The sequence below is a fragment of the Chlorocebus sabaeus genome, chromosome 25 (assembly GCF_047675955.1).
Source record: "Chlorocebus sabaeus isolate Y175 chromosome 25, mChlSab1.0.hap1, whole genome shotgun sequence".
Classification (NCBI taxonomy): Eukaryota; Metazoa; Chordata; class Mammalia; order Primates; family Cercopithecidae; genus Chlorocebus; species Chlorocebus sabaeus.
In genome coordinates, this window is record NC_132928.1 from 46,788,793 (window position 1) to 47,054,193 (window position 265,401).

General features: G+C 40.3%; 3 protein-coding genes, 3 long non-coding RNA genes and 4 pseudogenes across 27 annotated transcripts; 7 read left to right on the forward strand and 3 right to left on the reverse strand.

Annotated features, from left to right (window-relative positions):
- The first annotated feature begins 2,032 nt into the window (after positions 1-2,032).
- On the forward strand, positions 2,033-3,321 carry LOC103230460 (keratin, type I cytoskeletal 18 pseudogene; annotated as a pseudogene).
- Positions 3,322-6,299: 2,978 nt separating this feature from the next.
- On the forward strand, positions 6,300-7,292 carry LOC103231032 (natural cytotoxicity triggering receptor 1-like; annotated as a pseudogene).
- A 1,778-nt stretch (positions 7,293-9,070) lies between these two features.
- SHCBP1L (SHC binding and spindle associated 1 like) lies at positions 9,071-56,027 on the forward strand. Of its 2 annotated transcripts, XM_073011430.1 has the most exons (11): positions 9,071-9,517; positions 10,207-10,259; positions 10,719-10,868; positions 21,613-21,827; positions 22,611-22,697; positions 22,770-22,988; positions 32,805-32,910; positions 50,016-50,169; positions 51,184-51,434; positions 52,464-52,586; positions 55,658-56,027. In XM_073011430.1, the coding sequence occupies exons 3-11, from the start codon at positions 10,740-10,742 to the stop codon at positions 55,907-55,909; spliced, it is 1,536 nt and encodes a 511-aa protein (XP_072867531.1). In that variant the 5' UTR covers positions 9,071-9,517; positions 10,207-10,259; positions 10,719-10,739; the 3' UTR covers positions 55,910-56,027. The 2 variants fall into 2 exon arrangements, with proteins under 2 accessions (XP_072867531.1, XP_007987437.3); XM_007989246.3 differs by lacking the exon at positions 10,207-10,259.
- Positions 19,731-20,203, forward strand: LOC140710201 (non-histone chromosomal protein HMG-14 pseudogene; annotated as a pseudogene).
- Positions 30,582-31,067, forward strand: LOC119619626 (large ribosomal subunit protein eL21-like; annotated as a pseudogene).
- Positions 56,028-68,515: 12,488 nt separating the features above from the next.
- DHX9 (DExH-box helicase 9) lies at positions 68,516-116,683 on the reverse strand. Of its 2 annotated transcripts, XM_007989248.3 has the most exons (28): positions 116,575-116,683; positions 113,301-113,433; positions 112,601-112,741; positions 103,186-103,297; positions 101,613-101,725; positions 100,854-101,002; positions 98,444-98,490; positions 96,509-96,645; positions 96,109-96,198; positions 95,860-96,021; positions 95,638-95,715; positions 94,571-94,762; positions 88,046-88,187; positions 87,589-87,671; positions 82,625-82,781; positions 80,193-80,293; positions 78,871-79,084; positions 78,593-78,687; positions 78,250-78,323; positions 76,957-77,109; positions 75,722-75,882; positions 74,538-74,649; positions 73,726-73,887; positions 73,504-73,631; positions 72,278-72,507; positions 72,011-72,126; positions 70,827-71,027; positions 68,516-69,199 (listed from the first exon to the last, which is right to left on the reverse strand). In XM_007989248.3, the coding sequence occupies exons 2-28, from the start codon at positions 113,409-113,411 to the stop codon at positions 68,833-68,835; spliced, it is 3,828 nt and encodes a 1,275-aa protein (XP_007987439.1). In that variant the 5' UTR covers positions 113,412-113,433; positions 116,575-116,683; the 3' UTR covers positions 68,516-68,832. The 2 variants fall into 2 exon arrangements, with proteins under 2 accessions (XP_007987439.1, XP_072867796.1); XM_073011695.1 differs by lacking the exons at positions 100,854-101,002; positions 101,613-101,725; positions 103,186-103,297; ... (1 more) ...; positions 113,301-113,433; positions 116,575-116,683 and adding an exon at positions 99,315-99,422.
- On the forward strand, positions 116,620-122,284 carry LOC140710272 (uncharacterized). The gene is made up of 2 exons (XR_012091245.1): positions 116,620-116,719; positions 118,033-122,284. It is a non-coding gene; the product is annotated as an uncharacterized lncRNA (long non-coding RNA).
- A 2,996-nt stretch (positions 122,285-125,280) lies between these two features.
- On the reverse strand, positions 125,281-165,057 carry NPL (N-acetylneuraminate pyruvate lyase). Of its 20 annotated transcripts, XM_073011699.1 has the most exons (15): positions 163,190-163,291; positions 162,953-163,047; positions 162,674-162,834; positions 162,016-162,070; positions 159,585-161,619; positions 150,295-150,368; positions 147,815-147,902; positions 142,188-142,245; positions 139,558-139,633; positions 137,587-137,679; positions 135,706-135,854; positions 135,532-135,578; positions 131,908-131,992; positions 129,522-129,561; positions 125,281-126,624 (listed from the first exon to the last, which is right to left on the reverse strand). In XM_073011699.1, the coding sequence occupies exons 5-15, from the start codon at positions 159,677-159,679 to the stop codon at positions 126,440-126,442; spliced, it is 990 nt and encodes a 329-aa protein (XP_072867800.1). In that variant the 5' UTR covers positions 159,680-161,619; positions 162,016-162,070; positions 162,674-162,834; positions 162,953-163,047; positions 163,190-163,291; the 3' UTR covers positions 125,281-126,439. The 20 variants fall into 20 exon arrangements, with proteins under 20 accessions (XP_072867800.1, XP_072867803.1, XP_072867801.1 ...); XM_073011702.1 differs by lacking the exons at positions 162,674-162,834; positions 163,190-163,291 and adding an exon at positions 164,382-164,499; XM_073011700.1 differs by lacking the exon at positions 163,190-163,291 and adding an exon at positions 164,382-164,499 and having other exon boundaries at positions 162,674-163,047.
- On the forward strand, positions 164,643-176,729 carry LOC119619628 (uncharacterized). Its single transcript, XR_012091244.1, has 3 exons — positions 164,643-164,712; positions 168,701-168,791; positions 172,965-176,729. It is a non-coding gene; the product is annotated as an uncharacterized lncRNA (long non-coding RNA).
- A 59,945-nt stretch (positions 176,730-236,674) lies between these two features.
- On the reverse strand, positions 236,675-238,458 carry LOC119619629 (uncharacterized). The gene is made up of 2 exons (XR_005236127.1): positions 238,340-238,458; positions 236,675-236,902 (listed from the first exon to the last, which is right to left on the reverse strand). It is a non-coding gene; the product is annotated as an uncharacterized lncRNA (long non-coding RNA).
- Between the last annotated feature and the right edge of the window lie 26,943 nt (positions 238,459-265,401).

A 265,401-nucleotide genomic window follows, 5' to 3' on the forward strand; every position in this document is an offset into this window, starting at 1 on the left:
AGCTAAAGGGAGCTGCCACAATCAAGGTTATGTCTCCTCTCTACAGGCAGTCCATATCCAATGACTGGCAGATGTAAAGATACAAAGCCCACTCCCTTGCCTTAATGTAGGACAGTTTTGAAGGGCCATCCCAGTTCAGAGCTTCCAGTAGGAATTGCTGAAGACTCTGTTACAAAAGATTTACAGTTCAGTAACTCTGGCCATTCCTGCTTCCCTCATTCCCTTACAGGTGTCATTCTCAAAAGCATTCCCCTGTATTCTCTTTCTGAAAATCATTGCTTCAGAGTCTGCTTCCCAGGAAACTCAGTTTAAGTTAGTGGAAGATAGACTATAAGATGATATTTTGGTGCTGGCCCACCTGCCAGGCAGCTGTCAATAAGGACACTGTCTTTGATAGTTTAAATACTGATAGCTCCTAGTGTGCTATGCAGGTGCAATTGCCAAAATCTTTCAGTCAGCAAAAGGGAAGGGAATGCACTGCTGGTGTACTGTTTTCAGGAGTCTGAGAGGTTTTGTGGAAGTAGTGATTATAAAGATGGTGTAATCAAATGGCTCTTTCTGGGTAATACTGACTTTTTGGCAAAAGAGAAAGGAAGGCTGAGGCAATTAATCACGAATTTAAGGTGAACTGTGGAAGCTAGAGGGCCTCTACTGCAACACACAAAAATGACTTTCATTTCTTGCTGAGGGGGAGGAAAAAAAAGAGTTCCAGGTTTTTATGAGGGTAATAGAGTTGTAGAGAAGGTTGAGTTCTTAGCTTGAGCAGGAATGCCACACCAAAATCAGGTTCTGATTGGGAAGGAGTAAGATGCTGAGATGTTACAGGAAGATCTTGGTTGATGCACTTAAAAATATTGAATCCCCGGATTCCCCTGTACCCTCTGGGCTCATGTCTCCTCATAAAAGGGTAGAGTCTCCTGTGCTTGAAGATGATGCATAGGCTTCTGCTTCTGAAGATGATAGCCACCACTTTGAGGATCTACTCCTGGCCACTAATCCAATAAATAGGGTTAAGACACAACATAACTGGCTGGGGAACTGCTAAAGTGGCTAAGGGAGAAAAATAACTATACCCTGAAGGAGCTAGTCAATATGTTCTGGCAGGAGCTGGGATAATTTATATGGGAATGAATGCTGAGGGTGCTGGAGCAGGGGTGGGACATAAAATTGAATAAGGGTAAGTTTATCAGTAAGGCTAGAATTCAACTTCTTAACATAATATATGTGACTCTTTGTAATATGGCTTATGCATATCTCTACAGCCTGAGTTTTTGTCCCAAATTGTCCTCTCTACTCCTGTTATATTCAGCTACCTAGACCAAGTTATTTTACCCCTGGATAAAGCCACTAACTACTCTCTCTGCTTAGAATATTTACCTTACTCCATCCCCGCATTCTGTCCCTGCTTTAGGTGCCTACAGTTTCCTTCTCTTTCATAACTCAGCCAACCTGGGAATTTTATCTGCTAACAGAAGTAGAAATTAATTACATTCTTTTTGGGAAACAGTTTGGCAATAATGAGAACATTAAAATGTTTCTACATCTTGACTCAGTAATCCCACTTTCCCCTAGAGGAATATCTGAAATATAAGCAAAAGCTTATGCACTAAGATATTCAAAATGGCATATTTGATGCTATAGAAATTAATGTAGCCCAAATGCTTGAAAATATAAGGTTATACAAATTATATTTATACCAAGAAATTACATGGCACTCTTGAAAATTATGTGTTTAAGTAATTTTTAATGATATGAAAATGCTTATCTAAATAGAAAAACAAACTATAAAATTTAATATGATCTAAACTTTGTAATAATGTTATAGAAAAAAAATACTGAAAGAAAATATACCAAAATCTAGTAGTAGCTATTGCTGAGCATTGGAATTACAGCTCATTTAAGTTTTCTTCTTTCTTATCCTTTCCTGTATTGTCCAAATTGGCTCAGGGTAGAGGCATTGCTTTCATAATTAGTAAAAAGTAAGTCGTCAACAAAGCCTGAGTCCTGTCTCTTGCTCTCCTCTGCAGACAGCATGAGCTTCACCACTCGCTCCACCTCCACCAACTACCAGTCCCTGGGTTCTGTCTAGTTGCCCAGCTATGGCCCCCTGCCAGTCAGCAGCACAGACAGCATCTATGCAGATGTCTGGGGCTCTGGTTCCCAAATCTCCATGTCCCGCTCCACCAGCTTCCAGGGTGGCATGGGGTCGGGGTCCTGGCCGCAGGGATGGCTGGGGGTCTGGCAGGAATGGGAGGCATCCAGAACGAAAAGGAGTCCATGCAAAGCCTGAACCACCGCCTGGCCTTCTACCTGGACAGAGTGAGGAACCTGGAGACCGAGAACCAGAAGCTGGAGAGCAAAATCTGGGAGCACCTGGAGAAGAAGGGACCCAGGTCAGAGACTGGAGCCATTGCTTCAAGACCATTAAGGACCTGAGGGCTCAGATCTTCGCAAATACTGTGGACAATGCCCGCATTGTTCTGCAGATCGGCAATGCTCATCTTGCTGCTGATGACTTTAGAGTCAAGTATGAGACAGAGCTGGCCATGCACCAGTCTGTGGAGAGTGACATCCAGGGGCTCTGGAAGGCCATTGATGACACCAGTGTCATTCGGCTGCAGCTGGAGACAGAGATCGAGGCTCTCAAGGAGGAGCTGCTTTTCATGAAGAAGAATCATGAAGAGGAAGTAAAAGGCCTACAAACCCAGACTGTCAGCTCTGGGTTGATCTTGGAGGTAGATGCCCCCAAATCTCAGGACCTTGTCAAGATCATGGCAGACATCTGGGCCCAATATGATAAGCTGGCTTGGAAGAACCGAGAGGAGCTGGACAAGTAGTGGTCTCAGTAGACTAACGAAAGCACCACAGTGGTTACCATGCAATCCACCCAGGTTGGAGTTGCTGAGATGACGATCACAGAGCTGAGACGTACAGTCCAGTCCTTGGAGATCAACCTGGACTCCATGAGAAATCTGAAGGCCAGCTTAAAGAACAGCCTGAGGGAGGCAGAGGCCCACTATGCCCTGCAGATGGAGCAGCTCAATGGGATCCTGTTGCACCTGGAGTCAGAGCTAGCACAGACCCGGGCAGAGGGACAGTGCCAGGCCCAGGAGTACAAGGCCCTGCTGAACATTAAAGTCAAGCTGGAGGCTGAGATCACCACCTGCCACGGCCTGCTGGAAGATGGCGAGGACTTCAATCTTGGTGATACCCTGGACAGCAGCAGCTCCATGCAAACCATTCAAAAGACCACCACCCGCTGGATAGTGGATGGCAAAGTGGTGTCTGGAGACCAACGACACCAAAGTTCTGAGACATTAAGCCAGCAGAAGCAGGATACTCTTTGGGGAGCAGGAGGCTAACAGAAAGTTCAGAGGTTTAAAAAAAAAAAGCGATAAAAGTTATTTTAGCTCTCTTGCTTCTGCTCCAGCCATGTAAGATGTGCCTGCTTCCTCTTTTCCTTCTGCCATGATTGAAAGTTTTCTGAGGCTTCCCCAGAAGCCAAGCAGATGCCAGCATTATGCTTCCTGTACTGCCTGTAAAACTGATGGTTCTAGGCAAGATGTTGTAGACAAATGAGAATGATGCCATCCCTCAAAATGTTATAAGGACATTTGGGTAGGGACTATCTAGACAAGTAGAATGGATGGATACTGGCTGGATGGAGGAAGGACATTCTGGAATTTAGGGCTAAGAGTTGAAGGCACTGAAAAAAGAGACTTGGTACTTGAACCCTCATCCTGCCTGACATCTTATCCTGCAAACTTCAAGAAGTTGACTACACCATGAGAGTCAAGCCAAATTTGGGAAATGAGAAAGAGACAAGGCTTTTCTGTCAAGAAGAGGGACAGGGGTTGTGCCTGTTTCACTTTTCAGGACCACGTGGAAGAGGAGGAAAAACTCTTCCACCCCTTTCTTCTCATATAGCACAGAGTAGTTTGATGGTGACAAAAGAGAGGAATCAGCCTGGGCACAGTGGCTCACTCCTGCAATCCCAGCACTTTGGGAGGCCGAGGTGGGTGGATCACTTGAGTTCAGGAGTTGGAGACCAGCCTGGGCAACATGGTGAAAACCTGTATCTACTAAAAATACAATAATTACCCAGACATGGTGGTGCATCCCTATGGTCCCAGTTACTCAGGAGGCTGAGGCACGAGAATCACTTGAACCGGGGAGGTGGAGATTGCAGTGAGCCAAGATCACACCACTGTACTCCAGCCTGGGTGACAGAGCAAGATTCTGTCTTGGAAAAAAAAAGAGAGAGAGAGGGATCCCTTTCTACTATTGCGCTTTCATCACTCTAATTGTTGCTATTGTTATTCATCTCCCAAGAGTATATGGGAAATCTACTTCTCACTCAGTCCATCCTCTTGTACCTGCAGGGAGACTCTCCAATGTTGCTCACTGTTTTGAATTAGCACATTTCTTTGCAGTCCCCCGTATCCACTAGGATACATTCCAAGGCCCCAGTGGATGCCGGAAACCGTGCATAGTACCATACCCTATATGTGCACCAATTACTTTTTTCTTCTTAACAATTTCACAAATAGAACATTTGTTCTTACCATAGATCTTCACAACCTTAGTAGAGAATTTTTTCTTTTGTTTTCTTTTTTTTATTTTTTGGAGACAGAGTCTCATTCTGTCTCTCAGGCTGGAGTACAGTGGCGTGATATCAGCTCACTGCAACCTCTGTCTCCTGGGTTTGAGTGATTCTCCTGCCTAAGCCTCCCAAGTAGCTGGGACTACAGGTGCCTGCCACCACTCCTGGCTAATTTTTGTATTTTTAGTAGAGATGGCGTTTCACCATATTGGTCAGGCTGGTGTTGAACTCCTGACCTTGTGATCCACCTGCCTTGGCCTCCCAAAGTGTTGGGATTATGGGCGTGAGTCACCGTGCCCAGCCCTTATTAAGTCTTTAAGTGGGAAGCTTTTCTTTTCACTTTTTTTTTTGTTTGTTTTTTGTTTTTTTTGAGACGGAGTCTCGCTCTGTCACCCAGGCTGGAGTGCAGTGGCCGGATCTCAGCTCACTGCAAGCTCCGCCTCCCGGGTTCATGCCATTCTCCTGCCTCAGCCTCCTGAGTAGCTGGGACTACAGGCGCCCGCCACCTCGCCCGGCTAGTTTTTTTGTAGTTTTAGTAGAGACGGGGTTTCACCGTGTTAGCCAGGATGGTCTCGATCTTCTGACCTCGTGATCCGCCCGTCTCGGCCTCCCAAAGTGCTGGGATTACAGGCTTGAGCCACCGCGCCCGGCCTTCACTTTTATTTTATTTTATTGAAGCATTATAACTGATCATTGAAGAAGATAGTGTTATCATTCCATTCTGACAAAACCAATTAACTTATCCAAGCACGTGCATGCTGTACACAGAAGAGCCAAGGTTAAAAAGTCCCTATTTTTACTTATTTTTTTTAGATTCAGCAGATACATGTACAGGTTTCTTATATGAGTATATTGTGTAATGCTGAAGCTTGCACTTTTAATGATCCAGTCGCCCAACTAGTGAGCATAGTACCAAATACATAGTTTTTCAAGTCTTGCCCCCCTCCTTCCCTCCTCCTTTTTGGAGTCCCCAGTGACTGTTGTTCCCTTCTTTGTGTTCATGTGTACCCAATGTTTAGCTCCCACTTATAAATGAGAACATGTGGTATTTGATTTTCTGTTTCTGTGTTAATTTGCTTAGGATATTGGCCTCCACCTCCATCCATGTGGTTGCAAAAATCTTGTGCCTTTTAATGGTTGTATAGTATTCCATGATGTATAGGTACCACATTTTCCTAATCCAATGCACTACTGTTGGGCCCCTGGGTAGATTCCATGTCTTTGCTATTATGAAGTGCTCCAATGAACATATAAGTGCATGTGTCTTTTTGGTAGAATTATTTATTTTCCTTTGGCTATATACCCAGGAATGGGATTACTGGGCTGAATGGTAATTCTATTTGTAGTTCTTCGAAAAATCTCCAAACTGCTTTCCACAGTGGCTGAAGTAATTTACACTCCCACCAACAGTGTGTAAACCTTCTTCTTTGCTCCACAATCTCACCAGCATCTGTTAATTTCTGACTTTTTAGTAATAGCCATTCTGACTGGTGTGAGATGGTATCTCATTGTGAAATTCCCTATATTTTTATGATTCTCAGGCAGTATCATGGGTCTGTATACTGACCCATGCCCTGGGCATGACTTCCACATTGCAGAATTGACAAGTTGACCCAGAAATGCATTTCGGGCTGAGCAGACAATTATCAGAGGAGCTGGCTAGACCACAGCTATGGTCAGATGTGTCATAGGGACCATGGCCTTTCTGTCGGCTCATGGTCAGAGGTGGAGAGGAGATGTGAACCTTCTTGTGAAAAAAGTCAAAGTGAAAGCTGCCCCGTGGTGATGGGTGCTGGGCCTCACCCACCAGATCCTGTGCATCTCCTGGCCTGCTGGGCTCAGTCGCCACCCCGCTGCTTGGCACTCGCCTGGCAGAATCTGAGTGACGCCTTCTACACTCCCTGCCCTGCTCTGCCACTGGCTGTGTCTGAGTCAGAGGATCAGTACTCAGCAGCAGACTCTCCCAAAACCCATCATCTGGGCTGAACCCAGTTTCATGATTCCAAAGGCAAAGCCGGTGACCATCTGTCACTGGGGAAATTCTGGGGCTGTTGAATACCAGCTGTACTTTGAAGGAAGCTTTTCTGCCATGGAGAGACCAAAACCCCCTGAACGGATTAACAAAGTTGAATTCCACATCCTGGTCATGACCTCCCGCACGGCAGGGCTATACAGCTGCTTCTGTCTGACTGGGAGCTCTGGTCAGGGGCCAGTGACTCTCTGGATCTGGTGGTAACAGGAGGGAAGATCCAGTCGCGCACAGCGCAGATATGGGAATCTCCAGGTGGAGTTCCCCGTGGGCCCTGTGACCACAGCCCACAGAGGGACATACCGATGTTTTGGTTCTTATAACAACCATATGTGGTCTTTCCCCAGTGAACCAGTGAAGCTCCTGGTCACAGGGGACATTGAGAACACCAGTTTTGCACATGCAGACCCCACCTCTTCTGGCTCTTAGGACACCTACCTTTTAATCACAGAGACGGGACTCCAGAAAGACTGTGCCCTCTGAGACCACACTGCCCAGAATCTCCTTCAGATGGGCCTAGCTTTCCTTGTCCTGGTGACTCTGGTGTGACTCCTGGTTGAAGACTGGCTCAGCAGGAAGAGGACCACAGGGCGAGCCAACGGAGCTTCCACTTGGGAATACAGGAGAAGGTTGAGAACACAAAGACCCCTTGAAGAATGACCAAGAAACGCAGTGGCCATGGGTGGAACTGAAAGCTGATCTTGAGCCTGGGCGGTGGGAGCTCTGTGTTGGACCCAGGGAGAAGGGAGTCATTGCAGGAAAAAGGAACAATGGCATTCCACTTGTCAAAGCATCCTGGAGAAGAAAGGAGGTCGGAGAAACAAGCTAAATTTCTTTGGGAGGCAAAAAACAAGAAAAAAAAGTTGTTTTCAAAACTCAACTTAAGTATCCCTTCTTCGGAGAAGAAAGGTCCTTTTCTCCTATATATATATTTTATATATATATATATATTTTTCGTGTATATATACATAAATATAAATTATGTATAAATAAATATATGTTTATTTATGTACATATACATAAATAAAAGCATGGTCCTTACCAAGCACAATCATCTACTGACCCACCTGTATCTTTCATTAGGATTATGAGGGCAGGGATTTGGTCTTTTACCTCTGTGACTGTGGCATCTATGAATTGTGTGGCATGTAACAGATTTCTAACAAATATTTGCTTTTTGGAGGAAAAGGGAGTTGTTGCTGTTTTTAAACTTTGGACCAGGACAGGGGGTCTTTATTATTCAGAACCTAAGAATTAAAAAACCCATAATTTATCAAAACAAACTTTTTTGAAGAAATACTAGAGTAAAACTTGTGTGTGTGTGTGTGAGTGAAATATGCAGAGTTAGTATCGTTATAAACAAAGTCCAGGACTCAACGAAAGGAATAAAGTAAGAACAGAGTCGAAACATGAGGCATGTTGTAATTATTCCCTAAACTACAGTAACATGATATTAATATTTTCCTCAAAATAAACTCAGAATTTAACATAGTGTTCTTCCAGACGAGTGTGAAGGCAGGCAGGTGTTTTCCCAGTGCTGTTCTCCTTGGGAGCTGTCAGCTTCAGTGCAGTATTTCACAGCTAGACTGTAAACAAACGTTAATTCCAATTGGCTCAATATACATTCAACAGTAAAATACCAGAAGTGAGTGGTCTCTGTTGTTCTCCAAAATGTATGATCTTGAACAGACTTTTATCGTGAAAATGTTCATAGTTTGCACGTATCACTCCCAGCTGGAAGTTGTTGTCCAGTTTAACAGTTACATAATATAATCTTTTATGTGAGAATTTTGAATAGCACAACAGAGACAAGAAAACAGACTAACTTCTTGGTATTACCACACCTTGGCGACAAGTGAGAGTCCTGTTTAAAATGTAAAGGAAATCTTATTTGGTGAATCCTGTAATAGGTGGGGGCTGAGAGGGAAATCTAGGTTGCTGGATTTGTCACTAGGGTGTCCTCTACTAATAACCAGAGGGTTCCAGTTAGTGTCACCTCCCAGTATGAAAATAAATTTTCTTTCAGGCTTCGTTTGTGCAATTACACGTGTGTGGAGTGGCAGGCGGCGCCTTTTTTTTAGGTCCTGATGACCTGGAGGGTGACTCGTAATCACCCTGAAACGTATGAGGACCCTAAGGAAACCTCCCCTGGGGGAGAGAAAGGGCCGGGCGGCACCCAACACTGCCCCGGGCCCCCCACCCCTGTTCTGAGCCCAGGCACTCCGCTCTGAGCAGCGCGCCCCCAGCACCCTGACCGCCTCCGCAGGACCCCGCGCTCTACCCCCAGGCCCCGCGCCCCCTCGCCCTGGGCCGCGCCCCACATCCCTCACCGAGCCGCAACACCCCACCGGACCGGACTCCCTCGAGCCGCCGCTCGTTGCGGGCCTGAAGCGCAGCGCACCTACTGGCCAGAGCTGCCGAGGGCGGGAAAAGTGGCCAACGGCTGCGCAGGCCGTCGGGCTGCTGAGGAGATGGCGTCGATGGCTTCGGCCTCCAGGGCCTCCGTGCCCGCGGACTCATTCCGCACCATCAGCCCGGGCAGGCGAGGCGAGAAGGCTGCCTCCGCTGTCCCCGGGGACACGGCGGCCGCGACCACCCTGAAGGGCACCGCGATCCCAGTGCGGTCGGTGGTGGCCTCCCTTCGCCAGGTGAAGGGGAAAGCGGGCCGGGAGGCGGCCAGGATGCGGCTCCAGCGCCTGCCCGCGGCTGAGGCCGAGGACCCGGGAGAGGCGGCCGAGGAGGAGGAGGAGGAGCCCCTGCCGTCAGTGCCTGAGGATGAAGAGGAGGCGCAGCCCCTGCCCCCAGTCTGCGTGTCCCGTATGAGGGGGATGTGGCGGGACGAGAAGGTGTCGCTGTATTGCGACCAAGTGCTGCAGGACTGTAAGGTGAGCGGATCCAGGACAGGAAGACGACGGTCAGAAGTTCCCCGGGGCCTGGGGACAGGCATCTGGGGCTTCCCTCGGAGGTGGATGGGGGTCCACAGGGCACAGCGAAAACCTGCGTTTCAAAAAATTAAATGGAGTCCACCTGTGTAGAGCGTTCACCTTGTTAGAGGTGCCCGCGTCGTGCCCTAGAGGAGTTAAGGTTCGAGTTTCCGACAAAATTCGTCAGTTAACGGGACAGCCCTGAGAGAATTTTCTGAGAGCTCCTAAAAAATGAAGCTATATTGGCCTTATCATTGCACGGGCATGAATCTTAGTACCTTTATTTAACAGTTTATGCCCAAACATGAGCAAGATCCCTTAGCCTTGACTTTTACACTAGAATGCTAGAAATTAAGAGTACTTCCCACGCAGCAGTCCACGAGGCGGCATGATATATATATATATGTATGTGTGTGTGTATATATAGTGTGTATATATGTGTATATATATGTGTGTGTATATATTATTATTATTATTATTTGAGACGGAGTTTCATTCTTGTTGCCCAGGTTGGAGTGCAGTGGCGCAATCTCGGCTCACCGCAACCTCTGTCTCCCGGGTGCAAGCGATTCTCCTGCCTCAGCCTCCCGAGTAGCTGGGATTACAGGCACGCGCCACCACGCCCAGCTAATTTTGTAATTTTTTTTAAGTACAGACGGGGTTTCTCCAGTTGGTCAGGCTGGACTCGAACTCCCGACCCCAGGTGATCCGCCCACCTCGGCCTCCCAAAGTGTTGGGATTACAGGCGTGAGCCACCGTGCCTGGTGGCATGATTTTTTTAATATAGAAAATACGTATCTGATAAAACGGAATAGAGCAAATATTTCATGTTTCTAACCTAGTTTTTTAAGTTGTAGCAGAAGAATTTGTGTACCTGCATATTCATTGCGGTAATATTTATAAAAAGTTGAAAATTAAGGCATAAACAATAACTAGCTGTCTTATCTATTAATTATTCCAGTGAATAGATCTCTTTTAAGTTTAATTTTTTGTTGGTCATGTTTTCCACTAGATGTGGTTTCAGTTAAAATCTGTAACTTTCCAGGTCGTTCATTATTTAGGGCTATATTGGTTCCATTTGAAAATAGAAATCAATTTAAAAAACAGGTAAAAATCTATAATTTCATATATTTATACATAGATACATTTTTTCTCTTATTAGGCAGAAGATGCTGATGAAGTTATGGGTAAATACTTATCAGAAAAATTAAAGTTGAAAGACAAATGGCTTGGAGTCTGGAAGACTAATCCCAACGTATTCTTTGTGAAATATGAAGAAGCTTCTATCCCTTTTGTTGGTATACTGGTTGAGGTAAATAAATTTTATTTGATCTTTGTTCTTTTTGAATCAGTTTTTTCAAAGACTAAAATATGACTTTATTATTTGGAGATTGGTACACAAGAGTTGACACATTTTACTTCTGTTTTAAGTCTCTGAGAAAATTAATAGTGTAAAAAGAAGGTAAGGGGAATATTAGTGCCTATAAACCATTATTATTAAATGGACTCTAGTAGTATCAGACAATATTTATTAGCCTAGTTTTTGCTCAAATAATGTAAAAATAACAAAAGTGCATTTCTTATAAAATTAGTAATTTAGTCTTTAACAAACTTGGGACTTCTTTTTCTGTCTTTTTCCTTTAATCTTCATTTATCTGAATTATGAAGTTTACTTCAGATGAGGAAAGAAAATGAAATGGATCAGAAAACTATTGGCAAAATTTGAAATTTTTTTCCTTTGAAAAGTACCCTTTTTCGGGAGACGGAGGCAGGAGAATGGTGTGAACCCAGGAGGCGGAGCTTGCAGTGAGCCGAGATTGTGCAGCCTGGGCGACAGAGCGAGACTCCGTCTCAGAAAAAAAAAAAAAGAAAAGAAAAGTACCCTTTTAATATAATATCTTCCAAGCCTTTATCTGATAAGATTTTTCTTTTCTTTTTTTTTTTTTTTTTTCTTTTGAAACAGAGTCTCGCCCTGTCTCCCAGGCTGGAGTGCAGTGGTGTGATCTCGGCTCACTGCAACCTCCGCCTCCCGGGTTCAAGCGATTCTCCTGCCCCAGCCAACTGAGTAGCTGGGATTATAGGCACATGCCACCACACCCAGCTAATTTTTTGTATCTTTGGTAGAGACGGGGTTTCACCACGTTGGCCAGGCTGGTCTTGAACTTCTGACCTTGTGATCTTTAGTAGAGAAGGGGTTTCACCATGTTGGCCAGGCTGGTCTCGAACTCCTGACCTCGTGATCTGCCTGACTCAGCCTCCCAAAGTGCTGGGATTACAGGCATGAGGCACTGCGCCCAGCCCTAATAAGATTTTTCTTTGTTAGGCCTGTAGGGTAAACATTGTGGCATGTTTGATTCTGTTAAAGGTCAATTATCCTTATATAGAAATTAATATTTATAATCACAAATGGTACCCTTGCCCCAGAAAGATAATTTAAATCTGTATTTTTGGATACAAGAAAAACTTATGTAACTCATTATGTTATACACTACTTGAAAACAATTTTAAAATATTATGTTCTATGGAAAAGTCAGTGTCAGTTTTACAGATAAAGAATGGCATCTGGGTGTGGTGGCTCATGCCTGTAGTCCCAGCACTTTGGGAGGCCAAGGCAGGTGAATCACTTGAGGTCAGGAGTTCGAGACCAGCCTGAGCACCATGGTGAAACCCCCCCCATCTCTACCAAAGAAAACAGGCACACACCTGTGGTCCCAGCTACCCAGGAGGCTGAGGTGGGAGGATCACTTGAGCCTGGGAGGCAGAGGTTGTAGTGAGCCTGGGGGACATAGTGAGACCCCATCTCAAAAAAAAAAAAAAAAAAAAAAAAAGAATACCATATTTTCAGTCATAGAGATTACAAAGGAATGTAAAAGATTCTTGGGATTAGTTAATTTTTCAATAAGGCTCTATTAGTTAATTTTTCATTAATACTCTGTTTCTTTTCCTTTTCCTTTTTTTTTTTTTTAAGATAAAGTCTCACTCTGTTGCCCAGGCTGGAGTGTAGTGGTGCCATCTCAGCTCACTGCAACCTCTTCCTCTTGGTTCCAAGCAATCTTCCCACCTCAGCCTCCTGAGTAGCTATGACTGCAGGTGTGCACGACTGCACCTGGCTAATTTTTGTATTTTTAGTAAAAACGAGATTTCACTATGTTGGCCAGGCTGGTCTTGAACTCCTGACCTCAAGTGATCCACCCACCTCAGTCTCCCAAAGTGCTGGGATTACAGGCATAGCCACCATGCCCAGCCAGTAGTACTCTGTTTTTTAGAGGTTTGCTCATCTTCAGACTTTGAGTAGAATTTTACCTAGATCTTTCACAACTTCTCTGGATTTTTTTTCATCTGGATAAAAATGGTTTTCATTTGGCTTTGTGTTTGTTTGTTTGTTTGTTTGTTTGTTTTAGCAGTATAAGTTTGTGGGGTTTTTTTCAATCAGGTTTTATGTGGAAGCTTAACATTAAAGCAGAACATTTCTGATTGAAATAGATGATGGTGTCTTAGCATCTCTCTCAATACCTCATGATAGCCCCTACACTCCATAAAACTTTTCAAGATCTCTAAAGTTCCATGGAAACTCAGTGGATTAGGTTACCTGTAAGTTCTATCAATTTCTAAGGTTTTACCTGCAATACATTGATTATTTAATCTGTCTCTGCCTTGCTTTAGAATCTGTGAGGGTCTAGTAATGTCTTCTAAATGATAGGAAGACAAGATGAAACATGAGAACAGAGGTAAAAGAAGAGCAGCATATTGGCAGATTCTAATTCTTTTTTTTGTTTGTTTGGTTTTTTGTTTGTTTGTTTTGTTTGTTTGTTTGTTTGTTTTTGTTTTTTTGTTTGTTTGTTTGTTTTTGAGATGGAGTCTCGCTCTGTCGCCCAGCCTGGAGTGCAGTGGCCGGATCTCGGCTCACTGCAAGCTCCGCCTCCCGGGTTTACGCCATTCTCGCTTTTTCTTTAGATGCTGTATTAGTTTTCTATTGCTGCCACGGCAAATTACCACACTCAGTGGCTCAAACAATACAAATTTATTATCTTACAACTCTGTAGGTCAGAAGTCTGACATGGGCCTAACTGAGCTAAAATCAGCCTTAGAAACATAGTGTTGACTCCTGAACAGTGCAGGACCCTGCACAGTCAAAAATCCGTATATAACTTTTGACTTCCCAAATACTTAACTAATATCCTACTGTTGACTGGAAGCCTTGCTGATATCATACACAGTTGATTCACACATATTTTGTATGTCATAAATATGATAAACACTATATTCTTACAATAAAGTAAGCTAAAGAAAAGAAAATGTTATTAAGAAAATTGTAAAGGCAGGGCACAGGGGTCCGTGCCTGTAGTCCCAGCATTTTGGGAGCCCAAGGCAGGATGATCGCTTGAAGTCAGGACTTTGAGACCAACCTGGGCAACATAGCAAGACCTCATCTCTACTAAAAATTTTAACATGAGCTGGGTGGTGATGCACACGTATAGTCCTATCTGCATGGGAGGCTGAGGCAAGAGGATCACTTGAGCCCAGAAATTTGAGAGCAAGACCCTGTCTCATAAAAGAAAAATCATAAGAAAGAGAAAAATGTATTTACTATTCATTATATAGAAATAGATCATCATAAAGATCTTCATTTCTGTTGTCTTCATGCTGAATAGGCTGTGAAGGAGGAAGAGGAAGAAGAGGAGTTGGTCCTGCTGTTGCTAGGGTAGCAGAGGCAGAAGAAAATATGCATATAAGTGGACCAATCCAGTTGGAACATGTGTTGTTCAGGGGTCAACTGTACTTGATTGGAAGGAAATCTAGCATATCCTTAATTTTGGTTATAAAATGGTCCAGAAATTAATAAAACTTTTTTATAACTTCTGCACAAAGCAGTTTGGCAAAATATATCAAGAACTTTAAACTAGCACTTTATTTCTGGAAATTTCTTCTATGAAAATCAGAAACGTGGAAAAACATTGTTTCTTGGCCTTTTGCCTAAGATCCAAGTGTAGAAATGCAGAAAAGGATTTAGGTGTTAAGGTTATCATGGTGATTTTTTTTTTTTTTTTTTTTTTTTTTTTGAGTCTGAGTCTCGCTGTGTCACAGTGGCACGATCTCGGCTCAATGCAGTCTCCAACTCCCGGGTTCAAGTGATTCTCCTGCTTCAGCCTCCCAAGTAGCTGGGATTATAGGTGTGAGCCACCACACCTGGCTAATTTTTGTATTTTTAGTAGAGATGAGGTTTCACCATGTTGGCCAGGCTGGTCTCAAACTCTCGACCTCACGTGATCCACCCGCCTCAGCCTCCCAAAGTGTTGAAATTACAGGTGTGAGCCACCGTGCCCAGCCACCTGGGCTTTTCTTTGCATCATATATTCTAGATGGGGTACTAGAAGAGCTAACAACCTGGAAACATCAACATGTGTAAAACAGCAACAACAGAAAGCAGAATGAAGACAGGAAAATTATTGTACTTGAAGATAGAAAAATAGAAATTATCAAATCTTAACACCATAAAGAAAATAGATTTAAAAGGACAGAACCTCAGGGACATGTTGGACTATAACAAAAGACCTAGCATTCATGTCTTCAGAGTTCCAGAAGGAGAGAAGAAAGAGGGAGGGCTAAAAAATATTCAAAGAATGGCAGAAATTTACCAAATTTGGCAAAAGATATAAACCTACAAATTTAAGAAGCCAACTTGAGAAGCATGGTTAAGGGTGGGAGTACTCCCACTGGGAAGAAGGGAATTGCATTAAAATTTACTGGTACTGAATGTTGGGATCCTCTATCTTCTACCCTCCAACTGTGCTTCTAGAACACAGGCAACTAAGGCATATCCATCCAGGAATAAGATTTGAAATATTTTTGTATGATCATATGTTAAAAAAAAAAAAAAGACTTAGTGATACTGAGTGACCACAGAAAGAGCCTGGGTGGATCAACCAGTGAAGAGGAGATGAGGAGGAGAAGAAAGGAAGAGAGAAGAGAGATGGGGCAAGAGGTCGGTGGCAAGAACAGAAGAAAGCAAATTGTCAAATTGTAAAAGTTTCTCAGAACCAAAGGACATACATTTGTAGACTGAAAGGGCCCACTTAGTGTCCAGCACATAGTGAAGTTTGGGAATACTGGGGCCAAAGAGAAGGTTCAGTAAGATTCTGGAGAGAAAAAAGATAGATTTGTATAAAGAATCAGGAGGTAGAATGGTATCAGACATTCAGACCTTTACTTTTTTGTTTTGTTTTGTTTTTGAGAAGGAGTCTCACTCTGTCTCCCAGGCTGGAGTGCAGTGGCACGATCTCTGCTCACTGCAAGCTCCGCCTCCTGGGTTCACGCCATTCTCCTGCCTCAGTCTCCCAAACTACAGGCGCCTGCCACAACGCCTGGCTAATTTTTTGTATTTTTAGTAGAGACGGGGTTTCACCGTGTTAACCAGGATGGTCTCGATTTCCTGACCTTGTGATCCTCCCACCTCGGCCTCCCAAAGTGCTGGGATTACACGTGTGAGCCACCGCGTCCAGCCTTTTTTTTTTTTTTTTTTTTTTTTTTTTAAATACAGAGTCTTACTCTGTTGCCCAGGCTGGAGTGCAGTGGTGCAGTCTTGGCTCACTGCAACCTCCACTTCCCAGGCTCAACCAATCCTCATGCCTCAGCCATGTGCCACCATACCCAGCTAATTTTGTATTTTTAGTAGAGATGGGGTTTCACTATGTTTATCAGGCTGGTCTGGAACTCCCGGCCTCAAGACATCCTCCCGCCTCGGCCTCCCAAAGTGCTGGGATTACAGATGTGAGCCACCTCACCCAGTCCAGACTTTTTGAAAGTAATTCTTAGTTTTAAAAAGCTATGAAAATATATTTTCAAAAGTTTTATGGGAAGTGATATCCTACCGTATAATTTTATGCCTGGTCACACTATAAGTGAAGAGTAGAAAAAAGACATTTTCAAATATGTGAGGTCTCAAAAGTTACGTCCAATGCACCCTTTCTTAGGAAGTTAATGGATGTCATCTACAATCAAGAAATATGAAGACATCAGATTCAAAATGTAGAGAAGCCACAACATAAGAGAAAAACAAAGAGAATTCCTGGGATGATGGCAAAGTGATAACAGCTATGTACATAGCAGGCCTAGAGAGCCAGTTCAGATTAGAACTGGTCAGAGAACTCTGGAAGAGTGCTTTAAATAAAAGGAAGCCAGTATTTTATTTCAAACACAATCTATTGGCTTTGAACATATTGAAAAGAGATTTTTACAACTTAAGGAATTTGGGGCTAAATTAATGAAAGCCATGTAGAAAATGAGCAAATGGCTGGGTGCAGTGGCTCACACCTGTAATCCCAGCACTTTGGGGAGGCCAACGTGGGTGGATTGCCTGAGGTCGGGAGTTCGAGACCAGCCTGGCTAACATGGTGAAACCCCATCTCTACTAAAAATTCAAAAATCAGCCGGATGTGATGGCGCACGCCTGTAGCTCCAGATACGTGAGAGGCTGAGGCAGGAGAATCGCTTGAACCCAGGAGGCAGAGGAGTTGCAGTGAGCCCGAGATCACACCACTGCACTCTAGCCTGGGTGACAAAGCAAGACTCCGTCTCAAAAAAAAAAAAAAAGAAAGAAAGAAAGAAAGAAAAGAAAATGAGCAAACGAAAAGCAATACAATTATTGACTGCTGGGAAAACAACATTTTTTGCAGGAAAGAAAAATCAACTCACACCATATGGCTCACCTGTGAATCACATTTTTCAAACATATTAAGATAAATGCTGAATACTTAAGATATAACCATACTGGTGAATGAAAGGCCAGAAAAGAGTGGTTGTGTATTATGGAAATGAGGGAAAATGAAAGAGACAAATAAATTCTTATCTTTCAGAGTTGGAAGTCAATATCCAATGCCAAAAACTGGAAACAAAACTTTAAGTAGCAATATGAGCATATTATTTAAATATAAAGATATAAATGTCAAAAAATAATCAACTAAAAGAGTTAAAAATGGTTGCCTCTGAGGAGCAAGAATTAGAGGGTGATAGAAGACTGTCAAGGAATTATATTTTTTTTCTTTTTTTTTTTGAGATGAAGTATCATCTGTGGCCACACCACCCTGAAGGCACCCAATCTCGTTTGATCTCGGAAGCTAAGCAGGGTTGGGCCTGGTTAGTACTTGGATGGGAGATGGAGTCTCACTCTGTTGCCCAGGCTGGAGTGCAATAGCGAGATCTTGGCTCACTGCAACCTCCGCCTCGTGGGTTCCGGTGATTCTCCTGTTCTAGCCTTCTGGATAGCTGGGACTACAGGCTCATGCCACCATGCCCAGCTAATTTTGTATTTTTAGTAGAGACGGGGTTTCACCATCTTGGCCAGGTTGGTCTCAGACTCCTGACCTCGGGTGATCCGCCTGCCTCAGCCACCCGAAGTGCTGAGATTACAGGCATTAGCCACTCTGCCCGGCCTCTTTTATTTATTTCTTTATTTATTTGAGAAGGAGTCTTGCTCTGTTGCCCAGGCTGCAGTGCAGTGATGTGATCTCGGCTTACTGCAACCTCTGCCTCCCAGGTTCAAGTGATTCTCCTGCCTCAGCCTCCTGAGTAGCTGGTATTACAGGCATGCACCACCATACCTGGCTAATTTTTGTATTTTTTAGTTGAGACGGGGTTTCACCACTTTGGCCAGGCTGGTCTTGAACTCCTGACATCAGGTGATCCACCCACCTCAGCCTCCCCAAGTGCTGGGATTACAGGTGTGAGCCACTGCGCCCAGCCTGAATTCTATTTTTCATAACAAACCTGGTACAGCTATTTGATTCTAAACCGTATGCATGTATAATACTGAAAAAAAAATCAAAACTAGGCCAGGCCAGGTGCAGTGGCTCACGCCTGTAATCCCAGCACTTTGGGAGGACGAGTTGGGTGGATCACCTTGAGGTCGGGAGTTTGAGAGCAGCCTGGCCAATATGGTGAAACTCCATCTCTACTAAAAATACAATTAGCCAGGCTGTGGTGGCACATGCCTGTAATCCCAGCTACTTGGGAGGCTGAGGCTGGAGAATCACTTGAACCCGGGAGGCAGAGGTTGCAGTGAGTTGAGATTGAGCCACTGCACTCCAGCCAGGGCAACAGAGTGAGACCCTGTCTCAAACAAAACAAAACAAAACAAAAAAAACCACACTAGGCCAGGCATGGTGGCTCATTCCTGTAATCCTAGCACTTTGAGAGGCTGAGGCAGCAGGATCACTGGAGGCCAGGAGTTCAAGACCAGCCTAGGCAGCGTAGTGAGACCCTGTCTGTAACAAAAAAAAAAAAAAAGAAAAAAAATATCGAGTGTAGTGGCACAGGTAGTCCTAACTAATTGGGAGGCTGAGTGGAGAGGATTGCTTGAGCCCAGGAGTTCGAGGCTGCCGTGAGCTATGATTGTGCCAATGCACTTTAGCCTAGGCAACAGAGTAAAACCCTGTTTCTTAAAAAAAAAAAAAAGAGAGAGAGAACTAAAATATTAAAATATAAAGCTCAGTATCATATTTCATAATATATTTATTTGGAAATATATTTTTGTCTTGTCACAAATATGGATTGCAGATCATTTATTATCTTCAAACACCCAGTTTTAAATTGTTATTCTATTTTCTAAGTTTTCTTCTGTCCCATAACTGCTTTGAAGAATAGAATTTATATTTAATTAATTATAAACTTTGTATTTCAAAGTTTGGTTAGTGATTTGAAAATATTTCCTGTATTTAAATGATTATTGTTTCAGGTCCTGATGATGTAACACTTGCTGATACTTAAAATTTTTTTTGACATAACTCTACCAAAAAATAGAGAATTTCATTGGCTGTACTTGAAAATTTTCAGAACAGATTTTGGAAGTGTTTGTGTTAACACTAATTTTGTGCCAACATTTTGAAATTTGTATTAATATGTAATTTATTAAATTTTTAAAAAACTATCAACTTTGGTTCTGAAGCACTGATTTTCAGACAAGTACAGGGAAGTATCACCATACTATGGTGAAATAAGATGAATAAACAATATAGCATGTTGTTCATGAAGCTAAATCAACTTAAGAATTTTACTCTTGGTGGCTCTCAGCAGCTGGGGAGGCAGGAGGAGTGGCAGCGGCCAGGCAGCCCAGTTTTGCGAAGGCTCTGGGCGCCCCGCAGCCCGCAGGTACCCGGCATGCGCCCTCCCTGCCGCCAGGATGCCCAAGAGGATGGTCAGCTCCACCGAAGGGGCCGCCAAAGAAGAGCCCAAGAGGAGATCAGCGCGGTTGTCTGCTAAACCTCTTGCAAAAGTGGAAGTGAAGCCGAAAAAGGCAGCAGCGAAGGATAAATCTTCAGACAAAAACGTGCAAACAAAAGGGAAAAGGGGAGCAAAGGGAAACAGACCGAAGTGGCTAACCAAGAAACTAAAGAAGATTTACCTGCGGAAAACGGGGAAACGAAAACTGAGGAGAGTCCAGCCTCTCATGAAGCAGGAGAGAAAGAAGCCCAAGTCTGATTTAATACCATACACGTCTTACCAGTGGTCCCTGTCTCCCTTCTTGTGCAATCCAGAGGAATATTTTTATCAACTATTTTGTAAATGCCAATTTTTTAGTAGCTCTAGAAACATTTTTAAGAAGGACGGAATCCCACCTCATCCCACTTTTTAAGTGTAAATGCTTTTTTTTAAGAGGTGGAATCATTTGCTTGTTGTTTATTTTTTGGTACAACCGGAAAGTAGTGTGGGATATTGAATTATGGGAGACTTTGACTGTCTCGTGTGTCAGCTTAACATTCCATAGGTGGGAGGTTAGTTTTTATATCCTATAATACGAAGCATATTAAATGGCAATATGGAGTCCGTCCTGTATTTATTGTCTTCAACATTTTTAATTATTTCTTGTCCCATGTTGTTTAGTAGAATTTTTTCCTAAAGAAAACCACTCTTTGATCATGGTTCTCCCTGTCAGAATTGTGTGCACTCTCTAACATCTTTGGTTGTTAGTCCTGTTTTCCTAATAACTTTGTTACTGTGCTGTGAAAGTTTACAAATTTGAATATGTAGTGTAGGTGCTATTCAGTTGTGAACTGGTGGCCCGTATGTAACAGCTGACCAACATGTGAAGATACTGGTACTTGATAGCCTCTTAAGGAAAATTTGCTTCCAAATTTTAAGCTGGAAAGTCACTGGAATAACTTTTAAAAAGAATTACAATAAGTGGCTTTTTAGATTTTCATTACGTATGTTAAGAATTGTGTACAAATTGAAATGTCTGTACTGATCCTCGACCAATAAAATCTCAATTTTGAAAAAAAAAAAAAAAGAATTTTACTCTTTATGTCCTTTCTGCTTTTTTTCTTTTTTTCTTTTTTTTTTTTTTTAATGTTTGAATAGCCATTCTTCCACCAATGGTGTAATACAGATAGCAGGGCCTTTTTTTTTTTTTTTTTTTTTAGCATACTCTTTATTTGTTTGGTATTTTATTTGTTTTTTTGTTATTATCATTGTCATTTTTATTATTTTGATACTTTATTCAGTGCTTACTATGTGCTAGATGCCCACTGGAAGCTTATAATTATGATTTATTATATTTAACATGCTTTTATGGCAAAATGTGTTCAAAAATTTTTTGATAATATTAGCTGGGCACAGTGGCATGTTCCTGTAGTCCCAGGTCCTCAGGAGGCTGAGGTAAGAGGATGGCTTGAGCTAAGGACTTCGAGGATGAGTGTGCAATGATTACATCTGTGAATAGCCACTGCACGCTAGCCTGAGCAACACAGTAAGACCCTGCCATATATATATATATATACATACACACTGTTTTATGAAATCTCAAAGTCTGGCAACCCAATCTTAGAAACAAATAATGTAGGAGATACAGAATTCCTTTCATGAAACTGAAAAAAATGTGTTTAAGAAGTAGGGTTTGAAAAACTATTGATAGTATATTTAATATTGATCTATAATTCTATATGTTGATTGTTGAAGAAGTCATAAACTTAAAAGAAGAAACTTTATAATGAGTTCATATACGAGAAAGAAATCCTGTGGTTTACTGGTATTTGTAACTACATCTGTTATGACATTTATCTTAGGTAACTTGTGAACCATACCAAGACTCATCATCTCATTTCAAAGTTACTGTTTCTGTTGCTGAGCCCTTTTCTTCCAACATTGCAAATATTCCAAGAGATTTGGTTGATGAAATTTTGGAGGAACTGGAACACAGTGTGCCTCTTTTGGAAGTGTATCCTGTTGAGGGACAAGATACTGATATACATGATATTGCTTTGGCCTTGGAAGTTGTCAGGTATTAGGGCCTTTACTTTTGAAAGTTAAATTTATCATATCCAAAAGTTAATGTGAAAGTTTTGCTCATATAATCACTTTATAAGCATTTACTGATTTAATTTTCATTCACTACTGCTGGATTAAATTTGTCCATTTTAAATTAACATATTGTATTTGTAATTTTTAGTAAAAACATTTTCTTGCAGAAACATTATATATGGGTAATGAAAAGTTTGCAATTTTTTAATCTTAAATTTTATAAAAATAAAATTTAGAAGAATTCTTGAAATAAGTAACATTAACTTCTATTCATATTTAAGCATCTTAAATTTATTAGCATTCATTTCTCAAATTTAAAGGCATTACAAATACTAGATATCATCATTCACATTATGATTGCTTCTTATAAGATGATACAATTTGAGGGAAGCTATCCACAAACAAAATACTGAATATTTTTTTGGCATGTTTTTGTTTTTCTAATGTTTTCCTCCCATACGCACTTGGTAGTATCTTACATATTATTTATTTTTTGAGCAAATGATAGCCAAAATCTATAAAATTTAGAAACGAAATTTTACAGTCCCACTCATTATCTCATTTACCATAACCTAAAATAGAATGCAAGTCATCTAATTTTTAAAGTTTTACCTTTTATTTTAGTTGACTCAAAGGTCATTTTAAAATATTTTGCTTAAGAATTAAGATTGAGGTAGAGAATTCTGACATCAGAATATCTGTTTAGCTCTAAATCAGTAGTGGCTCTTTTTGATTATTGTCATCTTAATTTGGTTTATCGTAGGTTTTTTTATGACTTTCTTTGGAGAGACTGGGATGATGAAGAAAGTTGTGAGAATTATACTGCACTTATTGAAGAAAGAATTAATTTGTAAGTATAGTTTATAAACTTATGCCACACATTAGAAAAAATAAACATTGTAATTATGTTGATAATTTTCAGGTGGTGTGATATACAGGATGGAACAATACCTGGTCCTATTGCACAACGTTTTAAAAAAACTTTGGAGAAATATAAAAACAAACGTGTCGAACTCATTGAGTATCAGAGCAATATTAAAGAAGATCCATCTGCAGCAGAGGCTGTTGAATGCTGGAAAAAATACTATGAGATAGTCATGCTCTGTGGATTATTGAAAATGTGGGAAGATTTACGCCTCCGGTAATAATTTGCTCTATTTCAAATAGAAGCAAAATTTACATGGTTATTTTATCATAGCACTTATTTTGTGGTATATGTTCTGATTAAAATGAAGTATAAAATTAGATGTCTAATTTATGAGGTAAGCACAAGGTACAACTATCAGTATTGGAAAATTATGTTTGTATTAGCTGAATTCACTAAAATCATTGTTTTTTTTGACCAAAAGAACTCATTAATCCATTTCCTTCCTTATCTTTCATTTTAACTCTTTTGATTTTGGCCAAAGCATAAGAAAGGAAGAGGTAGACCTCCTCTATATATAATATGTGAACCAAATAAGATAACTGGATTATAGCTAAAAGAGTAGCAAGACATAGACAGAGTCTGTCTACAGAACAGTTTTTAAAAGAAGCATAAAGACAGGCTGGACATGGTGGCTCATACCTGTAATCCCGGCACTTTGGGAGGACAAGGTAAGAGGATCACTTGAGGCCAAGAGTTTGAGACCAGCCTTGGGCAGCATATTGAGGTCCCATCTTTACAATAAACAAACAGATTTTTTAAATTTAGCTAGAAATGTGGTGGCATGTGCCTGTAGTCTCAACTACTTGGGAGGCTGAGGCAGGAGGATCACTTGAGCCAAAGAGTTTGAGGCTGCAGTAAGCATTGATCATGCTACTGCATTCCAGCCTGGGCAACAGAGCAAGACCCTGTCTCTTTGTTGTTGTTGTTGTTGTTTGACCCTGTCTCTTAAAAGAAAAAAATAAAAGAAGCAGCAGCAGCACAGGCCTGGTGTGGTGGCTCACGCCTGTAATCCCAGCACTGGGAGGCCGAGGTGGGAGGATCACCTGAGGTCAGGAGTTTGAGACCAGCCTCAACATGGAAAACCCCATCACTACTAAAAATACAAAATTAGCCGGGCGTGGTGGTGCATGCCTGTAATCCCAGTTACTCGGGAGGCTGAGGCAGGAGAATTGCTTGAACCTGGGAGGCGGAGGTTGCGGTGAGCCGAGATCTCACCATTGAACTGCAGCCTGGGCAACAAGAGTGAAACTCCATCACAAAAAAAAAAAAAAAGAAGAAGAAAAAGCACAAAGACAAGATGGGGGACAAAAACAAGGAAACTAGAGGAATTTGAAGCTTCTGACACTTACAGCTATAGTACACATTAAATACAGCCTGGCCAGATTGATATAAAACCTCACACTAAAGGCCTTTTAACCTGTTCTGTTACCTGACTTGTCATGTTTGGCTTTCAACAGAAATTATAAAGCATGCTAAAAGACAAGAAAAAACCAGTTCAGAGAAACAAAGCAAGTATCACAAAGAGACTCAGATATGATTTTGGAATTCATCAGTCAGAGAATTTAAAATTCATCAATAACTGGGATATGTGATCTATTATTGCGGGAAGAAAGGATTAATGAGTTTAAAGATTCGTCAAATAGAAACTTCCCAAACTGAAATGCAAAGAAAAAAGAATGAAAGAAACTGAAGAGAACATTCAAGAACCATGGGACAGTTTCAAAAGGTGTTAACATATTTGTAACTGAAATACCAGAAGAAGAAGAAAAAGAGCAAATGGATCAGAAGAAATACTTGAATTAATAATGATGAGAATTTTCCAAAATTAAATACAGACACAAAACCACAGATCCACAAAGCTCAGAGAACACCAAACAGGATAAATATCAAAGAATCAACACCTAGGCGTATCATATTTAAACTGCATAAAGCTACAAATAAAGAAAAAATATATTGAAGGAAGCCAAAGGAAATAACCCACATTACCTACTATAGTGAACAAGAATTTCTCAGAAGGAACTATGAAAATAAGATGAGAGTGGAGAGTAATATTCAAAATGTTGAAAGAACCACCAAACTAGAATTTTGTATCTAGTGAAATTATTCTTCAAATGTGAGCAAGAAATACTTGCTCAGACAAAACAAAACAAACAAAACTGAGAGTTTATCATTAGTAGGCCTGTTCTGCAAGAAAGGTTAAAGGAAGTTCTTCAGGGAGAAGAAAAATGACAAAAACTCATGTCTGCATATAGTAAGGAACAATGTGGGAAAAGGAATAAAGGTAAAATAAATTATTTTATTATTATTTTATTTATTTATTTTTCTGAGACAGGGTCTTGCCCTGTCACCCAGGCTTGAGTGCATTGACGTGATCATGGCTCACTGCAGCCTTGACTTCCCAGGCTCAAGTGATCCTCTCATTTCAGTCTCCTGAGTAGCTGGAATCACAGGTGTGTGCCACCATGCCTGGCTAATTTTTTTATTTTTGTTTTTGTGGAGACAGGGTCTCACTATATTGCCCTGGCTGATTTCAAACTCCTGGACTCAAGTGATCCTCCCACCTCGACCTCCAAAGTGCTGAGATTACGGGTGTGAGCCACTGTGTCCAGCCTCTATTTTTCTTATTGTTGATTGATCTAAAAGATAGCTATTTAACATAATAGTAGTAATGATTCATTAGGTAATTAAAGCTTATGGATTACTGAAATAAATGAAACAATATCATAGAAGATGGGAGGATAGAATTGGAATACTCTATTATATGGTATCTTCATGACATGTGAAGTAGTTTAGTGTTATTTGAAAGTGGACATAAATTAGTTAAGAATATATGTTGCAATCTCTCGGGCAAATATTATTATTATTATTATTTTTAAAAAAAGGAAGTATAATTGATTTAAGAGAGTAGACACAATGGAACAAAATAAAATGCTAAATTAAAGCTAGAAGAGGCAGGGCTGGGTGTGGTGGCTCATACCTGTAATCCAGCATTTTAGGAGGCCAAGGTGGGCGGATCACCTGAGGTCAGGAGTCCAGACCACCCTGACCAACATGGCGAAACCCCATCTCTACTAAAACTACAAAAATTAGCCAGGTGTGGCGGTGCATGCCTGTAATCCCAGCTACTCAGGAGGCTGAGGCACGAGAATAATTTGAACCTGTGACGTGGAGGTTGCAGTGAGCTGGAGTGCCACTGCACTCCAGCCTGGGTGACAGAATAAGGCTGTCTCAAAAAACAAAAACAAAAACAAAAATCAAAACAAAACCAAAACCCAAAAAGCAACCAAAACACTAGAAGAGGCAGAAAAGGAGGGAAAAAGGAAACAAAGGACAGGTGCAACCTGTGTATTAATAGAAACCAGCTACAATATAGTAAATGTTAATTATGTCAAAATAACTTTAAATGTAAATGATCTAAATAAAAAAAAGCAGAGATTATGAAAATGGATTTAAGAAAACAATACCCGACTATATGTGACCTGTAAGAAACCCACTTTATAAAGATTCAGATATGTTCAAAGTAAAGGGATGGAGAAAAATATTTCATGCTCATGCTAATTAATAAAAAGCTGGTATGGCTATATTAATTTCAGATGAAGCAGCTTAAGAACTAGGACAATTATCAGGGATAAGAAGGGACATTTCATGATGATAAAGGGTTTGGTTCTCCAGGAAGATTAACAATTTCTTACCACTCCTATTCACCTTCATACTAGAAGTTCTAAATAATGCAATAAGATGAGAAAAAGAAACAAAAGGTCTGAAGACTGGAAAAGAAGAAATAAAACTATATTTGCAGATGACATAATTGTCTATGTAGAAAATCCCAAAGAATCAAAAAGGAACAAAACTCCTGAAACCAATAAATGATTATAGCAAGTTTACAGGAAGCAAGGTTAATATTCAAAAATCAACTGCTTTTTTATAAACCAACAATGAACAATTTATTTTAAATTTTAGAAATTATTGACAATAGAACCAAAAATGTGAAATACTTAGGTATATACCTAACAAAATATAGGACCTATAATGCAGAAAGCTACAATACACTTATGACAATAAATGGAGAGATATGTTCTTGGATTGGAAAACCCAATATTTAAAAAATGTCAGTTCTTCCCAACTTCATCTGTAGATCCAGTGCCATCCCAGTGAAATTCATAGCAAAATATTTTGTAGAGATTGACAAACTTCCTAAAACTCATGTGGAAAGGCAGGAAACCTAGAATAGCCAAAAAGTTGAAGGACTACTACTACTCGATTTTAAGACTTACTATGAAGCTGTAGTAATCAAAAGAGTATGGTATAGGTGAAAGAATAGATTAATGGAAGAGACATATAGATCAGTGGAAGGAAGTAGAGTCCATAAATAGAGTCCTTATATAGTCCAGATTAGAGAGTCCATAGGATTCACACATAGAGTAGACTGACTTGACAAAGGGCGAAAGAAATGTAATAGAGAAAGGATATTCTCTTCAACAAATGGTGCTGGAATAATTGAATATCTATATCCAAAAACGTGAACCTAGATACAGACCTTTCACAAAAATTAACTCAAAGTGGTCCATAAACCTGAACATAAAACTCAAAACCGTAAGACTTGTAGGAAATTATAGATACTCTTGTGTTTGGCAGTGGGTTTTTAGATGCCACAACAATACTGTATGTTCTGTGAGAGAAAAAAGTCATAAGTTGGACTTTGTTAAAATTGAAAACTGCTCTGAAAAATACACTATTAAGAATGAAAAAACTAGCCACAGATTAGGAGAAAATATTTGCAAAATATATGTCTGATAGACTTGTATCTAAAATATACAAAGAGCTCATAAAACTCAAACATAACAAACAACCCAATTAAAAATGGGCAAAGATCTGAATAGACACCTTACCGAAGAAGATACACAGACAGCAAAAAAGCATATAAAGAGATGCTCGACCTCGTTTGTCATTAGTAAATTGCAAATTAAAACAGCAGTGAGATGCCATTACATACCTATTAGAAATGGCTAAATTTAAAAAAAAGCTGATAATATTAATTGCTACTGAGAATGTTGAGCGAAGGAACTCTCATTCTTTGCTGGTTAGAATGCAAAATGGTACTGCCTCTTTAGAGCACTGTTTGGCAGTTTCTTACAAAGCGAAACATAGTTTAACCATAGGACTCAGCAGTTGCAGTACTACTTGGTATTTACCCAATTAATTTGAAAACTTATATCCACATAAAAACCTACACTAAAATAAAAAGTATTACAAAGGAATAGTATAAATAACTCAACCCAACAAATTAGATAACCTAGAATAAATGAGCAGATGCCTAGTAAGACACAATCTACCAAAAATGATTCAAGCAGAAACATAAATTCTGACTGGCTCTATAACAAGTTAAGTAGATTGAATTAGCAAATAAAAAACTATTCACAAAGGAAAGTCAAGGACTAGATGTCTTCACTGGTGAATTGTGACACACGTTTAAAGAAGAATCAACACTAATTCTTCAAAAACTCTTCCAGAAAATAAAAGGTAACAATTTCCCAACTCATTCTGTGAGACAATATATTACTCTGAATCCAAAAGCAAAGACATCACAAGAAAAGAAAACCTAGACGAATATCACTAATGAATTTAGATACAAAATCCTCAACAAAATACTAACAAATGGAGTCCAGCAACATATAAAAAGATCAGACACTATGACCAAGGTGAGATTTATCCTAGGAATCCAATGTTGTTTTAAAATATGAAAAATCTATCAGTATAATACATAATATTAATAGAATGAAAAAACAAGACACAGAGTCATCTCAATAGACACAGACAAATCATTTGACAAATTAACACCCTGTCATGATAAACACTCTAAAAAAAACTTGGAATAGAAGGAATTTTCCTCACCCTGTTTAAGGCTGTCTATGAAAAACTCACAGCTAGAGTCATCATTTTTTATGGTGAAAGAATAGATCTTTCTCCCCCTACAGTCAGGAGCATGATAAGGGTATTTACTCTTGCCACTTTTATTCAAATTGTACTGGAGGTTCTAGCCAGAGCAATTAGACAAGAAAAAGAAATAAAAAGCATACAGAATGGAGAGAAAGAAGTAAAATTATCTCTATTCACAGATGGCACGGTCTTGTATATAGAAAATCCTATAATGAAATACTACCCAGCAATATAAAGAAGTAAATTGCTGGCCGGGCGAGGTGGCTCATGCTTGTAATCCCAGCACTTTGGGAGGCCGAGGCAGGCAGATCACAAAGTCAGGAGGTGGAGACAAACCTGACCAACATGGTGAAACTCCATCTCTACTAAAAATACAAAAATTAGCCAGGCGTGGTGGCGTGTGCCTGTAATCCCAGCTACTCAGGAGGCTGAGGCAGGAGAATTGCTCGAACCTGGGAGGCAGAGGTTGCAGTGAGCTGAGATCACGCCACTGCACTCCAGCCTGGGTGACAGAACAAGACTCTGTTTCAAAAAAAAAAAAAAAAAGAAGTAAATTGCTAACACACACAATAACAGTAACGTGGATGGATCTCAAAAATAGGTTGAGTGAAAAAAGCAGACACAAAAGAATGCATAGTATACTATTCCACTTTAAAATTCCATTGAGAGGCCAAGCATGATGGCTCACACCTGTAATCCTAGCACTTTGGGAGGCTGAAGTGGGCAGATCACCTGAGGTCAAGTGTTCGAGACCAGCCTGACCAATATGGCAAAACCCCATCTCTACTAAAAATACAAAAATTAGCAAGGCATGGTGGTGCAGGTCTGTTGTCTCAGCTGCTTGGGAGGCTGAGGCAAGAGAATCGTTTGAACCTGGGAGGCAGAGGTTGCAGTGAGCTGAGATCGTGCCACCACACTCCAGCCTTGGCAACAGAGCGAGACTCCAACTCAAAAATAAATAAATAAATAAATAAATAAACAATAAAATTCCATTAAAAATTCCTAGAAAGGTGTGGAACAACAGGAATTCTCACTTATTGCTGGTGGGAATGCAAAATAGTATAGTCACTTTGGAAGACAGTTTAGAAGTTCCTTACGAAACTAAAGATGCTTTTATCATATGATCCAGCAATCATGTTCCTTGATAATTACCCACATGAGTTGGAAACTTACGTTCATACAAAAACCTGCACGTGGTTGTTTATAGCAGCTTTATTCATAATTGCCAAAACTTGGAAGCAACCAAAATGTCCTTCAGCAGGTGAATATATAAATTATGGTACACCCAGACAATGCAATGTTATTCAGCACTAAAAAGAAAAGACCTGTGAAGCCATGACAAGACATGGAAGAAACTTAAATGCATATTACTAAGTGAAAGAAACCAATCTGAAAAGGCTACATACTGTATGACTCCGACTGTATGACATTCTGGAAAGACAAAATTGTGGAGGCAGAAAAAAAAAAAATCAGTGGTTCCCAAGTATTAATGGAGAGGCAGAGCATAGAGAATTCTTAGGGCATTGAAACTCTTCTGTATTATACTATAATGGTGGCTACATGTCATTATACATTTGTCCAAACTCCTATAATGGACAACACCAAGAGTCAACTCTGATGTAAACTATGGACTTTGGGTGACAATGATGTGTTAATATAGGTGCACTGCTTGTAACGAGTGTACCACTCTGGTGCCAGATATTGATAGTGGGGCAGGTTGTGTGTGCGGGGGCGAACAAGGGATACACAGGAACTCTCTTCCATTTGCTCAACTTTGCTGAAAATCTTAAACTGCTCTGAAAAATAAAGCCTATTAAGAAAAATTCAGTTTTCCTTTCAGGTGGAACTGCCATCTTCCAGTAATTCGCCAAAATGACGAACACAAAGGGAAAGGGGAGAAGCACCCGATACATGTTTTCTAGGCCTTTTAGAAAACATGGAATTGTTCTTTTGGCCAAGTATATGTGAATCTATAAGAAAGGTGATATTGTAGACATCAAGGGAATGGGTACTGTTCAAAAAGGAATGCCACACAAGTGTTACCATGGCAAAACTGGAAGAGTCTACAATGTTACCCAGCATGCTGTTGGCACTGCTGTAAACAAACAAGTTAAGGGCAAGATTCTTGCCAAGAGAATTAATGTGTGTATTGAGCACATTAAGCACTCTAAGAGCCGAGATAGCTTCCTGAAACACGTGAAGAGAAATGATCAGAAAAAGAAAGAAGCCAAAGAGAAAGGTACCTGGGTTCAACTGAAGAGCCAGCCTGCTCCACCCAGAGAAGCACACTTTGTGAGAACCAGTGGGAAGGAGCCTGAGCTGCTGGAACTTATTCCCTATGAATTCATGGCATAATAGGTATTAAAAACAAAATAAAAGACCTCTGGGTTGAAAAAAAATTCAAAGAAAGGGAAATACATAATGACAGAAAGCAGACCAGTGTTTGCTCAGGACTGCAAAGATGCATGAGGAAACTTATCAGTGTGATGGAAATTTTTAATGTCTTTATTACTGTGATTGAGTTAAAAGCATATGTGCATTTGTGAAATCTCATGGAATAGTTCACTTAAAATGAATACCTTTTATGTAAATTATACCTTAATAAATTTGATTTAAAAACACCTATCTATACCTTTGATTTTAAAACTAGGATAGCATGATAAACTACTGTGGTTTCCTGAATGTTTAGGATGCCTTACTTTTGAAGCAGCTAATTAACTGGTAAATAGCAAAAAAAAAAAAAAAAAAAAAAGTATGAATGGTTCCCTGTTTCTCAAGATCAAGACCACTTGCTTAAATAGATATAAAAATGATAAAAATGTTGAGTGGGTTTGATTTTGAAATGTTTAATGAAACTTTTGGAGGATACTGCTAATATGTTTAAATTCAGTTTTTAATAACTTACATAGAAAATTATTAGAAAGTTTCCTGAAATCATAAGTTTTACAAAAATATATAATAACTGAGATACAGTTCAAAAGTATTGGTACTGGCCAGGTTCATGCCTGTAATCCTAGCACTTGGGGAGGCCAAGGTGGGAGGATTGCTTGAGGTCAGGAGTTCAAGACCAGCTTGGGCAATGTAATGAGACCCTGCCTCTTAAAAAAAGGCCAGGCAAGGTTGCACATGCCTGTAGTCCTAGCTATTTGGGAAGCTGAGGTGGGAGGATTGCTTGAGCCCAGGAGGTCAAGGCTGCAGTAAGCCATAATTGCACCACTGCACTCCAGGGCAAGACCCTGTCTTTAGTTTAAAAAAAAGAAAGAAAGAAAGAAAAAAATATATATATACATACACTAAAGCCACATCCTGTTAGCATAAAGCAACAATCAAAGTGCTGCAGAGAATGCAAAAGATTATACTAAAGAGAGTACTGGTAAATCCATGTCTATTGGAAAAAGAGTGTCCCTTTTGGCTGACAGTAATGATAAAAGCCAACAGTTATACTAAAACTTTTTCTCTGACTTTCTGTTGGAGACACTTAAATGATAGAGACAAGAAACAGGAAACATAAAGAAAAGCAGGAAGAAGAGAAAGAACTAATTAGAAGTGCTGAATAGCAAACAATGTAAAAACAACTAAGAGAGAAGCTGGAATAGTTCTGCTGGGAGGACAACAGCCAACTATTTTATGCAGATAATATCCTTTAAAAAAATGATATGCTAATTGAGCATAGTATCTAAAATTAGCCATATTTGAAAACATTTTAACATTTTGATGCCTCACTGTGACAGGCATAACCCATCTTTGTGTGAGTCTACAACTCAATGGATTATGAAAGTACAACCAGGAAATTTTTCTACTGTATTGGAAGGTTGAGGTAGCTGAGGCAATGGTTGTAGTGGGTTGCATGCAGATTTCCAGGCCCTGTCAATTAAAATGAAAATATTTTAGAGTAAAGGATTGAAACATGCAGTTATCTAAAAGATCTGAATCATTACCTTGCTCTCATGTTGCTCATTGCCCTCAAGGAACTTATAATTAATGAAAACTATTTCTCAAAGATGCTTAGTACCAAGTTTTTATTTACTGAATAAGGACAAGGTCAGTCTTTTTCATGTTAATTTAATTACAACTAAATATTTTCAACTATAGAGTTCATGGACCTTTCTTTCCAAGAATTCTGAGGCGTAGGAAAGGAAAAAGAGAATTTGGAAAAACTATAACACATATTGTAGCAAAAGTGATGACTACTGAAATGGTAAGAAATAAACTATTCTTATTTGTTATTTAAGTATTAGCTGTGTATAATCGGAAAAGAAGCTCCCTGAGGGTGGAGTCCTTGTCTAATCATTAATGCCTTATTTTCTCAACTACCTCCAGCTCAGTTATTGCCATATCATAGATACTGAATAAATAAATGGTGACAACTATTTACTGAGTACTAACCTTGTTGTCAGGTACTATGTTAGTTGCTATGGTGAAGATGAGACATAAATGTGAGAAAGACTGCATTTAGGGGACGTAAAATGTTGATCCAGACCCACAGTCTTCCTTCTTCACACATTTGAAAATTTCAAGCATGGTGGAAATATGGACACAAGTATATAAGCAGTTACAATTATAACACAGAATGATAAATGCTATGATAAGGGTATGTACAGAGTACATGTAGGATGGGTACATAAGACAGAATTAGGAGTCTGGAAATGCTGGATAAAAGAAATAACTCAGCTGAATTGTGAAGGATGAATATAAATTTATCCAGCTCAAGAACAAACAAATGTTCTAAGACAAAGAACAAATATTTTCATTTCACTTGACCTCTCAGTAGCATTTCAAAGCTCTCTCATTGAAATAATCTCTTTCCTTGTTTTATGTTAGTATACTTTCCTGGTTTTCATTCTCTCTAGTTACTTGTATTCTCATGTCCTCTAAATGCTTGGTACTTGTCTTTTTTATGCATTATATTATCCTAAAGTGATTTAGCTAATCTTCCCCCATAACTTCACTTATATATATAGGTACTTTTCCAGAATGTATTTGCATAGCCCAAAGTTTTGTTCTCTAAGCTCCAAACCTATGTATCCAACTGCCTATTGCTTATTACCACTTAATTGCCTCACCAGTACATCAATTAATTGTCTGCAATTAATTTCATAATCTTATCCCATTGACTTGCTTTTATTCTGGAGTTCTTTGTTTCAATAAATGGTACCATCATCTACTTGACTGCTAATAACAATTTTCTGGGAGTTATCTTCCTCATATTTCTCCTCACTTTCATACACACTCACTTTTTTCCTTCACTCACCCCACATCCTGGGATAAGCTGTGTTTCCTCTGCCTGCTGAGCCACTGTTCATCCTTCAGGTATTGATTTAAATATTTCCACAGGAAAAGGCCTTCTCAACCTTTCATAATACATTAGACTGCTGTATACAATTATAGTACCTTGTATTTTTCCTTATTGGCACTTTCCTTTATCATGACTACATTTAATACTTTTGTGGCTATCTATTGAATGTCTGTCTCTTTCACTAGTATGTGAGCTTCTTGAGAGCAAAGAGTATTTACCACTCATCCAGTCACCTAGCATGATGCTTGGTACATGGTAGGTGCCCAGCAATTTTTGGTGAATCAATAAATTAGTGTATGTGACAAGAGAGATTAGTACATATAAGGAACTGAAAGAAGGCCACCAAGGCTGGTGGTTAACATCTAAGAGAGTGATGAAAGATAAAGCTGGTGTATTAGACAGTCTTGTCTGCTATTCTACCAATTTGTATTCTTTTCAATAAAATTTAATTTTCCTTTTAATTACTTATTGAAGCATATTATTCAATCATATTGATTATTCTCCAACATCTTTATAAATACCCTTTAAAACATCTTTTTAAAAAGGTATAAATCTTGCTTTTATCCTCAGTTTTATTTTATCATTTTTATTTTTGCTTCTCCTTTTCACTTTTTAATAGGTCCTGGCTTTACTCACTTTCTTATATGACAGAATTTCCATGTTTTTTTTTTTGTTTGTTTTCTTGTTTTTTTGGTTTTTTTGCTCATTGCTTTGCAATCCTGTTTTCGTTTGTGAAGTTATACCTGAACTTTGGAGGCCAGAATAATGAGAGGGAGACTACTTGTGAGGAGAAGGTATCATCAGCTTCCACTTTACTTAGACCTTGGATTTTAGATTTACTTTTGAGGTTCATGAAATATTATAGTTTGTTAGTAGTATAGCTGTACATACAAGCTTTAACAATTTCCTCATCTTTGAAGATGCTTGACTGAGAATTCTTGCTCTATACCCACCCCTTAGACGCAGTTTATTCATGCCCATCATCTTATGTTGGTGATCTTTATAAGCAGTGCGGCGGAAAGGCATGGACTTTGTAGTCAGATACCCAGTGTTCAAATGCCCTATCTGAGACCACTTAATAAGTAATCTTAGGCAAAGTGCATAACCTCTAAGCCTCAATTTCCTTACTTGTAGAATGCTTTAAAAAGAGAGAGATAAAAAATATAGATATACTGTGCCAGTTAAGAGCATGGGCTCTAAAGCCAAATTGCCTGGATTCCTGGTTTTGCCACTTACTAGTTAGGTGATTTTCAACAAATTATTTAACCCATCTATACTTTAGTTTCTCATATGTAAAGTTGTGATAATAATACTATGTTCCATATTTATAAGTTGTTGTAAAGATTAAATGTTTACATTTGTAATATGCTCAGAATAATGCCCAGCACATAGTAAGTGCTCAATAAATGTTTACCTCTTGTTTCAGTTTCTGAACTAAAGTTAAACATCAGTCATTCTCCTAGATCTAGGAGAAACAGTGGTATCCCCATTGTGTATCATAGGCCTCTACCCTCTTGTTGATCACAGGCTGTTCCTTCTTTCAATCTGGAGACAGTATAGTGTGATGTTGGAGAACATAGACTTTACGATCATAAAAACCTGGATTTGGTTTACAGTTTTGCTTCTTAATATTTCTATGAGATTAAACAAATTACATCGTTTCTTTTATTTCCTCATCTGTGAAAGATAGTAAGTCTGTCCCATAGAGTGTTAGGCTTAAGTGAAATATTTTTTATAAATCTTTTAGCAAAATGTCTAGCACATAAATAAATGTCAACTGATATTATTATTACTGTTTTGCAGTTCATATCCCAATAATATAGCCATCATTTTTGCCAGATTTTTCCTGTAGTGCTACAAAAGGTGATAACCATGTCTGAAAATATACGAAGTACAAAGAAGAATTTCATCAGTTTTCTTCCATCTGTACTACTGATTCTGTTGCCACCTGCCTCCTCAGAGACAGTGTGTTCTCAGTTATTCTTTATTTTTTTGTATCTTTTTTCCTTTCTGAAAAAAACTTGAGGTGAAATTTATGTAGCAAAGTTAACTGTTTTAAAGTGACATTCAGTGACATTTAGTAGTTACAATGCTATGTACATGTGTCTGGTTCCCAACCATTTTCGTTACCCAAAACCAGAACCCCATACCTCCATTTCCCCTTTCCCCCAGCTCCTGACAATCAACAATCTGCTATCTCTGTAGATTTATGATTCTGGATATTTCATATAAATGGAATCATAAAATATCCAACCTTTATGTCTGGCTTTTATTGTAGCATTTATCAGTACTTCATTTTTCTGGCTGAATAATATACTATTGTATGTATATACAACAATCTGCTTATACATTCATCAGTTGGTGGATATCTGAGTTGTTTCTGCCTTTTGACTATTGGGGAAAAGGGGCTGTGAACATCTGTGTACAAGAGTTTGTCTGACTACCTGTTTTCCATTCTTTGGGGTATATACCTAAGACTAGAATTACTGGGTCATATGTGCAACTTTATGAGGAATTGCCAGACTGTTTTTCACAGGGGCTGAAACATTTCACATTGTCATCTGCAAAGTATTAGGGTTCCAATTTCTCCAGTCCTCAACAACACTTTTATCTTTTTTTGTTATTTTTTATTTATTTTTTCTCTCTTTTATTTTTAAAATTACAGTCATCCTAGTGAGTGTGAAGTATTTCATTGTAGTTTTGATTTTCATTTATCTAATGACTAATGATGTTGAAGATGTCGAACATATTTCCATGGACTTGTTGGTCATTTGCGTATCTTCCTTGGAGAAACGTCTATTAAATTCATATGCCCATTTTGTAATTGGGTTGTTTGTCTTCTTATTATTGACTATAAGAGTTCTTTGTATATTCTGAATATTAGACTCTTATTAGATATATGCTTTGCAGATTTTTACCCCCCATTCCTTAGACTTTTACACTTCCTTTTGTGCTCTTTACTGCCACTTAGGGGATACTAGGAGCATTGCCTGTATCTGTGATCACTGCCATTGCTGTTAACTTTATTCACTGTTTCATAGGTGATCCCTCTTCCTCCCCCTCCTTCTTTCTTTCTTCCCTTCTTTCCTTCCTTTCCTTTCTTTCCTTCCCTTCCTCCCCTTTCTCCTCTTTCTTTCTTTTCCTTCCTTCTCTCTCTCTCCCTTTCCTTCCTTCCTTCCTTCTCTCCTTCCTTCCTTCCTTCCTTCCTTCCTTCCTTCCTTCCTTCCTTCCTTCCTTCCTTCCTTCCTTCCTTCCTTCCTTCCTTCCTTCTCTCTCTGCCTTTCCTTCCTTCCTTCCTTTCTCTCTCTTTCTTACTCTCTTTCTTTTCTTTTCTTTTCTTTCTTTCCTTCCTTTCTTTCTCTCCTTTCTTTCCTAGTTGGATCAGAATAGCACTGAATCGGTACATTGCTTTGGGCAGCATGGTCATTTTAACAACATTTACTCTTTTGGCGGGGCGCTGTGGCTCACGCCTGTAATCCCAGCACTTTGGAAGGCCGAGGCGGGAGGATGACGAGGTCAGGAGATCGAGACCATCCTGGCGAACATGACGGTGAAACCCCGTCTCTACTAAAAATACAAAAACATTAGCCTCGCGTTGTGGCGGGCGCCTTGTAGTCCCAGCTACTCGGGAGGCTGAGGCAGGAGAATGGTGTAAACCCGGGAGGCGGAGCTTGCCATAAGCCGAGATCGCGCCACTGCACTCCAGCTTGGGCCACAGAGCGAGACTCCGTTTCAAAAAAAAAAAAAAAAACCGATATTGGTTCTTCTTATTCTTGAGCATGGAATGTTTTTCCATTTGTTTGTGCTGTCTCTTATTTCTTTCAACAGCATTTTGTAGTTTTGCAATTCTTGTTGTAGAGCTTTTTCACTTCCCTTGTTAGCTGTATTACTAGGTATTTTATTGTGTGTGTGTGTGGCTATTGTGAATGGAATTGTGTTCTTGATTTGGTTTTCAGTTTGGACATTGTTGGTGTATAGAAATGCTATGGATTTTTGTACATTGATTTTTGTATCCTGAAACTTTGCTAAAGTTGTTTATCAGATCTAGAAGCTTTTGGGTAGAGGCTATGGGGTTTTCTAGGTATAAAATAATATAGTCTCTAAAGAGATAATTTGACTTCCCCTCTTCCTATTTGGATGCCTTTTATTTCTGTCTTTTGCCTGATTGCTCTGGCTAGGACTTCCAGTACTGTGTTGAATAGAAGTGGTAAGAGTGGGTATCGTTGTCTTGCTGTTTTTCAAGGGGAATGCTTCCAGCTTTTGTCCATTCAGTATGATGTTGGCTGTGGGTTTGTCATAGATGGCTCTTATTATCTTGAGGTATATTCCTTCAGTGCCTAGCTTGTTGAGAGTTTTTAAGATGAATAGATGTTGAATTTTATAGAAAGCCTTTTGAGCGTCTGTTGAGATGATCATGTGGTTTTTGTTTTTAGTTCTGTTTATGTGCTGAATCACATTTATTGATTTTTGTATGTTGAACCAACCTTGCATACCAGGAATAAAGCTAACGTTATCATGGTGGATTAGCTTTTTGATTAATGGCCACTTAGGACATTGATGTGCCACTAGATTCAGTTTGTTAATGTTCTGTTGAGGATTTTTGCATCTGTGTTCATTAGGGATATCAGCTTGAAGTTTACTTTTTTTTGATGCGTCTGCCAGGTTTTGGTATCAGAATCATGCTGGCCTCAAATAATGAGTTAGGCAGGAGTCCTTCCTCCTCAAAGTTTTGGAATAGTTTCAGTAGGATTGGTAGCAACTCTTATAAGTCTGGTAGAATTCAGCTGTAAATTTGTCTCGTTCAGAACTTTTTCTGATTGGTAGGTAGGCTCTTTATTACTAATTTAGTTTTGGAACTCATTATTAGTTTGTTTAGAGTTTCAGTTTCTTCCTGGTCCAATCTTGGGAGATTGTATGTTTGCAGGAATTCATCCATTTCCTTTAGGTTTTCTAGCTTTTGTGCATAGAGATGTTTGTAATAGTCTGTGAAATACAATAAATAAATAGTTTTTTTGTATTTCTGCAGTGTCAGTAGTAATGTCCTTTTTGTTGTTTCTGGTTGTGTTTATTTGAATATTCTCTCAGTCTAACTAGCAGTCTATTTTATTTATTCTTTCAAAAAACAACTTTTGGTTTTGTTGATCTTTTGTATGGTTTTCACATCTCAGATTCATTCAGTTCAACTCTAATTTTGGTTATTTTTCTTCTTCTAGTTTTGGGATTGGTTTACTCTTATTTTTCTAGTTCCTCCAGGTGTGATGTTAGGTTGTCAGTTTGAGATCTTTCTAACCTTTTGATGTGAGCGATTAGCAGAATAAACTTTCCTCCTTTTTTTTTGAGATGGAGTCTCGCTCTGTTGCCCAGGCTGGAGTGCAGTGGCATGATCTTGGCTCACCGCAAGCTCTGCCTCCCGGGTTCACGCCATTCTCCCACCTCAGCCTCCCAAGTAGCTGGAACTACAGGTGCCCGCCACCACGTCTAGCTAAGTTTTTGTATTTTTAGTAGAGACAGGGTTTCACCATGTTCACCAGGATGATCTCGATCTCCTGACTTTGTGATCCGCCCGCCTCGGCCTTCCAAAGTGCTGGGATTAGAGGCTTGAGCCACCATGCCTGGCCTTAAACTTTCCTATTAACACTATTTTAGCTGTGTCTTAGAGTTTCTGGTATGTTATATCCTTGTTCTCGTTAATTTCAAAGAATATTTTGATTTTTTGATTTCTACATTAATTTCAGTGTTTACCCAAAAGTCATTCAGGAGCAGATTGCTTAATTTCCAAGCAATTGTATGGTTTTGAGAGGTCTTCTTTAGTATTGATTTTTTTTTTTTTTTTTTTTTTTTTGATGGAGTCTCGCTCTGTCACCCAGGTTGGAGTGCAGTGGTGTCATCTTGGCTCATTGCAACCTCCACCTTCCAGATTCAAGCAATTCTCCTGTCTTGGCCTCCTGAGTAGCTAGGATTACAGGCATTCACCACCATGCCTGGCTAATTTTTTGTATTTTTAGCAGAGATGGGGTTTTACCATGTTGATCAGGCTGGTCTCAAACTCCTGACCTCAGGTGATCTGATCTCAAGTGATCTGTAGGTGTCTGTTAGGTCCATTTGGTCAAGTGTCGAGTTCAGGTCTCAAACATCTTTCTTAATTTTCTGCCTCAATTATCTGTCTAATACTGTCAGTGGGGTGTTGAAGTCTTGCACCGTTATTGTGTGGTCTTCTAAGTCTCTTCATAGATCTCTAAGAACTTGTTTTATGAATCTAGATGCTCCAGTGTTGGGATTATATATATTTAAGTGAGTTAAGTCTTCTTGTTGAATCAAACCCTTTATCATTATGTAATGCCATTCTTTGTGTTTTTAAAATCATTCTTGGTTTAGAGTCTATTTTGTCTGAAATTAAAATAGTAACCCCTGCTTTTTTTGGTTTTCTATTTGCTTGGTAGATTTTTCTCCATCTTTTTGCTTTGAGTCTATGGGTGTCATTGCACGTGAAATGGATTTCTTTTTTTTGGAACTGAGTCTTGCTCTGTCACCTAGGCTGGAGTGCAGTGGCACGATCTCATCTCATTGCAATCTCTGCCTCCGGGGTTCAAGTGATTCTCCTGCCTCAGCCTCCCAAGTAGCTGGGATCACAGGCACGTTGCCTGGCTAATTATTGTGTTTTTAGTAGAGATGGCATTTTGCCATGTTGGCCAGGCTGGTCTCAAATTCCTGACCTCAGGTGATCCACCCACCTCGGCCTCCCAAAGTGCTGGGATTACAGGCATGAGCCACCATGCCCAGACTGAAATGAGACTGATATAACATCATATAGTTGGATTATTTTTCTTTATCCTTTCTACCAGTCTTTTTAAATTGGTGATCTTAATCCATTTACATTTAAAATGATTATTGATAAGGAAGGACTTACTTCTGCCATTGGCTACTGTTTTTCCTACATGTAATATCTTTTTGTTGTTGTTGTTATGCAGTGCTTTCAGGACCGTCTTCTTTTGTGTATTATTAAGAATTTTTTTTAGTGTACCAGTTTGATTTACTCCACATTTCCTTTTGTGTGTATTTCTTAGTTATATTCTTGGTGATTATCAAGGGAATTATAATTCACATCCTACGTTTATAATGATTGAGTTTGAATTGATACCAACTTTGCTTTAATAGCATACAGCTCCATCCCTCCCTTTATATTGTTATTATTACAAATTACATCTTTATACATTGTTTCCCCATTAGCATGGATTTGTAAGTATTGTTTTAGTCATTGGTATCCTAGATTATATAGGAAACAAAAAGAGGAGTCACAAACCAAAAATACAGTAATACTGCCTTTATATTTACCCTTGATTTTACCTTTACCGGAATTTTTTATTTCTTTATATGGCTTTGAGTTACTTCTGTTGTTTATTTCATTTCAGTCTGAAGGACTCCTTTAGCATTTCTTTTAGGATAGGCCCAACTTTTGTTTATCTAGAAACGTCAATTTCTTCTTCATTTTGAAAAGATAGTTTTTCTAGATGTAGAATTTTTGGCTGTTTATCTTTCAGCACTTTAAAATCCCACTGCTTTCTGGCTTCCATGGTTTCCGATGAGAAATCAGCCTTAATCTAATTAAGGATCTCTTGTACTTAATGCATTGCTTCCCTCTTGCTGCTTGTAAGATTCTCTCTTTATCTTTGGATTGTTTTTTATCATTATTATTTTTTGAGATGGAGTTTTGCTCTTGTTGCCCAGGCTGGAGTGCAATGGCATAATCTCAGCTCACTGCAACCTCTGCCTCCTGGGTTCAAGTGATTCTCCTACCTCAACCTCCCCAGTAGTTGGTATCATAGGCATGTGGCACCACATCTGGTTAATTTTTGTATTTTTAGTAGAGAGGGGATTTTGCCGTGTTGGCCAAACTGGTCTGGAACTCCTGACCTCAGGTGATCTGCCGCCTTGGCCTCCCAAAGTGCTGGTATTACAAGTGTGAGCCACCCATACCCCCGCCTATCTTTGGATTTTAATTGTTTGATTGTAATGTATGTTAATATGTGTTTCTTTGTGTTTATCCTACTTAAAGTCCATTACACTTCTTGGATATGTAGATTCATGTCTTTAATGAAATTTGGGATGTTTTCAGCTGTTACGTTTTCAAATATTTTTTCTGCCTTTGTTAGGAAAACAGACCATATTTTCCTTCTGTTTTCACAACAAAACAAGAATTATCAACACAGAAGACTTCTGTGACCCCAAAATATGTGGGGCTTTCTCCCTGCCAGCAAGTAATCAGTTCTCCAGCAGACCCCAACTGGGTGTGCTACAATTCTATTTCAACATATCTACCAGTAGACAGTGTCACATTCTACAGGTTGGAGACTCAGCCTCCAAAACTGCCCCTGTCCCTCAGATACCAGTCACAAGTCTAGGCTTCCAGAACTTCTGACTGACTGGCTTCAAGTTGGGGTTCTCACAACTCCCTTTATTTAGGTTTAATTTGCTAGAGCAGTGCACAGAACTCAGAGAAACATTTATGTTTACCAGTTAATTTACTTAATTAATTAATTAATTTTTTGAGATGGAGTCTTGCTATGTCACCCAGGCTGGAAATGCAGTGGCATGATCTCGGCTCACTGTAACCTCCACCTCCCAGGTTCAAGCAATTCTCCTGCCTCAGCCTTCTGAGTAGCTGGGATAACAGGAGCACACTACTACACCCAGCTAATTTTTGTATTTTCAGTAGAGATGGGGTTTCACCATATTGGTCAGTCTGGTCTTGAACTCCTGACCCTCTGATCCGCCCGCCTCAGCCTCCCAAAGTGCTGGGATTACAGGTGTGAGCCACCATGCCTGGCCTATGTTTACCAGTTTATTATAAAGGATATTACAGTCAAGCACAGTGGCTCATGCCTGTAATCCCAGCACTTTGGGAGACTGAGGCAGGCAGATCACTTGAGGTCAGGAGTTTGAGACCAGCCTGGCCAACATGGCAAAAACCTGTCTCTACTAAATATACAAAATTTAGCTGGGCGTGGTGGCGCACACCTGTAATCTCAGCTACTTGGGAGGCTGAGGCAGGAGAATCACTTGAACCCGGGAGGCAGAGGTTGCAGTGAGCCGAGATTGCGCCACTACACTCCAGCCTGGGTGACAGAGTAAGACTCCGTCTCAAAAAAAAAATCGATATTACAAAGGATACAGATGAAAAGATGTGTAGGGGAAAGTATCAGGGAAAGGTGCACAGAGCTCCCGTGCCCTCCTCCAGGTATGTCATCCTCCAGGAAATGTTATGCGGTCAGCTTTCTGAAGGTTCTCTGAACCCAGTCCTCTTGGGTTTCTTTGGACAACTGCATTGAAACATGATTGGCCTCTAAGTATGGGGTGGAACCCAGTTTATTTATTTATGTTTTGTCTCTTTTTTTTCTTTTTTGTGGATAACAGGGTCTTGCTATATTGCCCAAGCAGGTCTCAAACTCCTGGGCTCAAGCTATACTCCGACCTCTGCCTCCCTAAGAGCTGGGATTACAGGCACGAGCCACCATACCTGGCGGAACCTGGTTTGGAATGAGGGTCTTATGACCCACAATCAGAAAAGCACAAGAATATTAGAGTCCTGCCCTGGGGCAAGTGAAAGGAGAGCAAGAGAAGGTTAGAGAGATTCTGTTTCCTGAGGCCTGCTCCTGAGGCCTAAAGCACCCAACATTATAACAAAAAACTGTAATAAGGACTATGGAAGTTATGAGTCACGAGCTGTGAATGAAAACCCGTATATACATACAAAGTAACACCATACCCTTTTCTCTCTTTCCTCTTCTTCTGACACTTCCTACTAAGTATATTTATAGGCTTCATGGTATCCCACAGGTCCCTTTGATGCTGTTCATTTTTTTCCATACTTCTTTTCTTTCTGGTCCTCAGGCTGGATAATTTCTATTGTGCTTTCATCAAGATTGCTGATTATTTTTTCTGCTTGCTCAAATCTGCTGTTGAACCCCTCTAGTGAATTTTTTCACTTCAGCTATTACACTTTTCAACTACAGAATTTCTATTTTGTTTATATTTTTATCGATATTCTTTATTTGTTCAGACATTGTTCTCCTGGTTGCTTCTAGTTCTTGATTGTTTCCTTTAGCTCTTTGTGCACATTTAAAACAGTTGAGTTTAAGTCTTTGTCTAGTAAGTCCAAAGTTCCTCTGGGATAGTTTCTGTTAATTTATTTTTCCTGTGAATGGGTCACGGTATCTTATTTTTTTGTATGCCTTGCAATTTTTTTGTGAAAACTGGACTTTTTGGATATTATAATATGGTAACTCTGGAAACTGGATTCTACCCCTCCTCAGGCTTTGTTTTGGTTGTTGAAGACTGCAGCTGTATGTTTGTTTAATGACTTTTCTAAACTACTTCTGTGAAGGCTGTATTTCTTTTTTGTGTGGCACTTGAAGTGTTTGTTGTTATCTCAGTAGATAGTGAGTAATCTAACAGAGATTTCCTTAAATGGCTCAGCTAAAAAGAAAAAAACAAGGTCAGGTGCAGTGGCTCACACCTGTAATCCTAGCATTTCGGGAGGCTGAGACAGGCGGGTCACTTGAGGCCAAGAGTTTGAGACTAGCCTGGCTAACATGGTGAAACCCCACCTCTACTAAAAATACAGAAATTAGCTGGGCGTAGTGGTGCACACCTGTATTTACAGCTACTTGGGAGGCTGAGGCAGGAAAATCACTTGAACCTGGGAGGCAGAGGTTGCAGTGAGCCAAGATCGTGCCACTGCACTCCAGTCTGGGTGACAGAGCCAGACTCTGTCTCAAAAAAAAAAAAAAAAAAAAAAAATTGATAAATAAATAGAAAAAAACAAAAACAAAAACTCTCCCAGTGTTTGCAGATTGTCTCTGAGCTGAGACACTCCTTCAAAGCTAAGCCAGGCTGCTTAAAACTTTGTATTAGCTTTTGCTTCCTGTTTGCACAAGGCCCAAAGAGCAGCCAAAGGTGCAAGCCTAGGTTCTTCTCAGATATCTTCTGAGCATACGTCTAGCCCTGCAGTGCATGTGCATTTCACTACTGATTTCCTAGTGTATGGGAAGCCCTGATTCCTTTCAAGCCCTTATTCCTCCAAAAATCTTTCTCCTCAGCCCCTCCTTTGAGGAATTTTGCTTGTCTCTTTCTGTGTTCTTTGTGCTGGGCATCTTTGGGGCAAAGGGAAAGCCACTCTAGCCTGAGGGGTGAAAAAAAGATTATCCTCTTTGCCAGTCCATCAGAGAACTACCAGATAGGTCAGAATTTACAACCATAGTATTTTGAGAACAAGGCCTATATTGCACCCTACCACCTGGTGGCCTGCTGGCACCAGCAAGCTACACCAGGAATGTGGGCTGCAGAGCAGGGGATTGGGGATGGTAGGTGGGTAAGCAAAAACAATGCCACAACACTTGTTTACTGAATTTTAGCAGCCACTTCATTAAGTATTTCCTTTGTTGTGATGTTTGATTTAGGTTCTAGAGCTCCCAAAAGTTGATTCCATAGTTTTTGCCAACTTATGTTTGCTTCAGTGGAAGAGCCATTACTTCACCATTTCTGTGCTGTCATCTCTTCCTTGTGTCTTTAACCTCTCCTCTCTACTCTCTCCTTCCTGAATATAGTGAGTTATGTTCAATTCTGTTCTGTTTTAAATAGCAAAACAATATCTACCCTAAACACCACATCTCTGTTTCTTACCTTGCAGAGAAAAACTACTTGAAATATTTATCTGCATTTATTTCTATTTCTTTCATATTTATTACTCTACTCACTGTGATCTGGCTTCTGTCTCCAGAATATCACTGAAAATGCTGTTTTGGTAATGTAGAATCTCCCTCTGGCCAATTGCAGTAGGTACGACTCAGAGATTACCATCTTGTTAATCTTTGAGCAGCATTTGACACTACCAATTACATTTGTCCCTCGGTATACACAGGGATTAGTCCCAGGACACTTGGCATGTATCCAAATCCGTGTGTATTCAAGTCGTGCTGTCAGCCCTGCAGAACCCACATATACAAAAACGTCAAAGTCTGCTCTCCATATACACAGATTTTCATACTGCAAATGCTGTATTTTGATCCATGTTTGGTTGAAAAAAATCTGTGTATAAATGGGTCTATGCAGTTCAAACACATGTTGTTCAAGGGTCGACTGTACTTCCTCCTTTCATCACATCCTAGTCTCCTGATTTTCTTACTACCTCTTTGCCTACTTCTCAGTATTCTTTGTGAGATCTTGCGTTTCTGCCAGTTTGTTAAATATTCCTCAGTGTTCTGTTCTAGGTTGCTATCTTTCCCTCTTTACACATTCTTGTAGCTAATTTCATCCATTCTTGTGCTCAAATTATCATATAAGTAAATAAATCTATGACCTTATGTCTAGTCAGGTCCTATATTCTAGACCCTTATATCCATAGTCTGCTGGATACTTCTATCGAGTGACTCCACTAGCACTTCAAATTTATTGGCACCAAAATTAAACTCATTGTCTTCCTCTACCACACTTTTTTCTCTCTCCTGTGTTTCTTATTTCAGTGAATAAAAAAAAAATATGAGTGAGGAGGGTTTCAGAGTTCTTACAAATTATTTATGTACAGAGGTAGTCTTGTGCTATCTGCCTCCAATGTATGTAATACCTGCACAAATGAATTTGTGGGTTGCTGATTTAGTAAGGCTTATAGGAATTTTACATATATCTGGAAAAAGTGTTCACTCTCACTTGTCAAATAAATGGAAATGAAAATGAGATGGGAAGAGTTTTGTCCATTAAAATGGCAAATATTTTACACATTTAAAAAAAATCCCATGTTGTTTTGTTTATAACAAAACGAGCATTCTTAACCCAAGTTTTAATTGATCAAGCTTTTCTGGAGAGGAATTTGGCAAAGTATATCCAAGAGTCTTAAAATGTTTATACCTTTTGATTCAGCAATTTCCCGTCTAGTAATGTTTCCTAAAGAAATAACTAGATACATATATATAAAGATCTGTTGTAGTATTTTCATAATGTTGAAAACTCATAAACCATCTAAATAAGAGTGAGAAATTCATAACATAAGTGGTAATATATCTGTTTGATACATTAGTATGTAATTGTTAAAAATTAGGCTTTGATGTGCTATTAATAATAGCAAAGACAGGGAATCAACCTAGGTGCCCATTGATGGTGGACTGAATAATGAAAATGTGGTACATATACACCGTGGAATGGAATACTATGCAGCCATAAGAAGAATGAAATAATGTCCTTTGCAGTGGCGTGAATGCACCTGGAGGCCATTATCCTAAGTGAATTAATGCAGGAACAGAAAACCAAATACTACATGTTGTCACTTACAAGCAGGAGCTAAACATTGAGCACACATGGACACAAACATGAGAACAATAGACACTGCTAACTACTGGTGCTGGAGGAAGAAGGGAGGGGATGTCTGTTGAAAAACTACCTATTGGGTACTATGCTCAATACCTGGGTGCAATAAACGAACATAGTAAATCCTGCACATGCACCCCTGTATCTAAAATAAGTTGAAATTATAATCATTAAAAAAAAGTAGGCTTTGAAAAATTATTTAAAGACATGGAGACGGTGATACAGTATAATGATAAAATCAGAATTCAAAAGTATATACAATCTATGGTAGCATTGATTAGCATATGAATAAATGAATATATGCATGGAAAATATACTGGAAGGAAATATCTATATAAATGAAGGTTTTCTTTAAGAATTTACAAGTTAATTTTTCAACTTTTGTTATGCTTTCTTTTCCATGTTTTTATAACAAGTACCACTTTTATAATAAGAAAAAAAGGCTGGGTGCGGTGGCTCACGCCCATAATCCCAGCACTTTGGGAGACCAAGGTGAGTGGATCACTTGAGATCAGGAGTTCGAGACCAGCCTGGCCAACATGCTGAAACCCCGTCTCTACTAAAAACACAAAAATTAGCCGGGTGTGGTGGCATACGTCTATAGTCCCAGCTACTCGGGAAGCTGAGGCAGGAGAATCATTTGAACCCGGGAGGTTGCAGTGAGCCAAGATTGTGCCACTGCACTCCAGCCTGAGCGACAGAGCAAGACTCCATCTAAAAAAAATAACAGTAAGAAGAAGAAAGATATGTGCATGATAATGACATTCTCATTGGAATCAAAGAATAATAGGCATTTTTTCAGAATATATTTCCAAATTTTATATTTGGATTTATTATTTATTTATTTACTTTTTTTTTTTTTTTTTTTGGAGACAGTTTCACTCTTGCTGCCCAGGCTGGAGTGCAATGGCACCATCTCTGCTTACTGCAAACTCCGCTTCCTGGGTTCAAGTGTTTCTCCTGCCTCAACGTCCCGAGTAGCTGGGATTGCAGGCATGTGCCACCATGCCTGGCTAATTTTTGTATTTTTAGTAGAGACGGGGTTTCACCATGTTGGTCAGGCTGGTCTTGAACTCCTGACCTCCAGTGATCCATCTGCCTTGGCTTCCCAAAGTGCTGGGATTACAGGTGTGAGCCACTGTGCCCAGCCTGGATTTCTATTTTATATTAAAAGTCCTTCACACTGCTGGGCATAGTGGCTCACACCTGTAATCCCAGCACTTTGGGACGCTGAGGTGGGTGATTGCTTGAGCTCAGGAGTTTGAGACTAGCCTGGGCAATATAGCGAAACCCCACCTCTACAAAAAATACAAAAATTACCCAGGCGTGGCCATGTCTGCCTGTAGTCCCAGCTACTCAGGAGGCTGAGGTGGGAGGATCACTTGAACCTGGGAGGTTTAGGCTGCATGAGCCATGATCGTGCCACTGCACTCCAGCTTGGGCAACAGAATGAGACCCTGTCTCAAATAAATAAAGCCCTTCAGTCTTCACAACACTAATAATGAAGTTATCTCCTCTTTTCTACTCCCAATGCGTATTTTAGAATCTTTGATATGTATAATTTTGTTTATTTGGGGGCTGGGCATGGTGGCTCACACTTGTAATCCCAGCACTTTGGGAGGCTGAGGCAGGTGGATCACCTGAGGTCAGGAGTTCAAGACCAGCCTGGCTAACATGGCGAAACCCTGTCTCTACTAAAAATACAAAGATTAGCCAGGTGTGGTGGCAGACGCCTGTAACTCCAACTACTCGGGAGGCTGCGGTGGGAGAATTGGTTGAAGCTGGGAGGCAGAGGTTGCAGTGAGCTGAGATCGCGCCATTGCACACTAGCCTGGGTGACAAGAGTGAAATTCCGTCTCAAAAAAAAAGAATTTTGTTCATTTACTAAAATTGGAGGGTCATTTTGAGTTAAAGAAAACAAAATGATGCATAGGGAAGAGCATGAAATCTGGTGTCATATTGAACTGTATCTAAAGCTTGGCATCACTACTAATTTTGACAATTCATTTAATCTTGCCAAGCTTCAATTTCCTTAACCTTATAGCAGGTATAATAATACTTACATCGCCGGGCGTGGTGGCTCATGCCTGCAATCCCAGCAGTTTGGGAGGCTGAGGTGGGCAGATTACCTGAGGTCAGGAGTTCAAGAGCAGCCTGGCCAACATGGAGAAACCCCATCTCTACTAAAAATACAAAAAGTTAGCCAGATGCAGTGACAGCTGCCTGTAATCCCAGCTACTCAGGAGGCTGAGGCAGGAGAATCACTTGAACCCGGGAGACAGGGGTTGCAGTGAGCCGAGATCGCGCCATTGTCCTCCAGCCTGAGTGACAGAGTGAAACTCCATCTCAAAATAATAATAATAATATGTCAAGGAACTGTTGCAAGGCTTAAGGAGGTAATATGTAAAGTTCGAAATATGGCACATAGCTAATACCCAGTATTTAATAGTTATAAAATGATGAATGATTGTAAAGAAAAATTTCATTTCAACATTAATCAATGAACTGATACTTTGTGCATTTAATACTTGCTAATCTTTAATAAATGATAAGTCTTTTGGGAAAAGCACTTGTCCAGTAAGTAACTGATTAAAATGACATGTTTAAGTTTAACCTATTATTGAAAGTGCAAGTGTTTTATTTCTTTTTAGATAAAGGATTTATCTTCAGACACACTTCTCCAACAGCATGATGATTTGGATTTGGCTTTGGATAATTGTTATAGTGGAGATACAGTAATAATTTTTCCAGGAGAATATCAAGCTGCAAATCTTGCTTTGTTGACAGATGACATCATTATAAAGGGTTAGCAGGGCATCATTTGTAGTTTTTTTACAGCAATGTATACTGGACAAATTGTGTATTCTAAACATGCTTAATGGAATCATTGGAAATTACAATATAATTTATATTTTATAAAAATCCTTTATATTCCTTTTACAATTAAGACATGTTCATCATATTTTCTATTAGCTCCATTTATATTTTTTACCAAAACCACTTTTTTCTTATCTGTCTTTACTACTTTTCATATCACTTTACTAAGAAAACCCAGATGTAATGCTATATTAAAATATTCTCATCATTTTCTCAAAAAGGCCAATGTCACATGCTCACTCACCAAAACAGAAGTAGAAAAGCAGAATTTACTGAATTTCTTTTAGGTCCTGAACATATTTAGAAACTTTCCCTCTTTTTGACTTTGAAGTAAGAGTATTCTCATTTTCTAACCAACAACAACAGCAAAAACAAAAGAAGGACATCCCAGCACTTTGGGAGGCTGAGGCAGGTGGATTGCTAGAGCCCCAGAGTTTGAGACCAGCCTGGGCAACATAAAACCCCATCTCTACAAAAAAATTCAAAAGTTAGCTGGATGTGGTAGCACACACCTGTAGTCCCAGTTACTTGGGAGGCTGAGGTGGGACAATCACGTGAGCCCAGGTTGCAATGAGCCATGATCAAGCCACTGCACTCCAGCCTGGGCAAAAGAGCAAGACTGTCTCAAAAAAGAAAAAGCTTACACTATAGTTATGTATCTACTATATTATTTGTTAAAAATATGTAAAGCTGGGCACTGTGCTATGCACCTGTAGTCCCAACTTACTCAGGAGGTGAGGCAGGAGGATCACTTGAGCCCAGGAGTTCGAGACTAGCCTGGGCAACATAGAGAGACCCGTCTCTAAAAATGCACACACACACACACACATACACACACATGCACACACTGAAAAACTTTAGTAACAGCAGTATTGTTGAATGACTAAAAGGCCTTAAAATGGGAGATTACTAATTTAATGTGTTTTTATCCCTATGAATCAGGAGTTGGAAAGAGAGAGGAAATTATGATTACTTCTGAACCTTCTCGTGACAGTTTTGTGGTGTCCAAAGCTGACAATGTGAAACTAATGCATCTATCTCTGATACAACAAGGAACGGTTGATGGTATTGTGGTGGTGGAGTCTGGTCACATGACTCTAGAAAACTGCATATTAAAATGTGAAGGAACAGGAGTGTGTGTTCTTACAGGGGCTGCTTTGACAATTACAGACAGTGAAATAACTGGTGCCCAGGTATTTCATTCTTTAAAAAGTATGGCTTTATATGACTATAGATAACAACTTTGAGTGATCTTAATATACAAATAAAGGGTAGCAATTTTTTCATCTTTTAGTGGAATTCTAATTAAACTTAGTAACTGGTAGACATCAACAAAATGAGTACTGGAGTGTCATAGTACGTTTAGGAAAAATGAAATGCTAGGTCCAAAGTAAAGAATATTTAGCTTTGTTTTATAAGTGTGACTTTTTAAAATCTGGAAAACAGTGGCTATAACATGAATCATGAGTCAATCATTTGATAGTTTATCTTTAAAGAAATAAGACATGTAAGTTATCAGATGTTGCTGTTAGATGATGTGATTAGTTCTGACAGCTTCTGAATAATCAGGACATAAAAAACTTGAGGCCAAGTACAGTGGCTCACTCCTGTAATCCCAGCACTTTGGGAGCTGAGGCGGGAGGATCACTTGAGCCCAAGTTTGAGACCAGCCTGGGCAACACAGAAAGACCTTGTCTTTAACAATAAATAAATAAATAATTAAAAATTAAGAGCTTGAGTCTTTAGATAACAATCACAAAGATCATTGAAGGACTGGAGTATTGAATGAGAAAAAGGATTAAAGGAAGTAGAAAAATAAGAGCACCTTTTTAAAGAATTTTTTTAATTTCCACTAAAATGAGGAAATATACTTTAGTGGCATTACGTGGGATTTACAGTAGATATAAATTTTCATAACTATTGAAACAATTGCTTAAAAAGGTTTTGGACTCCTTTCTAGAGAATCATTTGGGTGGAAGAATAAGGTAATGGATTATATGACCTCAACCTTCTAAGTCTAATGATTCTCTAACATATTTAAATTTTCAATATTTTTAAATATTATCTTTACAATTAACAGTTGCATGCATGATCATGTATTTTCATGTAACTCAATGTTTATATTGGTAATACAGAATTACAATTTTCAAATCTAAAGAAGATTTTGGAGAGAGATTTGTGTATCTACTTTGTAGATAGTTTTATTTGCTTTTAATTTACAGGGTGCTGGTGTTGAACTGTATCCTGGAAGCATAGCCATTCTGGAAAGAAATGAAATTCATCACTGTAATAACCTCAGAACCAGTGACAGTTCAAAAAGCACCTTAGGTGGAGTTAATATGAAGGTATTACCTTATTTCTTGATGTAGCATTGTTATGAGAATTGTAAGTAATTATAAGTAATAAAATACCAGTTTTAGTCTTAAAAGGTAGTACAAGTAATAAAATATGGTTAAATAATGGCTGATGGGAAATAAGTTTAGCCTTGCCTAATTTAATAATTTGTACTTAAACTCTTTGCAAATAACTCTGAATATGAGAAATGGGATAGATTTTTCTCTTAAAGACATTTTAGAGTTTTCTTTGATCAGATCTGTAATACATTTTTTATTTCAAATTACAAAGTAAAGCAAATTAAGAATAATAATATATTAAGAAGCATTTGAAGTCTTACTTTCAAAGTTGTGTTAAATGATTTAAGCTAACCAATTAAAACATTAACAGCAATAATTTCTAGGTGAATTGTCTTCCATCCTTTCTGCTTCTATAAATCCTGTCTTTCTAAGTCCCTCTCTAGGCTTGTGTAGTTAATGAACTTTTATGTTAATGAAGTTTTTTCTAGAACATTCTAACTCTTTGTTTTATGAATGTACATTTTGTCTCCTCAAATAGATTATAAATTATCTAAGGGCAGGAATTGTATTATATATTACTAGTAGCCTCCCACTCCCTGTATGATTCTGGGCCCTAAGTCGGATAATTGGTTGAAAATAAGGTACAAAGCCAGGCACGGTGGCTCACGCCTGTAATCCCAGCACTTTGGGAGGCCGAGGTGGGCAGATCACGAGGTCAGGAGATCGAGACTGTCCTGGCTAACATAGTGAAATCCCATCTCTACTAAAAATACAAAAAAAATTAACCATCCGTGTTGGCACATGCCTGTAGTCCCAGCTATTCGGGAGGCTGAGGCAGGAGAATCACTTGAACTCGGGAGGCAGAGGTTGCAGTGAGCCAAGAGCACACCACTGCACTCCAGCCTAGGCGACAGATCGAGACTCTGTCTCAAAAATAAAAATAAAAAAGAAAAGAAGGTACAAATGGTAAATGGGAGCAGTTTTTAAATCTTTGATTTATCTTAAAACATTTTTTCTGTTCTTAAATATTTTTCAATTTTTCAGTGGTCCTTGAATGTTAGCATGCATCAGAATCATTCTTGCAGAGGTCCACTCTGCTTTATGATTCAGCAGGCCTAGGGTAAAGCCAGAGAATTTGTTTTAGTAAGTTCCTAGGTGATGCTGGTACTGCTGGTTGAACTCACACTTTAAGAATCATATTCCTGATACTCAAAGTGTGAGCCATGGACCAGCAGCATTGGCATCACCTAGTAGTTTGTTAAAAGTGGAGAATTTTGAGCCTCATGCCAGACCAATTGAACAAAATGTGGTCTTTAACAAGCTCCCAAATGATATATACGTAATGTTAAAATTTGATAAACATGGTTTATAAAATCTGATAAGATCTTGCCCCTGCTTTCTCCAACTTAATCTCCTTCCAATCTTCCTCTTATACATTATATTCGAGCCACACTGGCTTTGTTTGTGTTCCCAGAAACTATTAACTTTGTTCTGGCTGTTACCTTCACCTGAAGTACTCTTTTTTTGTTTGTTTGTTTGTTTGAGATGAATTTTCGCTCTTGTTGCCCAGGCTGGAGTGCAATGGCGCGATCCCGGCTCACCGCAATGTCTGCCTCCCAGGTTCAAGCGATTTTCCTGCCTCAGCTTCCTATGTAACTGGGATTACAGGCATGTGCCACCACGCTCAGCTAATTTTGTATTTTTAATAGAGAAGGGGTTTCTCCATGTTGGTCAGGCTGGTCTCGAACTACTGACCTCAGGTGATTTGCCTGCCTCTGCCTCCCAAAGTGCTGGGATTACAGGGGTGAGCCACCACACCTGACCTGAAGCACTCTTTCTATAGACTTTCTTATTACTATCTGAATGTGATTGTCCCTCTTCAAAGAAGCCTTTAATGTAAAGAACACTCAAGTGGTAACCTCTCCCAACCCAGTCATGCTATCACATTACCTTATTTTCTCCAAATCACATATTATTTGAAATTATTTATTTTCATGTTTATTATGTTATGAGAGGTCGGCTTCACGGGTTGTATCCCCATACAGAATTAGTTGTTTTTATCAATAACTGATAAAAGTAAATTGAAAACTTCATTTAATATTGTCTTACACTTATTTTTTTTTCTTTTTCTTTTTGTGGAGAATGGGGTCTTGCTATATTGCCCAGGCAGGTCTCGAACTCCTGGGCTCCAGCTATCTTTCTGCCTCTACCTCCTTAAGAGCTGGGATTACAGGGCGTGAGCCACCACACTGGGCTCATTTAATATTTTCTTATTGGCTGGGTGCGGTGGCTCACACATGTAATTCCAGCGCTTTGGGAGGCCAAGGCGGATGGATCATGAGGTTAGGAGCTCGAGACCAGCCTGGCGAAAATATTGAAACCCTGTCTCTACTGAAAATACAAAAATTAGCCAGGTGTGCTGGCACGCACCTGTAGTCCCAGCTACTTGAGAGGCTGAGGCAGGAGAATCACTTGAACCGGGAGGCAGAGGTTGCAGTGAACAGAGGTTGCCCAAAAATTTTTTTTTTTTTTTTTTTTTTTTTTTTTTTTTTTTTTTTTTTTTTTTTTTTGAGACAGAGTCTCACTCTGTCGCCCAGGCTGGAGTGCAATGGCGTGATCTTGGCTTACTGCAACCTCCACCTCTTGGGTTCAAACAATTCTCAGCCTCAGCCTCCTGAGTAGCTGGGATTGCAGATGCCCACCACCACGCCCGGCTAATTTTTTTGTATTTTTAGTAGAGATGGGGTTTCACCATCTTGGCCAGGTTGGTATTGAACTCCTGACCTCGTGATCCGCCCACCTCAGCCTCCCAAAGTGCTGGGATTACAGGCATGAGTCACCGCGCCCGGCCAAAAAAATTCTTATTAAATATTTTTGTAGTTAATATTACGTTAGTTGGTGTCATGAAAATAGCACTTAACACTTGTTCAAAATTGAGAGTCTTGGTTGCTTTAAAAAATCTGTTAATCCAAGAATAAAGTCTAAGCTAATTTTTATATGTTCATTACTTCATTTTTAAAATAAGATTATTGAAAAACTAATTTCCTCAAATAATTTAATAGGTTCTTCCAGCACCCAAATTGAAGATGACAAATAATCATATTTATCGCAACAAAGGCTATGGAGTAAGCATTCTTCAACCAACGGAACAGTTTTTTATTGTAACAGAAGAAGCTCTCAACAAGAGGGCTGCTTCAGGAGATAAAAAAGATGATAAAATGCTCTTCAAAGTAATGCAAAACCTGAATCTGGAAATGAATAATAATAAGATAGAAGCAAACGTCAAGGGGGATATCAGAATAGTCACAAGTTAAAACGTCTGAATTGATGTTAAAGTTTTATATTTCACAAATTTGTTTTATAAATGATTATCATATCCCACTGAAATGGTAGTTTCAATTCAAAGCTTAATTAAAAAATATTTAAATATCATAATGCTTTCATTGAATGATTCATTTTAACATATTTTAAAAATAATAGCTTTATTAAGATATAGTTCACATGCCATAAAATTCACACATTACAAAGTGTACAATTAAATGATATTAGTATATTTTTAGTATATAGTACAGTCATCACTATTTAATCCAGAAACAAATATGGTTTTAAATATTGTTTTCTAATACTCTTCCAATAAAAAGCATTAGGTGTTCTATGTAGATAAAAGACAAAATTTAATTTATAGCTAATTCCCAGTGACCAGAATAAGATAATATGTCATACATTAAAATAGGATAGTTTCTTTAAACTCATTCTTGTAGGTATACATTTTAGAAGAAAAAAGTGAAAAAAAGAAAAAAATAGGATAGATTCAACAGCAAAAAACAAGGAAATCCAAAATAAGAGAGGTAAACAATACAGAAATGTATTTCTCCCTCATAGTCAAGAAGCGCAGAGGTACTCATTATAGGGCTAAGAGATGTTCCTTGTGGGAACTCATCGTAGGGCTGGGAGGTAGGTATGTAGGTAGATAGGTGTTTTGCGTTGTCAGAAATTCAGGTTTCTTCTATATTGTTTCACGATTATAAGATTACCATGAAAAATCACCATACGATCCAAGACAGCAATTGGTAATCAAGCTTTCATGTCTGGTTTTCAGCCAAGCAGAAGGGAAAGAACCTTTCTTCACACTTGCACACATTATTTTGACTTTCATGCTTCTACCTAGAATGTAATTACATGGCTACACTTAGCTGCAAATGAGAAATATAATCTTTACATTGGTTGGTCATGTGGCCTCTAAAATAGAGAGTTGATTTTCTAAGAAACAATGAATGGTCTTTTTCCCAAAGCAGAGCTTATGTTGACTTAAGAATACAAAAAGAAATAAGCACTCAGGCTTAAATACTTAAACTTTTGACTTTTACTTCATGTTATCTGTAACCTAACAAAGGTTATGCTGAATTGCCGTAAACAATCATCTTTTGAGGCTGAGAGTTGATCATTTGTGTGTGTGTGTGTGTGTGTGTGTGTGTGTGTGAGACCGAGTCTTGCTCTGTTGCCCAGGCTGGAGTGCAGTGGCGTGATCTCGGCTCACTGCAAGCTCCCCGTCCCGGGTTCACGCCATTCTCCGGCCTCAGCCTCCCAAGTAGCTGGGACTACAGGTGCCCGCCACCATCACGCCAGGCTAATTTTTTGTATTTTTAGTAGAGACAGGGTCTCTCCGTGTCAGCCAGGATGGTCTCGATCTCCTGACTTCATGATCCGTCCACCTCGGCCTCCCAAAGTGCTGGGATTACAGGCGTGAGCCACCACGCCCGGCAGATCATTTATTTTTAAAAGGGCATGATTGTTCTTCAGTGTTTCATTAAACAGCACTTTTTTTAAAAGAGGAAAACCTATAGGCAGTTCCATAGATTTTGTTTATACATAGTCTGTGTACACAAAGTCTTGTTAATATAATTCCAGGATTGTCCTTGGGGGCCTTAACAAGAAACATCTTTCTATAATGAATGTAGTGAGTGTTAAGGGTGGAGATTTGCCTTTTCCATCCTCTTCCCCCACCTGTCTCAGTTTTTGGCTTCAGAAAGAGTAGGTGATGGGCAAAGTAATATCTTTGAAGGTGTACAATAAAAGCAGTAGCCTTGTGTGAACAAACTTCTTACTCTGGCCATCTACCTCCCTTCTGTTGCTGCTACTGGTTTCTAACCAATTTGTCTTTTCCCAGGCCAACTACAGAATATAGTGTTGCTGTTTTTTTTCCTTTAATGATTCTAAAACATGCATAAAGCATTTTTAAGATTTTCTAAGAATTTTGATGTTTCATAAAATTATTTTTTTTCCTCTTCTACCTTTCCTCCCCTACCTTTCCCCCCATACCTTATAAATGAAAGACTGAATTTATATATTGTATTAGTTTTCCACTGCAGTCATAATAAGTTACCACAAACTTAGTGGCTTAACACAGATTTATAGTCTTACAGTTCTGTAGGTCAAAAATCTGGCATGGGTCTCATTTGGCCAAAATCAAAGTGTTGACAGGCCTGGATTCCTTTTTGGATGCTCTAGGGAAGGTTCTGTTTTCTTATTCGTATGGGTTGTTGATAGAATTCAGTCCCTTGTAGTTGTAGGATTCAGATCCCTGTTTCCTTGATGGTTGACAGCTGAGTTTCTGGTGGCTGACTGCATTCCTTGGCTTATGGCCTCCACCCATTTTCAAAGCCAGCAACAGTGGATCAAGTGTCTCTCCTCTGAGTCTCTTCTCTATTCTTATGTCTCATCTCCCTGACTCCTTCTTCTGCCTCCCTCTTCCACTTTTAAGGACTCATGTAATTAGATTGACCCTGCCTCGATGATTCAGGATAATCTCACATCTCAAGATTCTTAACTTTGTATATATAATTATATATATATGATTCTAAACTTTTTAAATATATATTTATATATGTTAAAAGTTAAGAATCATAGATAAGAACTATATATGATTATATACTAGATAATATATATAAAATATATAATTAAATATACAAATAATATATAGTATAATATATACTTATTAAATATTTAAATATGTACCTATTCTTATTCTTAAATATTTAAATATGTATATATTCTTATATATTATATATATTTAAATACACATATTTAAAAAATTAAGATTCTTGGCCTGGCACGGTGGCTCACACCTGTAATCCCAGCACTTTGGGAGCCAAGGCAGGTGGATCACCTGAGGTCAGGAGTTCAAGACCAGCCTGGCCAACATGGTTAAACCCCGTCTCTACTAAAAATACAAAAATTAACTGGGTATGGTGGTGTGTGCCTGTAGTCCCAGCTACTTGGGAGGCTGAGTCAGGAGAATCGCTTGAACCTGGGAGATGGAGATTACAGTGGGGCGAGATTGTGCCATTGCACTCCAGCCTGGCAACAGAGCGAGACTCTGTCTCAAAAAAAAAAAAAAAAAATCTTGAGATGTGAGATTATTTATTATATAATAGAGAGATATATTATAATGTACACATAATGTATTATATTAATACAAAAATGTAAAACTGTAAAATGATGTATTTAGTGGTTATTTTTTACGTATTAGCATGAAAAATGTTTCACCGTTATGCCTGTTAAGATGAGAAACATTAAACATTTGATTATATAGCCAACTGCTTTGTTACCTTTATCTTAAATTTATTTCTAGGTATGAAAGAAATATGGAATTTCAAAGTGTGAAAATTCCTAAAAGTGCTTCCATTTAAGATAAATCCTAGGGTGACCAATTCATCCCAGTTTGCCCAGGACTTTCCCAGTTTTAGTGCCTCTTCTGTCTTAGAAAAATAGATAGTCCTGGGCCAGTTGAGACATTTGGCAACTCTAGTCAGTTCCCAGGAAGAAAAGATTCTTTTTACATCTTTTTGTTATGTCTTAGATTTATTTTTTTAATCTTTAATTTTGTGTATACATAGTAGGTGTATGTATTTATGAGGTACATGAGATAATTTCATACAGCATGCAATGAGTAATAACCACATCACAATAAATGGGGCACCCATCACCTCAAGCATTTATTCTTGCTTTTTGTTACAAACAATCCAATTATGCACTTTTAGTTATCTTTTTAAAAATTTTTATTTCAATCATTTTGGGGGAGCAGGTGGTGTTTGTTTACATGAATAAGTTCTTTAGTTGTGATTTCTGAGATTTTGGTGCACCCAACACCTGAGCAGTGTACATTGTACCCAATGTGTAGTCTTTTATCCCTCACCCCTTCCCATCCTTCCCCCGAGTCCCCAAAGTCCACTATATCATTCTTACACCTTTGTGTCCTCATAGCTTAGCTCCCATTCATAAGTGTGAACATACAATATTTGGTTTATCCATTCCTGAGTTACTTTATAAGAATAATGGTCTCCAACTCCATCCAGGTTGCTGCAAATGCAATTATTTCATTCCTTTTTATGACTGAGTAGTATTCCGTAGTATATATATATACTACATTTTCTTTATCCACTTGGTTGATGGGCATTTAGGCTGGTCCTGTATTTTTGCAGTTGTGAATTGTGCTGCGATAATCATGCATGTCTTTTACATATAATGATTTCTTTTCCTCTGGGGAGCTACCCAGTAGTGGGATTGCTGGATCAAATGGTAGATCTACTTTTGGTTAAGGAATCTCTCTATACTGTTTTCCATAGTAGTTGTACTAGTTTACATTCCCACCAGCAGTGTAAAAGTGTTCCCTTTCCACCACATCCATACAAACATCTATTGCTTTTTGAGTGTTAAATTATGGCCATTCATGCAGGAGTAAGGTGGTATCTCACTGTGGTCTTAATTTGCATTTCCCTGATAATTAGTAATGTTGAGCATTTTTCATGTGTTTCTTGGCCATTTGTATGTCTTTTTAATTTTAAAATTTTTATTATTTTATTATTTTCTGTGTTTGAGATGGAGTCTTGCTCTATTGCCCAGGCTGGAGGGCAGTGGTGCAATCTCGGCTCACTGCAACCTCTGCCTCCCGGGTTCAAGCCATTCTCCTGCCTCAACCCCTGAGTAGCTGGGATTATAGGTGCGCAACCACCACACCCAGCTAGTTTTTGTATTTTTAGTAGAGATGGGGTTTCACCATGTTGGCCAGGCTGGTCTTCAACTCCTGACCTCAGGTGATCCACCCACCTCAGCCTCCCAAAGTGCTGGGATTACAGGCATGAGCCACTGCACCCAGCCTGTATAACTTCTTTTGAGAACTGTCTATTCATGTCCTTAGCCCACTTTTTGATGAGATTTTTTTTCTTGCTGATTTGAGTTCCTTGTAGATTCTGGATACTAGACCTAGTTTGCAAATATTTTCTCCCAGTCTGTGGATTGTCTGTTTACTATGCTGATTATTTCTTTTGCTGTGCAGAAGTTTTTTAGTTTAATTAGGTCCCATCTGTTTTTGTTTTTGTTGCATTTGCTTTTGGGTTCTTGGTCATGAACTCTTTGCCTAAGCCAATGTCTAGAAGAGTTTTTCTGATGTTATCTTTTAGAATTTTTATGGTCTCAGGTCTTAGATTTAAGTCTTTGATCTGTCTTGAGTTGATTTTTATATAAGGTGAGAGATGAGGATCCAGTTTCATTCTTCTACATGTGGCTTGCCAATTATCCCAGCACCATTTGTTGAATGCAGTGTCCTTTCCCCATTTTATGTTTTTGTTTGCTTTGTCAAAGATCAGTTAGTTGTAAATATTTGTCTTTATTTCTGGGTTCTCTATTCTGTTCCATTGATCTACATGCCTTTTTTTTTTTTTTTATAACAGTACCATACTGTTTTAATAACTGTAGCCTTGTTGTATAGTTGAGTCAGGTAATATGATGTCTCTAGATTTGTTCTTTTCACTTAGTCTTGCTTTGGCTCTGCGGGCTCTTTTTTGGTTCCATATGAATTTTAGGATTGTTTTTTCTAGTTCTGTGAAGAATGATGATAGTATTTTGATGGGAATTGCATTAAATCTATAGATTGCTTTTGGCAGTATGGTCATTTTCACAATATTAATTCTACCCATCCATGAGCATGGGATATGTTTCCATTTGTTTCTGTCATCGATGATTTCTTTCAGCAGTGTTTGGTAGTCTTCCTTGCAGAGATCTTTCACCTCCTTGGTTAGGTATATTCCTAAGTATTTTATTTTTGCAGCTGTTGTAAAAGTGATTGAGTTCTTGATTTGAGTCTCAGCTGAGTTGTTCTTGGTTTCTAGCAGTGCTACTGATTTGCATACATTGATTTTCTATCTTGAAACTTTATTGAGTTCATTTTTCAGATCTAGGAGCTTTTAGGATGAGTCTTACTGCATACCTAGGGTTTTCTAGGTATGCAATCACATCACTGACAGGGACAGTTTGACTTCCTCTCCACTGACTCAGATGCCCTTTCTCTTGTCTGATGCTCTGGCTAGGACACTTTTAGTTTTCTTTAAATGTACAGTAAATTATTGTTGCCTGTAGTTGCCCTGTTGTGCTACCAAATTCTAAATCTTATTCATTCAATCTAACAATATTTATGTACCCATTAACCATCCCCACTTTCCTAGCACCCACCACTACCTTTGCCGGCCTGTGGTAACCATTACTTTATCTCCATGAGTTCAGCTGTTTTAATTTCTCTATTCTGATCCATGAGTCTATGTGCCTGTTTTTATGTGATTAATGTTACAGTGGGTAGCTAGTCAGGTATGAGTGGGGCAGAAGAGAGCTCCACCCCATTCCCCACCCCCCCAACCCCCAGCGATACACCAGGAGTGTCAGGCAACCATCAGGTGATGGTCAAGTGGTCAACTGTCTCTCTAAACTAATAATTGGTCACAGCCAGTGCCAAGAAAAGGCAGTCTCTTCTAATAAATAGAAAACACCTGAAACTGGTGATCAGCTGCTTCCTGATAAGAGCTCAGGAGTTTGGCAAGTGGGGAGAAGTAACATAAAACCCCAGAAGTATGCCAATGTATAAAACCCCAAGTCAAAAGGTCAAGCCGTGCACTTGCCTCTTGAGTCACCTACTTGGCCCTCTTCCAAGTGTACTTTCCTTCCCTTTATTCCTGTTATAAAACTTTATTTATTTTTTGGGAGATGGAGTCTCACTCTTGTCACCCAGGCTGGAGTGCAATGGCATGATCTTGGCTCTCTGCAACCTCCACTTCCTGGGTTCAAGCGATTCTCCTGCCTCAGTCTCCTGAGTAGCTGGGACTACAAGTGCCCTCCACCACGTCTGGCCAAATTTTTCTTTTCTTTTCTTTTCTTTTCTTTGAGACAGAGTTTCACTCTTGTTGCCCAGGCTGGAGTGCAATGGTGCAATCCTGGCTCGCCGCAACCTCTGCCTCCTGGGTTCAAGTGATTCTCCTGCCTCAACCTTTCTGAGTAGCTGTAATTACAGGTGTGCACCACCACGCCCAGCTAATTTTGTATTTTTAGTAGAGACGGGGTTTCTCCATGTTGGTCAGGCTGGTCTCGAACTCCCGACCTCAGGTAATCCACCCACCTCGGCCTCCCAAAGTGTTGGGATTACAGGTGTGAGCCACTGCACCCAGCCTTAATTTTTGTATTTTTAGTAGAGACGGAGTTTCATCACACTGGCCAGGCTGGTCTCAAATTCCTGACCTCAGGTGATCCACCTGTTTGAGCCTCCCAAAGTGTTGAGATTACAGGCATGAGCCACCACGCCTGGCCCTTGTTATAAGACTTCTTAATAAAACTTTCACTCTTGCTCTAAAACTTGCCTCAGTCTCTCCTTCTGCCTTATGCCCCTCAGTCAAATTTTTCCTCTGAGGCAAGAAATGAGGTTGTTGCAGACTCATATGAATTCACTGCCAGTAACATACTTTGGTGTTGTGTGACTCAGATATGTTCTGCTGCTAACAGTACCATGTTGTTTTGGTTCCTGTAGTTCTGCAGTATAATTTGAAGTCAGGTAATGTGATTTCTCCAGTTTTGTTCTTTATGCTCAGGATGGCTTTGGCTATTCTGGGTCTTTTGTGGTTCCATTTAAAGTTTAGAATTAATTTTTTGCTGTTTCTGTGAAGAATGTCATTGGTATTTTGATAGAGAACGCATTGAATCTGTAGATTGCTTTGGGTACTGTGGACGTTTTAACAATACCGATTCTTCCAGTCAAAGAACAGGAATATTTTTGCATTTATTGGTGTCCTCTTCAATTTCTTGCATCAGCGTTTTATAGTTTTTATTGTAGAGATCATTCATGTCTGTGGTGAAATTTATTCGTATTTTATTTGTAGCTATTGTAAATTGACTTTCTTGATTTCTTTTTCAGATTGTTTGTTGCTGGCATAGAAATGCTGCTAATTTTTGTATGTTGGTTTTACCGAATTTATCTGTTCCAGTAGTTTTTTTGCTGGATTCTTGAGGTTTTTCCAAACATAAGACCATATCATCTGCAAACAAGGATAATTTGACTTTTTCCTTACCAATTTGGATGCCCTTTATTTCTTTCTTGTCTGATTGCTCTAGTTAGGACTTCCAGTTATGTTGAATAACAATGGTGAAAATGGCATCCTTGTCTTGTTCTAGATCTTAAAGGAAAGTCATTTCCCATTCAGTATGATACTCCAGCTGTGGGTCTGTCATATATGGATTTTATTGTATTGAGGTATGTCCTTCTATACCCAGTTTTTTATTTAAATCATGAAGGGATAGTTGGATTTTAACAAATGTTTTTCAGCATCAATTGAAATTATTATGATTTTTATCCTTCATTCTGTTGATATGATGTGTCTCATTGGTTGATTTGCATATGTTGAACCATTTTTCAGATGAAGGAAGGAGTCTTTCTAGAAGCCACAAGCTGTGCTTGGTTTTGGGGGAGGGGTGACGTAAACACTCCGTTGGCTGCCCCAGCTGGTGTCTCACTAGGTTGTATGTACCTCAAGTGAACTGGCCGAGAGCCCAGCATACCACCACAACTTGTCCAGTAATTGCAGTCCTTGTGGCCTAGAGTGCCTTTCATTTAGGAACCCAAAGAACTTACGCCTGCAGTGGCAGGGCTTGTCAGAAGTCAGGTTCCAACCCCTGGGAAGGACAATTCATCTCTGGCTATAAATATCTAGGTATCAATACACCTAGCCATGTCTGGCTAGGTATAAATATTTCCTCCAAGGGCATGGGCTAAATTTTTCTTTGCACTGTGATAAAGTAGCACTCAGTTCCAACGCAACATCTCACATTGTTCCTCCACTGCCAGGCACACAGATTCTGTCTGTGCCATGTGGCCGCTGCCAGGGCAAAGAGAAAGGGTGATGTAGGCAAGTCAAGACTGTCTTTCCTACCTTCTTCCGTGCCTCTTTCCTCAATATACCTCTTTCCAGGTACTGTGATCGCTCACCTGATTTTTGCTTCTTACAAAGGTGTTTTGTGTGGCTCGTTTTCAGTTTGGTGTTCTTGCGGGGAGATGGTCACTGGAGGTTTCTGTTAAGCCATCTTGCTCCACCTCTCCTCACATCTTTTCTTAAAAGCTAAATTATCACTAAATAGTCTCAGAAATTCAGGTAACCTCGGTTAACTTTGAGATTCAATATTACAGTTTCCCCACATGGTCCAGAAATATTTTATACTACATGTGATAGGACAGTCTGCAAATATGAAAGTTATACAAATACAACTTTAAAAAACTTCCCTTTTTGTCTTCTAGATAGTAATTCAAGTCTAAGGCTTTCTGGCAAATACAGTAGAATTCAGGAGCTGTTTTCCCAGTCAAAACCAAAATTCGTATCAGTTCCAATCAAATTAGAAATTCCATTTTTGGTTTTCTTTACTATCCTCCTGTCCCAATTCTGTTTCCAGATTCAGAGAGAGGGAAATTGGAATTCAAATATATGCTTGGCTAAAGTTGATGTCTTCTTTCTTGTTGTTTGGGCTGACCCCTAAGTTGGCACAACTATTCATATTGTGATCTGTTCCTATGGCATAGGTGACGTTCAGAGGGTCTGGAGTGTAGCTCCACAGCATAGAAGATCCCATCAAATTGTAGCTGCTTGCTTGAGGACACTGTACCTACACCTTCTGTTAACACAGAGAGGTCTGCAGCTTGGCTTCCTCAAACTGGCACATCAGCTTTTTCTTCCAGGTAACTTTCAAGCTGCCAACCACGGACCAAACAGGTGCAATTCAGGCCACTCTCTTTCCTGTCTGAACTTCTGGAAGGGCAGACTCAGTTGTCCCTGCCAGCTCTACTACCGCAAACTCCAGTCGATATGCGCTGTGAGAGAAGGGGTGGTAAGCAGAAACCTTTCTACATATTTTTTCCTCAAATTCTCTCCCATCTCCTGAACGGGAACAGTGTGTATTCAAGCTCTCATTTTGGAAGAACTTTCAGTCATTGCACACCTGCTGTGACATTCTTTAACTATTGTCTTTGTTCTAAGCAGAATGTAGAGATGACCAAGAAAGGAAATGAAGGCCGGGTGTGGTGGCTCATGCCTGTAATCCCAGCACTTTGGGAGGCCGAGGTGGGTGAATTGCCTGAGGTCCAGAGTTCAAAACCAGCCTGGGCAGGTGAAAACCCATTTCTACAAAACATAAAAAAATTAGCTGGGTGTGGTGGTGGCAGGTGCCTGTGGTCCCAGTTACCCACTGCTTAGGAGGCTGAGGTGGGAAGATCGCTTGAGCCTGGGAGGTAGAGGTTGCCAAGTGAGCTGAGATTGTGCCACTGCACTCCAGCCTGGGTGACCCTGCCTCAAAACAGAAATTCAACAGTAGTTGATGTCTGAAGGTATTAACATACCACAAAATACTCTATGTAGCCTTCTAAGCTCTTTTAAGTCTCATCTAAGGAAAGGAATGATTTCTGGACTTTATAATGGATTCTTTGACAAGTGAAGTGGATTCCCACTTACAACTATGACAAGTACAAATGGCACTTAACCTCCTATGTAAGCAACTAGTGAAACAGCTGCTTTCAGACATTAGGCAACAGGCAATGCAGAACTGTGATCCCCCAGTAAGGAAAACAATGAGACAAGTCCATAACTATGTGGAAGCACTTTCTGGGTCATGGCGGAGGGAGAAAGTACCAAGCAGAGCACTGCAGTTAAGAGACAAACGAGTTTGGGGAAGACAGCTGGAATGTGTGGGGCACACACAGGGGGGAGCTACATATGGAGCTCCTTAGGTCGTCAGCTGAATATGAAAAGATTAGAACTATGCTTTAGTGGCTTTTTTCCAACCTTTAGAGAATGCACTTTCACAACTTTTGGCCATTTTTCAATTTCACATTTTTAATTGAATTTGTTGGAGGGATGAGTACCATTCAAATGAACCATTATTGATTTTATATAAGGGAGGAGACCATTCCTCATATCATCTTATGCCCAATTTCTGCCTCCAAAGAAAGAAGTAAAAACTAAAAGGCAGAAATGAAATCCACAGGCAGACAGCCTGGTGCCACACCCTGGTCCTAGTAGTTAAAAAAGATTGACCCCTGACCTAAGGAGCTCCATATGTAGCTCCCCCTACATATGGAGATTATCTATAGATTACAGACATTGTATAGAAATGCACTGTGAAAATCCCTATCCTGTTTTCTTCTGATCTAATTACCAGTGCATGCAGCCCCCACCTGCTTGCTCAATCAATCATGACCCCCTCACACGCACCCCCTTAGAGTTGTGGGCCCTTAAAAGGGACAGCAATTGCTCACTCGGGGAGCTCGACTCTTGAGACAGGAGTCTTGCTGATGCCCCGGCTGAAAAAACCCCTTCCTTAAACTCCTTCTTTCTTTAACTTGGTGTCAGAGTTTTGTCTGTGGTTCGTCCTGCTACTATACCTTTTATGGGAGTTTTCACAACCTGCAAAGGGAGAGAAAGCATGATCCATCGATGGTGCTAGTTCAGTATGGCTAGCTACAGCTGTACAGCAAAAATGAAGGTAGAGCTGGAGTCAGGGGCTAAGAAGGGAGTTTAGCCTCTATCCTGCCGGCAGTAAGAACCATTGGTTTAAGTCAGGAGAGAGGGTATGAAATCAGATTCGTTTGGGAATGTTTACTCTAGCTGTAGTGGAGATTAGATTGAGGCAGGCCTGTAGGCAGGATCAGTTAAGTGGTTGCTGTGGCACTGTATGTCCAAACTAAGACTGAATAGGAGAGAGGCAACTGATCTATAAAAGTATATTGAAAGATGTTTTGAGCTGACTAGAGGTGGTGGCTTAAGCAATTAAGCAGCTGAAACTCCAAAGAAAACGGAGCAGAGAACACAGTACTGTCAGGACATAGGGTAGGTCGGGAGGGGAAGGAGGTCAGTTTGGAAAGCACTGAGATTTTTTTCTGTGGGATATTTAAGCAGAGATACATGTTCAGTATGCAGCTGCTTCATGGCTCAGAAAGGAAATCTCGGTTGGAGATAGACTTGTGTGTCTGTAAATAGGTGCCATCAGCTTAACTGCTGAAGGTGATCTACAACATATTATGCAGGATAAAGGACTTTGAAAAGGAAACCAAGACAAAAATATAACTTGCCCAAGATCATCCACATGGTGGAGAAAAGAATTAAGACAGACCCAGTTCTGTCTAATCCAATACCTTCGCCCTCTCCCATTGCTCAAATGAGAAATCTGAAAATTCACTGGAAACTGTAAAGTGTTATAAATGTATGAACATCTCTATTAAAGTGGCTTAAGAGTTCCATGGAGTGATTATATTGCTTTTAATTGTCATAGTAGAAACTCACTTAGAAAAGAAAATGCTGGCCTTGGTCTTATTCAAAGACAGAATATGGGAGGAAGCCAAATGTTCAGCCCTAGGTCGAAAGTTTTATTCAGGTTTATGTGGCTTGTACACTTGCCAGTATTTACTTCAAAAGGTAACAATTCCAAGGTTATTTTTCTATTACAAGTAGTATCACTTAGTATACTTTTGAAACATGGTACAACTTCTCTGACATTTAAAATGAACAGATGTAACTGGCATTATAAAATTTTCTAATATATAAGGTCAACAAACTACACGGCAAGTATTCGGTGTAATACTTTATTTTCTACTGTATTAAACGAAAGCCAGGAAAATACCAAGTTATTTAAAGGCAAATCTTTACTCCTTAAAGAAAAAATACAAACTGTGGTATTTTTAAGATAGATCGTTATATTTTACATAATATAAACAAAATCACTAATGCATCTATATGCTTGGTTTCCTTAAACTACAATGAACCACAGAATGGGTGAAAATGCATTTACTTTTTGGTGGCAAATAAACATATTGGAAAAAACACGTAACACATAGCATGCCTTTTTTTCCTTACTGTCTACACACAGGAACTGACATAACCAAGATTTAATAGCCACCACCTCCTCTCCCCTGTCCAAAGTAGCCACCTCCATAGGCCCCCCTACCACCTCCTCGCTGGAATCCCCCAGATCCTCTGTAGCCTCCACTGGGCCCTCTGTAGTCTCCTCCAGAGTTGCCTCTAAAGCCACCTCGGGAAACTCCTCTATAGCCTCCACCAACACCTGCACCATATCCTGCCCGAAAGGAGTTGGGGCTGCCGCCATAGCCTCCGCTACCATAGCCTCCGCCACCATAGCCTCCACTGGTATAGCCACCGCCATAGCCTCCACCGCTGTAACTAGAACCTCCCCTTCTATATCCGCTTCCATTGTCGTATCGGGCCATCTTGGGAGGACGTGGACCATCTCCATACCTAGGAAAAGCACAAAACCATCACTTCAGCAAAGCATTCTTCTTATTTCCCAACCACTCACCAAATGCACAGTTAGTTATATTTGAAAATTTAATACATAAAGGGAATGAAGCCAAACGCACAAATTGAAATTGAAACAAAACTGATCTGCTATTCTAAAACAGTCATTGATTATATTCATCTGTTTTTCTGAAGTTCTTTCTGGTTCAATCTCAAAGGTTTTGAATTTTGGCAGTATGTCATTTCAACTTTAAGACAGTGCTCTTACTCAGGTCAACAACATAGTGTTCCAAGAAGGCAAGCATTAGGAGAGGGTTCCTGGAGCTGCCAATAAACTATTTGGTCTTTATCACTAAAAGTTTTCCTGCAATAATTCTGAAATACGATTTTGAAAAATGTGTATCTAATTTTGAAAAATTCTATCTACTACTGTAATTTAGGCCACCACATATTCACATATCCTAAACTCTCTTACATATATCCCTTTCTTTCTAGTTTCTGGACTACTATCCCTCATAGAAACAGATTATATATACAAAGGCTCCTTGCTTACCAGCCCTCCTACCAAAAATAATCTCTCTTCTCCTAAACACCCATGAATACTTCATTTGTTATCTGCCTATGATGCTTACTGAATTATCCTAAGCACCTAGGAGGGCCACAGTAAAGCATAGTAAGAACACTGTTTCAGGAGGCATGTTGCCTGGGTTTGAATCTGGTTCTATCAGTTATTAGTTGTATGACCTTGAGTCTTATCTGTGCCCGGTTTCCTTATTTATATTAAAGAGGATGAGGATAACCATCTACCCATCTTACAGACAGACCAAATGCAGTAAGTCATTTTTGATGAGGAATTAGAGGTCATTTTTGGATAACTGGAAGAATTTTAGTACATTAGCATATTACAGTATTACTAAAACACTTAAGGTTTTGGGGTGGTATTGTGACCATGTTCTTAAAAGATATGAAGTGTATTGATGTAAAATGTGGTAGTGCCTACTACTTCATCACAAATGATTAAGGAAATGTACAAAACGCTGAAAATTAGTGAATCTAAACAAAGACTATATGGCTATACATTGTATCACTTTTCTGCCTTTTTGGCAAGTATCAAGTATTTGTAAATAAAAACTCATGGGCAAAGGAAAAAATTTTAAAACCTGAAGCAAATAAAAATTTTAAGAATTAAGATAAATTTCTCATTTTTTGCTTTAAGATATCCATGCTCTTAGTTGTTTAAGATAAACAAAAACACATACACATTGGATAAAGAAGCAATTTAACATCTCATCAATATTTTTTCTTTAGAGATGCCAAAACAGTACCATGGAAAAAGGGCTATCTGGGCTGTGTCACTTCCCTGTCATGTGACCTACTCTGAACTACGTATGTGTATTTGTAAGATCCTTTTCCAACACTACCAATACGCACTGATGCGGTAGACCAATTACTAACAAAAGGGACTAACAAAAGTAAATGACATTTTTGTTCTGAGTTTGTTAGACGGAACTAAACTATATCTAGAATTTTACTTAATAAGGCTTCTATCAGTAACTCTAGGAGTTCTAGACCTATGAAAGATCTCTCTCCTCTACTTGGTTCAATGAGAAGTTAATATGGTACTCACCGTGTACTGCCAATCATAAGGTTAATACCAGCAGCTGAGGGTCTAGAGATTTGACGGATCATGTTCAGCATACGTTCATTTACAGGGTCCAACTGGCTGATGATAGCAGGTTGTTTGGTTACTTCAACAACAAGAGCCTCCATGGCTGCCCGGAGACCGGTGATACAGGCAGCAGCTTCATGAGATATTTGCAGTTTAATCCTAAAGCAGCGAAAAACATTAAAAGTAAGAGAGGGAGTATATGAAGAAAAAGACCATTATCTCTCAACCTCACACATGGCAAGTTAAAGAATAAATTTAACTTCTTAAGCATTAATATTTTAAAAAACTACTTATAACGGCCCCAAACTTAGGCAAACACAGATATGAAGAGTATTAATAATCAGCACTAACCTCTTAAAATTCACTGCTACTAGCAGGAATCTTAAGCCATAAAGTCTATCAAGCCAAATAAAATACAAAAATATATGTAATATATAATAAACAAAAAAAAGTCCAGCAATATGGATCATTCAGACTTTATTATTATTTTTTGAGACAGAGTCTTGCTCTGTTGCCCAGGCTGGAGTGCAGTGGCATGATCTTGGTTCACTGCAACCTCTGCCTCCCAGGTTCAAGTGATTCTCCTGCCTCAGCCTCCAGAATAGCTGGGACTACAGGTGTGCGCTACCACACTGGGCTAGATTTTTTGTATTTTTAGTAGAGACAGGTTTCACCATGTTGTCCAGGCTCGAACTTCCTGAGCCCAACTCATCTGCGGCACCCAGCCAGATCATCCAGACTTTAAAAGAATGAATTAAGAGACTCAGAATGCTGGCATTTTCTAGGTTTTCAAGAATATGATGGCTGAGCCTACTGGCTATCCATTAAGCTCTATTCCATTTTTGCCCAGTGCTTGCCACTAGTTTTGAATCAATATAGAGAGTATGTGAAAATGTATTCAAGTTTCACTTAGATTGATTCCATAGTAGTGTGCATAGTGGTTAGACATGGCTCAAATTTCTAATGCATCTGCTTCTACTGGTATCCGTTTAAGATTAAGTATATAGTATGCAATTAAGTTAGATATAATTAGTATATATTTAAGTTATAATTAGCATATAATTAAGTTACATTAGCAGCTGAATTCCATCATATTATAATTCTAAGAATTCAGTCTGGAGTTCACATCGGAAAATCCATACCAGTCATCTACAAGCACGATCTGCCCATCAGATTGGACTTTCTTGGAGGCAAACAGAAGCAACTGCAGGGGGGTGACTAAAGTCATGCCTTTAGCAGAGATGGCTCGAGTTCGAATCTGCAAATGGAGAAAGAGACAGTACAAAATGGTTGACATTCCAACTTCCAAATACCGCCACATACTGTGCTTTGAAAATCAAAATTCATATTCCTAATGATTGTGAAGACAATTTCAACTTTCAATGTTAACTTTTGTAGTCTTTTCTTACCTTTTCACCAAATACAAAGAAGGGAGATGGGTACTTCATGTCTTGGCTACTAAAAGGACAATTAACAGATGATTTGTGGATAAGTGCATTCCGTCCTTCAGTGGTGAGAATCTTTCTCTTTTCCTTATGATAGCATACATTGGGGTACACACCAAAGGCCAGGAGGGAGATAACAACATCCAAATTATTATCTGGTCCAGTGTTAGTAAATACTTGTGTCAACAAACAATCTGTTAAGAGGAGCAGAGTGAAAAGAAAAATCAGATAACTGGCTGATCTTCACATTACATGCAAACTATTCAAGAAAATTCAGAGAACTGACTCTTCCTCTCTTCACATAACCTGTCTGTAAAACTTTCTCATCTGCTACTCTTCAATAGCTGTTAGTTGTAGAGAAGATGGAATGATAATCTAAGAGGACACCTACTGGAATGAAGGCTGACGTTTTTACCCAGTCTACACTTTATGAGTACTTAGCTACTGACTGGAAAGTGTGACAGTCAACAGCTGAAAGCACAGACATATTTTGTTCTAGACAAACGAGTTCCAGTCTTATAACCTCCTAATTGGATAAATCAAAGACAAGTTATACTTTGGTGCCTGTTTCATTACTTATAAAATGCATCTCAAGACTCTAGCACATAAAGTTTTCCCTTTCTTATAATTCTGAGGAAAAACTAACATTTCAGCTGGCTCATGACAGAAGAGAACCACTCACTACTCTGTTAGGTTATTCTAATCACAGCCGTTAAAAATTTACCATCTTGCCCAACTACCTTCTGTCTCTCAACAGTCTTATCTCTGGTTTTGCATTCCAGTTCTCAATGTTTTAGGAGATAATTCTCTATTTTATAATCTAGTTGCAAAAGAAAAGTACTATAGTTCATCTTTATATTAAGACACGAGTTGGTTTTTTTCTACGTTAGATGTCATAAGGTCCTCTAATCATCTGTACACCGAAAGTATAAATTAAAGCCATTTAAAATTTAATGTGGTAGAATTTAATTCAAGTCTAAATGCTAATCAATTACTTTGCAAACCACTATAAGGTTATCAGCAAAGTACTCATTCTGGGAGCTGGACCAGTATCCATGAGAACTAAGAAACAGTTGGGAATATATAAAAATCATAGGGTCTAAAATTTGAAGCTAAACTACACTTTGCTGTCAATGTGCATGTACTATATAAATGTCACTTTAAAGATATCTTAAGAATGGGAGTCTTACCTTCTGGAAACCCAGAATTAATCAAAATCTCTTTGAGTTGAACTTTGGCTTCCCAAGTCATTCTTAGTGTAGCCATATTAAGTCTTTTGTGCTCACAAAAACGTATCTCTGCTTCTTCTCCACCCATTCTAAAATAAATCGGTATGAGAAATCATTCTCTAAGACCCGAGAACTAAATACAAATGAGAAACTACAGACAGCTCACCCAAATCTTACTCATACCTAGCATCATCCCAGGCTTGGAATACTGATAAAAGGGCTACGTGATCAGAAAATCTGTTTCCAGCAAAATTTCGATGGATATAGCCCAGCCGCTTTCCTTCATTGATGAAAGGCTCTGGAAAGCAGGTAGCAGCAGCAATGGTACAGATAGCATCTCCCACGCTGAAATACACAAAGACAGTTAAATTCAGACTAGATCACAATATTGCTGCCAGCAGCTCAGGTAGTACTGTCGACTGTGGGTTGCAGTCTTTATGCCTGTGATTCTACTTTTATTTGCAATGAAACTGGCTTAACAACTTTACAGTTGCTCTCTTCAGAATCAGAGAGGAAAAAAAAAAGGTGCGCTGACATTCCAATGGTCACGTACTTACCATAATTATGACCAAGTATATTTTTCCTTTAATATTCTCTCTTCCCCATCATACCAAATCTCTTTAATCTTCAACATTTTCTGATAAAATAAACCTCTTTTCCTGATGCTGCTCTTTCAAAACCAACTATTAATAACGAGGGACCCTCCCACCCCGGCCTCCCAAAGTGCTAGGATTAAAGGTGTGAGCCACATTGCCTGGCCTGCTTACTTTTTACTTATGAGAAATTAGTGCCTGTTTCCCCATGTTGGGCCCAGATATCCATCTACTGGAACTGTACATTTTTTTCGTGTTATACTTCTCTCAATATTTAAGTATGTCACTTCCCTTAAGAACATTCAGGATTTTTTTGTCTGAGCCAATACTGCTTTTACAGGGAGAAGAAGATTCAGAAATTATTCTACCACTTAATGAAGAGAAATAAAACAAAGCACTTACTAGAAAATACACCCCATTATCATCATTTTCCCAAAACGAGGCTCAATGGGGAGTTTAGCCAGGATTCGTCCCAAAGGAGTCAACTCATCATTGGCATCTAATGCATCAAGCTCTGTGGGGAAATAGATTTTTGTGAGTAGAAACAAATGGAACACTAATTTTAGGCAGACAAAACATTACTTTCTAAATTAAGGTTAAGAGAGTTTAGACTTCCTCTTTTGTCAAGCCAACTGCTAGTACCATCTCTATAGCCAACAATTCTCTTTACTCAAAAATAGAACAAAATCAAAATCTGGAGCACTCAACATAAGGAAGGTACTACAACTACATCCTGCAGGTTATAAAAACAAATACAATTCATATTAAATCTATAAATACAGTATTAACTATAATAGCAGCATAAGTTTCTATATGCCATAAGAAGTCTGACACTCAACTGTTAATGTTTTTGAAAAAAAATAAAATCTGGAGAAAATTCTGAAGTTACATAGCAGATAAATGCTAGATTCAAAATTCAAATTTAGATCTAGCTCCAATGCCCTTAATTTTCACTGCTTCTAATAAAACAACTTTAGCAAGAAAACATAAATGTTCCAGGCTGGACGTGGCTCACGCCTGTAATCCCAGCAACTTTGGGAGGCTGAGGTGGGTGGATCACTTGAGGTAGGGAGTTTCAGACCAGCCTGGTCAACATGGTGAAACCCCGTCTCTACTAAAAATACAAAAATTTGCCAGGTGTGGTGGTGTATGCCTGTAGTCTCAGCTACTCGGGAGGTTGAGGCAGAAGAATGGCCTGAACCTGGGAGGTGGAGGTTGCAGTGAGCTGAGACCACGCCACTGCACTCCAGCCTGGGCAATGGAGCGAGATTCTGTCTCAAAAAAGTTCTAAGAGATTCATATGAAATTCTGTGGGTATCCTAAGTTATGTTCTGATCTTTAGTACACAGTTAAGAGATGCCTTTTTAAGTTTTCTTTTGTAAAGTAACACTCACTGTCCCTTTCTTCCCTCTCACTGCTCATTAGAACAGGGACTATATTAAGTACCTAAGGTAAGACTGGAGGCCTTACTATTATTATTACGGCCCTGTTGACTACATCTTGATTCATTTGTTGTGTTATCTGCCAGGATAAGACAGGGGGTATGATTAATATCTGTGTCAAGTAGGTTTGTATTTGTTAAGTACCTCTAAGAGTGTGTTCTGCTTCAATCACAGCATCCAAAGGGGGAGGTTCAATTGCTTTGGCCAGAAATTGGCCAATTCCTCCCAGACGCAGAAGTTTTATGCTAAGAGCAATTTCATGCAATGGTGTTCGGAACATCTCTGGTGTCATGTGGGTTTCAAGTCTGAGAGAAAACAAGCATAAAATAACCATCCTCCTTGTGTATACACAGATGTTAGTTTAATAAACTTTTTGCAGCAAGGTAATCAGGCATAGAGCTGCCCTTTCCTCATCCTTTTATTTTACAATTACCATCGAACCTTTTATCATTCACTATACACACTGTTGACAAAATTTAATCTGGTTGCACAGTGGTTTCTGACCTATCCTCACAGCTTGATGGCCTTTCCAGCTGAGAATAAAAATGAAAAAATTATCCAAAATCTCGAATGCTATTAGCTCTACCCATGGTCTCTTCAGGCCTTGCCTGTTGACAAACATGGGTTAAAAACGACAACACCACTTTTTGTAGGATAACTCATACTAACATTTCTCTACAACCTCCCACCTTCCTAGTTCATGTAATTTTAGTGCCACTAGAAAGGCTCTTACAGATGTAACTCTTTAAAATCCAAAACTTTTTGACTTCTGACATGACACTTAAAGGAAATGCTCACTAGAGCGTTTTGGATTTCATGTTTTCAGATTAGGGATGCCAAACTGGCAAATACAAAGCAAATATTACAAATAAATCAAAATCCACTTCTGGTCCCAAGTATTTCAGTTTTAAAAGAGATATTTGACCTGTATAAATTAACAATAGCAAACACTTATTGGGAGATCATGATGTGCCAGACACTGTTCAAAGTATTTTACATTATTAACTCATTTCTTATACTAATCCTATGGGTTAGTCATTATTTACCATATTCTTTTTACAACTGAGGAAACAAGAGAGATTAAGTAACTTAGTATTGTATAGAATGAGGAAAACTCAGGCTTAAGGAGTAACCACTTAGTGTTATACAACATATTAGACACAAATAATATTAAAATTTAGGTCTCCATATTTCTAATTCTGGCTTATTCTCTATAAATGATTCATGATGAAGATTCTTAAGAAACATTTACACCTGATTCCAACATGGCTGGCAAAACTTAGATCAGCTTAAATTCGCAGGTTTACATAACTGCATATGTCTGTCCCTACAGAGAACAGAACAAAATTCCCTTACTAAAGGTCAAGAATTGGTCTTACCTCTCAAAACGAGCTCGGCTGCACAGGTGAAAGCAGAATCCAGGCCGTACTCGGCCAGCTCGCCCTTTCCGCTGCTCAAGGTTTGTTTTTGATGCCCATACTGTAGCATAGTTGGTCATATTGTTGTGAGCAGTGAAGAGTTTCACTTTCTGCCTACATAGGAAAGACCGGTTAATTCTAAGACTCATGTGTATTATCAATAACTATTACATATCCACTAAGTAGTGAATCCTTTCCACTATGTAGTTAAAGTCATGCCTACTTGTGATGTCTATTCATGAATGGCACAAGTAAAAATTATCAATTTGACTGCACACTCCCAGTTGTCAACCTACTGAAACGCAATGTAACATCCACCTGCCACTTACCAGCTGAACTGCCTTGGCCAAACTTTCTATGCCACTACCTACCTTGTAAGAGTTGTTTTTTTTGTTTTTGTTTTTTTTGTAAACGTTAAGTAAATTAACAGATGCAAAGCATTTAAATGGAATATGGCACATACACAAAATAAAGTAATTATTTAAGTCATCTCTATTCCAAAGTTTAGTGTAACTTTCAGGATATCTATATGTAGTGATGACTGTGTGGTCCTTCTGAACCCCCAAGCAACCTCAGATTCCTTCAACGTCACATACAGAGACAGCTGCCACTAAACTACTGGGACTGGCACAGAATGCTATTCAACATTTCCTAAAACGGATGTTGGCAGCAAATTGTTTTCATTGTCAGGACACACTAAGGAATTATACAGAGAAGTCATGGGGCACAAGTTGGCCAGATATAACCAAGTTTCAACGTTTTTGTCCTTTCAATTGATCAATTACCATGTAATTCCTGTATCTACACAGAATGCCTCCTGGCATATTTTCCAGGCTCATCTCATACCAAAATGAAGACCTTTAATCCATAAAGGAGGGTCCTTCAAGGTAGGATATTTGTCATGTGCTAAACACTGGTTATCTTTATTGATCAAATAGCATGCTATAGTATGGCAGAGATCAATGGAAATACCCAATGGGAAATAAGCGAAACACCAGCAGCCAAGAGCAATGAGAAGTAATCATCAGTTACAGTTTCAAGCTTTGTCACTTTCTACCATAACTGATTTGCAGTAATCAACACAAGTAACTACTCTTAATTATCAATTACCTATAATGCTATATAGATGCACAATAATTTTGGAGATATGAGAACACAGGAGTTTAAAAATAACGTGTTTTTGATTCTGTTAACTGGTAAGAAGTTTCCAGTTGGTAATACTGGAACAGGCAAATAAGTTTCCCAGTAACTTACTTGCAGGAGTCAATGACATAAACAACATCGTTTATGGTAATGCTTGTTTCAGCAATATTTGTGGACAAAATAACCTGTGAAGAAAGAAAAATTACATTCTTATTATACACTTGAAAGGACCGATTTCCTTATGTAACAAATGACAAGAAAATTACAGAAGTCCTAAAAAGATCACCCAATAACTGATTAATGAACCATCTACTAAGCTCAGAAAGAGAAGACTCCTTTTTTCTTCCTCAATTTAGATGGGTTACAATTTTTTGGTTAGCTCTCTGAAGGCCTGTAACATTTGTTTATTATCTACCTCACTTCCAGTCCCATCACTGTAATGTTTAATATTTACCTTGGTTACTCCAACTGGTACTGGATCAAACACTTTGCGCTGTTCCTCTCGAGGAATCTGAGAATGCAGAGGTAGAATCTGATACCGATGGCTTCCTATATAACAATACAGAACAATCAGGGACTAAAAACAGGAGCTGGTTTCAAACAGCTCTCCATTATACATACTTTTATTCAAAGGTAGAGACAACACAAAATTTTGTTTTCACATACTGGCTAAGGCACTAGCAAAAACATTCATTTTCACTCTCAAATACATGAGAATTCAAAGATTCATACCAAAATGTGGATTCATTTCCAAATGCTTCTGCATAGTATAAATCAAATTCCAGCCAGGCAAAAAAACCAACACAGCTCCGGGAACATTAAGGGTTTCAATGTACTTAAGTAGAGCTTCGATGAGTTCAAAAGGAGTTTCCTTTTCGTTCAATTGAGACATGCTCAACCTTGTTTCTGGACCATATTCATCACCACAGATCAAGTTGCAATTTGCCTGTAAAAAATGGAGAGACATATTTTGGACTGTCTCAGTTACTACAGCTCATGAGATAAGTCTTCTAGATTTCTTCCACTGACTCTAATGACTTATAATGTCATTATTTATTCTAGTTGACTAGTCACACACTACAGAATACAGAAGAAATTTAATTTCCAAAAACATAGAGCTTAAATCAATATACCGAACTTTTCTACTAACTAGTACTTCTCACAGGATAGGACTAAAACTCAAGCACAAACTTTTAAATTTGACTCAAACCTCTCATGGAGCCTTCTACCAAGTATATTTCTTTTTCACTATTACTGAAATAATGTGGTATTCTCCAAAACGTTTACATTAGAATCAATGATAAAACAAGTTGAGAAAGTTGTTACAATTGTTTTTTTCCTGCTAAATTTTCTAATCTGCTGTTCATTTACATCTTCAGATCTTTTGATTAAAAAGATATAATCTTAGGTTTTCTAGCAAATTCTGTATTGCTGGCTGGCTCAGTCTATATTTCCAGATAATTCATTTTTATACTATCATTTGTCCAACTCTCAAACACTACAAAGTAAGTCTTTCCTGTTTCTCCTAGGAAATCCCTCATTGCTCCCTGATTTAATACTCCGTCCACCTGATAATGTCATCTCCAGTCTCCTGTAGCTAAAGCTATAGCTGCTGTCTCTTAAACTTTATTGTATATACAGATCACTTGGGGATCTTGTTAAACTGTAGATTCTGATTCAGTAGATCTAGGGTGGGGCACGGGATTCTGCCTTTCTACCAGTTTCCCAGGTGCTGCAGCCTACTGAAAACACTTTGAGTAGCAAAACCTTATACAATAGTGTTGTCTCTAATCATGCCTGGCCTTTAAACATCATATTCTTTCTTCTTTTTCTTTTGACCTTTACGCCAGAAATAATTTAACTCGTGACAGAAAACAGCTTGTCACTGAACCTGGAATTTTTTGCAGTAAAATACATCAATTAATCCAAAGGCAGACATTAGAGTTTTTTAAAAAGTTTTCTGTAATGCTAATACACTGCATGTTATATTAACTCATTTTTTCTCTGCATTGACAACTTGCCCATAATGGAAATTCTTCATGAAATTCACTTACATCATCATCCTCACCACCATCTTCATCCTTATCCTTCTTCTTCTTGTCTTTTGGTGGAGGAACAAAGTGGGTCATCTGAATGCAGTCTTCCAGAAAATATTCTGCCAGGGACAATCCAGTCAGGTTAAGTACTATCAACTTACACAATGGGGCAGACTCAAATTCATTTGCTAATTTACAGCTCAAAACTACTTTAATATCCCCCTCCAGTCTGATTCTTCACAAATGCCAAAAAATTCCAGTAGCAATAACCTTATTTTCCTAATCAAATTCAGTGTTTCCCTCTCTTAGACACTGAAGGAGGGTGAGGTATCTTTTATACATGTTCCCACAGAGCCAGTTGGGGTATCCTCTGTGTATAACATTCAACCAAACATTTATCTATACACTTCCATTGTGTGGGAGTTATACATGAAAGAAGTAACTTCAATACAATATACCATAGTCCATCCTTCCTCTATCAGTAGGCACACACAAAACGGCTTCTAGTTAATCTGAAGAAGGATCTCAATGCAACGACTGGAAGATCTGTTGATCAATTATGCCCGAGATTCTCAGATGGCCCCAGAATGTCTTTATAATCGAAACATCCTCTATATCCAAGACTCCCAAAGTGTCATTCTCATCACGTAATATTTAAGGGCACATCTTATCAATATGACTTACTCCTCATGATGTTAAAACCTGATCACCTGTGGTACTGCCTGCCAAGTTTCTCTGCCGTAAAGTTATTCATTTTCCCTTCTTCCCACACTGTACTCTTTAGAAGTTATTAAACGCAGCCCACTCAAGGCTTAGGTAGTTCAGGCCCACTTGTTTGAAAAGTGGGGAGACCATTTACATACATTATTTAAAATTATTTTGTAAGAGACACTTGTCGCTATTCTTTTTATTAAACCACTTATTTAAATAGCAGTATAGACACATACGTATTTTATGTTTTGGTAAACTAATACCATGTTATTTTTTTTCCTCAAACTGTTCCAGCTTTGGCCATTGGGAGCTCTTTCAAGTTGGCTCCTGTGTCTCCTTATCCCCATCGTTATGGGCTTTTAGGTACTTCCTTATTTTAAGGGACAAGATGTTCCAGGCTCATTTTCATATATATTGTTTCATCCTAGAAGCAGCCATTTCTCTGGTTCCTTTAACTGGAGAAGGGCATTAAAAACAAAATCTGGATGTGGGGCATATCCCTATCTATTGGGTGTCACTGCTTCTACTCCCACTCAGCACACAGAGCTAGGAAAAAATGTGTATGTATACTAACACATGTATCCACATCTACCTGTAATTATTTCTGTATCTATCCACTTGTATCTCCATTTAGCTAAACACAGTTCATACCGATCTCCTTGAGTATAATCCAGTACCATATGGTTTGTTCTGGCAATCCCACTTATTCTTCTCTTTCTAGTAGTAAGAAACTGAGCTCCCACCACTTGCCATTCATTTACTTGTATGTCAATTCCAGTACACATATTCAGCGGCTTTAGAATTAACCTGCACCCCAGTGAATTACACTGGCTTAGCCATAACATCACTTCATATCTATCTACACTGTTTCTCTCTTATTTTCATGCCCTCAATTAGAATGTGCCATAATTCTTTTTATTCCCCCACAGCTACCAGATGACTCATCCTAGAAAACTGTGATAACAACTCCTAAAGATAGTAAGGAAGGCTGGGCGCAGTGGCTCTAGACTGTAATCCCAGCACTTTGGGAGGCTGAGGCAGGCTGACTGCCTGAATGCCTGAGTTCATAACTTTGAGACCAGCTTGGGCAACATGGTGAGACCTTGTCTCTACAAAATATACAGAAATTAGCCAGGCGTGGCGGTGTGCACCGGTAGTCCCAGGTACTCAGGAAGCTGAGATGGGAGATTGGTTGAGCCTGGGAGTCAGATGTTGCAGTGAGCCACTGCATCACTACACTCTAGTCTGGGCGACAGAGTGAGACCCTGTCTCAGAAAAACAAAAAGATACTCAATAACTCTCACTTATCAGAAACACATAACCTTGATATAAGTCCCTTAATCCTAATTCAAAATCTAGTTGCTCAGGCTCTAAAAAGGATTCTTAATTTGATCCTGGCTGCGTAAACTTTTAATAGTAATTCCCATAATTACCTATACACCACAGTGATTTCCCTTTGATCATACATTTTAATTTTTAAAAGTTTGGCTTCATAAGTAAAGGCCTGGAAACTTAGTGGATATGCAAACTACTCAAGTAGTAAATGAAACCTGGTCTCATTTCTCAGACTGTACAAAAATTACAGATAAGAAACTCCTCAAATATGCTATGATACATTTGATACTATAATTTGGTCTGTATTTTAAGTATTCTTTAAATCATACCTCCAGTCTCCAGGATTAAGAAAATACAAACCCTACTGTACAAAAGCCGTTCCTATACCGCCCCCACAATATTACCTTGAACTGGGTAAGTCCTCCCATAAACTTCAATGATGGGGCAATTGAAGAAATATTCACAGAACATGCTGGTATCAATAGTAGCAGACATAAGAACAATGCGAACTTCAGGATAAGCCTGAACCACATCACGCAGTACTACCAGAAGGAAGTCAGTCTATTAAAACACAAACAAAATGTTTGAAATTACATTAAGTTTATGCAACAAGCTACGCCTGAAAGAGTTATACAGCCACAAGACATCAATTAAATTCAGTTTCTTAGATGGCTCATAGAAGTGCAAGATAAAGGACCACAGTGGGTCCTTTATCAATTTTTAAGATATCAGTAACGATTTTTATTTTTTTTGAGACGGAGTCTCGCTCTGTTGCCCAGGCTGGAGTGCAGTGGTGCCATCTCCACTCACTGCAAGCTCCGCCTCCCAGGTTCAAGCCATTCTCCTGCCTCAGCCTCCCGTATAGCTGGGACTACAGGCGCCCGCCACCGCGCCCAGCTAATTTTTGTATTTTAGTAGAGACGGGGTTTCAACGTGTTAGCCAGGATGGTCTCGATCTCCTGACCTCGTGATCTGCCCGTCTCAGCCTCCCAAGGTGCTGGGATTACAGGCATGAGCCACCGCGCCCGGCCAGCAATTTTTAAGAACAGTTGTAAGCCTAACAGTTGTGGAGATTAGAAATGAGTGCTATTGGCCGGGCTCGGTGGCTCACACCTGTAATCCCAGCATTTTGGGAGGTCAAGGCAGGTGGATCATCTGAGGTCAGGAGTTTGAGACCAGCCTGACCAACATGGAGAAACCGTTTCTACTAAAAATACAAAACTAGCCCAGTGTGGTGGCACATGCCTGTAATCCCAGGTACTTGGGAGGTTGAGGCAGGATAATCACTTAAACCCGGGAAGGAGAGGCTGCGGTGAACCAAGCCATATTGGCCAGGCTGGTCTCCAACTCCTGGCCTCAAGTGATCCATCTGCCTCGGCCAACTGTATTTTTAAATTTTACTTACTTTATGGGAATGCATATTTTATGCTGTGTTGGGATTTCCTTTTTTACATACAACAGCATTGCTAAGAACTTAAGGAGACAATGCTTAACTATTTGTTGTGATCTAGACCTACACTTTCCTATTAGTCCCAACAAGATTATCTCCATGTTTATTAGCCAAATGTTTCCTCTTCTATAAATTGCCTGTATTTTTGCTCATTTTTCTACTAAGTTGTTTAAACTTTTCTTATTGATCTGTAAAAGCTGCTTATATATTCCTATACTAACATATTGGAATCTTCGAGCTTGTGGTTTTCCTTAAAGTATCTTCTGATTAAACAAATGACTTTAATTTTAATATAGAAGAAAACGCTGATCTTTATTTCAAGGTTAGTGCATTTCATGTTTTCAGCAATACTTTCAGAAGGTTTAAGACTATGCTACCCAATACAGTGGCATTAATCTGAATTGAGGTGTACTCTAAATGTAAAACACATACCAAATTTTGAAGACATCGTATGAAGAAAAAGAATGCAAAATATCTCAAATGTAACTTTTAAAATTAACTGCGTGTTGTAAATATTTTAGATATTCTGGGTTAAATATGTTTAATTTCACCTTTTTAAACATATTAGAAAAATTTAAATTATGTGGCTTACATATTTCTTTTGGACAGTACTGTCTAGACGCTTATTTATATTTTTGTATTTTCTACTTCAGTGTTTGAAAAACTCACGTCAACATATTTAAAGTTCTCAATCTATATGGAGTTGATTTTTGTACTTAGTTATGAGGTAGGGAACCGATTTCAACTACTTTGAAATAAACATTAGTTTCCAGTTCCATTTACTTAATTGCTTATTCCCTTTCTCACTGATCTGACATGCCACCACCGTCTCCTAACAACGTTGCATGTAACATACAACATACAATGTGCTTTTGTGCCCTGCCTTATCCCATTTGTCAACTCATGTACCTCACTGTCTCGATTATTTTAGCTGCAAAACAAGTCTTGTTATCTGGAAGGAAAGATTCTCCATTCTGCTCTTCTTTAGAAGTACTGGTTATTTGTGGCCATAAATCTATCTTTTTAAGTATTTATAATCACCTCATCAAGTTATATGGAAAACCTTGCTGGGATTTTAATTAGAATTGCATTCAAAATGTGAATCAACTTGAAAATAACTGATATGCTATTAAATCCTTCTATATATAAACATGGTCTTTTCTTTTTCAGTGTTCTGTAATAAAACTTATTTTTCTTGTAGAGATCTTGCATGTTTTTGTTGTTTATTCTTAGGTACTGAAAACTTTGACTACTGCACTGATATTTTTCTTTTTTTTTAGTTTTATTCTAGCTATTTGTGTAAGTATAAAAAATGCAACTGCCTTTTATCCAGCCATACTGTTAAATTGTATTATTTGTAGTAATTGGTATATAAGTGCACTTGGGTGTTCTATGTCAGGTGACAGAACTAGGTAAGATTCTTGAAAGAGAATGTGAAAAGCTTCTGCAGGCGGGGCACGGTGGCTCACACCTGTAAATCCCAGCACTTTGGGAGGCCGAGGCAGGCGGATCACCTGAGGTCAGGAGTTCGAGTCCAGCTTGGACATGGTGAAACCCCGTCTCTACTAAAAATACAAAAATTAGCCAGGTGTGGTGGTAGGCGCCTACAATCCCAGCTACTCGTAGGCTGAGGCAGAACTGCTTGAACTCGGGGGTGGAGGTTGCAGTGAGCTGAGATGCAGCAACTTTACTCTAGCCTGTGCAGAAGAGTGAAACTCCAAGACAAGACTGGACCAGATTGGACAAGACCGGACCAAACCAGACAAGACTGGGCTGAACCAGATAAGACTGGTTAGGACTGGACTGAACTGGAAATGACCAGACAAGACTGGTCAAGACCAGACCAAACTGGACAGGACTGGATTGGACAAGGTTTCACTGTGAATAGTACACAGACCTCGAGAGACCCATTCACCTCAGCCTCCCAAAGTGCTAGGATTACAGGCGTGAGTCACCTGGCCTGGCCCAGACTTACTTACATCCTAAGTCTTTTAAGCTGACCAAAACCACTTACTGTTTTACAAAAATACCAAGGACAATCCATGACATTATTCCAGGGTTTGGAATAATTTAAACCCTAAGAACATAGCTACATTAACCCATCTTATTTGCTTTAGCTTAGTTTTGCCAAAACTCAAGATGTTTAACAAAAACAGATAAAAAAGTGAGAAGAGAAATTTTTAAGAAATGCTTTGAGGTCAGGAGGGTGGATCACCTGAGGTTAGGAGTTTGAGACCAGCCTGGCCAACATGGTGAAATCCTATCTCTACTAAAAATACAAAAAATTAGCCAGGCCTGGTGGCAGGCACCTGTAATCCCAGGTACTTCAGAGGCTGAGGCAAGGAGAATCACTTAAACCTGGGAGGCAGAGGTTGCAGCAAGCCGAGATCGCACCATTGCACTCTAGCCCTCTAGCCTGGGTAGTAAGGGTGAGACTCTGCCTCCAAAAAAAAAAAAAAAAGTTACAGATTATCATAAGATCTAAAATCCAAATCCTTTTATTAACCTTATTTTAAATTTTATTAAATAGAAAGTACATCAAATAATGTCACATTTCAAGCATAACAGTTAAATTTTTTTGACTGTTATGCTTGAAATTGGGAAATTCCCAATCCCTGGACACTACTGATTTGTCACCACAGATCAGATTTGCTTTTTTCTAAAATTTCATATGCATAAAATTATATGGTAAGTATTCTTATCTCCAGCTTATTTCTTTTAGAATGTTTTAAAATTTATCTATACTGATGGCCAATCAGTACTTGATTTCTTTTTGTTGCTGAGTACTATTCAATTTTATGACTTGTGATATTATGAAATATATATTTGGTCTTTGACCCCCTTTCCTGGTATATAACTCCTAAAATACTTAGAAACTCTGAAGTTATGTCTTGTGTTTGCTAATGATTGACTGAACGTATGGCTGATAGCCCCTGGGTAACTTCAGGATGGGGGATGGGAGAAGAAAAAAAAAGAAGAAATGCTTTGAGTCACAGTTGACAGTTTATATAAGCATGCTGCCCATGCACTGAAATCTTAGAAAGACACTATATTACTTGGCTTGGATATTGTTTCATATCACTTAATTGCATAGCAAGTTGATTTTACACAGGTTTTGCCAAGGACCAGAAGAGGGGTTGGAAATAAATTCTAGTTTCTTCCTAATTTTGGCATGATTCTCATTAACATCTGAAAAGATCAGAGCTGAAAGCATCTAAAAAGACTCTTAATTATAGGCTAGGTACAATGGCTCATGCCTGTAATCCCAGCATTTTGGGAGGCTAAGGCAGGTGGGATCACCTGAGGTCAGGAGTTCGATACCAGCCTGACCATCATGATGAAACCCTGTCTCGACTGAAAATACCAAAATCAATCAGGCATGGTGTCCCAGCTACTCAGGTGGCTGAGGTAGAATTGCCTGAATGCGGGAGGCGGAGGTTGCTGTGAGCTGAGATCGTGCCACTGCACTCCAGCCTGGGTGACAGAGTGAGAATCTGTCTCAAAAAACAAACAAACAAACAAACAAACAAAAAAAAAACCCTTATAAAATCTATCATAAACTTCCAATTCAAGGAAAAACGAATCATAAAAATTCCATCAGCTATTTAGTCATAAATCATTAGTTCAATTGCTGAATTATGCCAGCTATTACTGCAGTTATACTTTACGATGTAGGTCTTCACCTCCAGAATGCTTTGTGTAAAGTTTAATACAGAAAAAAAAAAAAAAAAAAAAAAAAAAAAAAAAAAAAAAAAAAAGATTGAAGAATCTCGCTAAAAAAGGATTTTCAACATCTTAGTGATTGAAGTTCATGGTTTTGATAATGATAAAAACGGGGGAAATAAAGCAAAGACATTCTACTGATTTCTGTTAGAAATAGCAGAATTAGTACCTTATTGTACCTCTCAAGTTACTTACATTAATGTCTCTTTCATGTATTTCATCTACAATTACATGACTGATTCCTCGAATGCCTGCTTCTAATTTTCTTAGGAGCACACCTTGAAAAGAAAAACAAGCAACAAACTATAGAAAAGTTCAAAGAAGCAAATCTCTGAACAATTATATTTCAACTAGGATACCCCAGCATCATTTTAGAAAACAATCACATTTACACTTAAAACTATTAAAAAGTGATAATGTACTATGAAATAATAGTTTTTTTCAATGATTTTATGATTTCATTTTCTCTAAGCTACAAGATCTAATGGGTATATTATACTTTCCATGAAGGAAAAAACTGCCAAGTTTTATTTAAACGAGAAATCTGAGACTGGCTCATTATTTCTTTCCAGTCATTCTGTTTTGCTATCAAGTTTTCTTCACTAACACCACAATATGGACCTCAAATGAAAGATCAAAATACATTACTGACCTACAGTACAAAACATTATACTGGCATGAGGACGAGGAAGTATAGACTCAAATCGAACACTGTAGCCACAGCTTTTTCCAGGCTCTTCTCCTCTTTCAAATGCAACTCGCTCTGCCACAGACACTGCACTGATTCTTCTGGGCTGAGACAGAAAAAAAGTAAAGCGACTTAACAACTACAAAGTTAGATACACTTATTAGCATTTTTGGATTATTGTAGTAATCCAGCTGAATAATTAACAGAAACAATAAATGTACAAAAAATACTATTTGATTCTGTGGCAGACTAACTTAAATGTTGTTTTTCATTTTGTATATAAAATGATTCTACAACTTGTCATTTTCTCCAACTCTTAAATAGTATTCAAAGTGATTTTCCAGTAACAGGGCACAGCATACGTAGGGGGGTTTGCTTTTGTAACTGATTGCCACACTAAAAACACAGTTTTAAAAAATTATTTAACTGAGACCTATGGGAATCAAGAAGGTGAACAATTTGCCATATGTACTGTGACCACCTTCTGCTCAGTTAACTCAGCAAACAAACATTCAATGCACTTTTGCATCAGGTGCCAGAGAAGGTGCTAGAGATAGGAAACTGAAATCACTGTTTTTGATGAGGTCACACAGCAGGAAAAACTGACTGTGTATTGCTATGTCCAACAATCAATCTGCAAAACTCTAAGCGGAATGCTATAGATTAAGTGTTGGATCTTTTTATGAAAACTCTTCTGAAGTATTCCATGTCTTCTAAGTACAAAAACAATCTTTACTTGGTGGATACTATCAGGACATGCCTAATGTATAGCTACGGAGGTACACGAAGATTTATATACTGCATGCTTTTAAGTTGCCTTGGGTTTGATTCTGTCTAAAAGTTCCTGATGACAGGCTAGATTTCAGTTCCTTGCTTGAGAAAACTTTTTCCGAGTTTCATACTTACTTAAGTACCTATTTGATATCTCACGTTAGGACATGACTAGGAAACCAGAGGCTGATGTAATATTTAATATAAAACATGATTTTAATTTCTATTCTAACACAAGAGTTAATTAGGGTATGAAGCTAGTAACATGTAAAAGAATACTATCACCGGGCTCATATTTATCCTGCCCATAAAGATAGAAGAATGAAAGCTACTTTGTTGAACACACTGTGTAGAATTTTGGTAGCTTTTACCGATCACTATCTTCTTTGTACTAAACAATCCTTTCAATAATCTTATTTAGCAATGGATAAGGATTTTTCCAGCTATTTCACCATTTTCTTGAATTTCTCTATATTTCATAGAAATTACCGAAGTTCTGAAGGTTCAACTCCTGTAAGTCAGATCAGCTGTTTAAATATCAACACATCAAATATACGTACTTTCATCCAGAGATTTAGTGAGAACAAAATGAGATACACAGTGCTCTGCACCTCAGTTACCCTGAAAAATAGTGTTACATGAAAGTATGAGCTCTGTATCTTTCCATCAAAAGAGTCCTACATACTTGAGTCAAGGAATGTGAAAATGATATTTCACTAAAGGTATAAAATGTAACCACCAAGTTTTCTGCGTACTTTCAAAAAGTTGCTTGCATTCTACAACCTATCATCCCCCTTTTCTACTACTGTCTTTCCTATAGTTTTTCTTCTTTTTCTCTCTTCTAACACTTCCACTAACAGCTAGCTTCCAGAAAGACTTAAAATATTAGGATATTTGACTCTTCTGAGGTGTTGTGTTCACAGGCTACTGGTTCTCAGAGATGGCTTTGCCACCTTGGGGTTATTTTCAAGTCTACGATCCTTGTGGTTTCCAAATTACTCCTAAACTGAATATGCGCAGGAGATGGCCTGTTTTTCAAGCAGTTATCTATTTTAGTTCTTAACTACCTACAAAACACAAACATCTTAAATCCCAAGGAAGCCACGATAGAGGTTTTAAATACTAGCACAGGAGGTGCCTGTATTACCACATATTACTAATTACAAGAAGTGCCTGTAAACCATGATCAGAAGCACTTTTTGCTAAATTTGTAAGTATGACTAGAACATTAATTTCAAGACAACTATTCCAACAGCAAAGAAATAAATGACTCCGCAATCTCTTTCCCGTATTTTGTATGCCTCTCTGATTTACCAACTTCCAGTTTCCTCAACAGACCTTGACTTAAACAAACAACATTTAAAATACATATTAAAAAGAGAAATTTTTCATCCCTCGTTGATTTGACTAGAAATCTGTAATTTTTCTTGAGGGGAGTGTGGCAAAATGCTTAAAAGTTAAAATATGCATACCCTCTGACCCAACAACTCTATGTCTAGGAATTTAATCCAATTAAAGAGTATACAAGTATGTTCATCCCAGCATACATATGAAAATATCAGAAACCATCTTTAAGCCTGGTGCAGTAGATAGCCAGTGAATTCCAACATTTTGGGAGGCCAAGGCAGGAGGAATGCTGGAGGCAATGAGTTCAAGACCAGCCTGGGCAACACAGTGAGACATCATCTTTACAAAAATAAACATCAGCTAGGTCTGGTGACAGAGGCCTCTAGTCCCAGCTACTCCAGAGTCTGAGGCTGCCAGGTTGCTCCACCCAGGAGTTTGAGGTTGCAGTAAGCAATGATGGTGTGTCCCTGCAATCCCAACAGAGTAAGACCCTGTCTCTCAAGAAACAAAAAATTACTCCCAGGTTCAAGCAATCCTCCCACCTCAGCCTCCAAAGTACTTGGGACTACACTGGGGAGCCATCACGCCTAATTAATTTTTGTATTTTTTGTAGAGATGGAATTTCACCATGTTGCCCAGGCTGGTCTTAAACTCTTGCACTCAAATAATCCAACTGTCTTGAACTCTCAAAGTGCTGTAATTACAGGTGTGAGTCACCAAGCCTGGCCTGGATTTTTAAAAAATTATTCTATTCTTAAAATTTCCCCAAGGTGTATGTATTACTCTTGTAGTACACAAAAAGCAATAAAAAAATTCTAATTATTAATTCTTAGCTCATTAGAAATATTCACAGGACAGGCATTTTTTGTGGGATGACAATGCTTAACCTGAGAGTATCAATGAATATTTAAACACTTCTCAGACTGCATGCCACCTTACAGCGTATAAAGATGCTCTCCTTATCCCTTAAATAATCTATTGCTTTTCCCATGATCTTCTGTGCTTCAATAATTATTTTATATATTCTGCCACAGTGAATAAATACAAGGCATGGCTCATAGGTAAAACAAGTTCTATCTATACCTGCAGGGCCACTTCTATTATAAGAATATACACATATTCTATATTCCTCAAATATAAATAAGAATCAAGAACAAAGAGACATCTAGAAATCATATTTATGTAACATAACAGTAAAAACCAGGGTGGCATATGCCTTATTTATGCTTCAGAATACTAGTAAAATCTTTTCCTGCTGCACTCTAGTAGATTAAAAACACAAGCTCAAAGAGGTGATTTTGCCTAAGGACACATAAATGACTTAAGACTTCAAATTTTCTTTACTCCCAATATAATCCTTTTTCCAATTACTTTACCTTTTATTATTTTAACTATGTTACACTTGGATTACTAAATATGCTAAAAATAAAACAGGAATTGACAAAAGTGAGACTAGTTAGTACCACTGATGAAAGCAAAAGGTATTTTTCCAACAGAAAGTTGGAAGAATAGTTCCAACTGTCCTCCAGATATGTGCTTTTCTTTTAATTTTCATTGCATGTATCTGCTTATCTCATTTTCTCTTTAGAATTTTACTACTCTTGCCTGGAGTCCAGCCATAGTAGTAGGTAATTCCAAGTGCTAACCTCTTCCTCACACTTCTGACTGGTTTAACTGAAGTAGCGCTAATAATACGTACTAAGCACTCACTGAAATGTCTATGTACCAGGTACTGGGTAACACTTTCTATACCACAAGAGGTTGGAGATATCTCCCAAATTGTTATTTTGTAGTATTCTAGAATCCATACCTTTGATGTACACCTCTTGCCATTTACCCACAACTGCAGCAATTTCTTCCATCTTTCAGAACTGAAGTTCTAAAAGGTCCCAACTGTGCTCTTTTTCACATTTGAACGTTAAATACACAGTAATGTGGCTAAGCTGCCACAAAATGTCAAGATTCCTAATGCACTAGATACTACAAAATGTACCAGGCTTCATCACCTCTATCTTCTAAGGTTCTGAGTTTATTTTGTATAAAAAACAGCTCACATCCTGAAATGATGGTACTATGGAGTAAGTACAGGACTGATAAAATCACATTAATTTAATATGCTTGATTTATATCCTACAATTAAAATTCGTCTCTTTCAAACAACTTTAAAGGTAGAAGATAACTATTTCCTACTTAAAATTTTCTGCATATAGCCCACAGGTTTTAAGTGGCTTGAGCACGGATAGACTGAAGGAGAGAATTCACTGAGTTTGGTTGAGAATTTACACTAAGGCTGATGTCATGGTTTGAGCTACTCATTCTGTTATACTCCAGTCCGTAACTCTAAACTTGTGCTCTGTGAACTGAGATAATACACTTAAAATCAGGAACATAAAAAAACTTTCTAATACTTAACTGATGACTTCATGTGGTTTCCTATAGATGGCTACAAGTGTAAGATAAGGGAAAAATGATTCAACAGTGGTATTACTGCAAAAATAACTACTGCTATCTCAGACTGTGCCAACAGTACAGTATATTAAAAACAAAAATAAAAAACTGTATTCTATAATAACCAATCAGCACGCCCAGGCCTACTTTTCATATTATAGGTAGGTGCTGATGAATCTGAATGCGTTTAACTAAATCTTAGACCTACCGTACCTTCATGGCTGAACTATAAATGTTTAGTTGAGACTTTCAAACTATGTACATATTAGGACACAATATAGGTTTTTAAAATTTTCAAGACTTGTTACAGTTCAGAGGTATGAGACTGACTTTGGGACAAACACTAGGACAAAAACATAAGTCACAGAATGTAGATGCAATATGACAGTAATTCACCCCAAATCAGAAGACACAGGTTTGCTAATACATTTCCATGCCACTGAACATTTTAAAAGACAGTGAGACAAAGCACTTCTCACTTGGGCAGGAATTTTTACTCTATTTATGACATGCAGACAACTTGAGACGCCTGTCTTCAGCTCGCCTGTTAAATTCTGCACTTCTTTCTGCTATATGCTGGAACTGCTTTTGAGATTAGAAATGGAGAGTGGTAGGAGAGGGGACAGGCGGGCAAGAGCAGAGCAGAGCTGAGCTCAAGGCTTCCCTTCTGTAAAACTGCACACTCTTGAACAATGTTCTTCTTGAAAGATGAATTGAGAATAAGAATTTTTATTGGAGTGTGATGATATCTGGGGCTCGGGCCTTCACTGTAAGTCAAAAAATCCATAGCCAGTTTTAGGGGTGAGTCGGGAAATCAAAGAAAATTTTGTGAACAAGAAAGCTAGGAATCCTTTCCCAGAAAAACGTGAATTTATCATATTTTTTTCAAGGCTAAGATATCATAAGCCTTAGGATGCCAACGTGATTCCTTCAGCAATTTTTTTCAGGTGAAAACCCAATTCTCATATAAAACATACATATTAATTATAAAAATGCATCTCAATTTCAGAAATGTTAAAAAGCTTCAGATATATGCTTTATACATGCAAATGTAAATGAACATGCACTTTTTGTTATTTCAAAGTTCGTAACTCTCCTCTGAAAATTGATTATGTTTCCCAGATTAAGCAACATTAACCCACTGGGGGAAAAAAAAATTCTAAGTCAAGATGTAAGCCTACCTGAGAGGTAGTACCTGGCTATTTGCAATGCTCTCCCACCAAGTGCCTGAAGTACAGGGTAGAGCCAACGGAACTGCTTTAACCTGAGAACAGCTAATCAGTTCTTCCCTAAGTACTGGGACAAACTCGCAGGCACTGCTCATTGCTGGTAAGGTAATACAGTGTTAGTTAAAAGGAAGAATCCTAAAAGGCAGATTGGTTGGTTTTTTAATCCTAGTTCTACCTCTTTCTGTATTAACCGTGGGCATTTTACCTTCTTTGTGACTTAATTTACTGAAAGACAAATACTATGTGAAATAGTACTTACATCTTAGGGTCATTACGAACTTCGATTGAGTTTTTTCTTAAAAGCTACTGCTTAAAATAGAACATGGCATAAGTTAACCATTACCTGTTTTACTGGTTTTTATTCAATATCAAGGTGGTAAGACAGAGATGATAAAGATTTGGATGAACATTAGGACAAAGAATTCTTAATCTTGACAGTCTGATTCTAGGCCCAGAGACTCCCTTTAGCCCAGATAAAAAGAATCCCTCATAGTCCAGTTCTGCTTACTAGTGTAGCATACTAGAAATTAGAAAAAGACTTAAGTTCTTTTTATGGTTTGTTGTTTTTTTTTTAAATTTAATTTCAAGGGCACAACACTAACTCTCATAACCTTATATAATCACAAAAAGTAGTTAAAGAAAGAATTAGAAATAGTCTGGTCTCCAGGTATTTCATGGTTGGTCTACTACTTACCTGAGTTACTACAATGTTACACTCTGCTGCTCGGTCATTCTGGATAAAGTCATCTAGAATGAACTGGGGAACCTGTGTGGTTTTCCCACACCCAGTAGCACCTCTAATAATGACAACTGAATTTTGACTGATTGCTTCCAGAATTTCACTTTCAAATTTCTTCACAGGCAGTAACTCTCTCTCCTGCAAGATCTGCATTAGAAAAGTCACACTTTAGTCAAATTTCTACCAACACATTAGAAGCAACTGTCTTGATCCTTCAAAAAACTTCCATCTCTAGAGGTCGGCAGCAGTGGCTCACGCCTGCAATCCCAGCACTTTGGGAGGCTGAGGATCATGAGGTCAGGAGTTCGAGACCAGTCTTGCCAACATGGTGAAACCCCATCTCTACTAAAAATACAAAAATTAGCCAGCTGTGGTGGCGCGCGCCTGTAATCCCACCTACTCGGGAGACTGAGGCAGAACGGCTTGAACCCAGGAGGCGGAGGGTACAGCGAGTCGAGATCATGCCACTGTACTCCAGCCTGGGCAACTGAGTGAGACTTTGTCTCGAGAAAACAAACAAACAAACAAACAAAAAAACCAAACTTCCATCTCTTTTTTAGATTTCCATTGGCTTAGTGATAAAATGTTTTTTTTTTTTTTTTCCAAAAAAATTTCTCTAATAGAACTTCTTTCCACTAAACTTCTGAAGAAAGTATCTTTTGGTGTTGTCCAAAAACTAAATTTTCTCATTGTCCCTGAACATCGCACATGCACTCCTTCTAACATTTTAATTTTTTATTTGGAAAACACAAAGACAAACAACAACAAAAAACCCAACAACAAAAGGAGTTACTGCCCTGAATCTCTCCAGTTTTATTAAATTACATTAAGAAGTGAAATTATCTCCCAGGCCCTCAACTCACAGCAACTAACTTCTGGGGTAACTAGGATTAAGCAGTTTGGTACATATCTTTTCATGTGCCCTCCTAAAAAGGGCAAAATGTATTATTCTTTGACTTTTTACCCAAACCTAGAATGTTCTGAAGCTCTGGGCACTATATGTCTAAATAATTCAGACTTACTGCTTGCAAATCATGATCCTGTTCCAACTGGTACATCAATTCATTCTTGAGGTCCATGCTTATTTGCTCTGGAGTAGCCTGTAAAACAAAAAGCCAACATGGTCAAACAAAAGCATGTAATTCGGCTTCAAAATAAATCCATTTTTTACTTAAGACATACTAATGAAGTATAGTCAAGAGTAAAACACAAGAGTCTCATCTCAAAAACAATATTGCACTCACAAAAGCCAGAGGCCCCTCATCAATGTTGCTACTAGTCCAAGGATTCCAGTTGGATTGTGGAGGTGACCAAGGAACCACACCCACTTGGTTTTGTCGCTGAGATGGTTCAAAGTGAGCCAATTTGCCAATGTTGAGTGCAACTGGCACAGAAGGATCTTCAGGCTTTTAAAAAAGAAGAAAAAAAAAAAAATGACTTGCTTGTCTACTGAGTGTTTTACGCAAATGTGAACTAAATAGCTTTATGCTTACCGGGGGCAAAATCTCAAGGTTTAGCTCTTGAATGATGTTTTGCAGTTGATGCTCTAAATCTTGAGAGAGGTTTACTTTGTAAGGCTCCACCTACGGAAAAAGGATCACACATAACAACACTACTCAAATCTACTACAATGGGGCTAAGACTATACAGTCAACACTAAGTCTACAATATTCCTAAACCAACAGTCAGTTCCCTTTAGTGTAGGAACTACTTCAATGGTTATTTACTCACTGCCTATTATGAACATTATGCCAGACACAGAGATGATTAGCAGGACCATTTTCATTCCCTGAGGTAAGATTCCTTGAAATTAAACTTCTTTAGCCAAATACTAAACAAGAGCTAAATTGAATCTTACACTATCTCACAAGTCTATTAAATCTAAAGACTCACTGTCTCTCCTTCCTTCTTCTTTGTAAGTCCGGAGTAAGCTTCAACCACTCCAAGATGGTAGAGTTGTCTGACAAGTGACAGGGCACAGGATTGTGCTGCCAGTTTCTTATTTGATCCATGTTCTCGTGCAAAAATCCCTGTAATGTAAGGTCAGGATTATCAGAAAGAAATCACCTAAGTGAAGAAACATCACAAGAAACTATGGGTTTATGTACACAAGAAGCTCTCAAATACAGTGTATGCCATGGGTTCTAGCTAAACAAAAGAAATTGCCCAACAGCTTAGCAACTAAATAACCAACTGTTTTGGTTACAGGCCGATACTAGGACTCATACAAATCAATATTATGAAAGCAAATAACCTATTTCAACAAAGTTGTCACTGTTAAGATCATCAGGCATTAAAATAGGGGAAGAAAACATAGTTTGAAAAGACAAAGAGTAAAAAATAAACCAGCAAAAGTAATTGGGTCCAGAGTGGTTAACTAGACCAGGATTTGGGAAACTTTTTCCATAAAGGGTCAAATAATAAATATTTTAGGCTTTGCAGGCCATATAGTCTCTTGTCACAACTACTCAACTCTGCCTTTAATGTGTGAAAGCAGTTACTGACAACAGAGTTTGACAAACCACAGGCCTGGGAATGGCTTTACGTTTTTCAGGAGTTGTAAAAATAAAACGAAAATAACAATGTGTGACCTGTGAAGTCTAAAATATGAGTGTAGCTATGTTACACAATAAAACAGTTCTTATAAAAACAGGCAGTACGTTGGATTTGGCCAGAGGGATATAGTTTGCTGACTTCAGCATTAAACTAAAGCTAAGTTACTCATATCCTTAAAGAAAATATTAATAGAAAGTTTCCTCTCCTCCAGTATCATTCAGCTTTAGGAGAGATGAATATAAAGCAAAGGGGTACAAAGATATCTTTCTGCCTAACTAGCCAAATTAACCTTGATAAGTGAGCTGATATAAGTTAGCCTGCCTTTATCCTCTCTCCCTTAGTATTACCCATCCACACAAAATAACTCATTTTATATATAAAAATGAAAAAATGTTTTAAGGCCAGGCGCAGTGGCTCACCCCTGTAATCCCAGCACTTTGGGAGGCTGAGGCAGGCGGATCAAAAGGTCAGGAGATCGAGACCATCTGGCTAACATGATGAAACCCTGTCCCTACTAAAAAATACAAAATAATTAGCTGGGCGTGGTGACTGGCGCCTGTAGTACCAGCTACTGGGGAGGCTGAGGCAGGAGAATGGGGTGAACCCGGGAGGTGGAGCTTGCAGTGAACCGAGATCACACCACTGCACTCTAGCCTGGGCAACAGAGCAAGACTCCATTTCAAAAAAAAAAAGTTTAAGGCCGGGCGCGGTGGCTCACACCTGTAATCCCAGCACTTTGGGAGGCCGAGATGGGCGGATCACAAGGTCAGGAGATCGAGACCATCCTGGCGAACACGGTGAAACCCCGTCTCTACTAAAAAATACAAAAAACTAGCCAGGCGAGGTGGCAGGCGCCTGTAGTCCCAGCTACTCGGGAGGCTGAGGCAGGAGAATGGCGTAAACCTGGGAGGCGGAGCTTGTAGTGAGCCGAGTTCGTGCCACTGCACTCCAGCCTGGGCGACAGAGCAAAGACTCCGTCTCAAAAAAAAAAAAAAAAAAAAAGTTTAAAATTCCTTGACGCTGGCAGACTCCTAATCATCTCACTGTGTCTTACCTTTGAAATACTACACTAACATGGTCTGTTTTCACATGCAAGCTGGGAGACTTTGCCTCTAATTTATAATTACTAATATTCTAAAATATACCCTAGATGCTATCTTATATCATGTGCTCTTTCAATAATACAGCTTCTGTATATGTGGCTCAAGACTTAAATGTGAAGATTCCTTCTCTATACAAAGACTTGGAATATTGGGTAACAGTAACACTTACTTCTGCCCAGCTGCTTGATATAAATGGTCATTTCTGCAATAAAGCTCCTGTAACAACATATACAAGCAAGGTTAGAAATTTCACTGTTAGAAACTGGCAAATCCAGGTCTCCCAAGTCAGGCAGGCTTTCCAACTGCTTAGGCAAATCACAGAAAAAAAAAAAATTACCAACATTTATTTCTGCCCAACCCTAGAACAAATGAAGTATATAAACTTCATATAATATACAACATGGCATAACACAACTATAATCAAAGTTGATGAGCCAATTGTTCATGAAAGGAAAACGTTAGGGTATTAGATTTTATATTTACTTACTCTTATTCCAAAGGCTGGAGTCTCAAGAGCTACAACACATTCCATGAAAAGGAATTTTCCGCTTAGCTTGGAGCCAAGAAATAAAGCAGGCCCCAAATGTTTTACATTACAGTTATTTCATATTATTGTAAGATTCCTTTGCATAGGCCACTCATTAATGACTGCGATCTATTAAGCTAATATACGCAAACACACATGCACATACACTTTGTGCATAATCAATGGCTCCTGAGGCAGAGTTCTCACATCTGCCTGCAGTTGGAAGCAGCCCTGGATGACAAAGAACTTAGCCTATTTTTATCACATTTATTTAAATCAGGTCCTGGAGAATAAAACACATGTTGTAACATTACATCTAAAACTGCTAGCAGAATCTAAAAAATGAATTTAGGTTTTAGTAAGGGAAAAACTGCCCTTTGAAAACTATGCATTCTGGTCCCTTCACTGCTCAGATACATTCTAACCTAGACTTGGTGGTGTGAATAAAAGGCTGGGTGAGGCTTAAGAAAAAAATAAATGTTAAGACTCCTTCCTATACCTCGTGTGAACTGACCTTCAGGCACAGCGGCTTCAGGGGTCAAAGGCCACTGGCTTTCAGGGGAACAACATCCACCCTTTCATTAATGACATCGATGCCAGTATGTTTCTCAGCCAGGCTTAAAGTCAGCACTCAATCTCATTCTCCTCCACCTAGGGGGAACAGCGACACCAGAAATCAGTTTACAATAGTTTCCCATGTGATTGCTTAGTTCAGCCTAAGCAGCAGCACATGTGTGTATGAACACAGACCTCTGGTGTTGCTGTCTGTTATGCCTTTAAATAAAAGGACATACAAAGAGCAATGCTGTCCTGGCTCCCCCAATTGTCTGTGCCTCCCACATTGTCTTTTCCTGAATTCTTCACTGCTTTGTATCAGAAATCTATGGTAAGATACTGATAACAAAAAATGTCTGCAACGATGAGCTTCAGGCACACTTAGGTATCTTATTGTTCTTAAAGTCACCAAGTGCTACCAAGCCCAATCCGTTCAGAAAGACAAAATATGAAAGAAAACAAATCATCAACAAATGTATCACTCTTTTGCAACCTGAGGGTTTTAAAAGGCTGACACCAGAAATATTTGAGAATTCAGGATTGAACAAAACAGTGGGAGGAAGGGGGAACCATGCTCTAAATATCATTTTGATCAGTGACAAAATTTTGTATTAATAATAATTATTTCAGGGTCGCTAGATGCATCCAAGGGAGAACACTTTGATTTTCGATAAAAATATTTTTTAATATATTTGGATAATTTATTTCATAAGTACGGACAGCAAACTGAATCATTCAAAAAGGTTTCCATTACAACCTCCCCTCCCTTCTAATAAAAATACATCGCTCCCCAGAAAAGTCTAATCCATATGAGCCTTCCTGGGAGTAATAATTACTACACCCTGGAATGCTCTCAGGAAGAACAGCAAGCAGGCTGAGAAACATACTGTTAAAACGACCTCCCTTTATATTCAGTTTTATACATTTAACAGTAAAAAAGTACACCCCACATACGAAGACCAAGGCTGTTCCTTTTCGACCTTACTTAGATAAGCCCTTAAATTTCAACAGGACTCCTAAGAAAGCTGGCAGTTTTCAAGGCTTAAGTGAAATGTGGATGTAGATGCAATACGATGTACTTCTGGGACTCAAAACTTAAGTATCTAACCTGACCCATTAAAGAAATCGTCACGGCCTCTAACAATACCAAGGTGAAAAAAATCACCACCTTTGGCTGGTTTTTAAATCAACTAGGGACAAACTAGCACTTGTGGTTATGACTTTTGCCTCTCAGATTCAAATGAGCATCTCAAATGTCTAGCATGACAAAAAGCAGATTTATGCTGAACTTCTAACACAGCTAAAATTCACACTCGTGAAAACCATGGAAACTGCACAATACATATCAGTAATTATTCTTGGGCAAATCAACGTATCTTTTAATAACTCACTTCTAATCCACACAATTAACCAATGTACAAAAACAGATTATATTCAACAGTGAATATCCAAAACCACCTTAACTTACTACAGAAGGAAAAGAACGAAACAAGCAAACCTGTTGTGATCAGGACCCACTTGGGTGTACTTATATTCTCCTTGGATCTTTTCTTTCTGAAAATACTGGTTTAGACGAGCTTTAGCGTTTTCCAAGGTCCAGTTTCCATGAAGCCCAGCATTTAAATCCACTTCTTCTGATTCTAGAGTCTGCAGAATCAATGATAAATTTGGCTGCATTAAGTTTAGTTATACACACTTAAGACCCAGAATTTTTAATACCGTCTTTGTACTATCCTTCATAATGCAAAAGCTGTTTTGATAGTTTATAATCCTAGTCAAAAACTGAACCAGAATTAGTTTCTACTGCATCTAAAGGCCCTATTATATAAACAAGCTATTGGTTAATACATTGCGCTTAAATTCTTCCTAAAAAAAAAAAAAAGACAACTTCTTTGTGCTTGTTTTAACACTCTGAATTTTTCCACTAAATGTATTCAGAGTCTTTAGTAGTAAAAAAAGACATTTTTTACTCTAAGTGCTCATAAAATAAGGTCCCCTGACATAATTACATTTCCTATAAAGTTGAAGAGGAAACCTTTTTATTATTGCCAAGAAAAAATACTTTTTCCTCCATAGGCAATGTGAATAACAAGAGTAAATGGGTAGTTTAGCTTTATGATGACTTGTGCTAATAAGCAGTCTTGAATAACCTCTCAAAAAATGCACCCAATTACTAACTTGTTAATATCCTAAGCCTTGCTGTTAACTAAGTCCCAAATCACATTCTCAGAGATGTAACCTAGGGTGCTGGCCTTACCGCTTGCACTTCTTGTTCTTCCTTTCTTGAGTAGTAATCCTTCAAGTTGGCTCCTCGGTCCCATGTGGGCCCAGGAACACCATAGCCAGAGGCCCCTACCTCAGAATTATTTTCTGTTAAAAGAAAAAAAAATGTTCTCTTAATGAGTCGTAACTGTAGAAAAATCCTAAATACATTAAATAATTATCCTAATTTATGGCTGGGCATGGTGGCTTACACCTGTAATCCCAGCACTTCTGGAGGCTGAGGAGAGTGGATCACTTGTGGTCAGGAGTTTGAGACCAGCCTGGCCAAAATAGTGAAACCCCGTCTCTACTAAAAACACAAAAATTAGCCGGGCATGGTGGCATGTGCCTGTAATCACAGCTACTAAAGAGGCTGAAGTGAGAGAACCACTTGAACTGGGAGGCAGAGGTTGCAGTGAGCCAAGACTGCACCACTGCACTCCATTCTGGGTGACAGAGCAACACTCTGCCTCAAAAAAAAAAAAAGGATTATCCTAATTTGTATTTTGACCCTCCATGTTTAGAAATTCATGGTTTCAGTTTGGAAAGGAGCCTGAAATGTCCATGGCTTACTTGAAAAGTGTTACATCAATCCCTGAAGTACAGGTTCCGACTACAAATTCTGAGGCTAATATGCAGGGGGAAGCTATCTTAGTAGTGAATGACAGAAGTGGTTGTAACAGGAAGTGGCTAATTTAGCATATATTATCAATATAGCTTTGTTTTAAACTTGTTACATATGTAACAACAGATTGAACGATAAAACCATTTCTTTGATAAATGTGACTCTGAAAAGATAGCTACCTGCTACGACTAGTGATGGAAATAAGGTAACTATTGATGAAAACGCCAAATAAGTAAAAACAGCAGCTAGCACTGTTAACTCTTAAGTTTATTACATGCATTTAAAAAAGTTTATCCCTCAAAGCAATCATATGAAGCAAATACTACTGTTATTTAATAAATAACAGATATGAAACTTAAGCAATCTGACCAAAATCCTAGTTAATCTACCATATGGTAGACATCCCAATACAAGCTGTGACTATACACTTAAGTCCTCACTTAACGTCATTGCTAGATTCTTGGAAACGAAGACTTTAAACAATGTTGTAAGAGAATAACATTGAAGGAAACAAAGTTATTCTAGGACCTGCTGTAAGTCGTTCTGCAGTTTCCAAGAACCTACTGAGGATTTACTGCATATAGAATTCGGCAATGGCCAGGATCCACAGGGTAAACAAGTCAACAATATATTTAGTAAGAATAAGGAACAAGAAAAGGCAATTCCTAAGATTCTTTCACCAAATATTCTAGCCTATGCAAAATCTATTTACTCAAAGAAAAATTTAGTAAAAGTTAATGACAGCAAACAACTATGCTGTACCACACGTTATAAGAAAAAAATAAATGATCTGGTAGTATGTGCAAATTTATGAAGGCCTTGGGTTGTCTCTTAACATCAAGAGTTTACTGCAGTTCTTTCTACCCAAAATGAGAAACAGAGATGGTGATCAAGATTGTATATATCTTATTCTCCATCATGTGCACGCATTCAAGTCCCTTACCTGCTTTGAGAGCCAGATGAGGAGGAAGAGGTCCTCCCATGGTTGCTGGTAAATCTCCTTCAGCATTTGCTGTAGTGTCAGGAGTATCAGTAAGTGGGGGAGGAGATGCTACCTGCAAGAGAAAAAGTCAAGGCAGTTGTCAGTGCTTTCATCTTCACAGATACTAGTAAATTCTTTTAATATTTAAGAGACCCACGTGTCACACCTCCTTTCTTTGTAATATTACCATCTTTGTTGGAGGTTAAGTCTGTGGAGCAGTGCATCTCCAACTGTCTGCAATGAAGAACTGGCTGAATGTTTCCCCTAATCCACTGGGAACAACCTGTCACAATACTGTATTTCTAAATGTCTATTTATTTCTGTACTTACCTCCTCACAAACTGTAACATTTCGAATAACACTGCCCTGGGGCCCATTTTTAGTGCAGTGTTTACTACTGATTTTAGATAATACCCTTTAAAGCAGTCAAGAAAGTATTTTTCTACTCCATTTCTTAAGTATTTTATTGGTCATTAGTGTTTATCAAATGCCTTTTCCAAAGCCTTTATTAAAATGATCACTGAGTAGATATTTTTCTTATAAAGTCATTAATATGCTGTATTAGGAAAGTTTAATTACAGGGTTTTGCCTCAGATGTGCTGTTACATAAAATGTATTAGTTTTCTAAACTAAGGAAAATTCTGAATTCTCAAACCCATCTAACCACATGGGTTCTAGGATAAAGAACTGAGATCTATGTAACCTTTTCCTTAACTAGATGGGATGGACTATTTCTGTTTGCAAAGAACATTTAAAAATTTTACTTATTTTTACTTTGTAATTCAGCAATTTCTGATTTTATCGCTATTAATTTCTTCCTGTTTTATTCTGAGATGAAAGCTTACTAATTCATTCAAAAAGCTGTTTTTTGTGCAATAGTGTAACCAATGTTATTTTGAATAAATGACTGTTCCTTTTATCATTCCAGAGTTTTGACAGACACTGTTATCTAAATAGTCTATGATCATAATTTAAAAATTTCACTTAGATCTAAATTCAAATTTCCAATTGTCTATTAGGGTTTTTTGGCCGCTTTGTTACTTCTTCACATTACCACTTTGCTTCTGCCAATATGTATATCAGCATTTCTAAAGCTAGGTGTTATTAGTACATTGTGAATTTTTTTCTTTTCTGCTTTCCTCTAGAGAGCTTATACCTTGAAGGATAACCTCCAAAGTTAGGGTTATGGAGACAAAGTAGAACCTACTCAAGGGTCAGCCCTAATAACCAAGGCCCAGAAAAATTCAGTGGGCAGTACTGGCACCAAAATGCTAACTTGTCCTCCTCTACCACCTTGCCACTCCAGGGCCTCAAATTCCTCTCTAACCCACTCTCTATCTACACCAACCTAAAAGAAAATTCCTAACCTATGAGAATTGAGGTGTTTGAGTGATGCAACTTCTATTTTCCAGTGATGAGGAGGATTTCCTAACATTTCAAAATAAATTAGAACAGGTGAGGTATAAAGAGTATACAAAGTGTCACAGTACATAATCTTGACTCTGCCTTACAGTCAGCAATATGAGAAAATACTTTAAGTAGGTTATAAAAATAGCATACACAACATATATTTATCACATTAAAATATACATTTAAATATCTAAACAAAAATACACAGATTTTAGCAACATTGGCAGTGCTATAGTCCATTTATTTCTTTTTCTATTCTCACAATCTGTTCCCATTTAAAAACTTTTTTTTTTTTTTTTGAGACAGGGTCTTATACCATCACCCAGACTGGAGTGCAATGGTGCAATGACAGATCACTGCAGCCCCAACCTGCTGGGCTCAAGTGATCCTCCCACCTCAGCCTCTGGAGTAGATGGGACTACAGGTAGCCACCACCATTCCCAGCTAGTATTTCTATTTTATTTTTGTAGAGATGGGGTCTAGGTTGCTGAGGTTAGACTTGAACTCTTGGACTCAAGTGATTCTTCTGCCTCTATCTCCCAGTGTTGGTATTACAGGTGTGAGCCGCCACGCCATTTTTCTTTTTTTGAGACAGGGTCTGGCTCTGTCACCCAAGCTGGATGATTTAGCCTAGGTAAGAGTCAAGTCCTGATATGTTCATTACAAAAGGACACAAGTATCTGACAGAATACCCAAGCTTGTAGTAGTATTATGTATGAATACTTAAGGATATGGTTGAATACATAAGGATACGGTTCCACATTCTACCAAGAGGAAGATTAAAAAAAATTAAGGAGCAGTCGGAGACAGAAAGATAATTAGAGAATCCAGTGCCAGAGAAAACAGAAAAATGGGTTGGAGGATGTGATCAATAAAGCTGAACGATGATTAAATAAAAAAAAGGGGGGTGTATGTGCGTATATTTTACATTGAAAAAATTTTTTGATATGGCAAAAAACACAAGTTATAATGGGCAAACTGAGAAAAAGTATTTGTGACACATCGCAGATAAGGAGTTAATATTGCTAATATATAAACAAACGCAGAGGAAAAGACCAAGAATCCAATGAAAAAAAGGGGAGATACACATACAGGCAGTACACAGAAATATGTATGTAAATGATCCTTAAAGGTCAAAAGATGTTTGACTTCACTCATAATTTTAAAAAGCAAATTACAAGTATAAGTTATCTAAAACTAGTGATGAGATTATAGACCAAGGTTTCTCAACATTAGCACCACTGACATTTCAACCAGATAATTTGTTGCAGAAAGTTTTTCTGAGTACCAGAGTTTCTAACTCCTTGGCTTCTACCCACTAGATGCCATCAGCACACCTCCTTCAAATTCAAACATCTCCAGACATTACCAAATCTCCCATGAGGGGTAAAGTTTATAAAACAATCAGAAAAATCTCAACATTAATTGGATATCTGATTATATTAAGACACTATTCTTAAATTTTTCTTTTAGGTTTGATTATAACACATTTTTTTTTTACAAAAGGATTGTTTTAATTAAAAACAAATATTAACAGATGAATCAGATGTCGGGATGCTCCAAAATAATCTAAGAAAGGGGAGCAGTTAGAAATGAATAAAATTGAAAGTGCTGCAGCCAGATGATTGAAACATGGAGTTTCAATATTCTACAACTGTCCACAGCAAAAAATTTTTAAAATATCCTCTACACGCTCACTTTTGGCAAATGCAATGTATTGCATGAAAGGGCAAGTTTCAGATGAAATAAGTGATACGAAAAAGGATTTGCCTAGAATGAGGAGGTAAGATGAAGATGGTAGCTGGTAACAGCTTTGTTACATATCCCTGCCCAAATCTCTCGTCCAATTTTAATCCTCAATGTTGGAGGTACGGCCTGAAGAGTAGTAACTGGATCACGAGGTGGGTTTTTCACGCATGGTTTAGTGCCACTCTCCTTGGTACTGCTATCCTAGCAACATCGAGTGCGTTCTCTTGAGATCTGGTCATCTAAAAGTGTGTGGCATCTTCCCCTTTACTTTCTCTTGCTCCTGGACATCCCTGCTTCCCCCCTTCACCTTCTGCCATCATTCTAAGTTTCCTGAGTTCTCTTCAGAATCCAAGCAGACTCCAGTACCATGCCTCCTGCAAAGCCTGCAGAATTGTGAGCCATTTAAATCGCTGCTCTTTATAAAGTATGCACTCAGGTATTTCTTTATAGCAACGCAAGAATGGACTACGGGGTTAAAAGTAGAAATGGGTTGTTATAATTTCTTCCCCCAAATTCATCTATTCATTTATTCAGCCAACCAAAAAACATTCAAGGGTCTGCTATAGACCAAGAACCATTCTAAATGTTGGGGACAGAGCAACGAACAAAAACAAAAAAAAACCTGCCCTCATGAACTTATTCTCATACAATCAAACAAAAATAAATTACGTTGGAACAAGGTTTCTCATCTTGGTGACATTTTAGGCTGGTTAATTCTTTGTTCTAGGAGGCCGTCAAGTGCACTGTTGGTTATTAGCGGCATCTCTGGCCTTCGCCTTCTAGATGTCAGTGGTTGCCTCCAGTTAAGACAACAAAAATACCTCCAAACGCTGCCAAACGTTCCTTGGGGGGACAAAATTGTCTTCAGTTGAGAAACACCGAGTTAAAAATGTAAGTGTTAAGGAGAAAAATGAAGCACTGAAGGAGTTTAGGAAGTAATCTGAGGATGACAGTGAATTTATAATATAAAATAGGACAGCTGGGTAAGAGTACTTCAGGTAGAAGAAACAGGTATAAAAGTTTTGAGGCAGAAAGATGAGGGCATATCTGAAGACCTATTAAGAAGTACAGTGTAGCTGGAACAGAGGAAGTTAAGGAAGAAAAGTAGGAAATCCACGGAGCATTTAATAGAAAACATCTGAGCCATGTTAAAACACTAATAAAAAAATGACATATGGGATTACTTCTGGTTGAGGCCAAATAAGTTCCTGTAAGACTGACCCTCCTGCAAATAACATAAACTTTAGGGGGAAAAAAAATACAAACACATATACAACACACCAAAACTATGTGCAGGCAATAAAAAAATAGCCAAAGAATAGTAGGTAGATTCCTGAGAGAAGTTAAAATGGGGAAGCACGGAGTATCAAAGGTCTACTTCCAGCTTTTTTGTAGCTTTTAGCCTGAGGGAAGCCATCCCAGGCAGCTAAAACTCCAATGAAACCATCTTTTTGGCCTGAAGAATCAGAATTAGAGTTCAGGAAAAGCAAAGCTGCTAGAAAGTGAGGGAATACCGGAAAGGAAACAGCCAGAGAGGAGGAGCCCCAAATTCTGTATATGAAATCTCTGGCTAGCCCTTGAAAACCACACATGTACAGGGCAGATTCCAAAGGAGACCCGAAGGACTCTTCCATGGCTATCCTATTTAAATAATCAGAAAACTGAGATGAGATTTAACACCCAAAAGACAGCACTTGTAGTTTGAGTTCGATCAAATTAAATGCCTGATTAAAAAGAAAACACAACCACCAAATCAATGCCCTCTGGAGGAGTATAACACTATTCAGAGTCTCCATAGCATAATATTCCAATGCCCAGGATACAGTCCAAAACGATTTGATACACAAAAAGGAAAATGTGATCCAACCTCAAGAAAATATACCTATCAATAGAATCTAACCCTGAGATGACTTAGATGTTAACAGTAGTAGGCAAGGATTTTAAGGCAGCTATTAGAATTAAGCTTCATGACATAAAAGAAATCCATATTTATATTACAAACATACACTTATAATGAATGAAAAGATAAGCCACCAGAGAAATAAAACATATAAAAAAAGAACAAGCTGGAGATTTTTAAAAGTGAAAATGGTAGTGTCTGAAATACATTGGATGGGCTTAGCAAAATGGAAGGGACAGAAAAAAAACGATCACAGAATCTGAAGATAACCAATAAAAATTATTCAATTTGAAGAAGAGTGGAAAAAATGATACGAAAAAAAAAAGAAAGAGAGCCTCAGGGAGCTGTGGGATATCAAAAGTCTTAAATAAAAACCCCAAGAGGAAAGAAGAAAAAATAAAACAAAAAATATCTTAAATAATAGCCAAGTCTCTCAAATTTGGTGACACACATATATCTATGGATTCAAGAATCTCAACAAAACTTGAACAAGTTAAGCGCGCACATACAAAAAAACTCATGCCCAGTCACAACATAAGTCAAACTACTAAAAACCAAAAACAACAGGAAAAGATATTAAAAACAGAGACCACCACATTACATATAGGAGAGAATGATTCGATTTTAGCTGACTTCTTACAGAAAACAGGAAGTAGACAATGTCATATTATCTTTAAAGCATATCTGGTCTCTGGCCAGGCGCAGTGGCTCACGCCTGTAATCCCAGCATTCTGGGAGGCTGAGGCAGGCAGATAACCTGAGATTGGGAGTTGGAGACCAGCCTGACCAAGACGGAGAAACCCCATCACTATTAAAAATACACAATCAGCTGGGCATGGTGGCGCATGCCTGTAATCCCAGATACTCCTGTCTGAGGTAGGAGAATTGCTTGAACTCAGAGGCAAAGGTGGCGGTGAGCCAAGATCATGCCATTGCACTCCAGCCTGGGCAGCAAGAGCGAAACTCCATCTCAAAAAAAAAAAAAAAAAAAAAAAGGTATTTGGTCTTCAATCCCCTTTCCCTGGCGTAGAACTCCTAAATCCTTATAATCTCCTAAGTGGAGACTTTTTGTAAGTTAATGAGTTGACTGCCGGCAGGCAGGCCCTAGGTAGCTTCAGTGTGGGGGATGGTCACTGGAAAGACCAAGAAAAGATTAGAGGGCTAGAACTTTCAGTTCTACCTACCAACCTCTGGTGAGGGGAGAGGGGCTGAAGGTCAAGTCACCATTGGCAAACGATTTAATCAATACTGAATAATGAAGTTTCCATAAAAACCAAAGGACAGGATTTGGAGGGCTTTCAAATAGCAGAACACACGGAGGTTCCTGAAGAATGGTGTTCGAGGCAAGGCATGGGACCTCCCTGTCACCTCCTCCATATCTTGCCCTATGTATCTCTTCAACTGTATTTTGTAGTATCCTTTATAATAAACTGGTTTATTTATAATTTATAAATGCAGGTTTTCCTGAGTTCTGTAAGCCACACTAGCAAATTAACTGACCCCAAAGATGCAGCCATGAAAACCATAACTTGAAGCTAGTCAGTCAGAAGTTCTAGAGGCCCAGACTTGCAGGTGGTGTCTGAAGGGACTGGGGAGTCTTGCGGGACTGAGCCTTCACCCTGTGGGATCTGACGCTATCTCCAGGTAGTGTCAGGGGTGAACTGGAGGATACAGTGTCAGAGTTGAACTGGAGGATACCCAGCTACTGTCTGCTGCAGAACTGATTGCTGGTTTGGTGTGTGCGGAAAAAGCCTCCCACCCCTGGCCCTCATTTAGTCACAGAAATCTTCTGCGTTGATTATTGGGGTATGAGAGAAGAAGAAAAACTTTTTTTTTCCCACTTACATACTGAAAGGGGGAAAAAATCTGGCACCCCAGAATTCTATATCTAGTGAAAGCATTCTTAAAGAAGGTAAAATAACAGTATTTTCAGAAAAGAAAATAAAGAGAATTTGTCACCAGCAGATCTACAAGACTATAGAGAAAAGCCTAAAAGATAAAGAATGAATAGAGACTTCAAGGACTTCAAACATGTAGAACTGTTTTCTCAACCAGAAGGCATTTTCAAGATCATCTTGCCCAATCCCTTCATTTTACAGAGAGGCAAACCAATAAAATTAAAGACTGTAAGATATTATAATTATCCAGCAGTTAATCTACCAAATAGTAAGTCTACCATTAGGCAAAAGAATGGAAGAAACTAAGATTTTTCTTTTTTTTTTTTGAGACAGAGTCTCGCTCTGTTGCCCAGGCTGGAGTGCAGTGGCGCGATCTGGGCTCACTGCAAGCTCCGCCTCCCGGGTTCACGCCATTCTCCTGCTTCAGCCTCACCAGTAGCTGGGACTACAGGTGCCTGCCACCTCACCCGGCTAGTTTTTTGTATTTTTTTTTTTAGTAGAGACGGGGTTTCACCGTGTTAGCCAGGATGGTCTCGATCTCCTGACCTCGTGATCCGCCCCTGGCCTCCCAAAGTGCTGGGATTACAGGCTTGAGCTACCACGCCCAGCCAAGATTTCTTTTATAACAAGTCAGTATACAAAAATTCAGTAACAGGACCCTGTTAAAACTGGCATAGACAGGCCGGGTGTGGTGGCTCACGCCTGTAATCCCAGCACTTTGGGAGGCTGAAGGGGGCGGATCACTTAAGGTCAGGAGTTCAAGACAAGCCTGGCCAGCATGGTGAAAATCTATCTCTACTAAAAATACAAAAATTAGCTGGGCGTGGGAAGGGTGTGGTGGTTCAAGCCTATAATCCCAGCACTTTGTGAGGCCAAGGTCAGGAGTTTGAGACCAGCCTGGCCAAAATGGTAAAACCCCGACTCTACTAAAAATATAAAATTAGCTGGGCATGTTGGCAGGTATCTGTTATCCCAGCGACTTGGGAGGCTGAGGCAGGAGAATCGCTTGAACCCGGGAGGCAGAGATTGCAGTGAGCCGAGATTCCACCACTGCACTCCAGCTTAGGGAACAAGAGCAAGACTTTGTCTCAAAAAAAAAAAAATAACAATAATAAAATAATAATAATTAGCTGGGTGTGGTGACTCACACCTGTTAATCCCAGCTACTCAGGAGACTGAGGCAGAATTGCTTGAACACGGAAGGTGGAGGTTGCGGTGAGCCCAGATTGTGCCACTGCATTCCACCCTAGGTAACGGAGCGAGACTCCATCTTAAAAAAAAAGAAAAAGAAATAAAGCTTATTTCTTAAAAACTAGTAAAGCCTAGTGTAGCGGCACATACCCACAGTCCCAGCTACTGGGGTAGAGCTGAGGTGGGAGGATGGCTTGAGGCCAAGAGTTTGACGGAGCCTATGAATAGTCACTGCACTCCAGCCTCAAAAACACAAAAGGCAGAAAAACAAAACAAAATCCCCAAAAAACAACCTACTAGACAGAGGTATCTCTTGCATACTTACATAATTAAAATAATCATGATATAAAAAACACAAAAATACTCTATTGCATAAAATACTATTTTGTCATATAAGGACATGTCAGCCAGGTGCAGTGGCTCATGCCTGTGATCCCAGCACTTTGGAAGACCGAAGCGGGTGGATGGATCACTTGAGGTCAGGAGTTCAAGACCAGCCTGGCCAACATGGTGAGACCCCATCTCTACTAAAAATACAAAAAATAGGGGGGCACCATGGAGCATGCCTGTAATCCCAGCTACTTGGAGGCTGAGGCAGGAGAGAATCACTTGAACCCAGAAGGTGGAGGTTGCAGTGAGCCAAGATCACTCCAGCCTGGGCAACAGAGCAAGACTGACTCAAAAAACAAACAACTTGCCAGAAGTGATGGCATGAACCTGTAGTCCAGCTACTAAGAGGGGTAAGGATGAAGGATTGCTTGAGCCCAAGAGTTTGAGGCTGCAGTGAGCTATGGTTGTCACTGCATTCTAGCCTGGGTGACAGAGCAAGGACTCATTGCTTACCTGGGGTGGGGGGCGGAGGGAGTGTCAATGGGAGCAAACATGTCTAAAATATTACTGACTTTTCTATTTAAAGTATTATCACTAGAAATGAACGGAACATAACAGACTCTGAAATTTCTGGTGTATGAATACATGAAACAAACAAAACCATAAGACACAAAGATTAATGGAATTTCTCAAGCCCCTAAGACAGGTACATAATAAGGATGCAATCCACATCTTCAGAAATTTTGTCCAGTCCTGAGAGAAAACAAGATACCAAATTTCATTAAGAAACACGATATATATGTAAACAGTGAAAAATTATTATCCTGAGTCTCTTACGTATATTAACTTTGTACAACTTTACAACACGCATCTCAACTGCTTGGTCATAGGTACTTACCCCAAAAGCTGGAACTTCTTCACTCTTTATTTCATTTATTCGAACCAAATAGTTAACAAAGTCTCTGGCAGCATTGCTTTGTGCATCTTTTTTATTGGTGGAATTTCCCATGCCAGTGTAATTATAGCCTTCCACCTGAACCTTAAAAAAAAAGAAACAAAAAACGGAACAGCTAACTTTAGGAAATATACTCTAGAAATACACTGAAAATAATACACCTAAGAGAATTCATGAGCTACTGAAAGAAAAAGCTTGAATTGTGTTGTATAGTGATAACACAAAAACAATGTTAAGAGGTTCAGCTATTTTTTTCTCATATAACAGAAGGTTCACATTACAATCTGATTCTGTAATATGCACGAACAAGCTCTTCATTTGTATTTAAGCACTTTGATTTGAAGCAATCAATAATTGCTCTGCTTTCTAAAGGTGCTTGTAAAACTGCAAACAGTTGATCCAACTTTTCCCATCCCGACTACTGGTGCTGAGGAAGATATAGGCTCTAATTAGAATAATTTACCTGTCAGATTGCTTTAAAAGCAATGCTGACTTGAAAATGATTTAGAATAGCAATCAAGTCACAATAATAAACTGTCGTTTCCTAATGTGCAACACATTAACATCTCCAAACAGAAAACATTCTTTTAACCCCAAAATGAACCTCATAAATCACATAAATGCAAACTGTATTCTTAAGTACCTCACACATGAATTTCTGCCTGTTTTTGTTCCCCACTGCTCTAATTTCATAGGACGGGGTCATCTTCCTTTTGCCACACCAGGCATACAGAAAATTTTTAACGTCACCCATGATTCAAGTGTCTTCTTCAGATCTAAGAAAACAAAAGTCAGTTAAAAACACAATTTATAATAGCAAAAACTGGGAGGAACCAATTATCTGGATCACTGAATCTAGGTTAAACATAGGATATTCTATCATGTTGCTAAGACTTCCCATATATAAATTTTAATGACATAATTGAAACTTTTACATGTTGTAAGAAAAAGGATACAAAACAGTATGATTTGAAATACATGAAAAATACATACACATGAGCAAGACTGGAAAGAAATACCCCCTAAAATGGTTATCTTTGGGGACTAAGAGTGATTTTTATCTTTTGTTACAAAGTATTTTATATAAGGTCCTACATTCTACAACGGGCACCTTATTATTTAACTCAGTTCATCCTCACAACAACGGCACACAGATATGGTGGGTACTATCATTGTCTTTTCAGGAAGCTTCCCTCCTAAACTTCCTTCCTTCCTAAACTAAGACTTAGAAAGTTAAGTAACTTCCAAGTCACCCACAGTGGAGGCCTAAATTCAAATTCCAACAACTATATATTAAGAAACAGCTATCATTTGCATATAAACTCAATGTTTTATTCTCATTCTGATTACGACCATTAGCACACTGTTTCCAAAGTTGTGGTCATGTATTAATAATATAATAAAGTTAAAATACATTAAGCACTCAGTACTGAAGACAGTGACCTATTATTAACTTAAATGTTCTATACCAAATCTCTCCTTTAGGCGTTATCATTTATTAAAATTTGAGGATACGAAAGTTTTCTTGAAATGCAACAATCAGTCTTGGCACTCCCTCTCTGCCTCAGTCTAAAAATACCAGAAGATATGGAGCCTATCAGTCTAAATGCTGAGTCTAAACTGTAAGGAAGATATCTGAGACCACATTTATAACCAGAGAAAATAAAATGTGCTATGAATTTAGTTTGCTGTGAAACGAATCCTATTACCAGCATTAAACCGTTTGCTTCACGTTTCACGTTTGATGCATTTTGTTAGCGCCTACGTCTAATGCATCAAACCGTACCCTGGCATAAATTTGTTACGTTTGAGTGGTCACAGTCTAACTCTGGTCATCCATGTGGCGAAGGGAACGTCCTATTAACAAAAAAGTCGTGGAAAGCTGAAGATGTTTATCTGGAAATTCCACCTCGTGAATAATTAAACAAGCCCTCATGGTGAATGAGTAATATGAAGGACTACACTATCAAACTCCTGTCTCTCTAGTCTCATACAACCCCATAATTTTCAATACCAACTACATGCTATCGATGCTCCAATATATATATTGAAGGTTTAGTCTTTTCTCTCTTTTTTTTCTTTTTTTGAGACAGTGTCTCATTCAGTCGCAGACTGTAGTGGCGAGATCTCGGCTCACTGCAACCTCCGCCTCCAGGGTTCAAGCGATTCTCCTACCTCAGCCTCCCCAGTAGCTGGGACTACAGGCGCCCGCCACCACGACCAGCTAATTTTTTATATTTTCAGTATACACGGGGTTTCACCGTGTTAGCCGGGATTGTCTGGATCTCCTGACCTCTTGATCCGCCCGCCTCAGCTTCCCAAAGTGCTGGGATTACAGGCGTGAGCCACAGCTCCCGGCCCGTCGTTTCTCTTTAAAGTCCAAAATCAAGTGCATCCAACTGTGGCACTAACTCACCCATCTGCATGCTATCTTGGCATCTCAGTCAAAACAGAATTTTAAATTTCCCCTCAAATCTGTTCCAACACCCTACCCTACATTTCGGTTTCCATAAACGGCACAACATCCACCAAGTTACTCCTGGCACAAGTTGAGAGTCGTCCACTCCCTGAAAATTCTCCATAGTTATCCTTTGTGGAACCCTTACTGTGTGTCAAACAATATCCATAATAGATCATCTAAATGAAACTATTTTACTTAATCCTTAGTAATCTTGTATAGGTAAGACCACTATCCTTTTAGAGAAGGAAACTGAGACAAAGAATATCTTGCCTCAGAGAGACAGAGCTACTAATTAGAAGAACAATAATTCGGGCAGGCGCTGTGGCTCACGCCTGGAATCCTAACACTTTGGGAGGCCAAGGAAGTCGGATCACGAGGTCAAGATATCGAGATCATCCTGGCCAACATGATGAAACCCCGTTTCTACTAAAAATACAAAAATTAGCTGGGCGTGGTGGCGCGCGCCTGTAGTCCCAGCTACTCGGGAGGCTGAGGCAGGAGAATCAGTTGAACCCGGGAGACGGAGGTTGCAGTGGGCCGCGATCGCGCCACTGCACCCCAGCCTGGCGACAGAGAGAGACTCCGTAAAAAAAAAAAAAAAAAAAAAAAAAAAAAAAAAAATCAAGAATTTCAGAAAACGTAGCCTGACTCCAGATCTACTACCTTCCACCACTGCGCATTTCTCCTTCAAAATACGTCCCCTATCCATTCGTTTCTCCCCATCTCTCCTGCCACCACTACTGCACACCCGGCTAAATACTGTCCTATACGGTTTCTGTTTCCATTCTTGCCACCCTAAAACCCATTCTCCTTTGAAGGCCTTCTCGCCACACTCCAGTCACATGGCCTGCTTTCAGCTCCCGCCCAGTCTCGGCCGTTAGGCGCTAACTAATCCCTTCCGCTTCTGCAGGCTCTGCTTTTCCTTCGCGTCGGCCGAGGTGATCAGCTCAAAGCCTCCCTCCTTCGAGACGCCTCACCTCGCTATACTAGCCAAAGGCGCTCTCCCTTTGCATTCTTTAATTTCTTTTTGCTCTAGCCACAAGGCCTGCACGACGGCGCCAGTTATTTGTGGCTTGAATGAATGACTGAAAGGCCCTAGGTGAGTGGCGCCCCGGCAGCAACCACCACAGGCGATGCACCCTCTTCCCTCAGCCGCCGCGGTGCTCCGGCGTACGCAGGCCAGAGGAGGAAGCGGGCCTTGGCTGCTAGAGGCAGCAGCGGGAACCGCTGGGCGAAGGGGAGGGGGCCACAGGCGGCCTGGGCAGCGCAAGCGCACCTCGGCGAGGCGCGCACGCAACCCGCAATCCGGGGACCCGCGGGCGGCTCGTCCCTTCCCCCACCCCCAGCCGCCGCCGCCGCCCGCGCTTCGCAACAAAGCCGGCTGCGGAGCCACGGTCCACGCCGCCCGCCCGCGACCCCGCCGCCCCGCATGATGGTCGCAACGTCTCTCCCTTACCAGCCTTCGCTTCCTGGTGCCCAGCTCTTAGGACCGTGTGTGACTCTGGCCTTCCACGGAGACAACAGAGAAACGCACTGCAACTCGCATGGAGGAATCGGCGAAATGGCTCCGACCGCGGCGCGAGGGGGCGGGACTAGCGAGCGTACGCATGCGCAGAACGCGCGCCGGGGCGGGGGATGGTGAGGGCGCGCCAATGGAGGGGGCGGGGCTCAGCCACCTCGCGGCGCGGAAGGGTTTCGTTGCTAGGGAGATGCGCTGCGCCAGGCGGGCAGCGGGCCAGGCCTGCTACTCTGGATAATCCGCTACCCGCGACAATCCGCTACCTCCTTTTGCGCATGTTAGGGATTTGACGACCTGTAGCATTCTGATGCAGCAAAATGTTTCGCAGGGTCATAGGGATCTCTAGTGAGAGGAGGTTCCCTTCGAAGGCAGAACTGGAAATCTTGCTGCTAACTGGGTAGGGTTGTTGAGATAATTACATGAAATGGCATATGAAGGGGGGCTTAGTTCAATACCTGGCACGTAGTAGGTGTTCAGTAGGCGTAGTTACTATATTGATTCAGATAGTCTCAACGCCAATGTCTCTTGAAAGAAATAAACTGGCCGGGCGTGGTGCCTGCAATCCCAGCACTTTGGGAGGCCGAGGTGGGCGAATCACTTGAGATCAGGAGTTCGAGACCAGCCTGGCCAACGTGGTGAAACCCCGTCTCTACTTAAAAAATACAAAAATTAGCCGGGCATGGGGGCGGGCGCCTGCAACCCCAGCTACTTGGGTGGCTGGGCGAGTTCCTGCAATCCCAGCTACTCAGGAGGCTGAGGCAGGAGAATCGCTTGAACCCTGGGGTGGGGGCTGGGGGGGCGGCGGAGGTTGCAGTGTACCGAGATCACACCATTGCCTGGGCGAGAGAGCGCGACTCCGTCTCAAAAACAAACAAAAAACCATGAAAGAAATAAGCTTAGTGAAGGCGGGCGTTCTGCCTGGCTAACGCAGAACGCTCTCTGCTGTGCCTGGAACATTGTAAGTGCTCAGCAAACTAGTTTAAGGTAGGAATAAAATCTGCAAGGTTGCTTTTGTTTAAATTGGATAAACTTTTGTGTTCCAAGTCTTTGGAATAATTGTATCCTTAATTATTATACTAGTCATTGTTAAATTTTGAACTCCAGTGCTTCCTATGAAGGTAATGATACACAACATTTCCAGCTGGGATTGTTCCAGGGAATCCAGATGAATCAATTATCTGGGCTCATTATATCTATGGATATAATTCACCCGTTTCCGTATGTTTTTCTTAATCCTTCTAGCTCACAGTGATCACTCCCTTTAAAACTGTCATTCTTAAAATCAGCACAACATAGTTTAGCATTTACTCATTATTTTCTTCATGTGATTGTTCTCTTTAATTAAGAATAAAATCACTGAAGGAAAGACCTTAATTTTTTTTTTGTACCCTTCAGGGTGTTGAAAGCAGCAGGGGCCTAGAAGACATTAAACCAATACCACAGAAATACAAAGGATCATTAGAGACTGTTATGAACAACTATATGCCAACACATTGGAAACCAAATGGAAATGGGTAAATTCCTGAACAGATAGAACTTATCAAAATTGAACCAAGAAGAAATAGAAAACCTGAAAAGACCAACTATGAGTAATGAGATTGAATCAGTAATATAAAGTCTCCCATCAAATAAAAGCCCAGGCCCTGATTGCTTCACTGCTGAATTCTACCAAACAGTTAAAGAAGAACTAATACCAATTCTTCTCAAACTCATCCTGTGAGGCCAGCATTACCCTGATACCAAAACTAGATATGGACACAAGAAAAAAAAATCTATAGGCCAGTATCCCTGATGAAGATAGATGCAAGAACCCTCAACAAGGACAGGTGCAGTGGTTCACACCTGTAATCCCAGCACTTTTGGGAGGGCAAGGCATGTGGATCACCTGAGGTCAGGAATTCGAGACCAGCCTGGCCAACATGGCGAAACCCCGTCTCTACTAAAAATACAAAAATTAGCCGGGCAAGGTGGTGGGTGCCTGTAATCCCAGCTACTCGGGAGACTGAGGCAAGATAATCGCTTGAACCTGGAGGGGGCGGAGGTTGCAGCCAGCTCAGATCGTCCCACTGCACTCCAGCCTGGGTGACAGAGTGAGACTCCATCTCAAAATAAGTAAATAAAGAGACTCAACTAGCATAAATGAATTGCAAGTCTTTTATAGTATATAATGAATGAGCGCAACGAAAGTATCAATATATTATATGGAAATACATTTTTCAAAAGTGGATCTTTAGCTTCCAAGGATTAATAATTTTGTTATTAAGTTGGTTCTTAATTCAGGCTCTGCACCTGAGACCTAGAGTCCCCTGGGATTTGGGTCCGAGGACTGGCATTACCTTTGTAGGTGGCCCTTGGCAACTAGCAGTGTCTAAAATCTTAACATTTGCAGATGAAGCCTTACAACAGGTCCCAAAAGTATGGAAAGTGGGCCAATTTCAACACAACCATTACCTGTTCCCAGTAGCTGACCAATTAGGGAGATTTCAGAGGTTAAGCAGGACAGAGCAGGGTAGGGAATATTTTTTAAGCTTTATTATAAAACAGGTAACTTTGTCCCTATTAAGAATTTGGAACTGAGGCTATAGGTCACTCATGATCAAATAATGAAAGGTCTGCTTCAATTGGACGACTACATAACATTTCACATTTACCTTTTTGACTAGAAATAACAGATGAAAGTTCACTTAGTTTGGTGGGAAACAAGAGACACAAAGATATCTTCTCCAGGATGAAACTCCTAAAGGCAAATGTTCTCTGAGTACCACTGTCGCTCAAATTTAAGACATTTGGAGTTCCTTTGAGCATAGTCCTGCTCTCACATTTCTGATCACTTCATCTAGACTCCTCCTCAACTTCTCTTCCTCTGTGTGCACTCCAATTGCAAGTCATGCCCAGGTTCTGTTCTTAGCACTCTATATACCCTCTACCTGGAGAGTCTTATTCTTCCTATATTCCAACCACCATCCATATGCTGATATGGACTGAATATTTGTATCTCCCTCAAATTTGTATGCTGAAGCCCTAATCCTCAATGTGATGGTATTTGGAGATGGGGCTTTTAGGATATAACTGGGTTTAGATGAGGTCATGACAGTAGAGCCCCCATGATGGGATTAGTGCCCTTATAAGAGGATGAGACCAGAACCTTCTCTCCTCTGATATAATTACCCACATAAACCTTCACATATTGAAGAGCTGGTTGATCTCTTAACGAAGGGGTCTCCAATTCCTGGGCTGCAGACCAGTACTGGTCCATGGCCTGTCAGGAACGGGGCCGTACAGAAGGAAGTGAGCGAAAGGTGAGCGAGCACTACCACCTGTCACATCAGCAGCAGCATTAGATTCTTATAGGAATGCGAACCTTATTGTGAACTGCAGATGCAAGGGATCTAGGTTGTGTGCTCCTTATGAGAAAATGCCTAATGATCTGAGGTGGAATGGCTTCATCCTGACACCATCCCTCCCAGGCCCCTGGTACGTGGAAAAATTGTCTTCCATGAAACCTGTCCCTGGTGCCAAATAGGTTGGGGACCGCTGGTTTAAAGGACTGGTGACGCTTTTAATGCAATGAGTGACACAGATGAAGTATATAATGTGAATTCCAGCAAAAATGGTAGTCTAGCTTTTGAGAATGAAGAACAGAACCTATCTGATTCTTTTTAAAATTATTTTCTTGTTATATATTATGGTCATTCAACAGCCAATTTCTATTAGACTTCTTTTTTATTGCTTGTTGTACATATGTATAAGTGACTATTTGTCTTTTCTATAAGCAATCATAACATTGGAAATCATTTTTCTGTCTCCATTGTACCAGTTTTTCTTGAACCATTTGTTAATCTACAAGTTCTATGGCTACATAGAAATCTATTCACATTCACAGGATTTTGCAACATGCTTTGCTCCATTTTTACAGTTATATTTGCTTTCTCCATATTTATTCTACAGGAATTAATTTATAGTTTGGCTTGCTTCTTAGTTATGTAGTCTTGAAATGCCATATTCACATTTGCTTTTATGGTTCCCATATTAAGTTAGTTCAGGGCTTTATTTACCCATGCATTTATATATTTGAGCATTTTTGTTGCTTGCTTTATACAAGCTTTAACTGAGACTAATACATGTCTTTCTTTTCTTTTTGTAGAGACAGGGTCTTGTTATGTTGCCCAGGCTAGTGTCAAACACCTGGCCTCAACTGATCCTCCCACCTCAGCTTCTGAAAGTGCTGGGATTACAGGCATGAGCCACCACAAGAACACATTTCTATAAGGTTATGGGGTTTTACTTTTTTCCAGTGTTAATTAGTTTCACATATCTAGAATTTATAATTTCTTACTGGATACTAGTATAGAATTACTGTATTTATTTACCTGAACAAATTAATGTTTCCCTCTACAAACTACTTTAGAAAGATTTTCAATAAAGGTAAATGGGACATAATAATCTATTAAGAGAAAATGACTCAGAGTGGAACCTGTAGCAAAATATAAATTTGCTGTCTTTAAAAGACGAATTGAAAACAAAAGAGTCCAAAAGCTTGAAAAAAATGGAGATGCCCTAAATAAACTTACCATTGAAAACAGAAAATGTTGAATACAATAAAAAAATGCATTGTTGTGCTGCCAAGAAAGAAAATGCTTTAGAGGTAAACATTAATGAAGTGAATGAATGAATCCAGAGAGGCAAAAGAACCCTGACGTAAGCACCTACTCTGAAAGGGTCTGCTGATTTTTAATGAACTTGAGCTTCCTTTTAATAAAAGCTGCATTGGAGCTTAGGAGAAAGGAGACAAAAGAGACTACCCAACATGCAGAGGCTAAGAGGAGACCTACACATAAGCCAGAATGCCTTATATCTTCAGTGAAAAGTGAACAACAATAGCAACAATGAAAAACCAAACCAACCAGAAGAGGGGAATAAGGAAACTTGTCTATCAAAAACTAGATGCTAGGTAGGAAAAAAAAAAAAAAAAGACTCATTTCCTATGATATCCAAAAAACCCTCAAGTCAGTTATTTAAAGTGCTTATTAATCAGCAGAAATAAATCACTTAGAAGGATTAAAATTATATTCTCTTTGGTGGAATAGTCTTCTATCCAGACCTCAAATAATTCCTATAAAATTCCACTGAACATAAGCTCAAGTTCAAAAAATCATAAAACAGGTGAGGATCTTTACCTCTGATGAGTGGCAGGGTATAAGTGGCTCATGTGGGTGATCTCAACACTTTGGGTGGTTGAGGTGTGGGATCACTTGAAGCCAGGAGTTCAAAACCAGCCTGGCCAACATAGTGAGACCCTGTCTCTGTTTTTAAAAAACAAATGAAGTCCAATGAGTTGAGTGCCAGCAGAAAAACAAAACTGACAGAATTATATCTATAAATGTTTTAGATACTAGAATTATCTGTTGCTGAATAGAAATATACCTTTTCCTCGTTATTACGTTTAATTCACTCCTGAAAACCCTACTGCTAAGTGAAAAGCCACTAAATGAAAATAATATTTTCACTGGAAAATCCTGATGCATTCTGTGTAAACCCAAGAAACCTAAACAAATTCAGACCAAAAAATCAATTTTACCAGAGACAAGCTTATATAAACAAGTTGAAATAATAAAGACAGTTTATTTACAAACTATAATGTAATGAAGGCTTGTTGTAAACTTTCTTCCTTCTTTACCAATTTTTCAGTCTTTAGGGGGGCCTATAGTTATTTTACACTCTAAATTTATAGCACTTAAAGTTACAGCACAGAAAAACACTGTGAGTTTAATGTTCCTGTGGCTTACAACACCTTACGGGAGCTGGCTCCTTTGCAGTCGCTTTACATTAATCACTTCCTACTCTTTCTCATTGGTGTCTGAGCTCTGATTCATTGGCTTCTGTTCAGTTCTTCACACTCCAGACTCTCCCATGGCTCGGAACTGTCAAATATGTTGGTCCTACCACCTGGAATGCATCCTCTGCTACCCTTCACCTGACTGGTTTCTTTCCAACATTCTAATTTCATATTAAGTATAATGGACCCAGAGAAGCCCCCTCTTACCACCATGTGGAAATTGGTCCCTCTTCTGCACCTCCATCCCCCACCACTTTCCTCTGGCCATATTGAAGGATCTTGAGAGATATACAGATAGGTACAGTTCTATATAGACAAATGAAAGAGCTAAAGGCTGAATATATTTAGTGTTTTAATTGAATGATTCTGGAGTTCTGCTCAAATTGGGAAGTCAAACCTGATTGAAGTTATTACCTTAGGAAAAGGACAATACTAATTGGTCAATGTTCAGGGGAGTTCAGATAGTAACTGCAACCTGAAGACCAGCTAGGCCTGTGATATGGTTTGGCTGTGTCCCCACCCAAATCTCATCTTGAATTGTAGTTTCCATAATCCCCATCTGCTGTGGGAGGGACCTGATGGGAGTTAACTGAATCATGAGGGTGGTTACTCCCATGCTGCTGTTTTCATGAGAGTGAGTTCTCATGATATCTGATGGTTTTACAAGGGGCTTTTCCCCCTTTTGCTCGACACTTCTCCTTGCTGCCGCCATGTGAAGAAGGATGTGTTTGCTCCCCCTTCTCCCAAGGATGTGTTTGCTCCCCCTTCTCCCCAGCCATGCTGAACTGTAAACGTCTTTCCTTTATAAATTACCCAGTCTCAGATATATCTTTATTAGCAGCATGAGAATGAACTAAAACAGCCTGTGAATATTATTTGCCACTCTCACTAACATGCATTAAATGTGCCCACTCATTCAAGCTCTGAGGGTGGATCACTTTGTTTCACCCTAATCTGAGGATTCTCAAGAATGTAGTATGTGGTCATTATCCCACCTCCTTCTACCTGAGGTAGGATAACTTTAAAATGGTGCAAACTGGACTTGGACTGTAGACCATACTGAGATGCTGATGTACTTGCCCGCTTGTGGGAACCCACTTCCCCATGACCTCAAAGATTACCTTGTTTTTTGTGCTTGCTGATAGATGAGAAGGCTTGTCTCTCACACCAAAGGCTGGCATTTGTGACAATTTCCGTGCCTATAGGGCCTAACCCAACATCTGGCTCAAACATGGGACACTGATATTCATGAAGGGCATTCTAGCAGAATATATCAGAGAAAACATATCAGAGGTGAACGTGTGATTGATGTATAATCTCCTTTGGTGGTCCCTCTGGAATAAAACTTCAACACTCTCTGTAACTGGTCTACGGATAAAGGTAACACATCCTGTTGGATATAGTTCTCTAGGTATTTTGTTGAATCCATTCCATTATATTTATTAATTGTGTGATTAAGACTTAAGAAAATGCTTTAGGGTTCTCCTTCTGGTTGTGTAACTTAAAATGCTAAAATGTATTATATATCAAATAATTTCCTAAGAGTCACCAAGGGGGTTCACAGAGAAACTACGATTTGGGTTTTCTTGTTCACCCAGATAGCCATTTCTCAGCCCCAGAAACCCAAAGTGTGAGGTAGTGCTCTGCCTCTACCTGGGGCTTAGCTCTGCTATTTGCATAATTTTGGTTCCAAGTTTCCCTCTTACTTTCACTGGAGGAAATTGAGGGTTGAGTCAGCATGTGATAAGGGAATGGTTAAATGGCTTGGATGTGTTGTTTCCTCTACTCTACCCATCTACTATTTGATGGGTTTGTAGATCCAACTCCATTTCCCCTGTATGAAAAGGTGAGCTCAGGTGGGTACCTAAGCTTGGGTTGCAGTCACTATGCAAAGTCCCTCAACCCAGCCTTAGACATCAGCCTCCTAAGAGTTTGGATTTTCCGTGCCCTTCAGGTGATCAGAAAGAAGAAATTTATCTCAAGTTGTGGCAAATAACCCTCCTAGGAAAAAATATACATTACTCCCACTGCCCCCCACCCTACTGCCACCTCACCCCCATGGCATTTTCCTACGTCTTTGAATAAACCCAAGAGAGATCCTAAGTAAAACCAATTCCTAAAATCACTCCTGTCCCTCCAACCATCCCCAATGGACTGATCTCAGATTTCTATCTTGAAACAAAGAGGTTGGAAATCAGCTTTTAGTACTGTGTTGAATGAAATGTTTCACATGCCATTACTGTAGTTTTAATGTTAAAAACAATTTAGGAATATATTATAAACAAAACAATAAGTTCATAGTATTCCAAAATTTTACTTGTTAAGTGCACTATTAATAGCCTACTGCTATATGATATTCATTTCTAAGCTACTGGATGTTAACAGAGCTAAACTCAGACCTGGTCATTTTAAAATCATATCTCTCTTTATGTTCACAAAAGCTCATTAACCATCTTAAAAATCCTCTAAGCACTGACTTCACAAAAGCAAAAACAGAAAAATAGTTATTTGTTTATTGGATACCCAAGAATTAATTTTAAAATTTAAATTTGGCTTTAGTATCATTAAGTAAGGATATCACATCCTCAGAACCAAAAACTAACAAAAACTCATTTTCTTCTTTCAGGAAATTAACAGCTAAAAAGGCAAAAAGAGAGTTGAGGATATATAAATATAACAACTTTTAACTAGCTAATTAAAGAGAGGATTAGCAAAGATAATTGAAGTCTACTTATAATTTTAAATTTGCATTTTGAAAAAGTGTTATTTTTAATTCAAAGAGATTAAAATAAGGAGCAAAACTGATATGAATTTCAAATACTCTTTCTCTGCCAATGATCAAAACAATTAGAGAAGAAATGAAAACAAAATCTTAGGTAATTAACAGACTGGATAGTCAAGTTTAAAATCAGTAAGGGTTAACTGTCAGTATACTTTGATATCAGAAAGCTTACATCAAGGTTTGTTAGAAGGGAGATTAAACAGTTGTTGATATGTTACACAGAAAGAAAAGAGTAAAAGGAGTTATGGAGAGAAAGCTGTGAGTCCTTCGGGTCCTCCCCAAATCTTCTATCACTAAAGAAAAGTAACTGGTTGCAAGTGTGACAGGATAGTAACAGTAGCCTCTGGGCTCACTGCAGAAAGGAAGTCGGCCTTTGATTTCAATAATTCAGGGTCCTGTGGGAGAGACAGTCTTCTCAGTGGAGAAAGGGGAAGATTGTGGTGTCTAGAGGAAGAGCCCTTTGGTTCTTTGAAACTTTGAGTTTTCTGTATAGCAAAAAGTAGAGACTTAAATTCATCTTTGGGGAAGACCTTTTCCTTTGTTATGAGAAAGCTGCCCTTTACTGAGTTATAGGAACTGAAACAAGTCCTCACCTGACCCAACGTTTCTGAAGAGAGGAAAGTGGTGACATCGAAATGAATTCAAAAGCATCCATTCTAGAGTTAGACTGAGCAACCAGATGAGCTGGTGTATTTCGAGTCGTATATAGTTGAGACGTGTTATAGTTTGGTATCAAAGTGCCTGTCTAAATGCAGTAGCTCAGAGTTTTCCTAGATTCCAAATGAATATTTATTAAAATGAAGACATATTATAGTGGTTTAAAATTAGACAACTTTAAAATAGGATTAGGAACCAGAAACTGAGATGAGAGTTCCTAAAGACAGATGGAATTAATCAATTACAATTTTCCTCTTGATTCCACTTCATCCATATAAACAGAAATTTCTCCACAAAAATATCTGTGAAATGAATGACTTAGAGTTGTGACTCCTAGAAGTTTTTGCCCCTTCACAAAATAAGACTTTTTAAGGCTCACAATAGGTACCTCAATGCTTGTCGATTGATGTGAGAGTTCATTTGCTAGGAGAGTTTATTCAAGTTCATCTAAAATTCCCTGAGAAAAGAATGCACTATTTAAGGTAGATTATGTCTCAAGGTACAAAACCTGATTTGATAGAGAGGCACTAGCTACTAGCTTCCAAGCTTCCATCCTTTAAATCAGTGAAAGAAAGGAAATCCAGGCTCTTCAGTTTAGCTTCAGCACTATCAGTAAACTCCCTGGAGGCTTTCTGCAGTGGAAGCCGGGGTGGGCCCATTGGAATCCCAGAGACCAGAGTCATGATGGCTTTGGTCTGTGACACTCCAAAACCTAGACAGGAAAAAAAAATTAGGAAACATGACTGGTACTGTCTGTCTCTCCACAAACATCCCAAAGAAGGAGATCATATGCTAACAGCAACTACTACAACAAGGTAAGATTAAAACAAAAGTTGGGAACATTTCTAGTCAATATGACAGATGAGCAATCATTTGAAATCCCTCTTCCTGCTTCAAACACATAGAAACGCTGGAAAATTTTAAAAGTTGATCACAGTAAAAGAAAACGAAGACTCAAGGTTAATCTTAAACCCAAGAAGGAGAAGCCAAAGGTGTCAGGAATAAAGAGGTCAGAAAGGTGAGGAGAAGCTGATGCCAAACAGCCCTTGAGGATAATCTGATTTAGGAATATACTATTGTTGATCAAGGGAGGTAGGACTTTATTGCCAGGATGAAATTTAGTTTAAGTTTATTTAGGAAGTCCCTGAGAAATGCAGTACTTAAGGTAGCTTATGACTCAACGCTGCTGTTTTCATGCTGGTGTTATACGGCTGGGATGGGAATGGAAAATGAAGCCTTAGATCTGTGCATGGTGAGAAGCTGGAATTAAACTCCCTATGTAAAACCGGTAGTCAGCCTTCTATGAAAAGCAATAGAAAAAACCCAGCCCACTGGTCTGGGGATAGGGAAGAAAGTTTGACTTCTACTAGGCTTGTGGATGGAAACGATCTCATGAAAGAAATCTCAAGCCTGAGCCAAAGGTGAATGCTGGATCCCAATGTACGTTACACACTTAGTATAGGTACTATACTAAGAAATTAACCCAAAGACTGGTTAGAACTGGTGGAACTACAGTGTCCTAGCAGAAGCAAATGTAAACTCACTTGATAGGGTACCTTACAACCTAATGTTCAGTGGGTTACCCAGAAAACAATGGTCTCTGAAGATAAGCTGAAAAGCTAAAAATTACAAAGTGCATGAGGATAAGCAGCAGCATGAGAACTAGCACGTTCAAAAATGACAAAACTTACATCCTAAGAGTAGATGACAGAAAATTCTGAAAGAGACTTCTCAGAGATAAAAGGAGGAATAGAAGTCATAGGCTACAAGAAGAATGGTAGAGTATAAAACAATCAACAAGAAATATTGAAAAAAATATATATTTAGGGAAATCAAACAGTAAAAACATAGCTAAAGAATTAGCGATTTTCAAGGTAGAGCTAAGGAAATAATCCAGAATACAGCAGAGAAAGATATGTTAAATATATATTTTTTAAAATTGAGATACAGATTGAGAAAATCCAAAATACAACTAATAGACTTTCAGAATCACAGATTTGAGTAAATGCAGTCAAAACATTCTTTACGGATAACAGAGAATTTTTTCAGAACTAAAGAAAGACAAAGCCTTCAGATTGGAGAGGCAGATGGTAGATCAGGTACACTGTTAATATGTAAAAAACATAACTAATAATTATCCATCATAATCCCTGATCCCCATCTTCTAAAATGTCTGTAATTTGTTTTCTTAGCTGGCTATTGCTTTCAGATTCAAGATATAAGAACTAACTTTCTTTTGCTAAGTTAACTTAGTTACAGTAAAAACTGAGCATTGGGAAGGAAAATATTAGCATGATTGAATATACAGTAGGCCTCCCTTGTCTGCAGTTTCACTTTCCATGGTTTCAGTTACCTGTGGTCAACTGCAGTCCAAAAATAATAAGATATTTTGAGAGACAGAGAGACTGACCACAGTCATATAACTTTTATTGCAGTATATTGTTATAATTGTTCTATTTTATTATTAGTTACTGTTTATCTCTTACTATGCCTAATTTATATATTAAACTTCACCATAGGTATGTATGTACAGGAAAAAACATGGTATATGTAGAGTTTCGTACTATCTGCAATTTCAGGCATCCACTGGTCATCTTGGAACATATCCCCCTGAGATAAGTGGGGACTACTGCACACATCAATCTTTTAGTTTGTCTAAAATTTTATTAGTTCAATACCTATTTTAATGTACTTTAGGAACATAATAATTATCACACCAAACCCACAATTTTGTGAAAACATTGCTTCGAACAAGGGAACAACAGGTAGTTCATAGCACTGGAGGCACACAAATGTGCAAAAATCATGAAAGTGGAAAAACAAACAGAACGCCCTTGAGGGAGTAAGAGAGCGGGTTGAGAACCCTACAAGAATGAGGGGCATAAGACACAAGAGGTGCTTGGGGGAGAGGGAGGAGTTGCCAGGATTATGCAGAACTCTGACAGAGAGCAGGGAGGCCTGCCAAAAATAAACTTAAAAATTTTCCTGCATTAACGCAGATTCAATTGGCCCAAGGGCCAATCTCTTGCAGAAGAAGAGTGGATGGTGGCATTTGTCATTTGTTATGGGAGATTTAAGGCACTCTGCAGAGGCTTCTCTACTCAAATTCACTGTATTTCTCCCCACCACTGCTCCCCAATTTTACTTTGTCATATTATCCAAACCTCTATCCATTTAAGCTTACTTGTGTTAATAAACTCTGTTTAAATTGTAAATACTCTTGGGAGAGCTGTCAATCATTCACAATTTAGTAAGATCTGTATTTAGACTGCCTTCCTCCAAGCACTTAGGCTGAAATCAACCTCAATGCAGTAGTAGAATTTTAATAAGCAGAGGCAAGTAAAGGGAGGGAGTGCTGACGCTTTAGGAGAGAAAGAATGGAAAATGGGGTAAGTATGTGCTAAAATGGAGAAGGCTGCCAAAGATTTTCCAACTAGGTTTACTTCATAGTTTTATATGGTTGGCCCTGAGGATTAATAAGGGAAACAGAACTCTGCTTGCAGCAGACCATTAAAAGGTGTTCTTGTTGAACCCTCAGAGAAAACGATGGTATTCCATTTTCTTTACAGTCTCCAGCAGCAAACAAAGCAGGAGACATGTGACACTTACCTAGTTTGACCACAAAGTTGATAAATCTCTGGATACAAAACTAGAAAAGAACAAACATATCTATAGTTAGTATTATTGAACTGTGTAAACAATGTAAATAATGTAGAAGTCAAATTACAGAAACCCTAAAAAGTCTGCACACCTTCATTTACTAAAGGTCTGTCAGAGTGGAGAAAAATAGCTAAGTGAAGATGACTGGGATCCATCCAGGCTAAGGTAAGATCTTTTCATACATGTAGGCTTTACAGAATGGGCCCGTGCAGAAAAGAAGCTTCAATGATGGAATTCTACAAGAGAGTAAAGATGGGAATCACACCCCTTATCCATCTGGCTTACATAGGTAAACTTATCAGTTAGTGCAGTGGTTTTTAAACTCGGGTACATATAGCTCTGGGGTATCTTCCAGGATGACTAAGGAGCACGTGGCCAAGGCTAAGATTTATGGGAATCAATTTCTAGATCCTCAACTTCCATAAATGCTGTTTTCTAAAATTGATGAGCATAAGAATTGGCGTGAAATGGAGGTGCAGGTTGTTGTAATTTCACTCATGTAAATAGAACAGAGGGCACTTAAGTACATTAAAGTGAATGAGATCAATTTAGCCCTAACTTTTCTTCACTTGACTAAAAGCTCTTTAAGAGCAGAAACCACCTTCACTGAAATTATGTACTGAGTAAATAAGACTCACTCACACGTGCCTTCTTAAGAAGAAACAGAGAATGTGGTAAACTAAGTTCCTTACCAACATCGTTTTCAATGGGATGTTTTATTTAGAGTGGGACTAAGAGGGGAAAAAAGATGGAGACTGGATCAACCAATAAGAGAAGCCATTGAATGGAAGGGTCAACATTATAGCGGCTTCAGTCTACTCTATCTGTGATTTCCCTGTTCTGCTCAGAACAGGTTAGAATTTTCAGAAATAACTTTTCTAGGAAACTGGGCAGGGTGGCGGGAACCATCAGTGCAAGGAGACGGCAGAGTATGCACAATTCATTCTTCTTACCCTTATCTAAACCAAAGTCTTGGCAATGTTTAGTTGATTTGGCATAGCTTCCTAGATCCCTACCTTGTTCCTGTTCTTAGTTTCAGCTGGTCTGAGGATAGACAAAGGCGAATATTACATATAGTATTTAAACTTTAAGGAAGAAGTAGATTTATGATGGCTCAACTTTGAGGCCTATGGGTATGGAATAATTAACTACTCTGTATTCTGCTTCTTCATGTTCTCTCTGGGTTGGGGCTGCAGGTCACTCCCTTTAACCCCCAGGATGCTTTGTACTTCTGATCTGTAATCTCTGAATACCCTGATGGCAGCCTCTCCTGTTCAGAAAGATCCCACAGCCAAGCTTTATTAGGATCAACCACTTGCTTCAGTCACTTCTTTCCATTCCCACTTATTTTCTTGGGATATACCTCTCAATCACTTATACTATCCTGAAAATCCTCATGCCTCTCAGACCCCAAAAGTCTTGCTCTCATGTCTACCCTACTTTCTGCCACTTAATTCCATTTACACTTTAGAACCATGTGTTAGAACCAGATGTTAGCTGGGCATGGTGGTGCATGCCTGTAGTCCCAGCTACTCAGGAGGCTGAGGCAGGAAGACTACTTGAGCCCAGGAGGATTCAAGGCTGCAGTGAGCTATGATCACATCACTGAGCTCCAGCCTGGGCAACAGAGCAAAACCCTATCTCTAAATAAAAAAGAACCAGTTGTTGAGACTGTTCCACCCTTCAACTGAGGCTCTTCTTTCCCTGGATGGCTAGGCTATCCTCCATGGAACATTCACAGCAGCCACTATGTCCTCTGGAGTCTTCCCAGCAACATATCAGCTTCTGCTGGTTTTTTCCTCCTGTTTCAAATCCTGTATCTACTTTGGATCACCCACTAGGCTCTTATTTCTTTCCTGGTGGATGTTTCTAGTTCTCAGCACATTTCCAGGGTGAACAAGACTGACCTACCCTGACTTTGAATGAAGCCTTCCCCATTTTAGGTTACCATCTTCATAGGTTCCTCATATTCTGTGATAACTCTGGTGTGATGTCCTCAAGGGGACAGCCTGTGGTCATTTTCCCAGAAATCTATGGCCGTTATATTATAGTCACAAAAGTACTTTGAAGATAGAGTAAAAATAAGATCCTTTCTAGGAGGAAGAGAGGAGTCATCCCTGTATGGGTCCTGTCCTGATTAGACATGTCGGGAACACAGAAAATGGGGACAGCTTTCTTTGGTTTTAGACAAGAAAAAGTACAAAACAGAAGAAAGGTAAAGAAAGAGGCAGCTGGGCAATTTTAATGAGGGCAGGCATGGTAGAGAGAAGAAAAAGAATCCTCAAGTGGGGAAGAAAAAAGGCTATGATTTATGGGAAGGGAAGAAAACGTTTACCTGATAGTTCAGGGCTAAAGAGAGGTCCTTTCGTTCAAAAGCCTCCAACATCTGGTTTGTCTTTTTTCCCAGGTAGTTATAGGTACTGGCAAGACAATAACAAATACTGCAGGTTCAATAACTCAACAGGAAAGGTCCAGATCTTCAAATCCCTCTGCTGTTTAAAAGGGAAAAAATACACCTAGTCCTCCTAAAGTCTGTTTTTGGGTCCTAATCTATTAGGGGATCAGACTGTCTTCAGTTCTGAGTTTTCCAGCAATACTAAGCAGTACTGCAGAGAAGGGATTGAGACAAAAGGGGATAAAGGAAGAAAAGCGGAAAAAAGATGAAGGAAAAAAAATGGAGGTGTATTTGCTAGCAAGCGACTGAGGCCAGCTCTTGCCCTAGGGTACACACAGGTGCAATGCTAGACAAGAACTGTGGATAAAATGTAGCATCTGAGGTGAGTCCTAAAAGCCTTATGCTGAAACACTGGGTGGATGGAGCACCATGAAAACAGGGGCAAATCCTAACAAATTACCCATATTCCTTGCTAATGTGTATATTACTTAAAAACTAGTTTCTAGATAGTAATATTAATAATAATGATAATAAAATGAGGGATCATTTACTAAATGCCTATTATATTATAGACTTGACATAAATCATGTCTAATCCTTGTAAAACCCTGCAAGGTAGGCCTGGTTTTTATTTTGATTAAAGAATGGCTTCAGAGTTTCCACGAAAACTTTCCATTGCTTCGTGTTGTCTTCTATAACAATTCAACAAAAATGAAGGTGAGAATAGTTATTTGATCTGACAAAATATTTTTGTGGACTTATAAAACTCTCCAACTCTACCTATAAATATCTTAAATAAATTGCTGAATTCTTAGAGAAACCGGCAAGGTAAAAGGTTATAGAAACTCATAATAAGGACATTTCCCCAAGTTCTTTAAATTCAAATGGCTTCTCCCATAGTAAGTCGGTATCAGGAAATGTATTTATCTTGATGCACCAATAACAGAAATGATGTTGGACTTATATATATAGAACCGGGGTCAACAGGAAGGAATTCCAGGAATGTGAAGCTCAGGTTATCTTCTGGTAATACAGTAAGGAAGAACAATGTCTGAGGAGCTTCAGAATACTAAAATTTGAATCCCAGTGGTCTTAGGTTTATCCTTGGTTAGACAGAAAGGTGATTATAGCTAGGGAGAAATGAAGTTTAACCAAATGTACTTGCCTTATAGATTATGTTGACAGAATTAAAATGCTTAGTATGGAGGCCAAAAAGCAGGAGCCAAAAAAGTAAGAATTTCCAGGCAGAAAAAGGTTTAATGGTGATATGGTTTGGATCTGTGTCCCTGCCCAAATCTCAGGTTGAAATGTAATCCCCAGTGCTAGAGGTGGGGCCTGGTGGGAGGTGACTGGATCACAGGGGCAGTTTCTCATGGTTTAACATATCCCCCTTTGTGCCATTGTCGCGATAGTGAGTTCTCGTGAGATCCAGTTATTTAAAAGTGTGTGCCACCTCACTTCCTGCTCTGGCCACGTAAGATGTGCCTGCTTAGCCTTCCGCCATGATTGGAAGTTTCCTTCAGAAACCAAGGACACGCTACCATGCTTCCTGCACAGCCTGCAGAACTGTGAGCCAATTAAACCTCTTATGCATTTCTCATTTCTTTATAGTAATGTGAGAATGAATTAACACACGTGGTCAGCAAATACAACATTCAAATTTCCTCAGTAGAAATAGCCCTGCAGTTACAATGGCTGTCATAGGCCATCTTGGCTTGGTGAACAAGCCATTTATATTATTCAACTCAGTCACTCTTCCTCACAGCTAGGCTCACCAAGACATGTTATAAATGTTATTTTGCTCCCCTGGTATCTTTCAGTTAATGCAAACATTTAATTCAATTTGCTTGGAAGCATATTCTAATGAATTAAGTTAACATGTGCAGTGGACATGCTAATTGAATTGCCTGTCATAAGTAGGCATTGGGCCACATGATTCTGGTTGGACCTGACATGGACACTTGCCTAGGCAGTGCTATCTAATGATGTCCCAAAATGCCACGCTTGGGCAGCCATGATTGGCCATGTGCATGCTGAAGCAGAGAAAGCCCATTTGGATACAGAGAGAGAGAAGAGAAATAAAGAGATGTGTAGAAAGATGTAGCGGTGAGTCTCTCCAAAAAACCACATATGGAAAATAATCTGCCTTGGCGGTTGAGATTCTGCAGTTCTTGGCTTTCATCTTCTCTGAGGCCTGGTTTTACATCCTCCTCTTGGGCTCTATGTGGTTTCCCAGAATTTTATAATAACGTGTCTTCTTGTACATAAGGTAGTTTAAATGGGTTTCTGTTACTTGCAACCAAATAATTTCTGACAAAGATAGAACTCACAAAGTGTGAGCCCATCCTTGAGACCCTGGTCACCAGGGTCTATAGCACTAAGCGTCAGTTCCCGCTAAGGTCTAGGCCCTGTGCATGTGCTCAATTCATGTGCTCATGTGTCTCACCTCTAACTGCAACAGATGCTTCTAAACAATGACTGAATTTCTTTTTTATCCTTTTTCTTTTTTTTGAGATGGAGTCTTGCTCTGTCACCCAGGCTGGAGTGCAGTGGCTCGATCTCAGCTCACTGCAACCTCTGTCTCCTGGGTTCAAGTGATTCTCATGCCTCAGCTCTCAAGTAGCTGGGATCACAGGTGCCTGCCACCATGTCTGGCTTCTTTTTTTTTTTTTTAGACAGAGTTTTGCTCTTGTTGCCCAGGCTAGAGTGCAGTGGTGCGATCTCGGCTCACTGCAACCTCCGCCTTCCAGTTTCAAGCAATTCTCCCGCCTCAGTCTCCCAAGTAGCTGGGATTACAGGCAGCTAATTTTTGTATTTTTACTAGAGACAGGGTTTCACCAGGCTGGTCTCAAACTGATGACCTCATGATCCACCTGCCTCAGCCTCCCAAAGTGTTGGGATTACAGGCATGAGTCACTGCATCCAGCCCATTTTAAAAAATTTTTAGTAGAGAGGGGGTTTCACCATGTTGGCCAGGCTGGTTTCAAACTCCTGACCTCAAGTGATCTGCCTACCTTGGCCTCCCAAAGTGCTGGGATTACAGGTGTGAGCCACCATGCCCAGCCCAATGACTGAATTTCTAATAAACAACTAAGCACTATTTAATTCCCTTTCACTGGAAGAATGTGGAAAAGAAATGAAACTTCTATTAGAAAGGATACACATGTAAGAAATACAGCTACTTGGGCCGGGTGCGGTAGCTCATGCCTGTAATCCCAGCACTTTGGGAGGCCGAGGTGGGTGGATCACGAGGTCAGGAGATCGAGACCATCCTGGCTAACGCGGTGAAACCCCGTCTCTACTAAAAAAATACAAAAAATTAGCCGGGCATGGTGGTGGGCGCCTGTAGTCCCAGCAACTGGGGAAGCTGAGGCAGAAGAATGGCATGAACTCGGGAGGTGGAGCTTGCAGTGAGCCGAGATCGCACCACTGCACTCCAGCCTGAGCAGCAGAGCAAGATTCTGTCTCAACAACAATAACAACAAAAAAAGAAATACAGCTACTTTGGTGATGAATGCCTTTATGGGGGACTTTATAATCATTGGGAAAAATGAGTCATGCTTACCTGCCCACTGCTCCAGTTGCTCCCATCACCAGAGCACTCAGCAGTTGCTAATCAGAAACAAAGAATATTCACTTTTATAAAAAAGAGAAAGAAAAGAGATGCTACTATATAAATAGCTACACAAATTGTTTTGGAGGGAACTGACTTGCTGCAACATGCTAGGGGGTGACTTACCTCATCCACCCCATAAAGGAAAGCAAATTGTTGCTGGCGATTCTGATCAACACATTGCCCGAAGTCTAAGAGATCTGTATCACTGAATTTCAGCCCTTGGAAGGTGGGGATCTTATCCTGAATCCCATCCAACAACTCCTCAGCACGAACTGCTCAAAATAATAAGCACCTCATCAATCTGCACATCTCCAGGAAATAACATCTCATATAGTGCCATGCATCTGCAGTGAGCTGCCACAAGCTGCTGTCAGCCAGAACTGACGGCAGACTAGGCCTAATCGCTTCTCCTTGACTAGCAGCTCCTATGTACTTGTCCAATTATAATCCTAAACTTCCCAGTCCTTGAAGGCAGTAGATGGATATTTGTGAAGTGTAAATATATATTTGGTCTTAGTCCCTGGTTCCTGAGACAAAGTACCTAAAACCCTTGTAGACAGGGGTGCTAGGAGAGTATTTTATTCTAACACTTGGTCTTTGACCTTTATTCCTGACACAGAGCTCCCAAGACCTTTGTAATTTCCTGAGAGATAGGAATATCTGACACAAATCTCCTAAACCCCTTGGAATCTCCAAAGTGATATGTATATTTCTGTATGCTATAAAGTTTACTGATGACTAGCTCTCCTAGATAGCCTCAGAATGAGGGCTGGTTGCCAGGGGAACCAACCATGTACTTAAGAGGGTTGGAACTTTCAGTCACACGCTTGGCCTCTGGGGAGGAGAGAGGGGCTAAAGATTGAGTCAATCACCCATGGCCAATGATGTACTCAATCATGCCTACATAATGAAGCCCCCATAAAAACTCAAAAGGACAGGGACTCTGTGTTGCTGAACACATGAAGGTGCCTGGAGGATGGCTTGTTCAGAGAGGGCATGAAACTCCATGCCCCTTCACACATATCTTACCCTATGCATCTCTTCTTCTGGTTGTTTATCTGTTTCCTTTGTAATAAATAGGCAATAGTAAGTAAAGTGTTTCTTTGAGTTCTGCGAACTGCTATAGCACATTAATTGAACCCAAGGAGGAGGTAATTGGAACCCTGATTTATAGCCAGCTGGTAGGAAGTACAGGCCACAACCTGGGACTTGAGACTGGCATTGAAGTAGGGGCAGTCCTGTGGGACTAAGCCCTTAACCTGTGGGATTCAATGCTGACTCCAGTAGCCAGTGTCAGAACTGAATCCAATTAGAGGACACCCAGTTCGTCTCTGATGATGAATTGGTTGTTGGTGGGGAGAAATGCCCACACACATTTTGGTGGCCAGAGGTAAAATGTTTTGTGTTGAGTGCTAAGTATGAAAGTAGAGAATAGGAAAAGCAGTTTGGTTTTTTTTTCCCCTTCAGAATGTTTATAAAGTACAGCCTCCATTTTTTCCTGTAATGGAATTTAGAAAAGAGTGGGATTTTAAAAATAATTAAGAAATTTCAGCTAATTATAAAACTCTTCTCTCTGGAGAAATACAGTAATAACAGAAAAAAAGCTAGAAGAGAAGTCAGAAGAGATCAGAGGACTTTCCTATGTGCTATAGGCACTAAGAATACAATAGGTTCAAGGTAGACACACTCCTCTCCTAGTGAGGCTTACAGACTCACATCTTAATAAGAAGAAGGAGTGTGTGTGGTAAAGACGAAAGGTATGTGCTACAAGTGCCCAGAGATCAGATTTCCTTTCATACCTAACAACTTCCATTATACAGCAGTGTGAATGATTGATAAGGGCTGGGACTTCAGATTGACATTTAGAAGCAACTGGAACTGCCCAGTCAGTGGTGGTGTGCTTTTGTGGCATGGGGTAGGATGGGATGGAGTGGAGTTTCTTAGCATAATAGGGTAAAATGTGAGAGTTGGAAGGAAAGAAATATCAAAAGAAGCAGTACTTACTCTTTACCCCTGTCAAGGCAGGAATGTGATAGTAATAAAATGGCAGGGCAGGGGCGGCAGCAGCCACTTCCTTTAGGAAATTAATCAGGATATCTGAAAGAACAGCAGGAACAGTCATGGTGAGAACAGGTGTAAAACAGTGGCTTTCCCTGGTAAAAAAAAAAAAAAAAAAACAACGAATCATCTGATGAAACACAACCATGTTTCTCAGAAGCCTCAAATTCTCAACCACTCTTACCATCCCTGCTACTGCTACTGCAATGTTTTTGCAACTCACTTCCTTCAAGTTTTATTTTCCTTCTGTAGAAAGCCCAAAATCAGATGATTATTCTCCTACCATACTAAACTCTATTACAAAATTGATGAAAACCTTCCCATATATTAAGAGATGATGATGAAAAACATAAGTCCATCACATGAGACTCTTATCTTCTTACCCCAAAAAGGCTAAGTGTGGACAGTAAACAACAGAGACTACTATAGGACAATAATAAGATTTCAATTGAGAAAACCCTGTAACAAAAAGATAAACAATATCTGCTTCAAGAGGGAAGTTATAGGAGTAGTGGCACATTTTGCAAGAATTCCAGCAAAATTTGGTACTTTTCCCTTTGGGGAGAAATCCAGATACATCAAAAGAGAGCACACTCTGGTTTGCTGAGGAAGTGGCGTTTCCTGCATCATCTCATGTGAGCTTTGCCTGCAACGCTACTGCAGATGATAGGTCCAGCAGCACTCCTCATGCTTTGGATGCCACTGGGTAACAAGAGAATTTTATATATGTCATCTGAATACTGTTATGATGTGTATTCAGTCTATGATAATATTTCTGACAAATTATTATGTATACATTATTTTTCCTTTTAGGAAATATATTCATGTAAAAATTTGTAAAGCCATGTGAAAAAATTTTTAAATGTTGGGCTGGACACAGTGGCTCATGCCTGTAATCCCAGCACTTTGGGAGGCTGAGGCAGGAGGATCAAGGCCAAGAATTCAAGATCATCTTAGGCAACATACCAACATCTCGTCCCTACAAAAATTATTTTAAAAATTAGCTTGGCATGGTGGTACGTGCCTGTAAGTTCCAGCTACTTGGGAGGCCAATGGAGGAGGGCTGCTTGAGCCCAGGAGTTCGAGGCTGCAGTGAGCTATGATCATGCCACTGTACTCCAGCCTGGGCAATAGAGCAAGACCTCATCTCTAAAGAACAATTTAAAAAATTTTAAAAACTTTAAAAATGTTCATTTTAACCTTGCAACTTATAAATATTAAATTGCTTACTTACATGAATTATTTTCTATGTATCAATAATAGGTGATATTTCATGGCGATTTAGACCTATTATGCATTTAATTATGGATTTATTTAATCATGTAGGCAAATAGTGTCTGTTTTTATCCTTCTAAAATTTATACTTCTTTTTTTGCTAATCAAAAAGGATTAAAAAGACTTGGTATACTTAGACACCATAAATAGTTTCCACAGAGAAGATAGTAGAGAAAGAGAAAGCAATACTTTTGTATTTTGGAAAGCAATGAATATTTCTGTGAAATCTCTTAAAATTCATCATTCACCCGACCTTGAATAGGATGTGTAGTCTCAAAATGCCCATCACTTATATTCTTCTAAGAAAAATGGTCCCATGCTTTGCCATGTGACTGACACCCTATGCAACTAGTTCACTGGTCCAGGAGCAGACACTTGACCCAAACATAGGCATCTACCCATCAACAGGGGCTCAGCAGATGACCCAATCAGATCAATTACTGGGCAAAAGAACTGAAGTACTTTAATGCAGTCCCTTTTATGGATCCAGGGAGAGCAAATATTTCAGAGAACCACTGTACCTTTGCAACTTTAAGCCTCCAATCTATAGTGCTTTACTCTCACAAACTAAATATAACCATTTTGAATGGAGGCAAGAAGTGGACCATGTGAGGTGCCATGCATTCAGGCCTATCTACTTACCTTTGGTCCATGGCTTGAGGAAGAATGGCGCAATGACAGCGATGCCATCAGCTCCTATTTCTGCTGCATGTTGGGCCTTTAAAGGAAGAAAGAAGACCATATTGGAACAAGTGATTTACCACAGTCACCTATAGCTTGGATACTAAGATCAGTAACAAGCTCTTCAAATTTGCCAACTGATGTACCACTGGAGAGTGGGAAAATTAACCAAATTTAATGAATGTCATTGCCAGGAAAATCCCAGGTCACAAAGTAGAGCTCCTTGATGACGGTGAGCTGTGCACTTAATCTTATACTTCATATTTTGTCAGCACAAAAAACCTTGCTAAGGAGACATAAGAGGTTCATTTTGATAAGTTGTAACTGTTACTCGAGATATCTGCTGATGTAATTTCTCTTTTGTTTAGCCCATTGCTGATACTGTCTTTTCTGTCCAATGATGTGACAGTCATATTTAAAAATTTATATTAGATTGGGAATGCAGTTGAGACATGCTGAAAAGGAAAAGATTATATATATATCACAGAAGATACTTTGCCCCATATTTCTGATATTTTCTCAAATTCCTCCAGAAAAAAGTAACATTTCCTCTTGCTGGACCCTTATAACACTATGTATCTATTTCAAGTAAAATACCTAAACCTACCAGGTTGTAAGGCAGTTGTGTATGGTGACTGTCCTCCAACTAGAGTGTAAGTCCCTCAGGACAGGGCTCAGATCTTGCTTACCCTTGAGTCCAGGTCAATCATGGTGCCTGGCACATAGCAAGGAACCAGCAGACGCTTGTTGATTGTTTCGGAACATGCCCTACTCTCTAAAAAGAGAAAAGGGCTTCCTTCTGAGACTTTGATTTGTAATATCTATATCTAATAGACATGATTATCTTTCTGCAGAAGTAAACTAGAATAGTTAAAAGGAGAAGACTGGGATATAGCCAAATTAAGGCACTGGGAATAATTTCATTAACACAGGATCAGAATGTGATATATTTAAATCATTTGATTAGTACTCTGTTTAGAAAAAGAGCAGAAGAGTAACCTTAGCTGAAAGCAAGGAAAGAGGAAACACCTAAGAGAGTTGATGGCAGTGTCCATTCAAGCATCATCCAATAAAGAGTTATGGCTAAGAAGATGCCAATGTTATTGTCTCTTTGGCAAGACTACCCCTGTACCAGGAGATTATCCCTATTCCAGAGGATTATTAATTCCAAGATTACTTCTATACTATTTGGGTGTTCAGCCCAATGGATGATACTGTCATTCATATCATTACATGATAATATTTTAAAATTTGTATTATACATTGGAAAAGAAGCAATTGAAAAGAGAAAAAAAAGGAAAAATATACCCTACACCATACTGCCTTAGTTGAAAAACCTTTTGTAAGAGAAACAAATCAAATGTAAGAGGAATAATTCAAGTCTCTAAATTCTGATTCCACACTTATTATGGCTAATGATAGATCTTCCTTTGCATCTTGCCTAAAGCACTAAATTGCAATTTTTTGCAAATATATTATACATCCCATTTTTAAATTCAAATAGCCAAAACAAGCAAAACCCATTAAGAAGAAGCTGGGCCAGAAAAAGTCATATATCTAAGTTCTGGAAACTTGGTCAATTTGTAGCAGTCCAGGTACAGGGCCTACTGATAAACAATTTTGAACATCTTTGTGTTTTTGTTTTTTTTTTTTTTGAGATGGAGTCTCGCTCTGTTGCCCAGACTGGAGTACAGTGGCACGATCTCAGCTCACTGCAACCTCCACCTCCTGGGTTCAAGCAATTCTCCTGCCTCAGCCTCCTGAGTAGCTGGGATTATAGGTGCCCACCACCATGCCCGGCTACTTTTTGTATTTTTAGTAGAGACAAGGTTTCACCATGTTGGTCAGGCTGGTCTCAAACTCCTGACCTCGTGATCCGCCTGCCTCGGCCTCCCAAAGTGTGTGCCTTCTTTTCTTAACCAATTCACCCAGGCCTCAGAATCACCATACCACCTGCTTTTCTGCCAGGAAATTTAACCCCTTCCTGTTTTGCTTCTGCTCCACCTAACCTGGTAATCCCTAAAGCTGGAGCAATCCAATTGTCTGTGTTCTTGTTCCTATATTCTGGCTAAAGAGTGTACCCAGAAAAAAAAATTCCACAACTGTGCTGAAGGGTGGTATGACAAATTTATAACTTACAACTTAAGTTGGTCTTCAGTACCACCAAGCAATCCTTTTGTGTTTTAGCTCCCTCCCCCTTTCTCCAATGCAGAATTCACATTTGCCATTCTTCAAGTCTTTATACTTTGTCCATCTGTGCCCTGCAGATGGCACTGCCTTCTACTTCACAGAGAAAATTGAAATTGGCTCAGTTCTGCTCCTTACCTGCAAACTCAGCTACAGCTGCATCCATCCTTACTTTCCTTAGAGGAAGGTGCCTCCATCTCCTATTCTATAGTCATCATCACCTAGAGCTACAATCCTTTCTTCATGGCTCAATGCCTGCTTCTAGACAGTGAGCCCCTGAGATCCCACACCTTATCTTTTCAGGCACACCATCCACTACATAGCAAATATAGTACTGATTTTAACTGCAGCATAAAAATTGAGGCCCCTTGAGTGGTCTCTCCCAGATGGAGCTGCATACATACCAGTTCCTGTGACTCCTTCAAGCTCAGTGCTCCTACGTGAATTACCACCTGATCCAGCCTGCAAAAGAAAAAAACACTGCTGCATCGCTTAGAGTTTGGAGGCATGCAGAAGGGCTGCACTATCCTGGTTTGTGCTGGTTTTAGCAGTTAACTGACACCTTATTAATCTCACTTATTAAGTTCTATAGCAATATATTTAATCTACCTAAAGGGGCTTATGGTGATCTTTTTAACATAGGTCATTGATATCAAAGTCTTGTCATGTTACTGAGAGGTTGGTTGTGATTTGACCGTGTCTAGGATGATTCTGATTTCATAGCAGAGAATATTCAGCCCCAGAGGAGGTATTTAAAGGCAAGGTTAAAAGGGTATTCCATTTCTTCCTTTCTGTAGGAATACAGCCATTTCTGCAATGACTTCATTTAGAGCCAGTGGGAAGGGGGTATGTTCATTCAGTATCATGGAGGTTTCATATCACTAACAGCAGAAATATATGCTGAAAACTGTTAAACGTGTACGTAAATGGGATTCATCTCTCATTAAGTTAGAGGCAGAGGATCACAGAGATAATTTAGTCCATGCCCATTATCTTAAATTGGAGTCTGTAGAAATTAATCTTATATACATGCTTACATAAAACATTTCTAAGTTGTGATAAAAGACACAAAATTTAAAAATCAATTCTAGGTTGAGTGCAGTGTCTCATACTTATAATCCCAGCACTTTGGGAGGCTGAGGTGGGTGGACTACTTGAGCTCAGGAGTTCAAGACCAACCTGGGCAACATGGCAAAACCCCATCTCTACCCAAAATACAAAAAATTAGCCAAGTGTGGTGGTGTGTGCCTGTAGTCCTGGCTATTTGGGGGCTGAGGTGGGAGAATCACTTGAGCCCAGGAGGTGGAGGCTGCAGTAAGCCAAGATCATGCCACTGCACCCCAGGGTGGGCAACAGAGCAAGACCATGTCTCAAAAAATAATTAAAAATAAAAATAAAATAAATAACAAATAAATTCTAATGGAAGTAAATGATCTAGTTTAATCATGTTTAGAATCAATTTATGTGTTAGATATTACATATGATTTTTGTATGTAAATGATATTGCATATATTCATATAAAAGTGCTTTGCATATATCTGGCATTGGCTAATATTTTTTGACTTAGATCAAATGTAAATTTAAAAAAATCAAGATGCCAATGGTGAATCAAGCACTAGGGAAGAAATCTAATTGGGAGGTGGTGCAACATAGCTGTTAAGAACTTATATCCCAGAGTTAGTCTTGAGCTTGAATCCTGACTGTTACGAACCAGCTGTGAACTCCTCAGAAAGGCACTTAACACCTTTACACTTCAACTTCCTGTAATAATTCAGATAATAACATTACCTGTCTCACAGGGCTATTGTAAGGATTATGTGAGTTCATGCAAGTAAAACACATGGTACATGACATAGTAAATGCTTTATAAATATTAGCAGTTATTACTGTTAAGCCTTAAGAATAGAGACTTAAAGAAAGAAAACAAGTTTGGGAGAACAAAAAAGAAAAAAAAAGAATAGAGCCTTTTAATGCTGCAAAAATATAGAAAACAGTAAAGAATCATTAGGGATTTTAAAAAATGTTCAGGGAATAGAATTTAAGGTTCAACCAAACAGAACTTGAAAAGCAATAACTGATTAAACAATACATGAGTACTTATTTTGGTTAAGCACTGTTTTAGATGCTGTATTTGGTGGCATACGTGCATGAAGATAGGTATGATACTGAAATATTTTTGGTTGGAGATAAAAATAGAGTTTCCTCAAAGAACACAACCAGGAACTAGTCCTGTGAGAAGTGAATTCACTATAAAAAGCAATTTCCTATTTTGCAAATCTCCTCAGAATTTGGCCAAAAGGGGATATTTGCTCTGACACCCTGATGTTCATTTTTGGGGGTACTCCATGTTCCCAACTGGGGAGAGGCCACAGTGAGAATGGTCTTCTCAAAGTGGGATTAATAATGTTCAGCTGTGAATGCAGTCATCCCAGTGAGTCTTCCGAAGGACCTTGAATAAACACATGGCCTCATGAGATAGAGACACCACATTCCTGTTTAGGCCCAATCACTGAGTCCTCCAGGAGTTCTTGGCTAGCTATGTCTTAGGTAAAACAGGACCTAGCTGGGAAGTGACATGATCAGCTTTGTATTTTTAAAGGATAACAGAAGACTTCTGAATGGAAAAAGGAGGGCTGACTGACCTGTTGAACTCTCACCAGCAGTTTTATTGCAAGACCCCTTCCTTCACTACTCCTTTCTCTTGGCTTAGGTGAAGCCAATCATCCATTTGCTCTTCCTCTTTCTTCTGGGCTGCTAGGCACAGCTACCACTGTTGGAAATTTAAAATACAAATTTCCTAGTAATCTCCTAATCCAGGAGGAGGTTCCAACAAGCCTTCTGGCTGTCATGACTCATTTATCTGGAGTGGCTACTCCAAATCTTGACTATTCCTGTCAAGCTCTAAATTCTACCCAACTCCTTGTTCTGAGCAGATGTCTTAGAGTCCCAGAGACCAAATATGAAGAAGCTTTCACAAACTCCCTTACCCTTCCTCCTCTCCACCTGTGCACGTGGCTACATCACCATTTGCTTTCCTCCTAGCTGCTGCTGCTTTTTTTTCTTTTTTTTTTTTAGACGTCGGCCCGCTCTGTAGCCCAGGCTAGAGTGCAGTGGTGCGATCTCAGCTCACTGCAACCTCCACCTCCAGGGTACAAGCAATTCTCCTGCCTCAGCCTCCTGATTAGTTGGGATTACAGGTGCCTGCCACCACGCCCAGCTAATTTTTGTATTTTTAGTAGAGACGGGGTTTTGTCATGTTGGCCAGGTTGGTCTCAATCTCCTGACCTCAGGTGATCTGCCTACCTCAGCCTTTCCAAGTGCTGAGATTACAGGTATAAGCCACTGTGCCAGGCCTTCAGCTGTCTTCTAAAGCTACTCTGTCTACTTTGGGTTGTGTGGATGGTCCCCAGCTTACGATGGTTTGACCTGACAATGCTGTGAAAGTATCATTATACTCCCTGACTTATGACAGGGTTGTGTCTTTAAAATTCAATGTAAATTGTAAGTTGAATCAATTTCTGATCAATTCATCAGGATGTAATCCTATCACCAGTGGAGGAGCATCTGCATTTCAAATCCCTAGCCAAAACCCCCTATCCAAGACCTTCCATCAAAGATATCAATTCACCCCCCTTTTTTTTTTTTTTTTTTTTAAAGAAGGGTTTTGCTCTGTCACCCAGGCTGGAGTGCAGTAGTGTGATTTTGGCTCACAGCGACCTCTGTCCCCCTGGGCTCAAGTGATCCTCCTGCCTCAGCCTCCCAAGTGGCTGGGACCACAGGGGCATACCACTATGCCTGGCTAATTATTTTTTTTATTTTTTGTAGAGACAGGGTCTCCATATGTTGCCCAGGCTGGTCCTGATCTCCTGGGCTTAAGCAATCCGTCTGCCTTGGTCTCCCAAAGTGCTGGGATTACAGGTATGAGCCACTGTACCCAGCCAAGGTTTACCGGTCTTTTCTGTATCTTTAATCTCTTCTCCCATGGCAGTGTCCTTTCAGCATAGAAACATGCTCAACATTTTTCCACTTAACAAAACTATGCTTCTTTCAATCTTGCCTATTCCCTCCTTCCTAATGTACTACTCCATCTCTCCTTCCCTTTGCCAGAAAACTTTTTGTGAGGATCAGCTGCACTCACTGCCCCCACTTGCAGATATCTGTTGCATTCTGTAACTTACTGCAGTCTGGCTTCTCTGCAATAACCTGACTGGCCCTGCTCTTTCAGAGGTCATCAGTGACTTCCTATGATGTGTCAAACCTAGTGGTCTTCTCAGTCTTTCCTGTGCTGACTTTCATGGCGTCTAATAGTTATTATAACAAATGTTATAATGAACATAGCATCTACTGCAAATAGTTACAATGAATTCTTACATTAGTGTGAATGTGTTTTGTGAACTGTGCCTGCCAGGCACTGTTCTAATCCTCACTACAACCTCATAAGTGAGGTACTATTATTACTTCTATCTTAGGGATGAAGCACACAGAAGTTAGGTGATATGCCTGAGTTCCCAGAGCTAATAAAAAGCAGAGCTGGGCCTCAAACTCAGGCAGTTGGGCTCTATGGCCCCTGCTCTACTGACAGTCTCTGAAATCATTCTTCTTTCTGGTTGCAGTGACAGGACTCACTCCTGACTGGCCTCCTACCTTCTGAGGGCTTTCTGTCTCTGCCTACCTTCCCTGTCCCTCATTTTTGGTACTGTTCTTAATATGTGCCCTTAGCCCTCCTGTTTTCATACTCTGCCCATTGTCCTTAATCTTTTTGGACCCTAGATCTGACAAAATTAACTGAAAGCTGATGGCTCACCAGAAAATGGTTCCGTGGATATGCACTCAAATTTGGCACATAATTTCAGGTACTGGAGGTGCCCTGAAGCCATTAAGGATTCCCAGGAACACTATGAGCTTCATACTCACCACCTCTGCTCACTTGGAACTTACCTCTAATCTTTTACTTCCACCTAAGACAACATCAATCACTCCCTTTTTGTTTATACATTCATCAGAAGGGTTGGGGTGTTAGTTTTCATGATCTAACATCCCTACCAGATGGTCAGCAACCTGAAGGCAGAGCCCTTACTTTATACTGCTGGTGCCTAGCACAGTACATAACATATAACAACATAACAGAAAATCAGTAAAACTTAGTTGGCCAGGCACGGTGGCTCACGCCTGTAATCCTAGCACTTTGGGAGGCTGAGAGGGATAGATCACGAGGTCAGGAGATGGAGACCATCCTGGCTAACACAGTGAAATCCCATTTCTACTAAAAATACAAAAAAATTAGCCAGGCACGGTGGCATGTGCCTATAGTCCCAAATACTCAGGAGGCTGAGGCAGGAGAATTGCTTGAAGCCAGGAGGTAGAGGTTGCGGTGAGCCAAGATCGCACCACTGCACTCCAGCCTGGGTAACAGAGTGAGCTCCATCTCCAAAAAACAAACTTAGTTAACTGGAAGTGCTTTTGGAACTGATACTATCCTGTTTGTTCAACCATGGCATGAATTGGGTGTTACAAAAATATATCACTGCACGGAAGTTTATGGACTACAGAAAGTCCTCCAAGAGCACAAGAGGAAGCACCATAAAAGAGCATGTTGAGTCGGATGCATAGAGACCTGTAAGGAGAAGTGGGCCAATACAAGCATCAGGCACTCATCCCGAGAAGGGAAGGGGTGTGAGTTGCTCAGTGGAAGAGCCAGGTGACCAGCAGAGTCCATTACCACCCTCCCCTCTTATCCTTCAGCCCAAGGACGGGTAACTGTGAGGGGATTAGCCCTGTAGACAGGTAAGTAGTTTCCCAACAGAACCTCTGGATGGCAGGTGTGTCTAGCACTCTGGCTGCCCTTCTGCACACAAAGGGAGGGGGCTCTTCTCCAAGAAGCCAGGAGCCCTGGGGCCCTGCTCATGTTCCCACCAGCTGACCTCAAGCCCCAGCTCTGACCAGAAAGCAGGGAGGGCGTATCCTCTGGGGAAGAGGCTCACTTAATACAGCTGTGGCCAAAGGGCATTTTTATCCTCATGCAGCCACTTACTTGTCCTTCCCCTTTGTCACCCACTCCTCTGCGACCTGGCGACGTTCTGAGATGCTCAGGGACAGGCCTTCTCCCGTTGTACCATTCACTGTTCAAACAAAGAGTAAGTCAGTGGGACGAAGGAGCACCTCTGCTCCTCCAACCCCAAGTCCGAAAGTGCAGGGTCAAAAACCGCTGCACTGAGGATGGTCAGGAGGGGAAAATGCCATGTTTCCATTTTCACTTCAGGCTCCATCTTTTTTCCACTTTCACCTTGTCAAAGGCAGTGGGAAGGTTAATTGTGACTTGTAATTATAAATCTGACCTTGATATTAGGGTCAGTCAGCAAATACTTTAAATAAAGACAGAGATGACTGCCCACATTTTATGTCAATCTCCAAACACACTACCCAGTTTTATATCTGGGCTTGAATGGCAGAGAAATCAACACCATCCAGTATCAGAATGTCAAATAAGTGGGAGTTACTCATGCGGGTACTTTTGTATACTACAGATCTCAAACTATCTCCATTTATAGTTTGACATGACGGTAGTGCTCTAGGACAACTCGTTTTTTAAGTATTTCATAAAAAAGCACAAAGGATGTTAATATTTCTTATACCAAGTGCTCTTACATATCCACTTACTCTAACAACCCAGCAAAGTAGAAATTATTTTTCTCATTTACAGATGAAAAAAGTCTGAAACAGTAAATAATTTAAGTTTGAATCCAGAGTTGTGTGATTCCAGAACTCATCCTCTTTCTTCTTTTCCTTCTACTACAATCATTTCTTTTTTATTTTATTTTTTTGAGACAGAGTTTTGCTCTTGTCACCCAGGCTGGAGTACAGTGGCGTGATCTTGGCTGACTGCAACCTCTCCCTCCCAGGTTCAAGTGGTTCTCCTGCCTCAGCCTCCTGAGTAGCTGGGATTACAGGCACCCACCACCATGCCCAGCTAGTTTTTTGTGTTTTTAGTAGAGATGGGGTTTTGCCATGTTGGGCAGGCTGGTCTTGAACTCCTGACCACAGGTGATCCACCCGCCTCGGTCTCCCAAAGTGCTGGGACTACTGGCGTGAGCCACTGCACCCAGCCTACTACAGTCATTTCTTAATGGATCACAGAAAGATGCCTATGGCAGTAGGATACATTACTGAGGTCTCATGCATATGGTGGCCCTCTGAATCTCTAAGCACTCAGCACTGGGCTGGAAGAGGAGAGGTTCGGGAGGCAGGGGAGGGGAGTCGGAAAGTATTTTTAACCACTCCTTTGGGGTCTTGACTTCAAGTGTGCTCTGGTCATAGGGATGTTCCTGCTTTTTCCTCATACCCAGGGGAGATCTGCTGCCCTTTGTGGAGTAAGAATCTGCCTTCTCCACTATGACTTAGTGCTGTAGAGGGACTTTGAGTGGTTTTGTAATCAGGTCTCGGTTTTGACATGTGGCCCAGGACACTTTTTCACACAAGTTTTAATCTGCTCTGATTATTATTACCAGGTACCTCTAGCTCTGGAGGGGCTCCTGTTGGTAGAGCAATAGGTCAGGGCCAACGTGTAGTGTTCTCAGAATAAAAATGCATTCAAGGGTCCAAAAGCCCAGAACACCACGCAAGGGACAGCTCAATTGCAGGTAAATATAGTTGTCAGGCTTAAAATGTTCAAGATCTAATTTTTTTAAACTTTCACTTTCTATGAAATAAAAGGGGATAACTGCTAGTCCTGTGATTTCTTTGTGTGCTACCTTTACAGTATTCCTTCCATTCACAATTTGAAAGGCCAGGGGAAGACAGAATAAAGCCCATTCTTAAGAGAGAGAAGAGGCTGGGCGCGGTGGCTCACACCTGTAATCCCAGCACTTTGGGAGGCCAAGGCAGGCGGATCACCTGAGGTCAGGAGTTTGAGACCAGCCTGGCCAACATGGTGAAACCCTGTCTCTACTAAAAATACAAAAATTAGCCAGGTGAGGTGGTGTGCACCTATAGTCCAGCTACTCAGGAGGCTGAGGCAGGAGAATCGCTTGAACCTGGGAGGCGGAAATTGCAGTGAGCTGAGATCGCACCACTGCATTCCAGCCTTGGGGAGAGACAGAGCAAGACTCCATCTCAAAAATAAATAAATAAATAAATAAATAAATAAATAAATAAATAAGAGAGAAAAGAGGGTTTATTTGTTACTTAAGAAGGTTTAGTTATTATTCTACCACTTCTTGGCTGAAAGGCCTGGGGCAACTTAGAGTATATCTGAGTCACATATTTTCATCTCTAAATGGGGATAAAAAGTAATACCTTAAGTGTTGGCACACTATCAAATAGGTAATCTCTTGAGGTGCTTTCTAGGTCTAACATTGGTGGGTCTACAAATTCACAAATTTTAGTTAGCTTAACCAGGCTCCATCATAATTCGTGACACCATGACTCTATGACCTCTTGGCTGGTAACCAGGTGAGATATACCTTCTAAAGACTGAGCTGGAGACATGCAGAAACATCCCCAAAGTTGACTTACCAAAAATGTTCTTCACTCCCTGTTCTTTCACAAGATAATCCACATACTGACCAATTACTGAAAAGTTGATTTCTCTAGAAGACATGGGAAAAACGGAAAAAAATGGCATATTTAGTCTTTTTCAGATTATTATTCAACAAATCCTCAGGTATATACACTGCTCTCTCTTGCTAATAGTTATTAAAAATCCACTCCATTTGTGAAATTCTTAGCCTGCTGTAAATAATGCCTGGGTTTTTTTCCCCCCTGAATCTGGTGATTTCTCCACTCAGCCATGTATGCCTCACTTCTATGAGCAAAACACTATTAGTTATCAACACAGGCTTTATACTTACACCTCATCACAAGCAGTATTTAAAAAGTAGTTATGGAACTATCTTTTGCCCAGCGCTCTCTCTTTAAAGCCCATATGGCCAGCGCTTTTGCCCTTTTGGGGGAAGAATGATGGTTGGAGACCTAGTTAAATGAGAAGTTAACATTTGCCATTTGATTCCAAGTGCTGGGATTACAAGTAGGACCCATCATGCCTGGCCTGTCCCTTCTTGTGTTTTCCCACCCTACTCTTAGGTTACTTAGGTCTATCTTCATCACTGGAGGCCATTATCCATGATCAATTATTAGGAAGTCATTACAGAGGATGGAAACATTCATTTCTTAGGCTCACAAGATAGGAAAAGTCAACCTTAATATTATAAGAATTTTAGCACTTACTATTTGGGACAACACATGGAGTCTTAAACTCATCTGTATTTGCTGGTTTTATATTGAACAAGGTTAGCAGTTAGAAAGGAACTTTGTCATCACTTTGCCTCTCAAAGGCGGAATAGCAGCATCAGCATCCAGGGGACTTTTTATACACACAGAATCCTAAGCCCCACACAGTCCTGCCCAGTTAGAATCTGAATTTTAACAAGATCCCCGTGTGATCTGCATGCACTTGGCAATTTGAGGCACACTAACCTTGTAAGGATCTGATGCTTAAGATTAATGTCTCTTAAAATCATACTGATTTCAAAATCTAGGAACTGACTCACAAATTGTATTAGGCAACCTGTCCTTAATCAAAATGTAGGAGGGGAATGATGGGCAATGAAGAGTGAAATCCAAAGGAAAATGGTGCAGCAAGCCTGGGTTAAATGGTTACACTGTGCCTGTGGTTACCCTGCCAAGAACACAGAGTGCTAGCTGGCTGCCACTGCACTTTTGTCCACAGGACCAGAGAATCCTAATTGAAGTTTGGCCTTATTAACATTCTTTTCACCTTTACCTACTGTAATTCCTTAAACAACAAAAATAAACAAAATCTGATGCATCTAGGAAACAAAGACATCAAATTGCATATGTCAAAAGGAGTAAGAACAAAAAGAGGAAAGCTAGAGAACAGCTGACTCTGAGGTTAAAAGGAAAGCTACTAAATGCAAAGAATGCACAGGCAATCATGCCTATAACAAGCTCAGAGTAAAGATAGCAGGCCTGAGCCTGCCGCTTGGGAAAAAGTGTGTTAATGCAAAAGTTATAAAGCCTGTAAGGGAAGAGAACTCCCTCATTATGGCACATGCCCCATATCCTAACACTGCTCCCTCCTGGCCTCAGTCTGTAGCTGGAACAGCCCAGGTGTTCAGCAAAGGCTAGGCAAAGGAGTGGTGATGTGGGAACTTATAATGATAAAATCACCACGAGCTCTGCCTTTCCAAGCTTCTTAGCACCACACTTGCATAATATTTTGAAACTTCATTATTATATTAATTGAATAAAGAAGATAGTATACGTGATTAAAATAGCAAAATATAATGAAGGTTATGACTTAGGCAAAAATTAATTGTATGGGGGCTCAGAAGAGGGACTGATAAATGACAGCTAGGGAGGCTGGAAAGAAGGCATCAAAGAGCTGAATCTGGATAAATAGGACAAAACTCTATGATCCTCCTTCCCTCCTCCAACTCCTTTTTTTTTTTTGAGACAAGATTTAACTCTGTCACCCAGGCTGGAGTGCAGTGGTATGACTGTGGCTCACTGCAAGCCTTGACCTCCTGGGCTCAAGTGATTCTCTTGCCTCAGCCTCCCAAGTAGCTGGGACCACAGGTGCAGCTAACTTTGAAATTTTGGGTAGAGATGAGGCCTCACTATGTTGCCCAGACTGGTCTCGAACTCCTGGGGTCAAGCAATCCTCCTGCCTCAGCCTCCCAAAGTGTTGGGATTACATGTGCGAGCCACCACGCCCGACCCTTCCAACATTCTTGAGAGATACTGTTTGCTTGGCCCTATTCTAGTATCATCCTCTTTTAAGGAGTTGGCTGCACACTTAGGCAGGTCTAGGCCAGCATGTGAAACTGGAAGCTCTTTTTTCCTCCATGAACTTCACAGTTTGATGGCCTCATTGGATAGTGTTTCCACCTACACTCACCTCTCTCCTTCAGGCCTTGCTGGGAGACAGGCTATTCAGCTGACAATTTCACTCAGGGTTAGAGGTCTAATGGGTTATGCATTATCTGCCCCTTCAAGAAAGGAGAAAGTAGTTTGCTGCTTCTTATAAAATGCCCCTAACCTACAAGAATGACACTAATGGCAGAATTTTGGGGGCGGCGGCCATCATCCAGAAAATGTTCTTGGACTTAAGTCCTTTTGGAACTACCAGACCTCTTCAGAGAGATCTAGGTTGAAAAGGGGCTAACTCTAAATGTGTTTGACTTTGACATTACATTTTTTCTCTAACAAATGAGTATTTGAAAAGCCAGAAAAATCTAACAATGTCAGGGCTGCTGGGTATGGTGGCTCATGCCTGTAATCGCAGCACTTTGGGAGGCTGAGATGGGTGGGTCACTTGAGGTCAAGAATTTGAGACCAGGCTGATCAACGTGGTGAAACCTCGTCTCTACCAAAAATGCAAAAATGAGTCAGGTGTATTGGTGGGCACTTGTAATCTCAGCCTGTAATAGGGATGCTGAGGCAGGACTGCTTGAACCCGGGAGGTGGAGGTTGCAGTGAGCCAAGATGACACCACTGCACTCCAGCCTGGGTGACAGAGTGAGACTCGGTCTCAAAAAACAAAACAAAACAAAACCAAAAAACCCCAGGGCTACACTTCCATACAGTTGGAAATTAGAAAGAGCAGCAGCAGGCCCACTTCAGAGGACTGGATGCCCCCAGGTCCCTCAGGCATTTCAGATCCCTGCCTGACTCTGCAGGTGCAAGTTTGCAGCCTTGGGCTGGGATGCTCAGCAGCTCTAGGCACAAGTGGGGGTGAAATCATCCAGGGCTGCTACCACATTTGTTACACAGGCACCCAAAAGGCAGGGTGAGGGTGAAAATAATTCTCCTTGAGGACTCTGTCCATTTTTATTTTTTCTTTTGAGACAGGGTCTTGCTCTGTCACCCAGGCTGGAGTACAGTGGCATGATCACGGCTCACTATAGCCTCAATCTCCCAGGCTCAAGTGATCCTCTGGCCTCCCCAGTAGCTAGGACTACAGGTGCGTGACACAACGCCCAGCTAATTTCTGTATTTTTTATAGAGACGGGGTTTTATCAGGTTGCCCAGGCTGGTCTCGAACTCTTAGGCTCAAGCAATCGGCCCACCTCGGCCTCCCAAAGTGCTGGAATTACAGGTGTGAGTCATCATGCCCAGCCTGTCCCTTCACTTGTTTTCCCACCCTGCTCTCATGGTACCTAGGTCTGTTTTCATCACCGGAGGCCATTATCCATGATCAGTTACCAGGAAGTCACGAGAGAGACTAGAAACAATGAGATTGGATTATTCTTCTGCCCACCCACTGGGCATTTGGAGCTCAGTGCTCACAGAAGTGAGTTGACAGAAGCCAGTTCACTTGAATAGGCTGCACTGCATCCTCTCTTCTTTCACAAGCCCCAAGAACACATCTAACAACTGGGCACATCAGGGGAGAGTGACCCAGACCCAAATTCCATGCTTGCTGTAGTCATTTTTATATTTAAACCCAGTTTAATGTCTTAATTCCTGGGGATTCAGATTCTTTGCATTGGGTTTAGATTCACGTCTTGGGGCTTTTTTTTTTTTTTTTTTTGAGACAGGGTCTTGCTATGTTGTCTAGGCTGGCCTCAAACTCCTGAATTCAAGTAATCCTCCCACTTCAGCCTCCCAAGTAGCTGGGACTATGGATGTGTGCCACTGTGCCCCATTAATTTTATTTAACCTTTTTTTTTTTTTTAATTACAGGAGCTATATAGTTTACTTAAGTACATACAACAAAAAAAGAAAACCCACTCAGGATATCTCTGGAGATGATTCCTCTTAGTTTGATATTCTTCTATTCACAAATACACATTACATTATTTTCTTGTATAAATATGGCCATATTAGACAGTTTTATATTTTTCACTCAGCATTCTAATTTTAACATCTTCCCACATTTTTAGATGGTCCATACTATACCGGCTAAACAACATTCTATTTTATGGATGAATATAATTCCTTTTTCTAATTGTCTGTTCTTAGACATTTAGTTTGCCCAAACTATATAAGCAGAAGAAAGTCTTATTCTTTTTGCCACAAATTGAGGTCCAGAGTGGACGGATTGTGAAACTGCAGGTAGACTCTACAACTCTTCTCTTAGGGTAAAAGCGTAATAGAATTTTTCTGAAGTGGCTTTTCAGGGAGAAATCCCTATTGCTTTTTGTTTCCTCTCCTGGTGCATGAACCACCATGAAAGACTTTCACTTCATCTGGGAAGACAGAATCCACAGGACAGGCTATTTTCATACCTGACATGATGTGGCATGCATATTAGAAAACCTGACTTTCCATTTTCTTTTGCCTTTTATACGTATCTCTCAGCATTCAATCAGATAGGAGTTATACGTACTCTTGGCAAAATAGCCACCTGGTTATTTTAAAATTCTTTCAGCAGGGAGGCAGGCAGGGACTAACCTGCCCACTCTGTTGGAGGTGGAAAATGTTCTGTTTTGGGAGTCTGGGTCCCCACGTCCCAAACACTGTTAAAAAGACAATAATCTATGCCAGTCTGGCTCTAGCAGGCTAGGCCTTTTCTCACTGGGGTTAACAGGTTTTTACCAGAGGGTGTTGTGAAGATTCCCAGGGTGATGCCAAGAGCATTTGAGGGAAAAAATACAACTTTTGCTCTTGACATTTTAGATCTGAAATGGACTTTCTGTTCTAATGACTGTGAGCCTGCCCAAAGAAAAAGTGACTTCTTAGAACAAATAAGGAAAGCAAGTCTTGGCTGGTGCGGTGGCTCACGCCTGTAATCCCAGCACCTTGGGAGGCCGAGACAGGCGGATCACTTGAGGTCAGGAGTTTGAGACCAGCCTGGCCAACATGATGAAACCCTGTCTCAACTAAAAACACAAAAATTAGCCGGGCAGGGTGGTGCACGCCTCTAATCCCAGCTACCCAGGAGGCTGAGGCAGGAGAATCACCTGAGCTTGGGACGGGGAGGTTGCAGTGAGCTGAGATTGTGCCACTGCACTCCAGCCTGTGAGACTTTGTCTCAAAAAAAAAAAAAAAAAAAAAAGAAAAGAAAAGAAAAAGGCAAGTCTTTCATTAGACTTGCTAGTGTACAAAAAGGCAAGGGTTGGATAGGTAGAGAAATCCTCCCTTTCTAGCTGTGTGGCTTGGGGCAGCTGGGCTAGCCTTTAGGATCTCAGTTTCTTCAACTGCCAGGACAGAGATACCTATGGTTCCCTCACAGAGCTGTTGCCAAGATTAAGTGGGAACATGTAAATGAAATGCCCGCATGATGACTGACATAGCATCAATCAGTGTGCGCTTCCTTCCCTTTTTCTTGACTCTCAGCACTAGTAATTCCCGCAGTATACTCATTCATAAAATAACAAAAGCTACACAACTATGCCACATGCTTAAGATACAAAGATAAATAAGATAGTTTCTCAGTCCTTGTGTACTATCTGGTATTCAATATCTATTGAATAGGGCTAAGCAGCTCAAAGCCTGCTGCAAGACACAGGCAAGTAACAAAAAGTTATTGTAATAATTATAAACATAATTTTGATGCAATGAAAAAAGTGTGCTATGGGATCACAGGGGAAGAATATGGACAGGGTGCTATAAAAGGGTCATCTAACTCCTTTTAAGAGAATTGGGGAAGAATTTCTAAGGATGGTTTTGATAGATTTCTGAGTAGAAGTGTTCAAGTGGAGCAAGAAAGGTGGTGGTAGGAAAAGGCAGAGGAAACAGAATGAGCAAAGCATGAAGGGCAGAAGAGGTATGGTGACAAAGAAATGAAGCAGGAAAGGTAAACTGTGAAGGACTTCCTATGCTATCCCAGGGAGTCTGGGCTTTAATCTTTAGACCAGCTCATCTCAGACTTTAATGTGCTAAAGACTCATCTGCGACACTGTTAAAATGCAGGACGGATCTGTGGTATGATAGGGCCTGAGATTGTGCATTTCTACCAAGTTCCCATGGTGGTGGAGCAACTGGTCCATGGGCCATATGATGGGTAGCAAGGCTCAGACAAAAGAGAGTCAAAAGATCCCTAAAGAGGAGAGTGACATGATCAGATTTATTTGCTAGGATAAGCTCACTAAGCTACAGTGTGGACGATGGACTGGAATGACAGGTACTTTCTACATTCTTATTTAATGGTGATCCCCACAATATCTCCAATGACATAACACAAGAGGACTGCAGACTCTTAAGAGCTGGAAAGGGTCATAGAGATAATGTGGTTGAACTTTCTTTGGAGAATATGAAAGAGAGCCTTTTTTTTTTTTTTTTGAGACGGAGTCTCACTCTGTTGCCCAGGCTGGAATGCAGTGGTGTGATCTTGGCTCATAGCAACCTCCGCCTCCCAGGTTTAAGCAATTCTCCTGCTTCAGCCTCCTGAGTAGCTGGAACTACAGGTGCGCGCCACCACACCCAGCTAATTTTTGTATTTTTAGTAGAGACAGGGTTTCACCATGTTGGCCAGGATGGTCTCGATCTCTTGACCTTGTGATCTGCTCGCCTCGGCCTACCAAAGTGCTGGGATCACAGGCGTGAGCCACTGTGCCTGGCCAAGAGAGCTCTTAAAAGGTGACAAGATCTCCCCAGGGTCAGAGAGCTACCTGATGGCAAAGCTTGGATCGTTTCACTAAGATCTACTTATCCATGTTCTTTCTGCCAGCTACCCTACTCCAGGACATCAACTTATATGCAGAAAGCTGAATTGTTACTGAACATTCATTGGAATTGAGAAGAAATAAAGGATGTAGGGAAATAGTCCTTGTTCAGCCACTCAGAATTATGGAGGATATGTATACTGTACATGCCAGGTTAGGAGAACTCCCACAATGGCAGGTCACCTGGCAGTATTTCCAGGTATTAGATTCCATGTGCCCCTTCCTTCCATCTCGTGTCTTAGAAACATGCCAGAAGTACAGATTCCCTTGTGGGTAAGTACATTAATGCCTACATGTTCTTGGTGGGTGTTCCAAAACTACTTTGTATCTACAGGAATGTGTGATGAAGCAGGTGGTGGGAGAAAAGGGGAACTAACACGGCTCACATGCCTACTCTGTGGTATACACTGACCTACACTATTTAATTTGTTTCTTAAAGAGCCTACACATAATGCATTTTTTTTTTTGATTTCACACCTCAGGAAAGTAAGGTTCCTAGAAGAAAAACACAGAACTGATGAGAAAATAGTAAAATGGAAGCAGCAGGACCACAGGTTTTGGGAAACGGAAAAAGATCCAGAAAAACAGTCATTTTAGTTATCTCTAATCATAGGATTTGGCCTTCCAGGAAAACAGCAAAACAGGGAGGAAGAACACACTGACATTCTCCATGGGTCCCTGATGAACCAACAAAACTGTTTTAAGAAGGCACTTCCAGGATAAGAGGGGTCTTATTAAAAGGTTAAAGTAGCATGGACCAGATGCAGTGTTAGGAGATTACAGGCAGGATCTCACTCTGTAACAGGAAGTAAATTCTGCCGATTCATGCAATCACATGTCTTCTGTTTTGATCTGCGAACAAGTGACTGATGCATTGAGAAACAGCTGATGCCAGTCTTTCTCAAAACTTGTGGAAAGGGGAAGTAACAGAAAAAAATTATTAACCAGCTGAGTAATCTAAATGCCATACCAGCAAGAATCTTATTTAGACCTAGTAAGGATGTGATTTTTCATGGATCTCAGAAGCCAGAAATCTTGGACTCATTGGAGTCTCTAAGGCAGAACTGCAAAATGGCCAGCTTTAAAGGAGAATACTAAAAGACATAAGAAATTTCATCTCCTTTAAAGGGGTAAGATGAAGGTTTATAAATTCAGCAAGACCAAAAAGAAAGTCCCTTGTAAAAGGTGTATTAAATACATCTTCCTTTTGCCTCTGTCTTATGCCATAAAGGCAGTTCAAACTTTTTGACCTAAGTGCATATTGACCCTGTGCTAAGCACTGTTGTATGAATTATCTCATTTAATGCTTATAATTCATTATGTAGGTATGATTATTATACTACACAGAAAGAAAGGAGAAGATTAAGCCAGCATTCTAACTGTTGTGGCAGCCTGACTCTTCTGACGAGTCAAAAACATACAGATCCAGGAGGTGGATGAACACTCTTTTGTCGGTGTGATGTTCAAGGAGGAGTTATACACAGTGCATGGCTCCCTAAGTCACAGGGCCTTTTTATTATCTGATTTTTTAGCAGAAGGACTGCCACTGTATTCATCTGGAGGTCAAAATACTTGCTTGGGGTAATGATTAGTCAACAATGAACTGTTGTTACTTCCCTTCCCCCGCTGCCCAACATCTAGTCAATGTTGAAATGAGGCTGTAAACATGAGTAAGGAGTCCATCTTGCAGATAACTTCCCACTTTCCTTAGGGTAGGACATTTTTATCAAGTCTATGAACAGCCTGAAGTGGAATCATGCTGATGTCTAGAGATAGGATCCTGAGAGGGGCTAGATCAGTGTTTGATATCCAATTATGCTAAAATGGGATTTTTATCCAATGCTACTGGTGCTGTTTAGAAAGGCCAGAGCTGTCGTGAAATCCAAGGAGAATTTGCTCTGTGGCTCTACAGACACTGAGAGAAAGGCAAGCTGCCATTTCTCACCTTCTCCCTTTCTGCAAGGTGATACAGTGCTTCTTTGACTTTGGGGTCAGAGATACAATGCCTCCTCAGACTTGGGGATCAGAGATAGTGCAGAGGGATGACAGACAGAAGCTGCCTTTTGGCAACAGTTCCACAGAGATGCAGGGTCTTAAGTGACTGTTGTTACAAAGAACTTTTCTCCTTTTTGGTTGAATGAGAACTGATCCCTCAAGGCCCCACATGATAGTTACCCATTGTCAGTCATTGGCGTGATGGTTGCAGCCACAAGACCCTGAAGTTTCTTCTTTGGGAAGGCCATTGAGCTGCTGGTAGGTCTGGAAAACATACAATGTAATTTCTCTCTTTCTTCAAGGAATGTCAATGATAAAACTCCCAGGCAAAGTTCATTTCTAGTTTAGAACTGTAAAATGTGCTTACAAGTACACAAACACACAGAGCAAGTACAAGATGGTAAAATTTTAGAGCTTAATTCTATTGAGGAGGAAACTTTAAGACAGGAGAGGGTAGACCTGAGAAAATACTATGTGGACAGCCTCCCATTTTATCTACACAGATGATGGAAGCAATCTAAAACCTCAAAGGATAGAGGTAAACAGGAGCAGACCCAAGAAAGAGCTTGAACCTAACTCAGGTAAGTAAAACATACAGTGAATTATAGTCATGCCTCAGTATACACAGAAAATTGGTTCCAGGACCCCCATGTATACCAAAATCCATGCCTACTCAAGTCACACAGTCAGCCCCAGCCTGGCATATGAGAATTCTGCATCCTGCAAATACTGATTTTCTATCTGCATTTGGTTGAAAAAAATCTGTGTAAATGGACCTGCACACTTCAAACCCATGTAATTCAAGGGTCAACTGTACTATTACTTAAACTGAAATATGGTCATAAAAGGGGACATTTTCTCTTTCCACTGTCTTCATTCTTAGAATCTCACCTAAAACAAACCTGACTGTCTTAAGGTTTCATCTTGATTTACATAACTACCTTCAGATTTACCTAACTTTTCATATCCTAATTTTGCCCAGTTTTGTCCAGTTTTCCTAGTTCTAGTTAACCATGTAGACTGCATATTCACACCTTCCTCTTCCCCACTAGAGCAGGCTCCCAGGACAGGGATGTTTCATTTGCCTTTGCTCTCTGCAGTGAGCCCTCTGCTTGACACCAGGTGTTCAAGAGAGAAGAATATGTGGGTGACTGAACGAGGTGTTCAGACTGTGGCTGGACGATGGCTTCCGCAGACGGGGAGCTCACTGCTGAATCCACCTCACACCACTCATTTGGGGCCAAAGGATCTCTCACCATCTGGCAGAGAGTGTACCTGCCCATAATCAGTGTAAAAGACTCTGGATGGGCCACAAGAAGCAACAGAGCAGACTGGTTAACAGTCTGGGTTCCATAGGCAGACCACCTGGTTCAACTCACAGCTCTGACATTTGCTAGTTATAGAAGCATTATTGTTTTCTGAGCTATAAGACATAAAAAGCATCCCAGCACTTTGGGAGGCCGAGACGGGCGGATCACGAGGTCAGGAGATCAAGACCATCCTGGCTAACACGGTGAAACCCCGTCTCTACTAAAAAAAATACAAAAAACTAGCCGGGCGAGGTGGCGGGCGCCTGTAGTCCCAGCTACTCGGGAGGCTGAGGCAGGAGAATGGCGTAAACCCGGGAGGCGGAGCTTGCAGTGAGCTGAGATCCGGCCACTGCAGTCCAGCCCGGGATACAGAGCAAGACTCTGTCTCAAAAAAAAAAAAAAAAAGACATAAAAAGCCACAAATGCAATTCCAAACCACAAATTTAATGTCTAACAATTGAAAATGAAAATAAAATATAATCAGATAGTATTTGATGACAATTCTACAAAAGATAGTGGCCTTGTAGCAAATAAAGAGATGTCTATAGGTGACCAACAAGAAGGGTTATGCTATAGTTCTGACATTACTGGCACATTCAAAAACCCAATGCCCACTATACTTAAATCTAATCCACACAATGTAGTACTTAGTTATGAGCTATCTTATTTTGTTTGCTCTTCTAATTGTTCATCTTCCCAAATAGGAGAATAAACTTCTGAAGTACAGCGACCATACCTTCTATTTTTCTTCCCCAAGAGTCTTGGCTCAGGTAAGCCCTTGAGTAACACTGACTGCTTTCAGTAGAAAGACAACATGATACTTTCCTTGCAAACAGACATGTTCCCAGCAATAGTTGCTGTTGCTCCTAAAATCAAGTCCTGCATGTAGCTTTGCTCTGTATTTCCTAGTTCAAACATGAGACTAAAATCAGATTGGAAGTTCAGAAAGACAAATCCAATAACCCGGCCCATGGGAAAACACAAGATAAGAAATCATAAGATGTGGCTCTAATCACTCTTTGAGCTTCATGTGACCACCCTCGGTCCAAAAGCATGCCACTTAGCCTCTGAGCCTTAAAGGCCCATAACCTAGGCCATCTCCCCGCCGGGAGGGATGTTTAAGCATCAAAGAAGATTGATGCTATGCCTGCTGTCTATCTTCACCTCACACTCCTACAAGCATCTCGACTTAACATGCCAAAAGGGAACCTGCCATCTCCTTTGTTCCTTACTGTAGAGGGGCGAGAGGGCCAGCTCTGGAGTCAGACCTCATGGATCTGCATCGTGGCTCTACCACTTACCAGGTAGGTGACCTTGAGCCCATTAAGTAACCTCTTTCTGCTTCAGTTTCCCCTTCTGTAAATGAGGATAATACTAATTATATTTCATAGGGTTAAGAGAATTAAATGAACTTAATTCATGTAAAGTAATTAACAACAATGCTAGACACATAGTGAGTACATGTTCAGTGCCCTCCATGAAGTCTTGCCTGATGTGTATAGGACAGTAGGAAATACTATCATGCCCTTACCAGCATCATCTTCCCAGTTATCTTTGCTCTGCTGGTGCCTCCTTTCCAGCCCTCACTACTCTTGTCTATTTAGGGACTAAGTTATTTCAATTCTGTTATCTTCTTCCTCTGCTATTCCTCCTTTCCTCCTTATGACTTTATAATTTGCCTCTTTGTTACCTCTTATCTAGACAAATAGGCAAAACCCCAGGTCCACAGGGCCCAAGAAGGTTCAAGTGATAAGAGTCCTGAGAGCTTGAGTCAGCATTAAACATCTCCAAAATCCAACACTACTAGGTTGTTTGGGCTAAATAAAACTCCATAGTCTTGTGCTTTTGCCTGCATTTATTTCACACTAAGGACAGTAACACTGATGTTCTTAGATTCATGAGAAGCTCAAATTGGCAGTTTTATGTGTGTCTTTGATGGAAAGAAATAAAACTAATTACCACAAATGTAGTTTGATTAGTTCAAAAATTCAAAACACAGGGTCCGTGGGAGTGTAGGATAGGGGTTAGGAATCACTGTCCTAATCCCTCTTCTCTTCAATCCACACCAGCTGTCAGGTTAATCTTCCACTAAAACCAGCATTCCTGGTCTTGTCTTTGTCCTGTTTAGAAAATGCCAGTAGGCTAAAGACCCAGCCCCCTGGGGTCTGGGTCTCTGTTCAAATCTTCATGCCTGCACTGCACTTGCCCAGCGTTCTGTTTGCTGTTCCTCCTACCTACCTTTCACTGTCTGTCTGCTTGCCTTTGTTCCTCACTTCAATCTTTTCAGTCTGAGCAGCTTTTAAAGCTCACTTTATCCATTCCAGCAGGTATAGCTTAAAAACAAAAACAAACAAAACCAAACCAAAACAAAAAACCTCATTTTAAAAGCCAGGGGACTCCCTGGTACCCGAGCCGAAAATAATTTCTTAAACCTCAGAATTCCCCCAAACGCTGGCTTTTCATTAAAAACCTTACCTCGGAGTTATTAAGCAGGGTGGTTTCAGCTCCTCTCCTAGATTGTCTGCCATCTGGGGGCAATGACAGCTTCGAAAATTTCTTTGTACAGAGCAGATAAACTAAATAAGTAAAAGTTTGCTGCCTTTGCAAACTGTGAAATGCCTACAAGAAGAAATGGGATAAAAACGACTTTGGCCGGTGTGAGGGCTCACTCCTGTAATCCCAGCAATTTGAGAGGCCGGGGCGGGCAGACCACCTGAGGTCAGGGTTCGAGACCAGCCTGGCCAACATGGCCAAACCCCGTCTCTACTAAAAATACAAAATTAGCTGGGCGTGGTGGTGCGCGCCTGTAGTCCCAGTTACTCAGGAGGCTGAGGCAGGAAAATCGCATGAACCCGGGAGGTGGCGGTTGCAGTGAGCCAAGATCGCGCCACTGCACTCCAGCCTGGGCGACAAGCGTGAGACTCTGTCTTTAAACAACAAAAGCAAAAACAAAAAAAAAGTCTTTACCAGAGAATGGTATTTTTAAGATTCAAGTTTTTAATAAACTTGGGAATGTTATACTTTGAAGGGTAACAGAGAATTACCAATATTTTTAAGATTCAAGTTTTAGATAAACTTAGGAATGTTATGCTTTGAAGTTTTCAGAGCTAGTAGCTAAAGAGAATGGTTCAAATGTTCTCCAGCCTAAGGCTTAACGTGAATTTAGAATATTATTATTGAAACATTGGGAGGGGGTATTACTCTTGAAATCTTATACCTCCATCCACAGATAAGAACACTTAGTGCAAAGAATTAAAGCTGCCTAAGTCAAATTATTTTTCAAATGGCAAAGTTGTTTTTTCAAGAGACAGAAAGTGGGGGTAGAATATACCTCCCGGCAGAGGGTATCTTAAGCGACAGGTACTCGGAGAAGAGGAAATACAAATAGGGATTTTTTTTTAAAGCAGAAAACCCTCAATTTCTCCTAAAGTGAAGGGGGGATGTATCAGATTTAACTTTAAGCTCCCTTCCGCTCAATTGCTAACTCTATTTTTGAAGAAAGGACCTTCGGATACCCGGCAGATATGCTTTCTGCAAACAATCCGGGTGAGTGGGTCCTTCTGCCCTGGTCTATCCCGACACTTCTTGAATTCACACCTTTCCCAGCTCTGTTTCCTAGCGTATCTGCCTTCCCCCTTTCCTCCGAGTCCGTCACCGTCTCACCCACCCGCGAGTCAGGCCCCGGCGCCCCTCCACCGGAACGCCCAGGTCGTCTGGCCGTCTGCGTCCGTCGGTCCTCGCCCGCGCAGTCACGGGCCGCGCCCCCCACCAGGCCTCCGCTCAGTCCGTACCGCCGCTCCGCCCTGCAGGGGCCGCCGCGCTTTATATCCGCTGCCGCCCGTCCCGGGCCCACGTGCCGCCACGCCGGGGAGCCTGGGGGTTGTAGTTCTGCGCCGCCGCCCGCGAGGCGCGCCCGGAACCGCCGGCCCCGAAGCCCCGAAACCCCGAAACGTTTTGCACACCTGGAGTCTGCTCTTCCCCGGTGTCACCTGAACAACGTAGGCTGAAGTGACTCCGGCGCAGCTCCCCGGCTCCCCGAGGATCGCGAGCATCCGAACTGGCAGCCGGGTGCCCGAGAGCACGCCGCTCACCCGCGCCACGCTGAGTGCAAACCTCTCCCTGCCTCGTCTGCAGGCCAGTCCTTCCCGCGTGCGGACACCTCCTGGGCTCCGCTGCGTCTTAATTTTCCTTCTTTTGCGCAGGGCTCTGCAATCCCCGCTATCTCGTGGTTCTGCGTTGTGAGGTTTGGGCTGCTGTTTCCGAGGCGTGCGGAGACACCCCAACTGCCCGTCGGCGTTCAGCTCTCTTCCGGCTGACGCCGCTGCACCAGCCCTGCAGACTCTCGTGTTAAGGATTGATGAGCGAATTTTAAAGTGAATTATCTACTCATACAGGAGCTTTTCTGGCTTCTTTTGGAGAATATTTGAAGGAGTTTTGAAAGGGAAAAGTATTTTTAACCCAACCGCCTCTACTTTCAGGAATATCAGGAGTCTGTTATTCTAGGATCATGTACTGTGTTAATAAATCAGGAACAGAGCCAGAGACAAGTCCTCAGTCTTCTCTTGCTGATGTGATTCCACCTCAATTTTCCGTAAAAGGAGATGGCTGATGCTTATTATTACATTTAGAGAAACTAAATTGTTAAAAGGGCTTCCCAGTTTGCAAAATGCTTTTAAATGTATTCTTTTTTTTTTTTTTTTTTTTTTTTTTTTTGAGACGGAGTCTGGCTCTGTCGCCCAGGCTGGAGTGCAGTGGCCGGATCTCAGCTCACTGCAAGCTCCGCCTCCCGGGTTTACGCCATTCTCCTGCCTCAGCCTCCCGAGTAGCTGGGACTACAGGCGCCCGCCACCGCGCCCGGCTAGTTTTTTGTATTTTTAGTAGAGACGGGGTTTCACCGTGTTCACCAGGATGGTCTCGATCTCCTGACCTCGTGATCCGCCCGTCTCGGCCTCCCAAAGTGCTGGGATTACAGGCTTGAGCCACCGCGCCCGGCCTTTTAAATGTATTCTAATAGTTCTTGCATGGCACAGAGCACCAGAGATAATAGCTAATAAGTACTGTGTTCAGTGCTTACTCAGCCTGCACCATTCTAGCCGTTTTAAAATTTAATTCCTAAAATAACCCCATTGGTGGGTCCTGTTTTATAAATGTATATGTTACAGATGAGCAAGGATCATTCCATGTTACAGATCAGAAACAGGTTTAAAGAGTTGAAGTAATTTGCCAAAGGCCATAGAGCTGATTAAGCTGTGGTTTGATTTCAAGTAGTCCAGAAGCTTGTGCTCTTAACACTATGTTATCCTGCAGGAAAAAAATAAATAAATACAAAAAGGAAAGAAAAAGAAAAACCCTTAGATACATGAAGTAAGTTCTCCTAAGGCTACAGCATGGTTTTTGGTTTTGTTTTTTTTTTTTTTGTAATGTTAACAAGTTTTATACCATATCCTAATGATACAATGAAAGTTTTTTTGTTTTTGTTTTTGGAAAGTCACACTTTAATAAGTGCAAAATTAAGTGTGTCAGTACCCAAAAGGTATAGGTCATTAGGCTTAACATTGTCAACCAACAAACCAATATTCTAAATGCATGAACAAACTGCTTTTTTGTATAAATATGGTAGTGCAAAGTAATTCCTTATAATAATTTGTTAGTGTTTGCCAAGAAGCAGATGCTAAGATGGGATTAGATGTGTGAGAGACTTATTGGGGGAGGGAGTTGGAGCAGACAGGAACATCCTGCAGACTGATGTAGGGCTGACATCCGTGAACGAAAGATGGAAGAAAGGAGCATGAAGTAGGGAGAATCTCACTGCATTCTTAAAGTATCCACTCTGTGCCCTTATGAAACTCAGAGCCTATACTGTGAAGTGTCGGGGAGACACCGTTCTTTTAAAATATGGTAAATGCAGTGATAGACCTGTACAGAGATATTACAGGAACACTGAGCTCTAATCTGGGCTGAAAGGGGTGGGGGGTGTGTGTGTGTGTGTGTGTGATGAGGCAGGAGGGTGTTCCAGAAACGTCTTACTGGGGAAGGTCACAGCCAAGGTAAATATCAGACAATGAGTAGGGCTTAGAAGAGAGGCATCAAAAGGCTCAGTGCTGAGCTGCAGGCCTCTAACCCTCTTCTGATAAGTGGCAGGCTCTGTGAGATTTCTTCTATTATTATATAGTATTATTTAATCATCATTACTTTTCGTGCTTTTATTTCTTGCCCCCAACTCCACTGCAAGGTGTTCGAGGCAGGCATCATGTCCTATTCCTTGTTTTTCCCACAGTGTAGGACATAGTGTCTATCCATGTGCAGGCCAAGAGGGTGAGATTTGGAAATATTACTACCATCAACTCTCCTTTATTTAAAACAAATGTATGTCAGGTTTTGCATCAACTTTTGTTTGCTACAATTCAAATTTGAAATCCACCAGTGCAGGGGAAAGTGCTTGGGAGATACGGTGCAGTGAAATTTGACAGAACAGTCATTTGTTCTATCCTTGGAGCTGGAGGTGATGCCCCCATCACAGGCTCCTGAACTGACTGTGGGTGAGGGGTGGGACCCAGAAAGTTTCCCCTTATCTTCTGGTAAGGATATACTTACCAGAAAAGAGAAAATGGATTTTCAACAGCTGAAACACTGCTAAATTGGGGAACACTTATGAAGGAAGGAGACCTAATTTGGATCTTGAAGTGTTGTTACCCATTGTGGTTCAGTAAAAGGTCTGTCCACAGGTGAGCAAGAGTCTGTTCCATTCACTGTGAAGAACACATAACCAGGTATGAGAGTCACTTCTGGAAATTCTGGCTTGTATGGGTGTGTCAATGGGGCTGATGGAAAAGGTAGGGTTTATTTTTTCATCAGAGTTCAGAGGTCTTCGGAGAAGGGAACAGGCCATGAATAGAAGTTGAACTGATTGCTGGCCCTGGGACAAAAACCCTTGACCTTTAGGGTTTATCTTCTAAGTGTGAGTGCTAACTAGGAGAGGGACATCTCTTGAGAAGGGAAAAGTCCTGTGCATAAGCTTAGTTTTAGAGGACCTTGGGGAACCCAGGAGGGGGCAGCGTAGTGTGGCCATGCTCAGCTATCTTTTGGCTTAGCCCTTTAGTGAATGCTTACTGAGTTCTTAAGGAGAAAGAGCTAGAAGGAAAAAAAAATGCGTTATATTTGGCGTTCTTAACCTAAGATCTGTGACTCCAGATTTTTAAGTAACACCTGTATTGAGATATAGTTCACTATGATACAATTCATCTATTTTGAGTGTATAATAGTTCAGTAGTTTTTAGTATATTCACAGAATTGTGCAACCTGTGTCACAACTTTAGAACATTTTCATCACTCCCTCCAAGAAAACCCTAGCCATTGGTAGTCACTCATTTTTCTCTTTCCCCTCCCCACCCCCAGCTGTAAGCGGCCACTAATCTATTTCTTTCCTTCTTTTCACTTTTTTTTTTTTTTTTGGTTGCCCAGGCTGGAGTGCAATGGTGCCATCTTGGCTCACTGCAACCTCTGGCTCCCAGGTTCAAGCGATTCTCCTGCCTCAGCCTCCCGAGTAGCTGGGATTACAGGCATGTGCCACCATGCCCAGCTAATTTTGTATTTTTAGTAGAGGTGGGGTTTCTCCATGTTGGTCAGGCTGGTCTCAAACTCCCAACCTTGGGTAATCTGCCCACCTCAGCCTCCCAAAGTGTTGGGATTACAGGCGTTGAGCCACTGCGCCTGGCTGCCACTAATCTATTTCTATAGATTTGCCTGTCCTGGACATTTCGTACAAATGGAATTATATGGGGTGTGTGCGTGTGTGTGTGTGTGTGTGTGTGTGTGTGTGTTTTGAGACAGGCTCTCGCTCTGTTACCTAGGCTAGAGTGCAGTGGCATGACCACAGCTCACTGTACCTTTGACCTCCCAAGCTCAAGCGATCCTCCCACCTCAACTAAGTAGCTGGGACTACAGGTGTTTGCTGCACCTGGCTAATTTTTTGTTTATTTTTTGTAGATACAAGGTCTCACTATGTTACCCAGGCTGGTCTCAGACCCCTGAGCCCAAGCGATTGCCTGCCTTGACCTCCCAAAGTGTGGGATTACAGGTATGAGCCACCTCACCCAGCCGTGCTATGTGGTCTTTTGTGTCTGGCTTCTTTCATTTAGCATACATAACATTTTCAAGATTCATTCATATTGTGGAATGAGTCAGGATTTCATTCCTTTTTATGTCCATTGTATGGCTATACCACATTTTATTTATCTTTTCCATTAAAAAACTATACTACATTTTATTTACCCATCAGTTGATGGACATTTGAATTGTTTCTACTCTTTGGCTGTTATGAATAATGCTGCTATTGTGACTACAGATTTTAAGCCTCCTGGAAGTTTGTGGTGTTCTTTATTTCTGTGGAGTTAGTTTATAGCATCTGGCCTCTGTTCAGTTCCTCAGAAGCCCCAAGTCCTTACCAAGATCAGGGCTTTGACATGTGACAAGGATGCTCTTCATCTGACTGACTTCTACTCAGATGCAACCTTCCTAAGAGGGACCTCACTCAGATCTTCCCAATGTAGGTGACAACCTCTCCTCATAACACCCAGTGCTTTCCCTTCTGATCACAACTTCTTGGTGTGGATGTGGTCTGTCTGTTCTGTTTCATGTGACACATACAGTGCCTATACTGCATAAATGGTTGAAATAGTATGGTATACAGAATGGATGTTGATAACTGAGAGCTATGTGCTGGTTCTGTGGCCTGAACATAGACTTTATCACTGATGGCAGCAGGGTGCCTCCCTGTTGACTAGGGTTAAGGCAACAGTGGGAACTCTCTTGGCCAAGAGGTCTGGTGTCACGCAGAGAGTAAGGACTGGACAAAGAGGACCATAATGCCTCTTTGTGACCAAGCAGGATGGATTCCTGGCATAGATTATATCTGGGGAACATTGTCTTGTTTTGTGTCTTGCTGAGTTTGTGACTTCCTTGTCCTGAATCATCTCTAGGCCAATGTGGCCAGTGGGTTACATACACTCTTCTGTCACCACCTAAAAATGGAGAAAACTTTTGAAAATATGGGCCTAGTTTGGCCATTAGCAAGGAGAACACTGAGGGTGCTATGAGTTGTAAACAGAAGAGAAAGTTACGAATATTAATTTTGCCTACAGGGCTTCTTTGACAATATTCAAATAATTACAGAGGCAAAACTTCCTTTTGAGGGATGTGCAACCTGTTTTAGCTATTGCCTACAAGGACATTAGACCTTTGGGAAGCACAAAAGTGAGTTACATTCTGCTTGTGACAGTATTGTAAAAGGTTCCCTGGAGATCTTAAAGAGTAATGAGCATGTTTTCTAAAAACATTCCAAAGCTCAGCAGCTACTTATATTATGAATAAGGTAAAAACCCACCACTAGGTGACAGTCTATTAGCAGAAATTGCTCCTTTATGACTCTTCATCTAGACTGAAAATTTCTGGGGACATCAGGGAATAACAAAAGTATTCGATAATAGTTTTTTGCTCCCATTCTGTGTCCTCCTCCTATGCAGTTTACACCCTCAATTTTAAATGTTCTCCTTCAATCTCTGCCTCTCTCTCATTTATATTAAAATAATGAAAATATGTTGTATAGAAACAGAGAAATGAGACATGGAAAATTAACACTCCTGCCTCCTGTCCCATACTGGTTTTGTTTTTGTGTTTGTTTTTGACATAGTCTCGCTGTGTCGCCAGGCTGGAGTGCAGTGGTATGATCTCGGCTCACTGCAACCTCCGCCTCCTGGGTTCAAGCGATTCCCCTGCCTCAGCCTCCCAAGTAACTGGGACTACAGGAGTGCACCACCACCATGCCCGGCTAATTTTTTTTTTTTTTTTTTTTTTTTTTTTTGTATTTTAGTAGAGATAGGATTTCACCATGTTGGTCAAGATGGTCTCGATCTCCTGACCTCGTGATCCATCCGCCTTGGCCTCCCAAGGTACTGGGATTATAGGCGTGAGCCACCGCGCCCACCTGGTTCTTTGGGTTTTTAAAATAAACATACCTGTAAGAAGAGTACATCTAGTGCTCTTGGCTTTCCAATATGTAGAATATACTTTAAAATCTGGTTCAAGTTTAGTTTATAATTATTTTCTCTCTCATGAATAAAACTCTATGTTTCCTTCAGCATTTGAGATAAAAATGGGACAATTAGGAGAAACAAATTTTAGGTGTTTAGTTTCTTTTGAATGAAGGAAAAACTCCCTGGAAAAAGTTCAGAGTGTGAAATTTGAAATTTAACTTGGTGCCATCCGAGGCTAGTTTGATTCTCGGTAACTGCTGTATTTAGGTACTAAGAGTCAGGGCACTAGGAAGCTTAGATCCCTCCTGGGCAAATGTGACTGATCTTGTCCCTCCTTTTTCCTTGTGCCTAAGCCTGCAGGGTGCTGTTAGCCTGGACTAGCACACTCAGATTCCATCTTTCAGAGTGGTTTCCGCAGTCGCCTGGGTCACTGGCGCCTAGTGAAAAGCTCCCAGAGGTTATTCCAAAGTCTCTTGCGTTACTCCTGTGCTCCATTTCTCAGTTTTAGGTGTTCTATTATCTCTGTAACCTAAATTCTGTTATTTCTGAAAGAAAAATATACAATGTATATTCATGCATTTAAAGATGGACCAAGTAGGCACAAAAAAAGGCAAAATGTGGAATGCTATTTATTCAGTTCTTCCATTTGTATGAAAATGGAAACAGAGGTGTATGTAGGGATATACTTGTATATGTGCACATATTTCTACAAGGATAGCAGTGATGTTCAAAATATTTAACAACTGGTTCAGCACTGACACAGAGGTGGGTGCTGGTTTTAGAGCTCAAGGGATTCTGGAGGTCCCCTAACATCTATGTAATAATGGATCTAGACTCTGGGGGGCAGCACTCCAAGGCCATGCCAGGCAGCCACCAACTGCTTCTCTGGGGAAGGGGGCTGAGGGCAGGAGGGACTTATTTTTCAATATGCCCTTTAGTGCTGTTTGAAAGGTTATTTTTTGTTTGAATCCTATTTATGTGCACGTAGGTAGATTTTCATTTTGTTTAGCTTAGGAGATAAGTCTTACTTTTAGAATTTGTTTGTGGACATTTCTGTCTAGTTATTTGCCTCCAACCTGTCTCTAGCCTCAAGGCCATTTCCTTTAGTTCCATTTTGCTGAATCCTCCACAGAGAGCTCTCCTTAAGCTTCTTAAGCCCCTCTGTTTGAGGGGAAGGGAAGACCTGGCTGAACTCCCTCTCATAATCTCTCAGTTCTCCCCAACCCCAACACTGGTGTCTGAGTCTCCTTTCATTGCTTATCTTGAGCCTCTTGTCTCTCCACCTACCAGACCTCAATTCCAATTCCATTATTAACCAGTATAGGCATCACGGCATCACACTGCCTAATCTTATGATCAGAAAATAAGTGCTTTTTTTTTTTTTTTTTTTGCGTTCCCACAACTTTTGTGCATATGGAGAATTAGGTGTCCTATACACACCAGCCCTAATGAGAATAGTTCTTATATTAGTGGTAACACTTACATGGCTTGAGCCTCCACCTACCTAATGCGGACACACTGCTCCCTTCCCCTTTCCTATTATTACTGGGAGGCAGGATATGGTGATCCCTGCAATGTGCTTCCTCTCTTGCCTGTTCTTTCACTTTGAGCTTCTTATTGACCCCCTCCTGCCACGAGGCCACTGGGGGGCAGTGTCTCGTCTCAGTCAAAGTTGCTTTCTCCCTGGGCCCCAAAGGCCATCAACCGCAGTGTTCCTAAGTTGTGGAACGAAGCCTCTTCTCTTCCACTTTGCCTCACATTTTTTCACTTGGGCCCCCAAAGAGCATGACATGTATCCATTGTCTCACTTGAGCCCCTTCTCTCTCTACCTGCAGGTTCTCTCTCTGTAGAGGTCAGGCATGAGTCTATGGAGCAAGTACAGGGAACCAAAGTCACCCCACCCCCATCCCAAGGCTGTCCTTTCCCACTCTCCTTTCTCCACTCTAAGATACCACGAGACCATTTTCCGGCAGTCACCTTCGCTTCAGGCTAATCAGCACCTACAGCCAGGTCAACTGCTCCCTTAGATTTATCAGACCAAGTTGACTGTTTGTGGTGGGCACTACTTGGCTCAAGCTGATAGCCTGGCCATGCGTATTCTGTTAATGCCTATCTTACTGTGTGGCACTTGTCTGCAGACATGTCTGCTTCCCCCATTAGACTGTGGCTTCCTTGAAAGTGAGCTCCTAACTGTGTGGTGTTCATTTTTGTATCTCCAGCATGCAGTCCCCTGCCTGTTACACAGCTGACCTTGGTAAATATTTTTGAAAGAATAAATGAACACAGCCCAATTAGCGGAGATATGCCGAAAGAAACAGCCCATCTTTGCCAACACATGCAGAGGGAGAGAAGCTCTTCTTGAAGAGGACCCACTTTCTTCTAGAGCAGCCACTCACAGCTCTCTCGACTCCTTGGACCCTCAGGGTTGGAGAAGACCCAGGGTTAGGATAGCACTTTTGGGGGAGGTTTCATTGACCTTGTTTTGAAAGAATAACATGTTGAAGAGCCAGGTGACTAGTTACATTTTATTGTGTACCTGCCAGTTGAAAAAAACAAGGTCAAAAACACAAAAGGATAGAACATGGCAAAACATATTGATTAGACGGGGAAAGCAGATGACACACAGGGACAGGACATTTTATTTTTATCATTCCAAATTCAGAGAAATATAATTAACTCCATGCTCGGTTCACCTAAGTTTTTGTAGCAGAGGTGAACGTGACAGATTGAGGCACAAATTTGTTAATGCTGAATATTGGGCATTTCTTCTGTTATTATTTACTGGACATAATCTGATGTCATGTGATAGACCATGATATGTAAATGACTTCACTCAGGAAAAAAGATAACTTATGTAACTTTATCTGGCTTTATTCTCTACACATACTGAGAAGCAAACCCATTAATCACAGCCTAGGCAGAAACTCTTCAAGTAGTGTGTGAGACAAACAGAGGTATTAATTATATTTATTATGGTAATAATATGCTTAACACTTCCTTCAAGGCATGATAGTTGCAGAAATTGGGAAAAATAAGAATACTCTAGCAGACTTACAGATACTCAGTGGCAGTATCACAAATAATCATAATCACAAGAATTTCAGAGATGAGGAAGCAGAGAGAGAGGGAGAGAGGTGTTAACAATTTGTTAAACATCACACAGTTGGTAAGGAGTCTCTCTAATTCCAAAGCATGGCTTCTTTCCTCTACACAGCAGTGCCTCCTCAATTAGAGAATGTTATAGTGTAAAATCATCAGAGGAATAATGTGATTTCCGGTAATTTTTAAAACGATATTGTCTGGTCACTTATTCTGGTTTCTCTGTTCTACATAACAGTTATGCACCCCATAAGGACATTTTGGTCAATAATGGGCTGCATATATGGTGGTGGTCCTGTAAGATTATAATGGACCTGAAAAATCCCCATTGCCTAATAACATAGCTTTTGTCACATAGCACAGACCCGTGGGTGTGGTGATGCTGGTGTAAACAAACCTACCACACTGCCAGCCTTATGAAAGTATAGCACATGCATTATGTACAGTACATAATACTTTATAATGATAATAAGTGTTCCTTATGTGTTTACTATACTTGTAATTGTTATTTTAGAGGGTACTGCTTCTACTTATATTTTTAAAACTTAACTGTAAAAGCACCTCAGGCAGGTCCTTTGGCAGGTATTCCAGAAGAAGCATTGTCATCATAGGAGATGACAGCTCCGTGTGTGTTATTGCTGCTGAAGACCTTCCAGTGGGACAAGATGTGGAAGTGGAAGACAGTGATATTGATGATCCTGACCTGTGCAGGTCTAGGCTAAGGTGTGTTTTGGTGACTTTGTTTTTAACAAAAATGTTCAAAAAGTAAAACAAATAAATAAAATACGAAAATGCTTATAGAATAAGGATATAAAGAAAGAAAATATTTTTGTACGACTACACAATGTTTGTGTTTTAAGTGAAGTGTTATTTCAAAAGAGTCAAAAAGTTTTTAAAAATTTAAAAGTTTATAAGGTAAAAAAGTTACAGTTCACTAAGTTTATCATTGAAGAAATATTTTTCTAAAATAATGAAGTACATCCTATGTGTACAATGTTTATAAGGTCTGCAGTGGTGTGCGATATTGTTGTAGGCCTTCACGTTCACTCACCACTCACTCACTGACTCACCCAGAGCAACTTCCAGTCCTACAAGCTTCAGTCATTGTAAGTGCCATATGCAAGTGTACTATTTTAAGTCTTTTGTATTGTTTTTTTACTCTGCCTTTTCTATGTTTAGATAAACAAATACCATTGTGTTATAATCACCCACAGTATTCAGTATAGTAGCATGCTGTACAGGTTTGTAGCCCAGGAGCAACAGGCTATACTCCATAGAGCCCGGATTTGCAGTAGGCTATAGTGTCTACATTTGTGTAGGTGCACTCTATGATGGTCACACAACAATGAAACTGCCTCATGACGTGTTTTTCATAATGTAGCCCTGTTGTAAGTTATGCATGACTATATACAGAAAAATGTAAGTGGAGAGAACCAAATGACTTACTAGGCAACAAAGCAGGTTGGGCAGATGGACAGTAGGTGGAATGACCATGGTGCCTGAATTTTCTATTACTCAGTACCTTATCAATTAATATTTCCTACTCTACCTTCCAGATAACTCAGCCTACTTAAAGCCCACCAGAAAGTCAGCCAACAAATCTCCCAACTCACTCACCCACCATCAACCCGTAAACTCTCCAGCATGTATTGAAGGCCTACCTTGTTGTGCTTGATACAGTGTTTGGTGCCATGTGAAATGACAAAGCAGGACCAGACAGCGTCCCTGCCACCCTGGTGCTTGTAATCTAGTTGGAGAGATACGATAAAAATAAATGACACAATTACAGAATCTGACAGAATGTAATAAAGTGCTAAATTGTGTGGTACAGACAATTAGAGAACAAGACAGTATATAATAAAGTGCTAATTGTGTGGTACAGACAATAAGTATAATAGGAGTTCAGTGAAGGGATAGATGAGTGTGGGCTGCAGTCTTCAGGGAAGGCTTCTCATCATGTCAGTGCTGCCGTGTTTATCCAGTGCATGACGGGAAATGGAATATGAAATAGAAGATGGATTATGAGCAGAATAATGGTGCTGAACTGTGGTATCTCTTCTCAGGCTGGATGAACACAGAAAGAGAGTCCTTTGAAAGGTAGCATTCTCCATTAAAAAAAATCAAATAGAGAAATACCTTATTTTCTTTATTAGTTGTGTTATAGATAATTTCTACAGAAACTTAAAATCAGATTTTAAATTGAATAATGTTTTCAATGTACCAGGATGCTCACTGTTTAAAGGAGCCATGTTGTAAATCCTTTTCATAAATGAAAAATACTTTTGCATTATTGATGATCACTTGTTTATACAAAATTCCTCAAAGCTAATAGTAAATAGGTACTCTCATACACTACTGGTGGGATTGATGAACCTTTTACAAGGTAACTTGGCAATGTGTACCTAAAATTTTGACAACGTGCATATTGTTCAACCAATCAGTTTCACTTCTGGGAATTTATCCTAAGGATGTAGTAATCATAGGTGACTGCAAGAATAATTTTACTACAATGATAATTATCACAGCATTAGGATAAACTGGGAACAATCTAAATGCCCCCAAAGAGAGGACTGATGAAATAAACACATATTTATAAAATGGAATGTATAGTCACTAAAGTGTTACTGTAAAAATAGGTAATGCTGTGGGAAATGTTCACAACATATAGATAAGAGAAAAAGCAAATTTGAAAACTTGAAGAGTATGATTCCATTTTGTTAAAATGTGTTTTATGGCTAAAAACATGTTTTATTCACAGAAACATATTTGAGTGGTGAGGTGATACGTGATTTCCACTTCTTTATGCTTTTTTGAAATTTCCAAATGTTTTCCAAGTTACATGGTTTATTTTGTAATAAGACATATATTAAAATTCTACAGTTCTCTGATTTAATTTGCTTTGAAAGTTGTGATTGTCATAATTTAGATTGCCATCTCTAGAGCCAAAGGTCTTGTGGGACAAGTAAGTTCTGGGACCAGAGACAAACACGAGAAGTATTATTCCTTTTTCTTTTGAATTATAAATGATTTATATTAGCAAAATGTATACCTTCTTTCCTTAAACTCATATTCGTGTGGGAGCTGTTTGGGAGGGACACATACTCTTTAAGGCTTATACAACGTGAATTTTTAGCAGCAGAGCCTGCCAGAGTGGGTGGAAAGCCCAGGGCATGGATTAATTTTTAAGACGTCTGGAATACTAAAAATAAAAATAAGAAAAATGTAGAAGTAAGTGTAGATGTGCTGAAACAGAGTTTCAAAAATTGTGATGATTTTAAATGTTTATCTTGAACAAACTGATGCCTTTAACACACAGTATACAGGAACAGAAAGTAAAGCTTCATGGTGACATTATGTCAAAGGCTAGAATTGGAGATCTTTGGTGCATGCAGGATCAAGGCCAAATTAGGCTCTGCCTGGAAACCATGCAGAGGATGTGGAATTATTGAAAAAAATAAGAAAATATGTAGAGAGGATTTTGGAATTTCTGGTCCAAGGGATTTTCCATGTCTAAAGTGAAAACAAAATAGTTTTCTTCTGTTCCAAGAACTTTATTTAGAACTGTTTTGAAAGGGGCCTTTCTCTGAAACATTTCAATACAAAACCACATTATTTTCTCATCCTATGACTCTATGTCTTCCATTCCCTAGGTTTTGACTAATTTAAGGTTTTAAAATAGACGTTTCAACCCTTTCTAGTTAATAATTTTCTATTTTAACCTCATCATCTAGCCTTTCATCTATGACTTGGCCCGGTAAAACATAGCAAGTCAGAATTTTACTTCCTTCCTGTGCCCAAAAAATATAAAGAAAATCCTTGAATACCCAGGTTTTTGGGAAGTCCAACCTTAGCCAAAACTGGGAACTGTTTGCCTTTCTTTGGAGAACCCGTCCTGTAGAAAGAATGAGCTGGGCGGCATCCCTGAAGTACAAGTCAGGAGAACTTGTTCCTGGACATTCCCTTGTCTCCAACTAATTTGGATGAATTCACCACTCTGTGCTTCAGTTTTTTTCGTGGCATAGTACAGTGCTCACATGGAGGATGATGGCAGGTGTGAGGTAATTAAAATATTTCTGACAACATGGCAGACTAGCTGACATGGAGAAGCCTTCTCTCCCACTACTGTCACATAGAAAATCTAGATGATATGTGGCAGCAATTTAAAATATACAACCATGGTTTTTGTTGTTGTTGTTGTTGTTTGTTTGTTTTTTATTTGAGATGAGGTCTCACTGTGTCACTCAGGCTAGAGTGCAGTGGTGAAATCTCAGCTCACCACAACCTCCGCCTCCTGGGCTCAAGCAATCTTCCCACCTCAGCCTCCCAAATAGCTGGGGCCACAGGTGCATGCCACCATGCCTGGCTAATTTTTTGTATTTTTGGTAGAGATTGGGTTTCCTCATGTTGCCCAGGCTGGTCTCAAACTCCTGAGCTCAAGAGATCCGCCCACCTTGCTTCCCAAATTGCAGGGATTACAGGCATGAGCCACCACACCCGTCCATTACAACCAGTATTGAAAAAAGTAAGGGAAATCTTCTAGTTCTCAATGTGAAAAGAAAACTCAGAGCCAGAGTAATAACTGTGGCTGATGTTGCTAGAAAGGCACATAGGTCCCAGGATCCAGAGTCTTGGGCCTGGAGGCCCATCTGGAGATAGGACATGGGGCCTCAGGCGAAGTTTAGGCAGGACACTATGACTAGAATTGTCAGATTTAGCAAATTAAAATACAAGGTGGCTGGTTAAATTAGAATTTCAGATAAATGATGAATCATTTTTTAGGGTAAGTATGTCCTACAAGTTGAAAGGAACATGTTTATGGTTAAAAAAAAAAAAGTTGTTTATCTGGAATTCAAATTTAACTGGACTTCCTGTATTTTATGTGGTAATTCTGTGACACAGGCTTGTCAATAATACCTGGAGCCTAGGAGAAGGGGTGCCTCATCCGTTATGAAGGGACTATGGAAAATACTAACAATTGTTATGAAGAGGAGGAAGGAAATTTGTAGTTGGTCTATGGCTGTGGGTGGGAAAAATGTGTTTCACAGGCATTTACCATGAGTAGATGTAGGATCTGGGAGATATAGAAATCTCATTCTAAGAAATTACCATGAAATCTGGTCCAGGACAATGGAATCCTTAGAATTTCACCGGAAACAAAGTGCCATGTTGGGCTGTTTCTACAATTTAGGTACACAGGTGTGTGGTCGGATAACCAGCCCTGCTAAAGATGAACTCTTAATACAAAACTAAGAACCGAATGAATTACCCTGAAGGGAAACCTGAAGATAAAATAAATGGGGAAATCAGCAATCCAAGAACTGGGTTAATTTAAAAACTCTGAATGAGGCTATGAAATAAGTATTGTCTTGGTGTGTTTGGGCTGCTATGACACAAAACCATAGACTGGGTGGCTTACAAACAACAGACATTTATTTCTCACAGTTCTGGAGGCTGGAAGTCCAAGATCAAGTGGCCCACTGATTTGGTTTCTGATGAGGGCGCTCTTTCTGGTTCATAGAGGACAGTCTTCTTGCTATGTACTCTCATGACGAAAAGGGTGAGGGAGCTCTCTGGGCTCTTTTATAAAGACGTGAATCTACCAAATGCCATCATGTTAGGGATTAGAATTTCAACATATGAATTTTTTTTGTGGTGGGGGACTATAAACATTTGGCCTAATGCAAGTATCTCTTAAATGTCAGAGACATAAAGGAAGGAATAAAACAGAAGAATATTTTGTCATTAAAAAAGACCAGGTTTATTTGTAAAAGAACCAGAAAGAAAGTGTAGAGATTAAGAATATATTTGTTGACATTAACAACTCAAAGGGACATGTTAAATAGCAGATTAGACTTCTGAAGAGAGCAAGTGAACTGGAAGAAAGAACTAAGGCAATCACCCAAACAGAAGCACAGAGAAATAACGGGATAGAAAAATATAACATAAAGAGGAGAAATTGAAGTAAGAGGAGGTCATGTGCATTCATGTATTCACACATTTAATGTTTTGTCTTATCCAACTGGTGACTGGAGTCACCCCAAAAGCAGTACCGGGGAGTTCTCACAAGTGAGTGCCCCAAACCATCCTGAGATGGGGCTGGTTGGGATTCCAAAGAAAGGAGCACTAAATGCCAGGGTGACCAGTCCAAAGCATTTATCGGGAATTTGTGTACAGAGTGGGCTACAGCAATCCTTCCCATGAACAGCGAGAGGAAAGGGATGTTCTACCTAGGTGTGTCAGCAGTAAGGGGGTCAGGGTGTGGAGTTTATATGAAGGTTTAAGGAATTTGGCTCAGGTTCAGGGCCAGTTTCTCTCTAGTAAGCCTAGATACCTGTATCAGTACCTGGGGATGTTCAAGGCCCTGGTTAGGGTTCAAATTCACTGGGAAAAAAACTGCAGCTGGCCAGGTCACATAGCAGTCAAGGCACTCTGTGGTTTTTGGTTAAGACCTAGAAATAAAAGTGAAGGTGGGGGTTGGGAGTGTGTACCAGGGAACCCTACACATCTATATTGAGGAAGGCATAAGGAAAGAAGAGAGCAGAGCAAACAGGCATACAACTGTTAATACATAGTAGACATTGTTTTTTCTTAAAAAGGACAGACCCCAAAATACAGAGGCTTAAAAGAGATAGAAATTTATTTCTTTCCCAAGTGACAGTCCAGATGTCAAGAGCTGGTAGAGTGGCTCTGTTATTCTCCATTTGTGGCTTCTATTTTAGGATCCCATATGGCTACTTTAGCTCTGTCTCTCATGTCTGTATCGCAGGCAGGCGCAGGGGCAGGAGAGTTTGCAAGGAAGGCAGAAGGGGCATACATGCCCATCTTTTAAAGATACTATCCAGAAAACACACATCATTCAAGAATGAGGCAAAAATAAAGGCATTTTTTTTCTGATAAATAATTCAAAAATAGACCCTGGCTGAAAGAATTATTAAAAGATATACTTCAGTAAGAGATGGAAATTGAATACAGAGAGGTGTTGGATGCAAGAAATAATAGTAATCTCTTCTCTGTATAATATTCTTGAACACAAATGCACTTAAAAATTAGTCTCAAAATACATAAAGCAAAATGTGATAGGATTATGATGATGTGAAGCACCACAGAAAGCACATTTGATTACATAGCAGAAGATTTGGGTTGTGGACTCCACTTGATATTTTATTATGCAGAGCTTTAGGTTAGACTAGATCCTTCTATAATTTATACTAACTTTAAAACAAAAAACTGAAGCACAACTCATTAGTTTTATGACCTTATGGTATACTCTTTTTGCATCAGAATGTGGGCTTGAGATTATGACAGTCCAGGTACAAATCTTTGCCCTGTCATTGACTGACTTTGTCATCTTGAGCAATTTAACCTTTCAAAACATAAGTTTCCACATCTGAGAGATAGGAAATATAACTGTATTAATCAAAGTTCTTGGCTCCAAACAACAGATGCTGATTCTTGTTGAATCAGTAGAAAAGCGTTTTATTTCAAAATATTGTGTGGATCACAGGACTGTTGAGTGAACTAGAAAACTGGGCTTGAGAATAAGCCTCGAGGAACAATATCCCAAACTAAACAACAAATTTAAAGGAAAAATGCTGCTGTTCCACAGTTATTGCTTTTGTGTCCAAAATACCCTATTGTAATCCCTGGGAAAGAGCCACCACAAAAAAACCAGATACCTCTGCCTCCCCTTCACCAGCAAATTTGCAAAGATACAAGGTCCCTTTTCTGCAGAGCCTTTTTCTTCTTATTGCTTCCTTCTGAATCAAAAACATTTTTAAAAATAAATTAGTGTCATTTTATTTTTTATTTATTTTAGTTTTTATTTTTATTTTTGAGTCTTACTCTGTTGCCAGTGCTGGAGTGCAGTGGCACAATCTCAGCTCACTGCAACCTCTACCTCCCAGGTTCAAGCAATTCTCTTGCCTCAGCCTAGTAGCTGGGATTACAGGCACCTGCCACTATCCCTGGTTAACTTTTGTATTTTTAGTGGAAACAGGGTTTCACCATGTTGGCCAGGCTGGCCTCAAACACCTGACCTTAAGTCTTCTGCCCGCCTCGGCCTCCCAAAGTGCTGGGATTACAGGCATGAGCCACTGCAGCTGGCCTTGAATCAAAATCTTATAATGATATAGTGTCCTTGATTCACACCAACTAATTCATGTGCCTGAATCCTAGCTGCAAGGGCAGCTGGAAATTTGCACTGTGACTCCTATATAGCAACTCATAATTTGGATATGTCTTCAAATATAGAGAAAAGACTCAAAAGATGATAGGCTCCCATGGGTAGAATAGATGCTCACTATAATGGTAATAATAAAATCTACTCTTCTGAATTTAAACTTCCTCCTGTGTTTGGAGAATGTACCATGTTGTGTCTTGTTAGATGAAGGATTTTCATTTCACAGCAGAAGCCCAAAAAAGACAAGGTGCTGGTTCACTTGAAATCTTGCCAGTTAGTGCATGTACATGAGACCTAAGCTCGGTTAAGCAGACGTTCTTGTCTTGAATTTTATGACTGTAAGAATGATGCAAAGAAGTAGAGATAATTTGACCATCATTCTAGTGGCAACATTATCGATGGCTATAACAGTCAGCATCTAATGTCCAGGAGCAACAATGACAGCAGGGTCCAGATTCCAGTAGCTCTTCTTACCACGTGAGTGTCTTTTTCCTTGTCTAAAAATGGGTATGCCTTGCTTTGGAGGGTGTGTATAAAGATTAAATGAGGATTGCATATAAGAAGGGCCTCTGAGAAACATCAAGCACCTTACACACACAGGCGTTATTCTCTTCCCCTATCACAAGCACCAGCCTTGAAAACCTAGCTTAATGTTTAGAGTTCCGGAAGAAAAGGAACAATTCATTTAAGCTATAAAAAGAACAAATAAAACATGCATGAGGAAACAATATGACCATAATGTATTGAAAAGTTATAAATGCAATATTACTTTAGCTCATTGGGATAGAAGACAACCAAGAATGCATTTTTATTCCATCCTGATCACCTATTTGACAAACTAGTTGTTCCACCATTATATTATCCTCAATATGCAATCAAGATATTTGAATTTCTGCTATAATATGACTTTTGAATATATTCATTTGAGACTACAGATAAGGCTGATTCAAAATTCTCTGGCATATTACAGTTATTCTTAGTTTAAAAAACAAACAAACAAAAAAACCCCAAATCCTCAAGACACTTCATTGCCAGATCTCCATGTGGTAGGAATGTGCAGTTGATACACTAAGATTTTTTGGCTTTTTGTTTTTTCTCCCTCCTCATGGTGTATCTCTTCAGTGTTTCCCATCTAGTATGTGTGTGTGTGGTCAAACTTTCATTTTTGTGGCATTTGTAGTGGAGAGTGATGGCTGGAGGAATCTTGAGTCCTGTGGACCTCAGTCAGAGGTGTGCTCATAAGCAAGCTCCTGGAGACAGAGAAGAAAAGACACCCTGATTTGTAGCATTTGTCAATTACCATGAGGTAAACACTTGTACCAGGGCCGATTTCAAGGAGTTGGGAAGAGATGTGCACAGTCTGTTCTTGCTAGGTGGGGACAGCAGCTCCAGCATCGCACCACAGGCAGTTTGCATCTTTAATGTTTGAGCCTAACATAAGAAAGTTCCTCATAGGCTCTAAGTCACACTGTGTGGGTTTACGTAGTGCCTCCCAAAAGCAGATTCCTAAGCAAATTCCTAGTCAATTTTGTCTCATGAAAGCCTCCAATCCTGTTGTCCCCCCTCATTTCTTAAGAACCTGCTAATTTTAATGAAAAGGAGGCAGAGACATCCCTTTCAGCCCTCCAGTGGAGAAGATGGAAAGACCTCTGTTCAGGGTGGGAACCCTTTCTGTGAATTCCTGTGTGTAGGGGCCTTTCTAACAACACAGGATACATTCTTACATTCATATTATGCTTCACAGTTTTCTTTCAGTCTCCATTTTATTTTATTTTATTTTATTTTATTTTATTTTATTTTTTGAGATGGAGTTTCGCTCCTGTTGCCCACGCTGGAGTGCAATGGTGCGATCTTGGCTCACTGCAACCTCTGCCTCCCGGGTTCAAGTGATTCTCCTGCCTCAGCCTCCCTAGTAGCTGGGATTACAGGCATGCGCCACCATGCCTGGCTAATTTTGTATTTTTAGTAGAGAGAGGTTTTCTCTATATTGGTCAGGCTGGTCTTGAACTCCCGACCTCAGGTGATCCACCCAGCTCAGCCTCCCAAAGTGCTGGGATTACAGGCGTGAGCCACTGCACCAGGCTGAGTCTCCAATTTAAAGAAGAGAAAGTGCGCTCATCAAATGGAAGAACTGAGACTTGACCATTCGGATTCCAAATCTGGTGGCTTCCCTGCTGCTCCACGCTGCCTTTCCAAGGTGGCTGGAGCCTTCCCTGACTCCCCTCTTGCAATTCAACCCAGACAGGATGTTTTCTTTTCACTGCCAGTAAACTTTTTATTTCATCATCCTTTCTTACTTTCACAAGGGGAAGTTCCCTTGGCCTTCAGCGAACTTGCTATTTTCAGTGTCTCCTTGGATCACTTTCTTGCCAAAACCCTTCTCTGTTTGCAGATTGACTAGCCACTGGGAGATCTCTTCTGGGAGCTGTGACATGTCCCATATCCCAGCAATGCTGGAGGGATGCACTGCTGGAGAGCTGCCTGAGGAAACTTATCTAAGAGTCCACTCTATAGATGACACTTACTGGGCAAAGACACTGCTGTCCCAGCAAGGATATTTATCCACTCTGTTAACAGGGCAAATAATGAATTTTTATGATACCAATGATTATCGTATTGTACAGTCTCTGAGATAGCTCAAAACCTTTCCTCATTTGGCTTTAGAAGCAGCTGCAGAAATAGCCATTACTCAACAGTTTCATACAAGGAGAGGAAAATACTGACTTCATGAGAAGCTTGAAAAGCTTAAATAGCATTTAATTAATGCTTTCATACATTAACTAAATATTTATTGTGCATCTGCCATGTTCACAGCTTTGTTGTAAGACTTGAAGACTCTAAAGGTTAAATGGGCTGGGCATGGTGGTTCATGCTCCCAGCACTGTGGGAGGCCGAGGCGGGCAGATCATCTGAGGTCAGGAGTTTGAGACCAGCCTGACCAACATGAGGAATGAACAAACCTTCAGGTTTCTGTGAAACTGGTGCTAGGACTTGAAGGACAATAATGACACAACTTATATAATGCTCACTATGTGCCAGAACTGCCCTATTCTATGCATTTTCCAAATATTAAGCTATTTAATTTTTCCAAAGCCCACAAGGTTGGTGTAATCTTCATCCCTACAGGAAGCTGATAAACAGGGAAGTTAAATAATTTTGCCCGATGTCATTCAGTCTGGGAATATGGAGCTGGGATTTGAATTCAACTACTAATCTCTGCACTCTACAGCTGTGACTCGCTGGGATTACGGGGCTGGGTGAAATGGGAGGTGTGGAGGACATTCCATGCTCAGGGCACTGTGTAAAGATCTGAGAAAATACGGCATGTTTGTGACTTTTGTTCTGAATTTCAGTGGGAAGGCAACATAGAGGGACTGATGATAAATACATGCTTCATTTTTCTTTCATCATAGGAATTTTTCTAGAGAATTTTGGAAAGTGATTTATCAACACAATTTCTTGAAATTGGAGCATTTTCAAATGGCTGCTGTCCAGCTGGTCATTCTGTTGAGTTGTTGGCTGAGGGTTATTTTAAATACATCCCCAGAAGAAAGACAACAAATTTATTGATTTCCCATGATTCCCAGAATTGACTTATTCTAATACTACCTGAGTCCAAAAGTGAAAGATTGAGTGCCACAGTAAACACCATTTCCAGAATAATTTTTTTTTGGTATAACCATAACCTATATTCCTCATCATGGTCAAAGTTTTTGCTAATGTTGACTATTGGTCACCAAGTGGGACAGCAGACATGACTCCATGTAGCACCTTGCTAATGCCTCAGTGGATGTGAGAAGTACCTGAATGTATGTGTCTTGTTTTTCTTTTTTGAGATGGAGTCTCGCCCTGTTGCCCAGGCTGGAGTGCAGTGGCACGCGATCTTTGCTCACTGCAACCTCCACTTTCCAGGTTCAAACGATTTTCCGGCCTCAACCTTCTGAGTAGCTGGAATTACAGATGTGCACCACCACGCCCAGATAATTTTTGTATTTTTTAGTAGAGATGGGGTTTTGCCACATTGGCCAGGCTGGTCTCGAACTCTTGACCTCAGGTAGTCTGCCTGCCTTGGCCTCCCAAAGTGTTGGGATTACAGGTGTGAGCCACTGTGCCTGGCCTGAATATAATATATGTGTCTTAATAGCAAAAATAAGGTGTGGAAGAATTTGGTCTGGAACAGCACCTAAGTAGAGAATAATCTGGTCAATTTCTTGTATAGTTTTCTGCTCTTGATGGACCAGAGGGTAAGACATTCATTCATTCATTCGTTCATTCAGCATTTTCTAAGTGCCTACTATAATAAAATCTAGTAGTAACAGTTAACATTTAATAGAAACCCACAATGTGACAGGCACTGTGCTAAGCACCTTAAAATGAGCACAATTACTCCTCACCAACCCCCTCAAGTAAGAATGATCCCCAGATAAGAAAACAGGGGATTAGGAAACTTGCTCCATATCACATAACTGGCAGAACTTAGCTTCCATCCCAGTCTTAGCTAAGAACCTGTGCTCTCAACCACTGTGCCATGTCATTTCCCTATGTCCAAGGTTCTGAAGTAGGCCTGGTTAGGACTGCAAATAACAAACTGTAATTACAAACTGTAATTAAGTCAGAATGGAACAGACATAGAGAACTGGTTCTTAGGCGTTTGCCCACTGAAACGTGTACTAGCTGATAAGCTTGGATGAGATTGCATTTGCTGGGACAATACCGGCACTGTCATTGCTCCACCCTTTGCCCTCCACTTTTTGCCCTAGGAAAGCATACTGGAATGCATGTAATACATGTGAGTAAGAGTGACAATATTACAGGAATGACATTGAATCAGTACTCATTTATGAAGGTGGTGTATCCTTTGCATATTTTTGTGTAAGATGATAGTGGGTTTAAGTCTTAAGACACAAAGGAAGGCATTCAAGAAATATAACTTTTTTTGTTTTTATAAATCAACTTCATTTTGGCTCTGGACACCCAGCCTTTTGAGCTGGCAGGAGATTTAGTCTCTGCCATTCTGGGCTGACCTGTGAACTTGTGCCAAGATCTGGGTCTTATGCAGGGCCAACATATTGTATTGGACAATTATCTACATTGGTTCCACTGAGACTGCTGTGGTCTTTCACTTTTCCTTTGGCTCTTGGAACCCTGAAACCTATAAAACTGGGAGCCCTGGGCCCAGAATCTAGGTGCCCAGCTTCCCAAGGCTGCACATGGCCTTTCTTCCAAGGCACCTTAGATCTCTCTTCCCCCTAACCTAAGGCCTTTTTTTTCTTCTGGAAGGAAATCCCTTGCTCACCTTCCATCTGAGGCACTTTCCTGTCAGCATGCCCTATTTTCCTCAATGGATTTTGCTCTTTGAAAAAAAGAAAGCCATGAGGTAAAAAGTATCTTTTTTTGTTCTCTTTCTTGCTACCAACCTTTTGCAAGACAAGTAAGTGAAAATCTGCTTGAATTAGGAGAGGAAAACAGTACAAAAATAATAATAACTAGTCTTTAGAGTAGAGTTTACCTGGAAACAGATGTCCTTCTTTTCTTATTAACCTTCTCTCCCTTTCCTTCTTTACAAAATGTAAATAATTTTTTTCTTAATTATAAAAGTTGCCATTGAACGAGTTAACAGTAAACATAACTGCAGTTTGGTATTCAGTTTTTCAGACGTTTCCCCCTCTGTGTATATATTTAACAATATTCAAGAAACATTTGTGGAATGTTTACTGTGCTTTGTAAGCTTCAGTAAGGAGGCTGATTGTATCTGAGGTATCAGCCCATTGGAGAGTTTGCAGGGCAATAACCTGATCATCTTTACATGTTTGAAAGATCACAATGGCGGTCCCATGAAGAATGGATTGTAAGGACAGGAGGCTCTTACAGTGTCTAGAGAAAAGATGCTGGTGCCGGGGATAGGGTGAGAGTCATGACGGTGGAGAGATAAGCAGGGATTCTGGATCTGGTTGGGAGGGCAAGCAGGCAGGACTGGCTGGAAACTGGATATGGAGGTAATGGGCAGTGAGGAACTGAAGATGATTTCCAGGTTTGGGGCTTGAGCAACTTTGTGGATCTGGGTGCCATCTACAAGAACGGGGGAAAGGCTAGCGGGAGGGCAGTATCTTTTACTTCTTAAAATGCTTCCCTAGAAGGGCACTTCTTAATTTCCAGGACCTCCCGGAGTCGAGAGTAGTGAATCTAGGGGGTGAATCCTGACCATGGGAGGCACAGGTGATCCAGTGGGCTGCAGGAAAAACAAAACTTCTATTTAGTCTTGTTTTTCTCATCCTTTATAATTTATATTTCTGTATATGCCTTACAATATGCCTATTAGTACACAGTTTTATATATATACACACATACATATGTATACCATTTATAAATAAATAAGAATGAATAAAGGAATGAATAAACTGAGAATGTAGCAGACAAATAGCTGTTCACCAAAATCTGTTCTTCATTTCAGAATATACAGTTTTAGCTGGCAAGCTGCTGCCCAGCCCAAGGCAACTTTTTCCAGATTCCTTGCATGTGGGTGTGACCAGTTCTCTAGTTATTCCCAATGGGAGGTGAGTGGAAGTGATAAATGTCAGTTTTGGACCAAGGCTTTTGAAAAGCAGGCATGCTTCTTTTGTACTCTGTCCGCTTCTGCTGACTTACATGCAGAAAATGAACAGGCCCTGGGAATGTCGGAGGCCTGAGATAGAAGGAGACTTCATCCCTGAAACATTGCTGGGAGGGGGCTGCCAACTTACCAGGAGCGTTCACTTAATGCAATTTTATGAGCAAGAGATAAACTTCTGGGTATTTTAGTCATTATACACATTTGGGTCTCCTCGTTTCAATAGCCTAGCATATAGGGAGCATGCTTAACATTTTTCTGTTGACTTGGGGTATGTGCAAAATATATGGCGGCCACTGGTCTAATCACTTGCCAAATGCAAATGAAATAGGATTGTCTTGTTTTGTCAGATCCAGGGGACAGAAGCTCATCATTTCAAAGCCATCCTTTCATGTAATCAAAAGCTATAAGGATCATAGATGGTGTTTAAGACAGCTGAGTTTTATATTTGCAAAACTGAAAAATAGTGAAATTTTTAGAAAGATTCACAAATTTAGATTACCATTAATTAGTAAAAATGACAAGCCTTAGTGGTAACCCAAGGGTTGTCTTAGAAAATGTGGAAATATTTGATGAATGTTATTGAAGAACAGTGAAATCCAGCAATTGTTTGGCACAGAGTTTGCTCAAACTTGCAACTACTTTAATGTCCCCAGACTTTAGCTTAAATTGTCTTTTTTCAAGGCTCAAGGTCTTTTAAGACCCGAGTGTTTTCCAGTTACCTTTGCAAATGAATTAAGAGTTCACTACATTCCTCTGACCCCCTTCCCTGGGGTTTAGATGGTGAAACTCAAAAAGCCTTCCTTCATGCATTCAGCTTACAGAAGGAATAGAATGATACATCAAGGCAGTATCTCTGAAAGCTGAGATCAACAGACTATGATTAAAGTCAGCTTGCAGTTATATTGGCTGAGACTGTCACGCCAGCTGCTCGTAAACCCCACAAGATGATGGATGTCTTACTGTTATCCTTACTGCTCTCCAGAATTTATTAGCAGAAAAGAAAAATGGGGAAAGGTTATAACTCTCAGAAGTCCAAAATTCTCTTTGCAACAGTGAAGAGTGAAGGCTTGGATGTCAGTTATAAATGAATCACTGTGCATTTGTGTGGCACAGGGAGGAGTGTCAGAACCTCAGCACTCTAATCAAGAGCGGCAGGAGCACCTGCACAGAGGGTCAAGTGAGTGTTAAGAGGGCTTGTTTTGCAGGTGCATTCATCATTCTATCCTGAGAAATTTAGCTAGTTGCTGTTGAGAAAAAAACTCTTCGTTAACATTAGGGAAATGAAATTCCATGGCCCTCACTCACCGTAGGGGAATTAAGGGTTATAGGGAAGGGAAATCCTGCTTGGGTTCAGGAGTGAGGTGCGGGAGTTCTAGCATCATGGAACTGGTGAAGGACTATGTCGCTGGGGATCTGGGAGCAGCTGCTTTGGGAGGCAGAAAGATAGATTTGGATCCCTCATCTTGGGTCTTGATGCTAATTTCCTTCCTTTCTCCTGCCCTCTCCTTTCTCCTAGTGAGCTAAGAATAAAAACTCTGGAACCTGCTGTTTTATTTTTTTCACTCAAGAAACTGATTAATGAAGGCTGCTGGGTTTAATAAATGGCTGTCTATTTCAGCTTAGAAAACACTATTTTGGGGAGTGGAAAAATATTGGCAATCATTCACCTTGTGGAAAGCTGCATTAGTCTGCAAGTTGTTAAAGGAATAGACTTTGATATTAAAGAAGCTTTGGTTAGGATACGTGTTCCTCCACCTGGGATAGGATATTTAATAGCTGTGTGACCTTGAGTGGTTACTTCACATTGTATGAGCCTTAGTCCTCTCGCCTAGGAAATGGTGATTAATGGTACATGCATCTGAAGTTTGCTGTGGAAATTGAGGAAGAGACTTGTAATAGTAAATGTTGGATAAATGTGAACACTCTACATGACCTATTTATTTTCTACTTTCATATTTTCAAAAGGAAGATAGAGAATGTATTTGCTTATGGGTACATTGGTTTTGAGCTCTTGCTCATGGTTAAATTTCCTGCTGAGTATTTTCTGGACTCCAACTCATTATTGAGTCTGGACAGTTAACATCACCCCTATTCATTTCTGTCTGGAGCACTCCCCTCTCTTTCTTGCCTTAGGAAGTTAAAAATGAACTGATGTGGCTAGAAAGATTCCAAAGGGGGAAAAATGAACTGATATTGCAGGGAAGTTTGCTTTAATTTCCTGAAGAGAAGCTGTGGAATAATACTTTGAATACTTATTATTTGTTGAACCTGGTCAATGTTAGGAATCCCATGCAGATTGTCTAAAGGTGCCATCTTTGTCTTAGGACTATGTAATCAAAATGAGCAAGGTAATCCCAGATGCATAAGTCAGCTTTGTGTTCATAGATGAGGTGCACTAATAGCCTAGATATTGTATTCGATTGCATGAGCACCTCATTCAAGCACTGTCCCACTTTAGCCTCTTGCAGCCTGACTACTGTCTGTATCTGGAAAATGGAAAAACCAGCCAGAGTTTAATCCAGAAAACAAACTACTCTAGGTATTTTAGATAGAAGGGAGAATTATCTGGAGATTAGATTCTCAGGAAATTGTTGGAAGGGTGAAAAGGAGTAGGCTGTAGACTGGCTAGAGCTAAGAATGGCTCCTGGAATATGACAGAACTGAATTACAAGGGAAATGACTAACCAAACCCCAATTAGGAAGGGCAAAGGCTGAAACCATTGACTTTAAGGACATAAAGACATAGCTGTAATCAAGAGATCAGAAAAACAGCATCTGATCTGTTTGGGGGACCAAACCATGTGGACAGTGGAATCTGGAGTCTGGTGATCTTCATAGCCAACTACCCCTCAACACTCACAAAGGCAGAGACTAAGTACTGATACACAAAAATCTTCCCTGCCAGCAGAAAACAGCAAACAGTGGAAAGACAGCTTCTGCCCACTTCCACCTGTTACATTTCTGATGAGTGCATCTAATTGACAGAACCTAAGTCATATCCAGTCTCCTAACTAGATTCCAGAAAATGTAGTGTGTGTGTGTGTGTGTGTGTGTGTGTCTGTGTTTATTTATTTATTTACTTTACTTCCAGCCTCTGCAGCATTGGAAAGCACCCTGGAAATGTAACCATAGGACCAGCTCAAACTGATTAACCATTGCTTAAGTTGTTACAGGTGACAAAGAGCCAAAATTGCCTGGGTTGGCACAATAGGAAGGGCTTTGACCTTCTAATTTAATACCACCAGCCTGGCAGACCAGCTGCATTGGCATCACCTGGGACTAGTTAGAAAGGCCGTAAAAGCTGGAGCTACTCCCAGATTGGAGAGACAGTTATGAATGTTGCCTCCTATCTCCTTGTCAGTTGACTTGAAATAAAGTGTTTTCTTTTCTCCAAAGCTGGTGCCTTAGTATTGTTTTCTATCTGCATTGGGCAGTGAGCCCATTGCTTGGTAACAATAGGTGAGAATGGATGTTGAGCCATAGTCAACCAATTCCTGCACACTGTCCTGCCTGAGTCCCATTATTGTGTGTTCATCTGTCTCTAATTCAACCACATGAATTTAGCAGAACCAAACCAGTTCACTAAGGTAGACAGAGAGAGATTTAAATATGGGAGCAATTTTGTTGAACATTCAACTCAAGGAATGAGCATCAGATCTGAAGTGAGTATGAGACGGAAGACATGAACTTCTTGTTTCCTCAGGTGATGTCAGTACTGAGGTACCTCTCACAATATGAGTCTAGATACTCTGAATAAGTGAATAGAGTGATTAAAAAGCCATATCTAGGGTCTCCACTCCTGAGGGGGGTAATGAGAGAGGAGAAAGGAAGAAACCAGACAGGCAGGCAGTTAGGGTGGGTCCTTGGTTGAATTATTTCAAACAAAAGAACAGTCTGCAGGCATAGATAAGGGAACTTGCACAGGGGGACTTGCCTAAGACATGCTCCCAGCCACACAGATAAGAAGGCTACACAGGTGACTTGTCCAGACATGCCCACAATGGAAAATTACATCCCCTAACACATGTACAGTAAGGGGAACAAAGCAATATGGAGTAACTCAAGCTAAGGGCCTACATATGCACTAGGAGGACAGGGTGGAGCTACCAGAAATTCACACCTTATGCAAATGAGATGCTCAGTCCTCCTCGGTTTCTTATTAAAGCCTTTGCATTCAACTGTAAAAATGGCAACCCTCTTCCTGGTCTTCTGTCTGCAGCAGAGAGCTTTCTTCTTTCACTTACTAAACCTTTGCTCCAACCTCAAAGAATAAAAAAGGAAACAGCCATATCTTAGTCAAAATCTGGCCCCTAACAGAAGGCCAAATCCCTTTGTGTTTATAAGATAAAATGATAAATACAAATAATACTCTAGGGAAGTAATTTTTTAAAAAAACCTGTTTATAAGTTTTTGCCTTCCTGGCTGAAATTTGAGGCCCTTCCTCCTTACCCTCCCGTAAGACCTAGCTTTATTGTATTTCACTGAGAATTCAGTGATAATCAAATGAGCAGTCATGTGAAAGGATGTTGCCAACTGTAAAGTCCTACATATGTCAGGTGTTATTATCACACCTAGTGCTTTACATGTAATAGGTACTTTCAACTTTTTGCCAAATTTTCTTTATTATTTTCACCCTCTCTTCAGGCAATATATACATATGTATTTTTTATATATATGCATATACATATACATATATATTTTTTTTCTTCTGAACTATTTGACAAGTTTTAGAAATCATGTCCCTTTGTCCTTAAATACTTCTGTATAGAGCCAGGCGCGGTGGCTCACACCTGTAATCCCATCACTTTGGGAGGCCGAGGCAGGCAGATCACGAGGTCAGGAGATCAAACACGGTGAAACCCCGTCTTTACTAAAATTACAAAAAATTAGCTGGGCGTGGTGGCAGGCGCCTGTAGTCCCAGCTACTCGGGATGCTGAGGCAGGAGAATGGCGTGAACCCGGGAGGCGGAGCTTGCAGGGAGCCGAGATCGCGCCACTGCACTCCATGGAGCCTGGGCGACAGAGCGAGACTCCGTCTCAAAAAAAAAAAAAAAAAAAAAAAACTTCTGTATAAATTTTCTAAGAAGACTATTCACTCAGAATATTGACCGTTGATATACCACTATTTAATTTACAGACCTTATTCACATTTTGCTAATTTTCTCCGTAAGTTGTTGTTTTTTTTATCTCAATGCTTTTTTTCCATCCAGGATTCAATCCAGAATTATGCATATCGTTGGGTTTTCTGCACTTTCTTTGATTTTCAGGACTGTGACATTTTGGAAGAAATCAGGCCAATTCTTTTTTATAGAGTCACTGAAATTGGGTTTTGTCTGATGTTTCCTCATAATTACATAATTAGAGTCAGGTTATGTGATTTTGGCAGGAATAGTAACTAAATAGTTAACATTTCTTGAGCTAAGTAAGCAACTCAAGGTGGATTCACTAAGCAGTAGTTTGAAGGTCATTGGACAGAGTCAGTCAATGTGGAAGCTGAAAGACTAGACCAAGTTCTGCCGTTAACCAGGCGATATTGAGTAACAATAATAAAAACGATGGTGATGATCATCATAATAATAATGACTTTATTTAGCAGCATGAAAAGTGCTCTCATATGCCTTATCTTATATAATCTTTCAATTGTCTCATGAGGTAGAAATGATTCTTACTTTATGGATGAGGAAATTGAGGCTGGGGGAGATCAAGGGGCTTGCCCAAGATCACATAGGTGGAAAGTGGTAGAGCCAGAGGCCAAACCCAGGTCTCGAAATCAGACTCTGAAGCTTTTCTTTCTAAACCAACATGCTGGAACGGAAGTCACAGCACGTTCTTGGAAATTCATCTCTAAAAAGAGAGGAGTGAATAAAACAAACATGTAACGCAGCACCTCTCAGTATTTTGAACTTCACGAAGCAATAAAAATAATTTTTAAAATTGGAAAACAGACACAGGACTTATAATACTTTTTATATTGCCAAGTAAGGATATTAAAATACAAAAATAAAATTTTTATCTAGCCTCAGTACTGTTTCATAAAAGAAAGGATATTTTAATATAAAAAATAGGAAAGTAATAATCTCTTAAAAAGAACATTCTTTGAAATGGGATGTATTAGTTTTGTAACATACTTGGTGCCTTGTCATTAATTTTCCCACTTCACTGGGGCCTCGTGAAAGATCTGACCTGAGCAGCCCTGATCTGTGGCCTGGCATCGGGGGAGCACTGTTTTATGGTGTCTTCCTGCTCTAGTGTCCAGTGGCTTTATTCTAAATGACAAAAGTATGTGAGCAGGGAGAGAAGCGGAGACCGGGTTTCACCATGTTGGCTAGGCTGGTCTTGAACTCCTGACCTCAGGTAAATACAACATAATGATTTGGGTAGAGTAGGAATGGAATAGCACCTGTTCGTGGCTGAGAGCCTAGGGTAGAAAGTTCCAGGAAGCAGCTTCTGTCAGTTAAGTTAGGCACCCAATCTGGCACAGTATTTTGTTTTGTTTCGTTTTTAATTTTTTTTTGGTGACTATTTCTATTTATTTATTTTTTTGTTTATTTATTTGAGACAGAGTCTGGCTCTGTTGCCCAAGCTGGAGTGCAGTGGTGCGATCTCTGCTCACTGCAACCTCTGCCTCCTGGGTTCAAGTGATTCTCCTGCCTCAGCCTCCCCAGTAGCTGGGACTACAGGCGCATGCCACCATGCCCAGTTGATTTTTGTACTTTTAGTAGAGTTAGGGTTTCACTGTGTTGGTCAGGCTAGTCTCAAACTCCTGACCTCAAGTGATCCACCTGCCTTGGCCTCCCAGACTGCTGGGACTATAGGTGTAAGCGACTGCAACCAGCTGGGTGATTTCTATTAATGCGTTAAGTAACCAGGTCTTGAAGTGGTTCTAATAACTCCCATAATTTCAAAGTAATAATAATTATAAACAATATTTTGCAATATTAACTGTATTGTGATGCTAAAATACCTGTGATTATTATAGGTAACAAAGTCACAGGTACTGTTACCACTACTGAAGTGTGAAGCCTACAGTCATAATTGAAGGAAAGGCACATTTTCAGTTAGAGGTCAGTGAAATCAAGATGTGATTTTTTTCCCATCTGAGTTCATAGATTCCCTGACTTCTTTTTGTTTTTTTTTGAGATAGAGTCTCGCTCTGTCACCAGGCTGGAGTTCAGTGGCGTGATCTCGGCTCACTGCAACCTCCGACTCCTTGGTTCAAGCGATTCTCCTGCTTCAGTCTCCTGAGTAGCTGGGATTGCAGGCATGCACCACCACATCTAGCTAATTTTTGTATTTTTAGTAGAGATAGAGTTTCACCATGTTGGCCAGGATGGTCTCGAACTCCTGGCCTTGTGATCTGCCCACCTCGGCCTCCCAAAGTGTTGGGATTACAGGCATGAGCCACCATGCTGGGCTGATTCCCTGACTTCTATCCCTCGGTCCCTTGGAGGGGAATGGAGGGTGGCGTGTAGGAGGAATCTGAGGACCCCAGATCAAAACCCCTATTTTAAAAAATGTATTTTTATAAATAAAGGGTACAAGTGCAGCTTTGTTACATGGTATATTGCATAGTGGTAAAATCTGGCCTTTTAGTGTACCCATCCCCTGAATAGTTTACATTGTACACAATATGTAATGTTTTACTTCTCACCCTCCTCCCAGCCTTCTCATCTTTTGGAGTCTCCATGTCTGTTATTCCACTTTGTGTGTCCACATGTACCCCTGTTTAAGTGTATATTCCCTACCTACTTTTTAATCTTCCATTCATGTCTCCATTTTATGATCCCTCAAATATCTAACTGTGTATAAGGGTAAGCAATCTTTGTATTATGGTTTTTACCCTCATGACCCAGGGTGACTATTCTCACCAAAGTGACCCATGTTCCCCCAGGTTCGAAGGACCTTTTCCCATCTCTACATTACTCCATCTCTCTGCAGCCTCAGACACCAAACCATTCCGTCCTTGGAACTTTCTCCTTTCTGGGCTTCTGCAATATCCTTCTCCATGCCATGACACAGTGGTTTTAAGCCCTCATAATGGTGGGAGTTTTTTCAAAACACAGTGCTGGGGCTCTGTTCTCTGAGTATTCTGGAGGGAAGCTCTGGGGTGGGGCCCAGGCATCTGTTCAGTGCTACCTAAGGAGTTCCATTTTGTACCAATTAAGAATCACTGCCTTTGTTATTTATGAGTGCTGGATGTATGTTTTCCACTGATAACTATAATAAGAATCATCATAGCCATAGACTTAGGTATGTTTTTCTCTCCTGCTGAGTTTTTTTTTTTTTTTTTTTTTTTTTTTTTTGAGATAGTCTCACTTTGTTGCTCAGGCTGGAGTGCTGTGGTGCCATCTCAGCTCACTGCAACCTCTGTCTCCCAGGTTCAAGCAATTCTCCTGCCTCAGCCTCCCAAGTAGCTGGGATTACAGATGTCTGCCACCACGCTCGGCTAATTTTTATATTTTTAGTAGAGACCAGGTTTCACCATATTGGCCAGGCCGGTCTTGAACTCCTGACCTCAGGTAATCTGCCCACCTCGGCCTCCCAGAGTGCTGGGATTATAGGCCTGAGCCACCGTGCCGGGCCTCTCCCACTGAGTTTTAAAGCACAGCTCTCATTTAATCTTTTCTTGGCTTTATTTCTGACCCTAAAAGTAAAAATAAAACAAAAATTCCACTTCCTTCAATAAGGAGATATATATATTAATGAGGAAATGTCTGCAAAATGCTTGCAATATCTGGAATCAAATGTATTTTGTAAGAATAAAAACAATAATTTTCTTTCTTTCTTTCTTTCTTTCTTTCTTTCTTTCTTTCTTTCTTTCTTTCTTTCTTTCTTTCTTTCTTTCTAAATGAGGCAGAGTCTCACTCTGTCACTCAGGCTGGAGTGCAGTGGTGTGATCACAGTTCACTGTAGCGTTGACCTCCCAAGCTCAAGCGATCCTCCTATTTCAGCCTCCTAGGACTACAGATGCGTGCAACCACATCCGGCTACTTTTCGTGCTTTTCGTACAAAAATTTTTGCAATGTTGCCCAGGCTGGTCCTGAACTCCTGGACTGAAGCAATCCACTGTCCTTGGCCTCCCAAAGTGCTGGGACTACAGGCCTGAGCCACTGTGCCCTGCCAATAATAACTTCTCTATTTTGGAAGCAAACAGGGAGAAGCCAGAGGTAGATTATACATTCTAGGGGTGGTTTGTAAACTGCTGATTTATGACCAGTGATAAGCAATGTTAGTCTATGTATGAGGATGTGAGACAAGCAGAAAGTGAGTGTTTGCAGGTGTGAGTTTATAGTTAGGGGATATAGATAGCAGAGCATTGTCATAGAATCTTAAAGAAACATTGACTCAAAGCTGCAAGGAATCTTAGAGTTTTCCATCTTCATTCTTTATCCCCGTGATCACATACAGTTAGGGTCACATTATGACTTTCTTGGACCCCTGGCACTTCTGCTTTTGCTCCATAGGCCGAGATGAGCAGATCACAAGGTCAGGAGATCGAGACCATCCTGGCTAACACAGTGAAACCCGGTCTCTACTACCTGTAATCCCAACTACTTGGGAGGCTGAGGGCAGGAGAATTGCTTGAACCTGGGAGGCGGAGCTTGCAGTGTACTGAGATTGCACCACTGCACTCCAACATGAGCTACAGAGCGAGACTCTGTCTCAAGAAAAAAAAAAGTATCTAAAATTATATTTTGTGACAGCATTGGCATAAAATCACCTGTAATCCAGGCTGGATTTATGATTACTTATTCATTATTATATTTATGTTACCTTTGGTTTAAAAAAATTAAAAGTAAAACATTTTTATGGGCCCCTAGAAGCATCATGGGCCCCAGACACTTGCCTCCTATGTCTAATGGAGGAGTCAGCCCTGCCTGAGAAAGGGAATGCACTATCTTATGAAACAGCCCATATATTTCCATTTAAAAACCATTTGAATTGATAGAAAATTTGTAATATGTATATGCACTTCTGTCATGTTTTTCTAGTTCTTTTCCCTAGAGACAGTCTCTTCCCTCTGTCCCATGTCCTATGTACTAGATCCTGGCTATTCAAAGTGTGGGCCATGGACCAGAAATATTGATATCACTTGGAGGCTGGTTAGACATGCAGAATCTCAGGTCTCATCCTGTACCTACAGAATCAGAATCTGCATTTTAACAAACTCCCTACGTAATTCATATTCACACAAAATTTGGAGAAGCACTGTGTTGGAGAGAATAATAATAGCAGACGTTTACTGAACACTACTCTGCCGGACATCATTTTAAGTGCTTTATGTGGATTGTCTAATTAATCCTTTCAATTACTTTATTTATTTTTCCTGTCTTACAGATGAGTAAACTGAAACACAGAGAAGCCAAGTGACTGTCTTTATCCAGTGAAGAAGTGGTGTGCAGGAATTCAGACCAGATGGTGTGACTCCAGGATCTATGCTCTTTATCTCCATGCCAGTCTGCCCATTCTCCTGTGCCCTTCTCATTTGAGAAGTTGCTACTTGCTGCCCAGCTTACAGTTCAGGTTGCCAGGGTGGGAGCAATATTTTTCATAGCACTTAGTCCAACCCTCTTGTTACAGCTGATTGGATGACAGGTAGATAGATCCCTGATCAATGATAGTCTATGGCTATTCTGCAATCTGTCACTCAGGTGGACTCTCACTCCAGGTATTTAAATGAAGCAACTTGGAAATAATTTGCTAGTTGTTAAGGAACAGGAAAAAGTGGATGGGTGACCTGTAGATGAGTCATATTTAAAGTGACTTATCTATAATAAAGGTATTAGTGCTTCTGCTAGTTGAGTGTCTACAGCACCTTCAATTCAGATCCAGTCTCCCACTCATTTCTCTGGGATTCCCAAGCCTATTATGGCTCCATCTTTTGAATTTCCCTGGGAGTCCTTTTATTGTGCCACAAGAAGCCCTGCAACAATCTTGCTTTGCTTGAGCTAGCTCAAGTGGGTTTCTGTTTGTTATCCTAAAAGCCAAACTACAAGAACACACATTCACACATTTAGAAGCACTTGTGCATCTCCCTGAGCTACCCCTTCTCCGAGGGAAGCACCCCAGGTTCTTTCCATCAATCCTCATGCCATGTGTTCACTCCTTCTCTTGCTCCTTTCCCTCTGGACCGTGCAGTTGTAGCATTTGCAAATGCACTGATACAGAGGCTGGAATTGGAAGCCACTTTTATGGAACCATTTTATGGGTAAAGAGTGAGCCTGCCAGCCTCAAAATTTCTTTCCTAACACCTGGCAAGACTCTTCCCTGGAGCCTTAAAATTGATTCTGCTTACATGAGGGCACACTGTAACTGGAGTTATAACTAACAGCTGAGCGCATGCCCCCTCCCAACCACCCTCCACCCGCAAATCGGTAAGAATAGGCCCCTTAAAAAAAAAACATTGGAAATTGGGGCGGGGAGTTTTTCCCAAGCCTGTCCTAGCTTGAAGGCATTTCAAAGGAGAAACCCTGGTGGACTGTGTCTCCCCAACTCTGGGGAAGAAACTGCAAACTGGCAGGCAACCAGCTTGCAGCAGTGGAGAGGAACTCCGGCCCATTCCCCCTTGTGGTTGTCGTGTTCAGGTCAGTACTAACTTTAGCCCTGCAGTCCTCAAATGGGGACAGTCCACTAGTGGATTAAATCCTCCTTAAATGACTTAGAAGCTTTTAGCCAGAGATCAGAGGAAAGCAAATTATTTCATTTATTTTCTGCTGATACACGATGACTTCCGGGGAAGCCATTCTCCAGTGTTTTGCAGAATAATAACACTTTCTATTCATATATCATCGATCTCCCAGGAGCTCAAAGTTCTTCACAAGCATCTTATCAGCTAATTTCACCTGGGGTGCTTGGGAAGGAGGGAGGAGGCAAGGACAACGTTTGCTTTCTGTTTTTTTGTTTTTTTTTTAAACTTTGAAGTGCAGGGGTACGTGTGCAGGTTTGTTACATAGGTAAACTTGTGTCATGGGGCTGTGTTGTAGATTATTTCATCACCCAGGTATTAAGCCTAGTACCCATTAGTTATTTTTCCTGATCCTGTCCTTCCTCCCACCCTCCACCCTCTGGTAGGCCCCAGTGTGTGTTATTTCCCTCTATGTTTCCATGTGTTCTCATCATTTAGCTTCCACTTATAGGTGAGAACATGAACCCAAAGGAATATAAGTCATTCTATTATAAAGACACATGCACACTTATGTTCATTGTAGTGCTATTCACAATAGCAAAGACACAGAATCAACATCCACAACAGACTAAATAAAGAAAATATGGTACATATATACTATGGAATATATGCAGCCATAAAAAGAATGAGATCAGGTTCTTTGCAAGGACTTGGATGGAGCTGGAGGCCATTATCTTTAGCAAAATAACACAGGAACAGAAAACCATATACTGCATGTTCTCACTTCTAAGTGGTTGCTTTATTTTCTTCCTTGTGGTCATTCTTTTAGCTGAGACCTCTGTCCCTCAGAAAGAGAGGTGGGGGTAAGCAATGCTGAGGACTTTTTCATTATATAAATTGGCTTCCGGTGTTGTCCCTCTACCGGCTTCTGCTAGGTGTCCAACTACCCACCACTAGGTCATTACCCTCTTTTTGTAATTTACTTGCTTCGTTTCAATGTGGGGTAAATACCCTCATGTTGGGTTGGAGAAACTGGGGGCTCAGAGAAGCTGTGCAGGATGATTGAGTTCTCATGCCAGGCTATGGGTGAGTCTGAAGCCACTGTTATCACATGTTCAGCTACTGATATGTCCCTCCAAATTCTTCCTGCCTGCAGTGCGCAGGGAGTGGTTACAGAGCTGAGGTTGGCCATAACTCTCTGAATCTGAAAAGATGTGTCCAGAAGCACATTTGAGGATAAAAGAGGGATGCACACTTGAGCCTGAAGGCCTGACCCCAAATTGGCTGGCTAGTACTCTGAAGCGGCTCTTTTCAGACCCACATCCTGTGCAGTGCTCTGCAGATCAGGCTGCCTCTCTGGGACTTGAATGTTTCAAAAAGGATCTAAAGGGCCTTTCAAATGGTGCCGGGACATAAATAGCTTTCACAGAGGAATGTTGCCTCAGTGATGCGATGACTGAATCAGCACCACATTGAATTTGCAGCAATCTGGTGCTCTGGGTAATGGAGTGATGGTAAATGAACATTATTACGTTTTTACCCCATGAATGAGTCCTTAATAAAAAAGACAAATGGCTTCCAGGTGTCTTGCCACAAAATTTCAACAACTGAGTCACTCAAGCTGGAGGGAAGAACAAAAGGCAGTATAGAATCTCCTCGTGATTCAGTGGCCGCCAACTTGGATTGTCCCCAGTTCCAACTTTAGCATCTTTCTTTAGTCATCCTACTGCACAGTCAGTTCCCCTTGTGTAAATGCACAACAGGAGGAAATTCTAATGAAAAGACAAAGCTGCCACTGTCCCATCTGACCAAGCGTCCCCAGAGAGAACAGGCTCCCCATACAAGGAAATACTGTTCCTGAGAGGAACCACCTGTGGCTCGTCTGTGGCCGGGTCTTGAATTACTGGCCATTCCGGAGCAGGACCGATTGATGTGCCGACTCCTGTGGTTGCTAGGATGTAAGGTAATCCCTCAGGAATGTTCTGTCAGCTGGCTCAGCCCAGCCTCTGCTGTCCTGTCAGGAGGTGGGATGGTTTGGAAGTCTTGTCTCTCTCATAAATTAACACTGTGACATGAGGAGGCTTGGGATCTCTCCGGCTCTTAGTTTTCTCAACTGCGGGATTCATGGCCAAGAAAGGAGTTGGGAAAGAATCTGGTGACAAACACAAATGCCTCTGGGGGTCAGATAGGTGATAGGAGTGAATGGATTGTCTGGTGTCAGACAATAGGAATGTTGGCGCCTATGAGGAACTGGAGAATAAATGCCTTGCCTGAAGATGTTCAAATTCAAATAAAACAAAAACAACCAGAACCCAATATTGTAGGCCAAATAAAATGCCAAGGGGTTAAGTTAATCTGATGACTAGAGTTTCCAATCTGTTCTGGAAGGTTGCTTCTAGTTTTAATGATCCAGCCTTTATCTGGAAGTATGTATTCTTACATATCAGAATTCCTAATTCAATTATGTATACGGTATATCTTTTTGAATGTGAGAAAGTATATGTACCTAATTCTGGGAATAAAATTCAGAGGAAGTTCAGACCAATCTCGGCTTTTATAGGCTAAATCATAGCAAAAATCATTGATCTTAAGTTGTTGGTTAGAAAAAAATATAAAATGTATGTGATAGGATGTGACTCAGAGGTCATTTAAGCTCCTCTGAGCCACGGATCTGGGAAGACAGGGAAAATGAACCCCTTTTTAATCACACACTCCTCCTGTTCAAAGCCTAATTATTTTTCATCTGATTTGTATGTAGGCACATGTGCAGGGACTGTGTCTGCCTTACTAAACACTGTACGTGACCCTGCTACCTGACACCTAATGGGGCGTCAATACATGTATGATAAATAAATGAATGAGTTTATGAAAATAGTAGTATGCCTAGGTTTTAGTCTTTTCTCTTTTAAACTATCGAATAAGCTATTGATTGCATAATTTATTTTAAAAGCGTAGATGCAATCTTGCCAATTCTTGGCTCAAAGCCTTCTAAACATGCCACATTGCCTACACAACAAATCTCAAACTTCTTGGCATGATCTTTATTTCCATGCTCTGATTTCTTCTTTCTGTTTCATTCTATCTTCAAATGATGTTGCTTCCCCCGCCCCCATATCATACCCCAGCTTAACTGCTTGTTCCCCAAACAAGTTCTTTTCATTTTCACGACATTCCCTCTGTAATGCCCAGCTCTCCTTTTTCTCCATCAAAATGTTATCCATCCTTCAAGATGCAAATGTCCCCTCTCCAGGAAACTTTGCTTTATTTAAAAGCCAAATCAGAAATAATTTCTTTCTTCTCTGCTGTTTCTGCGTATCTCATATAAAGTGAGTAATACATTCTGCCTTAAGTTGTAGCTATTTATATACCCACATCCTCTAGAATCTAGAGTCTAGATAGTATCTACTCTAGTATCTAGAGTCTAGATAGTAAACTTCTTAAAAGCATAGACTGTAAATTGTTCTTCTGTGCCTACTTCATAAACATGAAGGTATTCAATGCATTTATGTTGAATGATAAAACTGAAAAGTCTACATTTGTTGGTTGTTTTTAATTGATGGAGAAATTTTGGTGGCTATCAGTTTGCAGTTAGAGGAACCCTCAACAAACAAGTTTACTGAGAGAACAAGATAATCCAAGAATCCAAGGAAAAAGTGTCACCTTTTGTGACAGAACTGTATAAAAATATATAGAAAAATGTCAGAAGCAATTCAACCTAAGACATAGGGTATGGTTTGCCAATGGGTTTAAGCATCTTCCTGTTGATTATAAAGAAAGAAAAATCATCTGTAAAGTCAAGGATCTGAACTATTGTTGATGTAAAGATGGGTAGTACTACAAAGATAATTTCCAGAAAAGGGTATTGGTCTGCACAGAACCTGGAAATAAAAAATTCGGACATGGGAACTGTCACCATATCTTTATTGTTGTTCAGAAAAGAGGGTAGGCCATTTTCACTGTCCAGTTCCAGTTTAGTAGAGTAAAAAGAAGAAATTTATTAGGCTTCCATGGCCCAAAAGAAAGAGCCGTTAAACATATCTCATACTACGTGTTCTAATTCTGCATTCACTAAGTAATGTGCTTGGTCCTGTTGAGAACTTTTATGTATAGTATCTTATTTAACTTTCATAACAACCTTCTGAGGTAGGTATTAAAAGCCCCATTTTTAGATGAAGAAACAGACTAAGAGAGGTTAAGAACAATGAGAACCCATGGACACAGGGAGGGGAACAACACACACTAGGGCCTCTTGGGGGATCAGGGGAGGGAGAGAGTCAGGACAAATAACTAATGCATATATAGGGCTTAATACCTAGGTGATGGGGTAATAGGTGCAGCAAACCACCATGGCACACATTTATCTGTGTAAAAATCCTGCATGTTCTGCACATGTATCCTGGAACCTAAAGTAAAATAAAATTTAGAAAAAGAGAGAAGTTAAGTAATTTCCTCAGTCACCCATCAGAATATGGTAGAGCTGAAGATTTAATGCAATCTCTTTGAAAATAGCCATGACATGCTTAACAGAAATAGAAAAAAAATTCTAAAATTCATATGGAATCACAAAAGACCCCAAATAGCGAAAATAATCTTGAGTAAAAAGAGCAAAGCTGGAGGTGTCACACTACCTGATTTCAAAGTATACTGCAAAACCATAGTAACCAAAACAGCATGGTAGTGGTATAAAAACAGACACATAGACCAAAGGAACAGAAAAGAGAGCCCAGAACTAAATCCATGCATTTAAAGCCAACTCATTATTGAAATGCCAAGTACATAATCGGGAAAGGAAACCTCTTCAATAAATGGTATTGGGAAGACTGGATATCCACATGGAGAATAAAAAAAAAAAATTAGACCTTCCTCTCTTACCATATACAAAATTAACTCAAAACATATTAAAGACTTAAACATAAGACCTGAAGCTATGAAACGACTAGAAGACAACATAGGAGAAACATTTCATGACATTGGTCTGGGAAAGGATTTTTTGGATAAGACCTCAAAAGTACAGATAACAAATGTGAAAGTAGACAAATGGGATTACATCAAACTAAAAAGCTTCTGCATAGCAAAAGAAACAATAGATAAAAGAGACAACCTATAGAGTGGGATAAAATATTTGCAAACTATACATTTCATAAAGAGTTAGCATTCAAAATATATAAGGAGTGCAAACAACAGCAAAAGATCAAATAACCTGATTAAAATATAGGCAAAAGATCTGAATAAACATTTCCCAAAAGAAGACATACAATGGCCAGCAGGTATATGAAAATATGCTCAACATCACTAATTGTCAAGGAAATGCAAAATAAAATCCCAATGAGATACCATTTCACCCAGTTAGAATGAACAGTATAGAAAAGACAAAACAGAACAAGTGCTAGGGAGAACATGGAGAAAAGGGTACTCTTATATACTATTGGCGGGAATGTAAATTAGTGCAGCCCTTATGAAAAACAGTATGGAGGTTCCTCAAAAAATTTTAAATAGAACTACCATATGATCCAGTAACTCCACTACTGGATATATATCCAAAGGAATTGAAATCAATATGTCAGAGATATCTGCACTCTTGTGTTAATTGCAGCACTGTTCACAATAGCCAAGATGTGGAATCAACCTAAGTGTCCATCAACGGATGAATGGATAAGAAAATGTGGTGTATATACACAATGGGATACTATTCAGTCATAAAAAGAATGAAATCCTGCCATTTGCAACAATGAACCAGAAGGATATTATCTTAAGTGAAATAAGCTGGGCACAGAAAGACAAATATTGCATGTTCTCACTTACATGTGAAATCTTTACAGAGTTGATCACACAGAAGTAGGGAATAGAATGGTGGTTGCCATAGACAGGGATGATTAGGAGTAGGGGAAATGGGAAGATGTTGGTAAAAGGATACATAATTATGGTTAGATAAGAGGAATAAATTTCAAGAGATCTATTGTACAGCAAGACAACTACAGTTGGTGAAATACTGTATTCTTGGTAAATGTAAAGAGAGTGGATGCTATTTGCTGTCATCACAAAAATGATAACTAGGTGAGGTAATGTATTTATTAATTACCTAAATTTAACCATTCTATAATGTGTATGTACTTCAAAACAGCATGTTGGACACAATGCTACCTGCCAATTTTGAAAAAGTAAACGTTTAAAAATAAAAAAAGCATAAACCGTACTAAAAAATCAAGAGCCAGGAAAAGATGCAAGACACAAACTGACAAAACAAAAAAGAAAATGATGGAGCTGTGATTTAAACACTGCCTGGACATTTTTTTTTTTTTAATTGTTTTTAGTAGAGACAGGGTTCCGCTATATTGGTCAGGCAGGTCTTAAACTTAGGTCATCCTCCCACCTCAGCCTCCCAAAGTTCTGGGATTACAGGCATGAGCCAATGCGCCTGGCCAAGCCTGGACTAACTTTCAATGTTGCTTTCTGTTCTGTGTGGTGTTGCCTATTCTAAGAGAACTGCGTGATGCCTCTTGCTTGTTCCACTCTTGGGTCAGAGATATCTCCCTGGCTGGAAATGAAGTAGTGGCCACAGTTGGTAGGGTCCAATCCCCCACAGCTGGCTCATTTCTCAGTGAAGTGGTTATTGTGTTTGCAAGTACAGATCAGACCTTGAATAGCAATATACCCGTTAAGAGAGTGTCTCTGACAGAAATAGGCTGTCAGTTCTACCCCTTATATTACAGCACTCCTTAACCACTGGAAAGACTTGCAAAAACACAAAACATTCTCTGCATGCTGTCTTTAAATGGGAAGCACACAGAAATTTCCTTTTTCTCCTTGAAAAAGCTCCAAATTAAATGGATAAAAGAAGCTTAGTATTACTGCTTTTGTTTTCACAGCTGCCAAAATAACTCTGGATCTCCTGGTTCAACTGATAATAACCTTAGTTGAAATTACATGTGTCTAAAGATAGAAGATGCAGGGCCAGGCATGGTGGCTCAGGCCTGTAATCCCAGTGCTTTGTGAAGGAGGAAGATTGCTTGAGCCCAGGAGTTTGAACTAGCCTGGGCAATATAACGAGATCTCCATCTCTACAAAAAAAAAAAAAAAAAAAAAAAAAAAAAGACCAGTAGTGTTGACATGTGCCTGTAGTCCCAGCTACTTGGGAGGTTGAAACAGGAGGATCCAGTGAACTGTGATTATGCCGTTGCACTCCAGCCTGGGTAACACAGCAAGAATCTGTCTCAAAAACAATAACAAAAGCAAAAGATAGGAGATGCGGGTCAGAGCATCTGATGCATTTCCTATCTTTAATGAACACATTGTCTTTTGTTTAAATGGGATCTGTTCATTTTAACTCAAAGCAGTCCTTGATGATAAATGAATGTGAAAAGCCTACAGATGTCCTAAGTTGGGAAATTTCCTTCCTTCCTTCCTCTATCTCCCTCCCTCCCTCCCATTTTCTCTCTCTCTCTCCCCTCCCTCCCTCCTTCCCTCCCTCCCTCCCTCCCTCCCTCCCTTCCTTCCTTCCTTCCTTCCTTCCTTCCTTCCTTCCTTCCTTCCTTCCTTCCTTCCTTCCTTCCTTCCTTCCTCTCTTTCTCTCTTTCTCTCTTTCTTTCTTTCTTCAGAGTCTCACTCTGTTGCCCAGGCTGGGGTGCAGTGGTGCCATCTTGACTCACTGCAACCTCTGCTTCCCGAGTTCAAGTGGTTCTTATGTAGTTGGGATTACAGGCATGGGCCACCATGCCCAGCTAATTTTTGTATTTTTAGTAGAGACAGCGTTTCATCATGTTGGCCAGGGTGGTCTTGAACTCCTGGACTTAAGTGATCTGTCCGCTTTGGCCTCCCAAAGTGTTGGGATTACAGGCGTGAGCCACTGCACCCACCTGGAAGTTTTCATTTATATACTCTTAACATCATTATATATATTGTGTTTGCATCTAAGGAGTTATTTTAACAATTAATTTTAGCCATATATGGTCTCTTTTTTATTGGAAACACATCAGAAAAGTTCTTAGTTAAATGCCCATTTTGCAGATTTGTACTAAAGGATAGCAGCGGATTGGTGGATGATCAGAAAGGTGGTACCTGGGGTGGCAGTATTTTGGAGATGGAGTCTGAAAACCAAGTTGTAAGATGGCCTGGGGCTGTTTAGCCCAGGGAAGAATTTCTAGGCAAGCAAGGGGTCTTCAGATATTTGAGGGACTCACTTGCCCCGAACAGGAATAAACAGGTATCCTGTATCCTCTTCTTTACCCAAGAGGGCAGAAGTTGGACTAAAAGAAGGTCAGGATAGGGAGAAAGTGATGTACATGTGGGAAAAATCTTTAGGATACTTGAGGAGTTTATTAGAAGGATGAATATTTGAACATCAAAGTTGAGAATGATGGTGGAGGCTGTCTCAAGTAATGATGTTCTTCCTGTCACTGAGATATTTCAAGCTAGGGAAGCTATGGCAGGGATTTCAGCTTTGGGTAAAAGATCATGCTCAATGCCCTAAAGTTCCATTCCAATTGTAAGAACTTAGTTCGTGGTTTAACTTATACACTTAATATCATTTGCCTTTATGTGAATCAAATATGACAAATGGTTTAACAATGATTGTTGGAGAAGAGGGTATTTATGTGGTAGAATCTCACTGATTTAAAGTAATTGAAAGGGAAAGTCAGTCTCGTTGGTGAAGTCAATTATGAAATTATTGTAAATAATAAAAGGCCATTTTATTACTTTCAAGTCCTTGGATGCGTGGAATTACATCTACCAAAGTTGCCCAGTCAAGGTTCTGCTTTAAAGAATAGAGAATGATTTGTAATCAACATATTAGAGTACCAGGCTTGCTGGCCTTTGCTTAGATTAGAATTAAATCATTTCCAATGCAGAATGTTTGAAAACAGTTGGTTCTCGTAAGTAAATAAATAGCCCCTTCAGAATTTCATTTTATGTGTTTATTCTGTCAATTCTTTCTTTTTTTTTTCTGTTTCTAGGGCAAAGGAAAGCTGATGTTCAACGTCTGTCAAAATGTCACAATTAAAAAATAAACAAAAGCACACCATAAATAAGTGAGATTTTTGTTGTAATTTGGTCAGACCAATTCTCTGTCTTGCAGATTGAATGTTAGATTGCTCAAAACTCATGAAAGGAAACTTTCTGAAGAACTATTTATATCTAGAGGGTGTGGCAAAGAACTGGATTTAGTAATTTGTTCATTCATCAAAATTTAATTTCAAAAAGACCATATATTGTATAATTTCATGTATATGAAGTGTCCAGAATAGACAAATCTATAGAGACAGAAAGTGGACTCATAATTGCCTAAGCCAAGGGTCGGGGGTGGTAGGGTGGCTTAAGGGGAAATAGAGAGTGGCACTGACAGGTATGGGTTTCTTTCTGGAGTGATGAAAATGTTCTAAAATTGTGATGATGTTTGGACAACTCTGTAAATACAGACATGCATAGTTTAATGACAGCAGTATATTCTGAGAAATGCATCAGTAGGTGATTTTGTTCTTGTGTGAAACAACAAAAAGTTGTGTACTTATCCAAATTTAGTATAGCCAACTATACACCTAGGCAACAAACCTGCATAGCATGTTACTATACTGAATAATGAAGGCAATTATAACACAGTGGTATTTTTGTCTCTACACACATCTAAACATAGAAAAGGTAATACGTTACTACAACGTTACAATGGCTATGTCCCTAGGCAGTAGGGATTTTTCTGCTCCATTATAAACTTATGGGACCACCGTCTTACATGCAATCTAATGTTGGCTGAAACTTTATTATGTGGCACATGACTGTGTGTCAAAAAACAATGAATTGGGCTGGGTATGGTGGCTTGCACCTGTAATCCCAACACTTTGGGAGGTGGAGGCACTGGGAGGATTGCTTGAGCCCAGGAGTTCAAGACCAGCCTGGGCAACATAGTGGGACCCCATCTCCACAATTTTTTTTTTTTTAACTAGCCAGATGTGGTGACGTGCACCTGCTGTCCCAGCTACTCTCTAGCCCAGTAAGTTAAAGCTGCAGTGACTGCAGTGATGTCAGCCTGGATGAGAGAGGAAGACCCTGTCTCAAAAAACAACCAACCAACATTGGATTTTACACTTTAAATAGGTGAATTGTGTGGTATATGAATTATATCTCAATAATTATTGAGTATACATTATGAGTCAGGAGCTGTTCTGGGACTGGAAATATAATGTTGAACAAGCCAAAGTCTCTGCCCTCACAGAGCTTACAGTGGGGAGTCAGATAACAAACATGTGAACAAGCATATAAAAACATAGTTTCAGGAAGAGGTAGTACTCTGAAGAAAAATAAAGCAGGATAAGGAACTAGAGAGTGTGTACATACATACGTGCACATGTGTCTTGTGTGTATATGTATGTATACGTATGTGGGTATATGTACGTAGCATGTCTATATGCATGTGTGTTGTGTGCATGTATGTATGCATGTGTATGTGTGTGCATTGTGCGTGTGTATACATATGTTTTCTATTTTAGATATGTTGAGCAGAGAGGCTCTCCATGGGGAATATAACTTTTGAGTAAAAGTGTGAATAAAATGAAAGAATTAACTGTGCAGATAACTGGAGTAAATACATTTCAGGCAATGCAAAGACCCTGAGACAGGAATATTTTGGTCTGTTCAACCAAGAAGGACAGAGAGCTAGTGGGAAATGACACTGGAGAGGTTGGTAGGGATCATATCATGTAGGTGATGACCATGATAATATCTATGAGTTATTATGAGTTCAGTCTTAGCATTAATAATTACCACTAATTTTGTGTGACATATTATACAGTCCCCGAGTCCTTTTCACAACCTCTATCTTGTTTGATGCTCACAACCCTAAGAAGTTGCTGTTAGTTTGCTCAGTCTATATATAAGGAAAAAGTGAGGAAATTGTTTATAATTCTCTGTGCTCCATGAGTCAATGACCCACTTCAGGACATGTCCCAAGTCTGGTCATCTTATTTCCTTAAATCCTAAGTCAGTACTTGCTGCAAGACATAGGCTCAATACATGTTCATTCGACTTCTTTGAGGTCACAAAGTGAGTGGACAGTCAAGTCAAGACTGAAGTTCAGGTCTTCTCCTTCCAAATCCCATGCTGTTTGTACTGACTCACATGGCCATATTGCTTTTCCCTTTGAATCACAGAATGATGGGGATTACAGGGTCTTCAGGGGTCATCTTCCCAGTAAATTGACACTAACATCCTCCAAGGCCTGTGGGTGTTTACACAGTTTTCCAGGATTCTGCTGAAAGAGGTTGATCAGTCTCTCTTATTGCACAATGCCACTTTAATTGAGGAATAAGTTTTCCTTAGCATATTCCATTAAGTGACTTTATGTAATTAATTTGTATCCCCTGATTCTTACAGTTTGATAATTTTCATCTCTGCCTTACCATCCAGGTTTCTTCTTAGCCAATCCTACCATATTTCACCTTTCAACTACATAAAAAAGTAGTTAAGAACATGAGTTCAAATCCTGAAATGAGTTCAAAGTCTGGCCCTGCTCTTAATAGACGTACAACCTTTGATGCCTCAGTTTTGCTCATCGGTAAAATGGAGATAGTAACATTATTTATCTTATATGGCTGTTTTGAAGGTTAGATGTGTCTGATAGTGCTCAGCACAGAGCCTAGAACAGAGTAAGTATCAGTAAATATTAGCTATTACTAACTGGTATGCTTATGCCCCACTCTCTGGTAGCAGGAAGTAAGATAATAGCTTGTCATTGTTTCTGAGTACACAGCACTTAGTACTCTACTACAGCAGGCCAGCTGGGTGGTCAAGTACATCCTTGGACTGCAACACAACATGTGCACAGATGGAAACCAGGATTGATTAACTCCGGAGCATTCTACATTGGAATTAAGGGGGATGATTGTTGGGTCTCTCCAAGTACACAATTCCACATGAATCTCTGTGACTGTCATTAAACTCTCGATTGGAGGCTAGTTTCACCCAGGTGATGATAGAAATTGGGGGTTGGGAGCTGGCGCATGGAATGTGTGATACAGGAAAACAGTGTGGGTGGGGACGAAAAGCCATTGATAAAAAGAGCCATTTCTCCCCCTTCCCTTTCCTGCTTAGATTCTGGTAGAGTCAGAGCTCTCTGGTCTCTGCTGCTGCATCGTTGCCTGTTAGCGTGATTGTCGCTGTTGCCAGGTAACTGCTGGCGCAAGAGCTTCTGGGTGGGCTGTGTGCTCGCTGGGTGAGTGGGAGGAGGTGTGAAGAGGCAGAGGTCAAGGGCAAGAGGAATGGAAACAGCAGTGTCTACACACACGAATCAGGGCCATGGAGATTCCCCCTAGGTTATGGGATGGGGGAGGCCTGAAAACATGAAGATAACAAGGCAATCCTTTATTGTATATTATAAATATACAATATTTATAATATTGTATATACTCAATATTATTGAATATACTTTTCTAAAGTATATTCAATACTTTAGAAAAGGAATGAACAGTTTGGTTTATTCTTTATTTCCTCTTAGAAAAAACACCCCAATTCTTCATAAATGCCAGAAACTGTGTGTATGTCTGTGACTGCTGGTGTGCCTTTAAAAATCCCATTGAAAGAACGGGGCCCCAGTGACACTGTCAGCGTTGCGGAGAAAACACATTGTCTTATAAGGCTGTGTGAAGCTCCTCAGAAAGCCACCCTTTGGGTTCTTTTTCTCTCACACATTAAGCACCAATTCTCTTCCTAAATGAGGAGTAAGTACGGACACTAGAGAAAGAGCAGAAGGTGAAGCCGAGTAGCAGCTAACTGTACCCAGCATATTTCATTGTTCATCTGAAAGCTGAGACTCTCCCAGCACACTTGTGGGGGAATATTCCACTTTTAAATGGAAAGAAGCCATAAATGACAGCTAGAAGATACCTGGGAGAGGATACAATAAGATTCTTTATTTCAGGGGTGAGGAGAGACCAGAAGTTAAGTGCTTATCAAGTCCACAGACACAACTACAGATCTAACCTTCTGTGTAAGAGAGATTGTCTCCTTAGTTCTCTAGCTTCCACGTCTTTCAATGTCCTTACCATCAACCTTCATCCTCTTGCCCTGCAAGATGTTTCTCAAACTGCCTGCCCAGCTCTCCACATGATTCAGCCACTTCACCCTGCCCTAAACCCTAAATGAACCTGCAGTCAATCTCTGGACTGCTTCCCAGACGCATACTTGGTTTCAAGTTCCTTTATTGGTTTACTCTTGTTCAGTGATTGTATCCCCTCTCTCTGTCAATAGATGTTTCACTGACTATAGATAAAATAATTTTGTTTTGCCTTTTTTATTCCCTCATGTTCTGACTCCATACTTCATATTAATTACAGGATTGGCCATAAAGGGTACCCAGAGTATACCTGGCATGGCCCATAAAGATGAGAGAGTCCATTGTTAGATCATTTTCATTTGTTTAAAATAACACCAAATAATTGACCTCTCTAAGGTCAACTATAATTTCATTTAAAAATCTAAAATGATAAGCCTAAAACATATTTAATGGTATTTTAAAATATATATTTTCTTGAGGTACATGACAATTATATAGGCTACTATTTATTGGTCATTTGATGCCAGATACTGAACTAGATGCTTCACATATGTCATAAAGTATTATCAGTAATACACCTGGAAAGGTATCATTATCTTTGTCTAACACAAATGGAAACAAAGGCTCAGAGAAGTTAAACAACTGTTCAAGGTTGCTTTTTCTAAATCAATAGCTTGTGCTCTTGTTATAATATCAAGTGGCCTCCATCCATTAATGCAATAGTTTTGGCTCTAATTGTTATCTTAGATATGAATACAACATAATGAATATATAATGAATTAGCATTTTATGAGTCTTGAGCAAAGCAACTGTTAGTTATCTAAATTATCACAACATTTAGTTGCTTTAAAAAGCATTTTTAAAAATAGTTTCTGTGAACCAATAATCTGGGCATGGCTTAACTGGATTCTCTGGCTCAAGGTTTCTTACAAGGCTGCAATCAGGGCTTCAGTTGGGCTGCAGTCATCTCAGCCCTGCTTCCAAGTTCAGCTGCTTCCAAGTTCATGCACGTGGTTGTTTGTAGGCCTCAGTTTCTCACATGCTGGTGAACTGAGGTCCTCAGATCCTCCCTAGTTGTTGGCTAGGAGCTGCCTGCAGGGGGTTGGATGGTCGCCCCCAAAGATAAGAGGGCCTATTCTCTGGATCTGTGAATGTTATATGGTTTATTAGTCTGTTCTCATGCTGCTAATAAAGACATACCCGAGACCACGTAATTTATAAAGAAAAGAGAGGTTTGATGGACTCACAGTTCCGCATGTCCGGGGAGGACTCACAATCATGGTGGAAGGTAAAGGAGGAGCAAAAGCATGTCTTACATGGCAGCAGACAAGAGAGTGTGTGGAGGGGAACTGCCCTTTATAAAACCATCAGATCTCATGAGACTTATTTGCTGTCATGAGAACAGCATGGGAAAAATCTGCCCCTACGATTCAACTACCTCCCATTTGGTCCCTCCCATGACATGTGGGGTTGTGGGAGCTACAATTCAAGATGAGATTTGGGTTGGGACACAGCCAAATCACATCATATGGCAAAGTTAAAAAGATTTATTTCATTATGGTCAAATACATGTAAAATTTACCATATAGTATTTTTTTTTCCTATGAGATTAAATTAAGACTTTGGAGATGAGATTATTGTGGATTATCTGGGTGGTCCCTTTAATGCCATCAGAAGTCTTCTTTTAAGAGAGAGGCAAAGGGAGATTAGACACCAAAGAGAAATGCAATGCCACCACAGAGGCAGAGCCTGGAGTGATGCAGCCACAAGCCAAAGGATGCTGGTAGCCACCTGAAGCTGGAAGAGGCAAGAATAGATTCTTGCTAGAGCTCCCAAGGGAAGCAAGGCCCTGCCAATACCTTGATTTTGGGCCCAGTGAAATTTATTTCTGACTTGTGGCCTCCAGGACTGAGAAAACAAATTTCTCTTGTTTTAAGCCACCAACTTTGTGGTAATTTGTGATAGCAGCTGCAGGAAATAATATACTGCCCTTAGTCCCTTGCCACATGGGCTTCTCTATGTGGGCATGTCACAGCATGGCAGCTGGCTCATCCAAGTGAGCAAGCAAGAAGAGCAGAGTGGGAGAGAGTGAGCAAGGTGGAGGTCAGTTTTAGAGCCTATTCTCTGATGCAACATCCTTTCTGAATTCTGTACGTTTGAAGCAAGTTGGTAGGTCCAGCGCACACTGCAGGGGAGGGGATTACTCAAGGGCATGCCCTTCCCTCTCCTGTATGTTGGACTCCTACTGCCATCCCAGGGCTAATATCCATGACATAGGTTTCCATATCTCATACTGGCTTGTGCTTTTGTGTCCCAGGGTTTCTTGAAGTGGGCTTTGCTAACCCAATAAATCCTAATCACCCAAAAAGCTTGATAAAAATGCAGATATCCAGGCCTATCCTAATTCTACTAAATCTAGTGTGGGACCCAGAAACCTATATTTTAAATAAGCTTCCCACGTGATTCCTATGCACAATAAAGATTTAAAAAAAAAAAAAAAAACTGACCTAAACACTATTGCCTACTCAAGAAAAGTTCATAGCTAACTAGTATTTGTGAATGCTACACATCTGCTCTCTGACAGTCATGTTTTACCAGTTGCTTTTTGGGGACAGTTCCTTAATCCAGTGTATCCTAATTAGTGGTAATTGTACCACTGGTGGGAGGCAAAATGGTTTAAGGTGGTACAAGCATGACCATTTAATATTTTAATAGTGGTGTTATCTTCAGGGTAACTTTCTATTTATAGCAAGTCACATTGGTTTTACTGCCTGGTGATAATATAGAGTTTCTTTAATAAATATGTTGTTGTAAGAAAGAAAAAGGAGTTGATTTGAAAAAATATATTAAGTAAGCAATGGTAAGGGTGGTACACAGACATGGCAAAAACAATGACAGACATAATCAAACAGTTGAAGTTTGAGAAGCACTGTCCTAACCCAAAGGAAGGCACTCCGTGGCCTTAAGGTGTCATGGTAGAAAGTGGAGGAGATATTTGGGGGCAGAAAGGCCCTGCCCAGGTTAGTGAGGTTATTGCCTGCGTCTCTGTGAGGGGAAGACGCTGCTGATCAGGATCAATCATGAAGCTGGTCAGACTGAGCAAATGAGGCATGCCTTCAGATACATCTCTTGTGAATACAGAAAAGAAAGGGCCAGAGCAAAATATAATCACAAACTGGTGCAATCAGGTTGTGTAGAGGCACAGACTTATTCAATAACAGGACTGGTTCTCGGCAAAAATGAAATAAAGGTGAAGCCTTGTGTTGCCCCTGCTTCCACTGGGGCCTGCTCTTTGTTACTGCCATAGCGCCCTGCTCTTCTCCCTCCAACTCTTTCCTGCTTCCTTCTGTCCCACCCTGACCCCATCAGATGTAGCTCTCAGGGCTTTCATTTTTTTCGGAGCTGTAAATGACCTATGTTGTTCAAAGCATTGGTCTTCAAATTCTGTTGGACAGAGCATTCTACCACAAAAGTTACCTAATGGATATCTTTAATCCCTTTTTTCTTTATTTTTAGTTTTCAGTTTTCCTAATGTTAAATTTTCTTTAAAAAAAATATGGCAGTGACTTTTTAGTTATAGTTGATTATAATATCCTATAACCACTTTAATAAGATATATTAAAATGTTTTGATGTTCTTGAAAATTTGATTCAACATACAATACATTAAATAAGTGCTTTTTAAAAAAATTCACTATTCATTTGAGCTCTTAGGACTGCACTGCCCCGTATAGTAGCCATTCGCCTCAAGGCACTACTGAGCACTTAAAATGGGGTTAGCCTGAAGAGAGACGTGTTGTCGGTGTAAAATACACATTGAATTTCAAAAATGTACTATTAAAAAGAGAGAACATAAAATATATTATTAATACTTTCAAGTACTGGTTGTATGTTGGAATAATAGTATCTTGGTCATATTGTGTTAAAATATACAATAAAAATTAATTTCACTGTTTCTTTTTACCCATTTTAATGTGGATACTAGAAAATTAAAATTAGGTATGTGGCCCACACTATATTTCTATGATCAGCATTGCCTTAGAAAATACTGAGTTCAACTTGCAGTAATTGCTGACACTAAGTGATTACAGGCTCTGAACCTCCCGACATCCTCCCAGTGCTAAAACACAAAATTATAACTCCTTGGTTCCTAACTTGGGTATTTAGGTCAATTCCCTCACCTCCTTTGTTAATATTAGTAGATTCTATTACAGGAAGATTGTCTTGGTCAAGCCTTATTTTTACAAAACCATACCTTATAATGAGACAACATAAAAAATGCATGAAAAAGTATTGGGATCAACTACAAAGTCAAAGAAGGACATAGAAGTATCAAGATATTGAAAAATGTTTACAACAGTCTTGATTCTTTCAGTTATTTTTTCTGTAGCTTATTGATGCGAATCTTCTAATCTTTTTAACTTGGCAAGTATGACCATCTTTTCTCGTGATATGTTTTCTTGTGAAGCTACTTTCTGCTGCTACTATGCACTATGCATTCAAAATCATAACTATCATCATTATGATTCAGTTCTTTAGTTTCCAGTCAATTAAAACCCATATGAACATAGAGAATCAGATCACATTGTGACTGGCCTGCTTTTTGTTTATCCAAATCTGAAATCAAAATAAATAACTTGGGGCCAGGCGCGGTGGCTCATACCTGTAATCCCAGCACTTTGGGAGGCTGAGGCGGGTGGATTGCCTGAGGTCAGGAGTTTGAGACTAGCCTGGTTGACATGGTGAAACCCTGTCTCTACTAAAAATACAAAAATTAGCCGGGCATGGTGGCAGGTGCCTGTAATCCCAGCTACTGGGGAGGCTGAGGCAAGAGAATTGTTTGACTCTGGGAGGCGGAGGTTGCAGTGAGCCGAGATCGTGCCACTGCACTCCAGCCTGAGCGACTAAGCGAGACTCCGTCCCAAAAAATTATAATCATAATAAAAATAAATAAATAAATGAATAAATAACTTGGCATCTAGGGCTGTGTGTTTTCTTTTGACTATGCCATTAAACAGAATAGTATTAGCTTCAGGAACCTCTGTTGTCTCTCAGTGTTGTGCCTGCTTCTATTCCTAATTTTATTGGACAATGTAGATGAACACTTGATGGAGGTGGATCTGCCTGTGTCTCCTTTCATTACTCTCCTCCTTTCCTTGGACCTTGGCTGGTCCTTGACATCATTTTCAGCTCTATCTGCTTTGCTTCCTTAATCCTCAGCCTGTCCCCAACCCCTGGTTGAGATATGAGTGAGAGTCACTCCAAGGCATTGTTCCAGCCCTATCCTGGCCCGAGCTTGTGACTGGTCCCAAACTCCAGCCCTAGCTTAGCTCCTACCTGCAGGCTTTATTCTTCCTACACTGTCAAAATTTCTTAAGTCACTTGATACCTGATGCTCCTTGTCAGCTGTGTTCTAGTAGTCAACAAAACCAGTAAACATATAGCAAATGGACACTTAAAATGTAGCATCATAATCTCTACAATCCTTCAAGAACTCTCCCAGATAATTAACTTCCTGGGATATTGAGCATGGCATATCATTTCTTATTTAACACACTTGAATATTAAAAACACAGGACAAATAATCTTGCTGCAAAATTGGGTTAAGATTTAATTAACAGAAAAAACTATAACACATGTACCAGACACTATGAGTTACTGCCTATGAACACAGCATTTGAATATCTGAGTATCCTCTGTTGTGAAATCCATTCGCTTCACTCACAGCCTTTGCCATTTAAATGCTTTTTCAGAGCAGACTGTGAAACCATGAAGTGCACTTGCTTCTGTATTCAGGTTTCCTATATGTTCCTTACATTAGGAACAATATACGGTCTTTTAAGTTCCTACAGTGACCATTTAACTTGGTTGCATTAAGCTGTGATGGCTTTGCTTTGTGATTTCTGGAAAGCCATAATACCATTTGGCTGTTTAGCCTGGACTCTACCTGAGGCATGTGCCACAAGAAATCATCTTCAAAGTTGCCAGGATGAAGGACTCTTGATTCTTTTTCACTGTGGCTGTCATCTTGCTTTTATCTTCAAAGAATCCTCCAGGAGCTTCTACTCAATTAGCTTTTCTTTGTCCTTCTATAGCATGCCCTTATTTGTCAATCGGTACCAACATAATATATAACATTCAGTTTCTGATAATAAAATTATTTCTAGCTCAGATGCTTCATAATGATCACTATTACTCTTAAGTTTTCTGCCCCTCAAATAAGTCTGAGAACCCCTTTGTTGAAGCCATATCCTCTCTTGAGACATTGTGGCCAAAGGATTTAAATTCTATTGATGAAATGTTAACATTGGCCAGCAGGAGAAAGAATTTGGAATGAATGGTATGAGTCTTTTTCAAGCTCTTAAAATTCTACCATCTACTTGTTTCCTTATTTGCTCCTTGCTCATTTATTCATTCAACAAATATTTATTTAGTACTTACTGTTGGACAAGCTCTGTTTCAGGAACTGGAAGTGTAGCAGCCTGGAAAAGGATTCAGAGCATTAAGGGCAACCTAGTACTGCTACCGTGGGGTGTGTGTTTGTGTGAGAGAGAGAGAATGAGAGAGAGAGAGAGAAAGAGAGAGAGAGCTTACTCTGCTGACATTATAGCAAAATTCCCCAAATTTTTTTGAAGATGAAATTAATAGTTTTCACAGAACGCCAGTTAACATCCTGGAAGAGTAGTCTGGGAAAGCACCCAGTCAGTCACTAATGCTGGTTCTTTCTAAAGTCGTCATTATCTATCCCTTTTTACTCCCACTGCTAATAACCTAGTCCTAGTCCCAACACTTCCTGGCTCATACCCAGGTCATTGCAGTAATTTTCCCACTGGTCTTCCAGTCTCAGTCTCTCTCACTGTGATCTATCCTTCATACTGTACTAACACTGGCAGTCTTTTGTTGAGCAATCTGTTTCAGTTGGAACCAAGGCTTGGAGAGATTAGCTGCCACTAACAAGGTCACCTAAGTAATAAGTGGCAGTGATGAGAATTCTATTATACTGGTGTTTTTCAAACTGTGATCTGTAGAACCCTGAAGTCCAAGCACATTCTCAAGTACTCTGAGGATTTCTAAATTTTGTGTTTTCATTTAAATCATAGTCCATTAACGGAGAGAATATTCTAAACCATCTAAATGACCTCTCATTGTTGAGAATTGGGATGCAATTTCTGTGTGTGTGTTTGTGCTTATTGTAATGTTGAGACCAAGTAATGTGATATTAGTTGGGATGGGCTTCTGAGAAAAAAAGTAGATTGAGGATTTTTTCAGCAGTGATTTCAAGAATCTTGATCTAGAAGAAGACTTTTTCATCTCTTCTAGTTCAAAGGAAATTTTTCATTATAATTGGTGGTTTTACTCTATTTCTTTGGGGTAGGATGAGCATAGATGGGTGATAAAAGTCTTGGGAACAGGTAAAGGGGAATCATTTTACTGTATCAGGTAAGCAAGAAATAGGATATAATCCATCTGTCAATTGCAGTCAACCAACAAGCAGCACACTGGAAAAATCAGAAGTAAGAGTGTGAAGCCAAGTCACTTTTCATAGCTAAGTTTGTGAGGGCTAAAGGTGCAGGATTATTGGGCTAAATTTCTATCTAGATTCTCCAGTGACTGCAGACGCTTTTCTGAGCATTGGAGAGTTGCCAGGTGGGGATCCAATTAGTGCCTATGCTTGGGAATAAAACGGCTATTAAAGATCCTGAGAGTTTTTAGGGACAGGTTATGGGTGAGAACAGGAGGATAGAATGCAGATCAGATAAACTCTTTTCTTTAGAAATCTGCCATTGGTGGATCTCTCTGCAGCAGGGAGAAGTGAAGATTTCTCTAACCCTTTAGTCTTTCAGTGCCATGCAGTGATTTTCAAATGTGGGCCAGGAGATGTGTTATATCAGAATTGTTAACAGTGCTGGTTAAAAATACAGTTTTCTGGAGCTGGATCAGAATCTCAGAATTTCTGGGAATAAGACCGGTCAGTTGTAATGTTCCATAAAATTCTTAAGCATGTAAAAAATTGAATCTACTAGTCTAGGGACTTTTTCTGCAAGGTAGGGTGCAAATTGCTGAAAAGGACTCTAAATTTCTTTTTTTTTTTTTTTTTGAGATGCAGTCTTGCTCTTGTCATCCAAGCTGGAGTGCAGTGGCGGGATCTTGGCTCACTGCAACCTCCACCTCCTGGGTTCAAGCAATTCTCCTTCCTCGGCTTCCCAAGTAGTTGGGATTACAGGCACCTGCCACCATGCCCAGCTATTTTTTGTATTTTTAGTAGAGATGTGGTTTTGCCATGTTAGCCAGGCTGATCTTGAACTCCTGACCTCAGGTGATCTGCCTGCCTCGGCCTCCCAAAGTGCTGGGATTATAGGCGTGAGCCACTGCCCCCAGACAAATTTTTTTTTCTTAAACCCAGCCAAACTCTGCCAGAAAAGGTGATTGCCTATTAGTGTGATAGGGTGTGCATGTTTTAAAATTTACTACTGCATTGCATGGGCTAAAGTGTGGTTTTACTCAACTGATCCTTCTTGGAAGTATAAATCTCCCTAGGAGAGATAATGTACTAACTCCCTGCAAGTTAGAGTGAATGAGTTTCTTATGGATAGCAGAAGGGAGTCAGGGCTCCTTGGTGGAGTCAGGGTTGAAGATATTGGAAGAATGCTCAAATTAAGAAAAAGACATTAAAAGGAAGGTTAGGGAAGTGAATTTCAAACTTCTTGGACTTGCCATTTGCTCCTGCCTCTAAGGCCCTTTGCTTATTATCCCCATCATCTTTTCTAAACCTGACCCTTACATGCCTGAAGTTAGGGAAACTTTTTTCTTCACCAGCCCTTTTTAGATGTGTTTGGAATTTTGCCTAAACATGGTCTGCCAAGCGTGGCCTATGTTATTTTTAGTATCTCCTTTGCATATGTGCCCTGAGGAAGTGGGATCCTCCGTTCGTTCTTTCTTCTGATGAATATTTGATTGGCAACCTTAAAATTTTTCTTTGTGTTTAAATTATAAACTCACTGCAAGCACAAGGCACCTTTCAGAGTCTTTTAAACTACATGTCAATATGTGTTCTTGTAGAGCTATAATTACCTATTATTTCGTAGCTTTCTGAATTAAATATTCATTAAACAAAAGCTGAAAATGGTATTAAATCTATACAAGATTTTTAATGTGCAAAAATTACTAATCAGTATATTAATATACCTTCATCAAGGTTCACTTAGGTAGCAAGGAAGGACCCTATATTTTTTAATAATGCTTTGTTTTTTAAAGTCATTCACATTTACAGAACAATGCACATTTTCACAGAATTCTGACTTATTATGTGACTAAGGGAGTTACTAAATGTAAATGAGAAATAATTTCACTGTACTGTCTTTGAAGAAAGGATGATTTTTAAATAAAAATGGGTTTCCCACTTTTGCCAATAATCAGAGTTAACATCACTAGTGAAAGGGATATCTACATTGCATAGATATGGGCAGAAGAGCTGCCCTCTGATTCTAGGAGCATGGAAGACGCCCATCAGAATTCACCAGTGCAGACCATTCCCATTCATCCTGAGGTATGCTGGGGTGAAGAGAGTTGAAGTTACTCACAAGCCAGCACTTTTACCATCCATTCAGACCTACATATCCTAAGAAAAGAATATCTCTAATACAATCAACCATTTCATTAAAATCTTTTTATCCAGCTAATACATGAAACTTGAATTTTAAAAAGGATTATGGAGAAAGCCTTGTAAAAGAAGCAGGTTGTCTTGTCTTACTCCATTTCCACTGGGCAGAGGCAACTACCTTTTTATTTGATTGTACTGTTGAAGTTCTGGGGTACCTGTACAGGACGTGCAGGTTTGTGACACAGGTAAATGTGTGTCACGGTGGTTTGCTGCACCTGTCAACCCATTACCTAGGTGTTAAGCCCAGCATGCATTAGCAGAGACAACCATCTTTAAGTGACAATGTTTTTAGGGTTTTGGTAGTTACCTTTCTATTTCTAAATAGTACACTTGTCCTGCTAATTTTTGACTGATAACTTTAGGATATTATCTGTTGATTCTCTCCTGTCAAATATGAGTATTGCACTATTCTTGCCCACTTCTCCTTCTAAGTTTTAATGCAATTATTGTTAGTTCTTCTGTTGATTTCCTCTGTTGAACCTTTAAAGAATGTATTGTGCTATTTGGATTTGTTGTAGATATTGGAGTATCAGAATATTAGGCTATTCAAATATAGGTAAGTTTTATTCTAGATGTAACTTGGAATTAAAAAATCCTTTTGTGTGTTTTATTCAGTTAAACGTCTTAGTCAAATGAAGTGTAAATGTGCATTTGTTATTGTAAGAGTAAAATCCTACAATAATTAACATGATTGTGAAACTATTCATTTTATATATAAAATTACTATGAACTTTTGAATAATAAATAGGGAAAGAATGCAGATTAATATGCATAATGAGAGAATACATTGAGTAGATTACTTTAGAAAAAAACCCTATACTTTAGAGCCTAAAATATTTATAACATTAAATTAATTATAACAAAAAGAAAAAACAGAATAGATGACATAATTATAATCTTTATAGAATTATTTGGTGTTCTAAAATGCACAACATTAAGCAAAGTAACCTTTAGGAACTGCTTTTAGTTATCTAATTCCATTTAGGTTATGAGTTGTTCAAGAAAAGGTTCTATTTTTCCAAATTCTTCACATTTTATGCAAATGATTAAAGAGCAGAATGTCAATTTTACTCCCTTGAAATGTCACGAAGAGAAAAACTCCAAATCATAAAAAACAAAAGTCATCATGAATTGTCTTCATTCCAGACATATTATTAGCCAATACTTAAATTACACTTATTATGAGCCAGGCACTGTTCTACATGTTCTTTCTATGTTAACCCATTTACTTCTCCCAACAGTTCCATGAGGTCTGGCCATTATCAGCTCGTTCTACAGATGAAGAGCTAAGGTACAGAAAGGTTAAGTTATTTGTCCAAGGTCACATGGCTAGTAAGTGGTAGTGCAGGATTTGAAGCCAGGAGGTCTGACTTGAGTCCACGATCTTAACCATGGTATGATTTCTTATATGAGATATGTCTAGAAAATGCTTAGGTGGAGTTCCTGACTTGTGGGAAGGAACCATTAAAAGTTCTTATCATCGGTTGCTGGAATGGGATGGGGAATGTTGGAATGAGAGAGGGAGGAGCCGGTAAGTTATTCATCTCTCACTGTCCCAACCTCTGGAGGGTGTACATGACCCCAGGAGGTGAAGAAGCCTGCTGCAGCCAGGAGGGTCCATGATAAAAAAAAGTCTATATCAAATACCTCAGGCCTGTAATGGCTACAGGGCCCTTTGAGGCAAGGGACCTGCTGCAATGCACAGGCTGCTATGGCTGGCTTCCATCATGGGTTTTCCTTCTCACTTCGTAAGACTATCCATGAAGACGGCTGCAACATTCTAGTTTTATTAAGTCGTGCATTACTTTCTAGCTTTGCTTGGGAGAACTGTGGTGGCACAGAAATGACAGTGGAGTGGCATCCTTTTTTTTTTTTGAGACAGAGTCTCACTTTTGTTACCTAGGCTGGAGTGCAGTGGCGTGATCTCAGTTCACCACAACCTCCGCCTCTTGGGTTCAAGCGATTCTCCTGCCTCAGACTTCTGAGTAGCTGGGATTATAAGCATTCATCACCACGCCTGGCTAATTTTAGTAAAGATAGAGTTTTCTTTCAGTAAAGATAGAGTTTCTCCAGGTTGGTCAGGCTGGTCTCGAGGCCTCCCAAAGTATTGGGATTACAAGCGTGAGCCACCGCCGCTGGCCGTGGCATGGCATCTTATCAGAGCATGGAGATTGAGACTAGGGAGTCACTGCATGGACCTATCTTTACTCCTACAGGAAAGAGGGTTAACCAGGGCCACTTAGAGGATACTTGAAAACATTCTACAGAGAAAAGCTTAGTAAATATCAAAGGAGTTTTCTTTAAAACATGGAAGTTTTGGAAACCTGAGGTTTTTTTTTTGTTTTTTTTGTTTTTTGAGATTAGCATCACATAGGCACAAATGAAATTCTTTTCCAAAAGCAATCAGTGCTAGTTTACTGCAATTAACTAAGAACTGCAAACTTGCTGCTGAGAAGACACTGAGTAGGAGTCCTGGGCCCAGATGTTAAAGATCCAGAGGAAATTTAAGCAGTGCTAATAGTAGTTGTGGAAGCTGAGACAGCTGCTTTACTTGTGCCTAAGTGTTCATCATTTATTAACTATCTTCTCTATACTGCACCCTTTAAAATGTGTGCAAATGTTATTCATGAATTGTTTAACATTAACATTTTGTGATTTTAATGGGGTGATGCTTGGTTTATTTAGGCCCAATTAATATATCTTTCTTTTGCCTGTAACTAGGGGAAGCCTGGCTGGTTCAATCACACGCCGTGACTTCAGACACTGCTGTGTGGCTGAGCCCACCAGAATTCCAGACAGAATCTAGTAGGAAACACACCACTTCTTGAATACCAAAAATACCAGCCTTACAAACGCAGACTTATGAAATGGTGGCAAGTAGCACCAAGTTTCATTTATAAGTCCTTCTCCCCACTCCTAGAGCTCAGGGACTACCCAGCACCTCTTACGGCTCCTCATAGGAAGTGACTCTTGGATTTCTGGCCCATCACTCATCCTCATTCCTGTCTCTATGTCCCCCTCTCGTGTGTTCTTTCTCAGGATCCTGCTGGATGGCCAGCTGGCTTTGCTAATTTTGAAAGTGTGGGAAAGGTTCAGATGCTCTTGATGGTCTAAGAAGCGTACGCAGAAACATGAAGACACACCCAGTCTGAGTCCACAGGAAGTGGGAAGCAGTCCCGCAGGGAGCATTGTGAGCATCTGCTGTATTTAGGGGTCTGTTTTAACAAGTAACTTCATGGCACACTTCTATAATGTTAAACAAAATTATTGGGGTTGGGGGAGCATTGTTTTGTACTAAACTTGTGTATTAGGCTCTAACAGATCAGAAAAACCAAAATGGAGTCCCTCATGCTACATGGCATGTGGTAATCAAACTGAAACTTTAAGGGAGCCAATAGATCCCAAAACAGACCATTTTTTTTTCTCCTCAAAACAAGAGATTCCAGCATAATAAGGAAGTCCCCTCGGCTCTAACCTTTACAAAAAGGTAACCTGAAGTAACCTGATGTTAACCCGTCAGACTTTTCTCTATTGTTCATTTTCCTTATTCCCACCTTATAAAACTCACTGTTAGGCTATTTCCCAGTGAAATTTGAGACCAGATATGTCCACTTACAACAGTGACAGAATGATATCAATGCCTAAAGCTTTGGTCAACCTCTTCAAATTGTTAAATTAAGTTTAGCCTAGGCCGGGCGCGGTGGCTCATGCCTGTAATCCCAGCACTTTGGGAGGCCGAGGTGGGTTGATCATCTGAGGTCAGGAGTTCGAGACCAGCCTGACCAACATGGTGAAACCCTGTCTCTTCTAAAAATACAAAAACTAGCCGGGCATGGTGGCAGGTGCCTGTAATTCCAGCTACTTGGGAGGCTGAGGCAGGAGAATCTCTTGAACCCAGGAGGCGGAGGTTGCAGTGAGCCGAGATGGAACCACTGCACTCCGGCCTGGGTAACAGAGCAAGACTCCGTCTCAAAAAATATAAAATAAAATAAAATAAATAAAAAATAAAAATTTAACTTAAAGCCTCCTCCTTACATATTTTTAAGTTTGGCCTAAAGGCTTTTCTGTGCATAGTGAACTGTAACCTAACTGGATGTGTAAACAGGCTGTAACCTACTCTTAAAACAAGTAGCTGAGTCAGCCAATCACAGCAGCCAAGTTTTGGCCAATCACAGATGGCCAACTATCCAACCCACGCTCAAATAAGGCAAAGGCCCAGTTGTTTCTATACCTTACTGTGTCTTCTGTATGTTGTTTTCCTTTTTCTGTGCATGAATTTTATCTGTATTAGTCAGGGTTCTCTAGAAGGACAGAACTAGTAGGAGATATATATATATATATATATAAGGATATAGGCTATATATAGGATATAGATATAGGTATATATCTATATCTTTTTATATATATATCTCTTTCTCTCTCCAGTCTAGGCTTTCATGTTTTTCTGCTTACTTTATATTTATATTCTGGCCCTGATGGCAGCTGATTCTATGATGCCCACCCAGATTGAGGGTGGGTCTGCTTTTCCCAGCCCACTGACTCAAATGTTAATCTCCTTTGCCAACATCCTCACAGACACACCCAGGATCAGTACTTTGCATCCTTCAATCCAATCAAGTTGACACTCAGTGTTAACCATCACATTATCCAACCACGTGGCAGTCCTGGAGCTGCTCTGAACCTATTCCGGTTTTGGGGGCTGCCCAATTTTTGAATTGTTCCTTGCTCAATTAAACTCTGTTAACTTATTTAAAGTGTTTCTTTTAACAATACTTTTAAAATTAGAGTCATCACTGATTCTAAGTAAAATACAGTTTAATCTGGAATTAAGGCATACAAAGGAACAATTTAGATGCACTTAAAAAATTGCTGCCGTGATGTATTGAGCTGCATTATTTTTGTGTAGGCAGCCTCCAAGATGACCCCGAAGGACGTGGGCTTCCTGGTTTTAGACCCTTGCATAGTCTCCTCCTATGTTGTTCTTGAGTTGGTCTGTGGGACCAACAGCAGCATACAGCACAAGTAACACATCATTTTTCAGATTAGATTTAGTACGATGGCAGTTTCTGTCTTGAGCACACTCTTCCATTTTTGCTAGTTTGTTCTCTCTTTCTTTCTGTGTCTCTCTCTTAAATCACGGCTGTGGGAGAAGCCAGCTTCTGTGTCATAGAGAAACTCAGCAGCCTGTGGAGCCAGGCCCGTGTAGTGAGGAGCTGAGGCCTCGCGCCAACAGCCAGAGAGGATCCCAGGCAGCCAGCAACTTCATGAGTGAGTTTGAAAGCCGATTCTCCAACCCTAGTTGAGCCTTGAGGTGACTGCAGTCCTCACTGACAGCTGGACTGTGATTTGGGGAAACTCAGAGCCAGAACCATCCTGCTAAGCCATTCCCGGACTCCTCAGAAATTGTGATGTGAAATAACACTTTTTAATTTTTAGATGCCAAGTTTGAGGTATATAATTGGTTGATTAGTGTCCCCCGAAGCCCAGACCATCAATATGTGACCTTATTTGGAAATAGTGTCTTTGAAGATGTAATTAGTTAAGATGAGGCCATACTGGAGTAGGTTGAGCTCTTAATCCAGTCATCTTTATAAACAGAGAGGACACATAGAGATGCAGGCAAGAAGGCCACATGATGACAGAGGCGGAGATGGGAGGGATATGCAGCTGCAAGCCAAGTAACCCCAAGGACTGCTGGGAGCCACCATATGCATAGAAAGAGCCAAGAGGTACATAGAAAGAGCCACCAGGCACAGGGAAAGAGCCAAAGAGAGATTTTTCTCCAGAGTCCTCAGGAGGGAGCTTGGTGGGCTGACACCTTGGTTGCAGGCTTCTGGTCTCCAGAATTGAGGGATAATACATTTCTGTTGTTCTGAGTCGCCCCCCCACCTTTTTTTTTTTTTTTTTTTTTTTTTGGTAATTTGCTATGGCAGCCCCGAGAAACTCATACAGAGCAATCTGTGAGGCAGCAATGGATAACAAATACAATTAGGTGACCAAATTACTCTTTTACAATATTCATTGACTTCTCGATGACTACATATGTGAAAAAAAAAAAAAAAAAACTTGTTTCTTCAGGACACTTTTTCTTTTTCCTCTTTTTTTTTTTGGCAATTTTGCAAAATTTCCTCTGGAACTACCTTCTTCATCAGGACAAGAGGAATCAGATATGCTAAGATATAATATGTCCCAAGTTGTGTAAAGCACACTGCTTCATACACAGAACCTGCGGTGCTACAGCTCTATGTCCTGAAACACAGTAATTCTGATATGTTTGATTTTGCCGATCTCTATCATAGAAGGGGAAAGAAGTACTGTGGTACTTTTATAATTGTGTGCACTGTGATAGGGAGTGTACATTTTGACTAGACATCAACAATACCAAATTATCTGCTAGGAATTGTACATATATGTGATTGGAAGAATTTTCCAAAGACTAGCTTCTGACTGTGTAGGCTTCAAACCTCATTTCTCCTCTGCTACACACATGCTTCCAGTGCTGCTCATTTTCATGTCATGATATGAACTCTGACCTTTCATCTTTGTGTTGTAAAGCTGAATGAGTCAGCACAGTGGGCGACAGTAGTGTTCCTGGAAGCCATCCCTACACCAGGATGGCTAAAAATGACTTAGTATACGTAAAAGTGACCGATAGATACATAGAAAAGCTCAAAGTCAATATCCCTGGCTCCACGTACCCTTAGCAGATCCCTGAGATGCCCTTTCCCTGGGAAAGCAGCACTCTCTTTTCTTCAGAATTATTGGCTCTAGGATGATGGAAGCACACTGCTGCCAGTGGCCATTTCTGTCACACTGTGAAGAAATTTTGCCGAGAACAAAGCATACCCAAGAAACGCAGAATTAAGGTAAATATTTTGAGAGAGTGAGATTAATTTCTAATGACGTCCTTAGATTGTTGTGACTGGCCAAATTTAGTTTTCCAGTGACATGAGCCAATGCATTTCCCCTCTCCTGTTTTTGTTTAATTCACCTTGAATGGTCTGTCTGTTCTGCGTTTTTCACTGTGGCATCCCAATTCCTAGAACCTGGGACATGATAGGCACTAAATAAATATTTATCGAGTGAATGAATATATTGGGGGTCCTGTCATGTTAAAGCAAAGAAGACCTTTATCAGACTAAAAAAGACTAAATCAGGGAGATTAAAATCATATATATATATTATATATACACACATATATGTATAATTATACACACATACACGCACACACACACACACACACACAGATGTATAATTATAATCAAGAATTGAAGTGCTGCAGACCAAGTGCTGGAGGAAGGATATTGATGAGCACACATGGGTAAACAGAGAGGTGGGCATGCTGAGCACATTATAAGCAAAGCCCTAGAGGAAGGAATGCACTGGGTGTGCTCAGAACATGCACCTGCAGTGAACGGTGGGAGTGCATTTCTGAAGGAGGTTAATGGGATGATGCTGAGAAGGCAGAGTTGGCACATCTCTGAGAGCTTTGAATGACAAATTGAAGAACTTGGAATTTATTTGGTAGCCAGTGGGGAATGAATGGATTATTTTGAGCAGAGAAGTGAGATATTATCCCTTCCATAGATGGTTTCATTTTAACAGAAAATCCAAAGCTTCTACTTAAAAGGTTATACTCGTGCATAGTAGGCATCTGGGGTCATAAAGCAGGGTTGGTGAAGATTTTTATGAGAGAACTTTTAAATGACACCATGTAGTCCACTGCTATCTTATGACTAGTCATTTTCTTATGAAAATCTGCAGTTAAATTCAATCATTTCTCAAAAACCTATTTGCAACTTTTGCTACTCAAAAATAGAACTGTAAGCTCTGAGGGAGGTAGAAGAAAGAAAAACAAAACAAAACAAACAAACAAACAAGAAAAGACTTTAAAATCTTCAGGCCAATTTTATCTTTTGGAAAAATTCAAAATAATGAATAAAATAAGATAAGTTTTCAGCAATTACAAAGTGATCAGATGATTTAGAAGAGAATCATCTAAACATATTTCTGAAGAAGCAGAAATTATGTGAATAACTCAGAAACGAAGGCCAATTAGGTAAACTGGTTGGAGGTTAGTGTAAGTAAAACTGATTAGATTAGAAGAAATAGGGTATGGACAAATCAGAGAGATTGGAGGAAAAAAATGATAATTTCATAAGGAATCCGAGTTACAGTGTGTAACATATTTCGCCTTTAACTAACAAAAGTGACTATAAATGTTATAAACATACCACGTTTATTTTGGTTGCTCTGCAACAGTGTTTTTCTTTTCCTTTCTCCCCAGTCTATGTAAATGAAAAATAGTCAGGTGTGGTGGCTCATGCCTATAATCATAGCGCTTTGGGAGGCCAAGGCAGGAGGATCATTGAGCCCAGGAGTTCGAGAACAGCCTGGGCAATATAGTGAGACCTCATCTCTATAGGAAGATAGGGGGAAGTGGGGTGCAGTGGTATGTGCCTGTAGCCTCAGCTACTCAGGAGGCTGAGGTGTGAGGATCGCATGAACCTGGTAAGTCAAGATTGCACCACGGGGTGACAGAGAGAGAACCTGTCTTGAAAAAAAAAAAAAAGAAGAAGAAAGAAAGAAAGAAAAAGAAAAAGAAAAATAGAGTTTTCCTTTTGATTCTGAAAATTTTCAAACAAAATTAATGTTTCTACTCTTTACGTATCCTATTTTTCCTACGTTTATATGAATTTTCTTCTTTTCTTGTGGTATCATTTGTAAAGGATACTTATACATTTTTGGAAAGAGTCTAACGTTTTTTCTCCTCTCACTTAAGACTGCTTTTCTGATTTTGTTTTCTGTGATAGAGGAAGAATGAGTGTGAGCATTAACACTCCCTTCCCAGAAGGAAGGCTACTCTGTGCTGCGCAGCTCCTGGCCTTTGTGCATAGAGAAGACATGAGACTAGGCCTAATAGTGGGATACCTGGGACAGAAGGGGAATGAGCTGTTGGGACAAGAAAGAAACCGGGGAAATATGGGAAGATTTCAGTCACTTGTGGTGGTAGTTGGGGGGTAAGCATGCCTTTCAAAAGCAATTTTTATAAACTGTTTATTTGGGAAAAAGGTGTCACATCAACCTCTGAATCCCTTTGACATTTCCATTAAAATGTCCCATTTCCATCTGATGCTATTACAGTGAGATTTGTGAATGTACATATGTTTGCCTAACTTGTCAATGTGTTGAGATTGGATTCGAGGTGAGAGGAGAAGCTCTTAAGATGACCCAGTTTTTTGTTTTTGTTTTTTTTTTCTGTAAAGCACGCCATATCACAGCAATTAAAACTATAAAAAGAAGAGGGTTAAGACAACAGTGTTCTGTTCTCTGGTCCCTCTTCCATTTTTCTCATACTGTTCTAGGGCTCTAGATTCCATGTTGCTTAACGTGTGCTTATTAACCTGTCCTCTCAGCTGTCATGTGGAGTCTGCCAATTTTCTCTTTTCGAGTCAGCTTAGATGATGTCACTGAGGTCACTGCAGTATCATGGCCCCCATCATGCCGGAGATGTCCACTCGAGGCTCCACTGCTGGCATCTGCCCGGCTGCTTCAGGAAGTGCGATGCCAGGTGTGGGTCTTGCTGCCACTGCCTTGTGGAGGTGTTTCTAATGCCTCTGAAAATACCATGGTGCCGTCCACATTCGACAACATCTTTGGGATTTCCCCTTCCAGATGTAGATGTAGGTTGTCTACTGTTCCAACTACTGAATCAATTCTGTTTCTTTTTGGGTTCTGCTTTAGTTCTGTCTCTCCAGGACTCAGATGTAAGTCTGTGGTTGTAGGACCTGCTGGAAGGCAGAGCCTGGCTTGCCTCAAAATATTCCTTCACACTGGCTTGTCTGGGACCTTTCCTAGATATTCCAGCTCTCTCTTACTTTTGGACATGCTCTGTCCCAGGACAGAGGTGCTTTGGCCCCACCATCTGAGGTTGTCACACCCTTGGTCATGCTTCAACTTGTCTACATCTCAGCACAGACTTAGGTCCTCAAGGTAAGAGTCCAGCTACATGGACAACAGTTTTCATAGTCCTTTCATATGTATATTCTCCTTTGATGCAATATTAATGAGTATACCATTAGGATAATTGGGTCACTGTCTTATACTTAGTAAAAATTTCAGCTTGGAAAAAGAGATGAGCTTGTCTCTGTTATTTAAATATCCATTTATTTATTTCTTCATTCATTCAACATGTTTAATTATTAACTACTGTATGCCAAAGATGGTTCTAGGGATTGAGGACATACCAGTGACCAAGACAGACAAACTTAGTCTCTTCTTGGAGTTTACTTCTTATGGGAGAGGCAGACCATTAGCAAGTAAACTGACATTGTAATTTTAGAAGGTGTTAGGTTCCCTGAACAAAACACAACAGGGGAGGGAACCAAGGTTGACAGTGGGCACAGGATAGGGGCACTCTTTCAGATAGGGACAACCACTAGGGCAGGCCTTGCTGAGACTCTGAAACACCAGAATTTTTGTTATTTTAATTGCAGGTAAGTCCTTTCCAGAGTTTCATTGACGAAATGAGCTGAAATGATGACATAATGAAATCATCTGTGTGCTGAGGTTAGCTGTGTCTGCGTATCTCAACAATTTCAGGTGAAAATCATTGGCATGTAAAAGGAAGGAGATCCTCTGTTAGTTTCAGGAAGAAAAATGAGTCTGACTCTTTTCCATAGGAAAGTGATTGATGGTTCCAGGAGCCTCTTCTTTCCCTCTTGTTCCTCCAGCCTCAGCCTCAGTTTTCTCCTTCTGTTGAGGTTGCAGATAAGGATGGTTTTCACTTTCTTATAACAGGAGGTAGTGTGGTTTTCATTTAACTGCATACACTTACAATGCAGCAGGTTATTTGCATAAAAATGTACCAGGCATTTCTCAGACCTTGTTTAGACTTCCTAAGTATTCTGCAAAGCTCTGGTTTTACAGATGAGTGTCCAAGATCACAGAGCTGGTAATAGTAATGAGAGCCACTCATATTGACTGGCTACCATGTGCCAGGGATAGGGTAAAGTATTTTACCATATACTTCCCCCAAATTTCCTGTCAGACAAGAATTAGTATGTTCATTATACCTTGGGGGAAGTTGAAATTGGACAGATGAAAAGACTTAGCCAAGTCATACAGTAGGAAGCCTGATTTTCTGCCTGATCCCAAAGTGCACTCACTTGCCATTAAATTGTGATCATTGTCAAGGTGAATCTAGGTGGTGGCATTTGTATTTGACCTTGGATGATGATCCGAAGCACAGAAAAGCGGCAGGGCCAGAATTCAAACTCAGGTCCCCAAATTGCATCAGAGCTAAGAGTTTGGACTGTGAGAGTTACACAGATCATGGTTTCAACCCAGGCTACAGAACTTACCAGCAGTATGACTATGGGCAATTTCTGTAGCTTTCTGATTCTCGATTTTCTGATCTGTAAATGGGCATAATAGATACCTACCTCAAAGAATCTAATTATCCATTAAATAAATGGATATTTAAATAACAGAGACAAGCTCATCTCTTTTTCCAAGCTGAAATTTTTACTGAGTATAAGACAGTGACCCAATTATCCTAATGGTATACTCATTAATATTTCATCAAAGGAGAGAATACAAATGAAAGGACTATGAAAACTGTTGTCCATGTAGCTAGAATCTTACATTGAGGACATAAGTCCTCAAAGAATCATTTGAGTGATTTAAAAATGTATACACTTGGCCTTCCATGTCTGGGGGTTCCCATATTTGCAGATTCAACCAAGTGTGGATGAAAAATATTCAGAAACAAACAATAAAAAATAGCAATACAACAACAAAAATAATATAAATAAAAATACAGGCCAGGTGTGGTGGCTCACACCTGTAATTCTAGCACTTTGGGAGGCCGAGGTGGGCAGACTGGCTGAGCTTAGAAGTTTAAGACCAGCCTGGGCAACACAGTGAAACACTGTCGCTACTAAAACACAAAATATTAGCCAGACGTGACAGCATGCACCTGTAGTCCCAGCTAATTGGGAGGTTGAGGCAGGAGAATCACTTAAACCCGGGAAGTGGAAGTTGCAGTGGAGCTGTGATCGAGCCACTGCACTCCAGCCTGGGCAACAGAGCGAGACTCTGTCTCTGAAAACGAAACAAAACAAAGCAAAACAAAACAAAACAGTATAACTACTATTTTCATTCCATTTACATTATATTAGGTATTATAAGCAATCTAGAGATGATTTAAAGTACAGGGGAGGATGTGTGTAGGTTATATGCAAATACAATGCCATTTTATACAAGGGACTTGAGTATCCATGGATTTTGGTACGGTGGGAACCTATCCCCCTTGGATATGAAAGAACCTATCCTCCTTGGATATCAAGGATGACTATATTGTGTTTTTAGAGCAATTTTTGGTGCATACAAAGCTCTTAATACATTCCAGGTATTATTGTTCTGTTTCACTGTGACAGACCCTAATATACTAGCCACACTGCTGTTCTTTGCTGAATAAAACCACAATTCTGTATAGCTCTTGGGCATCCAAGACACCTGGCAGGCTTGGCCCCCTCCCCATTGCTGGCAGGTGGGTCATGATTGGTCTAAGTCAGATGTTCCAAAAATGTATTCTCAAGACGAGCAGCATCAATATTATCTGGGAACTTATTCTAAATGCAAAATTTCAGGCCCCACTTGAATAAAAGACTCTGGGGATAGAGCCCCACAATCTGGGTGATGCTGGGTCACTTCTAGGTGACTCTGACATGGGCTAAAGTTAGGAAACTGCTAATCTAAACCAGTACTGATCATCTCATTCCCCTTTCCAATAACTGGGTGAAGCTTAGACACAGGGCTCAATCATGGCCTAGAGGACCTAAGAAGCAGCCAGATGGGGAGTATGGAGCATGCTCAGGTTTTTTGTGCCAATTTAAAGGGGTATGTGAGAGTAACTGCCTTCTTTGCAGGATGCTATTTGTTGTGTATGTGACACCTGGACTACTTCCGTCACTTTGAAACTGAGAGAAAGATGTTTTCTAAGAAAGACAGGGTCTAAAGTTAGAAAATACCCAGGTCTTTGTTGATGCTGCTGAGCTGCTGAATAAGCCAACCTCCAGACTTCCTCTTACATGTTATAATAAATATTATTGATGGGTAAGCCACTTTCAGTGGGTTTTCTTCTTTGTAGCTGAAAGCAAACTCACTGATGTTCCCATACAACAGTTGTCTCTTATGTAAATCAGTGCTCTTTGGAATGTATTATAGAAAGATTATGGCGCATTGAAAATGTGGACTTTAATCACACTAATTATTTATTTTCATTTTCTCTCTGTATTGATGGTGGAGGGGTAATGCATCCATTTCTTTCTTCCTTTGGACTGTGAATGAGCCAAGAAAATGCCAAACATTTGGATGAAGACAGGCTCCGTTTTTCATATGGGTCCAAATGATCTGGATGTTTGGCTTCTGAAAATGAAACATCTGGAGCACAAAGCAATGTTTTTACTTTTCAGTTATATTTTGGTGTTATATAGAAACTGTTATTAAAACCAGGAAGAAAAGATTTATGTAAGAAATGGGATCACTTGAGCGCATCACTGGCAAGCTGCCCTGCCCATATAGCAATTCATTCATTCAATTTTTCTCATTCCAAAGAATTGAATATCTACCATGTGCAGGACATTGTGTGATGGGGATGTAATTATGATTTCACATATAAATATGACTTTATAGACTTAAAGACAGTCTTTGTCTTCCAGGACCATATGGTTTAATGGTGAGCAATTGTTATAATAAAATAAGTTGATATGGTAGAGAGTGGTAAGGTGTTCGTGGGAGCTTGAAGAACAGTGTTTTCATTCATTTAGTTATTCAACGTATATTCATCATGTGTTTAAAGAACCAGATTCTATTTCAGGCTTTGGGTCTACAGTGATAAGCACGGCCAGCAATCATCTCTACTGTCATGGATCTTACAGCCTAATGAGAAAGAAAGACATGAATGTATAAATACACAAATAAATATATTTATAATGATAAATTCAGATAGTTTTATGAAAGAAAGAACAGTGTGCTATCCAAGAGAGTAACTGGGGTGATGTCATTTACTATGGGGGTCAGGAAAAAACTGTCTGAGGATATGACATTTAAGCTGAAACCTGTAGGGTGAGTGGGAGTGAGTGAGATTAAGTTTGGGGGCATGAGTAGGAGGAAAGGTTAGAAAAGTCTTCTTATAGGAAGTGGCATTTGAGATGAGTCTCAAAAGTCAAATTGGCATGGTAGAAAATGTCTATATATGTGCACATGAAGAGGATTGTGAGGAATATATCAAAATGCAAACAATTTTATCTTTGGTATCATGAAAATGTGTACTTCTACTTTTCTTGTTTCTGTTTTATGTACTGTATTTTCTGTGTACTTCTTTTGCAATAAAAAATTACTTTAAAAAGTAACCGTAAAAGAAAAGAGAGATAAATTGGTGTTTTTCAAACAAGAAATGATGGGGTCAGGAATGGGGTGTACATGTATCTGTGGGAGACATAGTATTTCCAGGCAAAGTAAATGGTTTTGGCAACAGCTTGAGCATTTAAATAACTACTAGTTACTAATAGCATCTCACAACTACAGCATGGCAGTGGAGACACTGGAGAGAGGTGAAACAGGAAAGTGGTCCAGAGGTCAATTAAGGCCCTTGTGTCATCAGGAAGGACCTCAGGTTCATCCTGTGGTCAGTGGGGGTAAGGTGATTGGATTTGTATTTTAGAGGCATCCCCCGGTGCCAGTGCAGTCTATGGGACAACTGCAGTCATTTAAGAGAGGCTGGGCGCAGTGGCTCACGCCTGTAATCCCAGCACTTTGGGAGGCTGAGGCAGGCAGATCACTTGAGGTCAGGAGATCTAGAAGAGCCTGGCTAACATGGCGAAACCCCGTCTCCACTAAAAATACAAAAATTAGCTAGGTGTGGTGGCACGTGCCTGTAACCCAGCTACTTGGGAGGCTGAGGCAGGAGAATCGCTTGAACCTGGGGGAGCCAGAGGTTGCAGTAAGCCCAGATTGTGCCACTGCGCTCCAGCCTGGGTGACAGAGTGAGACTCTGTCTCAAAGAAAAAGGAAAAATAAAATAAAATAAACAGAGCAATGTTGTTAACAGCAGGGAAATATTTCTTTTTTAAAACTATAACTATCTTCAAGTGAGCGACCTAAGACTTTTTCTTATTTGGTCGCAGTGGCTCAATTTGGGACAATGGCAACTTGGCCAATTCTTATCTGTGTAGACCACTTTGGCTGACTTGATCGATTTAATTATTAAATTCAAATGATTAATTTGACCAGTCTGATGCCAAACAACTGAGTGGGTGAAATTCTTTTGTTTCAGCCATGTGTTTCAGTGTGCTACAGCCCCAGTCTCCCCTTTACCTGGTCGTCACCATGAGTCCTTTATGGATCTTAAGAGGAAGGCAGCACTATCCTTTTCCCACCTGAGAGATCAGAATGAGGTCATGTCTGCAGAACGATTGATTTCCTCAGACAAAAATACCACTGAAATATAAACTGTCAATATTGTTTGCTCTGATACCAACTTTTTGTGCAGGTTTTAATTTTGTCTGTTTATTGCAACGAAATCTGAGGTCTCCATGACTACAATAGAAGAACAGAAGGAACAGAAGACTTCTGTGTTAGAACATCCTAAATGGTATTGTTTATAATAAAACGTGGGTATTTTGAAGGATGCCCATATTTTTAAAAGGTGTAAATACTGTTCATATGGTGTTCCAAGCCAGAGACATTTTTATGTTCTGGCCGTGGGTGACATGTGAGCACATTGGAAGGATATATCAATAAGGGCTCTAGAAACAGACTAAAAAGATATCTGGATTTTATGGTCAAATTCAGATGGAACGAGATGTGTTTATTAGCCTCTAGGGCAGGGTCTGGGCTCCGTATGACCTGAGTAATCAGGTCAAATGTGGCCATGGATGACATCCAAGTAGTTGTATGAGTTTACATTCTGAATGCCTGAGAAGCTTTACTTCAGGAAAAACTCACATTTTCATGGGCTCTTCATGGATGTGTGGCTAACCTGTTTGGCAGGATTGACACATGATGGTAAGTCCAGCATCCTTTCCCAAGAGGAAGTGAGTGTGTTTGAGGCTTTAGAGTTAGAGCTGAAGTCCAGCCCTTCTCCCTACTATCTGTGTGACTTAGAGTTCTTCATTTGTTAAATGGGGGTAACAAAGTTCACTTTGCAGGGTTATTGTAGGGGAATAAATAAGATATGTATAAGGTTCCTGGCATTTAATAAGCTCTGAAAAATTGTTGCCCCTACTGTTGTTATCATTCATACTCTGAAACAGGACAGAGCTATGCAAGCAACTGCTCAAGAATTTTGATTTCTAAATTCTGCAAATTAGAAGCTCTAGGATGGTGGAAAGCAAAGGAGGAAAACAGAGATTAAAACGGTGGGAAGATCAGGTTAGGGTTTCCTGGTGTCCAAAGTGGTGACATCTCAGGCCCTGTGTAGCATCTGGAGATTTTTTGAACTTAGCCAGTATGTGGGGCCAACATATTCCTGGCTGTCAATGCAGATGCCAAGGCCTTGAGCTCCCGGTAGAAAAAGGTTAGGGTGATGCCAGGGTGCAGCCATATCACTTAGCTGAATGGTTCCACGGTTCAAATCAGGGGTAATGCTGGCTGACCCCAGCCCACTGAGTATCTGTCTCAATATTTGTTGCTGGTATGTGTTCCCAGCCACTTATCAGTCCTCCTTTCCTTCCTCCTGGGTCTTGTCCTAGTCAGGTGCTCTGCTTCTAGTCAGGTACCCAGCTTGTGTCCTATTTTGCTTCCCAGCTTAAGGAGAGCAAATGTTGCAGGTAAAGTATTTGCTGACAAGGTGGGACCTGTGTCAATTTGAAAAGGACTCTTGGAAATCAGAGGAATGACATTTTCATGGCAGAATGATAGACAATGGATCAGTATTTGGGGTCAGGAGGCTCTGGCACTTGTGATTGGGATACATCATGGTGCAGTGGCCACACTGTCTACTCTGAAGGCCACCCTTGCAAGAAATAGTGTTTTCAAGTGTTCCCTGAAAAAGGCAAATGATTAGGGGGGTGGTTCAATACAGAGTTACTGGCTCATCACCTGTTCACTTCCGGTCTGATGCATTTTTGGCTGACAGTGACTTCATTTGCAAAGCAAGGTCCTTGTGTGATCCACTCCTTGGGCCTCATTCACCTGCCCATCTCAGGAATCCCACGCAAAGGGGTGTCCTCTGCCGGCATCTTTGTGCTTCTTGCATTGGGACTTACACCTGTGGTTGCCTTAAAAATGCCTTGGGTTTCTTAATGCTTGTTGCCCTGCACTGTTGTGTAGGTGCTGAGGAAAGGTTGCAGGGGGCAGGGACAAAAAGTACTCCATGAACATGAAAAATGCTACAGTGATAGGTTTCTTTTTGGAGAGTTTTTTGAATTCCATAATAATATGAAAATAATATTACTACTACCTACATTTTCAGGTCCTTTTCTGTTTCTCAGGTACTGTGTTAAGCACTTTTCATGGTGTTTGAATGCCTGTTGTTTTGCTTGTCCTGCATCCCTCCTCCTCTTGTGGTAACAGCAGATTTAAACCAGAAAATCAACTCTTGATTTTCCTTTTGGAGCCCACCTATTCCCCATTACATGTAATCTTTGGGGGCCTCTTGTTTTGTTTGCCTTCTTTTCTCCCCATTTGTCGGGGAGGGATCTGCATTTTATTAGTTGCTTATACTCACAGTCTTGGGGAGGAGGACACCACAGGCCACACAGAGCCACAGGGGGTTGTGCTCAGTAATAGAGTGAACAAGCAGAGGCTGTGGGAGACCGACTTTGTAGTATCAAGAGGGTAGGGGTGTCCCCTGCTACCTTATAAAGATGTGATTGGGTCGTTTAAATAATTCCACAGGCCAACAGGGAACTGAAACCCACTACTCAGGGATAGGCAGGAATTGCACTTTGTTCATTTGATGAGGAGAGATGTTTGGCTAGGGGACCTTATTTGTAGGAGCAGAGGAAGAGGGAAGTTGGCAGTTAGGTCATTTGAGGCCTCCCTCATTTTCCCCAGATGTCAAGGCCCACATAGTATTGGGCCATAACTTTAGGTCTCATACTATACCTGTGAGTCAAAGTCCTGTGTCCTTCACTGATAAAGAGGATGGGCATGTGGCCTGTGCTAGACCAATCAGGCTCTGTCTCTTGGAAATATGAAACCTTAGTGAAACAAGGATGGAAAAATGATTGGAGTTGACTAATTCTGACAGGGCTGTCCCAAATAAATTATTCACTCCTATAACCCAGAATCTAGAGTCGAATTCTGTTGCTTGCAGCCAAGAACAATAACTGTTTCACATTTATTTGATATAATGACCCTAAGGAATAGGTAATTTTTATTATCCCCATTTTACAGATGAAGAAACTGATGCAAAGAGTTGCTAAGATTGTTCACATTCATAAAACAAGTAAGTGACAGCAGGGGGAGTTGAAAAAAGAAGATTAGATTGGCAGTAGTTTGCAACTCTGCACCTTTTCCTTAAAGACAGGGAATAGAAATAGTGTGTCAGAACATCAAATGCCACCCAGGCAAGGGAGTGCTGATGAGATATAGTATCACCCAGTGGCAATGCCAGGTACACTCCTTGGTATGTCCAGTCTTTGGCCTTATGGAGTCACTTACATTTCACAAGAGCTAAGTAAACTCAGTCCCTGAGTTCTAAAGATGGTTGGATATGAGGTGTCACGTTGATGTGGAGACCATAACCAGAGAAAGATCATTATCTTCAACTGGTTCTGATGCGATTGAGCCAAGAGTATTCTGGTTTGAGTGGGTATGGAAAGGATGTGTGTGTGTGTGTGAGAGAGAGAGAGAGAGAGAATACGTATGTGCATGCACTTCATAGTTCAGATTCTTGAATCTTTTCTGTCAGTAAGCATGTATGCCTGGACTTTGGTGAGCAAAGACAGGAGGGCTGAAAAGTGTAAAACTTTTCACTAAGAGTAGAAACTATGAGACCCAGTGTTTTCCCACTAAGAACCCACAACATTGGGAAAGTGAGAAAAAGGTGGACAATGCTCTAATGGGGATAAAACAAAAACAAAAACCCACATATACTTAAAAGCACATCTACGGAAGTAGAAAGAAAGTCAGGAAAAGGAAGGAAGAACCACTAAAACCAAAGAGAGAAACGGAGAGAAGAAGGTGTGCAGGAAATGGGAAAAGGCGCTTTGGTAAGGCTGCTGTTCCTAAATGGAAGGACGTTCACCATCTCGGCAGGCCACACAGGTCATCCTCTCCCTGCCCCTAGCTTCCGCCTGTCCAGAGCTGCCCGGGGAACCATGTATCAGCGACCAGATGTTAGGAGCACCAGTGTCTCCTTGGACGTTCAGAGGTCTTGCCACCTCACAGCCATATTCAAAGAGAAAGTGGCTTCCTGCTGACACAACATTTCCCGAGCATGGGGCATGAGCCTTGAGCTCTGATCCCCCCATGAGGCCCAAACTTACTCCACAACTTTGAAGTCTGTGGTTCTTGGCTGGGTCTGAGGGCCTCAGTGCAGAAAGACACAAGTGGTCTCTGTCTGGGAGCCACCCTGGTGGCAGGAGAGATGGAGCCGTGCTAAGGTACACAGAGCTAAAATTATCCTGCCCCTATTTTTTCTGCATAAAGACACATTCTGTGAAAGTGATGGGTATTATGCTGTCAGTCCATTGATGGCTTCAAACTCCTCATCTGAGCCATGATATCATCTCCGGGGTGTGGGCTGCCCAGGTGCGCCTCTGTAGAGACGCTGCTTCCCAGTGCAGGGACCTGCAGCGGCTGTGAGCCAGGTCTGCCTCACCTTCATCCATCTCCTTCAAGGACATTGCAGGGGCCAGGCCAGGGCTTCCTTTCCACCGCTTCCTGGGAGGCAGTGTGGGGGAAAATTCTTTCCAGGTCACACTGTGAAGGAATGAGGCTTGAGTGGAAGACACACAGAGGGAAGCAGACCTTTTCTGGTGGACTCCTTGAGTGACTAGTACTTCTTCCCAAGGGGTGCTGCTGCTTAGCCTATTGATTAAGAGTTTGGGGTCAGACTGCCTTGGCTGAATTCCATCTGCACTACTGACAAGCCCTGTGACTGTGGCCTATTACTTAACCTTTCTAAGCTTTAGTTATATCATCTATACAATGACAGACTTATCTCGTGGAGTTTTGTGATGATTGAAAGAAATAACCCCCATAAAAAGCTTAGCACCTCACACCTGTGATCCCAGCACTTTGGGAGGCTGAGGTGGGCAGATCACAGGGTCAGGAGATTGAGACCATCCTGGCTAACATGGTGAAACCCCGTCTCTACTAAAAGTACAAAAAATTAGCCCGGCGTGGTGGTGGGCGCCTGTAGTCCCAGCTACTCGGGAGACTGAGGCAGGAGAATGGTGTGAACCTGGGAGGCTGAGCTTCCCATGAGCCGAGATCGCGCCACTACACTCCAGACTGGGCGACAGAGTGAGACTCTGTCTCAAAACAAACAAACAAACAAACACTTAGCACCTTGCTGGCATGCAGAAAATACCTAATGTTATTTATTGGTTATGATGATGACTACATAGTTGTCTTAGGTGCCTCTGCCCTTGGACTTTTCTTGGCCAAACCATAGAGATCATCTGGCCCCAAGTTAGGAGGTTGTTGGAATGATTCTTCTAGTGGTGGTGATAGTAGAGGCAGGGGCAGGAAAAGGAGCAGAATGGTTTGACAAATATTAAAATAAAATCTTGATACTTTTGCCACACCTTCCCCTGCATCACACTTGAATTTGGACTTCTAGGTTCAAAGTCAAATTCAAATGGCCAATGTTCTTAGAAGGCTGGCTCAAACCACTGTTGGCTGCAGTGTTCTCAGTGGGCAGAAGGCCATGTTCCTCAACTAGAGCAGCTCTGAGCACAGCAACGTACAAAAGGTTGTCTTTGCCTCTCCAGCCTCCTTCCGTCAGACTACTATTACAGTAGTAGTGTCTTCTCAGGCACAATCTTGTTTTTGTTCCTATCGATACCTAGGTTTTTGTTGTTGGTTTTTGTGTGTGTGTGTGTGTGTGTGTGAGACGGAATCCTACTCTTGTTGCCCAGGCTGAAGTGCAGTAGTGTGATCTCGGCTCACTGCAACCTCCACCTCCCAGTTCAAGTTATTCTCCTGCCTCAGCCTCCCGAGTAGCTGGGATTATAGGCACCTGCCACCAAGCCCAGCTAATTTTTTGTATTTTTGGTAGAGATAGGATTTCACCATGTTGGGCAGACTGGTCTTGAACTCCTGACTTCAGGTGATCTGCCTGCCTCGGCCTCCCAAGATACTTAGTTTTAGCAAAAATCTGAAATGAATTCATGCTGAGATATAAATGACTGACAGCCTAAAGTGTTACCACTTCAGGGGAATTTAGAGTTTGATATGAAATAATGTACTCCCACATTGATTTTAAGAGTCAGCCCATGGATGGCTGGACACAGTGGCTCACGCCTGTAATCCCAGCACCTTATGGGGCTGAGGCGGGTGGATATCTGAGGTCAGGAGTTTGAGACCAGCCTTGCCAAAATGGTGAAACCCTGTCTCTAATAAAAATACAAAAATTAGCCAGGCGTGGGGGCATGTGCCTGTAGTTCCAGCTACTAAGGCTCGAGAATCACTTGAACCCAGGAGGCGGAGGTTGCAGTGAGCCGAGATTGTGCCACTGCACTCCAGCCTGGGCAGCAAGAGTGAGACTCTGTCTCAAAAAAGAAAAAAACAAAACCAGTTAGCCCATGGATACAGAAGGCATTCTGGGCACATTAGGTCTTCCTACTTAGGTGGTTAATTACCTGCTCTATCCTGGTCTTCAAATCTCTTTTTAGCTCAGTTCTAGCAGGTGGCATGATCAGCAGCACCAGTTGAACAGGGGAGCCAAATTGTTGTCCTGACATATAAGATGTATCTCCAGGCCGGGTGTGGTGGTGCACAAGCACTGTGGGAGGCTGAAGTGAGCAGACAGATCACTTGAGCCCAGGAGTTTGAGACCAGCCTGGACAACATAGTAAAAACCCATCTCTACAAAAAAATACAAAAGTTAGCTGGGCGCAGTAGTGCATACCTGTAGTCCCAGCCACTTGGGAGGCTGAGGTGGGAGGATTACTTGAGCTCAGGAGGCAGAGGTTGCAGGGTGCCGAGATGGTGACAGTGCACTTCAGCCTGAATGACAGAGTGAGACCCTGTCTCAAAAAAAAAAAAAAAAAAAAAAAAGTTGCATCTCCAAAACATTTCTCAGGGATACTGGAGGACAGAATCCGGCACTGAGGAGAGGGCCTGTTGCTCCAGTGTCCTCTGCCCCACACCCACTTGCTCCTAAAATTCTTCATTTATAGAAGACGCTGTTGAACAGAGCTGCTTCTGATTCTCTTGCTGAGTCTGGGGCACGAATGCCATTTCTGGAAATATAAAATCCATGACAAGAATTGGAAGGAACTGGCAACTCTCTATACACAGTCTTGTTTAAAATGGAACTTCACCCTACACATTCCTTGTCTTTTTATTTATGTTGCCACTTGCTTGTAGATGATGCAGATATTTACTATTATCTTAGTATTGATTCAGTGAGTATTATGGGATCATTCCTAAGGCCTTCTTCATGCTCACCCACATCGATGCTGCATGTTCTAGATAAAGTAGCTATAAAAAAAAAATCTTGGGATTATTTTTATGCTTCAACTTGACTGGACTAAGGGATGCCCAGATAGCTGGTAAAGCATTACTTCTAGGTGTGACTGTGAGGGGTGTTCTGGACGAGATTAGCATGAATCTGTAGATGGAATAAAGATTTCTCTCACCCATGTTGGTGGACAGCATCCACTGCCTTGAGGGCCTGAAGAGAGTAAAAAGGCAGAGGAAGGGTAAATTTGCTTTCTGTGCTTGAGCTGAGGCGTCTGTCTTCTCCTGCTGTCAGGCATGGATGCTCTTGGTTCTCAGGCCTTCATACTTGAACTGGGGTTTATACCATTGGTCGTGGGCCTGTTCCCACCTCCTGCTTCCAGACAGCAGACTGTGGGACTTCTCAGCCTGCATAATCACATGAGCCAATCTCTCATAATACATTTATTTGTAAATATCTGTATGTATGGTGTTGCTTTAGTTTCTCTGGAGAATCCTAATAAAACTGTGATACAGAGTAAGAATATACATAATTATATGTTGTTTCACATAACAATACTTACCCTTACTATATATAAAATACATTGTTTGACCTCTGAAATTGATTTCATAGGTCACAACCTGCAGTAGGAGGTCAGGACCCATGTTTACACCTGACTTGCCTGTGCACAGATGGGCATGTGTGGTGTGAGTGCCTCTGATGATGGTGCTGATAGTGGCAATGTTGGCCCTGGGTAAGCCTGGCTGGAGGTGTCTTGTGTGAATTCTCCACTCATCCCTAGCATAAGGCCACCTCCCTGCAATATATCAAGGACAGCTTGGGTACAACGTGGTCTTGCCAGGAGTGGGGGCAGTGAGGCTGAGTCTGCGGTTCACACCCAGCAAGTGACACACACATAATCTGCATCACCAATTCCTCTTTCCACAGTGGAAATGGCTGCAGGGGAGTGGAAAGGAACCAGTTTTAGAGGGAGAGGCTGGGGGGAGGGTTAGTACTGTGGAGTCACACCTTTGTCCCATTCTGCATATGGGTCCAAGATGGCCCCACTTACCTGCTTTTTTCCAACCTGGCACACTTTTCTTCTGTGGAGGACTGAATTTGGGAGGGCTCCTGGCCTGTTGGGGGTAGCGTAATGCAGATTCCAGGAATAGAGATAAACCAAAAGAAGGGCTCATGACAGGGCTTGCCTGAGAATGGTTTAACTGAGGACAGTGAGAGACACTGAGTATTTGCTTCTTCAGTGATGAACTCCTCAACACCCGCAGATGTGCAGTTTCAAGGAGAAACCTCTCCAACCCATTGTCCTGAGAGCTCTAGTACCCAGGGAGGTGATTCTGTGGCTATTTCATGCAAGCTGAGAAACTTGTATTTTGTGCAAGTGGAGAAACACAGAAAATTACAGTTGTGGTTATTGGAGGAATCACTATTTGTCTGAATTCCATTCAATCAAAAGCCACCTGGGCCCTGCAGATATCTGGAGTAAAAACAGTCCTATTTAGGCTTATAGTTAAAGCTATAGTGAAATCTCTATTGCATAAATGTAAAGTCTTTATATATTGCCTCTCTAAGAAGTCAGATTTCTTCAGGTCAGAAACTATTTCATTTCAACTTTATATTTCCTGCAAAACCAAGTGCCGTGCCATACCATTTGTTAATGTTCAATAAATATTTGTTAAATGAATAATAAAATGTGTGGCTTAACTCCTACAAATTTTTATCTTTAATCAGTTTTTCTCAACACTCAGCCTACTCTGCATCACCCCTCCCTGACTTCCCAGTCAATGTGTGCTGAGGAAATGCAAACAAAATGTAATTAGGAAGGCGAATCTACTTTGAAATGCACTTGTGTAAACAAATGTAGGCCAAAGGCAAATTTAAATGATTTTCAAAATTGTCTGTGGTTATTATCCATGACCCTGTGCTGGCCCAATTTTTACAGATAATCAGGTTATAGCTGATATTGGTTCTGTATTTTCACTTTAGAATAGAGGTAGAGGGTGGAAGGATGCTGTGAGCACGGATTAGGACAAAATAAAGTCACAAAACCCCTGAAGTTGTGGTGAATTGAAGACACAAAAACAAAAGGATTTTTCTTAGCCAAGGTCTACGAAAATATACCTTTCGGCCACCCCTCCACAAGCTCCAATTCTATTTGCTATCTCATCAGGTTAGTTCAGGGTTTGGGGTTGGTAGGTAGGATTTGTGAGTCAGAGCAGTTTGTTATTCAGATTAGTGTAATCTCCTCTTGAGATAACACAATTTTCCCAGCCTCCAGGGAAGGCTCTGGTTTGCAGCTTTTGCTGCCACATAATCATCTCTCTGAGAAATTTGGGTTGCAGAAGAAAATGCCCCTTTCCATTCAGAAGGCAGGGAATTTGTAGAGGGTAAGGAATCTTTGCAAAACTTAGGTCGAAGCATTGGTTTGGGATTATTTACTCAGATAGGACTGTCTAGGTCTCTATCTTGTCCAGCATTGCAAAGTGCATGGTACATAATAGGTACTCAAAAAGGATAACTTCCTGGGTAAATAAATGAGAGGGCGAATGTTCGAATGAACTTACTGGAAACAATCCAAGTGTTCCTTTTCTGCCGCTTTATCATTGCTTATACATTGTAATGACCCACTGCACTCTCCTTTAGAGAGGTGACTTACTGTCCATATATTTGCAGTTAGATGGGCTGTGAATGTACATATGGTAGGTGAACACCTATCTGGTCTAAATAAAGAATAAAACTTTTTATCTCTTTCAAAATATTGAGTCATCTCTCAGTGATCTGTGCATGTGACCTGGCCTGAAATTCCCATTATTATTATCACTTAGGGCTTAGATAATAATATTGAAGAATTGAATTTCTTTAGGAAGTCATGGATACATGTAATATCTAATTAGGAAATCGCTGATGATATAAATATTTTATTTAGGATTGGATCTTTAGTCTTATTAGTTTATTGTTTAACCAACTGATCCCTTTGTCAACAAGTGTACGACACAACAAGTTTTTTTTTTTTAAAGTAATAATTTCAAGTTTTATTTTAGATTCAGGGGTACATGTGCAGATTTGTTACCTGGGTATATTGCATGAAGCTGGGTTTTGGGGTATGACTGATCCCATCACCCAGGTACTGAGCATAGTATCCAATAGTTTTTCAACCGTTGCCCCCCTCACTTCCTCCCTACTCTAGTCATCTTTCTGATTCTTGCCATCTTTATTTCCGTGAGTACCCAATGTTTATGTGATATTTGGTTTCCTGTTCCTGGGTTAATTCGCTTAGGATTATGGCCTCCAGCTGCATCCATGTTGCTGCAAAGGACATGATTTTGTTCTTTTTATGGCTATGTAGTATTCCACGGTGTATATGTACCACATTTTCTTTATCCAACCCAACATTGATGGGCACCTGGGTTGATTCCATGTCTTTACTACTGTGAATAGCACAACGTCTTTTTAGTAGAATGATTTATTTTCCTTTAGGTATATACCCAGTAATGGGATTGCTGGGTCAGATAGCAGCTCTGTTTTAAGTTCTTTGAGAAATCTCCAAACTACTTTCCACAGTGGCTGAACTAATTTACATTCCCACTAATAGTGTATAAGTGTTACTTTTTCCTCTGCAGCCTCACCAGCATCTGTTGTTTTTTAACTTTTTAATAGTAGCCATTCTGACTGGTGTGAGCTGATATTTCATTTGGTTTTTATTTACATTTATCTGACAGTTAGTGATGGGGAGAATTTTTTTCAAATAAAACGAATAGTTTAAAAGTAGAGAACCTCAGCAGTGAAGAAGGGAAGATCTGAGGGTAGATGGCAGCTCAATAATTTCAGCTCAAAGATTAACTGGGCCACTAAGGAGGATTCCTTTGCCTCTGCCTACTTAGCTGGGGGTCCTGCTTCCTGAATAGCATTCAGTTTTCCAGGCTGCTAGATACAGGGCTGCATCTAAAGAGTAACCTGGAGACCAATCCTATAATCTTAACTTCTCCCAGTAGTGCCTATCTCTGATGTAAGTGCTGTAAGAACCTCCTCTATGGTACTCCTTAAGAGACAAAAAGTTGCATTTAAGGGACAAAAAGTTACATTTGTCTCAAAGGAAAGCTAGACATGGATATGATTCAAGGGAGCTGATAACTCTGCCCTGCCTTTTCCTCGGAGTCATCTCTCAGTGACCTGTTCCTTTGACCTGGCCTGAAATTCCTATTGTTATTATCACTTAGGGGTCAGATAACAATATTGAAGAACAGAATTTCTTGAGGAAGTCATGGATAAATGTAATGTCTACTTAGGAAGTCACAGAAGTCATCTGACACTTGCTGCTCAATGAGGTTTCCTAAAATGCTGATTTATGATGTCACAATTCTGCTCAAAGAAATGCAATAGTTGCCTATTGTCCATCAACTCAAAACCCCACTATTCCGCCCCATGCCATTAATTTCACTTATCTGCCTCATTTGGGATGGAGCTACAAGTAGGTGAAGAAGAAGGCCTAAATGTCACATTTGACACATTTAACACCTTCTCAAGAAACCATGACAACATGTTGGGTAAATTTATATGATGAATTGGTTACAATGATTCATAATATATGTATTCATTACAACGGGGAAGCTTAGAATATTGGACTGGGATTTGGAAAACTTGCCCTTGATTCCCAGTTCTGCTACGTTACACATGATAAATCCTTCAATAACTATGTTTTGCTGGTGTCTCAATTTCCTCCAGTGTAAGTAATCCGCTGGACTATCATGATGATCAAATTAGATGATTGTGAGAGTCCTTTTGAATACAAAGCTTCTAATTCAAAGCACTTTGAAATATAAAATTTCATCATTTAACAAAAATGAGACATTACATTAATTTTTAAATGCTGTTCGGTTTTGTGTACTTAGTAGAATGAGAACTCTAACAAAAAGCATTTGGTCTTTCTAAGACACTCATGACTTCCAGCAATTCTGCTATCTCCTGAAAGCTATGGGAATTTGAAGACGGAAGGTGCACCCTGTGTCTTCTGCCGCCAGAGGCAGCCCGAGGCTGATCCTGGGGTGTCTCTTGGAATACCACTCTGGACTGGCACCCCCTTTCTCTTGAAAGAGAAACCAGGCAGAACAATCCTCACGGTTACATTTTCGGGGAGGAATGCTGAGGTGTCAGATTGGTGCGTTTATTAAAATATACAGGGACAAAGTAACACACTGTAGACTAGCGTGTGTGTCGGGGGGAATGTTTTGGGGGTCATGTTGGGGTGAATGGTTACACCTGCTTCCTTCCATTTTCTAGGGCAAATGGCTTTAGCTGCTGCCCGGCAACAGCATTTTCATAAAAGCCTTTGAGAGTAGCTTTGAAAATGTGTCAGCCAATAACCGAGCAGGACCCGGCCTAACCGCTGAGGGACCCCCCTCCCCCTCCCCGGAGCCGAGAATTGGGAAGGAGCAGATGGAGTCAGTCCTCCCCTCGGCGGGCTCTGGGGCACATTGTTATGCACTCCGGACTCAGAACCTGAGACGCAGGCGGGCTCTTCACGGGCTTCGCTCTGGATGCAGAGCTCGGGAAGGAGTCACGTGAGCCCCTCTGCAGTCTCCTGTAGGGTGTAAGGTGCCGGATCTTATCCAGGGCAGGCACTGTGTGAGGGTGCGCCCTCCTGTTAAATTTGCCGTGAGCCCTCGTATGTCATTAATCAAGCAGCTGAACCGAGCTGGCACTGCTGGAGCACCGCATTCATTATAGTCCCCGAGGGATCCCTTTCTGCAGATCCCAGAACTTTTGGCTCCAGGAATAGAGATATCCGTCCTGCCAGGAAGGCCCCAGGCCTGCAGCACATTGCAGGCCTCTCCGGGGATTTTCCCCGCATCCCTCCCCGGTAATCCCGTTGCAATCCCCAGAGCTCTGTGAATCCCCTCGGATTGTTAAGGTCCCTGCAGCAATGAAGCAGGCTTTGAGGAGCCACAGCACAGGAAGAAGAGCCTCCAACAGCGATCTGTGTGGAAGTTTCTAAGGACACAGTCATGTGGCACGTGTCTAGCCTGTTTTGTAAAATGTTTTTCACTTTCCTTGTGGCATGTGCCCATCCCTGGGGGCTAAGAGTTAGGAAAGGCCTTGGGCCTGCTTTCCTTGACCTCCTGCCACTGAGACCTGGGCCCTGGGAACTAATCTTTGCTCCTGGGAAGATGGGAAGAGCTGCCTGTCTGCTGAAACCACCTCCTCCTCTCTACACTCCATCCCCTTCCACATACACCATGAAGCTACTTCTCTGATTTCTAAATACCGAGCGAGCCAGGCGAGTAACACCCATTCAGCCATGGCCCCCTTTCAATGTATTTAATCCCAAATGGAATAAATCAAATGAAGGAAGACCTGCCTCTGTGGTGATGTGAAAACCCCTCTGGCTCGGGGATGGAGGCATGCAGGGTGATGAAAGTGCAGCAGCCCGAGAGGCGGCTTTTAATAAGAAAAGATGAATCAAAATGCGCAAGTCGTAACTCCCTCTACGCAGTCACCACCTATCTTCTGCCTTAACCTTTTCAGAATCATAAAAACAGTCTAACTTCTTCCAAATAAATAGCTTTATGCTTCTCTGGGCTCTATTTTTCAGACATACAATAAGTCTCTGGGCGCTTACACAGACGTGCTGAATATATGTAACTCCACATTCATTACAGAGACATGTGTGCACAGAGTTACACACACATTGTTCTAATTCCCCTTGGTCTAATTTATGCAGTGAATTCTGTGCTTACGAAGTAAGAATTATTTCAAGGTTAAACAAAATGATGATAAGCACCTGACTCTAGCTGAGGCGACTCTGCCCTTTTCTTAGCACTGGTGGAGTTTTGAACACCAAAAAAGGAATATGCTCAATAGCAAATTCACTCTCATCATAATAATATTGCTGATTTTTTTCACTCACAAAAAAGCAAGCATCTTGGGGAAAGGGCTATGTGGCTTTAATCTTAGGGGGAAAATAAGCATCAGGGAGGGACTAAAGTTTGTTTCTAGGACTTTAAGGAATTATATTTGGCTTTCCAGAGAAAGGAGATTCTTCTTCTCCAAGGGAATTTCAAGTAGAAGGCAATAATAACAAATTATTTCATGTTTCTATGTGGCAGATATTATTGTAAGTGTACAAATATCAAGTAATTTTTGACCCCTGTTTTATAGATGCAGAAACTGAGGCATAGCAGGGTTATTACTTGCCTAAAGTCACATCACTTTAAAATAGCTGGGATTTAAACCAATGCAGTCTGACTCTAGAGCCTGCCTGCTTAACTGCTATGATGGACACGATAAAAGAAACCAACCCAATGAAACAAATCAAGCAATGACCAGATTATACCAGCTCCTTACAGAAAGACCACCAACCGGTTTGTGAATTTTACGTGGCTTTGGCTTCTTTCTTTTCCTTGATTTCACCTTTCTCTCCATTCTAGTGGCCAGCAGCCACTGTGCCAGAGGGTAGCAGGGGAAGGGAGAAACAGGGGAACTCACATCTGTTCCCTTTCAATAATCATCATTCTAGAAAAAGTCAAGGGAGGACGACAATCACCTGTTTGTGTTGTCCTGCCTGGTGTTGCTAGTATTCCCTCTAAGTCCCTGAATTGGAGACATTAACACACAGAGAAGTGTGGTTAGGTAGGAAGCCCTACCATTTCTCATGGCCTTACTTTTTTCCTGCTTCTGTTTAAATCATTCTAGTAAGCACTCAATTGGCATTTGCAATGAAGAGTGGTGGCCCACCACAGTTACAAGATTCTATCAATTGAAAGATGAATTATGTTTTTAATTCAGCTGTGTATTTTTTCAGGAGGATTGGCTGGGGTGAGGGATAATCACCAACTTTATCACATTATAGATACACACTGATTATAAGACATCTCAGCTTTAGAAATGTGAAAATGTGAAAAAAAAGTGTTTTAGAATTGAGAAAATACAGTATTTTATTTCTGTCTTTCAATAAGGATTCAGCCTTGTTAAGGTAGCATCTTGTAAGGGTTCTTCTTATGTGGTCTGCCCTCTCTGGGTATCAGAATTTTGATTACAGTTGTCAGCTGGAGTTCAGCCTGGTTCAGATATCTATTTTTAACAATAGCTGAAGGGGTTCTTTTTTTCAAGACAAGAGAAAGATTACTTAAGAATAACGGAACTGATTCATGGATGGGGTCTGAGTTTCCTTCTTGTTAGCAAGGGGCTGGCTTCAGAGGGTGCCCCCTAAGGGGTGAAAAGTGAGTGGAAATTCTTACCTGAAGTAGCAGGGTTGGAAAAGTCAGAGACACGAGCCAGGTCTGATATCAACAGGAAGAGTCAATAGTTTAAACTCTAGAAATAAATTCAACTACCAAGATTGTGTTAGATTCGGCATTAAAATGGCCCCAATTCTCTACCTCTCCCCATATCCATGCCTTTATAACATGACTGCAGCTTTTCTCATCAAGATGTGGAGTTTCTTTGCCTCTTGAGTCTGCGCTGGCTTTATGGCTTGGGTTGGCCAGTAAAATGTGGCAGAGTGAGGTTGCAGTAGATCCAAACCTGGACTTGAAAATGTCTTTGCACTTTTGCTGTTTCTCTTTGGACTCCTACTTCTGCCATAAAAATGGAAAAGCTTGCTTAGCCAGACAGATGATGAGAAACACGTGGCTCAGCCACCCCTAGCACCCTAGCCAGCAGACAGCCAAATGTCAGGCATATGAGTGAGAGCATTCCAGACCAACCAGTCTCAGCTGATCCACCAACTCCCTTCAGGTTCATAAACCAGCCCAGCGAAGATCAACCAAGCCTGCCCCAGATAAGCTGAATCAGCGAAATGACTCAGCGATTCATGATCAATAACAAATGGTGATTATTTGAAGCCCAATAGCTTTTGAGTAGTTACACAGCAATAGCTACAAGGCACAAAGACAGGATTGAAATCAGGGCACCAGATCCAAGGTTTAAAGTTAGACAGAGGCCGGACATGGTGGCTCATGCCTGTAATCTCAGCACTTTGAGAGGCTAGGGCAGGATAGGTTACTTGAGGTCAGGAGTTCGAGACCAGCCTGGCCAACATGGTGAAATCCCATCTCTACTAAAAATACGAAAATTAGCCAGGTGTGGTGGTGCACGCCTGTAATTCCAGCTACTCAGGTGGCTGGGACATGAGAATCACTTGAACCCAGGAGGCAGAGGTTGCAGTGAGCCAAGATCACGACACTACATTCCAGCCTGAGTGACAGAGTCAGACATACAATAAGTCTCCCAGCACTTATAGAGCCAGTCTCCATCTCAAAAATAAAATAAAATAAAATAAAATAAAAAATAACAAATAAAGCTAGACACAGACTAGGTTTGGAGCAATAGCAGTTCAGAAACAAAAGACAGGCTTGGAGGGCGATTGTTGAGAATGGCTTTGGGATGTCTAAAAGTTGAGTAGTTGGTGAATTCCCAAATTGGATAGGTTCTTACAGAGGGACAGAGGCAGGGTAAGGAGAATGAGAACTAGAGAAGAAACCAAGATTGTTTCTTTTATGGGAGTAGCCCTAGTAAATGTATCCTTAGCACAATGTCTGGCCTATAAAAGGTACAAAATAAATATGTTAATTAAATTAATAAATCCTCTTCCCAGCAGAAGATTTAGTTATTCATTCATCCTTTAAACAAAATTTATATTGAGCACTATATATGGGTGCAGGAGCTTGTAAATGGGCAGGTATAGGTGCACGATTCTGTGGAAGTTTTGAAATTCCACATCTACCAGATACAGAATGTATATAACCCAATATTTATCTTAAGTGTATGCACATGTACATTAAGCTGTAGTGTATTGACCTCCAATCTCTCCTCTCTAAAGACTGAGTAAATGGTGCAGTTGGTATGCCCTAGGAAACGGCTGTTCTGTTTTATCTTGCTTCTGCATTGTCTATCGACCACTTCTGTATCCCTTGCTGTTCATATCGGGTATTAGCCTGGGTTAGAGAAAATGCTTTCTTAAATGGCTAAGAGCAATTGTAGAGCCGGGTGCATGAGCATGTGCCTGTAGTCCCAGCTAGTCAGAAGGCTGAGGTGAGAGATTTGCTTGAGCCTGGGGATTTGAATCCAGCCTAGGCAACATAGTAAGGCCCTATCTCTTAATTTTTTTTTAAGTGATTGCGGTAGTTTTACAGTGGCTCAAAATTCAGATTCGGCCTGCAGAGTCCCCTTCAATAGGATTCCTGAGCTCCAGTAGCTGAGTGTGCTAAAATGGAGGAAGGTTTGTTTTTCTTCAAAGTGTTCTGGAAAATGTTAGTTGTGGCTATTTATTACATGTCCATTTCTTGTGGTGCTGAAAACTTGTCTTACTTGGATCTGCTACAGTGGTAGGAGGGGCCAAAGCCTGTTCCAGTGTAGGTTTCCAGAGTCAATATGAAAAAAGACTAACTGCTTTAGCAGCAGTTATGAATGCTAAGATATTTCTTAGCTGTTCTTGCCAAATACCTTTTCTGATTGTGGTGTTTTGGTATTCTCAGTTATTGTTTCATGTATGCAATGAGGTAGGCCAGTGATTCCCAAATACAGTCTATCTATAGGTAGTAGTCAAAGAAAAAGTCATCACTGAACACAGAAAAATGAGACCAAAAATAAACCCCAATGTAGTGTAGTGTGTATGTTTCTTCATATCAATTTCTGTGTACCTATATGTGGGTGCAAGATCACCAGTTGTGCTTTTGTGGGAAGTCTTATCCTTCATTCTGCAATTATGTGTTTCATACTTTTCTGACATTAAGATTTTCTTGATTTTATAAAGTGATGGCAATAGTAGATAACTTTTTTTTTTTTTTTTGAGTAGGAATCTTACTCCAAAACCCAGGCTGGAGTGCAGTGGCTTAATCTTGGTTCAGTGCAACCTCTGTCTCATAGGTTCAAGTGATTCTGATGCCTCCTCCCAAGTAGATGGGATAACAGGTGTGTGCCACCACACCCGGCTAATTTTTTGCATTTTTAGTAGAGATGGGGGTTTCACCATGTTGGCCAGGCTGGTCCCGAACTCCTGACCTCAAGTGATCCGCCCACCTCAGCCTCCCAAAGTGCTGGGATTACAGACGTGAGCCACCATGCCCAGCCACAGATAACCACTTTTTAATGTTCTTACTTTGAAAAATGAACAGTTGATGATCCTGTGGATGCTGCATGGGAATTTTTAAAAAATTGACTAGGCTAAGCTTTACAAGTCTGGAAATCACAGAAAGGCCACAGTGGGCACTGTGAAGGACAAAGAGCACAGCTCCTTCTCTCCAAGACCACTGTCTTCCTTTGGGAAGATTAGACATTTGGGCAAAATAGCTGGCATAGAGTTAGCTCGCAAAGCTGTATTAGGTAAGTGGGAGATGTCATGATAGGTGTAATTTAATAAACATATTCAAAAAAATTAACCATCTTGAGGTAAAGAAAGGTTGACCAAGATTTCAGAAGAAACAAATACAAGTAAACTTTCTTTTTTTTTTTTTTTCTTTCCACCTTTTATTTTAGGTTCAGAGGTACATGTGAAGGTTTATTATATAGGTAAACTGTGTGTCATGGGGATTTGGTGTACAGATAATTTTGTCACCCATGTAATAAGCACAGTACCCAGTAGGGTACTGGATACTATCCTCACTCTCCTCCTACCCTCCACTCTCAAACATGGCCCTGTGTCTTTGTTATTCTCTTTATGTCCATGTGTACTCAATATTTAGCACCTACTTATAATTGAGAACACTTGGCATTTGCTTTTTTTGGTCCTGCATTAATTTGCTTAGGATAATGACCTCCAGCACCATCCATGTTGCTGCAGAGGCCATGATCTCATTTTTTAATAGCTGTGTAATATTCCATGGTGTATATGTACCACATTTTCTTTATCCAGTCCACCAATTGATGGATGCCTAGGTTACTTCCATGTCTTTGCTATTGTGAATAGTGCTGCAATAAACACACATGTGCATGTATCTTTATGGTAGAATGATTTATATTCATTTGAGTATATACCAAACAATGAAAATGCTGGGTCAAATGGTAATTCTGTCTTAAGTTCTTTGAGAAATCTCCAGATGGCTTTCCACAGTGGCTGAACTAATTTACATTCCCACCAATTGTGTGTAAGTGTTCCCTTTTCTCCACAATGTTGCTAACATCTATTTTTTTTTTTTTTTTTGATTTCTTAGTAATAGCCATTCTGACTGGAGACGGTATCTCATTGTGGTTTTGACTTGTATTTCTCTAATGATTAGTGATGTTGAGCATTTTCTCATATGCTTGTCAGCCATGTATATGTCTTCTTTTGAAAAGTGTCTGTTTATGTCCTTTGCCCATTTTTTAATAGGATTGTTTTTTCTTGTAAATTTGTTTATGTTCCTTATAGGTTCTGGATATTAAACCTTTGTTGGATGCATAGTTTGCAAATATTTTCTCCCCTTCTTTAGGTTGTCTGTTTATCCTGTTGATACTTGCTTTTGCTGTGTAGAAGCTCTTTAATTAGGCCCCACTTATCTATTTTTGTTTTTGTTGTAATTGCTTTTGGAGTCTTCCCCATAAAGTATTTGCCTTGGACAATGCCAAGAATGATATTTCCTAGATTTTCTTCAAGGGTGTTTATAGTTTTAGGTTTTATATGTAAGTCTTTAATCCATGTTGGTTGATTTGTGTATATGGTGTAAGGAAGGGGTCTGGTTTCAATCTTCTGTATATAGCTAGTCAATTATTCCAGCAGAATTTACTGAATAGGGAATCCTTTTCCCATTGCTTGTTTTTGTGGGCTTTGTCAAAGATCAGAAGGTTGTGGGTGTGCAGCTTTATTTCTGGGTTCTCTAATCTGTTCTATTGGTCTATGTGCCTATTTTTGTACCAGGACCATGCTGTTTTATTTACTGTGGCCTTGTATAGTTTGAAGTTGGGTAGTGTGATACCTCCAGCTTTTTTTTTTTTTTTTCCAAGTCAAATTGCTTTGACTATTTGGTTTTCTTTTGGTTCCAAATAAATTTTAGAATTTTTTTTAGTTCTGTGAAAAATGTAATTGGTAGTTTGACAGGTATAGCGCTGAATCTGTAAATAACTTTCAGCAGTATGGCTATTTGAACAATATTGATTCTTCCTATCCATGAGCATGGAATGTTTTTCCATTTGTTTGTGTTATCTATGATTTCTTTCAGCAGTGTTTTGTAATTCCTATTGTAGAAATCTTTCACCTCCCTGGTTAGTTATATTCCTAGATATTTTATTCTTTTTGGGGCTATTGTAAATGGGATTGCATTGTTGATTTGGTTCTCAGCTTGGACATTATTGGTGTGTGGAAATGCTACTAATTGCTGGGTGTGATGACTCATGCCTGTAATCCCAGCACTTTGGGAGGCTGAGGTGGGCACGAGGTCAGGGATTCTAGACCAGCCTGACCAACATGATGAAAGCCCATCTCTTCTAAAAATACAAAAATTAGCTGGCGTGGTGGCATGTGCCTGTAATCCCAGCTACTCAGGAGGCTGAGGCAGGAGAATCGCTTGAACCCAGGAGACGGAGGTTGCAGTGAGTTGAGATTGTGCCACTGCACTCCAGCCTGGGCGACAGAGTAAGATTCCATCTCAAACAAACAAACAAACAAACAAAAAAGTAAAAAAAAAAAAAAAAAAAAAAAGAAATGCTAACTACTAATTTTCATATATTGGTTTTGTATCCTGAAACTTTGCTGAAGTTGTTTATTGATTTAGGAGCCTTTGGGCAGAGACTGGAATTTTCTAGCTATAGTATTCTATTGTCTGTGAAGAGAGATATCCTCTATTCCTATTTGGATACGTTTTATTTCTTTCTCTTGCCCTGATTGCTCTGGCTAGGACTTTCAGTACTATGTTGGATAGGAGTGGTGAGAGTGGGCATCATTGTCTTGTTCCAGCTTTCAAGGGGAATGCTTCCAGCTTTTGCCCATCCAGTATGATGTTGGCTGTGGGTTTGATATAGACAGCTCTTATTATTTTGAGGTATGTGCTTATGATGCCTGGTTTGTTGAGGTGTTTTTTTTTTTTTTTTTTTTTTTTAACATGAAGGGATGTTGAATTTTATTGAAAGCCTTTTCTGCATCTGTTGAGATGATCATGTGGTTTTTGTTTTTAGTCCTTGTTATGTGATGGATCATATTTATTGACTCACATATGTTACACCAAACTTGCATCCCAAGAATAAAGCCTACTTAATCATGGTGGATTAGCTTTTTTGACATGCTGCTGGATTCAGATTCTCAGAAGTAAACTTTCTAATAGAGTCCAGATTTCATTTAGTTGCCTTTGCCAGTTTTGCTTTTTGATGCTAGAAATGAAGTTGGGAGGGGTAAATTAAAAATAGTTGGTGTTCAAGGAAGAGAGCTAAAATTTGGGCTACTCCATGATGTATCAGTGAGCTTTTGCAGTGTAACAAAACATCCTAAAACTTAGTGGTTTAAAACAACAACCATTTATTAGGTCATAATTCTGTGAGTCAGTTGGGCAATTCTTCTAGTTTGGAGCTGGTTTAGCTAATCTTGGCTGGGCTCACTCTTATATCAACAGTCAGCTGGTGGACAGGCTGGTGGCTAGATTAATCTAATATGACCTCACTCATATGTCTGGCAGCAGACTGGCTGTGGGTTGGTACAAAAGAGGGGACTGGATCAAATGTTTTCATTCATGCAGTAAGTGAGTGCAGGGTTCCTCATGAGGAAACTATGGTATTCCACGAGTGGCAAGAGAAAGCAAGTCCCTGTTCGTAAGTGCTTTTCAAGTCTGCTTGCATCCTGTTTGCTATTGTCCTGTAGGCCAAAGCAAGTTACGTAGCTAAACCTAGAATCAGGGTGGGAGAGAGTACCATGGAATGGGTAGAGAGGTCATGGATAGAGAGAGCTGTGAACAAATGAAGGGCCATCGCTTCAACAATCTGCCACAGCTGTTGATAATACCCTAGTAATGGTTTTATCAAATCATGAGGTGTTTTTTTTTGTCCAAACTGCCTAACAGTTTATTTCAGATGAGACCAGAAGTATAAATGAAGTACAGAATTATAGAATTGTAGAGTTGGAAACGAATTTACAGATGACCTAGTGTAGCCCTGTCATTTAAAAGAAAAGAAAATGGGGACCTAAAGAATTTAAATGACTCACCCAAAGGGATAGAGCTGAGTACTGATAAATATTTTAAACATCCATGTCTATGTGCTAATAATTTAATAACCTAGGGTAAGAGGTACAACTCCATCATTGATATTTGAGTACCTGGGATAAGGTGAGTATAGCAGAGTGAAACAAGACAGATTCTGTCCCTGCCTTCATAGAGCTTATGGTTTAGCCAGGTGACACAGACAAGAAAATGGGTAATTAAAAAGTAGTGTGCTATTGTTGTACCAGAGAAGTACAGGATATTATGAGATGTCAGGGGGGCATGAATTATGAAGGAGCAGAGGGGCTATCCATTAGTTGTTAAGGTTTTTCACACATAAACTTACTAATTCTCTTTACAACCCTATGAGACAGGTACGATGAGTATCCCTCTTTTCTAGGAAAAGACCCTGTGGCATAGAGAGGTTAAGTGACTTACTCAAGGTCACAGAACTGGTAAGTGGCTGAGCTGGGATTTGTCCTCAGAGTACCTCTCTGACCCTAGAGCCCACTTTCTGCCTATGGAAATGGAATAAGAAAAATGAACGGAGTTCAAGGATTATTCAGACAGGATGATCAGGCCAAGCACAGGATCTCCAGATAGATATTTTAAATTATATTCCCTAGAAGTGACCTTGAGATATCACAAGGTTTAAACTCTGTGAGTGATGAGTGTCAGTGTGTATGTGCATGTGCTCACAGGCTGGCCTGTGCCCATCTGCGTCCAAGTCTAGGGAGAGTTGAACTTTCATGGCTCTCTATATAAATTGTTCCATATGGTGGAGTCCAGCAGCTTTCTTTGTTCCTTTGACCATTAACTATATCTATATCCATATCCATATCCATCCGTCCATCCATCCATCCATCCATCCATTCATCCATCCATCCATCCATCCTATTTTCTGTCTACCTGGAATCTTCTGACTCCTTCCTATCCAAGGACTGGGTGATTTTGATTGTATTTCTGCTATCCGTTTACTTTCTTTCCTTCTGTTAGTGGGCTCTGCATTCTCATCTCCAGAGGCTCTCTTCTCTTGCCAGGGGAGGTGGCCTGTCTCTACTTTTCTCCTCCTATACCTTAGGCATTTGTTGTGTTCCCTGTGACAGATCATACTATATGGAAGAGCAAAGAAAGACTTCCTCAACAGTAGCTAATCAATCAGAGGGATAAAGCTATTTTTTGCTGGAAGTAAGATATGCCGGGGAAGGAAAGGGATCCTGATAAATTATTTAAGATTGAGCTCAGATATTCACTTGTAGGGTGTGTGTGTGTGTGTGTCTGTGTGTGTTTGTGTGCATGCTCGCGCACGCACGCACAGGAGAGAGAGTGACGGAGGGGGAGAGAGAGAGAGATGCTGTTAGGGAGAGATTTAGATCTCACATTTCACTAAAAGGCAAAGGCCATCTAATTTCTGATTTTGGTTTTTCAACAGTCTTCTATATCTCTATATTGTTTTTTGCTTTTGGCTCCTGTAGAAATGCAAGACATGTCTTTACTACAACCAAGAACAGCCCCTCTGTGTTAGTTTTCGGTTACTACCACAACAAATTACCACGGACACAGTGACTTAAACAGCACAGATTTATTATCTTACAGTTCTGTAGGTTGAAATTCACATAGGGGGCTCATTGGGCTAAAATCAGTGTTACTGGGTCTGCATTCCCTTCTGGAGGCTGGAGGGGAGGTCTGTTTCCCTGCATTCAATCCTTTGTGATTACAGAACTGATGTCCTGTGTCCTTGATGAACTCCAGCTGGAGTGGTCTCTAGCTTCTAGTGGCAACTGTATTCCTGGGCTGCTGGCCTTCTTCCTCCATTTCAAAGCTAGCAAACATGGGTTGAATCCCTCTCCTACTTTGAATCTCTCCTTCTTTGGCTTTATCTCTGACTCACTCTTCTGTCTTCCTCTTCCATGTTTAAGAACTCATATGATTTGATTGAGTCTGCCTAGATAACCCAGGATAATATTTTCATCTCAAAGTCTGTAACCTTAACCATATCTGCAAAGTCCCTTTGCCAAGTAAGACAACATATTCCCAGGTTCCAAGGATTAGGGTGTGGACATTTTCTAGGGCCATTACATGTAACACTTTGCCTCTTTTTCTTCTTTTCCCTCTCTTTCTTCCTCCTCATCTTTCTTCTCCCTTTCATTTGTTCCTTCTTTCTTAAAAATGAAGATGAGAGAGAGAAAGAGAGAAAGTGTGTGTGTGTACTATCTACTAAGTAACAGGTACTGCACAGGGCACTGGCTAAAAATGATGAATTAGTTAGAGCCTCTGCTCTCAGAGAGCTTACAATTTATTGGGAGAATTCATTTCAATAAAAGATAAAAATCAAGACAAGGTGTTAGGTGGTATAAATTTCTTATACATTTAATCTCTTTAATCTCTTCCTCTGAATATTCAGATCTTCTTATCCTAAGAATAAACACTCTAACTAAATACTGGCAAGTGAATGAATAAAGAGATTTGCACAGTGGCAGAAGGTTTCTAAAGCCTTACCTCTACCAGACAATGGGACATATGCAGTTTAAAGGCTATGCAGTTTATCACAAGTCAGTGTAAATGTACCATAAATCCGTGTAGCAGTCTGAGATGCCTTCCAATCCCTCTTCACTAAGGAAATGGTGGAGTTCCTTGGCCAGGGATGGGTAAAGAAATGTTTCCGCCTTCTTAAACCTGGGTTTCTTTCTTCTTTATTTCTGTATTTTCTGTATTGGTTCAATTGGTTCTATATTTTCTGCAGGCAACAACTTCTCCTATTTTCTTTCTCAGCCAAACTTCTTAATTCAATTTATTCTAACAAATATAGAGCCCTTATATATGCTCAATAGTTACTTGGTGCTGGAGGTACAAAGATGAAAGAGAGTCCCTGTTCTTGAAAGCAAAATCCATTTCTGTTGCTTTGACAGCCTAGTGATCCACTCATATTTTGGTATTTGACCTTTTCCCCTTTTATCCTTCTCAGCCAAACCTCCCCAACTTGTTTGCTTAGTGTACACTGCCATGTGCTGAAATATTTCTTCCCTCAGCCCTTGGGCAGTCTGGCAGAGCCCTGGATTCCATTTACTCTGGTGTTCCATACAAAAATTACTTTCTGTGTGTGCCACAATTTGAAAATCTGAGAAGCAATACTCTAAGCCAATAGTTGTCAAGTGTAGTATCCAGACCAGCAACATTAGCATCTTTGGAAAGTTGTTAGAAATCCAAATTCCTGGAGCCCTCATGCCTGTAGTCCCACCTTCTTCAGAGGTTGAGGCCCAAGGATCCCTTGAGGGGCCAGGAGTTTAAGTCCAGCCTGGGCAACATAGTGAGACCGTATCTTTTTGGGGAAAAAATAGGCAAAAAATAAATGCAAATTCCTAGACCCCACCCTAGACCTGTTGAACTGGAAACTCTGGGAGTGGGAGCTAGAAATCTGTATTTTAATAAGTGTGCTAGAGGATTCTCATGCTCCTTAAAGTCTGAGGCCCACTGCACTAAGCCACATTCCCAGTGGTCACCTATGACTAAAATTCATTTTGCCATTTTCATCTCAGTTCTTACCCACATTAACTTCTCTGCAGTATTTGACTCTTCTCAAAAGCTCATCTTTCCCGGCTCCTGTGACACTTCATTCCTCTGGTCCTCCTACTCTCTTTCTCTCCGATGATTTTTCTCAGTATCTTTGGTCGGCTCCTCTTTCTCTGCTCCTCGTGTAAATGTAGTCACTTCTCAAAGTCCTGCCCTCGGCCCCTTTTCTCTTGCTGTCCTTGGGTGATTCTATTTACTCCCCTCATCTGTTTTCTTCAGGTGGAGAGCTCCCAACTCCTACCTCTCTGCTAAGATCCAATGCTGTATTTCCGTCTCCTCTTCATCTTTTGCCCTGGCCTATCCACAGAGCTCAGCCAAACACACAGTAAGTTTTCATTTACAGGTCAAAGTCTGCTCTTCCTCTTAGGTCCCTTAGCCTTAAAAACTAGTTCTCAAATGGGATTGTAGAATCATTCTCAGCTCCTTCCCATCCGCAAGCCCTCCATTCTGAGCTCACCCTATTCTTCACAGAGGATCACGTCATGCTAATTCAGTCTCCCCAAATCTCTGTACCTTGTCCTTTCCTCTCAAGCCCATTGTCTTTTTTTTTGGCTCTCATCTTCTTTCACCTAGGAATTTATAATAAGTTTTGATGGGCTTCACTTGCCTACAATCCCTCTCCACTTAGAATCTTCTCAAAACACAGATCTGATGATACAAAAAATACATTTGATCAACACTTCTTTGTTTAAAGTTTTTACCCTCTGGTCCCAATGGACCCTTTACATTGCATTCACCACTATGGCATCCTATCACACTCTACTTTTTTCTCCTGCCTCCCTAGAAAGAACACTCACTGTTTCCCAAACATACCAGGTACCTCTAGACTCCATGCCATTGCCCAGGCTGTTCCTCAGCCTTGCATTCTCTAGCTCAGTCAACCCTGCTTGTCGAAATCCACAAGTAACTGTCAGGGTGCAGATTGTGTCCAGAGGATGCCTCCTCTGAGGGGATTTCCCCGACTTCCCAGTTGGACTTAATCCCTCTTCCTCTGTGCTCCCCCAGCATGTCACCTAAGACATGACAAGGAGGTCTTAGTCGTCACAGCATCCCCCACAGCACATACTAGGTTCCCAAGAGTTGTCTGCTGAATCGGCCTGATTTTGTTGAAATGGTGCAGCAGTGAAACGATGACC

Excerpts from the sequence above, each read along its gene's own strand:
- SHCBP1L (XM_007989246.3), top strand. The coding sequence starts at position 9,104 with ATGGCGTCGATGGCTTCGGCCTCCAGGGCCTCCGTGCCCGCGGACTCA. Across the intron at positions 50,170-51,183 it reads AGATGACATCATTATAAAGG|GAGTTGGAAAGAGAGAGGAA; the intron begins GTTAGCAGGGCA and ends CCTATGAATCAG. Across the intron at positions 52,587-55,657 it reads TAGGTGGAGTTAATATGAAG|GTTCTTCCAGCACCCAAATT; the intron begins GTATTACCTTAT and ends ATAATTTAATAG.
- DHX9 (XM_007989248.3), bottom strand. The coding sequence starts at position 113,411 with ATGGGTGACGTTAAAAATTTTCTGTATGCCTGGTGTGGCAAAAGGAAG. Across the intron at positions 74,650-75,721 it reads AGCAGAACACACTCTTAGAG|AGCTTGATGCATTAGATGCC; the intron begins GTACTTAACAAA and ends ATTTCCCCACAG. Across the intron at positions 69,200-70,826 it reads CTTATGATTGGCAGTACACG|GTATGGAGATGGTCCACGTC; the intron begins GTGAGTACCATA and ends TGCTTTTCCTAG.
- NPL (XM_037985844.2), bottom strand. The coding sequence starts at position 163,242 with ATGGCAGACAATCTAGGAGAGGAGCTGAAACCACCCTGCTTAATAACT. Across the intron at positions 137,680-139,557 it reads CCTCAAGCCATGGACCAAAG|ATATCCTGATTAATTTCCTA; the intron begins GTAAGTAGATAG and ends CTGTTCTTTCAG. Across the intron at positions 131,993-135,531 it reads GCAACTGGAGCAGTGGGCAG|TACCTATAACTACCTGGGAA; the intron begins GTAAGCATGACT and ends TTGTCTTGCCAG.